Genomic DNA, 239,397 nt, shown 5'->3' on the forward strand with positions numbered 1-239,397 from the left:
TTGTCTTGATGGCGTCTATGTCTTCAAGCTGAGCACAATTGTGAATAAGTTGGACGCCTGCATCCCTAAGGGTGCAGATACCCATATAAAGGATGGGTATATTGCTCTCCACATGATTCCATCCAGGGCTATCGTTAAAAGACATTCGGAAGTGGACGTCGTCTAGCAACGTGCCAGACAGATCTCCAAACGCTTGGTCAATTGTAAGACGGAACCCCTGCGTAAACACACGTGCACTTACTGATCATGTGTTGACTCCCTCAAAGACGTAGTCACACCTAGAGATGTGTAAAACGAATTCAGTTAAACAAGTCATTGAAGCGATAAGGAAGTCGTACTCGAACATGGCGACGGTCAAGCGCAGGCTGCCTGAGTTGGAACTGTAGTAGTATTGGGGGTGCCTGAACTAGAGACCGATCATCTTCCCAATGTAGCGCACACCTTTGGTTCTTATCGCACATTAGAGAAGACTAAATTATTTGTTAACTCCTTGATGTAGTTTATACAACTAGGTCAGAGTTCATCCTGCCTTGTTTGAGAAATCTGGTGTGTATCTACATTGGGTAAACTCCATTGTCTTAGGCAACGGGCTTCAACAAATATAGTCTGGATCATATTACGCCAAACAATTTTTCAACGGTCCTTACCAGTATGTGTCAGAGTGTCTCAACCGGACATAGACAGCGTTTCATGAACGTTTCGTCTATTTAATTCGCAGGACGTCTCGGGACTTTCCCCGATAGGCAGCGTACATGAAGGGAAGATCTGTATGTTTAAAGTTCTTCTGATTCAGATTCCTGATTCGGATAACCTTCTCATGTGTGTTAAGGCTCTCATCATATCATGACGCACGGAAGACAAGTGCTGTTACCCCCATTCGTTTGTGCGTATCGAGCAATACCTTGCATTTCCAAGGGAGTTTATGGACTTCGAAACAAATGCAAGATAAGCTTATCACAATTGAGTCGTAATGACGCCAACATGCAGACACCTGTATATACGGTTCGACAATGGGTTAGAAAATGGCCACTGACAATGTGAGGTGCACAGCGAAGTCAATTGCTACGTGAATAATTTTCTTGGTCCTCAGTGTCCTTGTGTTGGGAAGAGGAAAACCCAAGAGAAATCCTTCATCGTGTCCAAGTAGCTTCCTTTATAAAAATCCCTCTGCCCTTGTGAATACCTCACGGTCTCCGGGGATCTTTAGGGGCTTTCCTCAGCATGGAAAGTTTATCTAACTCATTCTTGCCAGTCCCTTATATTTCCCGGGCTCTACCAATCAAATATGCCTTTTGCCCTTCTCGGCTCTTGTGTCACCGGTGTTCTATGTGTTGGCTGTCAAGGATATTTCTTCTCCTTGGACTGCCGTGTTCGTGAGACAGCTTAGGAGTAGAGCAACCCAAGACAAGACTCCCTGCGGTCCGAGGAGGCCGATCATGCGGTCTAGAGAGATGTAGGTTCTGTTTGTCCTATTAATATAACTTTGTCGCTCCGCTAACCGCCTATCTTCGCTAAGGCTTCTCATGATATAAGATCTACCCTCCTAAGTTCTCGCAGCAGTTTGCTCCCGTTCGCCGCTCGCGTGTGAGAAAGGGCGCTTTTTCATCCGCTGGCGCGACGAGCTAAGCTGATGTACAAGATCCTACTACGCCGACTTCCGCTCTATATTTCTATTCTACGATCCTGATGGCTCGCTTTTACGCGGCTCGATGCTGCAGATCCGTTTGACTATGTGCGCACCGCCTGTTTAATATACCTCTGCGGCCATATCCACCTTGGAGAAGAAGCTTGTTCTTGCTTTCAGTCACGGATAATTGAGAGCTTGTCACCATCTGGCCAAGCAGTCTATCGTACGGCTCCCATTCTCGTTTTGCGTTCACTGCTGGTCACTTCTTCCATGGTTTTTGTGCTGGGTGGGACATTGGCTACGCGCATAGAGAGACGTATCGTTTCTAACCGCATGTCATTGTTGCTGGAAAGCTTCCTGATGGTATGGGCCGGCTTTTGAACTAGCGTGCTGCTCGCTTGGTGGTTTTGGGACGTATATACTGTAACGGGGAACTTAGTCATAGTGCAGGCAGGGATCGACAATGGGTCAAATGGGCTAGATGATAGCCACCGGCGATGTGAGATGCACAACGAAGTCAATTGATACCTGCAATAATCTTTCTTGGTCCTCAGTGTCCTTGTATTAGGGAGAGGAAAACCAAGAGGAGAGTCTATCGTGTCCGACTAACATCCTTTATAGAATCTTCTCGACCATCCGATTCACTCTTTTCGGTCATGTGGCTTCCAGATATCTCCTGGGATCAACCACGGGTTCGTGCCGCTCAGCAGAGTTTAGTGTTTTAGTTTTTGATGTTGTTGTTATTGTTGTTCTCGTTGCTGTTGCTGACCGTGCTGTGATTGAGTTTGAGATGTCTGGGGTTTTGTAGCTGAGTTGTTTGGTTGTTTATGTTGTGCTGGTTGGCTACGTTGCTTCTTAGCTTGGTTGCCTTGAGCTTTGTAGTGTATTCTGCGGAGGTTCTATTAAATGAAAGTTTAGGATTTAGATTGTTGTTGAAGCTGGTTGTCAATTTGTTACGCGTCGTTATTTTAGTTTGTTGAGGTTGTGAAGGGTTTTGGTTTGTCATATCGCCCGTCTTGAGATCGTGCTAATGATGAGAGAAGTTGCGCTTGATCTTGCTTGCTTTTCCCTTCATGATTGGGAAGAAAACATACATGGTTTATATAGCTGAAGGATGTTTAATAGAAGTGAGTTGTTGTTTTAAAGAAAATATTACATCATTAGAGAACTGTTCAAGCAAGTTGAAAAGACCTGATCTCTAACACGGTTGAATGGAACATAAAATAACGCTTATACAGACCTGAAACAGGACAGCTTCATGGGTAATGGACACCCCACAAATGGTGTAAGAGGTGACCAATAGGAGAAATTTTAGTGGGGTCAAGAGACGGACCAATCAGATGGAGAAGCGCGATTATCGCAGTTCTCTGGCTGCGATAACTGCGAGAAACTCCTCAACAATACCAAAATAGGTAATGGCAGAAGGACAGGCAGACCGACGGCTTCAAATATGAATATGTATATTGAATCACTTATCTCCAGGACAAATACTAGGACTCTCTAGTCAGCAATAAAAACAATTGTCAACCAACAACTGGTGACCGCAGTGAATTCCAGACCCTCAGGCTCTACAACCTAGCCACCACCTCCAAGCCCATCTCAAGAGGTTATGGAACCGTCGCAAAGGCGCTGCAAAGCAGAATCTATCTGAATGTAGCTTTCAACCAAGATTGGTATCTAGGCATCGCGAAGAGTCGATAGAGCTGAGTCACAGCAGAGAGTTTATAGAAAGCATGTGAAAGATTATAGGATTGGATAGTACCATATAGAGACTAGAGAGGATTAGTTAAAGGTATAATAATAGTAATAAGATGGAATATCAAAACTATACTGCTAGAACTTTGACCAAAGCCATGACAGTAACCACTTTTAACTAATTTGTACCTGCTTACCTACTCGTTACCTATGCATCCTCTTCGTGTACAGTCCTTGGTATTGGTACAAAAAGGTTGATTTCCTCCTAGAGCAGCAAACTCCCGCTGATATTACCTAGATATCCTGTTCCCGAACCCACGGGAGCTAGCTCTCGACTTGGGACCAACAGAGGCAGAACCGCTTTTTGACACTGGCAGCCTACCTACGTAGCCGTAAGCTTCACAAACAAAGCCTGTCTCAAACCCCCAAGTTTCCCACCAGCTATGCTAGCCGTACCCCGGCATGCACCATAGGCCTCAAAGGGTTCATTCTACATCCTTCTTCCGAACAGTATCAAATTACTATTAGTAGCAGTAGAAGCAGCATATCTTGTATGGGATCAGAGATTCCCAGGCCCCTAAAACTGTAAACTCAATTTTCGCCTACTGGCGACCCAGGTAGGTGGTTTAGCTGGATACTGGCTTGTTTAGGTCATGTTATAGATAATTGAACATTTGGAGCATCATATAGCGAAGTTAACCGATGTTTTTGCGGAGTTGGCGTAATATGCGAATGTGATTCGCCATGGGCCCATTAGGTACAGCTGCATGCCGTCCTCGGGAATGTCAGAAATTTTGATCAAGTATTTTCAGCTTTACGGTCCAAACACTGACACATGGAGATGAACACCTTGATTCAACCATGCTACTTCCACGAAACCTACGTATAGCACTCGTAACGCAGGATTGTGGAACTTCGAAATGGAAACGTTCATTGCTTCACAATTTGCATCAGCCAGTTGGGTAGCCAGGCATCCAAATAAGCCAGCCCTCTGCACAAAGTGGGAGGATTGGCCACACAGAACTCACCGTACTTTTATAGAAGGTGATGAACGAGGGATTCTGTTTACCTATCCACTCACCGTTGGATGTTTCTCGACAGACGGCAGAGATGACGGATCACGTTGTTGGGGCTGCCTGGTGATGGAAGACATCTTCAAATCAGACTTCATTTCTCCCAGGACCAACGAGCTTGTGGCCTTTTCGCCATCAGGTCCGGTTGAATCACCGTCTTTGGGCTTATTTCAGAGATCACGAGATATATACATACGTCTTTCAGCGGTTGAAGGTATGTACTTCTGATTGTCAAAATATTTATTTACGCCCGTGCTCTCTGACAATAACATGCTGTTAGGGATACCCAATCCATGGAACCTCCCCCATGTTCCCTCTCTCAGATCGACCGGATCGCGGGCGACTTTGGATCAAATCCAAGCTTGGATTGACACGTGTGTAAACACTCACCAGCTATGTCGTTCAGTCTCAAAAACAGACACCCCATTGCCAACGCGAGTCCTCGACCTTGGTGTTGACCCTTCAGAGTCTGCTCCCATCCGACTGATCGAATCAGCCGGCAAAAACGGCCGCTACGTAACCCTCTCCTACTGCTGGGGCAAAGCCAAGTTCCTAAAGACCACAAAGGACAACTACACCCGCCATAAGCAAGGCATCCTTTTCGCTGACCTTCCTCGGACCTTCCAACACACGATCAGGGTCTGCCGGGCTCTCGGTGTCCGGTACCTCTGGATAGACGCGTTATGCATCATCCAAGATGACAGCCAAGATTGGGCCGCGGAGTCCGTCCGGATGGCCGATGTATATCAGAAGTCTTTCTTTACGTTGTCAGCCACATGGGGAGACTCGCCGGATTGCGGGCTGTTCCAGGACTTCGACACAGCCTCAGAGTCACGGATCGGTCCAGTCGCTCTTCGCCAAGTCGTCCATCCAACCTTGACACACATCACTCACCATGAAAATGAGTTTCCCGTGCTCACACGGGGATGGTGTTACCAGGAACATTTGCTCTCGCGACGGATATTGTACTTTACCATGTGGGAGGTAATGTTACAGTGTCTGGAGTCGACCATCTGCGAATGCGGGTCGTCTATACACAAGAGTCGTGGGACGGAACAAGAGAAGTATAAACAGTTTTTCTGCTGTCCGGAAGATCAACACCCTGCGTCTCCTTCAGCAACATCGCCCGATGTCGCATCCAACTTCTGGCACGTCACCGTCTCGGACTACACCCTCCTCCGCCTGACCTACTCATCCGACAAGCTCCCCGCGATATCCGGCATAGCTACCGTCATCCAACGCAAAACCAACTGGCACTATCTAGCCGGTCTTTGGCGCGAAACACTCCTCACCGACCTCTGCTGGTACGTCTGGCCGCCGCCGCCAGCACCCCCCAACGCCACTTCCTCTCCTTGTGGCGGCAAACCACAGAAGCAGCGACGAAAGTCCCCAACCTGGTCCTGGATCACCATCCCCCATTCCAACTGCATCCACTACCAGGCCGCGCTCCTCTCTTTCTACCAGAAGATGCCCATTCATCTCACCCTGCACGCAAGCATCCTCGACGCAGGGTGTACACCCCCCTCATCGATGAGCGAAGTCCACTCCGGCTTTATTGTCCTCGAGTGCTACATGCAACAAATCCCTTTAACAATGATGCAGGCGCTAGTAATGGATTTGACACAAGGATTGGCGCTGGACGAAGGGTTGGATACCCCGCTAGAGGAGGGGCCGTTTTATTTAATTCCTATGGTAGCGTATGTGTCGGGGGATGAGTGGTTCAAGTATACGGGGTATACGGCGTTGGTGGTGACGCCGGCTGAGGAGGGGAAAGACGAGATGGTAAGGGTTGGGTTGTTGATTTGTCATGTTAATCCGGCGACCGGGGGAAAGCCGGGGACGTATAAGATTTGGGAGAGGGCTGTTAACGGGAAGAAGGTTAGGATTAGGCTCATTTGAGCGGGCGAAAGATGTGTTTGGGAGGGAACGGCATTTGGGGTTCAGTACAAGTAGAGGTCAGCTACCTGAATTTCTTGTGTGGCAGGTCCTACAGTCTTGATGAGGCCGCGCCCATGGCCGAAGTATCTGTCTTTTGAAACGCGTTCTAAAGCATCTTGACATAAAGCTTATGTCGACTCCACAATCGACAGTTTTTCCTTTTTAACAGACTCCACAAACAAGCTATAACATACTATTACCCATCGTTAGGGAAATGAAATGAGTTCACGTTAAGTTCATTTCCACTTCCTACATACCATCACAACATAGGCAACTGCCTAAAGTCAAGTGACAACAAAGCCTAACAGAAACAGAGAGACCCTCGCCCAGTTATGACAGCCTTCGCCTGAAGAGAGCAAGAACCAGTTTGCGCATTCATCCATACCCATTTCTCCAGTTCATTCATCGATCCGATTCATTCATACGTAGTAGCAGGTAGCTTACCCCATCTTCCAATACCACCAACACAAATCCGCCCATCCGTTAAAGTTCGTTCGTCGGCTGTCATCATCGCCCCCCGGTGAGTTTGCCTTGCCACAGCCAGCTAGCCGCAATCCAGTGGAAGATTGGCATCCGTTTTAACGGGTTGACCAAAATCCAGACTGACGGTTCATCAATGATGATAGAGTATGATAGCAATAGGCAGGCCAGTGACTCCTAAGAAAGAGGGTTCATGACAACCAACAGTAAGGAAATCAAACAACGTAAGCAGCCAGACAAAAGCAAGAACACAAACTCGAAGAAGAAATAAAAAAAGAGACCAAATCCCCGACCCGCAAGACTCGAAAATCCCAACCAACCCAACCAACCTCATTAATCTCACATAATTGGCATAGGCCTGATACGACACACACGCATAAACCTATCTATCTCGTGAGCTCAAACAGGCACTCGCCATTGTTAACTCACAGCATCCGTCACTCGTTCGTTTACTTCCGACCCCACTTCCCAACCCCTTTGAATCCCTTCTTCTTTCCATCGCGCTCCTAATAGCGACGGTCATAATCACGCGGGTAGGGGTCTCTCGGGTAGGGGTCGCGCGGAGGCGGGAAATCCGGCGGAGGCGGGCGGCGATGGTCGTAGGGCGGGCGGCCGTTCATGTAAGGGTCGGGGGGATAGTCACGGGGGGGACGAGCATATGGATCATCGTAGCGGCCGCGCGGAGGCGGGTAGTCGTCGATGGGCGGGGGCCCGCGACGCGGGGGCGAACGATAGCCTCCCCTCCTGTCATCATAATATTCACGACGAGGGGGCGGGGTGCGCTCACGGTAGGCATCCCGGTAGCCATCACGGCGGGGACTGTAACCGCGCGGGGGCGGGCCGCGCCGGTCATAATCATCCAGCGGGGGAGGGGGATAGCGCCGAATTGGCGAGCGCGAACGGCCCCGGTCGTAGCGGGGAGGCTCCGACGGCTGGGCGGTCTGTTAATACATGATCAGCCAAACCAAAAAAAAAAAAGAAATAAAACCGTTGAGGGACAGGGGGGGAGAAGGAGCTCGTACGGCGACCATGCAGCTCACGCGGCTGTTCTTGAACTCGCGGCCGTCGAGCTTCTCAATAGCTGTTCTCATATCGGCAGGGGTTTCAAACTCAACAATGCTGTGTGCGCGATGGGGTCAGCGAGTCCATCCAGGAGAGTGTCGGCAGGTCCGAATGCGAAGCAAAGCATACCCCTCCCAGCTATTGCCGCGGCGGCTCGTCTCGGTGTAGACCACATCGACGCCGGCCTGTCGAGCGAAGTCTTTTAGATCCTAGAGCCAAAAGTCCTCGTAAGTCGAAATATTCCCTGGAGCCGGAGAGCAGAGGGCGAGAATCCCAAGCGAAGAACGAGCCAGGCCAACGGGAGAGAGAACGGAGGTTCATGAGAGAGGCCTTCCCGGTTGAAATGAAATCCCCCCCATGCACACGCCCGAGACATAAACAGAGAGGATGACACGGCCGAGTAGAGGAGGAACCAGGAATTGAGCAGAGTCGGACATCCCAACAATTGGCAATGTAAGAAAAGTCCAGACCGGCCGAAGTAAAAAGCCATGGAGCATGGTGTGGATGGGGAGGAAAAGCTGAGTCCAACCCGAGCCAGAGGGAGGAGAAATTTGCCAGTCCGTCCGACCCGAAGAAGAGCCTCATAGGAGACGAGGATGGAAGGAACCCAAGCCAGGAAAATTATTATGCAAGATGGATGGTGTGAAGGCGTCCGCGGAAAACGAGGGAGGGGAGGAGCTCAACAGACCTGCCAGCTGCAACCGTCGGGGAGCCCAGTTATCTCCATGCGGTGAGGCGTGCGGCGCGGACGAGGAGGCGCGCGTTCGTGGCCGTAGCCGTTGGCCGTGTCGCGATGGCGGTTGCCGCGAGCGAACTGGACGGTGAGGCGCTCGCCCATAAACATCGATCCATCTTTATGGAAGGGTCCAGGTTAGCCAGCGATGAGAGCGAGAAAAAGATCGGCGCAACAACGTACGAAAGGCTGTTTGCGACGAAGATTGTTAGCTGGGTGTAGTCAACTACAGTTGCAATTGGATGAGAATGCTCACCTGGGACGACATCCCGGGCGTCCATGGGGTCCTTATACTCAATGAAGCCGAAGCCGTTCATAATCTTGATCTCTGTGATCTCGCCGGTGCCATGCTTGGAGAAATGAGCCTCGACGTCGGCCTTGGTCGCTGTTGTGTGTGTGCGTGTGCGTCGTCAGCGATGCGCGGGTCGCGCGCGAAACATCAAAATTACGCAGCCTGCGTCGACCAACAAATACATACCATGTTTGGGCAAGTTGCCCAGGTAAAGGCGAGTCGACGAGACCTCCGTCGTCATGGCTATCGTAGCCGGTATCCAGGTCCAGATAGAAGGAAGAAGGTCAAGCGATCCGGACAGATGAAAAACCACCCACGGGACGGATAGATGGGTAGAAAAGGTTAAAGGGAAAGGCAGATAGGAGAGTAGGAGAGTAGGTTGAAGAAAAACTGAGAACAAAGGGAATGTGATTGCGCGGGGAGCAGGCGTTGGAAGAATGTGACGTGCTCGCTCGCTCAGGCAAGGCTCTAGCTCACCCTGGCTGTTGGGTTGGGGGGGGGGGGCCTTGTAGGATGAGGGGAGGGGGGTGTGTCTGAGGTCAGTTGTCGCAGGTGGGGTAGCCTGAGCTGTGAAAGCCACAAACAGGCACAGCGCCTGGAGCTTAGAGAAGGGGGTTGCTTGGGGTTACTTAGTGTAACAACTTTGTACTTTTCGAGAAGTGTCGAAGGCGATTTTCAATGTCGGCGCGTTAGAGAGCAGGAAAAGACAGGTCGAACAGGTAGTGTCAATTTTTTAATTTATTTGCGCAGGCCAGAGTGCGACTGCAACAGTAACCAGCGCAGCGGGGCGACGGATGTTATGCAATAGAAAAACCCAGCATTTCAGGGTCCGTCAAGATCACTCAAGGCCGGGTCAAGTCAAGCCGGGCGACGATGACTGTGGATGATAGATGGATAGGAATTGGAGAAAGTGGGCAAAAAGGTGTTAGATCTGCTGGTCGAAACAACCTGGCAAAAAGATGAGGGGGACCTGGCACTGATTGGCCCACACACACTTCCAAGTTCACACTGACTGTCTCAGTCTGTGTGGTAGGAGGAGAAAATGCCCAGAAAATTCAAGCAAGCAAAAGTAACCAAGATAACTGGGATCAGGGTTCGAGTCAAGCAATGAAAGAGCGCGCCCCACAAGGCAGCCGCCGGCGGACAGGCGCCAAATGCCAAGCTGGGCTGGGCTGCCTTACGAGCCCACATCCGGTGGAGTTGTCTACGGTCCATTTGACCAATCACCTCTCCCAAACAGCGCTCCTCAGATAATCTGGTTCTGGGCTGTGAATGCGCGGGGCTTCTCACGAAAACGGCGGGGCACCATGGGACACTGCGGACAGCAGGTCGCAGCAAGACAGACCCAGTGGTGGCGGTGGATGGACGTCTTGACATTCCCATATGTAAGGTTGTCAGGCGTTGATTGGCTGGGAGAGACCAATTCCAACCCGTCTTCCAAAAACCAGCATGTGTGCTGCAGATGACGGGAGGTTAAGGTACCGAGTCGAGGACCTTACATGCTGCATGACGATTCATGTAGCTAGAGAACTTGATTGTAACGCTGGAGTCCCGGATAGAAGAACGAATTAAGATAGATGGTATTTTAGAGGTGTGGTTGGTGACGTCGCGGATACGAGGCCAACGCAGACATGCTTCAATATACATACATACATTATCAGGGAAGAAACAAACATTGATGAGTCCAACACCAGACCGAACATAACATGCCCATACATCCATATGACCATCCGTCCAATGCCATGCGGGAAGGGATAGGCTTGATATTAAAAACCAGAATCCGTAGACCGTAGACACAATCCATACAAGCCAGATCAACGCCGTGCCATGCAAGTTGGAAGATGAATGTTGGGCGACTGCTCCGTACAGGAGATCGAGCTATGAGCCTTCGAACAAAATGTCAATGAGCTCATCAAGAAGCGTGTACACAAGATGAGCGCTGCAAAATCGTCAGCATGTGTACCTCTCCACAACAGTCCAACAACACGAACAACCCCATATAGAAAAACAAAGAGAGAGAGAGAGAAGAAGAAGAAGAAGAAGAGAGAAGAAGAAGAAGACTCACTTCAACCACGCATTATTCAACGTAGCAAACACCCTCCTGCTCGCGGCCTGGGCATTCACCCGTCCGACCACACTTCCCGCCAAATCCGGCACCAACGAAGCCATCATGAGCCCGGCCTCCCTGCGTGTCCTCTCTTTCTCCGCCTTTGACCTAGGCACCTTATCCTTCGGCAATGTTCCCCCCGGGCCCGACCAGATCCCGTTCTTTACCAGCGAAATGTACTTGAGCACCGCCTCCTCATCCTGCACGAGCATGCGCACATTTTCTCGTAGTTTCCGCTCGATGGTGCCGCCTAGCAGCTGATGAAGCACGACGACGACGGCGCGGCCTCGTAGCCAGTTGTTCCCACGGTTGAGCTCAAACACTTCAAGGAAAATGTCGCATATGGGCTTGACAAAGGGTTCGGCTTTTGCAGCGGCGGGCACGTTATCAAAAACGCGGAGCTCGGCTTCAGCCTCAGCCGCGTTAGCGTCGTCGGGGAGGGGGGCGAGCGAAGAAGAAACGTTGTTGCTGACAGACCAGGAAGAGCCGAAGAGGTTCGCCCCCGCGAGGGAGAGTTGTTCTAGCACCGGAATGCTGCCGAGGATGTCCTCCATTCCGTCAGCAACAGAGTCATACAAGCGGGAAATCATATCTTTCTGTTTCCCTCCGGACCCGGGTTTGACGGTGCTCTGTGAGAGGAACGTCCTCAACTCACGGCTGCCACACACCTCCGGCAGGAGTAGTAGCTCACTAAGATATTTCTCTAGCGCGGCCCTTCTTTTCTGCAAGAACTCATTCTGCAGCTTCATAACGACCCGCCGTCTCGGGAAATCGAGCCCCCTGACCGAGGGGTACCGTCCTCTTAACTTCTGATGCAGTGCGAGGAACTCACTGTATCGCCTCATAACCACCCACGTAGCAGCGGGCATTCTCTCCCCAGCATTCCTTGACACCTCGATCGCGTACATGGCAAACTCTTTGCCATCCTCCTCGCGGCCGACCTGCACCGATGTGATACGAACAGTTGCCCGCCCATAGAGACTGTTATCACTCTCCTGGATGACATACTGCTGACGCTGGAGCTCCTTCCGCCGGATCTCCCTCTGCAAGCTAGCCTTCGACTTGCGCAGAATGCGCAACTCGGCCTGGTTCCCCGTCAACTCAGCCTTCTTCAGCAGCGAATCTACGACCGCCTCTTGCGCAACCAGCTTGTCGATATCATTCGTCAGCGCAGTAATCGCTTCGGCCAGCCCCAAGTCCCCCGGCGCGGCAGCCTGCACAGCATCATCCTCATCCTCAGTCTCAGTATCCGACTCCTCATCTGACAAAAACCGGTTCTCATCCCCGAACAAATCATCATCCACAAACACGCCAATCCTCGACGCGGGACTAACCAGCCCCAGCGATGCCAGACTCGGCTTCTCAGGCGTCTTTGCCGGCAGCCCCTCCAACGACCCCCTACTCACCCTACCGACTTCTCCCTCTGTGACGCTCCCTCTATGCCCTTGCTTCCCTTTCCTGACCGGAACCCCCTCCATCGGCCCAAACAACCCCCCACTCGCAGCGGGATCCTCCTCGGCTCCAAACAACGATTCCCTCAAATCCTCCACTTCCGGCGGCTTATTACTCTCCTCCTCGAGGATATTATTCAACGCCTTCTCCATCGCCAACACAACTTTTGTATCCGGCACCGGGGGGACCCCACTAGTCCCATCCAAACTGGCCATAGAATCGGCGAGCGGGTCTTCTCCGGCCATGGTATCGTCGTCCTCAAACAAAGGGTTGGGCGAGATGCCCACGGCGTCGGCATCATCGACTGACCGGCGACGAGGCTCAGAGCCGCCGGCGTTGCTGTTTGTGCTGGCACCTGCGGCGCGGAGGTCGATGGTTGAGCCGGAGCGGCGATTGATGGGTTGCAGACGAGAGCCGATGCGTGAGATGGGGTAGTTTGGTTTTGAGGGGTAGGAGCTGGCACGGGGAATGGGCGAGCCAGGGACAGAGGTTGGGCTTGAGGATGATGCTGCTGCGGCTGCGGCGGCGGCTGCGGCAGCTGCTGTTCGGTTGGCGGCTTCCTCTGCGGCGAGGGCTTTGAAGAAAAGATCGGATTTTTTAAAGTTTTGGAAGTGGTTGGCTCGCATGTTCTCAAGCACAGCGCTCTGTGCCCTGAGGATTTCTCTCCTGGCACGGTAGTACTGCTCTGGCGTGGCCTTTCTGCCTGCCTTCAAGAACTCGCGCACGATCTTCTTCGACTCTTCGGAAACTTTCAGCTCCGGCTTGGACAAGTAGGCGGCCTCGATCTGTGCCAGATCCTGCCGATCTGAGTCCGTCCATGGGGGAAGCTGCAGAGGCAACTGCTCGCCTTCGGGGCCGTCGTCCTCCAGCGGGTTGCGAAATCCATCGACGACCAGCCAGAACTGTACCAGCGACATGAGTCGCTGCCTATCCATGTACTCCATGAAGTACGACAGCGCAGACGGGTCGCGCAGGATCTCGGCCAGCGAGGCGTTCTCCAGTCGAGACTCCTTGGAGGGCGCAGAATCCAGATCTGGAGGGGGCGGCGCGCACCGACTGCTCCCTCCAGCCGACAGCTGGTATACTTTCTGATCCAACAATCTCTTGCCCATCTCCAGCCGGCGAAGGTAGACCTGATCAACTCCCTCAACCTGTCGCTCCCTCTTCAGCTGACTAGCAACCTCACTCCGAAACCGTCTCGCATCCGATAAGTTATTGACCTTCCTTATCGCCCGAATAAACTTCTCGAACTTCCTCTCATTATCATTTGGCGCCAGCCGGGGCAACATAACCACTCCTGACTTGGCGTTCCCACTCTTCTTGGGAGCCGGTGAAGCATGCTCATCCAAGGCAGCCCTCAACCTTCTCACAGTTGACCGATCCTGCAGCATTGTCCGTCCATAATTCTCCATCAGCTGGTTCCACGTGTCGGGGTCCGAGAGCATCTGCATGATGGGGAAGAGCACTGCGCAAGCAACAATCTCTCGCAGCAACGTCGCGACTGCGCGAGACCTTAGTAACTGCTCGGGAAGCAGCCGAGGTAATATGCGCCCAGCGACCAACTGGCGCAGATAATCCTGCTGTGCGGTCTTCGTATCGGAAAACGACAGGCTTGCGGCGGGGTGTAACTTGCCCTCCCTGTACTTCCCGGCGATTGCCAAGTCGAGCTCCTCGGTTTCTGTAACAGACCTGTTCAACTTTCTCCCCCGGACCGCCCGTTCTGCCTCGTAAAATGAACGGAAGTGCTCCGTAAGGATGGGCACCACCCTCGTCGTCAACACCGCAGCTATATCCAAGCCCCGTAGCCTCTCCGCGACCCTAATCAGTGCGCAGCGTATCGCGCGATCGACCTCGTTCACAAACACCGGGTTGGGACTGATACTTTCGTACCATGACCGAATAAAGTCTCTTTCGATGAGGGCAATCACCTCGTCCAGCGCTGCCGAAACCTTTTCGCTATCAGGACACAGCAGCTCAGGCTTGTAGACCTGTCTCTCCCGTAGAGCCTTCACCTCACGCGACCAGATGTGAGGTTCTAGAAAAGCAACCGCCTTGGGGCGGGCGCTGGAGGAAGGTCGACATGTTCTCCTCTGGGCCGGTCCACGGGACGTAAACACAGCTGTGACGAGAACCGCCCCAAGGGCAGCTACCGCACCGAAGGCGAATGCATGCGGGGCGAAGCGCAGGGCAGGGAACCAGTGCACGACGTAGCCCCAGGCAATGAAGACGGCGATGGCGCCAAGGATGACCTTCTCTTTTCTTTTCCCTTGAAGTGGCCGTTTCGCTAATAGAGGGGGCGGCATGGTCTGTTGTCGTCGATGTGTCCGTTAGGGCGGCGGGCGTGACCGCATCGTCTGCGCCGTTGGCGAGGTTAAATGGGAAGAAGAAAGAAGAAAAAGGTAAGGTTGGAGGTTGGCTGTGAACTGCGCTGAGCTCACCCGGCTGGAGCTCAGAGCTGTTGCTTCCTTGGAATGAATTAACGGATGGCAGCGCAGCGCGTCACACGAGGGAGCATGTGAGCCAGTGAACCCGCTGCCCCGCGGCCCCCCGCTGTGGGGTGATGCTACTCTGTATACCCTAACCCTGGCGTGGGGGTTGTTTTGACGGCCCTGAAACGTGGGGTTGTCTGGGTGACACTTTAAGGAGCATGTTTGCTTGCAAGTGGCAACCTTGGTCTCCATGATAATTCGAATCCATTATATCGCTGCCAACTCTCTGGTTAATAATCTCTCAATCCTGACGCTGAGAAGAATTGTTCCTTACAACTTCGACTAGATATGGGAAGTTGAGCTTCATTAATGCTGCCCTCATATCTCCTAGGCATGGCACCAGACACCAGACCCCCTGGCTGTTGACAACTCAAGGGCAAAAAGTTGGGCTATAAAGGGTCTTCCCGTACACTCAACATATGAAAGAGAGGACAGTCGAGGCACAGCGCAACACAACCATCCTGTAAGGTTCTACGTGGAGTCTTGAGCAGGGAAGCCATTGTCTTTGGTAATCTCAATTGAATTATTCTCAGAAAGGGAAAACCAAAAAAAAAAAAAGAATACAACCCATCGGCGAGTTCCCTTTAGTACATAGGAAGTATAATCAGACTGATTCATCAAGGATCGAGACCTGAAATGACCATTAAACCTCCAAGTCTATGCATAAAATATGGGAAAATCTATCTTTGGGTATCCTACCATTCAGGATCAGGCAACCTCCTAAACAACGCGACATACTTGTTCCCCTTATTCCTCTCCACCTTCTTTCCCTCCTCCGTCTCAGTCTTCATCACCCCGACACACGGATCATTCTCCACTTCTTCTTCACTAACCCTCTCAAACGAAGGATGCGCCGTAAAATGCTGCACCATCCACTCATGCAGATCCAGCACATCCGTAATCGTATACACAACTCCACCCGGCCGCATGACATACGCATACTCCGAATTCAGAGTCGTGGATACAATCCTCTGCTTATGCTTCCGCGCTTTAAAGTGCGGGTCGGGAAAGCAGATGAAGATCTTGGTCAGCTGGCCCTTGTGGAAGAAGTTGGGCAGGAACTTCATGGTGTTGGCGCGGAGCACACCCACGTTGCGGTAAGCTTGGGTGTCTTTGTGCTTGAGGCGGAGGGCCTTGATGCGGTCTTCGACGAACTGGGTGACTGAGACACGAATTTCGAGGCCCAGGATTAAGGTGTCGGGCATTAGCGGAGCGAGGGCGACGAGGAGACCGCCGAAGCCGCAGCCTATGTCAGCGACCTCGACCTGTTTGGAGAGTTTACGCGGGTTCAATGATACGATGCTTTGGGATTGGCTCTCTGGAGATGTCTCTTGTTGGCCTTCTTGGACACTTTGCTCTGAAGATTCTTGAGCCGGAGCTGGAGTGTCTTCCTTCGGCTCGTCAACAGCATAATCCGGGTACAGCACGCTCCAGTCCATCATATCAGGGTGTGGAGGGCTATAATCAGTCAGCGCTATTCCTCAACAATTGGGATACGAAAACCCACTATACTAATCTGTGATCCGAAAACGGATTTGCATGCGCCCTCTGGCGGTAGAACTTTTTCCTTGGCAGCTCGGCGACGCCCTCTTGCTTCATAGCCGCGCGGTACTCCTCGCGCTTTTGCCTCCTGTCGCGCTTGGCTTTAGCAGAGTCGCCATTTTTTTGCGATTGCTTATTTTGTTTTGCGTTGCCCATGATGTATTGATTGATTGATTGATTGATTGAGATTCAAAATGTTATAGGTTGATTGGGTGAAATGATTCATCAAAGACTGCACGACAACGAGGTCGATGATGCATGAGATTAACGAGTGAGAATCTCGGAAAAAAACGGCAACTTCCGCATCTGCCCCACATTCTCCTTCAGTGGGGTTGGTGGAGCCAGCCCCACGCTCCTATCGCGCTCCGATTGCCAGGGACGCTTGCGTCGATGCTTGGCAGGTAGCTCGCAGCCCCGCTATCGGCGCGATGGCGTCGATATCAACTCCAACCCCGCCATTGAATCAGAACCGCTCTTCTTCCTGCGTTCATTTTCTCCCAACTCATTCAATTGATACTCAGAGCACATCCTATAGGGTCAAAACGGACAAAATGGCTGCCACCAAGCAAGTCAACATCGCCATCATCGGTATGCCCTTCCCTCCCGTTCGTGGTCCTCCTCCAACCCCCCCCCCAATTAGCAGTAACTAACCCCTTTGTGTGTGAATCCAGGCGCCGGCGGCGTAGGCAAATGCTTCATCTCGCAGCTCACCTCCCTTGCATCGCGCCGCCCCAACCCCAAGCTCGCCCTCACCTACATCGCGACCTCCAAAAAAGCCCTCTACTCCTTGGACCACACGCCGCTCGACCTGTCCAGCATCCTCCTCACGCTCCCCTCCTCCACACAATCCCCGCTTCCCCTGCCCCAACTGGCCGAACATTTAGTATCCTCGGGCACGCCTACCATCCTCGTCGACAACACCTCCTCGCAAGACCTGGCCAACTCCTACCCCCTATTCCTCAAAAAGGGCATCCACATCGTCACCCCTAACAAGAAAGCCTTCTCTTCATCCTATACCCTCTGGACCGACATCTTCTCCGCGGCCGCCGAGTCCGGCGCAAAAGTATACCACGAATCTTCGTGCGGCGCCGGCCTCCCTATTATCTCAACCCTCCACGACCTCGTGGACACAGGCGACGAAGTAACTAAGATAGAGGGCGTCTTCTCCGGCACAATGTCCTTCCTCTTCAACTCATTCTCACCCGTCTCCGGCGCGTCGAGCGCGACGTGGTCTGCCGAGGTGCGCCGCGCAAAGGAACTGGGCTACACCGAGCCCGACCCGCGTGACGACCTGAACGGCCTAGACGTAGCCCGCAAGCTGACCATCCTGGCGCGCATTGCCGGATTGCCTGTGGAATCGCCCACCTCTTTCCCCGTGCAGAGCCTCATCCCGAAGGAGCTCGAGTCTTGCAGCTCGGGCGACGAGTTCCTGGAGCGCCTGCCGGAATTTGATGCCCAGATGGAGGAGGTTAAGGCGGAGGCGGAGCGCGAGGGCAAAGTGGTGCGGTTTGTGGGGAGCATTGATGTGGTGAAGAAGGAGGTGAAGGTGGGCGTCGAGAAGTTTGATCGGGCGCATCCGATCGCGCAGCTCAAGGGGAGCGACAATATCATTAGCTTTTACACGAAGCGGTATGGGACCAACCCGCTGATCGTGCAGGGTGCGGGAGCAGGAGGAGAGGTGACGGCTATGGGGGTAACGAGCGATTTGTTGAAGGTATTGAGGGAGATTGCTTGATTGATTTTTTTTGGGTATCACGATAGAGAAAACAACTAAAAGTGGTATCATTGGTCGTCAACAGGGTAATTTAGAAAGAAAAAAAAAAAGAGTCTACCTCATATAACAAGCCCCCTCCCTTTCTTCATACGTACCCACCTGTCTTCCCAATTTCTTTCCCCTCCCTCCTCTCCCTCGACCAACAAAAATAAAAACGATCCCCTAAGTCTCCCCCTTGTACATCCCCTCCTCTTCTGAGCACCCTGCGTCCAACCCAGGTTTCTCAGCGCCCCCAATTGCAAGACTCTCATCTGAGCCCCACGACTCGCTGGACTGCTCCAGGCAGTACTCCCAGCTGGAGGAGTCCTGCGTGGGGTCCTCTATCGTAGCAGACTCCTCCTCGTCGGCCAAAGATGATCTCGACGAGAAAGGCGTCATCTGGGGGCTGGTGCTGGCGGTGACGCTGGACGTGGAGCTGGAGCTCAAGCTCCTGCACGGCGCGCGATGACGAAGCCCGTGAACAACTATACAGCTGCCACTCTCGCAGCAACCCGTTGTGCGGCAACAAGGGGAGTTGTCCTCGGTCTCGCTGCGCCTTTCCTCGGCGTCGGCGTCGGCAGCAGCAGCCAGGGGACAGGGGGCGTCGAGCTTCTCCTGGTCACGCCCGAGGTTGAAAAGGACAACCAGGAACGCGAGGACGGCGGAGAGTGAGGCGAAGAGCACGCCGCGGCCGACTTCCTTGCTGGCGCGCCGGATTTGGGGATAAGCGCGCAGCCCGACCTGGATGACTGGCCTGAGGAGGGGCCGCCAGGTCAGCAGGATGAGGAAGTCAACTACCACCGAAGTAAGGAGGGCGGTGACGAGAGCGACGAACAGGGACCTCTGCGGAGCGGTCAGTCTTGAGACAAAGGATGAAGATGGGGATGGGTTGGGTTGAGAGACATACAGAAAGCCTCTGGATGGCGCACAGCAGTATGGGGATCAAGCTGAGCCCCTCCGAGATGGAGCTGGGCCACCGGGGATTGAAGCTGGGGCATGCGGGGACGAAGCTGGGGGTCTCAGCCATCCACTCGACAAAGCCCTGGAGCGGAGTGGAGATTGGCTCTGTCATCATCGAGACGAGGGCAGCTAGGCGACCGCCGAACAGCCCGAGGGACCCGATGATGACGATGGTCAGAAGCATATTAGTGAAACGGGCCTTCAGGCAGCGAGTTCGGGGAACGGGGAAAAGCGAAAGAGTGCCGCGATGAGTGAAGACGCGGTGTGTTTGAGAGAAACTGGCGTCTCGAGATAGGATTGAGTTCAGACTTCAGAGCTGCTTCAAACCCAGGCTTTATAACCGTCTACTGGTCTGGTTGATTTGACAGAAGCCAGGCAACAAGCTCGACAAAATCACAGGCTCAGGCCGTCCGATATATGTGATAATTAAATCAAGACCAGAGCAGACAGTCAGAGCATAGAAGCAAATATGACGATGCAAGCTGTCGGTCGTTGTGGACTGGGCTCAAGCAGCAAAGCGGCGTGCGTGATCAGCTGTAGGTGGCGGTAGAGGGGAGCAGATGCAAGAGCCAACAGCGCATGGTAAAATCAGCGACGCGGCGAAGAGCAGAGATCACGGAGGCCGTGATAGTGGCCATCAGGGAGAAGATGAAGCTGGGCTGAGCGCGGCTGGCGGATGCAGCAGCTCCAAGTGCGATTGTCCTTGGACTTTCAGGTCGGCCGTTGGAAATTGAATGCTGTTATAACTTATGCGCGGATGTTGCGAATCTTGCTCAACACTCAACCCGACGGCGGGCGCGATCCGATGTGGGTGCGAGTGTGGAAGTGATTGCGTGGTACTGCTTTGGGATTGGGCCCGTGATTCTGACAAGGGAGGGGCAATTTGGCTTTGGGCATGGGAAAGGGATGGTGAAGCATACGCAGATGCATGGCCATCCGAAGTCTGTGTCGCTGTCGCGTATCGCGTGCCAAGGACAAGGGCTGGACCTGACTTGTGCTTTGGCAAACAAAAAAAAAAAGAAGAGAGAAAAAGAAAAGAAGGAGGAATTGAAATCAGGCTCGACTGAAACGAAGATCAGATTGGATCAGCTCGGGAGCTGCCTGAACCCCAAAGGCTGAGGGGACCAGTCACGAGTGCAGTGCCTGACCCAACCCAAGCCCCCAACTCTCAACTCTAACCCCAAGTTCGGTCAGGGCTGTGACAGCTCATTGGGCCTGCTGTCAGCTGGAGAAGGTGGGTCTCATCAACTCTCTCTGTTGGGGAACCTGGCCATGTGGGGGGTGGAACTGCCAAGCACACTTCAGAACCCACTGCCCCACTGCTACAGTCAACGTCACTCCTGCCAAGCATCTCCATCAGAGATGCGCATCTGAAACACCCTGCATTCTCACATTATCTTGGGCAGGTGCGATAACATCGCGGTGCTGTCACTGCTGTTACTTACCTTGTGCAATACGCGGCACACCATACTTTACCTAAGTAATATCCCCGACAAGGCAGTGTGACAGTCCTTCTCCGGCAATGAGATAAGCATTCTCTCGTTTCTTGCCCTTCCGTTGTCCGACAACCCGAGAGACAAGAGGCACACGCAATTAGTCGTCAGTCAAAATGCCACAAGACCCCTACCTTTACGGCCAGCCCCGAAAAAAGCAAAAAAGAGAACTCGAAGTCTCCAGCTCCCTAGCCTTCACAGCCCAGCTCAACTCCCTCCTCGCCGCCTCCAGCGCTGCCAGCGACACCAACAGTACAGCCCGGGCACGTTCTTCCCGCTCTCAGTCATCCGACCTCGCCGGCATTAAAGTAAAACGGAAAGATGGAGACTCCAAGGCGAAAGATGAATCCAGCGCTGAGGGAAAGAAGAGCAACAAGCTCAACCTCAAATCCCCTCCAGGCTCGTCTGAACCGACCGAGGCCGAGCGCGAACTGATCCAGCGCAAGCTGGAATCTAAAGCCCGCCTCTACGCTGCCATGCAGCGAGGCGACTACATCGGGAAAGAAATCGGCCTGGTCGACTTCGACCGCAAATGGGCTGAGCAGCAGGAAGCGAAAGAGAAGGGAGAAGTTTCGTCATCCTCTGACTCGGACTCCGACCTCGACGTCGAAGACTCCAACATCGACACCGAGCTCGTCGAATGGGAAGACGAATTCGGCCGTCTCCGCCGCACCACCCGCGCCGAGAAACTCCGCTACGAGCGCCGTCTGGCGCGAGGCCTCGCCTCCGCTGCCGAGCTCGAAACCATGTCCGCGCGGCCGAAGGCCCCGTCTCAAGTAATCTACGGCGACACGGTGCAAACGGAGGCCTTTGTGGCGCGCGACTTCGAGAAGATGGAGGAACTCGCACGCAAGCGCGACCGGAGTCCGACGCCTCCTCCGGCGGTGCATTATGATGCAGACAAGGAAATTCGTACCAGGGGAGTCGGGTTTTATAAGTTCAGCAGTGAGGAGGAAAAGAGGCAGGCGGAGATGAAGGCGTTGGAAGAGGAGAGGGAAAGGACGGAGCAGGTGAGAAGGGAGAGGGAGGATCGGTTGGCGAAACGACGCAAGGAGATTGAAGAAAGGAGGAGGGAGATTGCGGAGAGAAGGGCCAGGAAGATGGCAGAGAGCTTTTTGGAGGGGTTGGGGAGGGATTTGGAGATGAAGGGGGCGAGCACGACTGCTGGAGACGAAGAAAAATTACAGGGAGAGGAGAGTAAGGAGAGAAGTGGTAAGGATGAGGACAGGAAGGACTAAGATTAGACGAATTTTAAGATACCCAGTAGAACAACCATAGATTTGTAGCATTCTTCTTCGTATTCATATACCTCTCCCTTCGCCGCTTGGAAAGGTGTATACGATGCGTACTCGCCAAGAGTCCAGGGATCTTGTAGCATGATAGGCGCTAACCTGTATTAATAAGACACCATTCCCAATCGCTGAAGTAGCGATCGTCAATTTTGTCGACACAAAGTCAATTGAACTTCTCTATCTTATCGCTGACTCGCTATACGCATATGTAGGTACATCTCTGAACGATCCCCGACTCTGACGATCAGGGATGGAAGTTCGTTCATTGTTCAACCTTGCCATGGTACAAGCAGATTCTAGGGATCTGGCATACTATGACAATCCAGTTCCGAGATCCATAACGGCTTCGGATCTCGGGGCTCAAGGCCTATCTATTTCTTAGCATCTCACGACGGTTCTCACAACAAAGCCAGCTGATTCATTCCAACCATTCAATTTCCCCTGCATATCTGCCGCCCAATATACTAACATATAAGAATGCCCCACAAATGCCCATGTAGCGACTGACAATGACATGCACCAAGCCACCAAGCGAAGGACTACATATACCAGGGACATATGAGCGAAGACTGTCCCAACCAGAAACATGCCAACCATATATTCAGCATGAACCTTCCGAACGCCGCCGAGCGATTGAATCAATGAATCAGGCACCATATCCAAACCTGAGCTATATATCTCCTCGGGCAACGAGAGTATGTGTACGTTAGTAGCTGAAAGAGATGATGCGAACTTTTAAACCGTGACGCCAGCCCCCTGAATCCATCCATCTGTCCCTCTCAACTAAGCTGAGTAATAACGGAAAAACCCGATAGCGACAGACAAACTTGTGGATAATGACAATGAAAAACAGAAAGGTATCTCAACGATGCAGTCGATAAAGACACAACACAACACAACACAACACAACACAACACATTCCAAAAACCTCCTAATGATGGACGGGGAGGTCACGTCAAAAACCACATACACCCACAAGGGCTTATATCCGGTACCCCGTTCCTCTTCTCCAATCCCCATCCCTCCACTTCCACCTCGTCCTCCTCAGTATACCCTCTCCCTCCATACATCTCCTCCCACCCTCTAGGCATAACCACTACCGGCACCTCTCTCTTTTCCTCTGCTTCCCCTGTTATTCCCATTTCTTGGGCAGATTTGGCGGTAACAGTCATGGTCTCCCCAGTCCCATCGCCATCCCCCTTCTTCTTCTTTAAATCACCGCCCCCAAAACCAAAGAACGTCTCCGTCTCCATTACCTCAATGACCACCTCGCTCCCCTTATGATCGCGTACCGGCTCGGCTTTTTGCCGAGGTCCCATTATCGCAACTTGGGTACACCTTGCTCGTGGGGCACCCTGTGTCGAGACGCGGCGTTCTGCGAGCTTGATTACGCGTGGGTAAGGGGGAGGTGGTGGGATGAAGCTATCGCGGTCGAAGTCGAAGCCAAAGCCGGGGCGGTCTTCTTCGGGGAAGTCGGTCGGGAGGATTGTGGGAGGGGGTGTCGTGTCGGGGCTAGTCGTAGCCGTGGTAGTGGTAGTCATGTCGTGTTGGTAGGCACCCATGCCACGAGGGCGATTACGACGAGGATTGTTTGGGGGCGGGGAGTTGTTGTTATCGTTATTTTCGGGCCTGTCGTTCTTGTTTGGGTGGAAGGTGCTCTGTTCTGGGGTGGAGGTTGGCGTAGGCGAGTTGTTGAAGGGAGGAGGGGTTTGTTGCTCTTGTTGGTGTTCGGTTTCTGGGAGGACATCACTGCTTGCTTCGGTCTCGAAACCGATATCTGCCGTGGTGGTGACGGTCATTGTCGTCACGCTGGGCGTCTGCTCGAACGGGGGCACGGTGCCGGTGGGAAACCGTGGCCCGGATATGGACCCCGAGAAGGGCTTGCTCCAGGATGGCGTGCTGGAGTTTTGCTGAGCGTAGATGAAAAGCTCGAGATACGTCTCTGGCCAGGTGCAGATCCAGGGACGGTCGCCAGCTTGTGCGACGCCCTTACGCTTGTTGAGGTCGCCAAAGGGGGGGTCAAAGCCTCCGCCGCCACCGCCCAGATAGCGTTTTTCAACACCCACCAGGGACCGCTTCTCGACAAACTCATCCGTCCCGCCAGACATAGGATTCAGCAGCCAATTCTCCGGCAAGATAACAGTCTTGTTGTATGACAATATTTTGAACCAGGCCGGGCCGCGGTTCATCTCGAACTTGTCCTTGACCAGCTGTAACTTGACGGGCTCCTGGATCAGTGGCGGCTGCTCGCCGTAGGCGTAGACGTGGTTCATAATGGTATAACTATGGTTGCAGTCGAGCGATGCCTTGTAGTCGTCGCCCTCCTTAGAAATAGTCAGCTGTAGGCCGACCATGATCAACCGGCAATTCCAGGCCTGGGCGAGCGTCGTGTTCTGGAAACAGGTGTTAGATGAGCGTGTGTTGATAAGCGGCATGCTGTAGGTGCCAAGCGGCAGGGGCTGCAGGTCAGGAGGAGGTGCGATGGGGATGGCGTCGAAGTTCGGATCCCTAGTGCGGGAGTGAGTGAGTTGGTGATGAGTGAGTGAACATACATGCAGGTTGATGACTGCTTCTCAAGAGAAAACTTACCATTGCGGCTGCTTATTCTTCAATCCCCTCTTCTTCTCCCTTGTCAAGAATATCCCCATCACAGTACTCATCACCACAGCCATAACCACGAGAATCAACACCGTCAGGCAAATCGCCCAGTACGGAATAACCCCGCACATCTTCCTCTTCAGCCACCTCTGTGGCCGCGTCTCCCCCGTCTTCTCATTCAACCTCTCACTCTCATCATTCGCCCTAAACCGTCCATGGCTCTCATCCGATCCAAAACTCCTCGACGAATGCCGTGACCTTGGCGACCCCAAATCATCATCTGTTGACTCAAACTCCGGATTACGCGTCGCTAATCCGATCCCACCAGCCCCCGGTATAACAGGTGTTCCTGACCTCGGTACTTGGGGCGCATTCATCGCGCCTGTGGGCAAAACCGTCGCCCCGGATAGTAACGGTGGCGGTGGGGGAAGGGGAGGAGGTCCACAAACTACCTCCGGACCGGGTGGTTCCTCGTCCGGCAAAGGACCTTTCCTCAAATAAACTTCCTCAGGATACCGCGTGTATGGCGGTAATTGCTCAGTGTGGCCATCTGGTCCAATGATATCCCCCAAGTCATCACCGTCTGGGCCTATCCGGCGATGATACTGATCCGGTAGGCCGTGGAACCCGATCGGGATGGCTGCATTGGGCGCAACCATCAGGTCGATACCTGTCCCTTGGGGGTACAAACTGTATGGATGGCTTGGTCCTCGCGGGCCGGTATATGGGGTTTCGATTACTGCAGGCGGGATAGAAGATGATGTCGTCGTCATGCTCATCGACCTAGGTCCCCTTACCGTCTGCGGGTACATCTGATAGGGATGCGACGGACGAACGGGCCCTTGATACGGGCTGTCGATGGGCAGGACCATGCGAGAAGTCGAATCTGTCGAGACAGACGCGTGGCGGGACAGTCGTTGCTGATACTCGTCCTGTTCGTGAGTTGTTGATAATGATGACATGCGTGGCCTATGCTTCGAGACACTAGACGGGCGATTCCGGTCCAGGCTGTCCTCGCCCACGAGGGTACCTGTCGTCGTCGATGTTGATGTCGTCGTCGCAGGACTCGAGGGGGGTCGGGATGGCGTCGAGTCACCACTGTCCTGGAGATGCTGAGAGGGCGTCTGAGGCGGGTGAAAGCCGTCAGCGACCAGGCCGTTAGCGGCGAGGGCATCATAGTCCTCGTCGAGTTCATTGTTGCTGACAGAGACCGAGTATCGAACCGAGCTCCTCGTTGACGCCCGGCGGTCCAAATCACCTGGAGTCTTGCCCTCCTTTGAGTCCATGGTGGTAGTGATCCTGTAGTAAGTAGGCGATACAGAAGCAGGAAGTGTTGTCTGGGGGGAGGGTCGGTCAGTAAGGAGCAAAAGCGAGCGCGGCGAAGAGCCACATCGACCCTTCAGCTCCTGGCGCACCCTGAGATGCTGACTGAGGCCAAATCCTGCGGCTAGTGGTGAGTCGGTCGGCTTCGATTGGAAGCAGACTCAGAATTCCATCGGACAACCGTAGCTAGGGAAGGTGTTTCAAATGTAGACGATTCCGAATAAACTCGGTCGAAAATTACGATTCAATTCTGCGAAATGGCATGCGACCTGCCGCTCTGCTCACAGCTGAATGAGATGAAAACCGGAAAAGAGGTCCACGACGCGGGTAGTGGACACAGGGCACAGGACACTGGTTCACCAGCACTACCCCGCTATGTTTGTGGTTCAAGGAAATACCTGGAGTCCACTGTTCAACCAGGGCCGGGATAACCCAATTGGTTCTTTCTTGGGCTGATTGCTGGTTGCTTACTGGAAACTAAAGAGTCTGAGCTGATGGATGAGGGCCGGGCTGAACTGGGCTTCTTAGATTGATGTTGCGTTGACTGGGAGGACTGGGAGGTCCAGAACTAGACTCAGTGGACCGGTTCTGCTCCTGGTTTGCGACTCGGCTGGCTCCTTGGATCAATCATGGGCTGCAGTGGCGCCAGGACACTTTTGTCTTGGTTTCGGACCTGACTTGGGGCAGGTAACGGGGGTGCACTGCGATTGGGCCCGGCAACTGCAGTCACCGCACCGGTGCTTGCACCTGCATGGGGCCGCCGAGAACGAGCATCCCAGAGAGACTACGAGGTGGAGAAATGGCAGTATCAATGGCAGGGATCATGGATATAATTTCTGGTGGGTTATCAGTCGTAAATACTCGTTGAGATGATCTTTGATCTCAACGACTTTCCGACTTGGAGTTAATACATTGAGCTGCTCATTTCTTTGCGATGATATTTCACAGTCCACCATAGAGTCTCTTTCGTCTTATCCCAGCAGTTCCATGAGCCATTCCATAGGTTTGTCCATGTTGATTGCTGGCAAACACGCCATGCAGATTAATTTTCTTTTTTCTTTTCTTTTCTTTTTTTTCTTTTTTCTTTTTTTTAAAAAAAAAGATCGAGCTTTCTGCTCACGGCGCTTATTTACACTCGTAGGCTGTGGGGAGTAACACTGAACGCTGTTTAGGCTGGGTCTCATCGGTAATCCCTATATTCCCGCTGCGCCCTAATATCTGGAACACCTTCGATTCGTGGGCTCCTCGGCGAACCAACTGAGCCGGCCGGCGGATGAATAGACTTTCTTTTAGTGGTTCCCCGGCGCGCGCGATGACACATAGCACTACATCTTTGTGTCCTCTGAACATTGCTGACCTTGGGCCTCTGGACTGTTTGCTCTGTTTGTTTGTAGAAGGACCTTCCTTCAGTCCCTCACACCACAGCCATGGACAGGAGCATTATGGGATGCGTGTCCTCGACATTTGAAACGGTGCTGTGGGGGCACCGAGCTTGTTGTCGGAGGCCCTTGCAGATGAACAGGCAAATGTCCAGGGGTCCGACAGATGGGAAACAAGCTGCAGCATCGTTGACAACCGAATTTACTTGCTTCAAGCTGGTATGGCTAAACTAAACTCTGCAGATGGTGCAAACAGACAGGCGACGCACAAATGAGAACTGCCCGTATTGGGCCTTCTTGGAGACCTTTTGGATCATCTTCGACACTCTTGGTGCAGCTTCCCTAAACAGCTTCGGGCCCGGCGTTCCGAAACTGGGCTGGAGCGGCTGGAGTTTTGGCAACTTTTTGCTTGGGTCTTGCATGGACACTGGCCCAGTTAAGGGGGGGGGGGAGCGCATTCATCAAGGTATCGGGTGAATTCTCGCGAGTGCTGGATATTTTGCTGTGGATGAAAATGTATCTCAGGGCATTCTTCAGAGAGTTAAAGACCCTAAAGCTTCCATAACAAGACCCCTCTTGCGAGCTCGAGCTGGAGCTGGACGGGGCAATCGAAAGTCGTCTCATGAGTCATTTGGCCCACTAACAATAGCTCATACTATACGCTCGGGCGTTGGCACTGGCCAATTGCCGACTTTCTCTGCCGTGCTGAACCCAGCATCCGGCCGTCCGGCGACAATCATATTGAAGGAACAAATGACGGGAAATGAAGCCTCCACGAGAATGGGATGAAGGCAAAGATCGAAAAGGAGACAGACTTTCGGGAGCGTCTTGAACTGTCATGGGGATGAACTGCATGAAGGAGCAGGCGCAACGACGCAGGCAGCGAGGATCGGTGGACCCGGACTTTCCTAGGACGGCGGAAGATCCCGCCGCCAAGGCCCCGTGTCGGTCTTGGCATGTCGAAAGGGAAGGTGATGTAAATAACAGTTCCTACGCGATCTGTATCGTAACTTACCGACTTGATTCCCCGCGATCTTGGCCATCCCGTCTCCATCTTCAAGCTTCACAGTTTGGCAGGCCTCGATCGAAGTTGCGAGACTCTCATTTGTCTGTATCCGTCATGAACTCTGCTGCTGAGTCACAAAACTTCCATCTTCTTCCATTTACTGTGCTATACAGAATCGACTAGCGCAGCTTCCCGAAACGGGCCCTTCTTCCAATTTCCCCTTCCGGGCAGGGCCTGGTCGCCCCAATTCTTGCCCTGTTACACAAGCTTCACCGAGCCTTGGGGACCTAGAGAGAGAAATGAATGAATGGTGGGTCGTGGAGATAAGGCCACCAGCTACTAAGAACCTTGCTATGGAAGCGCCCTGGGTTGTCGATTGGGCATTGGATTTCATAGTGAGGCTGCAGTTGAAACTGAAAAAAGAGGCATTACTGGCTCACTATGTCCGAGACCAGGCTATGGAGGCTTTGCGTTTTCTTCTCTACGGCGAGTATTGAAGGCAAAGCGGTCTGATCAGTCGTCTTCTTACTGGCATTCTTGTGCGAAGCTTTACCCCTCCTTCAGTGTCGCCCCTCCCTCGAGCAACGCAGAGCTGCAGACCCGAATCTCTGAGCCCTGGGATAGACTCACCTTACCCCGCGCGCGTGTTACCTCACATCTCACTCACATCAGAGCCTCTGTCGGTCAGATCCCGTCAAGTTCTCAACTCTTCCTATCTTCAAGAAGAGGCCGGCCACCTGCGATCTACCTTCATGTAGGTTCATGCCCGACAAATCCTCAGCATCGGGCAACTCTCAAGGCCCAATAACCAAGCAGCCAAGCCACCCATCCACGCCGCAGGTTCCGGCAATCTGCATTCAGACCGCCGGCTGAGAACGCAGCCTCCTGCAGCCAGTGGTGGGTGTGACCCTTCTTCATCTTCCAATGGAAAACGGGGCTAAATACCAATTAGTATGCGCCTGCTCCAACGTTCACCTACCCTTCACCATGATGGACCGCACTGCCGGGCGCCAAACCTTTGGATAACCAGTCCAGCGTCATTGCCCGGCGTCTGCGTGAAATCCTCAACCTATCATGGTGCTTTCCATTAGTGTCAGACTTTGTCTCGGGCTTGTGAGGCTCAACAGCAGCGACTCTGGTTGGTCTGGAGACGGCTCCGTCGTTTGGATGATGGAGGGAGGACTCATACTCACGAGACTCCTCCCTCTCGGTCTGGGGGGAAAGTTGCTGATTCTCTCATTGTGTGTTCGCCCTGAAAGTGGCCAAACCTGGCGATGCCATGTCATGCTAGCCAGCCCATCCTATCGTGTGTCAAAGAGTGAGACCAAGCCATGCACCTACGTGCATCTGTGACAGCGTTTTGCGTTGCCTGATGTTGCTACCTGCCTTAGCTATGCTACACCAAGCCTGCCGGCAGGTATCTATCGCTCCTTGTCGGATACCGAGCTGAGCTGAGAGAATAGAGGACGTTTGTACTTCCATCCCATATTTCTAGAGCAACCGCCCGGCGGGCTGGGGCTAGCCTGTTTCTTTCAATCTTTGTTCTCTGGCTCTGTCTCTCGGTGTTTGCGCCACATTCCAATCTCAGACCTACCTGGTTGTCTTGGAGCGAGCACCATTTTTTTTTTTCCCCAGTTTCTCTCTGGGGAACAATCTTAGGGTTGGTCGTCTACCGCCTGCCCCTGAGCTCTTCGAGCAATCAAACATCGAGATACCCTTAGACTAGAAGTTACCGGGCAACATTTACCTCCAGATTCTACTCCCCAAAGCATTCTCTGTTTGAGTAGGCCACAAACAGCCTCTCCCTTACCACTTTACTCCCTCACGATAACCATCATGCCCGTCATCTACGAAGGGCGTTCCGAGCGCGGCACCTACCGGGAGATCAAGGTTCCCAAGGGCTCCAAGAGCGTCAGCGCCATACTCTACTTCGCCGGGCGCGACCCTCGCAGAGTAAAAGCCATCCGCAAGTATATCGACGAGGACGAAGACCATCAAACAGTTCACTCCGGGTCAGACTCAATATTATCATGGATGACCTCCAGTTCGGGAAGCAGTAATATTTGGCTTGTTGAGTCGAGGTATCCGGATTGGATGTACGGTTCTGCCAGGGATGATGAGTCTGTGACAAGTTCGAGGTCGTCTCATTCATCGAGGAGCAGACGTCGGAGTTCGACATCACCTTCCTCCTCATCGGGAAAACATTCACACAACCACTACCACCGCACCACGCCCGTACCACCCATGCCTTACCCACCCGGCATGTCTGGCATCCGTCCCATGCCAATGCCAACAAGCACCTGGCCTCGCGGTGTCCCTACTGCTCACCCCCACATGCAAACCACTACGGCAATTCCCATCCCAGAAGACTACGACGAAGACGATGACGTCTCCTCTGAGTCAAGCGCCTCCAGTATTGACGATGACTATCCTGCCCCCAACCCTGCCCCCAACGGTCCCACGGGTGGTTCAGTCCCGGGCTTTGTTGCGGTCCCTGGCCCTGCTCCAGGACAAGAGCAGGGTGTTGCATCAGCTGCAGCTGCAGCTGCTGCAGGGCAGTTCCGTCACCCGGTGTATGGCAATGTCCCGAGGACTGTACCAGGTGTTATTTCGGGAGCTGCTGCTGGGAGACCGGGAATGCCGCCACCTGGGATTGTTGGTGCTGGGGCCGGGGCTGCGAGCGTGCCGCCTCCTCCTCCTCCTCCTCCGGGGGCTGCGATGCCTCCGCCACCGCCGGGGTTTAGGCCTGGGACTGCCCAGCGTTGAAGGGGCATGGGAATAAGGGTACTGCTGGTTTACGGCTTCTGCTTTTCGTTATCTTACATTGGGGTTTGGAGTTACAATTGTTGTTCCATGTATAATGATATCATGACGATCGAAACGGCGTTCTGGCTGGCGGTCTTATTGTTTTCTAGGGGAACACTCTGCGTTTGGGAGCTGCTATATATCTGTCTAGCCGTCTGCTTTGAGGAGTTTCAACTTGCGGTTAATAGGGAGCGCTCTTCCTATCACACGGGACATCAGTGTGTAGAGTCATGGCGTTATTGTAACTATCAGGATGAGCTGATGATGTGATGACAACGACTTTTCGACTATCGGGTTCGCTCTCTTCATCGCATCGATAGCTGAATGTGACACACGTCGCCACAATGGGAGACCTGTTCTTTTCATTCAAGCCTCGAGCATCGAACCCTGGACCTGGTCCGTGACCTGACTGCTCCGGGCCTCACTTCAGGCAGGCAGCAGACTTCCCTGGTTTCTTTAAATCACTGATCTATCTGATTTTTCTCGCCCTTTTCATTCTAACCTGCACCTTTCAAATTATATATCTTACTTCCAGCACTACTCTTTCCAACAACGAGCCCCTCCCCCTCCCTACTCGACCAAATGGTTGAGTGATATGGTGTGATCGTCCAGTCTGATGAAGGTGGGGATCCCAATGTGCTCGGGGTTCAACTCGAGGACTGGCGGCCCCATACCAATCCCCCTACTCCGGACCTGGGGGGTCCGGTGTGGAGATGTTAGCTTTTATCCCTTTTGGCCTTTCAGAATTTTCGCCGTATTCATTTTCCGCTTTTATTGCTCTCTAGTGATGGCGGGGATTGGAATCCTCACATGCTGGTCTGCTGGTTGCTGGTTGAAGAGTGAAGAGAGAGATGCGATGGCGGTTTAAGACTTGGTCGGTTTTTACCTCGTGGGTGATATCTATTTATTTCATTTTCATCCCATCCAGCCAGTCAGGTGAAAGCAGTAGCAAAGTCCAACCTTCACGCAAACAGCGAGCAAGCCACGTACCAACTCAATTGACACGGTATATGTACAAGATACAAGTACGAAGCAAACCCCTAACGCCAGTCCGTATAATACAATTCGTCAGCGTCCCTTAAGAGCAATCATGAAACCCTCATAGAGACGGCGTCTATGCCCCAGCAACATCACCCAAACACAATCCAAACACAATCCCCTTAGTCGAGACCGTTCTCCGACTTCCACCGCTGCAGATACCTCTCTGGGTTCTTCGGGCCAAGCTGATCACCGGAGTACTGGCCGCGCGTGGGCGGGATCTTGCGCGAGACGAACGGGGTGAGCTATTTCGTGACTCTCTCGTCAGTCATTGCCCTCTCTTACTTAAAGAAGCATCGTAAGAGAACTCACTTTGAAGCCGTCCAGCGACGGACACACATACGTGCGCACCTTGTGCCACTCAATCACGTAACCACCATACTTGGTGTGGCGACCCATAGACCCAGTGCGCGTGCCCTTGTAGTAGCCTTTGCCGACGTCCTTGGTCGTCAGGCGCAAGTTGCGGTAGCGTAGGACTTGGAGGATAGGTGAGGGCTTCATGTTGTTGGTTGTGTGTTTGTCTGTCGTTGTAGGGGAGAAGACGGCGACGACGACGGTGGTGACGGTGTTGGAGGTCGGGCAAGCTTCGGTAAATTTTGAGCCCAGACGTTGAGCTGCGCCACAGACACCCCTCGTCCCAAACCGCTGGATCTTTTCTCGCCGGTGCCAAGCGCCAAAATGCCAAGAGTAATGGCCCCGCAACGTGTGGGTCACTGAGACTCGCGGTCCCACCAAAAGCGCCTTGCTCACCGCCCAAAAGTTGCTGCAGTAATTTTTCCGGCAGAAAAAAAGTCGTCCAGGTTCGAGGAGCAGAGCAGGGCTACAGCCATCAGTTGAAGAACAACAGCTGCACCTTCGTCAATCGGTGCAATCCCCAACCAAACACCCAAATTCATCACCACTACAACGACAGTTCTCACTTACATATCGATCAACGGCCGATACCTTACTAGAAAAATACCCAAAATGCCCGGCCGCCAAGCCCACGGTCGCCCCCTCCTCCCCTCCCTGGGCTCTTCCTCCGGCGGCGGCAAGTCGAAGAAAAGCCGATCCAAAGCCCGCCGCTCCGCCCAATCCAAAGCTCTTGACGCCTTCGCCCTCGCAGCCGAGCAAGTCCCCGAGTCCCGCTCTAAGGGCGTGCGCCTTCGCGATCTGGACGAACACCCCTCTACTTCGGCCTCAAGAAACAAGAGACAACATGAAGATGATGAGGAGGATGATTTCGATGGGTTTGACGATGACGAGGGGATGGGACGGAAAAAGAGGGCGAGGAGGGATAGTGGCGGGGATGAGGATGGTGATGATGTGGATGAAGATATGGAGGGGGGAGCTGATGGGGAGGATGATAGTGAGGAGTGGCATGTGGGAGTAACAGGAGCGGACGAAGACTCGGAGATTGATTCGGATGAGGCGTTTGGGGAGAGTGATGAGGAGAGGTTCGAGGGGTTTGTGTTTGGGGGAAGTAAGAGTCATAAGAAGGGGACGAAAAAGAGGAGGAATGGGAGTGAGGATGGTGAGAATGAGGAAGGGGGGAAGAGGATGAAGATGACTTGGAATCTCTTGGGTCAGATGCAATTGACCTTGCGACAGCGCTGGATCAGTATGAGTCTTCGGAAGAGGGCGAGGAAGGGGAAGAGTCTGAGTCAGAAGAGGATGATGAGGAGAGTGAAGAGGAGGACAGTGATGAGGAAGACGACGATCCCTCGAAGCTGGACGCTCTCCAGAGCATGATTGCAGGTTTCGCCGGCGAGGATGAGGAGAGCGGCGGCGAAGGCGAAGCCAAGCCGTCAGGCAAGCAAAAGCTGAGCCTGAAGGACCTTGGCCTGGTTGGCGTCAAGGACCCCGACATGAAGCGGTCGTTGAGACTCATGAAGAAGGAGGAGAAGGCGACGAAGCCCGGGTCCAGCAAGAAGCTGGAGGTGCCCCTGGCCAAGCGCCAGCAGGACCGCCTGATGCGCGAGGCCGCCTACAAGAAAACCAACGAGACTTTGGATAGGTGGATTGAGACGGTCAAGCACAACCGCCGCGCTGAGCACCTCGTTTTCCCCCTGGCGCAGAACGCTCACGACCGCGGTCTGGATGCCAGCGAGCTGCAGCCCATCACACAAAAGACGTCCGGCACCGAGCTGGAGCAGACCATCCTGGCCATCATGGAGGAGAGCGGCCTCGGCCCAACCGCCAAACCCGAAAAGAAGGAGACCAGCGGCGAGGCGGGCAAGCAGGGAATGAGCAAAGAAGAACAAAAAGAACTAATCCGACAAAAGCGCCGCGAGCGTGAGTTGCACTCGCGCGAGATGGCCCGCCTCAAGCGCATCAAGAAGATCAAGTCTAAGACGTGGCGGCGCATCCATCGCAAGGAGCTTCTTAAGAACGAAGAGGCCGCGTACCAGGCTGCTCTCGAAGCCGGCGAGCTTGACTCGGAGGAAGAGCGCGAGGCGCTCGATCGGCGCCGTGCCCTCGAGCGCGTCGGTGCTAGGCACAAGGAGAGTAAGTGGGCCAAGCTGGGGAAGAAGGCTGGTCGCGCGGTGTGGGATGAGGATTTCCGTGCTGGGTTGGCGGAGATGGCGAGGAGGAAGGACGAGCTGCGGAAGAGGATCGAGGGGCTGAAGAACGGGTCGGATGATAGCAGTGATGACTCGGACGGGGACGAGGATGCGTCGGGGGATGAAGCTGCTGAGCGAAGGAAGTTGCTTGCCGAGCTGGAGAAGGCGGCGGCGTACTCGGACGACGATGAGCCGCACTCCAAGCTGTTCCAGCTCAAGTTTATGCAGCGCGGCGAGGAGCTAAGGCGCAAGGAGAACGAGGAGCTTATTGCGCAGATTCGGCGGGAGCTAGACTCGGATTATGACGGGTCTGAGCCGGACGAGGTCGAGATTGGCCGGAGGACGTTCGGCATGGGGAAGAAGGATAAGACCGAGCAGCAGCAGGCGCAGGATCAGCTCGCCCGCATGCAGGCTGCTGAGGCCAGGAAGGAGAAGGCTGCTGCCCGGGTTGCTGCCGCTGAGGAGACGGTTAAGCAGGAAGCTCGCGAGAAGGCTGAGAAAGACGAGGCTTCAGCGCCTAGCACGGCAGGAGCATGGTCTCAGCCGAAGGTTGAAGCTGGTGCTTGGTCGAAGCCGGACGACGAGGGCAGCAGCAAGCCCCGGAAGGCGCCCAAGGGCCGGCCGGAGGAGATTGATGTTACCGACCTCGCGTTGGCGGGCAAGCCGGCGAAGGCGAAGGCCAACGGGCAGGCGAAGAGCCAGGTGCAGGGCAAGGCCCACGCCAGCAACGGCCAGTCCAGCAGCTCTCAGAAGGCCTCTACCTCTGTGGCGATCACCGGCGCTGAGGAAGACGGCAACGACTCGGACGACTCGGACGCCGTGCACCTGCCCATGGCGATTCGCGACCGGGCACTCATCGAGCGTGCTTTTGCCGGTGACGACGTGGCTGCCGAGTTTGAGAAGGAAAAGGCCGAGATCGAGGCTGATGACGATGAGAAGGAGATCGACAACACTCTGCCGGGCTGGGGCAGCTGGGTTGGCGAGGGCGTGAGCAACCGCGAAAAGAGAAGACATCAAGGAAGATTTGTGACGAAGGTTGAGGGTATCAAGAAGGAGAAGAGGAAGGATTATAAGCTGAAGGATGTTATTATTAATGAGAAGAGGGTTAAGAAGGTGAGTTCCCTCATCTTTCAAGGCAGTCGTGTCAAGCTGAGGCTAACTATTTTAACAGAACGACAAGTACCTCGCCACCGGCCTGCCTCATCCCTTCGAGTCCCAGCAGCAGTACGAGCGGTCGCTGCGCCTGCCTGTTGGACCGGAATGGATGACGAAGGAGACGTTCCAGGACGCGACGAAGCCGAGGGTTATCATCAAGCAGGGCATTATTGCGCCTATGTCAAAGCCTATGTACTAGGTTGGCGGGCGATTCTTGCTAGGATTGGAGCTGGCTCCGTGTTATTGGGTGGTGTATACAGCGACGGCAGGTCATGGAGGTTACTAGGTAGTTAGATGCAAAAATGAAGTGGTAAATGCTGGAGGGTTTTCGATGCTCTACTATACCATCCATGGTGATGTTTTCCATCGGTGTACACATAGGTATTAGGTATATCAAACTTAAAAGTTATCGTTGACGTGTCCAACCCTCTCTGTCTTCGAAATTTTCACCATTTCTGCTCATCAACAACTTCTTACCTCAAAGCCACGTTCATCATCTCCGGCATTTTTAGTCTTAACGGTTACACAGTAAACCCTCTTGGCACATCGGCACCAAAGCTTCAGCCCCTGGCTAGGAGATCGCAAGATGCTTGGCGGCTGAAGCTGAGTTTTGGGTTGCGTTCCCTTTTTGAATTCCGCACAGGACAGGGCTGAACGCACGGCTGCCTGTCTGTCTGGATGCTTCTATAAAAGGTACAGGGACCGTCGTTTCAGAGAAAGCCACTCGCGCAGGACAACTCCTTTATGTCACGACTGCTCGGTCCCATTTTTGTCAAGAACATAGCGCTTCATGGAGTTCTGCCAAGTTTGAACACGACGACGACGACAACTACGACAGACAGCAGCACCGGCCAGCGTCGTCTTCACTCTAGGGAGTCGCATCGCCCATCTCTTCACATGTTATTATTACACCTCTGACCCAGAATAAAGCCACTCATTCCTAAGCTGCCAAAATGTCCGACTCTCACACCGCCACCGACGTAATAACCTACATCGGCGTGCCGCTCGCCGTGCTCGGCGTCCTCCCCATCCTCTACAACACCGTCGCCACCCTCGCGGCCCTCTCCCGCATCAAGCGCATGCTGCGCCAGCAGTCGGGCCTCTCCCATGGCAGCTACCTCACGCGCTCGGACGTGGTCAACCGCGTCATCGAAGTCGACCTCCCTCGGTACGCGGTCCGGCCTTGGGATCGGTTCACAGATGGGGAGCGGTACTGGCGTTTGTCCAGGAAGGTTAGTTCCATCAGGGGAGGGAGCTGGACAAGGTTTAATTGGCGCGTCAGGGTCGTGGGCATGGAACGGCAGCGGGTCGAGTACGCGGATCAGTTACGCCAGCCGCAAGTGGAAATCTTGTTCGAGGAACTGATCTGCTACCTGTTAGACCTGGGCGCGGTGCCGGACCCCCACGGGTGGCGGGTGCTGAGGTCGACCGGGCTTTGGACGCCGGTCGGATGTGCGCTGATGATGAGCCCGGATGGGAGGGAGAAGGCGCTGACAATCGCGCCGCCGGATGGGTCGGATGGGCATTTGAGTTTGGCAGTTGCGTGGAGGGAGGAGTGGACGGTACGAGGGGCGGGGGATTTGCCGCCTTATTGGGTGAGGTTGATGCCGGCTGGGGAAGGGGTTAGGTTTGAGTTGAAAGAGGTGGGGCAGGGTGAGGCTCAAGGGCAGGTCGAGGAGTCGACTCAGGTTGAGGGAGAAGGTTCAGCTTCGAAAGAGGTTAGAGGGGAGGTTGGGCCTGAGGGAGAGAGTGAGCAGAAGGGGAAGAAGACGGCCGAGGATACTACTCCTCCTGAGGTTACCAGCGCCCAAAAGTCTTCCCTCGACTCAACCGCTACCAGGTCCTCCCTCTACTCCTCGCACCCTATTACCTGCCAAATCTCCGCCGAGGGCATTGTCACCGCCCTCTCTGACGCAAACCCCCCATCCCCCTCTCCTCGAGCCGACCATTTATCCCCGTTCAACGATGCCCCTCCCCCCTATAGCAGCTCATCATCTCTCCACAACCCAACCAACACCCTCTACATCGAACATCTCCGCATCCGACCTTCATCCATCCTAACCTCACCTCCATCAGGCGTTCCCCCATCCACAGGTACCTGGTTCGCCAGTCTAGCGACCGCCTACGGCACCTCGAGCCAAACCATCCTTTGGCACTACAAGATCCCCGACAGCATCCTACTTTTCGCGAGGAGAGAGACAGTTCCCTGCGGGGTGCTAGTCTTACTGGACATTGTGGATGAAAGCACCACGCCCGAATGGCTTTCGCAGAGCGCGAAGCAGGCGGAGGAGGAGGACAAAGCAAGAAGGTTAGAGCTGTTGGCGGCGAGGGCACGGGAGCAGAGGGTGGCGATGGAGAGGGAGATGAGGTGTAAGGATCCTGTGGAGAGGGGAAAGATGGTGAGGGAACGGATGTTGAGGGAGGGGGAGGAAAGATTGAGGGATGGTCGGTTCCCCTTTCATTGTTCTTTTTGTTTACTTTCAAAGAGATTGGCTAAGGAGATGCTAACGGTGAGTTACAGTCAAAGAACGCATTCGGCTCGAGGCTCAGCGCAAAGAAATCCGCATTCATGACGCGCTGCTGCAGAGTCCGAAATGGGATCCTAGACTCGTTGCTGAGCATTGTCTGGCCTGGCTCGAGGCTAAGAGGCTGGTCCCATCAGCGCTGTTCGACCCAGCTCCGTCATCCTCTTCGAGTTCTTCCCGCCAGCCTAGCTCGGAGATCAAAGACATCGTCGGCATGCTACTCCATCGCATGGTCCTCGACGGGCAGTTTGCCGGCACAATATGCCGGATGTTAGACGTGTGGAAGGCGTGGGCTGAGAACGGGGGCATGAGGAGGTCTGATTTGGAGACGCTGGAGAAGGACCCAGTGACGTTCGCTTTTGCTGCGCTGATGGTTGCCGTGCTGAAGGACTCGTCCACAGCGCTGGAGGGTACGTTGGCGATGGATCTGCAGGAGTGCCTGCGGATGTGGAAGGTTGTGAGGTTGGGTTGAGAGAGCATGTAGTACCGTGTGTATAACCCCTCCTTTGTATGTGTACATTTCGGAAACCAAAGGGAAGAAAATGATACAATACACGGCTATATTCGCCCCCGACATTTAGTCTAACCTCTGCACCCCGAAGAAATAATTCCCAATTTTCTCGCTCCCCTCAACTACCTTCCACCCACACCCCGGCACATATACCACTCCCATCACCCTCGGCTCGCTCCAGCCCCCCTCACTCTTAAAGAGCTCCCTCAACTCTTCCACATTCACATACTTATTCCAATCATGAGTCCCCTTCGGCACAACCCCCAGTATATCCTCCGCCACCACATTCGTCACTATCCAGCTGATCCACGTCCTCGCAATGGTACTCATCACCAGCCATCCCCCATCAGGCCTCACAAACTGTGACAGCCGCCTCAAAAACTCCTTCGGATGGTCCACATGTTCCAGTACCTCAAACAAACTAACCACATCATACTTGTCCTTATCTCCCGGCACCTCCAACGTCTCAATACTTCTATTCAAATACCGCAACTTCCCCTTCAACCCCGGATCCCCCCTCATATGCTGTCTTGCCACCTCCAGAATGGTCTCGCTTGGATCGATCGCCGTTACTTCCCTCGTCGTCGGCAGCCGGGCCGCTGATTCGGCGAAGATGCCGCCACCGCAGCCGACATCGAGGTACCGGAGGGTTGGGCCGGAAGACGGGGAGGGGTAGGACGGGCCGAGACACAAGCGGATGAAGTCGTGGCGGAGGGGGTTCATTTGGTGGAGGGGGCGCGAGGGCCCGTGGGGGTCCCACCAGGAGGAGGCGAGCGAGGAGAAGTGGGAGAGTTCAGTTGCATTGACGGAGGAGGAGGACGCCGGGAAGGTTGAATGTAGGCGAGGCTTGGAAGGAGTCGATTGGGAGAGGGTTGGCGCTGGTGATGGTGATAGTGGTAGTGAGGATGTCGTCAAGGGGAGCACACCTGCTGCCGATTTGCTCGAAAAAAAAGGCCGCGCAGCGCGCAGAGCCCTTTGTGCTTGTCCTGTCGCGCGCATTGTCTTGTCTGGCAAGCCGCGCGGCGTTAATTGGGTGTTTTTGCTGACTTGGCTGTTCTCCCAAGTCTTTAATAGCAACAACGATGTTGATAGGTTCGGGGGCTCACTGGAGCTCGGCATAACTCGCACCCGACCTGCGAAAATGCCCCACCACAGCGCGCGGGGTTCTAGAACAGTTCTAGCGCGCTGTAGACCCCTGACCCACCTCAATCTCCTCGGCTGCGGGCCAAGCGCCAGGCTGCGGGGGCGAGTGAGTGGCACAGTGGCGTGGCACAGTGGGAGCCCCGCAGTTTGGGGCGCTGAAGAAGGTCAATCACTGTCCACAATTAGAGCGGGCGGCGAGCCAGGGGCGCGGCAGTCAGCGGCAGAGGAAGAATGCCCACAGCGCAGAGACCTGAGGGGATCAATCACGGGCTGCCGAGCTCGGATGGATGCTAAACCGCAGGCCGCCGCCGTCGCTCTCCCGCCAAACCGGTGCGCTGGGAGACACTGCAGATGCAGATGGAAGCGATTCGGCCGATTGATGTACCGGGACGTAGCCAAGATTAGAAATCTACAGTTGACAAAATTTTTATTTTTTTTCTTTTCCGTTTTCTTGACTTTTGTCTTTTTACTTTCCCCCTAGTCAAGACCCCGTCTCCCATCTCCGCGGTCCAGGCCAGGCCGAGCCTTCGGCATTCCAACTCCACTTGCGCCGAGCGCTCCTCGTGTTCCCGCGGTGACTCGTTTCTCTCAAAACCAACTCCGAGCCTGCATTGCTGTCCATACCTCCTCTTCAGCGATCGAGCGACACAAGCACCAGACACTCACAAAAGACGCTCTGTTGCCGTCGCGCAACCTACGCAATCGATTTCGTTCGGATCGGGATAAAAATTTCGGCCACTCTTCTCTCCTGAACCCCTCTCCCCCTTTCCTCTCCAATCTACCCCGCGACCACTCCTCTATCTACACTTCTCCCAATCACAACTACAGCCGCAACAATGCCATCTGTCCCCGAACAACTCGACCCCTCCCAATTCGATTCCATTCCCGACACCATCGCCGCATTTCGTAAGGCCCTTTCTCTCTCTCTCTCTCTCTCTCTCTCAAACCCCCTGCTAACCCCTTCCCCCCCTGCTAGGCGCCGGCAACTTCGTCGTAGTCCTCGACGACCCCCATCGCGAGAATGAAGCGGACCTTATCATCGCCGCCGACTCCGTGACCCCCGACCAAATGGCCTTCATGATCCGGCACTCGTCCGGCCTGATCTGTGCGCCGATAACCCCACAGCGCGCCTCTGAACTCGACCTCCCCCAAATGGTCTCCCACAACCAGGACCCTCGCGCCACCGCCTACACCATCTCGGTCGATGCCGAACACCCCAGCGTCACAACTGGCATCTCCGCGCATGACCGTGCGCTCGTTTGCCGGTTCCTCGCCGACCCTACCAAGACAGCGGCAGATTTCCGCCGCCCAGGACACGTCCTCCCGCTACGGGCCCGTCCGGGAGGTGTCAGACAAAGGAGGGGGCATACCGAGGCGGCGGTGGAGCTGTGCCGGCTGGCGGGTAAGCAGCCTGCAGCGGTAATCTGTGAACTTGTGGATGATGGAGAGGAGGTGCCGGGGCAGGCGGTCAGGCGGGGGTCGGGCATGTTGAGGGGGAGAAGTGCATTGAGTTTGCGAGGAAGTGGGGGCTGAAGGTGTGTACAATTGAGGAGTTGGTGAGGTATGTAGAGGAGAGGGAGGGGAAGTTGGAGGGGGTTGTTAATGGGTCCGATTAGACGTGTATGCTGAGGGTGGCGGGGGATGGGCATATAGAGCATGATTTGGGCCGAGAGGTTGTCTGACATTGTTCAACATCACATCTAGACGCATTGTAGAGCGGCACCTTGCAGAGTGGAAGAAGAGGAGGCTGGGCTGGTCGTTGCACCATGTGAGATACCTATGTCATACCGTTCTTGGGTAAACTATACTTGGGCGCATTCGGGCATGGGTTCGGCTCTTGACGGCTCTATTTGATAGAGAAAATATAGCCTTGCATATGAAGTGTGCGGTGCGTGAGGACAATATGGAAATGACTTGTTTTTTTTTATTCTGGAACAAAATTAGTCTACATGTAGAAACGGTATATCAAGAGGACGACGTCTCACAAAAAGAGAGACCGAGCTGTTCAACAACCTCAACACCTCTCACTCCCATCTTCAACATTACCTCGGCATAATCCCCATGACTTTTACAGGCCAAAAAGTAGACTAAAATCCCAAAAACACAACCCATCCACCTCCTCATATTCTCGGATACGGGGAGTCGAACCCCGGGCTAGCGAGCACCCATTATTGAGAGTCGCTGATGTTACCGCTACACCATACCCGACTATAGGATCGTGTATGTTCCGATTGGAGGTGGTTGGTTGGGGAGGGATTCGGGAGAAAGAGATTTTATTCCCTCATCCTACCTAGGGAGTGGTGTGGGGTTGAAGGGTTTTCTCAACAAGGCCTGACTCGCAAGAGGGGGACGAGTTAGGAGTCAGAGTTTTTAGGAGACATGGGGATTTGGGGGGGGGGTGGTTTTGAGGGATCACGGGACCTTGCGTTGTCACGTCATCTGGTTGGAATATTGAAAGGATGATGGAAAGCGAAGATCCAAAGCGAATATCTAAGCGGACGTAATCCCCCAGACCAAAGTTACTTGGAGTTACTTGGAATTCGCCAGTTTTTGAGCAAGTTAGGTGTTTCATCAAGGTATGGTCCATACAAACATATGCTGGGGAACTGATGAGATACATAAAAACAGATTTAATGATACTAAGAGAATCATACAGTCCGATTCAGAGGAAATATCATGAAAAGCATAGGCACGTTGGCATGGAACCGATTTGGGCTCAGTAATACTGGAATTTGCTATCATTTTGTCTACTTAGGCTAGCCTAACGGAAGACAGTTCGGGACTTAGACACTTGAAAGACCTGTGTGTCTCTGGACAAAGTATCAAAACTTCAGTTGGCTCATCAAAGCAATCACCTACAACTTTTTAAATTAGCAAAGAACGTTGACTCGGACGCGAAACAAAACAAGTAGGTGTTGGTTCAGTTTCAAGCCGTGTCACCGGCAGTGTCATCAAAGCATAGCTATGTAGACCGTCGTGAAAAAATTTGAATCATCACTACAAAGGGGAAAGAAAAGGGAGAGGAAGCGCCATGCTTACCATCTACATCTACTGATTTGGATCTTAGTGCCACGTCTTGAATCTGAACTGATAATCTGCATGGTCAGCAATTATTCTACCAGACGCTGGCCAAATGAAGGTGTCAGGGAAGATCAGACACGACAGATGTCGTCCTAGCAAAAAGCTCCGACATATGCTTGTCTTTATTTTTACGTCAAGTCATCATGTCATAGGAAGCGGGAAATCGAAAACGTATGCAACTTACCAGACCAAAATGTGGAAGATGCAAAAGTCATGGAATAATGGCTGCGGTCTGAGCAAGATCTTGAACAGTTAGCAGAGCTCAACGCCAGCGATGCAAAAAAAGTGTCCGTCAAATATTTCAGAAAAGCATGAATGGAAAAGTAAAAGGTTGTCTGCATCGGGGATCCCGAATAAGACTCGTCATCTAGGGTCATCATGAAAAATTAAAAGAAAGGAAACAATTGAAAACTTACAGATATAGCCTAAAGCCCACTCCAGTCCAGCTGGACTCTTCAAACCGTTAGCTGGATCCCAACAATATCCGCAACGAGCAGCATATAGATGTGGCTCAGTGGACGAGGTTTTCTAGGCCTGTCGCAAAGTGGCATGTCGCTCATATGTGTTCAGAGCCCAGTGCCGTTTCATCATTGAAGGTGTAAAGTGCTGAAAACAATATGCTACTCACACTAGCCAATGGTCAGCATTCTGCAGTCAAAGCAATGTGGTATCCAGAAGATGAATGGGCGGAGAATCAGATACAGCCAGCGTAGTTTTCCTCAATGAAATTCGGTCGGTAATTCCAACTTGCCGAAGCAAGAAAACGCTCATCATTTCAACTAAGAGCTGAAAATGTTGGATAGCACTAACCTTTCGATCACTGCAGGAAACCGGCTGAAAGCTCAACGGTGCCGTAATTCTGGCTGCCCGCAGCCTTCAGCCTACCAGTACAATCATGCCGTTGACTCAACTTCTGGTGCTCAAGAAAACTGCAGGCTGTTTGCTGTTAGCTCTCCGATCACTGGTAACTCGAAGAAAGCAAAAAGCACGGCGGCAACAGCGCAGTAATCAGACTGACGTGTAAATTGTTTTCATGTCAAGAGATCAAAGACTCTAGTTTGCGGTGTATAATGTCATCACAGAAGCCGACGGTTGCCGCGATGCGCACATAAGAAAGAGATGGGCAACTTACCAGAAGCTGTGCTAAGGTTGGTGAAGTAAACGGGAAAGGGAAGAAAGAAAATGCTGCAGTCAAAGGTTTTTTGAAGGCTGCCCGGCCGTGTGGGGCATGGAAAATCCCGCTTGGTGGGATCTTTTGTGGAGCTTGGCTTACTATCACGTGACGTCGCTTCTGGTTCGCGTCCGAGCCGCGCCCTTGACGCATCATCTCCATCTTTGGGGGCGTTGTTAGACACAGAGGGCTGAGACAAGAATTTGGCAAAATTTCAAAATGCCCGAAATCGCTGAAGGGAAGTACGATCTGACCTCTGTTTATGTCTCATTTTCATACTAACAAGATCAGTTGCCCGGATTGTTTACTATCTACGCCACCACTTGGTCGGCAAGACCATCAAGAAGGCGAACGCGGTAGACGACAACAATGTCTTTGGAAAAGTTGGGACGACAGGTGCTGCAGTTGCAGCCGCACTGACTGGAAAGAAGGTCTGCATTCTACCCAACTTATATGGACTTGATCTGACCCGCGTAGGTCCTCTCAGCAGGGTCGCAGGGGAAATACTTTTGGTATGCCTCTCCGCGTGAATGGATGAACCGAGCAACTGACCTTGTAAAGGCTCATCTTGGATAAGCCACCACATCCAGTGATGCATTTTGGAATGACTGGTACGGCACTATATCTCCTTCACATGAACCTTCACTGACCCCTCAGGCTGGATCCACATCCGTGGCGAGCAAACCGCCTACACCAACTATTACAAGCGCATGTCTGACGAAGACAAGGCAGCCTGGCCGCCTAAGTACTGGAAGTTCCATCTCATCACCGAGGACCCTGCAGTTGAGGTAGCCTTCACAGACCCCCGACGCTTCGGCCGCGTACGTTTGGTAGACTGTCCCGGCGACAGCATCAGGAAGTTCTCGCCGCTGGTTGAGAACGGTCCTGATCCTGTTGTTGACCCGGAAGTGTTTACGGAGGAGTATCTTCGTGATAAGATGCGTTCGCGTCATGTCCCTATCAAAGCGCTCTTGTTAGACCAGACGGTGATTAGCGGTATCGGGAACTGGGTAGCTGACGAGACACTGTACCATGCACGGTTACACCCAGAGCAGTACTGCGACGACTTTAATGACGAGCAGATCAAGCAGCTTTACGAGTCGATACGCTACGTTTGCCAGTTTGCTGTAGACAAGCTCGGTGACTCGGACCAGTTCCCCGCAGACTGGCTCTTCCACTACCGTTGGGGAAAGGGGTCAAAGGGGGCAGTGGGCCATCTGCCTAGCGGCGAGAAACTGGCTTGGCTTACGGTTGGTGGTCGAACGAGTTGTTATGTGCCGGAGCGGCAGAAGAAGAGTGGCCGCGTTGTGCCGGGCGTGAAGGAGGAGCTTGTTGACTCTGGGAAGGAAGAGAAGCCGAAAGGGGGTAGGGCGAAGAAGGTTAAGGAAGAGCCGGTTGAAGGAGCCGAAGAGCCGAAATCAAAGGGGCCAGGCAGGGGCAGAAAAGTAAAGGAGGAACCTACTAAGGATGAGGGTGAAACATTGCAGGCGAAAAAGGTAGTGCTGGTTAAGACTGTCAAAGCCGAGACTGAAAAACCAAGGGGTAGACGGAGGAAGGCTGAAGATGAGACCTCGACCACTGAGACATCGGCCTCAATGCGAACAAGAACAGCAAAGAAAACCAAGAGAGAGGAAGTAGCGGTCGAGGCAAAAGCCGACGGAAGACGTCGATCCAGCAGGTTACGGACGAAAACCACTTCGGATTATTTCGAATCTAGCTAAGCCCCATTATTCCTGATGGGAGCGGTGTGGCCGAACTTACAACATCGCTCTTCACTACTCCTTCAAGGCTCCGAATCGACGTCCGGTGGGAACGTCCCAAACAGCGCCATCATATGCCGCACATCGTTCATAGTAAGCGGCTTTCCCGCCTGAGTGACCTTGGCCAACATACGGAAGTCTAGCCTCTAGTCAACACAAATTCTATACGGAAAAGCGGGATCACCACTTACAATCAACATACTGCCCCGGCGTCGCAGTCATGTAGCACTCAGCATCCTCCGTAGAGCTGGCATTCTTAAACGTGTGAATCGCACCAGGAGGGATCGTCATCAAGTCTCCCGCCGAGGCGACAACTTCGTTGGTGGGCGTGATGAAGGCGACACGGCCTTGAAGATGTTAACTCACTGTCCAAACCCCAAACCACTACTTAAGGTTGATTACTGTCATTACTCAGGGGTATAACATCCACGCACCCTTCGTCACGAAAAATAACTCATCATGAAACCGGTGCCAATGCATTGGAGGCCCGCTCTGGCCAGCCGGTATCTCAATTAAGATGGAGCTGACACGATTTTCTGTCAGCGAGCCATCTTCATAAACCCGGATCGTGAGGGGGCCGATTCGGAGGGTCTCGGCCTTATCTAGTTTGTAGAGTTTGACGGGGACGGGACCGCGGATGGGCATGATGAGTTAGCAAGGGTGTTTGGATGGATGGATTGGCTTAGATACTACCTACTCTGGAAGAAGCTGGGAATAAGTGAGAGGTTAACAGACATGTGGGGAAATTAGGGGGAGATCAAGGGTTGGGAACTGAGATCGGACGATGACGATTGCTGCTGTGGTGTTCCTTGCGTCTTCCTGTTTCCCTTTGTCCAACTTGATCACCCAACCGACAATGTCAAGTGAATGAAGAATAAACTCAGCAACACTATCAATGCCTCTTAATGAGGAGTTCTTAAGCGTTAGATGTTGGTCAATTGGCCATCCCAAGCTATCAAACCTTCCGAGAGCACTTGGATGAGAGCTTGGACTTCGAAACTTCCTCATGAAATCATGCTTTTTTATTTTTCATAATATCAAAGTTTAACTCCATTAAATGAATATTGCAAATCATTGAACTGGCCCCCATACCACATCTCTTCAAATATCTATTACTCGTTTATCGAGATGCGAACTTGACTATCCACAACGAACACCACAGTATCGTACAAAGTCCTTACACCGTAGTTCGCACTGTCTCATTGTCGGGGCGGATGGGTCCACAGGGCTGGGTCACACTCGGCAGGATCATTTGCGCCAACGCGTCGAACGCGTCATTGTGCCCCGGTATACGCTATGTCGCACATCCCATTAAACCTTGGCAAATTTCGAACAGTAAAAGAACCTAGGAGTCACAAAAGGCTCTTCCGTCCGCTTTACAGCTAGGGCCCGACTGTTCTGGACTACATTCGGTGACACAAAGCATCACACAACTTCCTGCATCAGCCATCATTCCCCAATCCCCCAACGTCCACAATGTCTCGATTAATCCAACGCTCCCGCCGCCCCACGGCCCCCGATTCCGACGACGACATCCCCTCCGTCGCTCCCGTCCGCATGCCACGCTATGAACCGCCCTACTACCCCCTTAACGACATCTCCAAACAACAACTGGCCGACCTGGCCCGTCAAGGCTCCGACCCCACGGCCCGCCGCCTCCTCGAAAAACACCTCGCCCGCTCGACCGCCGAGCTGACCCAATCTGTTGGCGCCATCAACGAGGTCCTGTCAGCCCGCAAACGCCATCTTGGCGAGCTAGCTAAGAAGCGGCTGGCGCAGGGGGAGGAGGAGAAGGATGAGCAGGAGCTGGCGCTGGAGGAGTATATTACTAAATTGGATGGGCTAATTGCGGAGCTGACCGACCAGGCGGAGGCTGCGCTGAGGCAAGTGATTGATTATCGAGCGGAGATTGAGGATAGTAGGGTGGTTTTGGAGAGGGTATTGGCTGGGTTGGGGGAGCAAGAGGTTAGGGTTAGGGCGAGACAGGCAGAGAAAGAGAAGCAGAGAGGAGAGAAGAGAGTTAAGAGGGAGGGGGGGGAGCAGAGGAGGAGACAGAGGGGGCCTGGCGGGGGTGATGATGAGGGGGAAGAAGAGGCTGAGGGAGAGGAAGAGGAGGAGGAGGAGGAGGAGGAGGAGGAGGAGGAGGAGGAGATACAGGCTGAGAAAGAGCAGCTTGAGCCTCTGCCGGGAGTCAAGGAGTTGCTTGAGGCTGCCCGAAAGGCGAAGATGGAGGAGTACGAGTCGCAGAGTGCGTACCAGAAGTATGCCATACACAACGACTACATTGAGTTTAAGCGGACGTGGCATGAGGCGATGCATGAGGATGACCAGGTCCCGTTGCCGGATCCGACTACTTGGTTTGATGAGCACGGTCGTCCGGTCAAGGATGCTGCAGTCGGAGATGAGGATCTCATTATCGAGAGGGAGATCATCGATCTTAAGTGTCCGCTGTCCTTACAGATTATGAAGGATCCTTATAGCAATCATAAGTGCAAACATACTTTTGAGAAGTCGGCTATTATGGAGTTTATAAGGAGTAATGGCGGCCGGGCAAAATGTCCGGTTTGCTCCAAGGTATGTGAAGGTGGAGATCCTTGTTTACGCTTGTGCATTGCTGACATACATTGCAGGAATTACGTATCGCAGACCTCTATCCTGACGAGGTCATGAAGAGAAAGGTCCAGCGTGCAGAACAGCGGGCTCGCAGAGGCAAAGAGCCGGCCACTTCTGATGTTGAAGATGACGAGGCCGAGGATGCTAGTCTAATCGTCGGCCGGTCTGTTAACGTCAAGAAGGAGAGGAGTGGGCGGCGTCCGCTGGAAGATATTGAGGTTGACGACTAGTCTTAGGCCAGCAGCAGTCTCCCGGCAGGGGTATCTGTAATTTACTCGTTGTACAAAAGTCTTCAAGGCCTTGCCTTGCTTTTGTGCCACATCCAACTGCGCCACCGTAGCTGCGCATGAAGCTTGAGGTGCATAATTAGATGTCATTCTTGACCCTAGGTAACAAAGCAGGCTAGAACGCCCAGCAAAGTCCAATTTGGAGAAATGCTGTGCGCATGGAGCAACTGAAAGCAACATTGATAATTGTAACACATATCAACTGCCAAGTTCTACCCATATAAGATTTAAGACGGTGAGACAGAAATTGCATGACTCTATTCATTCTCTCGTTTCGCAACTTTCAGTGTCTTTTTGTCTTCCTATAAGGCTGTTTATGAAACATCAAGCATCACGATCTAGCCGTTAAGTGCTCGTAGGACTCAGTGTCTCGACTTCACTGCCGTGCTAACGTACAGCCCAGTGCGTTGATGGTAGCCCAAGTCATACAACGGGAATGGCTCCATATAAGCCGACGTCGTTGTTGTTGTAGCCATAGCGTGGTATGAAGTGGCTGAGCTGACCGCTGTGGTAATTGTCATTGAAGGCTCCGGAAATGCCCGAGAGTAATATGAGCTGTGGTAGGTGTTAACAATTTCTATTGTTCACCAAATATTTTGGGCGTAACAGTGAGTGTAGAGTTGCTAGTGGTGTAAGCGTGAGCGCGGGTGTGAGTGTGAGCATGTCCCACCTTCATGGGAGATGAGTGGCTGAGGATGTTCAGGCAGAAGGTGTGTAGCCAGAGGATGATTCATGCTCTCAGAGATAACAGGGGACCGGGGGTGTGTGGAGAGGTCCATCTCTCTGAAAGGGCTGCTACGAACCTCGTCTGAAGCCCCGTTGTGGGAGGTGATGGATGTTCCTGATGTGCCTGTAGCATTGGATCTTCATATTCCACCTCTCCATCCCCGTAGTATCCTCCAGTTGCCGACCCAAGCATCCTGTACGGATACCTGCCCTCCGGGTCTTCCCTTGCATACAACTGAAGGTAGGTAGAGTCACAAATGCCGCCATTGGCATATTCGAAGGACAGCTCCCTTGTCTCTTCTATTGACATGAAACTTTCGACTGGTGGCAGAGGCGATGGAAGTGGCCGGCTCGCCGCCATTGATGTGGTTGTTGTGGTCATGGAATCTGGAATAGTCATCGAAGAATCGCTGAAAGCATGGGACGGCGAATGAGACTTTGAGGATATGATTTCGCGGGACTGACGGCGTGTGTACTTGTAAACTTTCCATTTGTCGAAGCGCGAACGATAGGCACGAATCCTGTGCGAGAGCAAATGTTAACAACAGAGACTGGCTAAGGCAATTTCATGAGGCTGGAGAATTGTGACTTCGCTCTTGGCTCTTGGTAACTCTCTGTTATTCTCCCCTTCTCACATGCTCATTCATATTTACCCATCTACTTGGAATAATTTTTCTTTCATTCAACTGCTTTTAGTTGGATTTCACCTTTAATGTCTTAATGGCCCCTTAACTGTGCTGGGTCTGAGGAAGGGAGGTTATCAGAGACTCGAGTTATGCAGGTAGTTACATACGAGGCCTTGAAGCCATGTTCCTCCTCCATGAAACGTTGGACCTCATGTAAAGGCTTGTTCTGCTCTTTGTATAAGCTCAGAATGATATGCCTATACTCGTCCCACTGCTTCGTCATGGTGGTCGAACTGGCGTTGGACGTGGTGCTGTTGGCGCCAGGATTATGCTTGGTGATCTGGGAGTTGAATCCAAAGGTTTTGATATCCTAAGCATTGAAGCAACTGAAAAACAGTAGTGGATATAGCTGTGGATGGCCATCATATAGTTCATTGAGTTGGTTATTTATACTTTAACTTGTCAGGATGCTACTTCATACTCGTTGCCCTATCTTCTCTCTGCCGGTTTACAGGCTTCTAGTCCATGTTGACAATCACAATGCCCCGAAGCTAATTCAGATGCTTGCATAACAGGACATAATTGAGGCGCCCGATGTGAAGCAGTCTGTTAGGGTGAATGCATGAAAACAGTAGAGTTCACCAAGTAATTGCAAGGCTGAACGAGGCGGGTGTCGATCGAGATGCTGAACATCACGGACATACATAGGACGCAACTGCCATGGCACTAGAACGAAGCATGTACTTTGCGTTGAAATCTTTACTTCGTTGCAAAGAGAATTTAGAGGCTATGACTTGGAAGAAGGTAAGTAACACAACTTTGTCACGGAGGGGCGAGCTGAGCTGCAGGACACATAACGTTGGACTTGTGGCCAGGCCAAACCCTCTGTCTGCGCCTTGTGATTTTTCTGAAATCAGACCTGTCATCACGAAAAAAACCCTTGTACTGATTGGAACCGGTTAATGTTTCACACAGGAACCTTTTGAAGCTAAAGCCTATAGTGGCTGGATGCTTCCAATAGCCCTGACAAAACAAAAGCCAACCAAAGCGCGCAGTCATAGCCTTGCCTCATGACCTTCTCTTGAGTTTCCCACCACTCAACAGCCCTATTTGCCACGAATTATAAATAGTGGTCAGGCAAGACAAGGCCTGAAGGATTGCCACGTCTACGCAACCGCAGGATGCCTCGGATAGCTTAAAGGCTCAAACCTATTCATAATAACCATCGGAATGCTCTCAGTTACACCAACACTACTCATAACCCTTTTCAGAGCCGGTCAACAGTTCAGAAAATTGACGTGTCTGAACGGAAATTGCGTCAGAGGGAAAGAGTGGAAGGCCCTAAGTAGAGTTCCATTTTGGTAATCCTACGACGAGATACAACTTAGGCTTCAACAATTCATAACTTTGTAAGCTTTCAGGGCTTTCCAGATCTGTTGGCCTCATTAAGAGCCACAGCTGTGTGTCTCTATGACATGATGAAAATCTTGGAAACCAGGTGAAAAAAACTTTTTCTGGGATTTTTGGGTTATTCAGAAGGGTAAGAGAGGTGTTTGGCAACTTCTGCTTGGATGGTTTTCATTGTCTTGTTTCTTGTTAGCTGAGCGCTTTGGCTTGGTCAGGAGGCTGTTTGGGCTGTTTCATTCTAAACTGTAACTCACATGGCGAAGAAGGGAGGAAAAGAAAGGACCGAGTAGAGCAATGGAGTCCTCTCACTGAAAGCTAGGCCCGGTCAGCCGAGCACTTTCCTTCAGCAGAATTTCGCTTGCATTTCCGCTAATGTGTTCGACTGTTAATTGGGTGCTGACCATGTTGTGTAACCTGATATGTGTTGGTATATTCCGAAAACCCAAAAAAATCATGTGGGATGAAGGGAGGGAGAAGTTATGTTGCGCAATCAGGCAGGTCTCGGCAAGATATAGCTGTTAGCATCGCGAGTTGCAAGTGCTAACACTGTCAACTTGAATATGGGCTTTCTTCGACAGTTTTAACACTATTCTCATCAAAGTTATGTTCCCATCACAGATCCATTTATTTAGGCAAAACATAAAACTTGAAGTTATCCAAGTTGAAAAAACCTGATATATGGGGGTTGCACAGATCTTGGGCGTTTAACAAATGATTTAACAGGAGGGCAAATGTTGGTGATTCACCAATCATTGCAAAGGCCATACTTGCTAGACACACACCTTGCTGATGCTCTGAACTTACCTAATCATCAACCTCAATTTGCTTCTATCACCACTAAGGCACATACACCAAAAGAAAACACCGACTGCGACAGTGAAAGACGGCGAATTATGGAAACTCGGCTGGCGGCAAGAGAAGCATGTTAACCGCTATGCAGAAGGCAACTGCTCAAGGCTATGCTCACGAGGTTGTGTAGATGGTATGGCCCAATACTTGCGGGCAACATTTGTCCTTCCCGGCTTAGCGGCAGTCGGGGGTAACCTCACATTCTGCATTACCTTGAGCAGGTGGTGGCCTTTTCCCAGCTTAGCGTCGGGTACGACACCCAGAGCCAGACCAGCTGCACGGAGCCAAAAAAGGAGATGGAAGGAGATGTCTGGATTGGGGTAGGCCTAGCTGGTGACTGGGCCTAGATGGAGACCTGAGGTCTCGTGTCACCAATAGGTTAGTGTTCACAATCGTTCAGGCAGATATAAGAAGGACTCACTCAAACAACTGATGTAGTTAACTCCAAGTTTCCAGCCCCGGTGCGGATTGTGTCCCTATCATAACAGATAAAGGGCGGTTGAGCGGGTCGACATGAGGACTCTTCACGTCGACTAGCACCTAATTCGTGGAATGAGAGCAATTGCCATTGACACTATAAGAAACGTTTTGATGAGGCTGATGTCAATGCTGAGGGTATGGACTCAGCACCGTGCGTGGCATTGTCCCAGCGGCCAGCAACTAAGATGATGCATGACACAGCACAACGGCGCTTGTCCGAGATCACGCTACACAACTATCTTACTTGCCCGCCGGACAAAGATCAATGAACCAACAGGCCCACATAAGTGAGTCCCTCATGGATCACCAAAACAACTGCAAGACACGCTGCATGTTACAAATATGTCGCACATCTTGCAGGAAACCGTCACGTGGAGTTGGCTTGGATGGAAGCAAGGAATGGATCCATGGGGATGGAAAAGATGCTGAGAACCAGTTGGTTCGATGATGACGTAAGCGGCACATAGTCAACTATGGTTTACATCACAACACCGCAAGGCGGCAATCTGCTCATATATTGAGCATAACTTCTCGAATTTCCATAGGAGCCTAGATACTGAAGAATCGAATCTCCAGCCACACATAACCGGGTATCCCCAAACCACCAGTCAAACTACCGAGGACGATTCATTTCTTCCAGGAAGGTATGCATGCAGGGAGGAATTATTCTTTCCAGGTTAATCCAAGAGACAGTTGTTACCAGAATTAGCCAGAATTAGGTTTAAGCCTTGGTATCAGCAACCTTCTCGGCCGGCGCAGCGGCAGCAGCCGCAGCCTCCTTCTCCTCCACGGGAGCCGACTCGGGAGCCACAGTGGTAATCCCACTCTCCTGGGGCTCCGGCTCAGGCTTCTTTTCCTCAGCCGGGGCCGGGGCCGGCGCGGCAACAGCAACAACCGGCTTAGGCTTCTCCTCAGCAGTCGGCGCCGGGGCAGTAGCCTCGACAACCGTCTGGGCCGTGGCCGCCTTCCTCAGCGCCTCATACCACTTCTCGGCTTCCGACGGCGAGTGCGCTTTGAAGTTGAGCTCGGTAGTGCCAGCTAGCTTGCCGCCCATGTGGCCAGACTTATCCTTGCCCTTGACGGTGAACTTTTCGCCCTGAGGGGTCGAGAGTACGGCATCGGGCAGGTAGATGGATAGCTCAGGGACGGGATCGCGGCGATGGAAGTCGTCGTCCTTGAACTCATGCAGGAAGCGAGAGGGCGTGACGACGTAGTAGCTGGTCTGGTAGCCGAAGGAGAGCTTGTTACGGGACTTGCGCTCGAGGGAGCCCTCGATTAGGGGCTTGGTAGACGGGTGGTTCATGTTGGGGAAGGTGATGGCCTCGACGGTGCGGGGCGGCTCGTTGGGGTCAGCCAGCTTGTCGCCGGCGCGTTTGACGAATGCGTTCCACTCGAAGTTGGGCGGGATGCGCTGGGCAGCACCGAGCATGTCGGCGAAGAGGGCCTGCGTCTTAAGGGCCTGGCCGCCGGCGAAGGAGTTGAAGGTCTCCATGGCCTGGTGCAGCACCTCGACGACGTGCTTCTCAAAGGTCTCGAAGTTGTTCTGCACAGAGATCAGATCGTTGTGGGCGTTGTTCTCTTCGATGACCTGCTTGCTCAGGCGGTGCAGAACGCCGCGCTGAACGACGTACGGGTCCTCGGTCGGGCCGAGCTTGCCGCCGGTGGCCTCGAAGGCGGCAGTCTGCTGGCCGAGCAACTCGATCTGCTTCTGGGTCGTGTTGCGCGCCTTCTCGACCTCCTTGGCAGCCTTCTCGGCACCGTGGGCTAGCTCCTTGGCCTTGTGCTTGATCTCCTTATGCAAGCGCTCCACGATCGGCAGAGCGGTGCCCTTAATGTTCTTTTCTGTCTCGAGGTTCGAGTTAATCAGCGCCTGGGTGTTGACACGCATGTTCTCGAAGAAGCCGGCGACGCCGCCCAGGCTTTGGTCGAAGTGGTCACCCTCTCTAAGGGGCTTAGAGATGGTCTGCATAGGGAGGTCAGTAAGCGTCCCCTTTAGCCGCAACCTAACTGCAGTTTGAAAAAAAAATATCATACCTTCAAAACTCTCTCATACTCCTTCGCCTGGGCCTTGTGAAGCTTCTCAACAGCCTCGAAGTACTCCTCGAGGTAGATGACGGCATGCTTCCATGCCTGCAAGCGCTCAGCCAAGAGGCCGGCAGTCTATTATGATGTCAGAGCCACCACTCCTCAATTCTCGTCCCTACCATCGGAACATACAGTATTGGGGTCAGTCTCCGGAACGGCCTCGTCGCTTGCGACACTGACAAGCGTCGACTGCCTAGTCGTCGCTGTTGGCGAGACGGGCGAGACAGGAGTCTCTGTTGGTTGCGATGCCATCTTTGCTGGTTCTGTAGTTGCAGCAGCTGGTGTTGGTGCTGGTGCTGGTGTAGCTGTTGTGCTTGTAGGTGCTGCAGGTGCTTCGGTGGCTGCTCCGTCGGTCGACTTGCTGCTATCCTTCTCCTTCTCTTTGTCCTTGCGGATGGTTGAAAACCTTTTCAGCATGGCGTGAGTTAAAAGGCGTGTCTCTCAACAAAGCTACAATGTAAAATGATATTACAAAAACAATGCTTTGTCCAAAGTGCGGAAATACCTCTCGTTCAGGAGAAAGAGTCAAAAGACGGGGGCTCCAAGCTCAAATAACCAGGCCGACGACCAAAGGAAATAAAGCGGCGGGAAAGACCAGTCTCGACCCAAGTTCGTCCCGTCCCAGTCTAGCGTGGCGTCTGATCTTTTCAGCCAGCGGCAGTCGCTTAACTTCCAAACGCAGCCTCGATTGGCTCAAATCGACAGGAGAAAAAGGACAACTTCCCGACTATTGGACAACTGCTGCACACGTGCGGCAGCACAGCAAAACTCCTTCAGCTCGCCCAGTGCCCCAGAACGCTACTCTCTTTTCTTTTTTAAAGACACCCAACGACCTACCAAACTGCCAGGTCGACAATCTCCTGTTCACCAGCACATCCATCACCGGCTCTCCCAAGGGTTCCCCTCTGTTGAACCCCTCCGCCTGGCCAGACAACTCGACCATCCGTCCCACCAAGAGTGGGGTCTTCGCCAGCACCTCGCAACGAATTGATGCCGAGCCCCTAGCGGACCCCCCTCATGCTCAAGATTTACGCTCTCTGATTGGTCAACTAAGTGTGGGTATGACGTCGACACATCCACCCCGATCTCGGTCGGTCACGCCGGTGGGGCAGTTCAAGACCCTGGTCCAGCTGGAGCGAGCTACTGGAGGGTTCGCGATAAAAAAAGTTCTTTAATCTTGGGTTGCTCCAGCAGTGGTGTTGTTTGCAGCGCATTACCACATCATCTAAACTTTTAAGAGTTGAATCGGCGAGTCAACTTAAATCAGGATCGACAAGAACAATAAAGGCCTTGACTTGGGTTGCCTTACAAAAGGTTGAATGGTTTGAATGACACGTTCAAGCGGTGTCTAGGGTCCTCCACGCAATGACGTCGATCTGGCTATCTCCCGTGCAAGGGTCTTGAGGAGTCCTGGTGCTGGCGGTGCAATAGTATCACCGACTTCACCGCTTCCATCTGGTGTTTGTTGGTATCGACAGCCCATGTTCGCAAACCTTATTTTAAAACCATGACTGCATATGAATCGGTATCAACCGACTTAAGTGTAAGAAGAAAAGAGTGAAAGTCGGCTATAAAGACCGGAGAATTACCAACCGATGCTGCGGGACTGGCAACTTTGAATCAAATATCAAGGGCCAAAGCCGCTAGTCAATTCAAATCAAATCCGTAATGCTAGGTCTATAGCAGCTAGTATTATTAGGATTGTATTGGCGATCATAGGTATGCAGTAACAATCGTGGTTCGATCTCATATAATTGGGGGTATCAAAGTAATAATAACCATAGGATAAAACAGCAACCGCGTCCGTCTAGCCCATCCATCCATCCCTTCATTCCATCCGATCATAAAGTAACCCATTTCCATCCTAAGCGCCGTGACTCCTTCATAATCTCTGCATCTCTCCTATTAATCAATAACGAGGAAGAGACGACAGCTAATGCAATCCAAAGAATAGCAATAAGTAAAACAGTAGAGTTGCCAACACATTCCATCGCAACAACAGCCCAGCCTAATGCGATCGCCGTCGTGGACACTGAAGTGGCTCCTATGCCAGGCGCTCCCGAGCCTGCAGGAGGTGCAATCGCCGCGACTCGTCACCGTCCCCGGATAGGTGCAGCAGAGTCGGAAACCGGAACGGCAGCGACAACTGTCGTCTGTGCGACACGGTCTGGGTCATGCGGGACTCCGCTGACGGAGACCAGCTCAGAGGCGGCTGCTGCTCCTGTTGCTGCTGTTCGCAAGCAACGGGAGTCTGCGCGGTAGACTGAGTGGGCGCGGGTCGGACCTCGGCTTCGGCAATGGGGTCAAGCGGATCAGTAATCGGCGACGTGACGGCAGTGTGGAGCTGCGGCGACGCTGGCGTGCTGACAGCGGTTTGGTAGTCTGGCGGCGCGCAATCCGACGAGCTCGTGAGTCGAGCCGGAGTCCGAATCGCTGTCTGGTAACTCGGGACCTTGGACAACTCTGCGATTTCAGGAAATTCGAGATGCTCTGGCGTGGCAGAACCCGGTGTGTGATGCTCTGCGCTGGGGTGTCTCGTGAGCGGCGCAGATCCCGGTGGGGTACTATGACGAGACATCCCGCCAGCTGCCGACAAGTTCGAGTTCCACGAGCTGTTGCGATGGCGTTGCTCCAGCGACATGCTCTGTAACCTAGACGTAAGCAGCGCAGGGGAGATGGCTGTGCCGTGGAACACGGCAGCCAAGTTCTCGGTCGAGGGCGTTCTCGAATGGCCGTGCAGCGGGCTGTTGATACCAGAGAGACAGCCAGTGGGCGTGTGCAGCGGCACTGGCTCGATATCCTCGTAAAGTTGGTCAAGCATATGCTCGCTGTAGCTCGGCGGCGCCATAGATTCGGCCTGGTTCGAGACATGCGCCAGAGGAAGCTGGCGGACCAGATTGCCGTGCTCATCGAGTGGCATATTGGGGGAGATGAAGATGGTCACAGGGAGTGTTGCGCGCAGCTCCGAGATGTGACCGTCGGGGTTGTGCAGCTCAACAACCACCTTCAGTTTGTGCCGGATCTTGATGCCCCTGGCGTTGACATCCTGCAGGCATTTGCTCAGCTTCTTAGGTAGGGGCAAATGTGTGTTGACGACCCAGCCTTCCTGGCCGTTCTCGTCAATCATATCCCTCCAATACTTCTCCCGTGTGACCTTAATAATCCACCTATCGACCTCCCTCTCCTTCTTGTGTTCACGAACCGCATGACCGTTTGTCGTGTGCAGGATGATATCGTGAACTTCGATTAGCCGGATGGTGATTTCGCCGAGCTCAAGACCCTTGAGCAAAGGTGTGAAGCGCATTTCCATGGGGATGGAGCTGCCGAAGACGACCGCCTTCTGGGGCGCCACGATGGAGTACTCGATCTTGTTCGGCCAGATGTTCTCGACGCTCATAGCGTGTAGGAACTCGAGGGTCGAGGCTTCGAGGGTTCGGATAATGCGCAACTGTTTGTAAGCGTGAATATCGTGCATGAGCTTGCCGCGCGCAATCGTCGCTTTGAGCCTATACGTAACACTGGCTTCGCGCATGCCTTCGATACTCTCGGTCGTATCGCCGTTCAGGAGGAGCGAGAAGGGCCATTCGTAGTTACCCGGCGGTAGCGTGAGGCCCTTGCTCTGGACCGCAGAGCCATCGCTGTTCGAATCGACAGAGCCGACGCCGACGAAGGGTTGCCAGCGATGTTGGAAGAAGATCACGGTCTTGTCGATCTTCTGAGAAGAAATGCCTGTGGAGGTTACTTTTGCATCCGTCCAGCTAGGGCCCCGTCAGCTCTTCCTCAGTGACAATGCATACCTTGAAGCTTCCGCCTCGAGACATACCCATAATGCGCCGTCCCTGTCAACTTCAGGTGTATGTCCTCGACTTTGAGCGGAGCAGAAAGGCAGAGCACAACCGTGCCCTGGAGAAGTTGGCCCGAGGCCTCATGATCGGCACCCCGGAAGACAATGAAGTCGTTGTCGAGTCTGAATTTTGGTCACGGGTTGAGTCAGAACCTTACTCTCTTGAGTTTCGAGGCCGGTGGAACTACTCACCGTATCTCGAAGAGAGTACAGGCATGTTTCCCAATCACCGCAGTGAAGGGCTTGAAGGACGGCATGGCCTTGTAGATGGAAGATTACTCTAGGTGTAAGGACGATACACGGAGGTTGTGGGGATAGCTGTAGGTGACAATGGACGAAGAACACAGTCTGTAGCGTGTGGGAGATCCTAGGAATGATGGGACATATGGCGCGGAGCTATGTAGGGCTGGGAGCAGTAGAATGAAGTGGGATAATCAAGTGATGTCCGCCAGAAGGAGGGTGGGGAGACAAAGGCCTTTTTCTCCTAGCGACACCATGGGAAGAAAGTGAACATTTGGATGGAACCTGTCAAGTGTCATCCAAGGCGTGGCGTGGGAGCCCAGGAGGGGACCACCGACCCAGCGCATCCAGCGACAAGGTAAGCGAGACCCAGACCATGCATCGTCCTGCAGCGAATAAATCGGACGAGCCTTGATCGCAGGGATTTGCTGGGAACCGCCGCCATTTGACAGCAGCGAAAAAAAAAAAATATTGATACCGATACCTCCCGCTCGGTACTTCCGGTGTTCCTGGCCCACTAGTATTACCAAAGTACCGCTGCAGTAACCTGTGGTGTAACACCTCAGCTCATCGCGAGCCCCGCACCTGCGCCTCGAAGATATGTTTCAGCAGTGCCCATAACACTCTTTGCAGCTCAGCTTTCAGCGTGATGCAAGATGAGAAATCATGTTTTCAGCTACAACACACGTCATAGGAAAGGACGGGCACCACGTGTGTTGGGCAAGCCGAGAAGGCTGGCTGAAGCAGAAAGACCCGTGAGAGTGACAGGTGGGAGAGCCGAACAGCAGGATGTCACAAGCTTCGATTTGTCCACATTGACGTCTTGGCGCGCTTGTCAGCAGAAAAGTGGGGGGTTAAGCCAAGCCGAAACGGGAGACAAAAAAAAGAGCAGAAAAAATACGTTTGGGCGGTGGGGAACGGGGGCTGCGGTACGACCTTTCTGCACTACGAGCGTGGGATGCCAGCACAACGGGCCGCTGTTGCTGGGATTCAGGCCAAGTAGCCCTTTGGGTTCCACAACACCATCTCACACTCCGATTGGTCAATTTCCCTTCCCAGGCCTCCAGGCGTGCTGCTGTGCCCGTTGTAAGGCGACACAATCAGGCACCATTACCTCACAACCATCACCAACTGCACCGCCGCAAGAAGTCTCAGGAATGGAGGGAAATTTGCTGTGCGGCACGAAAATCTGAGTTTTGAGAGATTTGAACAGGCAGCAAGCGATAAACACGCCAATGCCATGCTCCTGCATACAGCGCGAGTTTCATCTCGAGGCGATGATGGCCTGGATCCAGGGCTCCAGAGTGATCTATGTCTTCAGCGTACGGTGAGGCCCTGCACGGGTCTGGGCTGATTTTTGACTCTTCCCTAGACCACTGTGCGCGATGCGGCCCGGGCAGTGGCCGAGCCGGGTCCACAGCTTTGGGACATCCACTACGCTAACGGGGAGTGTTATCAATGACGCATCCTCATCGCATTCCTCATCAGAACCTTCGATATAAAGCATGCTGACGACGGCGATAGCCCCTGAGCAAACAGTTGACAACGCTCCCAGTTATGATCGATGCCATTTTCCTGGACGGCAACATCAGGAAGAAAGTAATACAACCTTAGATGGAGGTAATCTGGGCATCATTCGACATGATCTGTCTCCCCAGACCCCTAATCTTCAGTCATCTGGATGAAACAACATTGTCGCCCTGGGGTGTCCAGGGAGAAACTGGGAATGACAACACCCCTCTCACAGACCCCTCCGACCCAGCCAGATCGAGCCAGACCAGCCTCAATGACCCTCTGTGACTACATCAGTTCTCATCGATGCATCAATTTGATTGAATCCATCCCACCTTAAGCATGCTGCTGCCGATAGTGGGAATCCTCAAGTGGGACCCATCCGATAATGCTGCGTCTCGCCATTGATACCGGTAACAGCTCCACAGCCAGCATCCATGATCGGCCCTAAAGCGCAAACGATCTTGGCTTGTTAGCAAGCAAGCAAGCTTTTCTGCATCGCGAGCTTGTTTTGTGATGGGAGGTGCCCTCGGTTTCCGTGATGTGACGTCTGCAATCTCACAAACGAGCCTCTCGAATCTACAGGATGCGACACGTGAATGCGACACTACATAGTGTGTCAGCAACCAGGAAAAGAAGAATCTGTCCAGCGTTGTGAGACAGCGTCGATTCCGTTCTCTAGCGATCGGGATAAGGCTTGGCGATGCGATTGGACCGCCGCGCCCTCGAATCTCGGCCCGTTGTTCGATGGATCAATGGATCATCTGCGAGAAAAAAAAATGCTACCCCTCGCCCCTATCTCAACAATCTTCAAGGTGGGTTTTTGACTCACACCGCAACACGGCAGACTGCCGGATACCTTGACATTTTTACGCCGATTGGGCCTAACCGGCGTCAATGGTGAAGCACGGTGAGGGCATTGCGCCATCGCTGCGGCAAAAACGATCCCAGTCGCCAAGTTTGACTTCGAAAAAGTCTCGGCCGTTCTGTTTGTATCCGTTGGATTCCTTGGCATGTGACGGCGGGTTTGCTCGTAGCGGGAGCTCTCTGAGCCGCACAAACGTCAACCGGGATATGGGCGCCGAGGGGGCTTCGGAAGCGACCCGGTGACTACCTTCCATGTTCCATGATAGCCTCGGGTCAGGACGGTAGTTACGTACTACAACCTACTTAGGTACTTGCCCTACATTGCATTGTAACATTGCACGTGTGTTTTGCTCGTCGCCGTTATGAATGGACTTCTGTCTCGCTATGTCATACCACCTGCTGTCACACGCCCCGGCCGCGGGTACGACATCAATTGTACAAAACAGGGCTTCAAAAGCAAACATTCCCGTGTCAAAAAGCAAAGAAACAACAGGGAGGAGAAGGTCATACGCCGCTTGCAGATATTATCATACAAGCTGACGGCAGCTCACCATACATGCCAACTTTTTGAAGCCTGAGGCTGCCATAAGCAAAACAAAGGACACATCCACCACATGTATGAATCAGCCGACCTATGATGTGATGATACTATCTACGGATACCTACCCGCGCCTGGCAAGGCGGTCGCCGCCACACCCGCCCTATTTTCCTTCGCTGCAGGGCGGCAAACATGCAGTGAGCTTGGCTCACTGCATGATAAAATACCCCCCCCCCTCTTGGGCAAGTTGACAGGGCGAATATTGTTTGTCTCAGTTCGGCATCAACGCCCGGCGGTGTCCCTGGACCAAAGATGTTGTCCTTACAACTTCATAAATGCTCATATCGAGGCCTCTCGGGAGTTTTAGGGATGGCTAATTTGCTAGTGTGGTCTCGAGTCGAGACGATGTCGTCATAAGCCGCCTTTCATCCGTTCCAATCTTTTTAATTTTCCACTCTCAGCAGCGGCGGCGGCAGCAGCAGCAGCAGCAGCAAGCATATGATAATTTTTCCTGCTCTTTGACCTTGGACTTCATCAAAAGCTCCATTGCAATCACAGGCTGATCAGGGAGTGGAAAACCTTACAAAGCGGCGCTAACCTTGGCGCCAGCAACTTTCTCCACCACCCGACCCGAGTGGGTTCCGGTAAGATCATGCCACCCCTGCTTTCGAGGAAAAACAGTGAACCCGGAAGCCGAGAGAGTGGGGGTCATCATGAGCTACATCGGGCGGGTAAACGAAGTGGGATCCATTTTTGGGAATTTTTCCAACAACCAACCTCCTGTCGCTGGCGGCACGGGAACCAATTGTCGATCCCGGAGCTGCATCCGTCCAAGCGTTTTGGTCTGCCGGGCGGTTGAGCCGCAGGACAAAAACAACCGAACGTTGCCGAGGGTACGGAAGGAAGTACGTATCCTGTTGCAAGCAAATTCCAGAATCCGGGACATGGGGGGAACGCCTGGGAAACACAATAAGAATCGCATCACTAGGTACCCAGAGTGAGGTACCTAGATTGATGTACACTGATGTAGAGAATAACCGGAAAAAGAGAAGCTTCTTGGCGTAACTATTCAACTCAAAACGGTAAGGATATCGATGAGTAATCCTATACTCGGAGAGGGGCTTCTTGCGAGAAGTTCTTCAAAACAAAGTTGTACAGACGCATTTTTTTCCCGATAGGATCACAAAAGTCACAAAACCGAGACTACCCTAAAAGCAGCGTTGAGTAATCCAAAAAGCATTGACACGATTATCCAACTAAGCCTCAGTATGTCCTCCCACTTCGGGTGTCAGCTCGGAGGGTCTGCTCCAGGTCCGTATGTGTCCTGCAGTGCCTGTCAACATCACAACCCCGGGACGTGAGGAGCCTGATAAAAAAAAAAAAAACTTACCTGACTTGCAACTGGTCATGATTGCATCTGGCGTGAAGCCGATCCAAGACAGCGGGTCGTCGTCGATAACCTTACTCTATACAAGCGGTTAGTTCATGGATGAGACTACCAATATCATGGAGAAGCATCAAAGAATCGAAGCAAGCCAAGGGGATATGACGTACTAAAACAGGAGGCAACATGGCCGTCGCAGCGCGGGACTGGACAGGGTGCACCAGTACCTCCCTTTTTTTCGCTTTCGAATCATCGCCGGCTCCCGCAGGCGCACTTGCATTCGCGGTATCAGGGCGCGACATCGAAGACATGGTCGAGTCAGACCTGACCCTACTCCCCTGGACCCCTTCACCACCGTTGCTGGTGACTGCCCCAGACTCGGGGGCGAAGGAGTTGCTGGCGCCACGCTGACGGACGGATGCCTACACACAACAATCAGCACCATGGTTATCGCCTTGGGGGTAGACAAAGGGGGAGAGAAGGGGGGGGGGGAGGGGGGAAAGCGAGGGGGGACGGAAAGAAGACATACCGCCCTGGGCCGGTTCAACATCCCCACGCTAAAATCCCACAAACAGATCCTGCAATCCTCGCCGACACTGCCAAAGCGATAGTTCTTGTCATCGCATCGCCACGGGTCGAACGCCACAGAGGTCACCCAGGAGTGGTGGCCCTGGCAGCGGGCTACCAACCCCCCGGGGACGGCCGAGCTGCTCCCATTGAGGGTATCGGTCTCGGCGGCGGCGGCGTTAGTGCCGTTGGGACTGACATCGGAGGTTGAGACGTTCGCCGTGGAGCCGCTGGTCAAGCCGCGCTGAGGACGAGGAGAGGATGCTTCAGAGGGACACCAGATCGAGAGGAGATCGTCTTGTCCGCCTGTGACGATGTACTTGCCGTCGGGGGACCAGCAGACGCAGGTGAAGCCGCTGTAGTAGGAGTAGAAGATGTGTAGAAGTCTGGGAGGGGTTAGTTAACCGATTCAACGGCAACGATACAGAGGAGGGAAGGACGTACTCCTCGCGGAGGTAATCTATCACCCTGAGGCTACCATCTTCCGACACAACAGCCAGATGACGACAATCAGGAGAGAAGGCGAAGGCGTTGATCCGGTGATTCGACAACTTCCAAACTGCGACGGGGTTCGTCTTCTGGTTCTTGGAGTTGACTGATTTAAGGACGTGCATCTGCTTGGAGTAGTTGACCCGGCTCGTCCGGACAGTCTCAACACTAGGTCTGCCGCCGGACACAGCATCATCTTCGGAAACGAAGGCCGCATCTTCCTTCTCTTTGTCATACACCACGAGTGAGCCGTCCCAATGAGCGGCAAGGAAGAGGTTCTCTGAGCCGGGGATCCACTTGATCTCGGAGACGGGGGTGCGGTTGATGATGCCCTATGAGGGTAAGCAAGGGTTCATAGTGGACTCATGGAAGGGTCTCAATACTGACATTCTTGTTGAGCCGCGTGTATCGTTGTGAAATGGGCTCCCACCAGATGATCTCGCCCGTGGAAAAGCCCATGACCATATCGATATGCGACTGGCTCTTGGTAATCTTGTTCACATCATGACACAGGCAGTGCGCCCTTGTCAATAAGATCTTGGTGAGATATTCTGCCTATTCCCCAAACAGTCAGCATCTCAACCCTGCCGCCTTGCCTTCTTTCGCTCAACCACACCGGAATATCATACCTTAATAGCCGACGACAAATCCAACCACTGAAACGCCCTCCCCACATTCGCAAACGCCAACAATCCATCCTTGGCCCGCTCCTGCAAGCGCTTCCCCAGCGCCTCATGGCAAATGACTCTCGAAATAAACGATGAGTTTGTCTTGCTCATATTATTCTTCGGCTTTCGCAGCTTGCCCTTGGATGACCCGCTATCTCTCTGGGACGACAGCAGCGAGTTGCTCTCTCCAAACGCAGGAGTAGCGGCGCTGGACGAGGCATTAGACGACGCGAACAACGGCACGGTCACGTCGCTTGCCGTCGCGGCGTTACCGCCACCGGCGCTGCTGGTGCCGAGCCGGCCTGCATCGCTGATGCTTTCGCGGACGTCGGTTGAGGACTGGCTTTCATCGGGATGCTCTCGGATACTGCCGGCGGTGCTGGCTATTGGCTGCTGCTGCTGCTGCTGCTGCTGCTGGATGGTGCTATCCTTCCGGGATAGGGTCCGGTAGATAACTGTAGAGGGGCCACTGCTGGCATTAATGCTGTTACTGTTGTTGGGTATGTCGAGAGTGATGAGGGAGACTTTGGTGCCGGATGTGGCAGGCTGGGGAGCGGTTGACAGAGGGTTCGGGTTGACAACGGGGGCCTCGGAGGGGTGTGGTGGAGGGGTTGCGAGGTGTAAGTCCTCTTTTAGCACGTACAAGCCTAGCGCAGGGACCGTTAGTCAAGTGTCCGTTTGTGTTAAAGTGAGATTCTAGTGGGCATACCCTCTCCTACAAGGAACTGGTACTGTGGCCCGGAGGGGTGTGATAGCTGGTTATTTGTCTCGACCATTTGTGATGGTGTACTTCCGGGGACTGCAGTGGGATATCCCGCCTGCGTCGGATATTTTGGGGGGGGAGGTGGTAGAACGCTGGAGAGAGAGTAAGCCATCAGTCATCATGGTGGGCAATGGATAATGGTCAGTGAGTGAAAGAATGAGCTCGGTGATACGATTGAGTGGGCTTTTGCATTATCATGAAAGCCATGACAGGACAGACAGGGGAGGGGGAGGGGAAGGTCAGCGAGCCAGGCCGAGCTCGGATTCAAGCATGGGAGAGCATGTATAAGCATGATTTTGCATTTGCCCATCGGTGACCCCCAACCTCACCCCCCATCACCCAGCGGCAGGCTGGGGACTGGGGACATCTCGATCTCACATACAACATGGTCAATGGTGTGCGGTGGCCTTGGCCAATCGAGTGGCTACGCTAGAGTACGGGTACGGTGCGGAGACCGGGAGATGGCGACCAGTCTGGATTGGATTGAGGCTTATTTTCTTTGCCGCCTTGGAACTGGGTAGCTCAAAATTCGGACTGGCCCGACACGTCTGCCAAGCCTGCGAGCAGATAAGGGCGACCGACGACGTGATATGGGTAATGTGAGAGGGGCCCGGTTTGGGAAAACGGCCGAGACTGAACGTGTGCGCGCGATGAGTGAGGGGCAGCAAAGCTTAGTCAGGATAGGCGAGCTGTGAGACAGTGGGTGAGCCAGTGGCCGGGTGGGGAGGGGGGGGGGTTTTGGCGGCGGACGCTGGTGACGCTGACAGATGAAAAAACGGGTGGCAGCGATATTGTGGTGATAGTGGGTGGCCGGATGAAGGGACTCTTGGGATTAATGGGTAGATTTTAAAAGAGCAACCTGGACCTGGAATGCTACCGCGTCACGGGTGCCTACTGCAGGCTGCTCCCTTATTATCCCTTCCTTGAATCCTCGCGCCTGTCAGCACTTGTCTTCGATCTTCGATCGCACGGCAATGTAACCGTGCAACGTCGCCGCGTCTTAGCCTACGGTAGCCTCGCCCGGCTTGCCGGCGAGCTCATGGTGCAGGATTGGAGGATTCAAACTTTTGGAAGCTCTGGAACCATGTCGCGTGTTGCTGCTGCCACTGACAGACGGCGCCGTCTCAGGTAGTATCGTTGGAAGCTCGAGTGTGGGGAAGCGGGGCACGTTTCGTCCCGAGACGCATTTGGTACGGTAATTACGATCTGTTCAGCGCCGTGGTTTCCAAGTCTGTATGTGATTGGGCAGTGTGCTGATTGCGCTTTGAAGCTCCCAGGAAATGGTCTGGAAGAAGTGGAAGAGACAAACAAGACTATGTAATGTTTTACAATATGCCAGCAAAGTGTTGGCAGAAGTCTTGTTCTTTGTTTACTACTACGTTCTTTCAAGCAGTAATGCCGCTAGTCCGAGCGCATAGACAAGATTTTTTTTTTATTGGACACACTACTCAACAACTCAATGAATGACACCCACCAGCAGTGAGCTTGATGTGTCAAACTGGCATTCTTGAAGAGGGCCCATTCTTGTCAACACTCCACTGAGTCCTTTACAAAGGTCTAAGTAAGCTTTGGAAGTGATACGTGATACTTTGTCGGCGGTTGTCGGGTTTCTTACAGCTCTTACATCAAGGAGTAAGTTACCGTCCCGACGGGAAGACGGGTTTGGTGGGGCGCAACCCCAAAAACAGCGCGGCTAGCCAGGGCTGCTGCGCTTAACTGGGGCATCTGGGGCTGCTGCTGGGGCGCGGGATGCGGGCAATGGGCCAATGACCGCCAACGACCTCAACAACAAGCTGGGGAACGCCAACGTCTGCGAAACAACTACAAGCACTATGGTCTGACAGCTGCCCACCAGCGGTCCGCAATTACCGTGCTGCCGGCGTTCATTGATCGCGAGAGCTTCGGCCGATCTGCTGCTCAAATATAATATTGCCGCTCCCCAGCCCCGCCCGAGAGCCGCAAGGCCATGGCGCTCTGACAACGACCAGCTCTCAGCTCTCCCTGTGTTGAGCGTCAAGACTGCCCCCGACTTGGAAAGGCGAGTAAAGACAGCCCAGTTTGCTCAGGTAGACTGTTGCAGCCATGACGAGTATGTCCTCCAACGCCTTAGCCCAGGCCGGAATAACTATAACTGGCCAGGAAGGCAAATGTGTGCAATAGCTGACACTGGATGATTTTAGCCCGCACTGTCCGCATCTGCGTCTGCGGCGACGAGGGCACGGGCAAGTCTAGCCTGATCGCCTCGTTCGTCAAAGACACCTTCGTCACAAATAAGATCCAGAGCGTGCTGCCGACCGTTACCATCCCGCCGACCATCAACACGCCCGAGGATGTGACCACGACCATCGTCGACACCTCCGCTCGCCCTCAGGACCGCACCGTGTTGCGCAAGGAGATCCGCCGCTGCAACGTTATCCTGCTGGTCTACTCCGACCACTACAGCTACGAGCGCGTCGCTCTCTTCTGGATGCCCTACTTCCGCTCGCTCGGCGTCAACGTGCCCGTCGTGCTGTGCGCCAACAAGTCCGATCTCCAGGGCCCCGGCAGCACCGACAAAGTCGTCGAGGAGGAGATGCTGCCTGTCATGGCTGAGTTCAGGGAGATCGACTCGTGTATCCGAACCAGCGCAAAGGAGCAGCACAATGTCATCGAGCTGTTCTGGCTCTGTCAGAAGGCGGTTGTATACCCGATTGCTCCGCTGTATGACCATAAGGAGGGCCAGCTGAAGCCCGCCTGTCAGGCCGCTTTGCGAAGGATATTCTACCTGTGCGACAAGGACCAGGACGGTTATTTGAACGACAAAGAGTTCTTGAGCTTCCACGCCAAGTGCTTCGACGACAAGCCGCTGCCGCCGGAGGAGTTGGATAACATCAAGCGGACGGTCAGCAAAGCTGTACCGACCTCCAGCGTCGAAAAAGGACTCGACATGCGGGGCTTTCTTTACCTGAACAAGATCTATGCAGAGAAGGGCCGCCAGGAGACCATCTGGATCATCCTTAGAAAACATCATTACGAAGATAGTCTATGCCTGGAGGATAGCTTTCTCCACCCTCGCTTCGACGTACCCGAGTTCTCTTCAGCCGAGCTCAGTCCAGCGGGTTACCGCTTCTTCATGGACCTGTTCCTAACATTCGACAAAGACAACGATGGTGGTCTCAATGACCAGGAGCTGGATGCCTTGTTCGCCCCAACCCCGGGTCTTCCTCCATCCTGGATAGAAACCAACTTCCCCACAACCACAGTGCGCAACGAGGCTGGACACATCACCCTCCAAGGCTGGCTCGCCCAGTGGAGCATGACCACCTTCCTCGAGCCCAAAACCACACTAGAATACCTTGCCTATCTCGGCTTCGAGGGCCCCAACGCGCGCGACTCAACCACCGCCGCGCTCAAAGTCACCAAACCTCGCAAGCGCAGACGACGCCCCGGCCGCGTCGAGCGCAACGTAGTCCTCTGCTACATCTTGGGCTCCTCGGGGGCCGGCAAATCCTCCCTCCTGGACGCCTTCCTCAACCGCCCCTTCGACACGCTCTACCACCCGACCATCAAACCGCGGCGCGCCGTCAACAGCGTCGAGCTTCACGGCGGCCGCCAAGTCTACCTGATCCTCGAAGAACTCGGAGAACTAGAACCCGCCATCCTCGAGAACCAGGCCAAGCTCGACGCGTGCGACCTCATCTGCTACGCTTACGACTCCTCCGAGCCCGACTCCTTCTCGCACATCGTCGAGCTGCGCAAGCGCTATCCTTACCTGGACGAGCTCCCCGCCGTGTACACGGCGCTGAAAGCCGACCGGGACAAGACCACTCAGCGATCCGAGTTACAGCCCGATGCGTACACGGCGGCGCTGAATATGGCCGCGCCGTTGCATGTCAGCGTCACGTGGAGCAGTATTAGCGAGCTATTTGTCGCACTGGCGGAGGCGGCGACGAATCCGAGTACTGCGTTCCCGAAGTCAGAGGAGCCGCCCGACAGGACGAGCTTGTATATGGCGCTGGCGGCGACGTCGTGTGCGGCGCTCGCAGCGGTGCTGATTTGGCGTAGGTCGACCAACTCGGCATAGGGCGTCGACGTTGTGAGACGGGTGGAGAGGAGGTAGGGTTTTGGGGGGGGGGGGGCAGGCTGGGGCTGTTGTTGGATATGGGCCCAGATACTGGAATGGAGGGATAGAGAAATTTATTTCTGTAAATCGGGAGCAAGAGGTCAGGGCTATTGCTGTCCCTAAGAGCGCACACGCGTCATGATTGATACCCCACTCTGCTGTCTGCATGCGGCCTGGAGTTTGATTCTCTTGGGTTGTCTGGCAGGCAGTTTAGCGCTTCGGATAGTGTTTAATCGGTTAATTTACGTTATTCCAGTATCCATCGCTTCCTTCCAAATTCTCTTACATATGGGAGAATGATGCTTGATGTTTGATGTCCGGAGCGAGGACGGGTGAGAATATTTTTTCGACCCTCTATCATAGCTGGCATTGAACCCCTAGGATAGTCCGTTCTCTAGTTGTACTCGGAACCTTCCTGTAACATCATTATCTCCGTTAAGTCATTTTCTTAAATATACAACTAACCCGAAACCTAGGCCTCTCGTCTATATGACTGAGCTGATGCCCTGCCTAGTCGATGTGGCATTTAACCCTTCCATAGGAATTGAGCAAAAAAAAAAAAAAAGAGATAATATTTCCATCCGACTGAACCCAATTTTTTATTTCCTCCCCCCCCCCTTCTCCCTTTGGGACGCCCCGGGAAGGGAAAAGGAGGGGGCCGGGGGAGGGGGGGCTATGTTTTCCTTTCCTCCCACCCTCATAACCGCTGTTCGAGCATTCACACCCGATAAAAGCAAAACGCCACATAAAAACTCGCTGCCTCCATCTCCTCCGGCGTCACTAACAACTCCCCTGTCTCCCGACTCCTCACCCCCATCCGCTCACTCAGCGCCCCCAACTCCCTATCATCCTTCTCCGCAGCCCACACATCCGCAAACGGCTTGTGGTATTGCAGCTCGAGATTATAGTCTTCGGCCAGCGCGCGGAAGGCTTCCCAGGGTACGACGTACTCGGGGACTTCTTCCACGGCTTCGTCGAGGAAGAAGTTATACTTCCAGCCGAAGGGCGGGCGGAAAATGCCATCGGCGGGAGTCGCGCCGGGGAAGCGCACGCGGTAGATGCTGTTGCCCCATTGGGCGGTGTCATCTTCGGCTTCGCCTTCTTCGGTGGCGTCTTTTTGTTTGGAGTCAGGGTCGGAGGTTGAGGCGCCGTCTTGGGAGGGTTCAGAGGAGCCGGCGGCTTGCGCGGCTTGAAACTTCTTCTTCTTCTTCTTCTCCTGGAGCTTCTTATTGAACTCGACGACCTTGGCGCTGATGACGTCCGAGTTGGGGATGCAGCCGATGAAACGGCCGCCCTTCTTCAGCGCGCCAGCCACATTCTTCAGCATCTGCCGTGCCTTCTCCTCCGACTCAAAGGCATAGTGCATGCAGAACATCATACTTACCACATCAAACCCGCGGCTGCTGGCCAACGGCGACGTGGTAAACCCTACCTGCCGAACGATGTCGATGTCCCCGATCGACTCAGAAAAGCAATCCTTGACATGGAACCTCGCCTCAAACGTCCGCGGCGGGCGTCTATGATGGCCGCCCCTACCGCCCCGTCCACCACCCCCACCGCGGTTCGCCATATTCCTGTACCTTTCCCTCGCCTGCTCAATAGACACCTCGGCCGGGTCCAGCCCGACGTACAAATCCACCTTCTGCGGCGCCTGCTGCCACTTGAACAGATCGCCGCCCTTCCCGCACCCAATATCCAGCACCAACAACCTATTTCCCGAATGCAATCCCCTCTCGAGTGCTCCCGGTGTGTAATCCTCGTCGGGAGAGAACTTCTGAATCAGACAACTCTTGACCCAGTTATTGAACGCGCGCAGCCCTTTAATCCGGCTCTCGGTCTTGCGCCACTCGCGACCGCGTTCTGGCACAGAGTTATAGTGCGTGCGCACGATGTCGTTGATGCTCTGGCGCTGTTGTTGTTCCTGCTGTTCGGTGGCTTCGCGGAGTTGGCGCTCGCGCTCTAGGGCCCGTTGGCGGATCTGCTCGCGCTCGGCTTCGCTGATGCGGGCGCGCTGGCCGGGACGCTTGAGCTTGCGGGGAGCTTCGCCAGAGCCGGAGGGAGTGTTGTTGCTGGTGCTGCCGCTGGCAGAGGCTGCACTCGCGCTAGCATTGGTGCTGGCGACGCTGTCGCTAAGTTTGATTTTCTTGTCGGGTTGGCCTTCGGACGGGGAACAAGGCCGCTTTTTCGCGGGGGCTAACTTCTTTGCATCGAAGGGCTGAGGGATGGGATCATTGTCATCCTGGGTTGTGGCTTTTATTTGTTTTGTTGACGACATTATGCTTGACGGTGAATTGGTCTCTTGGTGTGGTTGTTGGAGAAAAAGAATAGTCTCCGGGGGTCGAGAACGCCGTTGAGGGCGGTTGGCGATCGGAAGGCGAGAGAAATGGTGGATCTGGTCGGATGGAGGGCTGAAACGAAGTCGTACAAACACAGATGGCAAATTTTTCGCGTTAATTGAGATTCATGAATGTGAAAAAGTGCAAAGTCGGTCAGAAACTGTTGAGATGGGTTTCTGTGTGTTAAAAAGTTTCCTGTTTGGTTTACAGAGGGTTGGTTGGTTTTGAAGCGCAGTCACAGGTTACAGTGGCTCACAGCGCATTACAGGGAACCGAGAGCCAGGCTCCAGCTAAGGCTACCGGGGCGAGTGGGCCCTTAGCCTTGCAAGGGATGTTGTGCCCCCATGGATCGAGCGGTCCAACCAATCAGGAAGCACAGTTCCGGGACTGGGCAGCAGTGACGCGAGCTTTGCAGCCTTGCCCGCTGCCCAGGCCTGACAGCCAACCGTCATCTCCAGCGACGGCTGCTTGTCCAGTGCTTCAACTGCCCTGTGCTTGAACCTTAGGTAACTTCTGGTGGGTAGCTGCCGCCCTCACGCCCTCACGCCCTCAACGCCGACCCTTAGCCCAAAGATTTTGACGATCCTACAGCCCATCCGTGGCATTTCATAAGCGACAAGACCAGCTCGACTTTTCACGAGCGTCATTCGTCCGATTTCCATCCAGTCGAGCTGCAGGAGAACCCTCCTTTCGCCCCAGTCGATCCAGGCCAAAACTTCCCCCTCGATCTCTCTCCAAGCCCAAGACAGGCCCAAAAACAAAAACATCCGCCGCCGAACCTCAATCACCTAAATAAACCTTCCACACACCCTCCACAGCCATGGGCTCAGATCCGCAGTACGCAAAGTGGCCTTTGCTGCCGCTGGCCCAACATGTCTTCACTCTCACGAACCCCTACGCCGCGCGCCCCGCGCAAGAGATCGCCGCCAAGCAGCTCCAGGAGGCCATCGCCGAGCACAAGATGGCCCCCTTCTACCGCTACCTGGCCCATCCGATAGAGGGCATCCTCAACACCATCGGCGAGACTGGTAGTGCGAGCGCCCCGGTCCCAGGGAAGCTCGGCAGGAAGAGCAGCATCGCCAGCGGCATGATCGCCACGGGCAGCGCCGGCTCCAGCATAAGCTTGCCGTGGGACGAGGCCCTCTACCAGTCGCTAGTGGCTGACAATGAGCGCGAGCTGGAGGGCTTTCAGAAGGAGGAGGAGGAGGCTGTCGAGAAGGCGGGTGATACGGAGGTGCTCGCTGCGCGGGGCAAGCGGGCTGAGTTCTGGGCTAGGGTTGGCGACAAGGTTAGGTTCTCTCCTTAACGCCGTATAGCGTAAGAAAGACTCCATGCTGACTGACCGCCAACAGGAAAAAGCCATCGCAGCCTACGAGGACGTCTTCGAAAAGACGGGCGTGCTGGGTGCCAAGATCGACATCGTGCTGGCCATCATCCGGATGGGGCTCTTCTACGGCGACAAGCACTTGGTCAAGAAGCAAGTCGCACGCTGCAAAGCACTAGTCGAGTCGGGCGGCGACTGGGACAGGCGCAACCGGCTCAAGGCCTACGAGGGTCTGCACCTCCTGACCATCCGTAATTACAGCCTGGCAGCGCCCCTCCTTCTCGACTCCCTCTCGACCTTCACCTCCTACGAGCTGTGCACCTACAGCGCGCTCGTCGTCTACGCCGTGCTCGCCGGCTCCGTCTCCCTCAAGCGCGTCGACTTCAAGTCCAAGGTCGTCGACGCCCCCGAGATCAAAGCCATCCTCGGCGACGGCGAGGACAAGCTGCTGGCCCTAACCGGCGCCATCTCCGCCGGCCCAGGCGCAGACGACTCCGACATGGTCGTCGAGTCGAGCTCCACGCCAACCGGCAGCAAGCAACAACAGGTGGTCAACCTGACAACCCTGGGCACGGGCGCCGACGGGCAGCCCGAGGCCGAGATCGCCATCGACTTTAGCGCGCTGGCGCAGCTGGTTAGCAGCCTGTACAATGGGCGGTACCGGCTGTTCTTCCAGGCACTGGCGCGTGTGGAAGAGCAGTTCCTGACGCAGGACCGCTACCTGCACGAACACCGCGGCTGGTTCATCCGCGAGATGCGCCTGCGGGCGTACCAGCAGCTGCTGCAAAGTTATCGGGTTGTTGGGCTGGAGAGCATGGCGGAGGAGTTTGGCGTTACGGTCGAGTATTTGGATCGGTATGTCCTTCCCCCCCTCTCTTCCCTCTCCTCTCCTCCCCTCCCTCCAGGGGTACGCAAGTTACTGACAGTGAGTGCAGCGACCTCAGCAAGTTCATCGCCGCCGGCCGCATTCCCTGCAACATTGACCGCGTCAGCGGCGTCATTGAGACCAACCGGCCCGACGACAAGAACAAGCAGTATCAGGAGCTGGTGCGCCAGGGAGACCAGCTCATCACCAAGCTGCAGAAGTATGGCCAGGCGGTGCGTCTGAGGGGAAGCGAACGGTCTTAATTGTCAGGGAAAGTGTAATGGCAGGCCTGCCTGTATGATACAAATACATCTATGATATCTCCTTAGTAGTTTCATACGAAAGACTTGCCCTCCATGTTGGTCGAGGGTAAAGAACCTAGAGAAAATGAGAGGGATAGGGCCATGGTCCTATGAGTTGCCTTAGGCCCCACAACATGTGATCCGTAGTTCCTACACACGGGGAATATCCCCTGGATCATGCCAACATCACGCCTTTAACTCCCATTCCTCCCACACAAGATAAGATAGAACACAACTGGGGGTATTAGATTTTTTATTTTTTCTTTTTTCCTTCGTTGATTCGTCTAGCAAGAAAAAGTTGAACCCAACGCTGGCTACGCCAAAGCATGCCATGCCACTATGCCACGCTGACCATCCACGCGCCTTGCCTGCCTCTTTTTGTCTAGATTATGAGAAGAGACTAGAAAACAACAGACATATCTTTTTTTCATCATCAATCCAGTCATCGTGCATCGCACACATAATTCAAAACAAATGAAACATGACACCCTAAAAGCCCACTCCACTGAACACTTTATATCTCTCACTCGCCCCCACCCCCTATTCTACAAACAAAGTTCAATGCTTAATCCCGGTACTTGTCCATAAACTCCTGGTGGAACTTGACAATCCGGCCAACCCACTCAGTACCCGGAGCAAGGAAGGTAGTCCGGAAGTGGAGGGTACCCGGCTCCTGGCCGAAGCCCGAGCCCGGCACGACGCACACACCCGTAGCCTCGAGCATGCGCATGCAGTAGAACTCGTCGGGGGTCCGGCCCTCCGCAGCAGCCGCCTCACACGCCTTGGCCGGCAGCTTGATGCGCGGGAAGAGGTACATGGAGCCCTGGGGCACGCCGCACTCAACACCTTCCATCTGCTCGAAGGCGGCATGCAGGGCGTTGGCGCGCTCGCGCAGGCCGTTGAAGATGGCGTCGTACTCGGCGCGGTAGAGGTCGTAACTGGGCTCACCCGGCTTGGGCGGGTTGACCATGAGCTCGACCAAGCACTGGCCGATGACAGGGGCGCACAACATGATGGAGACAAACTTGTAGATCTCCTGCTGCACGGCGGGGTCGAAGCCCACCAGCTCGAAGTAGCCACCGCGGTGGCCGCACTCGCCGACCATACCCTTGGAGACGGAATGCAGCGAGGCGAGCTCGATGTTATCGTAGACACCGGGCTGCTCCTTTTGCATCTGGCGCAGCATCTTCTTAAAGGAGATGAATTCGCCGATAAAAACATTGGTCTGGTATACTTCGTCGGCGATGATCACGAGGCGCTCCTGGCGCGCGAACTCGATCACGGCCCGGATGTCAGACTCGGGGAGGGAGGCGCCCGTCGGGTTACCAGGGTTGATGATGACAACGGCACGAACGTCAACACCCTCGGCCTTAGCCTTCTCGCAGGCCTCCTTGAGCACGTTGAGGTCGGTGCCCCAGTTGGTCGACTCGTTCAGGTAGTACGGCACGCACTGGGCATCGAGAACCGAGAGTGAGGCCGTGTACAGCGGGTACTGTGGAATGGGGACCAGCACACCCGTGTTCTTGTCGGCACAGATGATGTGAAGGAGGGTGTTGACGGCCGAAGAGGCACCGGCCGAGAGGTAGATGTCCTGCCAGTTGGCGGGAAAGCCATCACGCCCTGGTAGAGGTAAGCCATTGTTCACGATGCAGATAGCAGAGGTGAGAAAAGGGTGGTTTTTTTGGGGAGGAGGGGAAAGAGGGGAAGGTATTAGAGGGAACTCACTCTCAAGGAACTCGGCAACGCTCTTACGGATAGCCGGGACGCCATTGCTGGCACTGTAGGCACCAACAGAGCCGACCTCCTTGAGCAGCCACTCCGCGCGCTCAATGACATCGGTCTTGTAGCCGAGGTGCTCGATGAGCACATCCTTCTTCTCCAGCAGGCCGGGGTTTTCAAGGATGCTCAGGACCTGGCGGAAGAAGGTAATGGGCTTCTGGTCAAGCTGCTGGGGGTTGCCGATGTTGGCCGAGATGACGGTGTCGAAGGGCAGGTCGGTGGCGCCCTGGGCCAGCCGGGCGCGATACTCCTCGGACTTGACGGCCAGCTCACCGCGCACGGCGTATTTGGCGGCCCGCACATGGGGGTTGATGTTGTCGATATTCAACCGACGGCTGGAGGTGGCTTCGGACGCCATTGTGCGGTGTTGACTTCGAGAAGTGAGCTTCGAGGAGTTGGTCGCGGTAAGTGCAAGAGGGGAAAATGCACACCCTGGGCGATGGCACAGCGGGGTAGAGGCAGACACGAGAAGGCCAGAGAAGCCTATGTCGGGACGCAAAGTGGACTGTTAGAAAAAAACGGCGGTTCAGGGGTCAGGGGTGTTTGTTTGCTTCCGAGTCAGCGATCCTCGGCGACCTGGCGAGGGGCAGAGCAAGGTTCTTTTATGTGTAAGAATAAGACGGGACGATGGGATGAAAAGAGTCCTCAACCAACAAAAGGAAAAAAAAAAAAGAATGAAATTGTGTCAACACCGAGGCCGACCTTACGTATGCGATGGTGGACCGTAAAGCACAAAAGCGATCGTATGACAGAGATAAAGCGTGGGGTAACAGGCACGACAGGAGAGCTACGGCAGAGAGCCAGCCGCGGGCTAGATGAAAATGACTGATTTTTGGGAATTGCCATCCGAGACAGGACCGTCGGTGGTGCACTCAACCAGAATAACCAGCCCCGAGCAGTGGGATCCCGTGGGCGTTGTGCGGTGCCCGCCCGGAGCCGTGACACTAGAATCAGCGCATTGTTGCCAACAATCTCCTGTCATCCGATGTGCCTCCTGTCCCTCTGGTTCCTGTTTGGTGGCTGCCCCTCGCCTGGCGTCGCGTGGCCTCGCATACCCACGGCGGGAAACGGACCCTGACTGGCCGCCTTGGGGCCAAGCGGGGACAAATGTGGGACCCAGCACATCCCACCGAGCCCAGCCGCCCGCCGACACCGGTCGCATGTGTGAGAGCTTGCCGGCCTTGCCGCACGTCATTCGTCACTGGACCGTTATGACGGCTGCTGATGAGGCAAGAACCTCAATGACCATTTAATGATGATGATATTGCCCGCCGTAATCAATTGGGAAGTGGGCGTGGATTGGCTTGGACTTCCATTCCATCCTCAAACTTTCGGTCCCAATTGCTACGGATAAGAGTTACCCCTCATGCAATTGTTGACGCACGGGGTCAAACTGCCAGGCACGCTGTCATGTCTGGCGTCTGATCCGGGGGCTGACTGAGCCCAGTATGTGCTATAGCAATCGAAAATTTCCAGAAAGCAACACAAATTCTCAATTTAAACCCTTTTTTAAAAAAACGCGAGAAATCAGCACAACAAGATAAAAAAAAAGTCGGTCACGTACCTCTCCTGCCCGCACCCTGCATTGATCCCGCGGTGATCAACCTAGCGCTCTGTCTCAGCGCTGAGCAATTAACCGACGTCCCACGGCGGGCAACCTGCACCACAAGGGCCGCCATTTGTGCACTCCAAAAGAAGAGCAGCTGTTTGTGGCCTGCCGGTTGTTGGCACTTGATGGGGAAGTCGGGGGTCGGCGCTGGCTGCGGAAAAGTTCTGGCCCTGCTGGATTTTTCTACCTAAGGGCAAACTTAAAGTTGGGATGGGGAAGTGGACCTCAAAACCGACGGATGGGGGCGAACTGGACTCGCAGGGGTCGGCGGTTCTTGCTGTTGCTGCTGCTGCTGCTGCTGCTGCTGCTGCTGCAAGTCACCTGTTCAAACACCTGGCTGGTTTGGATCCTGTTTGCTGGAAATTCTTGCTTGCTGTGGGCTGTCAGCTCATTGGCGGGGCTGCTTGTTAAAGACGAGGCAAGCACTCAACACATGAGGTTCTTGAAGGCACCCACGCTGCTGACAGGGAAAAACACATACGTCGTGCGGATAGTTCTTCGCTTCTCCCCGGTGTTTCGCAAAGAGTCGATGCAGAATAGACCCAACAAGCACAGAGATAGGGTCTGGTAACTGCGTCAAAAGGGTCCTCTCATCAACTTTTGTACCTGTCGCTCCCGGCGGCTGACCTCCGAAAACAGGAGACGTGTGTGGGCGGTGTGTCCTGGCAAATGATCCCTTCGGTCCCATCTTCCCCGGACCAGACCCTAGGCCGCTAGTACTACTTTGTGATAGTAAGCCCGTTTATCAATCGATCCGCTGCGAAAATATCCACAATTTACGTGCTTGGCATCAATTCGGAGTCTCTGAGAACCTGTCATATGCGCCGCTGCATCGTCATGCTGCCAGCCATTGCTGTCGACGTTGTTCCTCCAGGTAGGACACGCAGTTTGATAGGCTAGCTATCACAGCCCTTACCAAACTTGAAAATAAGTTACTGCGTCCACCGAGAGCCACAAAATGCCGTCGACATCTTCCAGCTGTTTGTCCAGATAGGATGCTATTGTGAGGGACTTACCCCGCTCTCGCGCTGCCACTAATAGCCTTAACTCTCACTTTAGATTAAAGGTTATGGGCTTGAGGGTTAGGGTTAACTAAGTCCAACCCCACCTGTTCCTGATTCTTGGCGCTTGGCACAATTCGGCAAACTGACCCGTGCTCTCTCGGGATCCGAGCAAATCTTGGGGACCGCAAAACCTCGAGCTCAGATCCCGACGCCGACGCCGACGACGACGGTGACGCCAGCCTGCCCCGACCTCACAGCCCCCAGTTCCAGACCACAAACATGGCGAAGAAGGGTACGGATCTTTCTTTCTAGGATTTTCCCAAGAATAATCGAAGGCAATGGCTAACGCGCCCCGCGCAACCCAGCCAAATCGCGCGTCATCAGCGTGCGCCTTGTCTCCATGGCCATGACGGGCTACTTCTACACATTCACCCGGCCCCGCACGTCTCTGCCTCTGAGCATGATTAAATATGACCCCATCGGTACATGAAATCCTCCCTCTGGGCTCCAGGATTTCACCCGATCCAACTGCTAACAAGCCGTCCAACTAAAAACAGTCCGGAGGAGAGTCCTCTTCCTCGAGCAAAAACGAAAGGGCAAATAATGTTCTTGATCAGTTATTTCGACTGTCGCGAGGCGTTGTGGTTCCGGTGTTGTGGGGAGTGAGAGGTAACAAGTCTGGGGTAGAGCTGTCAGTGAGAAGGCGCAAGCCAGCGTATTGCATGGGCGGACGAGCCTGGACAGGTGTGATGATTTTAGCGAAGAGAACGGAGGTTTCGAACCGGGCAATGAACAACATGCCACATCGCAATAACGGCCTGTCACCGCCACCGGATCGATCGAATGAAGACGATAGCCGGGCTGTTACGGGTCGGGAATTCGGGAGCTGAGGCTAAGATCTTGGGGGTCTGCAAATAGTTGTTGTCCTCTCGTCATCTGGCTTCAACCTGGTTCGACAATTGGCATTTCAGGACCCGAGTGCTGATCAGACTCGGCACCGGTGGTCGTAAATGTGTACAGTAATTTATGTATGTGTATCATAAGCTCGATAGAGAGCATGGTCGGGCGTTTTAGGGTTTTATGACATATATGTATACCGGCTTCATCAAATCTAAGCGCAATCTTCTCAGCCCTTGGCTGTCATGGTTGTCTGCTCGTTAGTTTCCCAGAACCTTGAAAGGGAGAGCAGAGTCTCACATGACCGAATTGATTCAACTGATTCAACCCGCAGCAGGTAAGTAGACATACATGTCTTCCGGTCTGCCCCAAGATTAAGTCTAATAAATAGGTACAGGCCCAAGATTGTGAACTACAATCACACAACATGCCTTTATCTTACATCACCATTATTTCATGTCTCATCAGCAAACCGCAACTGGTTGAGCAGACCGCAGGCATTCAGTAAATCGAAAGTAAAATCGCAAACGAAGTTCAGTTAAGCACGCAAGTTGGGAAAGGAGAGAAGAATATTCGCATCAGCAAGACGGTTTTGCGACATCGTGAGTGAGTCTTGTGAGTCTTCCGATTTCAACAAGTATTGAGGCTGTGACTGCGACTGAGACTGGGACCGGGAATAAAGCGATGACTGTGACTCCCCTTGTCTGCTGGCCCCAGTCAACGACGTTGTTCTTTGTGAACCATACGTGCGAAGATTGATTGGCTTTTGGCTGAGAGACTGAGGAGCATTCATAAGACCACCTTTCTGCGAGGTCGTAGGGGCGAATCTGGATTCCTTTTGGGCGCTTGGGGGAGGAACACTGAGAGTAGGGTTGAACACGTTACCAGGAAGGTGTTGTGCTCCTTGCCGCATTGGATATTGTTGTTGTTCTACATTTTTCTTTCCGGATCCTGACTCTGTTAACAATCTCCGGCGCAATCGCTTGGTTGTTGGTTCGCTCCGAGGCTGTTTGGAGCTGCGGGGGGTGTCATCTCGATTCTCAAGACCCACATCTACGGGATGCCTCCTTTTGCTCACACGCTCCGAAACTGAGCTGCTGGGGACAAATGAATTAGATTGAACGGTCCTTTCGGTCTTGGGCGTGGTGGGAAAATTGTGCTCCCCTTCATTCAACGCCAGCCCATCGGGGTGACTGGCGAAAGCCCCCTGCGTCTGAACTGCAAAATCTTCCCTCCCCTGAAGACTCAGCGCTGCTGATGTGCTTCGAGTAACACGCTTCATGATTGACTTGGGCCGTACCGCCTCTCTGCGCCGAGCTTTCTCCTGGTCCACGGATGGAGCATTCGGCTCGCTGGACACATTAGCCGGACTGCGAACAATAACGCGCCGGATTTGATCCAGCCTTTTCACCTGAAAAGAAGAAAGTGCTCCCCCAGCAGCGATCTCCATGCCGCTTGATAGGTCCGCTGGCTCACTCGGGGATCGCTTACTGGCCCCGGGCTGAACCAACTGATCCTGATGACCTTCAGTTGGGTTCTCATGGATCAGTTGGACTTCCTGTGAACCACTATGATTTGCAGGCCCAGCAGCGTTGCTGTTTATTGGAGACAAACCTGACTGACCACTCTCATAATTGGTATTTTTCTGATGTAATCCCGCCAGCTGCTCCAGGGCTCTCATAATTTCTGCATTGATTTCTTCAGCGCTGCCGTTGCTGGTCTTGAGGAAGGTTAAACTGTTGACATCGAGCCCTTGCTTGAGTGCCCATTGCTCAAGGGCGGTGGTAAGTGCTCGATACTTGGCATCCTGTGATCTAACCTGTTCTTCGTATTCAGAGACCCTCTTTTTATGGTTTATGAGCTCTTCCTCAAGCGTTTTGATCCTAGAACCAAGGTTACTCCGCAGTTGCTCTGCACTGGCTGTCGACTGTGCCAGCTCCTGTGTTGCTGTAACTGCCCTGGCTTCCGCACTGCCGAGACTCTCCTTGAGTGAATTGATAACCATAGCGGCTTGATGTTCGCTTCGCTCCTTCTCCTGAAGTTCCTGTTTCGAACGTTCTAATTGAGCTGAGATTGAATCCAGTTCCTGCTGTTTTTCACTGAGCCTCTTTTCTGCGTCCGCTTTTGCAGCCTGCATCTCTAAGAGGAGCTCCTGACGTGCGTTTTTAACAGCTTGTTCCGTTGCAACCTGAAAGGCCTTCTCCTTTTCCTTGGCTGCTTGCGAAAGTTTCATGAGGTTCGATGATAGGATTTCTAGTTCAGAAGCGTATGCCTGGGTCTTCTCGTTGAGTTTGATCTGCAGTTCTGTCAAAGAAGTTGTTTTGGAAGTCAACTCCTCCCGTAGCTCGTTAGCCTCAGCTTCAATGGACTGTAGATAGTCGATCGCTTCCTTGTTTTCTTCATAAGCGGCATCCATGGCAAGCAAATCATTCTCAAGCTCGTGGATTTTGTCAGCCTGCTGCTGGGCGATCTCATGAAGATGTGAAAGTTCTGTTTGGTGCTTCTCGCACTCAGCCACCTGCTTCTTATACAACGCCTCAGTCTTTCCATGCTCCTCGGCTTTGTTGGTCAGCTGGCTGGCCAGTGATTCAAGTTGGTTGTCCAAGCGGAGCCAGATCTTGTCTGCGTGGGTTCCGAGATCCTTCGAAAGTTGGCTAATGGCCTCTTCAGCGTTCCCTCCGGCTTCCAGTATAGTGTCCAGTTTGGTTACAATGCTGGATAGATCAGTTCCAAATCAATCACAAGCAGAAGGGGGGAACAGCCTACCTCTTCAGGGAGTTCGCTTGGGTGTCCTGAATGTTGGATAATGTATCGAGTTGACCGGACACAACATTAGAGAGAGCTTCCAAACGGCTCGCAAGGGCATCAAGCCTGTTCAAGCGTGGTTAGCCTGCACTCCATGACTTTGATGAGCTGGGCAGGAGTAAGTACCTACCGTTGTTGAAAATCCTTAGTTTCTTTCTGGTGCCGATTGTCTGCCTCCTTTTGCTGCTCTTCCAGCTTGTCAAAAATTTTCTTGCTTTGTGCTGCTAATGCTTCAAAACAGCTAGCAGTCTCTTGAAGTTCCTTCAGCCTCTCAGACAACAAGCGAACTGTTTCTCTCTCTTTCCCTAGCTCTGAGTCCTTTTCCTTAATTTGGTCGGTCAACAGGTTGATCTGACCATACACTAAGTAAGGTGTCAGCTTAGCAAATATACACGGAGAACCGTGGTTGGATGCTTACACTGTGTTGCCTCGGCCTTATTTTGTGCAATTGTCTGACGGACTTTTTCCATCATCTGCTCACGGATGACTTCTGCTTTGCGAACTGTCATCTCGACTTCCGCATTGCGAGCCCTTTCCATCGCTCGAAGCTGCTCAACCACTTCATCCCAGTGCTTCTTCGAACGCGTGTAGAGATCTTGCTGCTCATCGATTGCGGAGTTGATGTATGTCTTGCACGTGTGATACTTTTCATTAAGTTTCTGAAATCGTTCCTCGGATGTCTTCAACTTAGCCTCGAAGTCTGCAAGTTGACCTGACATCTCATACTTGGCAGTTTGGAGAGCTAAAATCTCTCTCGATTGTGCTTCGCTGTTGATTGCGTACTGCTCCAGAGTTTCCGCAGCTTCTGCAAGCTCTTTCCTGAGTCTCTTGATATACTTGTGGTACTTCGCTTTCTCAAGTTGGAGCGTGGCACACTGCTCCTGTTGGTATTTGTTAACGATCGTTGCCATGTTTTCCGCAAAATGCTGGCTGATATCCACTCTCCGCTGCCGCAACATGGGGCTTGATGATAGCGAATTAACTCCCGACCTGTGATTGTTAGTTTGGCAAAGGAGCGAACCGCGAACAAACAAACCTCTGTTTTGAAATGTTGGAACTCCGCGATTGTGGACGAGACTGGCTGGGTATATAGACTTGGCAAGACGGAACTGTTTCTCTCAATGGCTGACTGACCATCTGACTTCTACTGTTCTCCGTCATCTCCCTTCCGGACTGGCAATTCCCATGTGTCGAAATGGCCACCTGCTGCTCTCCCTTTAGGTCTTTCACCTCGTTTTCAATCATGGCATATGCACCTTGTTGACAGTGCTCCAAGTGATGATGACTCGTTTGAGCATCGTCTTCGAATGGTAGTACATTCCGCTCTAATGGATGAGACTCCGATATTGTCTGGAGTGTACTGTCAGGAACACGAGCTTTTGTCGATACTTTTTTCTGTGTTTCCTTGTGAGAAGACAATTGATGAACAGCGGAGTAGGCCGACTTCGAATCCGGAAACGGCCCATTCGTTGCCGTTGGTGGGGGAGAGTCCGGAAAGGGGAGACGAAGGGGAGATTCACGAGTCACTGTTGGTTCGGTTGTGTCGATAAGCCTGTGGTTGGCCCTTTCTTTGGCCTGGCCTTTGGAACCCTTAAATATCCTCTCACATCTATCCTCGAATAAAGAACCGGGCTTCCGAGGACTGTCATATGGCGAAACAGGGGGCAGATTTCGGGGAAATTGCATTCTAACATTAGACTCTCCAGACGCTGGTGATTTCTTCAACGACTGTGTAGATCCATCATCCGGCGGGGCAGCTGATTGCTTACTCGACAGACACGTGAACTGGCCGGGCGTGATCTTGATCGGAGGACCAAATGAAAACGACTCTCTGGTGCTCTTCTCCAAGTCCCGGTTGAGCGCCTGTGGTTTCGGAAGAAGACTGAACCCCTCGAAGCCACTGGCATCAATCTCGTCCTTTTTTGGACTTTCATGTTGACTATGACTCTTTAGGGACCGTGGGCTCTGTTGATCAAGTAAGGTAAATTCCTGCTTTTCTTGCGCATCGTGAGCAGGACTTCGACTCTGACAGGGTTCGTCTTTACTGGGTCGATGAAACTGCCCAGGACTGCGCACCAAGTCCACAGAGTCTAATGATTCCTGATCATGACGCTCTTCATGTGATGTTCGTACCATCGTAGCTGTTGCGGAGTGCCCATAAGATGTAGTAATGGGCATCAGATCAAACCTGATGTTCAAATGGAGTGATATAATGCTACGGGTTAGAAGAATTAAGAGAGTGGGGGTTGAAACTAAAGCAAATTAATTTACAACCTCGCAAAGAGGTGTTTGAAGGCTAAGACAGGGGGATTGCTGACCCTGGGAACCTTGAAGGATCGAGAGAAGAGTAAATTTCATGACTCGTCGACCATCATCGAAAATTGTGTGTGGGTATACTGCCTTGCGCTTTCCCGCCCATATAACCAAGGGTTCAAGAGAAAGTGTGAAGTGGGAGACCATTTTTGGTTTCCATTTTTGAAGGAAGCTACGATTGGGACTTGACAGGTTACTAGCACTGCTAGCAATGGATTGTCATCACTCAACAGTTCGCGACTCATAAGGCGATCCTTAAAGGGAGACAGCAGTGACTCTTAAGCGTCGAGCCTTACAAAGACAATGCGACTCCAATGGAGTTCGATTCCTATTATGTAGTAGAGATCTGTGACTGAGAGCATCTCCTAATGTTGAAACATGATTTTTTTCTCAAGCGCCTTTGGTTTCATACCAAATTCAAAGCATCATTATCAAACCGCTTCTGACCGTTCTCTCAATCACAATGTACTTGAAATTGCCAAGGCAACTTTTTCCTCTTGAACCCCACCCATAGTTTGAAGACAAGATCTGTACACGACATCCCTTTTCAGTGAGCCAGAGAGATTATACTCAGGGGTAATCAGGACGATTTCTCCAGATATCTGCTCTTGGCGGTAGTATAGAGCAGTGTTCCCGACTCCTCAGTACGATCAATATATGCAGCTATTCGACAATACCCTGATATGTACGACCATACCCAGTGGAAAGCACGGCATCCCGTCTGCTCTGCCTTAGTTAAGCCACTGAGGGCCCAGTTAGTAGTTGGGTCGGTGACGACCAGCGAATCCTGGGTGTTGTACGTTTTCTTTTTAGACATGCTCCATTTTTGGAGCTTCTATTACCATTCCTCCTAGGCAGACCACATCCTTTGTGTACATATTGACGTTGCGATCCTTGGATTGTTCCGTATTGTAGAAAAAGACAGGCGGGTTAGCATGTCGGTCTCTTCAAAGACTAGTATTAGCCCCTCAAACATTTCCTTTCGTGTCAAAAGCTCTTTGGGAAATCTCAGCAGAAAGGTTGACTTGTTAAGTACAAAGTGGATCCTTGATTCCGATGTCCTTGAAGACTCGCGCCATCTTAAGCAGATCAACATTAGCCTTCGAGGTACTGTCTCATGGTGTTCTTGTGCTCATCGCCATGCTCCGTGTAGCAGACCATCACACAGCCATGCAAGAGGTCCAAGCCATACGTATCACCAACAATGTACATATCACTTACCCTACACTATCGACATAATGCGGTTGTTGAAAAACCAGCGGCGACACAAAGAGCATCCTCTTATCCACCATCACCACAATCCCACATCACTTATGGTTTCCTCTCTGTGATGTGACGTTGCCTTTCCCCTCCACTCACACCCCTCCACAAAGCGCCGTTCACCCCCTCCCATGCCCAATTCTCGATCTTTGATTGGGCAACCAGACTCAAACCCCTGACCACCATGCAAAGCCAAGCCTGCAGGTCTGCAAGTTTGACGCCAAAGCCAACGTCAACCTCCTGTTACGGGCCCGGCCAAGCCTGTGCCGGGCGCTTGCAGAAGCCAATGAGGTCTGCCGCATGGAGTGAGAGAGCGATGTGATGATGCGGGAGACTGCTGTCTGCGAGGATTCTGAACAAGTGCCGAGCTGTCGAGAGGGCAAGGACGGGCTGCGATGGTGGCGCGTCGCATTGATGAGGGAGGAAGATTTAGAGGAATAGCCCTTGTTGGCGAAGCTGACGAAGAGGGCTTTCCTGGCTTTAGTTTGATGTAAAACATTAACACACATGGCATGGTACTGCATGGCTCGGAAGGCAAACCCCGCTGTGGTTCTTAGCCTCAGTCACGGTGATGGGGAGTCTGAGTGGTCGAGGAGCAGGATTGCAGGGAGGGGGGTGTGCGTGAGAATGATAGGCTTGGAGAGGTCCGAGACAGAGAGGGTGCGTGTTCATATAATCTTTTCGCTTGATCTATATGTGGGCATTACCTATTGCAAAAGTTTTTTTTGGCAGACATCGTGCACCATCCATCCTTTTTGTTCCCGGTCAGACTGCCTGCGTCCATCCCATCAGCCTGCTTACGCTACCCTTGTATATACTCGCCAGTGCGCCCGGTGCGTCACTTTCGCCTGTTTTCTGTCAGACATCCTCCTGCCTGGTTCCCGCAGCTGATCGAGTGGTCGTTCGACACATCGTTCCACTTAGGCGCCGGGCGTTTGTTTGTACTTGGACAACATATCCATCAACAAACGTAGAGACGGCAGCCGCACATTCGAGACATGTCAACTCCCACCGGCAACTTCCCTCTCGCGACCGAGACATCCAACTCTGTTTTCAGTTGGGATGTCGTAGACGGGTCTGCTGCTGGTGCCTCGGGTAGCTCGTCCGGCGGCATCCATATCTCTCGTGGAGCGCTGATTGCCATCATTGTCATTGTCATCGTCGTCGCTAGCTTCGGCAGTAAGTTCCCGCAAGATCGTCTCTCTGATAGGATATCAGACTGACTTGACGTTTAGTTGCCACGTCTATTCTGTTCTACATCGCGAAAAGACGCGAGTGGACGGTCAAGGAGACGCTGCGGAGGTCGGCAAAGAAGGTGGTCGATGCCCTGACGCCCAGGCGGACCGAATTCCCCAAGTCAGTCAAGGAGTCTATGGGCCGAGGCGACGTGCCGCCAACACCCCGTATTAAGCCAGAGTATTTTGATGAGGATGTCGAGAAAGGCATTGAAAAGGAGGGTGACAAGAAGAAGCAGACGAACGTTGGCCGGAAGTGAAGGACGTATGACAAACGAGGAACGCCTGGTGGGATATACCCAGTGGCGGATAACACGGTGAACAGTGGAGGACATCAAGATGCGCGCACTTCGCAATGACTTCAGATTGTGATGACGGACATTAGCTTGGGAAAGTATTTCATTGTATGATATAGGGCCTGGGCAGAAGCGGATTTGGCGTTCATAGTTTCCGGAGAGCGTTGTTGCTGGCGCTTCTCCTGTCGGTGCGGGGTTTGGTTTCTGGCGCTGGTTGTGGCTTCTTCTTCTTAGATTCGGGTATGAATGTAAGCACTTGCTCCCCAACAACCTCTCCTGTCCTAATCCTAGAAGCACGGGTGTCCTTCTGTTCCCGCTCGCCGAAGGCGGTATCCCCAAGCTTGCCGCCTTGCTCTTTGGAGGACCGGATCTGCATGACGACTTCGTCCTTGGGCTTGGATGCTTCATGCTTCTTGGGCTCTTCAACTTTCTTCGGCTTCTCCTTGGGCTTCTCTGGCTTTTTGTTCTCGCGCCGGGGCTCGCGCTCGTCTTCGGATCCGCTGCCTTCGCTGCTCTCCTCTTCGCTGGAGAAGTCGCCCATCTTGACATCGCCGTCCTGATCTCCTTGGGCACCGGGAATCTTTGTGCTTGGGTTGAGGGCGCGAAACTCTCTGCTGGTTTCGTCGACGGCGAACTCTTCGTCTTCGAAGAGCTTTCCGAAACGAGGATCTTGCAGCATGGCAGCCGCAACGTCGGGCTTTCCTTTCTTCTCTTGGCGCTCCGCGATCTTCTCCACGAGCTTCTGGTTAACCTTGACCTTCTTGATGCCTCTGATACGGCTGGAGCGCTCCTTTTCGATCTTCTCCTTGATACGCTTCGCTCGTTCCTCTTCCCAGATGTAGGGGTTGGTGATGAGCCTGGCCTGATCGTACAGCTTGGCATGCACGAAGAAACCATGCATGTACGGCCGAAGCAGATTGGTCTTGCCAATGAGGTGGTCCAGGCTGAGGGACTTGAGCTCGGGCTTGGTGAGGAACTTATAGTTGTCGTAGGTTTCTGTCCGCTTCTCGCTTTCCATCTCATGAACCAGGTTGTCCAAGAAGTGGCACCACCTTGGCGCGAGACCAAGATTAGGGATGAAGAAGCAATGCATCTGCTTGCCTTCGTTGGCAGTCAAGATCATGCCTGAGTCTGGGACATGGGTAACGAAGTTGAGGTCGACAAGCGGCTCAACCGAGGTCCAGAGGTCACCGCTCTGTTCATCCCAGATCTTGATAATTCGCTTATCTGCCGAAAGCAGCTTACGCTCCTCGGTAGGAGTCGTAAGGTGGATGAGATTCTTGATGGGAAGCCCCATGCCCTGGTCCTTTTTCAACAATGGGCGCGGGTTTCTCAGGTCAAAGATGCGGATTTGACCAGTGCTGGTACCAAGAGCAAGAGATAATCCATCTCTGCTGTAGTCCAGGGCAGTAATCTCGCCGTCCTGGTTCCCAAGAACAGCTACACGGCTCTTGCTGCGTGGGTCATAGAACTCGACAGTACCAATGGAAGTGCCGAATGCGCAAAGACCGTGAGTGTTCTCAGCGACTGCGGCAACGTTGACAGCACCAGCATGAATGCTGCCCTGTAAGCCACTGCCGGGTTCATCCTCACCGACATCAACCTGCCATGGGCGCAGGAATTGGCCCCTTTCCAAGTCCAACCGGAAGACCTCTCCGTACCCTGACCCATCCGAACTCAACCCAACGGCAGGAACCAAGACTTCACAACTCTGTCGAAGGTATGCAAGATCGCGACCGAACCGAGGAATCCTGATGGAGTAGTGGCAACCCATCGGCGTGTGGAACTCGAGTGTTCGGTCACATTGGAGGTGGACGCTCTTTGAATAGTCCTGGCTAAGAAGCAAGAAGGTGACGTTTTCCGAGTTCGTGTGCCGGGAGAAGGAGAGCGACAGTTCTCGTGTGTTGTGGACATGGAACTGGGGCTTGTATGTGCCCGTACTCATGATCCAGTTGCCATCTTCACTGACACGGACGCAGTTGCTGGCTGTCAGGGGACAGTGTTAGGAAAATCGATGCCGAGTCTGAGGGGATTTGATGTAACTTGCCTTCCTCAAATTCAAATTCCTGTATCAACTCAAAGTTGTTGAGGTTCTCTGGGTCATATTTGGCTGACCGTTTCCTGCGGCGCAAGAGCCAGTCTGGGAGTGGGCGGGCTGTCGACGGCCCCGCGACAGTGTACCTGGGATGGAGCGTTAGCCTTTTGTTTATTTTCGAATAATGGCAAATGAGTGGTCATATAGAAACTTACACTGGAACGGGCCCTGGATTCGTTAACTTCATGGCGCGCGATGATGTTGTGAACGCAAAAGAAAAAAGAGTAGACAGAAAGAAAAACGCAACACTCGTCATCACCAAGCGCAAAGCGCAAGCTCTGGACGCATTGCGGCAGAAAACCAAAAAGTTTCGAAGGTTGCGTCCTAAAGAGGAAGGCGGGGAGACTTGCCCGTCTGAGCGGTCAGGGTCGTGGCCCACCAGGCCATTGCTCCACCATGTTTTGCTGCGGCATGTTTCGTTTCGTCAGCCACGTCTGCGCACACTGTTTGATTTTTTGTATAATTTACTTGATCATATATGATGGCATCCTCATATGAAAATGATCTTTTTAGACAGGCCACATATATAAATGCATGTGTCAGTCTAAATAGGACTGAACTGTACCTTTACAATGCGCTGTCCTGCTAACGCTGACCCCCATGTTATTTTTTCGCGCCCCATCCCATCCATGTGGTCCACCCCTGGCCGTGGGGCTCTTGGCGCGCCTCCACCCTTTTGGCAGCTCGCGCTCTTCGATCTGATCCAATCTACATCCACGGTCGCTGTAATCTGTACCACCTCAGGAAACTGCCAGGAGTTGCACCACGCCTTACGACTATCTGCCTCGACAGAAGCCGTCGCCGGCTCAGCGTATCGAGTCCCGCGGCTCTGTCATCGTCCGAGGGACACTAAAAGACGCATAAGATTTTCGATTAGCCATCGAATTGGCAACCGCGCATCGCTGTCATTCGATCACGCGCTCGCCGAGCCGCCGTCATCCGTTGCGAAGCTTCGAGCTAACCATTTGCTCAACCCGGTGTGACTCTTGTACCAGACGCCAGCGCGTGCATGTGTTCGACGAAGGGCTGCCGGTGATCTCTAAGGCGTGGCAGTTGTTGGGGTGTACGCGCTGCCATGGAGATCTGCAGCCCGGCGCAAAGAGAAGACGTCCGCATAGCCCATCTCCCATCTCCCTCTGCCGCGGCTCATACCCCGCGGGTTTCAACCGCCACCGCAACTGATCTCGTCGCTTTCTCCGATAACTATCGGTAGTCGCGGCTTTGAACCCGTATGCTTCAGCGTCTTGTCCGACCAACCCCTCGAATTCCTGGTCTCGGTGGATGACCACCCGCTTCCTGTTCGCACATTCTGCGCGACGCCTACATTATGGACGCGGGCGAATATGAGACGAACACCCTGTTGATTGTGAGCACGCGCTTCCCCAGAGTGCGTTTGATGATCTATGAATGTAGCTAACCTAACTGCTGATGGCAACAGAGCAACCTCTCGGCTATTTCCTTCCGTATCTATGAGCCAATCGCCTCGCAGTCCATCTATACATTCAATGCTTCCGATGTCGAGGACGCCCTCCGCAATGATGGCCTCCTGGTCTACATGGATGCCGTCAGACGCGGCATTTGGTGCTTCTATCTCTCGTCCAACGACCCCTCCACGACCACACATCCTGAACAGCTCGGCCTACATGCGCGGATGGAGGTTTGTGGGTACCCCCTCGGCCTAGTCGCAAACGGCAGCTTTGAGCCTGTGGGACTGTTCAGGAATCGGCCGTTGGGGCCAAATGCAATCAACACACCAACCAGTTCATCGTCGACCAATTCCGCCGTGGAGGTGAAGTTCAGCTTCGATGGCAAGGCTGCGCCCATACCGAGTCAGGACTTTAAAGGGTACAGCACGGTCCCGGTACGGGAAATTTACGAATTCTTCGTCAAGGCGGTTTTGTCATCTTTGACAACCTTCTTCTGCCGCAATTCTGGCGCCATCCTGCTCAATCACCGCACTGTGCTTCTTCCCTCCACCGCTTTCGCCTCCGGAGACGCCGATTGGAACCAAATACCAAAACAGGCCGCCGTAGGCACGTTTCGCACACACTTGACTACTACGGGCTCACTTCTCATCTCTCTTCATGTCTCTCTACTCCACGGAATGGTCTCCAGTGCCGATGTACTGCGATCAAGCCTGCTCTCGGCCAGCTCAACGGTCCTTGCTGCCCCGTTTGGAACGTTTGGAACCTTACAAGGGGTTATTAGTACGGATGAGACCCAAGCGGGCGAGAGTGGTAGTTTTGGTCAGTATCCCGAGACGCAAGTTACACGAATGCGACAGAACCACACCGAGAGGTTCATTCAATGGAAGAACACCTGTTACACACTGCTTCAGATGAAGGGCATGTCGCCATCGCTGCTGGATGGGAGTCCTTGGCTCAACATACACTTCACCCAACGAAAACCATACGACTACCGCCCAGATGGCAAGAGGACACCGCTCAGCAGCTCTGGTCCAACGGCTCCATGGCCGGCTGTCCTCTGTTTCCGCAAGCCTAAACTTGAGTCAATGGCTGATGTACCCTTCGAGAAGGCCTTCAATGCCACTGGGATCGAGAGTATGGATCCGTTAAACAAGGCCAAGGTGTGGTGTGAAGGCGTGTCGGAACGCGAAGAGGCCTTGGCAAGGCGTAAGAAGGAAAGAGATATCACTGCAGCACAGGATCACGCCCAGCTAGCAGATCAGAAAGGGCAGTCTCAGACAAACGGTTTGTCGCCCATGGGAGCATGGCGTCCTGCCAACGGAGTCGTGGCTGGATCTACAGCTGGAGCAATGTACCCGACCCCTCCAGATGGTGTGCAGCAGATTGGAGCTGCAGCCTTTGATGCTGCCCAGATGCAAAGCCCATCAGGCCAGCTCCCATCGAATAACATAGCGGGAGTTGGAGATCAAGCAACGCAAGTTACTGCTGGTCAAGCTCAGGGGCAAGCTTCGGCGCTTGCTCCGGCCCCAGCTGCTGTCACTGAACCGGCCTTTAACTCAACCAATTTTCCAGAAGAAAGCTATTATGGAGATCTGGGAGAAAATTTGTTCGAGGGCAATGAGCTCACGGAGGCCGACTTTGAGAACATCTTTGATGAGCAGCCCACCAGCATGGACTTGTACATGCCAATGCTGGACGGTGAGCCCGCTCAGCCTGCTGTTCAGGACAACAGCCAAAATCAAGGAGGTATGGAAGGCGTCCAGATGACGCCGAGTCAAGAAGAGCAAGGGGCGAGCTCAAAGCCATTGCCACCTGTGTTTGCTGCGAGACCGGACTTGAGGCCTCCTAACAACAACACCTTGGTTAATCAACAAGCCCTGCAACAAAGTAATACGGAAAACTTTAATCGTAATTCAGCCATCGGCATCAAGCGACACCCTAGCCCATTTAACCCTGAGACTGTCTTCAAGAGGATCTGCCCAGCATTCTCCCGGCCGCCGCCGGTACCATTGGCACAGCGAAGTCTACCCTCGCGGCAAAGTGCGCGTCACAACAGCGTGTTTGAGCCGATCGAGTTTGACCCGTCTCTCGCGCTGACTAGCAAGAAATATGGCGAGCATGGCCTGTTCGATTACCGATCCGCTCTCAAGAACAAGGAAAGCGATGCGTTTTTCAATGTTAGTCCTGCTAGCACCAGCTTCCCAACGAACGTTCGCCAATGCAAGAGCCAAAACAACCCCCCTCAAGATTTTGGGTCAATCCTCGTCAAGCTGGCAGCAGGGCACGCGAACGGCTCAGTATCTCAGAAAGACGTCTTTTCCGACTCTGAATCCAGCACCTGGACCTCAGACGACGACGAGCACGCGGCGAATGATGCCTCAGGGCGTGCGTCATCCCCAGCCAAGTCTAGTGTTCTGCAACGGCGCCGGCCAGATGATGATGTCGTCTCTATCGCCGCATCCTTCCGCGAATTGGACCACCTCTCGGCCGACTCTCCCGGCTATGGACCCGTCGATATTGCTCGTCTGTCGACGGCCGAGATTCCCGAGCTCTCGTTGTCTCGGTACTTCGCCGACCCGGAGCCTGCGCCGCTGCGTTTGTCGGTTTCGGATGCCGATTTCATCACCGTGGCTCAAATCCTCACTGAGCAGGCGGCGAGTGGGTTTCTGAAGCTGCCTGCTGAACGGCCCTATTCGGACCTCCAGGATGCCAGGAGGAGCTTGGTCAAAGCTATTCGGTACTCGGTCCGCGGTCTGCATAAGGCATTGCCGCGAACACTCTCTGGGGCAGTCGGTTGCCAACTGCGGCCGTTGGCCGAGGTGCAGGACGTGCCGTTAATGCAGCCGATTGGGAGGGTACAAGTAAGGGCGAATGAGGTCTCGAAGTCCAGTATCTTTTCCATACCGGTACCACATGTCGAGCTGAGGAGGTATGACAACCAGCTGTCGGTGCTGCCGTCGGCTGTGTCGTTCTGGGAGACACTGGGTCTGGGTCCGGTCCAGGGACCGAAGGATATTGTCGCCGTCTGTGTGGTGCCGCAGGTTGAGGGTATGAGAGAGAACGCTGCGGCGTTCTTGGATAGGGTGCAGAGCACCTACGAGGTGCTACGGCTGGGTAGCTTCGACAGGCTACCTACGTCAGGAAACGTGGTGGATGGCTTGGTCCTGCTTGTCACGGATCAAGATGTTGGGTCTCCCGGTTTGAGCATGAACATGCAGCGGTCGGCGTTCAGTCACCCAATGGCGAAGGTGGCATTGGCATGTGCCAGTGCCCAAATAACGGAGAAGAACATCGTCGTATTCTTCGCCTACACCCCTGAAAAGCCGGGCTCGATTGTCGACGCCTGCTCTGCTTTCCAAGAACTCTTCGAGCACTACAAGCGGTTCCTGGTGGAAAAGAAAAAGCCCGTTGCAAACGAACTCGCTTTACAACTCATCCCGCTTGACTACATCGTCTCCGAGACAGGCCTCGTCGTTCTAACCCCTTCCGAGTGCGCTCGCCTCTGCATCGAGACCTACGACCGCTGCACGCTGTTCGGCGGGCCCATGCCCTCACCTGCTATCCTCCTTGAAAAGGCCCTGCCGCGCGCAATCGACTTCAAGCTCGCCGCCACACCTTCCCCAAACCTCCTTCGCGAAAACCAATGCATCCACATCGCCTACGCACGCAGCATCGACGAGCGCTGGGTGACCGCCGCGTGGACAGACAATCGCGGCAGCAACCAGGCCATTGCATCGTACTGTCTCGGCCGGAGGGGGAGGCCGCTCTCGCGGCCCTTCTCTGACGTCGTCCATGAGATCTGGGAGACCACACAGGCTATTATCTCGACATGCAAAGTCCATTGGCGAGTGATTATCACCAAGTGTGGCCCCATGGACCCCCATGAAATCGAACTCTGGGCAGCGCGCGCGCAGGCCGAGACGAGATCTAACGTCAGCTTGGTGCTGCTGACGGTCGACACCGATCCGTCGCTGCAGCTTATCCCGCCGGCAGCGACAATACCGACGTCTGCGCCGTCGGTGTTTTACTCGACGCCTGTGTCAACCCCACAGCCGATGTCGTCCATGTCGCCGGGCGAGAACCCGCCTACCCCATCCGGCTTCGGGGGTAGTTCGTTCACCCCCGGAGGAGGAGGGGCGGGGGAGTCCTCACAAACGCCCGGCTCCCAGCCGCAGTCGCAGCAACAGCAGCAGATTGACCTCACTGCAGGTGCGGATGGAGAGACTACTCTGATTGACCCCTCTGAGATGACACACGGCGTGCTACTTTCCCACCGGCTCAACAATTCCCCTTCCCTAACAGACCTCAACCCGGCCCTTGCAAGCGGGTACCTCATCAAGCGGGGAGGTCCACGGCCTGAGGATCTCCCGGTTGCCATGGAGGTCAATGTTGTGTATAGCGATCCGGCGAGAACGATGTATGACGCGCTGTTAAAGGAGATGTTAATATACTTCAGGGGGTTAGGGACGCTGGCAAGGGTTAGAGGGGTTGTCAGGCAGGATGGAGGGGGAGATGTAAGACCTTGGCATGTGGCTGTTGTGGAGAAGGCGGTTAGGGCGGTTTATTTGTTGATGTGAAGAACGATAGCAAAGGTAATAAATAGTAAGGGAGAGAGGGGATAGGAAAGATGGGAGGGAAGAGGTTGAATGGAAGGATAGATGGTGTTTGTTTGGAATGTGCCATCTTGTGTGTCTAGTTTCTATCTCTTTTTTTTCCCTATTTTCTCTCTTTTTTTCTTTTTTTTTGTTTCGTATTATGGGCGCATCGTGGGCATGTGTAGGGTTCTACCTGTACCTACTTGCATACATACCCCCCCCCCAACTCGGGCGAAGGAAATGGTCGATTTTTGGTCACTGCTTATTTGATATCTCACAAAAGTCGTCACATTACATCCATCATCGTAAATAGGTCGTGCTGGTCTATGTATCACTCGCTGCAGTGTCTATCGTCTATAGAGAGAGAGAAGGAGAGTGTGCCCAAACCCAGAAAGCAGAAAAGCCTAACCCAACCATTGCCCAGGATTCCCCATCCATAGATACACCTAGGTATTTACTCATTCCAGAAGCCAGGGAACAGATACTCGATCCTCTTCATCGCCTCGGGGTTACGGCCCTCAGGCTTAGTCATGAACTTGACGGCACCCTGGGCGCTGCCTTCCCAGTGCTTGGCCAGCACCAAATCGCTGTTCTCCTGCTTGAGCAGCTCATCCAGCACGGCAGCGACGAGATGCTTGGCATTCTGGCTGTTGGCAGCCATGTACTTCATGACCATAGCCACGTCAACATCCTCGCTCTCATGCCAGCAGTCATAGTCCGTCGCCATGCAAATCATCTGGTAAGCGATCTCTGCCTCACGCGCGAGCTTCGCCTCCGGCAGCGCGCTCATGTTGATCACCGACCCTCCCCAGCTACGATACAGGTTACTCTCAGCGCGCGTGCTGAACTGCGGGCCCTCCATGCACACCACGACACCGCCCATGTGCAGCCTGACACCATCGCCGCGCATGGCATCCGCGCACTTCTGCACGACCTTGGCCAGGCCTGCATCGAACGGGTCGGCGAAACCGACGTGCCCGACAACGCCGCCCTCGAAGAAAGTGAATGGCCTGACGCCCTTGGTGCGGTCGATGATCTGGTCGGGGACTACGAAGTCCATCGGCTTGATTTCTTCGCGCAGGGAGCCGACGGCCGAGAAGGCGATGATGCTGCGCACGCCGATGGAGCGCAGCGCGGCGATGTTGGCGCGGGAGGGCACCTCGTGCGGGGCCAGCTGGTGGTGCAGGCCGTGGCGCGCCAAGAAGGCGACGGGGTGCCCGTTGTGTTCGAGGATCAGGATTGGGGAGGATGGGTAGCCCCAGGGCGTCTCGGGGTTCAGGGCTGCCACGGGCGTATAGCCCTCCAACTTGCCCAGCCCGGTGCCGCCGATGACGGCGATGTGGACGGGGCCTAGGAAGAGATTGTTAGTGAGAGTTGAAGAGGGGAGAGGTTGAAGGGGGGAACTCCTCACGGTCAAAGGTGGTTGGGAGGTCGAGGGTCATGGTGAGCAATTGGATTTGGGAACTGGCAACGATGCGATAAAGCGATTGACAACGGCGACGACGACTGTGCACAAAGATAGCAACAGATGGCAATTGGTAAGCCAAAGAATGGATGAACGAAAGAAGGAGTTAGAAGTGAGAGCGCGCTCCTCGATGTATTTGTAAGAAGCAAACTTATCAGTCGATTTCTGTCTATCGTAAATCACAAGCGACCTGGTCTGCGACCCTGACCGCGGTTTTCCGCCCACCGTCTGTCTGGCTTTCTGCCTGGATAGCGTTTCCTTGAGCCCCTCCACAGTCCACCCAATGCTGTCGCAATTTTTCGGCGACTTTTTTGTTGGAGGGGCACGCGGCCCACGGGCCAGGATGGTCTTTTTTTGCCCCGCCGTTGCGACGACGTCGAGCATGTTTGAGGGATCCACCGCTGCCTTGCAGGGACTTACGATGGCGCTAATACAAAGAAGGTTAGCGTAAAATGAGGGGTAAGCGGATCCACCAGCTTGAATAGGCCGGGGCCTTTTTTGACGAAAGACCGGAAGTTGAATCCAGGTTGTGAAAATAGACCCAAAGTCCGACTTTGAAGAATCTCACGGCTCACAAGTCACGATTGAAGATTAAACCAAGAACGATAGCCGACCCTAAGTATGATCTGATTTGTTGGAGTCAAATCATATCTTCTCAAACCTCGCATAGAACGTCAGTCAACACTGTCATAAAACGGAACTCAATTTTGGCCTTAGGTTTTCGGGATTTTCAACATTGTGCTTGTGGTTGTATTTGCCAGCCGCCCACTTGCTCTGCACAGCAAAAGGAGTTTCAAGGATAGCAGTATCCAGTCTCTTAAGCTAGTCTTACAGCCTATGTGCGGCCTTTTCCCCCTGGAAACAAGATAGCGAGAGCAGCCTTTTTTTTTTCTTCGGGTATCTTGAAGGCGAAGAGCAGAAAAAACAAGGAAAGCAGCCATTCCCTCCTCACGCATCGTCAAGTCGGGTTACGGATAGCAGCCCAGCATCAATCAGCCCTCAACATCGCCCCATGTCATCTACAACTGCGGCTGAGCCAGCTCAGCCGGCAGCTCCGGCAGCTCCGGCAGCCCAGACGACAACAGCTACTGCCACGACTCCTGCTCCTCCATCCACTACTCCCGCTTCTTCCAGCACCCAAGACATTGCTGCTCCCCAGTCATCAAAAGATGCCCAACAAAAAGAAACGTCACAGGTCATCCGACGGCCCTTAAGCATAGAAGAGCTATGCTTCACCTCCGCCATGAGCTGCTTTGAGGGTTGGCTCAAGCTTGATCCAGCCATCGGCCCGCGGACCATGCACTACGTCACCAAGTTCATCTCGAGGACCCTCGAAAAGACCCACAACCTTAAGGATGTTCGGGAGAATCTGTCCAAGAGTGTCGAGGTCTGGCTTTGGCTCACCAAGGACTTTGCTGCGGCTATTCCCAGCTTGACGACGCGGTCCATCGGCCCTCTGTCCAGCTTGAACGACCCGGAGAGGAGTGTGACCCCGCAAGAGAGCACGACTTTGATCATCAAAAACTATTCCTCGCTCAAGGAGGATCTGCAGCTGCTGATTAAACTGATGCACATTGCAAGAAATCTCCTCGTCGTCCCTGAGCCAGAGATTCCTCAGGACCTCTGCGCTGCTACACAATTCGATCAGATGCTCTACCAGACGATTATCCTCTGCATCAACGTCACGAGTAAGGCTTACGACGGGGACGTGCTAGAAGACTCAGCCCGCTCTAAGCTGAGCGAGATTACCGAACTGTGTAAGTGTTTGTTGTGGAGACTTCGTTTCTCGACGGATTCTGACTAATACCATGCAGACAAGAAACTATTAGTGACATCTCTGCAGCAAGCACACAACTGGATCGCCAAGAATGACCGCAACAAGATGGCCTTCTGGTCGACCGTGCTCTTCGACGACGAGACGCTGGCCGACGAGACCGAGGCGAACGACGGCGAGTTCCGCCCTGACGTTGCCAAGACGGAGGTGCAGAATTGGTTCGAGAGGAACTCCCGGCTCTGCGAGAAGGCGCGGCTCCTGTTGCGCGAGTACGAGGCAAATGTGGCCAGCCATGGGTATCCGGGTCACCTGCACCGCGACTCGCCCTTGGCCTGGAACTGGCTGCCCGAAGGATCGGTGCCTGTTCGCGCCGACGATGCCGATAACGACACCAAGATTACCCCCCAGTGGAACGAGGACGAGCCAGACAAGTTTGAGCAAGACAAAGCTTATGGCCGCGTCTCGCGTGAAATTGACACGTGGTGGCTGAAGAACAGGGATCCTAACTACGATGACTGGGTGGTCCCCATGCCAACCGTTGAGTTTGCCCAGCAGCGGACCGAGAACTGCAAGGCCAATCTGCTCAATCGCTATGTTCACTCGTACCGCGTGGCCGAGCACGAAGGCTCAGTTCATTCAGCCGAGGGCGTTCAGTCGGAAGGTGCTGGGGAAGAGGGCAGAGAGGGTGGTGGCCATTATACGCATGACTATGGCGAGGAGATGATCGAGGAAGAGAGCATCGACGATGACGACTCATACGGCGAAGGGCCAATGAACGGTCTCCTGACTGAGGTGCCCAATATCCTGGATCCGAAACAGATCGAGGCGCTGCACATGATTGTCAAGTCATGCATCCTCGACAATGCCGGCCTAGCCTTGAGCAGGGCGGGTGAAAACCTGCAAAAGACGCGATGTCGCATGTTTTTGGCTCTCGAGTGTGGCAGAAGCTTGCTGCGGGAGATCCTCGTCTTCATTGCCGTTTGGGAAAAGAGCGAGCAGTCGCTCATCTTTCAGCTTACCACTCAGATCGTCGAGGCCATCCACCACAGCGCCTTGATTCCCTTCGCCTGGCAGAGTCTGCGCATCCCCAAGGACATCATGTCTCCCGCGCAGACTGTCCTGCTCAGGCTGATCAACAACATGTTTCGGGCCCGTAACAATGACCCCCCTCCTCCCGACTCAAAGGAACACCTCCGGGACGTCAAGCTGCTTCACTTCCTTTTCATCCAGTTCCGTAGCCGGATTGTTCCCGAATGCGTGGCGTTGATGCACCTGCAGGCTCAGATCCGCAACGGCCTATGCGACCCGGCCGATTTCCCCGTCGACAGCTGGGACATGGAGCGTGCCAAAGATGGCATCCAGCAGTTCCTCGAGCTCTTTACCACAGTGAACGAGCTGCCTGAAACCCGCCAATATCTCATCGAATGGGAGGCAGTCTACGAAATGATCACCCTCCTCAAAGGCCTCGACGCTGGCGTGCAGAAGAAACCCATGGTCGAACTCCCCGCCCGCTCAGCAGCCCAACGCCATCATCCCCCACCCCCTCCTCACCACGACGACCCCGACGCAGGCTACGACTCCGAAGACGGCCCTCTCGTCCCGGGCCCGCCTCTCGAAGAACCGGCCCACAAATACCCCTGGGCCGGCATCAAAGGCCAAATCCTGCACATCCTGGCCGGCCTGCTCCAACCTCCCCCCGGCCGCAGCAGCCCCGGCAATCCCATCGTACAACATCAGATCCTCCGACACAACGGCATCATCGCCCTGCTCAACTGCTGCGTCTACGACGACTACAACCGCTTCGCCCGCGAGCGCGTGCAGATCTGTCTTAAGTGGCTCATGGACGGCTGCGACGAGGCAAACCGCTACTTACGCGACCTGCTTGCCTCGGCGCCGCCCCCGCCCAGTCTCAGGCCTACGGCCGGAGATGGGGGTCCTGCTACGGCGACGGTTAGGATCGATGGGATCGCGGGGGAGGTTAAGGTTAGGCGCCGCGATCCGGGGGATCCGCCTCTTCCTCCGCCTAGGCAGGGGAGAGTACCTGGGGCGGCGGCCGTTGCGACTATGATGGATATGACGGATGTGTTGCCGCCGGAGAATACCTTGCCTCCGATTAGGGCTCCGGGGGAGAGGGCCGGGGGAAGGAGTAGGCCGGATGAGTTGCTGAGGGATATTATTACATTGGCAGACGAGGCGGCGAGGTTGGCGATTGGGGGACGGGTGGATGGGGATGAGACGGAGGAGGATGATGACTTTATGTAAGTGGCGTTAGCGAGCAGAGGCGTAAGATAGGGCTGTTTTGTGTGCATTGCATGCATAGGCTGTGTTGACTGGTTGTTGGAATATATTGTGTTTGTATGGTGTAAGCGCGAGATAAATATACTGAACTGCGTCTTAGTCGATTGCATACATACAAAAGAAAAAAAAAACTGGTGGTTTCAGCCTCCATATCTGCTTCTCGACTTGGAAATATCTCCTTTATTGATTCCACAGTAGTCAACGGTAGACATGTATGCCATCTGTGCGCAGGCTGGCACCATCCCAGGGAGTTTACTGACCCATCTCGGGTCAAGTAACTCTTTCTTGGGGACCACCGGCCATATTTTCCTAGCACAGCACGAAATCCTCTTCACGGCAAGCCTTCTCCCCTTTGCATTTGTCAGGCTATCCTCAACGCCTGGCTGTCTCCCAAGTCAACCATATCCAGTCGTTCCTTAGATCTTGTACATTCTCCTTTCTTCCCTCCTTCCTCCCGTCATCACTCTCCTCTCCCTCTTACCCCCCTTTATACACCTTAAAATTGTCCATGGCTGCCTATCCGTTTGTCTGTGAACTTGTCAGCCGTTACGGGAAACAGACCCGACCTCGACTAGCATTTGTCTTTCTCGTTTCCTCCTGTTGAATGCCGTTCCAGCATTCCCATGAGTGCTTCAGCGACTTACTGCGCTTTCCTTCGTGCTCTCTGATCCTTTTGAAAACCCCCCCCCCACCTCCCACCTCTCCTCCCGTCCCACCTCCTCCAGAAGTTTAGAATGCAATATTTGCTCTGGAATGCTAAGTGGGCTGCTATGCCCTTTGGGACACCAGATCGCCTAAAAGAATGCGGCGGGGCAAAGGTGGCTTCTAAGATAGTGAGTATCGCTTCAGATCAAGTAACGGTTCGCCAGGACAATTGGAAGGACTGGGACATGTGATCCAGCCCACCCTGTCAGCTGTATTTGAGGGTGTTAAAAAAGGAACAAATAAAGCTTCCTTGTTCTTGGCCCATGTGTTTTGTGGTTGTTGTGACGTTTGACGGGTTGATACACCCTCCGCCCGCGGCGACCAGACTTCATGACTGCCAGTTGCCGTGGCTGTGAGGGCCTCCGCGGGCGGCAAAGCCAGAGCAGAACCAGGATGAGCAGCCCGCAGTCCTGATCGGGGAGGCAAATCACGGGGAAAACAGGGCTTCTTGCCATGGAGATCTGTACCAATACCCACAGAATCTCGGACGAGTACATCAATCGGCATGCTTTTGACATTTCATAAAGTCTCTCCAGGATCAACACCCGAGAAGACCTTAGGAGCCTGCAACCCAAGGGTGAGATTGGATTTTAGACCTCCCCATATGCTGAAGTATGTTGAGGTGTTGGAAAGACGGATGCAGATGCACCGCAGGTCGAGAAGAGGCCGGCAATATCGCTCGCTGGCTCGATGGCAATTTAGGAAAGCAAAACATGGAAGTCAGGTAGGGATTGTTACTTCCCTGATCTAGAACTCCATTATCGTGCTGCTTAAGGGTATATCATCTTCAGAAAAGCGTGTCCGTAGAGGAAGGTCAAGGTGAGCCAGAGAGGAGCAACATATACCGTCTTGAGGTCAACCAAGTTGCCTTTATCTAGAGCTTAGTCCTCCTCGCCTAGGGATCGTGAATGGCGACTCCAAAATATGTCAGGCCATCAGTACAAGCCCATTAAGACAAGGGAAAGTATGTGAATACATAGAGAGGGAAACGGAGACTGCAACATCCCATTTATTATCACTTGATCTTCACCAGGAATGAAGAAGACAAACCTCCTAGGACTACCTTCTCTAACCAGTTGTTATCACATCTTTATTATTTATTCATCCTATTTTAATCTCCTTTTAAACCCATCTCCATCTTCAGACTGATGATAGTGATAATGCTGCTGCTGCAGCAAGCTCGTCTACTAATCTCCCTCTTGAGTGTCTCCGGCTCTTCCAAAATCATTCAAAAAAACAAGATCCCAACCTCGCCATGCAACCTTTCATCCGCGCCCTTCCCCCCCCCCCCTTCCCCTCCCCTTCCCCAAAATAAAAATCCTATCCATCCTTAGCCCCGCTGATCCCCTTCTATTTAAGAATTACTCATTCCTCCGTCCACTCTCCCCCTCCCTCACCGCATTCAGGATCATATCCTTTGCCTTCTCAACACCCTCCTTACTACCCACAATAACAATAGCATCCCCATCCGCGTGCTCCCTCGGCACAGTAACATTGCACCCGCTCTTCTTGCGGATCGAGTTAATCTTGCTGCCGCCATGGCCAATCACGTGGCGATAGGTGCGCGGGTCGGGCAGCACCAGGTAGCCCGTAGTATCGTGGGCACGAGCCTGGTCGAGCGCGCTCTGCACCGCCTTCTTAGCCTTTTCCACATCCTCCGCCGAGCTGCCGCGCAGCACCCACGGGATGGTCTCGCTGTCGGCGGAAGCATCGCGGGTGATCACAACCCACGAGTGCACGTCCGGCTGGACAGCTTCGTCGGTGATGAGCGGCAGGCCAGCGGAGCCGTTGGTTGGAGCGCGAGTGTTGGCCGGGGCGGCAGGCTTGGGCGGGATGGCGTGGCCGGCGTGGTCGACAGTGACGTGGAAGTCGTTGCGCAGGCGGCGGAAGATCTGGCCGTTGTTGGAGACGGCGTGGTGAAGGGCCTTGGGCACGAGGATGGTCTCGCCAGGCTGCTCCTTGACCAGCTCCTGGATGTGGGCCTTGGCCTTCTCCACATTCTCGGGCCGACCGACAATCTTGACGCCGGTCTTGCCGCTGCCCTGGCGGGGCACGTCAATCGAGACGGAGAACTGCATCTCAAGGTTGCGCTTGGCTTCGCCGCCGCGGCCGATCAGCGTCCGGTGCTTCTCCACGGGCACGTCGATCGTCTCGGTGATCTGGGCCTCGCGCTCCGCGACGATGGCCTGGATCTGGGCGATGATCTTCTCGACCACAGCCGTGCGACCCTCGATCTTGATCGTGTTGCCGTCCGAGTCTTGCTTGGGGAACTGGATCGTGCGGGCAAGCTCGGCAGGCTCGGCAGAGCCACCGGCGTTGACAACAAGGTCACGCAGGGCAGAACCACCAGCACCGATAAGGGCACGGTGATGCTTGCGGTCGACCTCGATGGTCTTGACAACAGTGTCATCAAAGATGGCCTTCTTCTCCAGCAGGATCTTCTTGGCCGCCTCGACCTGGGCCTTGGTGCCCTTGATGGAGATCTCGACCTTGCCATCAACAGCATCCTTGGGCACGTCGATCCGGGCACCGGTCATCTCACGCAGCTTGTTAAGCGCCTCGCCGCCGGCACCGATCAGGGATGGCACCTGCTTTTGCTGCACGGTAACCGTGGCAGAGTACGAGGTATCCTTTAGGTATTGCAGGAGGGACAGCAGCTCGTCGCGAGCCTCGTCAGCGCCCTTCTTGGGACCGCGGATGACAACCTCATCAGCAGCCTGCTGGCGGCGAGGCTTGCCAGCGTCGCTGGCCGAGCCAGAAGCCTCTTCCTCCTTGCCCTTGGTGGTCTTGGGGAAGTTGATAAGGACGTTGTAGCGAGTCGACAGCTTGTGGATCTGCTTGCCGTCCTTGCCAATCAGCTCGCCGTGGAATTTCGGTTCGATCTTGAGCACATAGGTGACCTCGTTCTCCAGCTGTCTGGCGAAGTCGGTAATGTGCTTGCGGGCTGCCTCGGCCTTGGCCTTGGGACCCTTGAGGATGACCTTGCCGTCATCGACTTGGATCTCGACATCGAACTTCTCGCGAAGCTCGCGGATGTGGGAACCTCCCTTGCCAATCAAGTGGTTGGCAAACTTCTGCGGGAAGTCAAACTCGAGAGTGAAGCCACGCTCTTTCTCCTCCTGCTTCTCCTGCTCGATGAACTCGAGGCACTTCTGGGTCAGGGATTCAACCGCCGAAGCGGGACCGCGCAGGTTGACGGTCGACTTGACGTTGGACACGCGAACGCGCATCTGGTCGGCAGGCTTCTTGTCCTGCTCCTTCTTGATGAACTTCCGGAGCTTGTCATGGTACCTGTGCCGTGTTAGCATTCATCCTGGATCAGCGTAGGCTTAGCGTGTCAGCTTACTTCTCAGGAACCTCAATCGACCGGGAAGCAAGACTCTCCTGCTGGTTGATGAGGCCAAGCACATGGTTCTGGGCTTCCTGCAGGGCCTTCTTCATGGCCTCGATCTCCGACTGGGTAGGCGGGACGCGTGGCAGCTGGTACTCAGCAGGGTTCGTGGTACCCTCATAGACCAGCAGAACTGGAGCGCTTGCTTCAGAGGCGTCAGGGATGACAACGTGGACGCCCCAGTTCTGACGAACTTGAGGCGAAAGCTCCTGGCGAATGTAGTGGTGGAAGAACGGGTCCACGACAATGGTAGCCATACGGGCCGGAGGATGGGCATCGACCAGGCCTTTGATCTCAGACTGCGCACGGAGGGCGTTCTTGCCATCGCGCGAATACAGCTCCCAAGGAAGAGCGCCATCCTCAGAGAAGGGAGTATTGAAGTGAACCGAGTAGAGCTTCTCCAAACGCTCGATCTCCTTCCTCTGACGGAGGTAGCGAGTGACATTGCGGGCGTGGACCGCGGCGCCGCCGGGAGCCTGGCGGTAGAACCTGGAAATGTCCAGGTTGGCGCACTGCATATTCATGGCCAAATCCATGGCCTTCTCGACACCGTGGTGGACGCGATCAGCGGGGCCGACGATGGTCACAACATCATCCTCCTCATCGGTGGGCAGGATGATGGCGCAGCCGGTCTCCTCAAAGAACTTGTGGACGGGAACACCGCGCTCGCCAATAATGAACTGGTGACGGCCGCGCTGGATGGAGAGCTGCTCCATCATCAGCTGCTGGTGCAGCTCACGAGCGCGCTGCTCGATGGCCTCACGAGCCAGCCGGACAGCCTCACGCTCGCCAGCCAGCTGGATGAGCTCCTCAACGGCGGGAGGGAACTCGGGGCGCTGGCCGGGGGCCGGGACAACGGGCGGCTGGGCCGACCAAGGATGGTAGGTCGGCACACGGATTTGGACGCCGCTGTCCTTCTCCAGGGTCTCCTTGTGGCTGGCCAGGAAGGGGTAGAAGACGGCGGGGATGCCCTTGACGCGAGTGTTGACATTGCCAGCACGCTCGCCGGCAATCTTGAGGACGGCGTTTCTCGCAGCAGCGGCCTGCTGGGCGTTGCCTTCGATGGTGACGTCAATCAGGGCGTCGTCGTCCTCGTCATCAGGCAACTGCTCTCCCTCCGGCAGCTTGGGCATCTGGATGCGGGCGCCCGTCTGCTCCTGCAGGGCCTTGATGACGGAGCCGCCCTTGCCAATGATGTGGGCGCGGGCAATGCGAGGAATTTGCACATTGATCTTCTGCTTTGTGCCAATGATAGCAATGAAATCCTTGAGAGCCTGGGTGGCAATCTCCTGCGGGCCAGTGGCCTCGACGCGAACCTTGCCATCGGCCTGGGTAGTGACCTTGATCTGGGCACGCGAGCGACGGTTGAAGTCCTTGACGATGTCGACGAGGGGGCGCTTGAGCTGGTTGCGCGGCAGCACATGGTGAGGATCCAGAAGCATGTACTCGACGTTGCGGCCGGGGATGGTCAGAGTGCGCGGGCCGCGCGGAGCAGCAGCAGCAGCAGCAGCAGCAGCAGCATTCGGGGTATTGATGCCCGAAGACGGGCCCGAGCTGGGGGGAGTGCCGTTGGCGGCACCGGCACGGGCAGCCCAGACAGGAGCGACAGGGGCTGACTTGGTGCCGCTACCGAGCTCGGGGAACTGCTCCTCGTACCGGGCCGTCTTGGGCGCGGGGACCTTGGGAGCAGCAGACGACTCAGCCGACGACTTCGGGGGCTCAGCGGCGTTGGCGTTCGAGGCGACCGGGGCAGGCAGGTCCTCATCGGGCACGTCCTCGACCTCAACGTGGTGAGCATTTTGAGTGTGCGCCGCCAGCAGACGGGAAGCCGCAGACGGCTCGGACTCGGCGAACGACGAAGCCATTGTAAGAGACGTAACCAGAGAGAGCTGTAACCTAGAGACCTGAAGACGACTAAATGGCGTTAGCCCGGCTCCTATCAACTCAGCAATTGCCCCGTGGCGAGCTTTGGGCCGTAGGCGCTTGTGAAAGTGGCTGCTAAGGAGAGGATGACAACAAGACCGTGACGACACAGCCAGGCAGTGTAATGTCCTCAGACCTTCCCTTGCAGTGCCGTCGCCGTCTTAGTCCTCGCCATCTCTTCCATCAGGCGCCCAACCAGGACCCCGAATCGCATCACTGAAAAGGCCAAAGAGGGCAAAATCTACCTTAGCACGCCCTGCGCATGCGGTGCAGCAATTGGGCGGCAATTGATAGCGAAAGGTATTGACAGACCGGAGGATAGGTGGTTTTGGGGAACGGAAAGGAGTCGTTCCAAAATGAACTATGATTGATGGATATGGATGGAAGGCGTGGCAGCGTGGCAGAGTGGCAGCCGGCCCAGAGATGCAGTCCACTCGCTGCGGTCGCAGCCCGAGAAAAGGCCAGCTGGAGACAAGCGACCAAGCGCCAAGACGAGCTGCCAGCAGCCGGCCGACTGAGCCCAGATGGGCAGAGTGGGCGCTCGGATGAGGCCAGCCCGCTGAGCCCGGTGAGGCGAGGCTCCAGCTCCAGTGTTTTGTGGCTCGGCTGGCTCCAGTCGACAGTGGGTTGTGGCTCCAAATGCTGAGGTGGCAGCAATGGCTCCAGTGCCAGCTGGGAGCAGAGCAGTATCAGAACCGTTGCCAGTGGCAAGGTGGGCTTGAAGGGTAACCCAGTTCCTGCTTGACAATTTTTCCTCGGGAGGGGAACTGGCGTCGCTTTCAGTGAGCGCGGGGCACTGACCAGGGTGGGAAAAAAAAAAAAAAAGAAAGGCTACCATAGATGCAACAGAGAACTTGGAACTGAACCAAGGTAGATTCGGTTTGTAGGGATGGTCTCTATTGCATCAGGGCGAATCAACAAGGTTGAGCCCGTACTGAGGTCCGATAAAACAAGGGAGAACAAAGAGAGTCTGGACTAAACTTGCAAACCGAAGTCTCACTTGCGGAGTCGGCCTAGAGATGCAAGCCTTGTGCTGTTCGACTACATGTCTCTTTGACTTGTAATGCAAGGACTCAAAGAACCGACGAGTATGACTTCAGCCCACGTGAATGAATGGATAAGCTACAGAAAATACCTGCAGGCAAAAGATGCTAAAGAACACCCTCAACAACTTCTAGAAGGCAGTCCCTTGAACCTTCTAAGACATGCAGAAGCTCAAGCAGCGTCTTTGCGGATGGCTGCGAATCCAGCAAAGACCCTAACCCTGATGGCTCTAGCGTTGGTTTTTGTTGAAGAGTTATTGAGTCGCAGAGATTCAAGAAACTGTTGCGCTTTTCAGGCCGTCGCCTCACCATGCTAATTGTTTGCAAGCCCAGCTTGGCTATACCCGATTACTTGACGTTTATTTATGCCTGAGTTGTAAGGACTGAACATGATATCCCTCTCCGGCGGGATTGGTATGTCCGGATCGCCTGTTCAGTATCACCACCAACATTCGAAAGCCACAACTTAGAAGAAGGAAGCTTGCGCCATTAAAATGCCGACCGAATCCGCTGTTTACGCTCAGCGACGCTAGAATTGAATGTTTCGTGGGCACGTTGCCTAGGTAACTCTTTGCAGGTGTTTCAAAGCAGTTTTAGAGCCAAGCATAGAGCTGTGGTTTTTTGTATCAAACCAGGGGGATTGAGGAACGCGGGCAATATAGCTGATGCAAGAACTCTAGCAGCAGCTGTAAAAGCTAGCAATACGAACGTCAAAAATCATACTCCGATCGCATGCGATGCAAGATAGCGGTATTGGCGAATCGCTTAACAGTTCCGGATCTACGTTCGACCTCGGTCCTGGAAAATAGCGAGCCACGCAGCCAGAGGGGATTGTTGGACGTCGATAAGCCAGGCTGCCAGCTTTTCATACCTCAGCTGAGAGTCGCACTCCGACGCCGCTGATAGAGGATTCTGGTGGTACCGTACGTCCACAGTCCGTTATCGTGGACAGATGTATATCCCGAGTTCGTGACTGGATGGAATTTACCCAGTCGCGGGGTTGTTGGAAGCTTCCAGCCCTACTCCACGAAAATACTCTCCGAAGGTCTTCGCACGAGTACAGGCGGTTGTAAAAATGGGATCAACCAGTGATGATCAGAGCTGAAGCAGAAGACACAGCGGCAAGTGGGGTTCATGGCTAGGCGAAGCATTGAAGCGATGGTGTGTTTTGCCTATCATTATCGGGATGGGCCTTGCTTTCTCGAGCTCGAGATGGAAAAATTTGTTGGGGTTTTTGCGAGCGCAAGTAATCCTTCATTGACTTGAGTTTCCATTGCTGTTTGGTTGCTAAGGTCCAACAACGGGCTATGGCTTGTTTTATCAGGAAGTATTTGGTGAAGACTTTGAGATTTCGCTCTCTGAGATGCGAAAACGCAGCAGATAAAACCCGAACAGCGATTGATACAGTAGCTAACAGTAATTTTCCATGAGGAGACGGTAAGATTCACGGATCGTTCCGTCGCAAGCGTGTCCAAGCGCCTCCCGGAACCAATCTAGTCCGTCCGCTGCCACTGTGTCCGAGTTGGCTATGCTCCACTTCAACCCCTTCATCCCGCTCGGGCTCCAGTTCAAAAGCGGCGGCTAGCCCCACGCAAACCCGTTGGGTTGGGCTGAAGGTTTTGGGAGATTGTTCACGCGCAGACTCCGAAATGCTGTGGCTGATCTGTTTGATGTCTAGCAAAAAAAAAAAAGAAGAAGAGAATGATGATGGTGAGAGAGGAGGGAGGGGATGGGGGAGAAAGGCGATACGGGCACACATCTCATGCCAGGAATCTCACGACAACGAGAGCGACAACGACAGCGGCATTTCTACATCGTCCAATTCAATATCCATCCAAATCCGTCCAGTCTGACAATCTCGGGTCTTGATCGGCTGCTTAGGTCCTACCGGTCAATCCTGGTCGGGGACACGCTGCCGTTGCTTATGGTGCGGGCCCAGGCCGGCGGTAACCTGGACCACTGCAACCACTGTCCGCTCCAAGTCTGCAGCCAAAAGGGGGGGGGGGAGGGGCTAGCCGGCCAGGGCTTTCCTCGAGCGCTGCCTCGTACGGTGGTGCGGCGTTGCAAGATCCAGCAATCGGACCTTGAGAGCCAGCGGAAGGAGGGGATTAACCACCTGACAAAACCAGACATGTGGTGGTGCGACCGCAGTCGAAGTTCGTCCCAGGTCGCCCAGGTCGTCTGCCCTGCCTCGGCTCGCCGTGCCGCTTTTCGTGAGACCTTGGACAGATTGGATGCGGGACCAGAATTGGCCGTACGAGTGCAGCTCTTCTGCCCATGTAGGCTATGTAGGCAGTGTAGTAACCTGTAGCCTGAAGATAGGATAAGATGAAGCTTGTTACCCGGCCAGCATGGTAAAGAGTGGTCATCGTCGTGTCTATCGTGTCCATGCATGTAGCGCCAAAACGTCAAAGAACCCAGGCGCTGGCCCTGAGCGAATCCCAAACGCTCCACGAGGAGAGCGCGAAAAATGGCAGGCGTGCGTTGCCTTACAATCCACCCTGGTTTCTTCGTTAGCGCAAGACTTTGGAGACCAGGGTTTGCCCAACTACATCACAGCTCAACCACAAAACAACCATTTTCAAAAGCAATAGAGTGGTATCAATGGACAGAGGATTCATTGCTTGATCTGCCAACTAGTTTTTGACCAAAAATTGGTGATTTTGAACAAGAAAACTGTAGTTTACAGTGTAAGGCCGACCAGGACCCCTGTCCAAAGCTTTGCACTAACAATCAAACAAGGGGTCAACTGAAGTCCGTTTTGAGCAGGCCAAGTCTCTTAGGATCCCTGCGCGTATGGATGCTGCTAGCCGCGCATTCGCACTGTGTCGTGCAGGTCACTCAGGCTGCGGACCAGCGCCCTTTTTACCCAAGGCCTCCGTCTGCCCAATCATGCCGTACCCCGCTAAATTGTCACCAGAGCGCGGGCCACTGGGCCATTGAGCGACAGAGTGTAAGCGTGTGCTAGAGCGTGCGAACGGCGTGTGCAAGTCTGGCAGAAGAGCGAGAGGACGGCGGACGAGGCGGATTGGCACCTTGGGCGGATGGAACCTTAGGTTTTCTAGAGCCAAGGAACACGCCAGGCCAAGCATTCATCGGCGACGGGAAGAGACCGAGAGACAGCGAGCCTGAGTGGACTGTGAAGGGTGAACCTGGGGGAAGCATTCGAGCAAAGACTTCTCAGCCAGCCCACACCAAGCCTAGGGAGCAGCGGACGAAGGCGGCGAGCGAACGAACGAACGAACGAACGAACGAACGAACGAACGAACGGGCGACAAAACCTAATTTTGCAACGCTGCGACCCTCCATCCATTGCTTCCCACTACGTCCAGGGCTCCCATCAACAAGCCCCCCCCAGTCCCGTTGTCCAGTCACCGGTCTGCTTGTTTCGTGCCCCGACCATCGATCTGGTCGACCACTCCTAGGTCGCCCTCCTTTCCGTCCTACTTGCTGCTTGCTGCTGCTACCTACCCGCCCCAGAAGCCATTTCTGCCAATTACTCCGTACGTATCCCATAGCCCGGCAGCTCCTCTGACAGTTCTTGTGGCTCTTGTGGCTCTTGTGTGTCCGGGGACCCAGCATAGCCAGCCAGGTCCATTCAGAGACGGTCGCAGAGTCACAATCACTACCTTGGTGACCCTACCATACCAGACTTTGCCAAACGCGTACGTACCTTAGTTTAGCATCTGCAATTCATTCTGTGGTGATTGTTTCCCCTTGCATTTTTCCCTTCCTTTTTTTCCCCAGGTTCCGGGGCGGAGGCGCGTATTTGCCGTGCGTGTGCACAGCGTCCAGCGTCCAGTGTCAAGCAAAGCCGCTGCAGTGAGCGGGAGGCACAGTGGACGACAGGATGGACAGCCCGAAGACCGGCTCCATTTCCTCCAGCGGCGGCGGCGGCGGCAGTTCGCATCGCCGCAAGCTCACCAAGAAGCCTCCTCCATCCCACTTCTCCCACCACAACCACAACCACAACCACAACCACAACCACAACTACAATCATAACAATCACTACTTTCACCACAACCACAGCAACCGCCGGCCGCAGCAGCATGACCACGAGCAACCGCTTGGCGGCCGTCGTCATTCCAGCTCAACCTTCCGTTTCGGTGGTGCTGACAATCGTCTTGACACGCGATCTCTAGGGAGCAAGAAAAGCTCGACCAGTCTCAGACAGGCGCCCAGCAGCACTCCGAGCACCCCCATCACCCCTCACACTACAAACGCTGCTCCTCCTCTCCCTTTAGCTTTCACCTCCTCCAACAATAAGTCGCTCGCCCCATCTGTTGTCTCGACAAACGCATCCGACTCCCCCTCGACCGGCCTCTCCTCTTTCTTCTCCTCGTCCGCAGCCCGGTCGCACACGACGTCCACGGCGTCCACAACACCCCTCTACTCGTCGCAGTCCCGGCCGATCGCCGCGTCGTCGCATCTCAATTCCTCATCATCCGTGCACGCCCGCACTGACGTGCAGCAGCAGCTTCGTTCCGACCCGCCGCCCGCTCTGCTACCCCTCAGTTCCACGAGTTCGGACGACTTGATTGGTGATCCCTTTGACGGCACAGCACTCATTGAGCGCATCGAGGCCATCCGGTCATCGACCCTGCTGAGCAGCAGTTACCAAAGCGACGAGCACAGCAACGGCGCGCCGAATCCCAACAACAGCGAGAGCCACAACTTCGACTACAAAAACAGCAGCAGCTCTGCGGACGGCAAGAGGAGCGCCACTGCTGCTGTCAACAATTCCCGCCCACGTGATCCTGCGAACAAGGAACGCGATATAACCCAAAAGTGGCAGGATCGGCCCAGCAACAGCAGCGAACGCAGCGATTGCCATTCCCAGGCAAGGCACGCGACGACTCCCCGCACACCACTTATGGGGCATTCGCCGCCAACCCTGCGCCAATCGGCAACTTTCCCCGCAACAACCACTCTGCCCATCATGACCGAGAAAGGGGGTGCGTCCAAGACGGACGCGCCGAAGCGCTACTCAGACGAGACCAAGGAGAGCAAGCTCCCAAGCGTGCTACGGAAGAAGACTGGCTTTTCTGGCTTTATGAACAGCTTGGTCGGCTCGCCCAAGAAGCCGATTATATCAGCACCCGAGAACCCGGTCCACGTCACCCATGTTGGCTACGACAGCGCGACCGGCCAATTCACGGTATGTGACAGCTTTCCCGTGTCTGATCTGATCTGGTCTGGTCTGGTCGGGTGTGGTGTAGCAGTCGGTCGGTTGGTCGGTCGGTCGAGTCGAGTCAAGTCGAGTCGATTTAACCCGCCTCGGTGGGCTCCGGAAATCGACCAGCTCCGGCTCATCGGCCGACTGACCGATCGCGAGACCCGCCTAACCAGTACCCCGGGATGTTTTTGTTGACCCTTGGAATGCGGGGTTGCTAACCTGAAGTACAGGGCTTGCCAAAAGAGTGGCAACGACTGCTCAACGAGAATGGCATCACCGAGAAGGAAACAAGAGAACACCCCCAAGTGGTGGTCGATGTGCTCACATTCTACAAAGAGACCCAAGAGAAGCCCCCGGTAGAACAGCAGTTAGAAAAGTTCCACGATGCTCGTGTCGGTCTACTTCCAGGCCACAGCCCGCTCTCTCCTTTGATTAGCCCGCCTGCAAGTCCGCGATTCCCAAACGTCACTCAAGATGGCAGTTTCGAAAATCCCCGCGCCCCCCCGCCTGTACCAGGGAAGGCCCCCGCTATCCCGGCAAAAGACTTGAACCTCATGCCAAGTCGGCCAGCGCCCAAGCCTCCAACGGCAACTGCACCAAGGACGCAGCCGACATATCCTACGAAAGACTCGGGCATTGGCATGTCCCAGCCTGGCGAAGATGGCGCACCCTCATACCTCCCACCTAAGGACAATGTTCCTATGCTTCCCGAAGAGCACCGGTCGCGGTCACGGTCCAACTCGCGTGCAAATGGCACCTCTCCTTACATGCCGACGCAGCCATCACCTGCAGTCACATCCCCCACAAGTCAAACCATTGCGTATCAACAGCAGCTCCTGCAGCAGCATCAGGAGCAAGCAATGGCCCAGGCACAAGCTATGGCGAATGGTCAGCTCGGTCGTCAATTAAGCAAGAGACAGCAACCCACTCCCCCATCCTCTCAACCCCCACATCAATACGGACAGCATCATGGGCAGATACCGAGAACAGATGGTCAGGTTATTCCTGCGCAACAGCCTAAACTTCCTCAGCAACAACAACAACAACAGCAGCAGCAGCAGCAGCAGCAGCAGCAGCAGCAGCAGCATCCCGGCGCGAGACCTCGGCACAGACCACGGCAAAGCAACAGCATTGATGTTATTGCAGCTCTCAAGAGAATATGCTCTGAGGGTGATCCTCGTGAGATCTACCGTGGCTTCACGAAGATCGGACAAGGTGCATCAGGTGGTGTGTACACAGGTCATGAGCGTGGCTCCAACCGGCTGGTGGCTATCAAGCAGATGAACTTGGAGCAGCAGCCCAAGAAGGATCTAATCATTAACGAGATTCTTGTCATGAAGGAGAGTTCGCACCCCAACATTGTCAACTTCATTGACAGCTATCTCTGCGGTGGTGAACTATGGGTTGTGATGGAGTACATGGAGGGCGGTAGCTTGACGGATGTGGTTACATTCAATATCATGACAGAGGGTCAGATTGCGAGCGTGTGCCGCGAGACCCTGAAGGGCTTGCAGCATCTTCACTCGAAGGGCGTGATTCACAGAGATATCAAGTCAGATAACATTTTGTTGAGCATGGAAGGGAATATCAAGCTGAGTACGTACTTAGTTGGAACTCCAACTTTTACTTTGAATAGGCCGCACTAACAGAACAACAGCCGACTTTGGCTTCTGTGCTACCATCAATGAGGTGCAGAATAAGCGCACTACCATGGTCGGCACCCCATATTGGATGGCTCCCGAGGTGGTCACCCGGAAGGAGTACGGTCGCAAGGTCGATATTTGGTCGCTCGGCATCATGGCTATAGAGATGATCGAGGGCGAGCCCCCGTACCTGACAGAGTCTCCGCTCCGTGCTCTGTGGCTGATCGCTACCAACGGCACGCCTCAGATCAAGAATGAGCATGAACTCTCACCGGTCTTTAGGGACTTCCTCTACTTCGCCCTTAAGGTGGATCCGGAGAAGAGAGCGAGTGCCCACGATTTGCTGAGGGTGAGTTTGAGTATTTTTAATGGAGCATGAAAAAAAAATAGACTAGATGGCTAACTTCTGCCATAGCACGACTTCATGAAGATGTGCGTTGACTTATCGACCCTCGCGCCCTTGGTCCGGGCTGCAAGAGAGGCCAGGGCACAAGAGAGGGCTCGTAAGGGTCATCAATGAGTCCGGAATGGTCCGGACAACTAACCCAGTCTCCATGGTGGTCGCTGCTTGCAGAATGGTTTTGTGCATCTTGATCATTGATACTGAGAGCTACTGCTGAGCCATTGTTTTGGACAAGCCATTTGGCAGGCTAGCCATTTTATCGAAGCAATTTCCCCCCCCCCACCCCCCACCTTTTTATTTTCTTCTTTCAACAGCGTTATTGGGACCATCGGGCAGGTCAAGCCTTGAGATCTTTTTAACACATGGAAACTTTGAGACTTTGTTCGTTGAGGGAGAGACTTTTACTATGCACCGGATCTTAGGGTATGCAGGCCAGGGATGAAGGACGGACAAGGCAGGGTAGGCGAAACACCGGGTGGGCATCTTGTGCATTGCGGATGATTGATTTGATCTTTTTATCTTCTGAGAGCTGATGATTAACAGCAACGCTCTAACTAACCTTCTTCACATGCCCTGGGGATTTGACAAAGGGCAGTTTGTTTCTTCACACTTACCTACCCCTTGAAAAATTTTTTTTTCTTTTTTGAACCTTTCCCCACCCTTTCTTCTGAAGTGGAAGTCTGAGAGAGAAGAACTTTAAGACGAGGATAAATACAAATTTCCATTTTCATGGCCTGGGTTTTAAGGACGTCGTGCTATTACTGCTACTGTTTTTACAGGATCTTTCAGGGCTGATGAAGGGATAATACAGGGAAGGGGATACCATCGAGTGCCTTGAGCTTTTAATACCTTGGGTTTTTTTTCACCACTCCTGGGATCCTGAATTGCATGGGATATTAAACATCGAAAAAAAAGTCGATCAGCTTAGTTGACAATTGTAATGGAATCTTGTGAATCAGTCAGTTGGCTGGCTTAAAGGGATCAGTCTTGGGTTATCTGTTGCATGCTCTCTTCCTCTTTGATGGGGCAAAAGATAGGCTCGACCTGGAACAGACTCATCTAGATCTGCTTCCGGGCCAGGATGGGCTTTCCCTGACGCAGCTGGGCAATGGGAGGTGGGCTCAAGGTATCTCAGATGTTTGGCTTGATGCTGGACACTTGCTTACCAAGAGATCAAAAGGGTTAACAGCTGAGTAAGGATATATGGTGGAGTGATCAAACAATTCGGAATTAGTAGGAGGTCCAAGGGCAATTAACAATTATGGTTAGAGGAAGAAGACAATGCAACTAGGCCCAGAAAGAGTTTTTCATGGCAGATCAAGCACTGCTATTACCAAGGTCACACATTATAGACATCACTTGTGGAACCTACCTCGCTCACTCTTGGCAGAGCTAATCATACCGTGTACACACCACATGTATTGTCCTGTCTAAAGGGGTATCTCGGAAATACCTAGCTCCAGACGTAACCCATTACCTGAAGGCCCCCTCCCGAAAAGCACCGCGAAAAAAAAAAAAAGGAATAAAAACCCAGGCAAAGGTACCTAATTACTATGCTGATGATTTGAGAGAAATCCCCCAGAAAGATAAAAGGGAGAATGACGACGGACTAGCAGCAGAAAAATCTAGCAGAGCCTCAAAGCAAGCGAACAAAAAAGAGAGAGAGAGAAATCACCAGCAAGTGTACCCTCCGTCAATAATGACGTTAGAACCGGTCATGAACGAGCTAGCATCCGATGCCAAAAACACGGCTAGCCCGTTCAGTTCATCCACACCGCCCAGGCGACCTTGAGGCGTCAGGCTCTTCCAAATCTTCTTCTGCGCATCCAGCGCCGGTACCCGGTTCAACTCCGTATCCATGTAACCAGGCGAGATGCAGTTCACACGAATGCCATACTTCGCCCACTCCGCAGCAAGGCTCTTCCCCAACTGAACAACACCGGCCTTGCTCGCGTTGTAGCAGCACTGCTCCTGCGGGTGGTTCACAATGCTGCCAGACATGCTGGCAATGAAGATGATCGAGCCGGGCTTCTTGGCCGCCATCATGGCGCGCCCGACCGCCTGGGCAGTCAGGAACGAACCCGTCAGGTTGATATCGATCAGCCGGCGGAACATGTCGCGGTCGTAGGTCTCGGCGGGGATGTTGCTGTCGGCGATGCCGGCGCTATTGATCAGGGCGTCGGGCACGCCGTGGATCTTGACGACCTCGGCAACGGCCGCATCGATCGCGTCGCCGTTGCGGACATCAACCTTGTGGAATGTGACAGGCAGGCCGGTCAGAGAGTGGAGCTCTTCGGCGGCGGCGTCTCCGAGCTCTTGGTTGGCGTCGAAGATGGCAATGGCCTTGGCGCCGGCCTCGGCGCACGCGCGCGCCATGTGATTGCCTAGGCCGCGGGCGCCGCCCGTGACGATGATGACCTTATTGGCGACCGTCATCTTCTGGAGGGTGCGGGGGAGCTGGGAATAGACCTTAGGGTCAAGCGGGGTAACAGTTTCGGTCGCGGCCGGCTGGGGGGTTTTAGGGGCAGAAGTAGAGTTCAGACGGCAGGAAATGGCGATGCGAGCCGTGGTGGCAGCATGCTGGGCGAGAGAAAGGGTCGGGCGAGCGAGCGCGGAGCGAGAGGTAGTGGTGGCCAGGCGCTGGGCTACACGGACGGTCTTGGTGAGAGAAGCCATTATGATAGTTTTTGATGTAAAAGGAAATGCTAAAGAAAGTATGTTTTGTTGGTGTATGGCCGAAGGCACAAGTAAAATTTGGTTTTGTGAGAGCGTAAGTGAACGAGAGTCGGTCGACGACTCTATAGATGGATGTAAGTGGTAGTGAGCGGTGTGTAAGTGATAGTGGGGGCGGGGCAGCGAGTGATAACTAGCTCACGGCACAGTTAAGGTACCTGGGCTCAACGGGCGATACCAAAGCTGCGCGCTGTGTGAAGAAAACGGTAGTAGTAGAGAAGAAAAAATTGGTCGAAATCAGATTTTTATATGTAGAGTTCTGCTCAGGCAACTAAAACGGCTTCAAAAAAAAAAAAAAAAAACTGGCTCGCGTTTCGAGGGGTCAACCGTCTGAAGCCGGCCCGGGTCGGGTACCTTCCGAGTCTCTTGAATCTGATGGGACCAAACTTCGGCCAGAAGAGGCGACGACTGGGGTGGCGGGTGGAGTGGAGCAAAGAAAGAGTCTAGAAGAGTGACGTTTCAACGGTCGCGATTCGGAATGGAGTATCTGTCGCAACGGGATCCTTGTTGGGGAGAGAGAAAGGATTTCTTTTTTTTTTTTTTTTTTGCACGCGACCCCGAGAGTGAAAGGTCAAAGGTTTTGGTGGATGTTTCTGTAGTGATCAAAGATGCCAAAGTTTCCCCCTTCCGGAAAGTCAGCTTGATTGCTCTGAAAGAGTGGAGGTAGCCGAATGGCAGATGGTCCAATTTGCGGTTCCTGTTCCGTCATCAGCGGGGTGATGCCGTCAAGAGTGGCATTTGATCGCCGGTGATGGCCGAGCCACCGATATATGGGACAGCCTCAGACGACTTACCCAACTCCCTGGCAATCGTGTGCTATGGCGACGTCCAAGTACGGCACACTGGTTGAATCTTTCAGACCTCGTAGCATTTCCCCAACAAGCCAGTACTTATCTACGTGAGCACGAGCGGTGAGGCCCCAACAGTGGGACTCTAGTCACCGAGACATGTCACAAGACCACCGGGAAATTTCCACGAGGGCGGGAGTGGCAGAGGACATACATGGACGGTGAGCATGGGATGTCCCGTTCGCCGAGGCCTGGCTCATGCCCGGCCGTGGGAACCGGGGAAGACCAATTGGCGAATCAGACCGCCCTATTGGTTTTGCTATGAGTTGGCGATCTGATATTGGATCTTGTGTTCCAAATGGCAGATAGGACGCGATTGAATACCTATTGAAATATCGGCAACCATCATCCTCACTGTTCCAATCAAGAGAGCAGGTCGTGTCCCAATGTTGGGTACCATTATTCCGTGACAGACTGGTCCGTAGATTGCTTGGATTAACTCAAGGGTTCTCAAGCTCAACCGTGTAAAGGTACGAAGGTACAGAAGCATGTAAGACGAGATGACGCAGCGTCACTGCAGCTGAGGAGAGATCTGGACTTTTTCCCCTCCAACAATTTCCATTGGTGAAGCGTGGTTCGCTGGATGATCGATGTCAGCGACGTCGGCCGTCGACCCACCCCGATATTGACAGCTAACACGTGCCAAGCTTTGGTGGGGCTACCCCGCAGGCCCACATCCCGAGAGTCTGGGCAGCGGATTGGGGATGGTACTATGCATGGGAGCCGATCTTCGGGTTTCCTCTTGGGACTGAGACTCGTCGACTTCCTTCGATGGTAGGACAACAGGTTTCTCGATTTTTGTTCGGGCCTGATCTCATATGTCAGAGACATACTTGTTTCAACTAGGTGTTAAACTATTAATATACTGCGTCTCTTATGAACCGACAGGAAGTGGGAACGGAGGTGGTCTGCAATCCTCAGCGCGGCGGCGACAACCTACTGCCTGTCAATGTCCCTGCCGATCGCCATGCCGTACATGGGAAAATAGAAGCTCCAGCCACACAGAAAATCTGCGGTGATCATGTGCCCAAGGTTTCACCTAACACAGCCCTACGTGTCTCTTTACATTCTACAGAGGCCTTGGACTCAAGGATTACGGCCAGCATCGGCTCTTACTTAAAACACATTCGAGGGTTTCCCGAGCAAAAATTTGAAACGACAGACAAACTTTGGGCTTTTCCCATGGACCCTTGTGGCAAGGAATCCGTATCAGGAGGATATCAAAGTTTGATGTTAGGTGCAATCATTTCGGAGCGAGAACTCGAAGCCACGGAGGGAAACGAGAGGATACTCAAGGCACCCCGGTTTGCCTAGAATTTGAACAGGACGCTTATGACTTCACAGATTGAGCAGCAAAAAACTGCGTGCGCAGAACAGGACCAAGAGTGTATTTCCTGGGTACGTAAGCACTAACAGACACTGCCAACTAACCATCCAGCCATCCTTAATTCGAGATCAAGTTCCGAAGGTCCTATCAAAAAAGAGAAAAAAAAATAAAAACCTACATAAGAGCAAAGCGTACACCCCCTCCCCCCTTTTTAAACACCACCCATTTTCCCATCCTCATTAAGGTAGCAGCAGCAATCTCTAAGGTAGGCAGTAGTAGACATTTTATCCCCCTTCGTTGCCCGAGCCATCTACCATCCGTACATCCTTCCATCCGAACTGTAGCCTATCGTCCGAGTCCCCCTTCCCCGACCCTCAGAAAAAGTACCCCTCACTGCTATAATCCCTATCATCTCTCTCCAACAACGAAAACAGACTGGCCACATACGGCGCGAGTAACCTATTCTCCGTAAATACCTCCCACAGCCTAGGAAGGACCGGCCTGAATAACCGCTCATTCCAGATCGCCTTGATCCGGCTGCCCGCATCATCATCGATCTCCTTCTCCCTGTCATTACTCACGACCACCTGCGCCTGCTGCTCACCCTGCCCGGCCGCTTCTGCGGCCCTTTCCCTCTCCTCACGCTCGAGATTTGTATGCGGTACGTTACGCGCAATGTTGCGCAGGATGAGCACCGCCGAGAGCGGGATACCCGCCGCCTGTGGCGGCGCGTTAGGATTCCGCTCATCGCGTGCGCTGGCCGTCTCTTCGTATGTGATCGTGATGGTTGTGGCCGGACGGATGACACGGCCCTGGCGAGAGGCATGGGGTTGGTGCGGAGGATGTCGTTTAGACACGGTCGGGGAGGCCGTGAGCGGCTGGTTGGGGTCGTTCGGGCCGGTGAGCTGCGACATCTTATGCTGCTGGGCCTCCTCGGCGCGGAGGTGTGTCTTAACGTGGGCCATGAGCTGGGCCAGACGCTGCTTGGTTGGAGTGCGGTACTTCGTACAACCGTCCCAATGGCAGGAGAAGGCGGCCTCGCGGTTCTGAAACTTTCCGTCTGACGTGATGGGCTCGCGGAGATGATCGACGAGGATGTGCCTCCACATGGTCTCGGCCGTGAGGTGCCAGGAGCCACAGTGCTGCGGGACGGGGATGCCCGGAGGGGTCGGACCGTCGTACTTCCAGTGGCATTTGAGATAGCTGCGGCCATCGAGTGCGATCGGTCGACTCCTAGGACGAATGCCACTCATAATGAATTTTTGAATCTCCCCAGTAGGACCCTGTTCGCGCACCACTTGCGCGCCGCCGCTCTGATAGACGTTAGATATATTCTTTATATACTCCTGCGCTCCTATCATAGGGCGACCCTGCATCTTGAGTGCCTCAGCAAACGCCCCGTTATAGGCTTGCCAAATGGCAATCTGCGTGACGTGCGAACCGGGATCTTCCTCGAACAGGCAGCGAAGCCAAGCCTGGCACCGGTCGGGTTCCTCCATCGCAAGGAGTCTCTCTTGAAGATCCTTGGGCAGGGCGAGAATCTGCTCGGGCGCGGCCTCGTAAGCGACTTGTGCTGCCTTAAGCACAATCTCGCGCTGAGAGCGCTTCGCGCCGTGGGAGAGAAGGCGGACGAGGTGGGCAACGACATGGTCGACGTTGATTGTTCTTAACATCAGATCGATGTTGTCGGGCTCCGCCGTATACTGGTACAAGAAGTCGAGACATGCGTCCAGGAGCTCGTCATCGTTCAGCAGCAACCAACTGGCCATCTTGGGAAGAATGTTCGGGTGCTGTCCTACACCCTTCAACTTGTTGGTTTCGGTAGGATGCTGCATGGCGATGCGACCAAGAGCTCGGAGCGCGCTGAGAATCATGCCACGATCCTCGCTCCGCTCAAGCGTCCTCATCATGATGAAATAGAGGGGGTCGGATTCGCTCAGCAGCATATAAGGCGTGAGCTGTTCCGCAATCTCGAGCGCGAGATGCTTTAGCTCCACCAGCATGTCCATTTCTGGGAGGTGCAGGATGATGACAAGAAGGTCCTTGACAGGTGGGTACTCGGACAAGAACCAGGCGTTATCAGGCAGCATGACCATGTTCCGGATCGTTAATACCGCTTCGTTAATCAGGGTGAGCTGGTCAGCGAACTCGGCAGGCTGAATGCTATCCTGGATGTCTGGGTTCACTTTCTTCACCTCCGCTAACCTCCTGTCGAGATCATCAGTGCCATTGATGCCGTCAAGCGCGGTCGGGTCGTCACAGTCGAGATCAAAGTCGTGCGAAATGAACATCTCCACACCATAGAACAGCTTTGTCACGCCCAGGGCGAATTCGGTCAGACCTTCAGCAAGTCCACTAAACTGCGAAAACTTGTACTTGTCACCCCGCTCATACGAGATCTTGACCAGATGGTTGAGGGCGAATGCCTGTTCTGCCCGAAGGCTTGACCGAAGGGCCAACAAACACCTTTCATAGATGTTGGGTCCTTCGAGAGCGGTTGCTCCCAGGGTTGCACGTACAAGAGCGCCTGGATTGGGTGCGGAGGGCTGCGGGTATCGAAGTTGTCGCTGCTTTCTCGCGAACAATTCCGGGTTGCTAGCAGGAGTGTCGACAATGCGCAACGGCACTTGTTGGATCGGCGGTGGCTGGTATGACTGCAAAACGGGGTTCATTGCGTCTGGACCAGGAGGATTGTAAGTATGCGAAGCATTCCCCCGTGTGGCGTGTGGGTGGCCCTGATGTGATGGGGTCGCGGTACCGGAGTGGGTTTGTGAGCTGGCCTGTCCTTGATTCTGGGACTGGTTCTGGGAGTTTGATCCTGAATTAGAAGAATGCTGTTGGTTGTGGTGTTGATTGGAGGAGTGCCGGGTTCTGCTTGGACCGGTGTCAGGCTGGAAGATGACCCTAGGGGGCGGCGCCTCTCGCAGGCCGCGCGATGCTCGCGTCGATGTGGGCGCGGATTGGTTCTCTCTGCTCGGTGTACCCTCTTCGGTGTTTGACCCTTCCCTCTCAGCGGGCTGCTGCTTGTTTTTGACCTGGTATGTCTCCAAAGTCCGAGTCAAGAGGGACCCGCCTTTTGCTGTGGTGAACTCGAGGATCTCGGGCGGAGGGGGCTCTTTGTTGTGAATTGTCTTTATCTCATAGGCGGCCAGGTTCTTGTAGAAAATCTGCTTCAAAGTGTATGCGTCGGCAGGCGCGTTGTGGCGCATCAAACCGAGGCCCTCGCACATCTTCCTCCACATGAGCTTCTCCTCCGACACCTTGTCGTAGCCGCCATGTGCGACGATGTACTTGAACAGCTTGAGCAGGTCGACCGTGGTGTTGCCCATCTTGGGCTCCGGGTCGAAGTTGGTGCCGCGCTTCTCGTGGAAGGCGCGCAGCTCCTCGATGAACTTTTCATATTCGGGAGTACGGTCGACCGTATGCTCGATGGTGGGCTTCGCGGGGGCCATTCTGGCGCTCTGGGCGGCGGCACGGCGCCGGAGGGAGGCTCGATGGGAGCTCAATTTCGAGAAGCCGTGATGATGATATCCAGCACTTATCGCTCTACTTTGTCAAGATGCGTTTCGAGCTCGAAGCGTGGGGAGTCAGGGCGGATGGAGGGGCGAGAATGGGGATGGTCCGCGACGGTGCGAGGGCACGGATGCGAAGAAGCGCGATGCGATGCAGCCGACGCGAGGATCCAACAGCTGCGTGCGATTGGAAGTTTTTGTGGTCCGCCCTGCAGCGATTGCGACTGGCGAGCGTTTGCAGTAAGTGGATTCTGATTGGGCCCTTCTTGGCATGTGCACGGACCGCATGTGGGGCAAGTGGGATTCGGAACGAAACCACGGCAACAACATTCCCCGTCTCCCTTTACATCGCGGTGATGAGCCCTTAGGTTGGTAAGGGTAAGGTAGCCAATGCTTGGATAAAACTGCCTACTCTAACGTACGGAAGCAAGGTGCTTGATATGATGTACAGTGTGTTATCTCAGCGTCAGCTTCATCTCAATGCCAATTTTGCAGAACCCTTTTGCGAGTTTGTTTTCCAAGGTCTTGCACTTAGTTTGGGCATAGTCATGACTCTCTGGAGAAGACACTTCGCAGCTGGCTAAAGGCTTAGTAAGAACAATAGCTGAACTGTTTGGGTTGACTGACTGCCATTGGCAACTTTGGGCTGCACTTTCTGCGTTGTTAACATGAAGCTAGATGGAAGGCGCACAAACGCACCTTCCTATTCTCTTCTAAACTTTTGAGCTGTGCGGGCTCTTCCAGGAGACGCGTCGGTCGGTTGAGCGGCTGGACCTCAATCTTTCCACAACTTCCCTGTGTGTGGCGGACAATGTTTACGAGCCACTTATGATTTAACGCAGCAATGTCTGCTTCCAAAGACACAGCCAAGGCCAAGCAGGCCACGCGCCAGCGGCGCACAATTATGCGCTTCGCCCTGGATAGCATTTCTATCGACGACAGACCAAACAACTACAAAGATGCCCAACTGGTGCTCAAACCACAGCTGGAACTGGCTACGCGCAAAGATAATCCCAAGTCACGAACTCGAAAGCCCATCTGGCGCCATTTTCTCATGGTCCATATTAAGGACAAAGCTGATGAGCTGGTTTGTTATTTGCTAATGCCTGGAATCCATCTCAGAGAGCGTAGATGCTTACTTAACGGCGTCGCTCGCAGGTAAAATTGGATTTAGACATCTTTAAGGGTCCTTCAATTTCACCCTCTTCGAGGCAAGCCTCTATATTCTGCTGTTCGTCGGAGGGGTCTTTTCTATTCCGATATCCAAGTGACACCGGATTTGTAAGCCCTTCATTCTGATGAGCTGTAACGCTTATAGGTCTTAACTGACTTTCTAGGGGAATTCAACACTCAGAGTTACCCTTTCCACGATATCAGATGTTGACGCTGTTCTCGGAGAGTTGAGCACTCTCAACATTGAGGTGGAAGAGCAACGACCCCCTATCAGCAACATACCCGGGCTTGCTAGAACCCCTTCGGGATTTCTTCTCCCGCCGACTCGAGGTGATGCGAGTGGTGCTCAGAATTTCCATAATCCAAATCAACCATTGGCCACATGGTCTGACTCACAAGGCCAGTACCTGACTTCAGAGTCTCTGGGGAACTCACAGTTTGGAGCTCTTCTGCAGCGTCCTCCCAGTCAGCCCCTGGGACATACTGAACAAGTGTTGCCCGGTTTCCGGCCTTGGTCACCAGACTCCGTGCCGTCTCGGCCCGCTACAGCACTTGGTGTTCCCGGAGTTTTAAGTGAGGGTCTTTACAAAGTTAGTAAGGTTGGTTCAACCGTATCGAGCCGACCTAAACTGCGTAGGACTCCAACAATCCTGGAGAGCCAACCTCCTCTCCTGTACACAGTTTCCAAACAATTTGATAGGGCCCTCAACCAAGCTGATATCGCAGCAATCAGAAGCCGTTACTTGGGTCGAGGATTGTCTTCCAGCGCCCGCGCTGAACCTGTGGGATTGGGCTCCCAACCCTTGAGAAGAACAACAAGCGTCTTGGAAACCACGCCAATGGCTAGCACTATCCAACGCTCAGCGTCGGCGCTCCTACCCACAACCCAGGATGAAGGACAAACGTTGACTGGACGTCATGGCTTTGCTTCACCACTATCCTTCTCACAACCTGAAGCGGCTTCAAGAGCTCTAGTACCTGGTGAGGGCTCTTCGATTATGAGCCAGGGTTCAACCTTATTAGACACAAACCAGGACCGAGAATTAGATGATGAGATGTTGGTATTGCTCTCACAAGTGCAGCACGAAGGCCTATGCGAAGCAAGCAAGCTCTGGGATGAGTTCATGCAAAGAATCGAAGCGGATTCGGCGGGACTAGATCATCCACAGGATGCTTCGGAAAGACTAGGAAAATACGAGGATGAGTTCACCCGACGCTGGAATGCCGTCCTCGCAGCAACGGTTCAAAGGGCGAGGGAGATACGTTCTGGGAACGATGTATACTAACAACATCTTTCTTTAATCTCTTGAGGTTAGGCAGTGAGCAAAACTTTGATGCTAGAGAAGGGACAATACTCGCCAATATATATAGCCAATATATATATGCGCTTTTCTGTCAACCCTGACCGTAACTCTCACTGCGTGCCTATCCTTTCAATTTAGTTCGCTATAATCACTCCCAATCTCCTGGTCATGCCTTGTTCTCCCCCTCCTCATCTTTCTTCCCCTCCCCCGCTTCCTCCTCATCCTCTGTAAACCTCAACGAAATACTATTCACACAGTGACGCTCATCTGTCGGCGTGGGGAACCCCTCCCCCTTGAATACATGGCCCAGATGACCACCGCAGCGAGCGCACACGATTTCTGTGCGAACCATGCCGTGGCTGCGGTCCTCATGGCGCTCAACCGCTCCCGGAATGCAGTCATAGTAGGCCGGCCAGCCGCACCCGGACGAGAACTTGTGCGATGCTTTGTAGAGAGGCGCGTCACATCCCGCACAGCGGTAGATACCCTTGGAGGGGTAGTGCTTGTCATAGACGCCACTGCCAGGCGGTTCGGTGCCTTTTAGGCGGAGGATGCGGTATTGTTCTGGAGCAAGGGTTAGTCCGTGGGTTGAGGCTGTTGTGTGTGTGTGTGTGGCACAGTGATGGCGGCTGACCTGGTGTGAGAATTGCCTGCCACTCCTGAGGGGTCTTTTGCACAGGATATGATGTCATCTTGCTGTCGATTGAGGAAGAACTGCTGCTACCAAACAGGGCGCTGAGGAAAGGGATTACAGGCATGGACGAGCGTAGTGCAAATGTGCCGATTTTTGTGAGAGTATTGTGAGGAAGGATGGGTAATATTCGTAATATTGGAGTGAAGGGATAGAGGGCACGGAATATGCGGGATAGCCGCGAACGCATCAAACCTGGTCTTGGGGCTGCTGTCTTATACAGGGTCTTGTGCGAAAGGTGCGGGGAAGGAAAAGTTGAGGCGGCAAGCTAGTTTAATGCGCCCGTATAGAGAAGTGATTTATTTTACGGCTATGAACGTATGAATTTGAGAGTGAGTTGAAGCTGAGCGGAAGGGCTAGTAGTGACAAATCACAGTTTCTGGCCTAAGTAATCCCGCTGTCGCCAGAAATGCGGGATGCAGGACCCTGTGGGTTCAGTTGCGTCAGAGATATCGCTAACTGGAACCCCGGTTCGAGTCTGCGGGTTTGGACTGCCATCTAACAGGAGATTATGGATACAAAAACGGGTTATGATCAGCTAAGCAGCGAGGACGGACCAAGAGCTACAATCTCGATAGTATTGGGAGGTGATGCATTCCTGTATATTGATCGGGAAGCCGGGTCTAAGCACCTAGGGCCCCTGATATACAATTCGAGCAAGCATTTGGCTTGATGGGCGATGACACAAGGCCGACTTTTACGACGTTGCCATCAATAGCCAACGTATTCGCCAATGGACCTTGAAAAGCTAACAGAGAGTATATATAGCCTTCTACCTAGTAAGTTGACATGGGAATCATGAGACGAAAGTTCAGAGCTTGCGTGTTCGGTCGCATCGAGGCTGGTGGGAGACGATTCTCGAAAGTCGGCAGAACAATGAAGTCTTCCCGAGGTGGGGCTGATGTCCAAGGGTGGTGGTGGTGGTGGTGGACCCACAGCCACAGTCGCTGTGGCGCACTGACTTCAACCCCCTGACGACCGGGAACCTGTAACTTGTACTGTGTCTCGCCGCTGTTACTTATCGAGGCCCATCCCGCAACCGTCGAATAATTTAACCCCCCGAAACCGCTACACAACTTTGCTGTTCAATTCCGCCGCTTCGGAATCCATTGAGCCGCTCTCTTAGAGCGTAGCAAAGCGTCTTTGTGTTGAAAAGACCAGGAATACGCCATGTCCCGACGGCCACCGAATCCTGCTGCTGAACGCGCAGCTCAAAACCAGCAAACCCTCAAGAACCTTTTGAAGTTAGAGCCGAACAAAGTGTGCGCCGACTGCAAGCGCAACAAACGTGAGCACACCCGACTCCCGATTCCCGTGTGCTTGCATGGACCGAGCGACTGATGGTTTTTCGACACAGACCCCCGATGGGCGAGCTGGAACCTTGGCGTCTTCATCTGCATCCGCTGCTCAGGCATCCACCGTGGCATGGGCACTCACATCAGCCGAGTCAAGTCGGTCGATCTGGACTCATGGACGGATGAGCAATTGCAGAGCATCCTTAACTGGGGCAATGCTCGCGCGAACAAGTACTGGGAGGCGAAGCTCCCGCCAGGCCATATTCCCTCTGAGGCCAAGATCGAGAACTTCATCCGCACGAAGTACGAGTTGAAGCGATGGGTAATGGACGGGCCCATGCCAGATCCTTCGACCTTAGATGCTGAGGGGGACGATGATGTGCCGTTGAGCGTCGTCAAGGAGAAGCACAATATTGATCGGCGAGAGACCCTGCGCAAGGCGTCCATCGGCAAGACGGCCGCCCCGCAGGTTGATCTGATCGGTACTGACCCAGTTCCTCCTCCCGCCAAAGCCCCTGCTCCGGCTCTCGCTCCGGCCAGAGCCAACGTTACTGGCCCGGCTGGGATCCAGGTTGCGCCAAAGTCCGAACCGGCTCCTCCGAAGACGACTACTAGCAGCGCAAAGGATTCGCTTCTTGGGCTGGACTTTTTGGACAGTCAACCTGCTGTTCCTCCCCGGCCGGCTAGTACAACAGGTACTGCTAGCACGGGGGGCAAGTCTCGCCCTGATTTGAAGCAGTCTATCCTTTCTCTCTACGCAACGGCTCCTCGGCCACAACCACAGCCTGCCGCGCAACCAGCATCTCATTCTTCATTTGGCTCTGTCAGCGGGTTGTCTTCTCCTGCGATGACCCAGACTCAGAGCTCACTCGCTGGGCTGAACGATGCCTTCAGTAGCCTGAGTTTCAACGCCTCTCCTTCACCCAAGCCTGCCCAAACAGATGCCTTTGCCAGCCTGGCATCCTTTGCCTCCACCAAGCCAACCACACAAACGAGCAACAGCTCGGCCTTCTCTGGCCTCAGCGGCGGCAGCTTCTTCGATCCCAAGCCGGCATCTACCCACCAGGCGAAGACGTCCACCAGCAGCACCTCTGGCTGGAGTTCTCTCACCTCAGCCGCTCCATCGTCCTCTACCACATCTAAACCTGCCCCTCCTTCCGCTGCGCTAGGCGACCTCTTTGACTTCTCATCCTCCCCTCCCAAGACAAGCGCGCCAATCCTCCAGCCTTCCCTTTCTTCCCCGACAATGACCTCCACCTCTACGGGCTCTGTGTTCAACCTATCTAATAACAAGCCCAAGCCAGCTACCACAACCACTACTACTACTGCTACGACGACGACGACCTCAACCACCACAGCAACTAGCACCCTCGGATCCTTCAACACACTTTCCACAAGCAACTGGTCCGACGCCAACGTCTGGAGTGACGCTAACGCCTGGGCCACGCCGGACAAGCCCGAACCGGAGCCCAAGCCGGCGACGGCCACAACTACCACGACCACAACCAAAAGCACATTAGACGACTGGAGCTCCTTCGCAAGTCAGCCCATTGTGCCAAGCGCGTCGGGCGGATTCGCGCCGGCGCCAAAAGTGGCAGCAGATGAGGAGTTTGGCGGATGGACTAGCAGCACGGGGACAAGCTCGTCGAAGCCTGTCGGAGGATTTGCCGGTGCGGATGATTTGTTTTCCAACGTGTGGCAATGAAGGGGTGCGCTTATTGTGGTTGGTAGGAAAAGCTAGGGGAGTTTTTAGATATAGGCAATGAATGCATGAAGTTTGCATAGCTGCAGGTTTTGTCGTTGTTTTCCCGCATGTTCTTCTCTTTGCTTTGGGAAATGCGCAAGATAACTGAGGAAGACAAAAGCGGGAGCGATGGATGGGTCTACACAGCGTGCTGTCGTGTTGGTGTACAGGGAAGAGGTACGGCGGAAAATAAACGATAATATTCTCAACATATATATCAAGGGTCTTCATATGCTTCCTGAACCAAGCTATGTTGCTATATTCAAGGTCCCAGAAGAGACTGAGTGCGCGTTGTTGAAGCCTTAGCCAGAACCTAAGCCAAAACCATAACCCGAGAACTCCCAAACGCCGCGCCAATGCCCGTCCTAACAACAAAACAACAGAATACGCTGTGGTACACAACTCGTCACGGCCCGCCGGCCGTCCCCAGCGATACACCCGCCTGGATGGATATCACAACCCCCCAATTCGTTGTCCTGTACAAACCAGCGAGGACCATCCTCGTATCCTCCTCTAGCGATGGTTGGCACCGCTGCCATTCATCTCCAGTTCCTGCATGGCCCCATACCCCTAAATAACTAGGACCCTGATGGAGAGGAAAGTGCTCAGGTCTCCCTCATGAGAACATCAACTTCCACATATAATACAGAACCAGCACCGTCCCGACAATGATGCCCGACAGCTTGAGCACAGCGACCCGGTTCCCCGCGGCAGCCATCCGCCCCAGGCGGGTCGCGGAGCCCTTGAGCTGCGTGGCCATGGAAGAGAAGGTCTCGCTCTGTTAATGACGCTGTCAGCATTGTATCTCGTGAATTAGAATGGGAGCGGAGAGGCTCACCGTCGAGTCGATCATTTCGTGCTGCCGCGCTTGATCGTAGATGTCGATGGTCACGCCGCGCAGGGCGGAGATCTTAGCCGATAGCTCGTCCAGACGGGCGTTGTTCTGGCGCTCGCGCTCGTAGGCTTCCGCAGACATTTTGGAAGTGGTTGGGTTGGATTAGATTAGGTTGGAGTGGTGCTTGTTGGCGGAGCGGTTCAAGTTGGATGAGTTTAGAGTTGATGACAGGTGGCTTTGGCGGCTTCGACTCTAGGGGAGGCTGAATCAAAGAGTCTGGGAGATGCGATTCGCGCGAAATGGTTGTCGATGATTTAGGGAGACTCGGAGGTTGGCGACTATTCCCAGAGATAAATCCAGCTCTCGACTCCGAGTTGATTTGTGTTTCAGGTTGGGGGCAGGGCGCTTGCAACTGAATGTCGTATTCCCTTCCGGAAGGACTTGATCGGGTCTGTATGTTCGAACACTCAGTGGAACCCCCACAAGATCTCGGTCGTCTGTGGCCCCAGAGAGGTTGATATGCTGATGTTGCTTTGTTGATCGAGGATGCGAGGCAACCTGCGCTGTGGTGCTCACACAGGCAGGAAAGGGGTTGGCTGCTAGCGCTGGTTGGAATACTCGTGACCAGCTGCTTGGCACAGCCTTGGGAAGCTTTAAGCCCCATTGTGGCTGGTATGTAACCGTTGGGTACGGTGGGCCTGTCGGTTGTCGGATCCATGACATCAGAGCAGGGACGCGGGAGGGTTCATCGTCCAGCACAGTGGGGCAGTGAGAAGGGCTCCATTTCACATGACAACTAGGACAATAGCTTTTGTCTGATATGAAGACGTAGAAAAAGCTAAAAAAAAAGCCTCTACGGATTTTTGGTGTGCAGCTTATAGGCCATGGGAGCAAAGTTGGGATGAGATAGTACTCTCCAAGACAGATAAGTTTGAGAAGCCTGGCAACTGGCTCGTGGTCTCTGGGTTTGACACTAGGTCTTGGCATCATGGGTTATGAAAGCTTTCCCAGCATCGCCGCAGAGAAAGCAACCCACCCACCCGTTTACAAGGATCTCAATGCTGCAACAGTTAACAGCGTACGGCAACACGGAGCTCGGCTTGTCTTCCGTAGATGTTCGTGACTTTTGCAGGTCTCAGCACTTTGTTCCACGATACAGACTTTCCGCCAAATTATTGGGGCTTTTCTCGTGCTTGCGCAGCCTGAAAGATTCCAGCCGGGTTGGACAGACCAAGACCGATTAAGGCGCCATCCTCCAACAGCTGGCAGATCCCACGGTCCTTCAGTCATTCACGCTGCTTTCGCCCCACCGTTTCTGCTGAGTGAGACTTCCCTCTTCTATCATTTTTTCGACAAACTTCTGCCCCGAAACATATCGCAAAAAAAACCATTTTTGATATCCAGTTCAGAATCATAGGTACCATCCTGAGAAAATTTCGATCGTGTCGACAACGGTGCCGCAGCCATGGGCATCCACAACCCACTCCCGTCGTCTTTGGCGTGTAAGTTCCGGACCTTCCGGCAGCATGGGGTGGGCTTCCATGATTCCATGATGCCGCTCGCGATCATGGCAATACCAGCAAGATACTAACAAGGCTCTTGACAAACAGCGGAGTGCAAGAAATGCGCAAAGATCCTCTCGTCCTTCATCGACCCCCGCCAGTCTTTTGGCCCCGACAAAATTATTCCTCCCTCCGTCCTTGCAAGCTCCAAGGTATGATTCACGAGGCCGGGACTGTTGCGGTCTTCTTTTATACACTCAGACACACCCAGAGATATAGCTTGTCTAACACGTACTCCGTGTCTCTCAACAGGGTATTGCTGTCCTTACCGTCCTAAAAGCAGGTTTCCTAGGCTCTGCCCGTTTTGGTAGCGGCTTGGTGGTTGCACGTCTTCCTGATGGCACCTGGAGCGCCCCTTCCGCCATTATGACTGGCGGCGCCGGCTTCGGCGGCCAGATCGGCTTCGAGCTGACCGATTTTGTCTTCATCCTCAACGATACCGCCGCTGTTAAGACGTTCGCGCAGGCTGGTTCCCTAACCCTTGGTGGCAACGTCTCGATAGCTGCAGGCCCCGTTGGCCGCAACGCCGAGGCTGCTGGTGCTGCTTCGATACGGAGCGTGGCTGGCATCTTCGCCTACTCGAAGACAAAGGGCTTGTTTGCGGGTGTCTCGTTGGAGGGCTCAATCATTCTCGAGCGTAAGGACGCTAATGCTCGCATGTACGGCCGTCCTATCAGCGCCCGCGAACTGCTCTCTGGTCGCGAGCGCCCCCCGCCGGCTGCTGCGCCACTCATCAACGTCCTCAGTTCCCGTGCTTTCAGCGGGATGTCCGGGACCGGCTACCTTGACGATCGCATGTACAACGACATTCCCATCTATGACGATCACCACGACGATGTCATCTGGGCCGGGAAGAGAGGCCTTGCCTATGGCGAAGGACAACCGCGTGAGCGCGATCGCGATCGCGATGGAGACGTCCATGCTTGGGATGAGTTTGGTCGCCCCAAGCGTTCTTCAGCTTGGCAAGATGATTATTATGACAACCCGCGGAACTATGACGGGCCGTCCCGCTCGCGCACCTTCTCAGACAGCTTTGACAGGGATGCTAGTGATAGGACCTTTGTTAGGGACTCCCCATCCAGTCCTTCAACACAACAGAAGACAGCCCCTGGTAGGCCGGCGGCGCCGAAGCCGAACTATACCAGCAAGGAGAATCTGATGAAGAAAAACCAGGCAATCGCCCTCTATACCTTTGAGCCGGAGCAGCCTGGTGATCTGGGATTCAAGAAGGGCGAAATCATTACTATCTTGAAGAAGACAGATAGTGACAACGACTGGTGGTACGTGAAGACTTTGTCCAACTGGAGAGAAAAGTAATAGCTGACCTTGATGGACAGGACTGGCATGATCGGCACACGGCACGGCATTTTCCCAAGCAATTATGTTAAGATGCTTGAATGAGTGTTGCATGATACAAGATGTTCTTGATGTCAAGGGTGTCGCTGCTTCTCAATTCATCTCATATGATTCGCTGGAGGTGAATATCTAGGCTGGGCTGGGCTGGGCTGGATTCGGTTGGGCTGGGTTTCTTTTAAAATCATTTTTCTTCGATGATTGTCGTTGGGAGTATGATCCATGGCTGGGGTGTGGTCTTTGTGCCGTTGCCAATTGCTTAGAGAGGGGTCTGACAGACGATAAGAGAAGAACACTGGCCAGATGGATGGGTTATTAAGCCCACACATGATGACTTTTACGTACCTCATGTGTTTCAACCCTTTCCTTGCCTCTCATCGCCATTTGCCTACCTTTTTAGGCCCCTTTTTTTTACCCCCCATAAGGCTTGTATGTATACCTATGCTTTTGCTTCAACTTTGCATTCTGGCCTGACACTTACTTGGATTTTAATCGCAATTGTTAGGCAGTTCGTTCATCTTCGCGATTATTGGGATCGTCCACGCCGACAGCTTGAATAGGATTGGATATCTTTTGCCAAGCTCGAAATGCAATTAATGATTCAACATATTGCACGGGCAACGATCCATGTCGACTACCGAGGCACCGAGTATCCGCAATCGTTGGTCATCGAGAAAACTACCTAGGTGTGGAGAGCGGAGGGGATATTATTCCTGAGCTCTATATAACTCATGAGGTTGTTTGGCTTGGAAATATTCACTAAAAGGGAAGAAGGATAGGGTCCCAAGAAGACAGGTCCCCATGCTTTCCGAGCCTTGAATTTTGTGTCATGATTGGTATTAATTGTAAATGACTGATGGGTTAAGTTGGAGCATGCTCGGGTGAATGACAGCGGTGCATTGCCTCTCAGGACTTGGGGTCCCAGGCATTGCATAAAAGTCCACTGGTATCCCTACCCACAACACCCGCCATTCATTGTTGTATACGGTGATCATAATCCTGTAAGGTTCTGGAGCGACATCATGACTCGCAACTATGGCTTGGAGCAGACACTCCCAGATCCAGGAATATCCGTCCTGAGCCGAAATCAGAACATCAGGATATGTCACGGCCTTATCCCCATTGGTGAAGGTTACAATCACCTTCTCGGTCGATCCGGAGGTCGGGATGTCATTTTTCTCTGCAGCTATAACCATATCCTCCTCAAGAGGGGAATTAAAGTAATTTTCTGACATGATGAATGCAAACTGCCTCAGAGAGGCAACAGTGCAGGTTGATATGTATCTGTGCGAATATGTAGGTTACTAGTCTCCAGCACTGTCAGAAACTTCGAAGCAATCTAATTTCTCGAGACGGAAGAAGAGTCAACATGCTTACCAGGTGCCCAGAACGGATTAGGCCCCGTAGTTGGAAGCCACACCTGGGATACCAGGTTGGTTCTGCCGTTGCAAGTCAGATTGATAAATTAGGGGAAATATATGGCCTTGAAAAAAGGCCGACCGGCAAAGACCAAAAAGTTTATACCTACCACTAACGTCCAGTCACGGCCCAAAAGGAGAAGAAACAGGGAGATCAGAAGAAAGAGGGAGATTTGCAGTGCCTTCAGATTATAAGGGGAATCATAACAATACAAAACGATGTTTGCCTGTGGACTACAGAGCACAGATGGGCTTGAAGACTTGAAAGCGTAAGTTTCCGAAACTACAACAGGTTAGTCATACCAAAAAAATTAGCTACAGCAACTGGACAAGCCTGAGATGTGAAAGATACACCGGAGTCGGCCGATGGAGTAGTACTTGCAGGTATATGTGAAGGAATCCGATGCGAACCATGAGACTCGTCCGCCGACTATTGGCAGGCAACCACCATGGACAACTGGAACTTTCCTGAAAGACTCGGGCATCTATTAGGCATCCGTTCCTCATAAGTGGCGTGTGTCTGGTAAGGCTTGAGAGGCTGGGCTAAAACGGAAGTTGTCTTTCCAGCTTCTGGGCTGTGCAGATCCGAACTGTTCACGACCACTTCAAGACTGGTATCGGTCCAGGTGCCGTTGGATGGGCCATAGGTTACTTTGTTCTCTCAGATGGTTTACAAAATCCACTGTTATTGCTGCAAAAATAGGCAGCGGTCTTAACGATGAAAACAGTAGGCTGTTGGTAACACCAAATTCCACTTGCCTTCTTCGGCATAAAGTCACGGGTTTCCTGGCGATTGGAAGCATGAAGATAGATGCTGGGCACTGGGAGAGTTTTAAATTAAATGTCGCGTCGCAGTACGTACAACATACGCATCCACCTCTAAAGTAGCACAAACATGAATTGCTAGTGAACACACCTCCAGTGTAATCGGAGGGAAGAACATGTAGTATGGAGCATATGTATTCAATAGCGGCTAGCACTTGAGAGGTTTGGTAGCAACTAAGGTAGGATACACTGCATGTAGTGATTCAAAGAGAAAAAGGGTGTTATGGTGCTAACGGTAAACTGGTTTGTACTGTCGTATTGATGGTAAGGTGGAAATGGTCGGATTGAAGGGGACTTTCCCTTCTCTAGTCTATTCGTAGAGATAAAAATTCCATCCTTTTTGGTGAGGAGCCATGAAATGAGCACAAGATTACTTAGTAATCCTTAATACGTCCAATCCATGTACTTGTACACACAGTGCTGCCTTCTGAGCCCCTCCTTAAAGACCGAAGACAAGTGTTGTGCAGTTCTCTCGGTCATGCACTAACAAATCAGTTTTCAGAATCAAGGAAAGAAAGAGTGGGGTATAGGTGGGGTCTTGCTCTTTCGAATACAGTTACAGTAACTTGCCATCACTAGGTACCTGCCCTGGAAGGTTCCTCCAAACTTGCATCAAGTTAGCGAATAGTATGCCTGCCTTTACGTTAACCTTCTGCACACACAGATGTGGAACAAAAATCTTCTAGGCATATAAGAGCCACAAATGCATGCCGCATGCGTATCAGATGCTCCGATTTTGAGTTAAATGAACAATATGACCCAATCCCTTTCGACCGCCCTAAATGACATCTGCCATGTAGCGACTTTATTAGCTCCCTAAGTCCTGAGGATTACCCTAAATGATGTAGACAAAAATATTTCCATCTCTGGTGAGAAAATATGGTAGATATTCAGATAATGGCTAAGGTGGACGTCAAATAGATGGTTTTACGTTCGACTGACTCGGCCCTCAGAGAAAAGTCAAGGTCCAGGAAACCGAGAGGGTCAGCGATAACAGCAGCTGCCGTCGAATTAGTTAAGGGTTTGCCGAACAAGATTTCTGGTGCAGAAATGTCCTATTAGCTAGCACTAGAGAAAACGGCAACTTCTGCAGTTCGCCAAGCAGGTTTGAAGCCTCTACTCAACAGGATCTCTTCCTGGACCATCTACACGACTGTATGATATTCGAGAGCGTACTTCTCCGAAGGCCAACAAGGTAAAGTATCTTCATTTCGCGATTGAGAGTTCGTGCTTTGAATGAAATTATCATGTGACATAGCTGTCCATAAGAAAAACTCATCAACTACATGCAAGCACTCAAGCAATTGTAAATTCCCTTGACAAACACATAGATAGCAGAACTTTCCCTGATCGTTGCCTTGTGGGACATTCTTAGTTGAGATAAGATTTAAATTACTTTCAATAAGAATCCAAATTGCAAACTCATTCATAACAATTTGACATCGCCATATAGAGACCAAAGGAAAACAGACAACTAATGCCCTTCAAACACACACACACAGGTCCTGATTGGCAATCTGATGTAAGAAGAATAGTCTCATAGCATTCTTGAGAACACGCCTAGTGAAGAATATAGCCGAAGACCGGTAGGCGATCTCCGGCTTTTCCCTAGTCCATTTGTTCTTGAGACCGGCACCTGGACAAGGTCTTTCTGGACACACTTGAGTATGTTCATTTGTATGAGAGAGGAGGGATGGGATGGCTTCACAAGAGCTATTTGAGCGGTGAGACGCTAAGTTCAGCTCAGATACTAACGTATAATCAATGGATGCCAAGGTCGTCCTGGTCATCTGTGTCATGATCGTGGCTACCAGTATGGATGATGAAGGACTCGTCAATGACAGTCCCGTTTCCTTGCTGGTTAGATCCTGACAACGAAGCAATTGATCCCTGTCAGTTGCACCATATCAGCTTCTGTACCGTGCCCTGATGCATCGCACTCCAAACACAATCGTTGACTTACGTGATGCATTGCTCCAAGCCCCATGGTATTTAAGTCAAAATCTCCTTCGCCTGTGTCGGAAACGCTTGAGCCCTGCCATGGAGAAGAGAAAGCTCCCAATCCTCCGTTGACTCCTCCAAAACCCCAGCTGCCTGCCCTTTCTGTGGTGTCATTGCCCTCGTTGTGCTGAAAGTAGGTAAGTTGTTGTTCGTTGGGAAAATATGTGTTTCTGGATTGTGTTTCGGTGGTCATATCGGCAATGCCAGTTACGTTGTCGAGAGCAGCCTGGTGTGCCATCAAAGGATTCAGGACAACATGATTCATACCACGAGCATGCAAGCTAACTCGAGGCTCGTTGCTAGCTTGCTCCCAGCTTGTTTTAACGTGTTCGACAGGGGTAGCTATAGTTAGAGCGCCCAGAAACTCTGGAAACGGCCATCCTCCGTACTCTGCCCATACATGGTTAATCCAAGGGCGTCCGAGAATCAAGGAAACGCCTAGTTGCATGGAGGTGCGTCTGTCAAGCACCAGCACTTCCATCGGCCAGGTGTCTTCTGGGCTTATTGGAATGCAAGAAACATATATGCAGCTTTCCTGCATGTAGTACGGCTCAATGGCGTTAACAAATTCGGCTGGATCTCAGAGGGACGTAAGTCCCGGATAATCGGACTCATATGCTGTGCGATATCGACTGGAACATAACTCTGAGGCCAAAAAGGACTAATCAGACATCTTAGAAATTCGGCCCAGTGTCCTTCCTTGGTCATCATTTTTATTTGGGTAAGAACTTCGCCGTACCGCAACGTGCTCTCCGTAATAAGACACGAACGGCGCCGACGCCAGCGATGTTGACCTGACATCATTTCGCGCTGCGGACCTTGCACCCAAGAAGACACGAAGTTCTAGATAAGGGGTATCAGTCAGTGAACAGTGATATCCTGGACGGAGGATGACAACTACCTGGGCACAGTTGGGATCGTAAATTAGATGTTGAGAACTAGAAAATCAGGAATTGTGGACGTATCTTTGGAGTATGATCCATGGGAAGGTTGCGTCCACAAAGGCTTGGTAGGTGTTGTCTACCCTCGATCATCGGGCGATGAGAATAATGATAGAGACAGATATTTTCGAGAATGACAAAGCCCATGGAAGGGCAGTTTATACAGAGAAGGCTGTGCGGACAAGGTGGTACGCGCACCAAGGAATGATTGAGATTCAGTCAGCAAGGTTGAGTAGCAGGAAGCTTGTGGGATGAGCGGGTCATGAGGGGAAATGGAGGGGAGATGCATCTTCACACTAGCAGAAGCATTCATATGATAGGGAGGGGATGCGTGCGGCTGCATGCTCGTAGTTGCCCAGCATCAGAGGGTTGGAGCTTTGAGGGTTGTCGAAATCAATGCGACATCCCTCTTGTATAGAGCTCTGATGAATCGGTCTGACGCAGAAGGTGAATGGAATTTCGTGCGCCTCGAGTATATAGCCCTCAGGATAACATTTCCATGCAACTTCGCACCAGCATATGTCTCGATCCACTTTGATATCAGTACAAAAAAAGTAAACGATACATGGAAATGTAACTGTTCTCAAGAGAACTATGAACTGCAACCTGGAAGTGTTATGTGCAGGATGGGGTAAGCAAACATAGGCCCTCGACTTTCAGCTTCCACATCAAGATGAGCGACTGCTCAAGTTGGGAACTGGAATTTTGCCGCCTACTGCTGCAGACAGCCATCCCGCGCTGCGCTAGTTTCTCGCATTTTCGTTATAGAACAGGGAAATTATTTGCCATATTTCCTTTTCTGTGAAACAGGTTGCAGGCTTTTCTGTGATTCGTCAACAGAATTTCAATGTGAAGATATCATTAATGATAGCAATCTTAGCTGACCAAACATGCTCACAGACATCATGGGATGCTCTGCTTCGCCCAAATAGTAACATGCCAGCCTGATTGCATACTGAAGGCAAATATAAAGGGTTTATTGTGAGGGGAGAATTAGGTATGCTGACAACAGTCTTTGTTCAGTCCGTTGCCTTCCCTTGCATCACTTGCACTTATATCTTGGCGTATGTATCGTATGTTACCTGTTTTGTGTTCTTTTTCATGACTTTCTTGGAGTCTAACAGTATATAGACAAGTTCAATCTCGATCAGTTCATCTATTGTCAACGACTTCTGTTGGTGCAGAGCGATCATGTATCGCCGACACCCACGTCACTGCAGTCCCATTGCCGCCACTCACTCTGCTGCCACTCGTCATAATCATCAGAAGAAATCGCAAAGCAATCGAGAAACCCAGCCCGTCAGTTATCTCCTAATTCCAACCTTGGAGTTCTAGTCACTGATCACCATTACAGAAATTCATCCGGATCCAGGCAACATCCACATACGGCCGGGCTGAATTTCTTGCCAGCAACGGGAGCTGGGAATTGCCTGTATCCTTTGACAAGAGCCAAGAAGTTAACACAATCACAACACAACTTCTTTACCAGATCACGGGGTGCGATCAATCTATCCTTGAGCTTGAAGCCAAGTCGCCGAACTGCTACATAAAGCTAGATTGGACTTTTCCTCGCTATAGCTACCCGCTATTTACAACTCGCCATCGGCTGGTGAGAGGAGACAAACCTTGTGTAACTTTCAACAATGATCTCACCTGGGCCAGAAATATTCTCCAGACCTCAACAACTCTAGGGCTTGCGGTTAAAGAGAGCATCCCATCACCTATGTCAACCTCAACATCACCAACTTTGTTAATGCAGACTAAGCCCAGGGCAACCATGCGGTTAGGGCCTGCATCTAGTGAGATTCAACCAGTGGTCGTTCGAACAGACATGACCAACATGAGTTCCCTTGAAGCTGGGTCGGTGCAACAACTACCACACGGTTATACATGCATGGCTTCTGAAATCACCCAGCTGATGTCTTCATCAACCTCTGCCTCGGATGAAGAAACATACTCCACTCCCCCTTCAGAAGCTGGAGATTATTGGGAAAAGATTCATTCCACAAGCCACAGCAATATGGGCCAAGAAAATAGCTTGAACACTTTGGCCTGGTATCCTACTAACGCATATTGTGACAGTCGCTCACTGGATCACACATGGGATTCTCAATCTTCTAAGTGCTTGATTGAGTCAATCCGCGGACAAAGAGTAGAAGCTTCCGAACTTTTCTGCCGCAACGAAGACACTAGTGGTCTTCTTGCAGTGCTCTCTGAGGCCTCTAATGGCTCAGCAGAGCTTTGGCATCACCCTTCAGGATTGCCTAATTTCTAGAGAGGAAAGCATATACACATCAGGAATTACGTTTGACTAATGAACATGCGATTAGTGATTAGTCCGCATTGTTGTAAACTCTCACGTCACGGTGAGAAAAAAAACAGTGCTTTATCTTTTTCTGGCCATTTTTCATTCCGTATTTTTCGAGATCTTTGTACTCATTTTGCCCTCAATTCCCTTCCAATGTGTTGCTCAGAAGACTGGATGTACCAAATATTTCTGGGACGTTAGTAGGACGAATGTTGAGGTTAAGAGGTTAGTAGAGGAGAATGACCAGGTGGAGGATTGAGGGTTATATTACTTGTTGGTCTTTTGCTATCAAATACACATTTGTCGGCTTTGTGATGAGGCTCTTTGGACGAGGCTCTGCCACTGGACAATCAACCTATATCTAACCGACCTTACGTACGTTCATCTACGTCCCCAATGAGCAACACAATACCTCTAATATTCGTCACTGCTCAGCCCTTCGAGCCAGTGTATGCAGGTTCACTCTAAGTTCTTCTGCTTGATGATTGTCGAATCCCTTTCGCATACTACACGCCCCCACAACATCAACTGGGCCCGCTTCATGGCTGGAGATGTCGCGTGCTTAGACTGTCATGCATGTTCGCTTGTTCAGCCCAGCTGAGGGAACACTGAATTGATGTCTGACAGTATCTTTTTAGTAAGCAAATTGGCCTATCAGAAATGACGTTTGATTTGCGCTACTGCCTTGTTGCCTTGTTTCCTATTCCAAGGGCCCTTCAGGCTCCTCGCTGGCCGTCCAACTCGCTCTATCCAGGAGTTTTCCTATCTTGACTTGATCAGCATGCCTTTTGTTGTCCATCCTAGTCTTCCTATCCCGTACTGTCTATCATATGCTGTCTATCCTGTAGGGTACTTCCCTCTCCTAACTCGACTAGCCTTGAGATTATGTCTCAATTATCCGGTTTTTGCCCGTCTACCCAATCCTCTCTAAGCCAACCTACCACAAAAATTCAATGACCAGCTAACAATTAACGTATCACTCAACTTCAGCCAAATTAAGCATAGCTAATCAATCATCCCCATCGAAACATCTCCCATCCCCTCCTGAAGCCATTGTGACTGCTCTTCTTGATTCTGCTGTCAAGTTCCTTCTTTTGGCCTTGCTTCGGAGGTTTCAAGACACTGAACCGTTGCCTCATGAGTTCACGCTCTATCAACTCGGACAAAAGTAGGTCCTCAAGTGTCTTCTTCGGACCCCATGGAGTAGTAACAGCAAGTTGTTGCTGCTCCCGAACATGGGGAAGCGCTGCTTGGGCTCCTGCCTTGGCAGAGAAGCGAGAGACTAGGCGCTGCACAGGGCTTAGAGCTTGCAGGTGCTCTCTCTATTGCATCAAGGCCTGATGGTCCTGTTGCAGCTCGATCTGCAAGGGGGCCAACATCTGCTGGTCCAGAAGCTGCTGTTGTGGAACCGGCTGCATCTGTGGGAGTTGGACCGAGTTTGCATCCTGTGAGGTCTGGGATTGTTCCTGGGTAGTTACCTCAGACTGCGACCATGGCTTCTGAGATTGGGCTTGCGTCTGTTGCCGCATGCGTAGCTGGCCGTGCAGTTCCTGCTGCTTGAACCTATCCCTCTCTTCACGTTGCTGGATTTGCACGCTCAATATCCTATTCTCCGTGTCTGCTGCAGTCTCTTGGGACTGAATCCGTTGGGGGAAGAAATTCGGCGAAGTCAACTGCGACCCCAAGTTAGCACCAAAATCAGCAGCAGCCGTTGCTTGGCTAAGCGTCGCAAAGTCGTCACTCAGGGCCTGTGGGTTTTGTTGCTGTTCCGAGGAGCTGGGATGGAAGCACATGGTAGCAATGTGATCGTCTCGTGCCTGAGGAACGTTACCAAGCTCCGGCCCGAAGATGTCTTGCAGCGTCTGGTCCGCCTGGTTGAATGCTGATTGGACAACCGGCTGGGCGATTGGTTGTGGTTGTGGTTGTGCTGTAGGCATTTGATGGGTCGAGGGGGGTGTCAGTTGGACTCCAGGGAGGGCTGACGCTTGTTGTGGAGACTGCTGCGACCGCCGCCGCCGCTTCTCCCCTTGCTGATGGTACAGCGACACAAGAAGGTTCTGGTAGGACACATTGCTCTGGCTTGTGGGCTGAGCAACGCCGCTTGGTAATTGGACCTGACAGCCGAAGCCCGCAGTCCTCGAAGCAGACGCAGCTACTGATTCCCCAGGATGTCAGCGATCTCAGAAAAGGTTGTTGAAAACACCCTTACCCCAGCTCTATCCCAACATCCACTGCTGCAGAGCGGCTAAGAGTGGAGTCCCCAAGCAGGTACCCGTGCGTTCTCCACGATTTGCGACATCCCGTCGTGTTGTGGCATGTCGCTTGAACTTTCAAGCACACCGGTACCCAGGGCTCCTGGCTTTCGAACTAGCGATCACGGAGAAGATTAGAATTGCACTACTCACTTGATGGTTTCGCCAATTTTCTAAATGGCTCGATGGCGTATCGCGAAGTTCCAGGCTTCAGCACGCTCAAGCTCCGAAGCTTCGTGGGCATCACGATCGTCCTCGCTGGAAGCATACCCCCCGTAGACTCTTCCAGGAACTCTGAACCAATGAAAAGATCGACGTTGATTTGTCCACGTTGTTCGTCGGGGAGGACCCATGCCTGCACAGACTGCCTGGGAATGCCGTGTGGTTCCTGCTCAAGAGTTAACTCCACGAAGTATTCAGCTAGGACAAGACCCCACGGTGTATCGGCGGGCTGGCTATCCTTAGGCAGTACCGTCGGCTCGATATTGAGGAACCTGACAACATCCATCGAAACGAGCGTATGTTTCATCCGCCGGGTAAAGAGGCCGAGAAAAGGGTGTTTCTTTCCAGGGGCCTTGGTGGTCGACACCATGACAGGCAGGATGACGTCCAGCAGCCCATTAAGAATCGACTGGTTATCAGGGGTCACGATATCCGGCAGGGTTGCTTGCATTCGCCATATCTCTTCCTGGCGTTCTTTGTCTAAATAGGCCTGGATACGCTCCTCGAGCTCGCTACGCCGTCTTGACGCCCTTTTGGTGGTGTTTCTTTCGGGTTTCTTAACCCCTCCCTCTTCCAGGTGTGAGGACTGCTGACAATAGACAGCATCAGACATAGTGCGCTTTCTTTGTTGCGTTCTAGGCACCATGTTGCCCAGTATGTCAAGTTTTCGGGGAAGGTAGCGAAGTAGTAGCACAAGAGGTGCTGGTGGTCAAAGATGTCGATTTGGTCGATTGTTTGTTTCTTGATAGAGATGGCGTTTAGTGAATCAGCGGTATTGTTTTAGGGTCGATCTGGTGAATGATAATAGAGTTGCTAACTTCTGATGCCTTTGCTGTTAGGCTGATGGGACTGAGATCCAGTGGTTGGCCGCAGGATACGAAGCGGACAAGAAAAAAAAGATTCCCAGACGTAACTTAGTAGCTCTTTTTTTGCTAAGGTTAATCGTTTTATAAGCAGGCAGGCTGTTCCATGTGATGATGACGGAAGGAGCAGCTGATTTTGCTGTTGTTCTCGCATCTCTACTGCAGTTGGATCATTTGCACTGATGTCATATTTGCTCTGCATTATCCGGATCGATCGCATCAGCGTAGTGAATGCCTACTCTCGGCGTTTTTGAGAGGATTACGAAGATGGGACATGGGACGACGAAATGGAATAAAACTCCAAATCAGAGTCAACATGATGATGCAGCAGGTCTTCCAAAGAACCATGCTCATGGTTTCGGTCCTCTGCTGAACTCCGGAACACAATGATGCCGGACCGTGACGAGAGAGCAGTCCGGCACACGATGAGGTAACTTGTAGTGGAAAAGCACACATATGTTTGCCACCATCCCAAGGCATTGCATGCAATATCATGCTCCTCATCGCGAATATACTCGTATCACTGAGCGGAAACTATCGTCACTACAGCAGATGCCTTCGGCGCGCGTTTCATCAAACACCAGTGGTACATGTTCTTAATGTTACATATTTTTTTCTTATAACGAACTCGTCGCTGTGTGCAAACACCGAGCTCCGTGTTTAACTCGGTGTTTCAACTGGAATAGCAGGGTGAGAGGTCGGCACCTAGTGAGGCCTACAACCAGAACCATATGGACAAGTGTTCTAATACTGCATCGCCAGGACTTTGGGAGGGGAAATAGATAGCCTTGTGCGTGCTTGCTCCGCTGTCTCAATCGCGCGAACGTCGAGACGCACCTCCTTGATATTAACACAGAGCCTCATGTCCATTGATATCTCTGCTACACAGGATATTTCCAGCGGTTTCAATTCATCTGGCTTAGTATACAAGTATTTACGTCAATGATGATATATCATGAGGGGTTTCTGCAAGATAGCGAACATGTCAGCTGCCAGGAGTGCTTCATGCCCGTAATGGTAATGGCTGCTGCATACATCACGGAGCCTGCAGGAAACATCTTAAGCATGTTTTCACCATGATCCTCATCACAATCGATTAATATTGTTGCTGCAGAACATTGATACTTCATTTAGTTGACCCGACGGGCATGCTACTTGGTCCAAAGCTGGGCTCCGCGCGCCGCCGTCCACTGAGATGGACCCTCCGTAAACGGCGCCAGGTTCCAATTATGCTCTCAGCCACAAGGGAACAGTGAGGAGCTCCTGAAGCGTGCACAGTGGCAGTCCGAACTTGATGCTCTAACGGGGGCTTCTCTAACCTGTAGGTCGCATGGTAGGCGGCCAACATGCCACCCTCTAACGGCCAACCACCCTGCTCTCTGCATCGTGTAGTGTGCATAGAGAACTTGAGCCTCCATCATGAGGATCGTGATTCATGCACCACCATATGTCGTGCTAGCCGGGGAGCGAGCTGCGGGGAGATATTACTGCAGGCTGCAGCAACAGTGAGCAGTGTCTCTGTTGTAGTAAAGGGGGTGAGTAGAATTGCTTGACCCACCAGTCACAGCAATCACAATCTTCATGATGTGCCTCCTTCAAGATTGCTAATTTGTGTTTCGCAAAGCTGCCTAGTTTTAGTTAAAGAGTCCGAAGAGGGGTTCGGCCTGTTGGACAAAATTGAGGCTCTTAAGAGACCCGGCTGGTCTCGACTCTGGTTAAGGGTTGAACCGGCTCTAAGCGTGATTAGCCTTGTCTGCTTCCGACTCCCTAACCCTCACAGAATCTACCGACATGCTGATGCACGTAGTTCTGTTAATGACGCGGGAGTTGAAGGTCTAGCCCAATGATCGCTTCTGACCATTGCTACGCACAACGACTACACCCTCGTAAGCTTGATCCCCGCAGTGACGATAAGGCGACTACAAGGCAACCAACGATCACTACATGGAATGCTACTTTAATCCCGAATCTGCATTCATCGACTCACCGGCACTGTTCGGCCTCAAAACAATTACATTCGGTCGGTGTGATAGCGGCTCTCCATCTTGTCAGCTGCGACTTAACGAACAAGGCAACAGATAGGGTAAGAAGGCAACCAAAGACGCCTTATGCTTGTTCCAAATTACAACCCGCAAAAGACAGGGCGAGTGGTGCTGACGGCGACGATACCGGAGCGTGCTCTGCATCATGGTGCCAGTAACATCTCGATGCCCATGCCATTGAGTCGTCGTCTCAGCTTCATTCAATCCTTAGCGACTTCAGCCTCAGAACTTCAACTGAAAGCTCGCAGTGTGTCACTTGTGCTTTTAAAATACTTCCGGTCATGATTCCAACATGGGCCAAGGTTACCTACCTTACTGCCCAGCATCCGGTCAAACGACTACCCAAGCACTTGCTCTTGACAAGCAGAGCCGCGTGAAATGCTTAGTGAAAGTGAATTTTTTTCATCTATGACAAGAAATGTAATTAGCATCGAGGTCTCCTGCTGTGCTCTCAGGGTTAGGGCAGACGCTCAGACGTATAGAATGGAAAGGGGGGGGAAACACCCCCGGTTACCACGGAAACGAGATAACGTTCATTGTTTTCATCTCCTGGTGTCAAACATCGCTAACATAAAAACAGAAACACAGAATTCGAGTAAGATATTTGAATCCATAATGCAATAATCAGTTCATGTATTTTCTGTTCAGATATCGAGCAAGAACAGAAGGAGAAAACCACTATCTTTCCTTGACTGACCAAACGCCCAGTAAAGTATGACCCTGTGCATCAGCGAACAAGCGCCACGTGCTACGACACGTGGTTTGTGTCTTGAAGAAACATAGACGGCGTTTGATCTTGCACAAGAACGAAGAAGGTTGGAAGATCTGCCAATTACAATGGTGTGGCGTCACGGTCGGCTGCGGTTAAGGTGGTTTGCTGTTTATGATGTTTCACAGTAGCTTTCATGATGCCTGAGGCAGGTGAAATGTGATGACTTCATTCCAGCCTTCGTGGTTAAGAGACTTCAATCACAAAGGAGATAGTGGACAAAGTTCACACCTGTCTTTGGGGCACTGGTAGCGGGAAATATGCAGCGATGGCCAATAAATACTGAACTAGCCAGCAAGGTGCACAACTAAAGTTTTGTCATGTGAAACTAGATAATATTTCGCAATACGAGAAAAACTGCAACATGATGGAAGAAGCCGAAAGTTCGCAATGTCACTTGTTGGTTCTAAGGTCACATCAGATCACAGAAGGGATGTCGAGAAGCTTGGAGGTGCGCGGCAGAAGGCAAAGTGCAAAATTGCAGCTTGAAGGGCTTAGAGAGTGACCAAATATGTTTGTTGCTAGAACGCTTAGGGGAAACCAGGCAGGGCTGGCAAGTGTAGAGAAATATCTTGTTGCTGTCATCATCACTTCACAGAGCACACAAGGAACAGAACACTCAGAAACAATGATATAGGGGGAATCTATAAAATGACACTGAACTAATTACTCTTTCTTTTCCTTTTCCCAATCCTAATATCTCCCTCTAAAGTTCATCATGGCTCTCCGGTTCATCATCCGCGCCACCCGCGGAGCCGCCCGAGTACAGCTTGCTGGTGATGGGATAGGCAACATTCGACAGTTTCTCCTTCTGCTCCTCGAAGTCCTCAGTGGTAGCAGTGGCGGCTGTTTTATTGTTAGCAACATGTTCGGAACAGGATAACCAAAGGGAGGTGCAGGTGAACTCACCATTCTCATCCAGCCAATCCAGAGCCTCCTTGACGGCGTCAAGGATGGTCTCCTTGTCCTCAGCCGAAATCTTCTTGCCCAGACCATCCTCATCGTTGACCTGGTTCTTGAGGCTGAAGGCATAGTTCTCCAGTGCATTGCGGGCCTCAATACGCTCACGAGTGGCCTTGTCCTCTTCGGCGTACTTCTCGGCCTCGGCAATCATGCGGTCAATCTCCTCCTGGGTGAGACGACCCTTGTCGTTGGTGATGGTGATGGACTCGGACTTGCCGGTGCCCTTGTCGACGGCCGACACCTTCAGGATACCGTTGGCATCGAGCTCGAAAGTAACCTCAATCTGAGGAACACCACGAGGAGCCGGAGGAATACCGGTGAGCTCAAATTTGCCGAGCAGGTTGTTGTCCTTGGTCAGAGAACGCTCGCCCTCGTACACCTGGATCAAGACCGTAGGCTGGTTGTCGGCGGCGGTCGAGAAGATCTGGCTCTTGCGGGTCGGGATGGGGGTGTTGCGCGGAATGAGCTTGGTCATGACACCGCCAGTGGTTTCAATACCAAGGGTGAGCGGGTTGACGTCCATGAGGACGATCTCCTCAGTACCCTCCTCACCGCTCAGAACACCAGCTTGGACGGCAGCACCGAAGGCGACAGCCTCATCAGGGTTGATACCCTTGCTAGCCTTCTTGCCACCGAAGAACTCCTCAATAAGGGCCTGGACCTTGGGAATACGAGTGGAACCGCCAACGAGGACGATGTCATCGATGTCGCTCTTACTGAGTTTAGCATCCTTGAGCACCTGCTCAACGGGCTTGAGAGTCTTCTTGAAAAGATCCATGTTCAGCTCCTCAAACTTGGCGCGGGTCAAGGTCTCAGAGAAGTCAATGCCCTGGAAGAACGACTCGATCTCAATCCGGGTGGACATCTGGCTCGAGAGGGTACGTTTGGCCTTCTCCGCCTCACGCTTGAGCTTGCCCATGGCTTTCGGGTCGGTGGTGACATCGACACCGTGCTTCTTGTTGAAGAGCTTGGCGAAGTGGTTGATGATACGCTGGTCAAAGTCCTCACCACCAAGGTGGGTATCACCGGCAGTGGCCAGGACCTCGAAGACACCCTGGTCGATCGAAAGGAGGGAAACATCGAAAGTGCCACCACCAAGGTCGTAAACGATGATCTGGCGCTCACCCTGGGTCTTGTCAAGGCCATAGGCGATAGCGGCGGCGGTGGGCTCGTTGACGATACGGAGGACGTTGAGGCCAGCAATAGTTCCGGCATCCTTTGTAGCCTGACGCTGGGCGTCGTTGAAGTAGGCGGGAACGGTAACGACGGCATGGGTAACCTTCTTGCCCAGGTAGCTCTCAGCGGTCTCCTTCATCTTGGAGAGAACCATGGCCGAGATCTCCTCAGGAGTAAAGATCTTCTCCTCGCCCTTAACCTTGACGGAAACAACAGGCTTGTCATCCTTGTTGATGACCCTAAATTCCCTAAGTTAGCAAATATGTCCCCCTGCACAATATCGAAAAACCACACATACTTGTAGGGGAAGTGCTTGATATCATTCTGAACGTCCTTATCCGACCACCTCCGGCCAATCAGGCGCTTGATGTCAAAAATAGTTCTGTGCGGGTTCGCAGCCGCCTGATTCTTGGCGGCATCACCAACGAGTCTCTCCTCATCGGTGAAGGCGACATAGGACGGAGTGATACGGTTGCCTGGGGGTAGGGTCAGCAGGTGTCCACAGGGCAGGCAAAAAGAGAAGGTCGTGCAGTTTCAAAACATACCCTGATCGTTGACCAGAATCTCAACCTTGCCCTTCTGCATCACACCAACGCAACTGCCAACCGTTAGTTTCCACTCGCTCATGATTTGATCAACCCAGTCCAAAGTTGCCACGGTGTCCTCTCAGCACCGGCACCCCAGGGGCAAACAGTATCAGAATGGGAAAGAGATCTCGACATCGTGGTCGGGTGCAGGCATCTTAGTCTCGGGAAGAAAACTTACGAGTAGGTAGTACCCAGATCCTACAGATCTCGTGTTAGCTCTGCTGTCATAATGTGCGAAGCGGGGCTTTGGGAATCTGATCTCGAGAGCGCAGGAAGTAGGGGAAGATCACGTACAATACCGATAACAGTGCCATAATCCGCTACATCGTCGGCAGCTTTCACCTGCTGGACGAAACCCAACGAGAATAGAAGCACAAAGAAGCCAATGAAGCTGAGGCCAAGGGCCCAGCTCCGTGATCTGCGCTCCATGATGGAGGCGGTCTCTGTCTATGTGTAGGGAAGTAGGAGCTCTTGTGACTCTGCTTGCAGGTGTTGAAGAAGTCACTAGCAGACAAAGAGAAGGGAGCAGAAATCTAGATGGTTAGAGAGTGGCGGTTGGTTGATGCTGTCGCCCCTTGATGGCCACGTTCCTCAGCCCCAGTCCTACGACGGTGGTACTTGGTGCAGAAGAAGGGCGGGTCTGGGAGATTCCAGAACGTCAATGGACTCTGGAGGGACAAGTGTTGTGAGGACAAGAAGAGAATTGGGGAAGGAAAAGCAAGAAGAATCCGAGACGTTGTTGAATCGGTCAGTTTTAAATTTTTGGGACCCCGAGAATGGGAAATCTGTCCTTATGTTGGCTTGAGGCCACTCAAGGCTCTCCGCATTGGCCAAGGCCTGGGGCTGCCCAGGATTGGTTTTGCCGCTGCTGGCTGGCGGGAGCTCCATCCGATCCCAGAGTCTCCACGAAGAAGTAGTACTGGGTACCTTCAGCCTTGCAATCTATTACCGATAAATATCACAATAGGGAGTACCAGTACCTAAGCCAGATCTCACACTTGACCCATGCTTACGCCAAAGCCTGCCACTTCCCCTGCATGCTGTTTTTGAGGCCAGTTGTTTGTTTCTCTGGTTGGTAACTTCAACGCCCTACCTGTCCACATTCAGCTTGGTCGAAGCGCACAAAGAGGATTGCTCATGCTACTGTGGGTTCATGCCATGTTTCTGCTCAATCTAAGAATCCATCTCATCTTTTCTCAATAATGCATGTCTTCCGTTCACAAAGCAGTAACTTCAAAAGACCCTCAAGAACCCTTAAGAACAGACCGATGCCTTCGCAATGCAACATGCCCACTCACTCTAGATCCGATCTGACTTTCGGCTTTTCCACCCGTTTCCAAAGACTGCCCCAGATCATGTCCCATTTTTAGCCTTCTCTCAAGGGGTGCCGCAAGTCCGGAGAGAGAGGAAGGAGAGATCCTTGGAAACAAGCCCCTGGTTTGCCGCTGCAGCACTTTGGCAAGCGCCAAGCCCCCTCCCGCAGCATGGATGCCTCGCAATGGGACTGCTGTACATGTTGCCCCCTTTGTTTCTGCCAGAGTGGCCTTTTCAAAGAATCAATGGACCTTCCCATGGCTACAGAGCATGCACGCAGTCCAGCCAATGTTGATCAACTGGAATTAATCCTCCCGTATCACGGTTCCGTAGCTATGGTATATGACTCTACGCATCCGTCCTAATCATCAGTCATGTACTAACTGGCTGTTTTGACACAAAAAACTTCCCTTCGTGACTCTGCACAAAATGCAAGGATGGTAATGATTGGTCCTAAATGTACACGGCATGCTTTGCCTGAGACTTACCTACACTAGCCTGTCCATACTTATAAAGTACTGGAATAAGCCACCAAGGGGTTTAGGGAACGGTGGCAATATTTCTATGTCCATAAACCTAATAAAAAGACACAGTAACCGGCCATTAAGAAAAGATGACACGTAGATCGCTAAGCATTCAAGTGTCCACCAGTATTCCTTGAGCAGGAGAAGAGGGAAACATGGTGTTGAGACTGAAGTTCGTTCATCAGGCTTTTTCATGTAAAAGCCGACAGTGTCAAAGCCCTTCATAAAGCCACATCAGGGGAGCACTCTAAGATCACATCATTCTGGCCAAGCAAGTAGCTTCCAGTCCTAGACACTATATAGCCTTCCTGACCCCTTACTCCAACAGCCCAGCAGCCACAGTCTCACCACCTCTCCGCAACACCACTCTCTGACCAGCTTCCAACGGAACCGTGTCCTGGACTTCAACCTTAATGCGCGCAACCTGGCCCTTCCTAATGGCCTGAGGAAACTTCTTGGTCACTGCGCCCGTAGCTCGATCTAGCACGGCAACCAACTTCGTAACCTTCCCTGAGGCGTGCAGCCTGCCGCGATGCACATCGACAGGCATGGGCCAAAACATGTCCCAGGCGAGAGCCTTCATGGTGAACTCCTTCATCACCTTGACTGGATGGTTGGGATCACAGACAACGTCACCAATCGAGACATATTCCTGGATGATGCCGTCTAAGGCGATCTCGGCATGTTGGCCCGCGACGGCCCAGTCGACCGGCTCGCCACCATTGGTGTTGATAGCTTTGACATATGCCATTTGGTTCGCTGGCAGAAGCAGCAGCTTCTCGCCGACTTGGACACAACCTTGTTCCAGGCGGCCCAAGATTGTTACGGGGGACTGCATGGTGCTGTAGACCTCTGAGATAATCATACGTAGTGGCTTTCTCAGCTCGCGCGGTTTAGGGTCAGAAGCTTCCAGCTCCTGAATGAGAGTGCGTCCAGCGTACCATGATGCTGCTGGGTCAGTGGAGCGGTTAACGATGTTATCACCCTTGAGGGCAGAGACAGGAACAAAGGCGATCTTGTCAAGTTGAAAACCGAGGCGTTTGAAGAAACCCGTGATCTGATCTTTGATTTCTTCAAAACGCTCACGGGACCAGTTGACCATATCAAGCTTGTTGATGGCCACGATCAGGCGGAAGACGCCCATGCTCCGGAGCAGAATGATGTGTTCATAGGTTTGACCCCTGAGGCCGGCTTCAAAATTACCCTCTTTGGCATCGATGACGAGAATTGCGAAATCTGCTTGACTGGCCCCTGCGATCATGTTCGGGATGTAGTCTCGGTGACCAGGTGCGTCGAGAATGAGAAAAGACATCCTCTCTGTTTCGAAACGGTTCATCGCAATGTCGATGGTTACACCATGAGCTCTCTCATCCTCACGAGAGTCCATGACCCAGGCAAGCGCAAATGAACCCTTGCCTATAATCTCAGCTTCCTTGCGCAGCTTGTCAACTGCTCGTTCGTTCACTATCTTGAGATCGAGTAGAAGCCGACCCATCATAGTACTCTTGCCAGAGTCCACATGGCCGACGACGACAAAACTGGCGCTCTTTTTCTGTTGACTCTTAGTATACTCAGCTGGAACATCGAGGTTTCTGCTTTTGGGAAGCACCGCATCACTAATTTTAAGTTCGCTGACTTTGTCGGTCACTTGGGCTGCTGATGCTTGTTTCGTAGACAGTGCTGTCGCTGTCGACTTCTTCTTGGGTTGGGCGGGAGCGGCATTCTTCTTTCCAGCTGTTACGGAGACTATTAGTGTCTGCGTTAGCGTGCGCTCTTCCCCATGCGCGAACCTTTCGCTTGGGCCTGAAGAACAATATCATCCGGACTAGGCTTGGAGAAGGCGTCGATGACCGACTGGGGCAAGTCTGGGTATAGCGCAAAGTACTCAGGCAGCTTGCGCTTGCGGCTGGAGTCCTTTTCTAAGGGGGAGGCGAAGAGAGTTTGTGCAAATGAGGATTGAGGAGCCTTGTCGATTGGACGGTTATCTTCTGACAGTGATAGCGTTGACGGAGTCGCTGATGTTGACAAGGAGGGTATCGATGAACCCGTCAGACCAGGCTCATTGGCGGCCAAGGGCACACGACCTTGCGCAGCCGACTGTGCTGTTTTGAGCCGCCTTCCAAAAGCTCCAGCCATGGACGCAGTTCCCCTGGAGGAAGTTGTCGTTGTTTCGTTGACCGACAGCTCCTTTAACTTAGACTGTGCTTGTTCCACGTCGGCAGCGGCCCTCTCCTCAGCCTTCTTCTCACCGGCTTTCTTTTCTTCGGCCTTTTTCTTTCTTGCCGCCGCCAGCGCTTGCAATTTAGACATCTTGGGAGCCGCTCCTGAACCTCCGAGAAGCCCACCCCGGGGCACATGGGGAGGAATAAATGTGGTTTCCCGGTGCTTCGGGATGTTTCCCCACGGCATATCCCAAAACAGCGAGGCCAGGGACTGTCGGGGTTGGGGAGAGATGGGCATGCCGGGAGCAAAGACAGAAGTGGCGAACTCACCATTGGGCTGCTGAGGGGGAGGCGGCTTTTTCTTCGGTGCTGGAGGATTGATGTACTTCTTGATGAGGTAGTTAACTGTCTTTTCGACGTCGTAATAGTAGTACCAGAGCGATTCCTCAATCTGAGCCACTGTGACCTTGCCCGCTTCAACACCAAGAGCAGCCTGAACCTCGGCGACTCCGCGGGCCATCATGGCGCGATCCTCGGGGCTCAAGTCATCCTCCTCCTCTTCTGCGGAATAATCGTAGTCATCCAGCCCATCCTCGATATCCAGGTTTTTGACATTTCGGTGCCGCGACATCTTGGACTTGTGCGAATAGTTGGCCACAGAAGCGCCTTGATCGATGCTTTGAGCTGGTAATTCAAAGTGCTGATCGCGAGCTGAGAGGAGACCAGGAGATACGGTATTTAAGCGAGTCGAACGAGGAGATCTGGATCAACAGCGGTAATCAAGCAGGTTTTAATAGCAAGGGGTCGGGCAGGACGGGTAATCGGCAAGTAGCTGACGCTGGGGAACGACGCAACTTCGCCAGCGCTGGGTAAAATTAAGAACCAGTCAACGCCAGAGATTTCACTACCCCTGAATCTTGTCGTTGTTGTCGCAGGTGTAGTTGTGACTTATGATGGCACCCTCAATTGCGAGTTGGAGCTCATAGGTCCCTGGAGTCACTCAACATACGGATGTGGATGCGAGCATATGGTGGGGTTCTGCCCCTCCATCCAACCCAGCTGGCCCAAGCTGGTGCCTTGTTATCATACAGCAAAGGAAGGCGGTGAGCCACAGCGCGGGGTAGCTGGTCATGATTCTGCCACAATCCGCCGCCTTCTGTCTCCACCTAGCGTAGTCCTGGCCAGAGGGGCGCCTTAATTTTTTGGGCTCTATGGAAGCTTTGACGACAGTGACTAGCGACCAGTCCCTGCTGTCGCGTACCTTCTAACAGTGGGGAATCAAATCCGCCCGTGCCTGTCTCCCAACTCCAGTCCCTTCCCAAACTTTGACCTCTAGAGACTTCATCGGTTTCTTCCATACCACGCCTGCATTTCTTGAGAAACACAAATAGGCGCCGCCAAAATGGGTTCCATGAGTATGTCCAGCTTCCCACTACGCCCCCTGCCTGCCCCGCAGAGATTTGAAGCTGGCTAACGGTTGGTACCCAGATATCGACCTGTCCAACGGTAACGACATCCTCTCTCCGACCTGTCATGCCCATTCGCTCACCGTCGCCGTCTTCCTACTTCATCAAGCATGCTGACTTACATGTGCAACAGCGACGGTGATGAAGGACGAGCAGGGGCGGCCCTTCATCGTTGTCAGAGAGTCGGTACCCCCTCGTCGTCTCTCCAGAACCTTCTCCCGTTAACACTACCCCCTCGATGCTGACCCCTCTCTCAGTCAGGGAAAGAAGAAGCGCCAGCATGGCAATGAAGCTGTCAAAGCCCACATCCTCGCCGCCCGCACCGTCGCCAACATTATCAAGACATCACTAGGACCCCGCGGTCTCGACAAGATCCTCATCTCCCCCGACGGCGATATCACAGTAACAAACGATGGCGCTACCATTCTTCAGCAAATGGAGATTACGAACCATGTTGCTAAGCTGCTGGTTGAGCTGTCAAAATCACAAGATGATGAAATTGGGGACGGCACCACCGGCGTCGTTGTCCTGGCCGGCGCTCTGCTGGAACAGGCAGCAGAGCTAATCGATAAGGGCATCCATCCCATCCGTATTGCCGATGGTTACGACCAGGCTTGCGATATTGCCTGCGCTGAGCTAGACAGGATCTCAGACGTGATTGAGTTCGACAGGGAGAACACGGAGAACCTCATCAAGGTGGCGAGGACAAGCTTGGGCAGCAAGATCGTCTCGAAGGCTCATGACCAGTTCGCCAAGATTGCGGTTGATGCTGTCCTGTCAGTTGCCGATCTGGAGCGCAAAGATGTTGACTTCGACCTGATCAAGGTGGATGGCAAGGTCGGCGGTTCGCTCGAGGACACGATGCTCGTCAAGGGCGTTATCATCGACAAAGACTTCTCCCATCCCCAGATGCCCTCAGAGGTTCGCGACGCCAAGATCGCAATCCTGACGTGTGCCTTTGAGCCGCCCAAGCCGAAGACAAAGCACAAGCTCGAGATCAGCACCGTGGAAGAGTTCAAAAAGTTGCAGAACTATGAGCGAGAGAAGTTCGTTGAGATGATCCAGCAAATAAAGGATGCCGGCGCGAACCTTGCCATTTGCCAATGGGGTTTTGATGATGAGGCAAATCACCTGCTCCTTCAGAACAACCTCCCTGCCGTCAGGTGGGTTGGTGGCCCTGAGATTGAGCTGATTGCCATCGCTACCAACGGCCGGATTGTGCCGCGCTTCGAGGACCTCAGACCTGAGAAGCTTGGTACTGCCGGTCTTGTTCGGGAAATCACCTTCGGTACGACCCGGGAGAAGATGCTTGTCATCGAGGAGTGTGCCAATACTCGGGCTGTCACCGTTTTCGTCCGGGGTAGCAACAAGATGGTAAGTATCCTTCACACCCAAGACCCTATATCTCATCTAACCACCCCTACAGATCATCGACGAAGCCAAGCGCTCGCTGCACGATGCTCTCTGCGTTGTGCGAAACCTGGTACGCGACAACCGCGTTGTCTATGGCGGCGGCTCTGCCGAGGTCGCCTGCAGCCTGGCCGTCGAGGATGCGGCTGTTAAGACTCCCGGCTTAGAACAGTACGCGATGCGCGCGTTCGCCGAGGCTCTCGACACCATCCCAATGACTCTGGCCGAGAACAGTGGTCTAAATCCCATTGCCACTCTGGCCGAGATCAAGAGCCAGCAGGTCAAGGATCCGGCCGCCCGTGGCCGTGTCGGTGTTGACTGCATGGGTACTGGCAAGAACAACATGAAGGAGGCGTTTGTCATTGACCCGCTCATCGGTAAGAAGCAGCAGCTGATGCTGGCAACCCAGCTGTGCCGCATGGTGCTCAAGGTCAACAATGTCATTGTGTCCGGATCTGGTGAGGAGGAATTTTAAGTGCGGCGTAGGCAGATAGATAAAATGAGTCAGTGGTTGTGTAAATGTAGATGGATATATCTTGGCGTGGATAAACGGCATGGCGATGTAGGCTGGCGAGTGAAATTGCTGGTTGTCGGCCCTAGCCAAGTCAAACAAACTGTAATTCCAATCCCTTTAGTCTTTTCATAGGCGATTGCATTCTCCCCAAATAGCAGACCATTCTTTGGCAATCTCCAGCAGCAAATAGGTCAGGGCACCCCGCGGGTCCGCTTGTGGATAAGTGCCAGCACCAGAGCAACATCCCATCAAAATATTACTGCTTTAGAGGATTCTTTTCAACACCAGAAGGCAAGACTAACCAGCAAGCAATCCACCCGACCCAGCATCTAGGGATATTTGTAAGGATAAACGCATTGCCGACTGCGCTGGGCTTTAACTGTAAGTTCCAGAAACGCACAAGCTATGTACATGACTAAGACTTGAGAGCCTACGTCCAAGCCCGGGAGATAGAAGCGAAATGGTTCCCTACTAAAACATAAGGAAGAGGAAACAAATTCAGTTTCCCCTTACCATCCCTAGTGTCCAATGTCCCAATCATCCCTGACCGAACCCACCCCCCCCTTGGCCCAAACCATCCAGACCCAGACCTCCCACAGCCAAATTAAGCAAACCCGAAGCCCTGTGCATTCTCCAGCGCCATTGCCAACCTCTCCCTCAACATCTCCTTATCCTTATACTCCGGCAGCAACAATGTACCATAGCATGTATAGCTGGTCGGCAGCCTACCTGCCGGGTCATTCTCCTCGCCGTTCCTCTGCACGACAAACATGAGATTCTTAATCCCTCCGACAGGCAGGCGATCCGAGGCGGTTACAAACTCGAGCAGCTTCCGCTTCATGTTATTGTCGTACTTCTTGACAATGCTCCAGAAGTCGCGCACTGTGCGGTGCGATGCGTCCCAGCCGACGTACCGCGCGTAGCGGCGCAGCTCAGAGATGTCGATCTCCTGGACGCCCTCGACAAGGGACTGGAGGAGGGACGGGGTCAGCAGGGAGAGTGACTTTGGATGCAGACAAGTGCGGAAGCCGCGTGCAAAGGCCTCGAATTGAGGTCGGACTGAGACGTCGGTCAGGTAGCGGATGTAATCAGAGACGTACGCGTTGCGATTAGCGGCTGTGACAAGAGGCGTGGAATCTTCCGGAGGGTTGCCCTCGTGAGGAGCTGGGCGCGAGGACGATTGGTGAGCGGTCTTGGGGAACTGCGGCCACTCGTCGTCCCTGCCGGGCGGTTTCATCTCGCGCGTGATGTGCTGGCCCATTACAGAAACCGAGAACTCGTATGTACGGGCGAAGACGTCTTCAACGAGGCCGTCCTTTTCGTCCCACTCCAGGAGAGCTGTTAAGCCACTCGCTAGGTCGGGCCAGCCATCAGCGATATGATGTAGCTCTGTGACCGGCTCGCCGAGAAGTTTCCGGTAAAGAGCTCTAGGGAAGGTCACGGGAAGAGTAAGGCCGTTGTAGACGGCTAGAGACACAAGCAGGCCAACCAACTCAAACTTCCACTCATCCACCATGGAGCCAGGGACGAACCAAGTCATACGGGTCCGTTCGTCCACTGTGAAGGCACCGTAGTCGGGGTTCAGTGCCTCTGCAATGGCTAACCTAAAGAACTCCTGCTGGACGCCGCCAGAATCGAACCCCTCCTCGCCATCAGCTTCACCCAAGTGGACCTTCAGAGGCCTGAGGAGCTCACGTTCCTCTCGCCGCCACAACTGGTCAAAGGCATCCTCAATGACATGGTTACGTCGTATCTGCAAAATTAAGTACTTGCTCGCCGCGGAGGACAGACGTTCAGTGATTTCTTCCTTGTGATGCTGACCCAAGCCGGAACGAGGGGCGATGAACTCGAGCTTCCTGTGCCACGCGCTAGCCTCCTCGTGAGACTGGTTCATGCGGGAGAAATTGATGGACCGGAAGTATGACACAAGACTCGAATCCCTGAAAATGTATGGAAAGTCCAGGAGGTGCAGTTTGTGGCGCGTCGACTCATGACCCAGCCACGCGACGGGCATATGAACCGTGTCCAAGCGTTCGGCAAAGTATTCAGACAGGAACTGGCCGTCTGCAAGGAGCAAATCATGGCGTCTCTTGTCTATACAGTTGTTAGCTTTCGGACACCTGCCTGCGTAGCCCTGGGATAACTTACACATTGCGTCTATCAGTGCAAGAGCCCCGCCGAAGGGACCGTTTCCGGGAACTTCAGGAGAGCCATTCCACTCATTGATCATGACGGTCCTAGCCCACTCAAGGAGAAGCACTGGGACACGGGTTTCATGAACGGCGCGGTCTGGGACTGAGAAATCCAGCACGTAGACGGCGTCGACATTCAGGAAGTCGAGCTGAGAGAAGAGTGGTGCCAGAACATCTTGCTGGTCTTCTGGCTCGTCGCTCTCACTGTTGGATGTGATGAGCTCGTTGAAGTCTCGGCGAGAGGTAATGGCTGCAAAGAGCCTTCGCGCCAACCGCAGAGCAAGGCTATCGGTAAAAGCATCCTCGTACTGAAGACAGAGTTCTACCGGCTGTCTGCCTGCTGCCACAGCCAGGCCCTGCGACCTAATTCTCGACATGTCCTGGATAATTCGGCTATCTTGAACTAAAGGGGCGGCGGCAATAAGGGCGTGGAAACAGATTGACAAGAGACGCCCTGCATCTTGGTTGGAAAGCGCAGGCTCGTTCTTGGGGAAAAGTTTGGTCGTAGGAGACCTCAACGACTGGAGCGCCTTAGGGGGCGCAAATAGACTGGAGGCGGCCAACCATAAGCTGTGGAAGACAACGCTCGGCATGATACGGGTCATGCGAAGCATGCAATACCACAGAGTTTGGGAGTCGTAGAGCTGGCCTTTCTTCGTGAACGATTTGAGCAAGAGGTGAGGGTCGCTCAACACATAGAACAGGCTCTGCTCGACGAATAGCTTCCATTCTAGCTTGAGGTCGGGGTCATAGATGCGACCAGGACGACGCTTCCGCCTCAGCACCTTTCCTTTTCCTGTTGGCCAATTGTGGAATCGCGCAATGGTAGGCGGTTCAAACACGTGCTTTTCAGCGGTACCATCCTCTTGGATGATATCGCAGATGAAGTCAATAACCTCCGGGTTTAACCGGGAGAGCGTCTGAGGAAGGATATTCTCGTCATCCGACTCCACCTCCTGACCAACAGCATCGTCGGACCCGTTGCTGCCAAACCGATCGGAAGAAGTCCTCTTTGCAGAAGCAGAGTCCCTGGGGCTGCTGGATTCGCTTATCTTTCCGGAGTCAGGCTGACCCCTGGCGCCTCTTGACTTGAGTTCGAGGGCCTTCGGCGCCGGCATCTTCTCGAGGGAGACATCGTCGAAGAATCCCGCTGAGGAGAGCTGCGAGATAGGTCTAGAAAGACTAGATCCTGTCGCCTTAGGATTTCGAGAAGTCTTGTCTGCTGACCCGTTAGTTGTCCGGGGAGACTTCAGAAGTCCCGCAAACGTATCGTCTGCAGATGTGTCCTGGAGATAAGGATCGATCGATAATTGTCGTTTAGGTCGTGGCCCCGACGATGTCCGGACTTTAGCATTAGAGTTACGGCGCTGTGATGCTGTGCGGGATGACGGATGGCCCTCCAGCTGCTGTTGTGGCTGGGGCTGTGATGACGGTGGACTCTCCTTCACCCCTTGGGAGTCCAACTCCGCTCTTCCAGTCCCGGTCCCAGCTTGGTCTCTGGTGGCATGTCCCTGAGAACCAGGAGGAGCAGCCTGTAATGTTTGACGCTGCTTTTGTTGCTCGTTGCCGGTCTTGCTACTCTGTTCCGTCCTACTAACCCTTGAGGACTCGTCAGACTTCCGATCGCCCTGAAGAGCCCGCACCCTGCGCGACATGTCGTCAATCGCAGCCGGCGTCAGCCATTCCAGCATTTTAAATGCTACAGTTCCAAATACGTTGGCAGCAAAGGACCGATGGTCTTTGCTAACAGGCCTCTCCGAAATTGCGATCCCCTGGGGGAAATCTTGTCTAATTTGTGGTCCGGTGGCCTCTTGGGTCTCTATGTGAGAGCATGAACTTGTAGATAGGATAGCATTGCTAGCACTAGCCTTAGGCGACACTGAACGGCTGTGGGACTTTGGCGACGAAGTGGAGACGCGGTCATCACGCATGCGCGGCTTAGATATGGGTGTTATGGTGAGAGAGTTGAGGGCAGCAGGAGGCCCTTTAGGTGGTCGTAGAGAAGGACATAGTCCACTCTCAGGATTGTCCTGGCTTGCAAGGTGTAAAGCTAAAGTTCGTGCGCTTGTAGTATTGTATCTGCGAATAGGTGCGCGGCCAGCCACGCGCTTACGACAAGTAAAACAGGTCGGAGTCGAACAGTGCTCAGCACCACAGCCTTCGCGGAGCTGGACGATGTATCTGCGCAGGTAACAGTTAGCGAGCGCGCTCTACATTTACAAGCAATACAGGACCCAGCGGACATACTTTTGGACAAGGAGCTGGAAGTTGTGACGGCGACTGGCCTTGTGTATGGCATAAACGCGCTTGGGGTTGTCGATATCCTCAACCAGCTCCTTCAGCTCGCTGGGTGCATCTCGGGGCAACCGGGCAAAGCGAGCATGCTCCCAGAGCCCGGCCAGCAGGTCAGGGTCATCAGTATGACTGCTCCGATGGCTGCAGGCACTGGCTGGCCGCATGGCGTCACGGGTCATGACATGGAGATGGGAGAGATGATATCCGCAGATGCTGACGCGTGGGACGCAGGGACGTCTGGCTGACAGTGAAACTGCGAGCCAATAGAGGCAACTCGAACCTAGAAGCAGAATGCGAGATCCAGCGCGAGGGCTTCTCGTTCTAGAGCTTCAAGTTTTGGGACTCCAGGTCCACAAGGTGTTGGGTTGTGATGGTCGTGGCGGGGAGCGAGACGCCGTTGATTATTTCGATTGAAGCGAAGGAAGCCTGCGGCTTATGCAGTTCCGTTGCCACAGGATCGGATGAATTGGACTCCTCCGTGGCGCCTTTAAGATGTCGTCAGAACACCGCGTTCGCAGTCCGGCGGGCAGGCTGTTGTTACTTGTTAGTGCTGCAGGCTGCGGTTGGAAATGATGCCGCAGGCATGGCGCCCACCACGACTCCAGCTTGAGGCCTTCTGGATAGGAGCCCTGCACTGCACCACTAGAGCACCGGGACCCATGAGCTCCACATATAAGGCTTGGCACGCCAAGATCGGAAGTGGGTCGGGCTACCAAACTGTGGGAGTTCCCAAGCGATGAGTCAACCAGTGTGAATGAGTGCTTAAGGTTCAGGTTGGAGTCTGAAGCATGGGAACTGATATTTTCCCTATTTTGTTCCTTTTGATAGATGCAAGCAATGGATTGTATCTTGATAAGGATCTTCACAATGAGAGAACTGCATAGTTCCTGACGACCTGATGAGTCTGTCAATGGATCTGAGGCTGAAAACTGAGACCCTAACCCTCGGTGTTAAACTGTGTTAGACTGGATCCGATCTTGCAGCGGAGCCGGCCAACGGCAGGGCTTGTTGCACATGCCAAGCCAGTTGTGACGTCCACAGTCGCTTTTAACAACCTTGACCCCGCCGTCAAACCGCCACCAGAAATTTGCACCAACAGTTTGACAGCTTCCAAGTTTTTGGTCACCACAATCGACGGGCTGCTAGCTGCCGTGTATTATTCAGCATTGCGCCGACGCCAGTCGGGTTTTCTTTATAGCGACCATCTGTGTCCATCCTCAGCCGACACCTTCCAACTGGCCGACTGGAGCAGATCCCTTCATCTCTTGAACTCAGTCGGCGCTGCCTTTCGTTCCCATCCTCCCACATCTCAGAAGGGACTGCTTCATTGATTGCTGCTAACCCATCTGCATAACAATGGCAACCATCGCTGGGAGTCGGGCCCCCACAGAGGTGCCCTCGCATCCATATACCTGCAACACTTGCCAGGTGGCATTTCGCAATAGTGAACTCCAGAGAGGGCATATGCGCAGTGACTGGCAGTGAGTTTTTCGGTTGATCTTCCCCCAGATGTTTAGAAAGCAGCAACTCACACTCCTCTCAGCCGTTACAACCTCAAGCGCCGTGTCGCTTCGCTGCCCCCTATTTCATCTGAGGTCTTCACCGAGAAGGTTTTGCAGGCTCGCGCTGCTACCACAGCGCAGGCGGACAAGGCTGGATTTGAGAAGACTTGCGAGGTGTGCCAGAAGACATACTACAGCGAAAACTCGTTCAGGAACCATCTGAGCAGCACGAAGCACAAGTCCAAAGCTGCGGCTGCGGCAAGGAGGCCGGCCAACAATAAGGTCGATGATGATGTCAGCTCCATGTCATTCTCACTTGGCGAGCCGGCGCGAGCAGACTCAGTCGTGGATTCAGAGGCTGAGGAGGAGTTCAGCGAGGTGGTTGAGGGCATCAAGAACGCATCTATACATGACACAGCATCGCCTATCAAACGGCCCTCTGCTCCTCAACCAGCCGTCGAAGAACAGTCCAAGACAGATGCACAAATGGAGGAAACTCCCACTACCACTCCCAAGCCTGAGGCTCTTACACCGTCGGCCACGACATGTGTGTTCTGCAATTACGAATCGCCGACGCCGCAGTTGAACGCCAGCCACATGGAGCGCATCCATGGCATGTTCATCCCAGAGAAGCAGTATTTGGTGGACCTTGAAGGCCTGCTCAAGCACCTGTGGGAGAAGGTGTTCCGGTACAATGAGTGCCTAACTTGCGGGAAAATGAAGGTGAACGTGTTCGCGATACAAACACATATGCGAGACAAGAGCCATTATCACATACCGTACACTACTGAGGAAGAGCAGCTAGAGATCGGTGAATTCTACGACTTCCGGAGTACTTACTCCGATGGGGATTGGGAGACTGAAGAGGAGGATAAGGGTGAGGAAGATGGTGGCGTCAGGCTTGGTGCTAAGCGTGAGAGCAAGGTTGTGGACGAGAACGGCGACGAAGTAATGGAGGATGAAGAGGGCTGGGAGACAGACAGCGACGCCTCCTCACTCGATACCGACGACCTTCATGCGGTGCCTGCTGAGGGTCACTACCACCAGTATGAGAGATTGGGCAAGCACCCACATCACTCACGCGAGAACAAGAAGGCACACCGCGAGGCAGACGGCATTCACGCTCCCTCAAAACGTACACATGCCGTTTACTACGACGAGTATGAATTACACTTGCCCAGCGGCAAGTCAGTCGGCCACCGCTCATTGGCACGGTACTACCGGCAGAATCTGTACCACTACCCAACGCCGGAGGAGCGGGCCGAGCGGTTGGCCATCGAGGCTGCCGAGCGGGAAAATCGTATGGATGTGGATGGGGAGGAGCCGGAGCGTGGCCGCACCCGCACTCGGGCCCTGGTCCCGAGGGATATTAAGGGCCTTGGCGTCACGACCATGTCGGACCCGCGCGTCCGTGGTATTGTCCAGAAGGGCAAGAAGGAGGAGTGGAAGAACCGCGACAGCAAATGGTGGATGCACAGCCAGGTGGCGATCAAAGAGAAGGCAAAGCACCCTTCGACGTATCTGCGTTAAGGAGTTTGCTTGAGACTTGGCCTGGGCGGTTCAGCAGGCGCTATGGGCTTGTGTTGTGTGCTGATAGGAAGCTGCTGATTTGACTAGCTTGATCCTGCGATCATCAAAAAACCTCTGATTTGTTGGCATCGGCATGACTCCTTACATCAAGAATTATCATAGACAGAGGCCGGATAGCAACTGCATGAGCTGAGTTGAGTGACCAAAATGCAAGTTGTTTTTGATTTGGACCATTTTTATTTATCTTCATTTCAGGGGCGACGCTGACGGCCTGCCTTTACTTCCTGAACAGCTGTCATAGTTTCTTTGACAGCTGGCAAGCTTTGCCAAGGCCTACTGTTTGTGCTGTCCCAAGCTGAGGCTGACGTTCCCGCTCGAAACTTGTAGCGGGGTGGCGGGGCAGCGGCCATGGTGCGACTTGGCGTGAGCATCACATCTTGTGACTTGTCTCATCATCGGCGTATCAACAACATCCTTTGTTGTGATGCTCATCTTTGAAGGGGAAATATTCAATATCTAGGAAACTGGATCAAATTCGACTCATTGATTTGATAACAAACCTGTCCTCTAGTCTGTGGGGCCAATAACCAGCCCACAAAGCAAGCCGTCCTGTAGTTACCCCGCGGCTGCTTTATCTTATCGCACTCGGCAACCACCAACATCAACACCAGCCCGGCTGACAGCTGATGCCGACAAGTGAGGTCCATTGGTTGAGAGCACAGTACTTGCCTCTGAACTTCGAAGAACGCCATTCCAGGAACCCTCGCCGCCGAGATCGAGCTCAGTCAATTTCTCAGAATTCTCCTTAGGCTTCCCCCAGGCCCCCTCCCTGTCTTTCGTTGCACAGCTTTCCCTAGCACCACCCTATTATAAGCAGGCTGTGTGACGTGTGCAGTTTCTGGACACAACACCAATTTCGTTGCCGGCAAAGGGCTAAACTGATCCCGAACACGCAAACAGAGCTCTGGGCTTTGCAATCCCAGGATTCACGGTAGAACCGTTCAAATCGCTTACCATCTGACCACTGAGGCGAAGCACTGAAGCAAGTTCAACGGTCGCCATGTTTTCACAGGTAACCACCATTCCCATCTCTGTGCTTCGGGGATGCCACTAAACAGTCCCACAGAAAAAACCTTACACGGCCGTGACAGTCACCATTGAGCGACTGACGGGAGAAACTATCCCAATCGATGACCTGAGTGGCTTGCCTGAGTTGGTCGAGGTTATCAACCTACAACCACTAGGCCCCCAAGAGGCGTCCCGTGCAATCCGAAAGAAGCTCAAGTATGGCAATCTGCACCGTCAGCTTCGTGCCTTGACCCTCCTTGATGGGCTCATCCAGAACGCCGGCCCACGCTTCCAGCGCGAATTTGCCGACGAGGCCCTGCTGGAGCGCTTGCGCTTTTGTGGCACTGCTGCCCTCTCTGATCCGGAAGTGAGGAAGAAGTGCGACGAGTTGTTCCGCAGCTGGGCCTTGCAGTATAAGGGTGTGCGTGGCATGGAACAGGTCGCGAATCTCTACAGGGAGCTGCCCCGGCGGAAGCAGGTTGTGACCCAGGAGAAGTCAAAGGTACTCAAGGAGACTGAAAACCCCTTTGGCGAGGACGATGAGGATGATAGCAACAAGGCCGGGCCCTCCTCCTCCACAAGGTCCCCTCACTCCAGGCACTCGTCACTCAGCAACCCGCCTATAACGGGTGTAATCCAGTCGTTTGCCGTTGACCCTAAGGAGGCCAAGAAGAAGGAGAAGGAGAGGAGGAAGCGGAGCAAGAGCAAGCCCTTCGACCTTGAGGCTGAGCAGGATAAGATGAAGGCAGCTATTGCCGAGGCCTCGATTGCTGCGACAAACTTGATGAACACCCTGCAGACTATTAATCGTGAGAAGGAACGCATCTCGGAGAACCCGGTAGCGGTTCAACGGTTTGAGCAATGCAAAAAGTTGAGGCGTCAGATTTTGCGATATGTGAGTATCCCCAAGTCGTTCTCTTTGGTTTAGCCATGAGCTCGGCTCACAGTTTCTTAGATCCATCTTGTCAACTCTGAGCAGTGGCTTGGGAGTCTGCTGCACGCCAACGACGAGCTTGTCACTGCGCTTATGACCTTCGAGCAGCTCGATCGCTCCATCGATGCCGACAGTGACTCTGATGATGAACTTGCCGAGCAGGCCCATCTCTATCGATGTGTGTACCTTCTCCTCATGATACCCCTGTTTTTCAGGCTAACACAAGTCAAGTGGCCACGGAAAAGGCCCAGCGTGAGAGAGAGAAGGGCAAAGACCCCGCATCTCCCTCCTCTCCGTCTTCACATCGCCCGACAAGCCCCTCCAATATCACGTCTTCCATGGCCGGTCTTTCCCTCAACTCACACTCGTCCCAATCTCCAACACGTCCACCGCCCCCTCCCCGCCCCAGCGCCGCGACCAAGCCTTTTGCGCTGATGGCTAGTCCGCCCAGGCTGCCAGCCCGGCCGGTACAGCGGGCACCGGTGTCAGATGATGAGGATTATGTGAGTGAGGATGATGATGAGAATAACCCGTTTGCGGATCGGAATGCTGTGTTGATGGATGGGAAGGATTGAGGGGGTGGATTGGGAGTGAATAGAGTTAAGGGGGGGGTCTTCAAGAAAGCGGAAGAGGATCATGACAATAAGTAGGGTTTGTGATGGCTCATTTTCATCAGCGTTTTGTGCGCAATTTGGATTTCCTGTCTCATTATTGGTATCTTATGCTCAGGGGTGATAGGACAAATCATCACTTAGCCAGGGGTGCTTAATGATCATGGCAATGGATGGTGATGTGGACGTCTGGGAAACGTCGTCTTTAGCTGGTGATCGGCACCTGCTTCTGGGACCTCTGTCATCTGAGCTTCATGAATATTTCAACCGTTGCCGTTTGCGATTGTTGGTTGTTTGCGTCACAAAATCTGTCCAAGTCATCTCCGGACCAAACGCGTTGGTTGGTCTCGTCGGTCCCCTTAACACAAGGGTTACAAAACTTCCCAAGCTTGGTTTGTACTGGTTACTCCCTGAGTCGTTTGTATGACACCATACCACGCATCCGTACCATGACCTACTTTACCTCTGACGAAAGCCATTGTCCCCGATAAAATGGAGCAGATCGACCAGCAGGGAATCAAACGTTGCGATTGGAAGTTTGACTCCTCTCTCTTGCAGTTTCCCAGTTTGTTTGTCCCGCCTTCGGCAGTTTACTCGGTCTGATCGAGGCAGCTTAGCCTGGCCTTCGTCAGAAATGGACCGATTCAATAACGATGTTGGTAGATTCCGAGGACAGACTCTCGGGCGGAACTTCGAGGGTGAGAGATTTACTTCACCGGTACTGAGTACGGATACCTACCCCGGGCTTACACGGTCACGTACAATCCAACAACCAAGTAAAGGCTCTGTGGGTGTGAAATCGTGAGAGGCTACGGGCCCTAGACAGCGATAATGCATCCCATAATGCAGAAAATTCCAGACCCCGAGATCCAGCATCAGCTGGATCCCATGAAGCGTCCGGAAGCAGTCCACGTTGTGAGACACGGGGTCGCTTGAGGGGTCGCAGTGGTAACGAAGGTGGTTACATTGTCTGGTCTGTGATGGTGGGAAGCAAACAAGTGCGTTGTTTGAAGGTGGGCGTCATTGCTGGTTGAGGCGTCAAAAGACGGGGGGGTAGATCAAAAGTGTGAGGTTGCGTAAGGGTTCCTGACCTCGCCGTGTAGGTGGACGTAAAATTTTAATGAAATCAATAAAATCATTTTTTAACCTTGATGCCAGTAAAACGGAAGGGAAAACGGAGGGCGCTTATACGCAAAAACGGGCAGCGCTTGCTAAAACATTGTTTATGCTACTTAGATCTCTAATTAGTGCCCTTCGAAAGCTGTCGAGGAAGAGCTTCCCAGCCATTAGTTTCTTCTGCAAATAGCCATCTGTAATCTCAGCCTCAGATTTTTCCAGCAAATGACCCCAAGTCGATAAAAATAACTACCTGATATTTGGAAAATGACCAAGATCTTCGTGAGAAGTACATGGAAAGAGTAACAGAAAAATACGTCGCGAAGAGACTGGCCTGTAATTCTCGCTGCGGAGGTCAGTCTCTGCTGCATGTAACTGCTCTCTGGGAGCGCAGAGCCTGCTGCGGCTAATAAACTTCCTCATCAGCTTGTGATTGTGATTGAGGGGTTGGTTCCTGAACTCTTTCCATACGCTATCCTAATTGTCCAGCTCCAAATCACACAGACCTCAAGGCACAAAATACGGATATAAAAATCCAATAAATTTCCCTTTGAAGTTTTCAGGGACTTTTGCGGCCTTGTAAATGGTCTGAGCGACGTGTTTGGCGTCGGTGACATACTCTTCAACATCACATGAGCGTCGGCCGGTTGGCCGTCCCGCATTCCCTTCCGCCCCGCGCGTCACCCCCCACCCTGTGCCCTCGTCGCACTCCCCCTCCGCTTCCCGTTCCGAAGCTCAATGCTTTAAACCTATTGCCCCAAACCTGGGATTAGCCACTTAAACACACGCTGTCCTGGGGAAACTCCTGCTGGTCATCTGGCCCCTTTAACCGCCATCAGTGCCATCGCCGGTTGCCAACTCATCAACCCTCAAAGCAGGTAAGCCCAGAAAAACGACCACCCCGCGTGGCTGAGCTGCCTCAACCGGAAATGCGCCGCTCGAAGTCGGCACATAGCAGCAAGCGGGATGCGCTTGTACACTACCCGATTAGCTGGCGATTTTCGCCGCACGCGTCTCGAGATGCAAATGTAGCTCAGTTGACCAATTCCTGGCTGTCCTCAGCGCCATCTGCGTATCGCATCGAAGCGAGGCACTCTCTCATAGTTGAGGTTAGACCAAAATCTCCGATGATATCCAGGACTCCGGAGCCTCCATGGAGCTGAACGTCACGACTCACGTGCCTCATCGTCATCATTTGCAGCGCTGCGTCTCCCTCTCTTCGCATTCGGAGATCTCTCAACAAGCGTTGAGGTCCAGTCACAAGTGCGGATTGACGCCCAACCAGACCAACCTCTCACTTTCTCAACCCGCGCGGGAGGGAAGGTCATGACCCATCTTGGGCCTTTGACGTGGCAGCTCACTCGTCCTTGTCGTCGCCCTCGATTGGTGCGGGGTCCTTCCTTCACCTTCGTAACTTCCCCTCCTTGACGACGATTGTCGACACCAAGCGAACCCCCCAGCCATTAACGACAATGGTTTGCGAATGAAAAGTTGACTGCTTGAGGTCGCTCCTTGAAATCTCACACCCGCGCGACCGGTTCTGACCTGATCTGACCTCGCGGATCTGCTCCAGCTGGGCCTTTCATGCGTTTCGATAACTGCCGGGCCTTGGCTGCTGCATCGGGGTTTTTTGCCCAACATTGGCTGTCGGTCTGCTGACTCGTCTTTCGCGCTGTACCGTCGTTGCCAACTGGCTGAAGAGAGATGCACTCTGTGAGCTCTTCAGCCTCGCCCTGCGCACCTGACAGCTTGTGATTGCTTCCTGGAATAGCCGTTGCTGAGTCTCAGCCCCATGGATTGGCTGTGATTCCATAACGTATCAACGATGGTTCATGGTCCTGAAGATGATGCTGTTTGTGGATGATGAGATCTTGCTGCCTGGCTCTTGTTACGACTGTTCGTGTCGAGAGTACAGAGACCATCTAGGAATCAAGATGGCTGTATCGTGACAAGTAGGGTGGTATCAAGACTTGAGGTTGATGTTATCTGTCCAATGCATACCCCCATGGTTGCTTCAACTGTCTCCTCTACCATGGATTGCACTTCGATTATCTAGCCCTGACTCTTCAGCCACAGGTAGCATGTCTGCTAAAGCGGGCCCTTGGCCGACTGCATGTTGAGCTGCATGGCGCTCACCATACGACATACATGCTTGATACAGGCTCTAAGCCCTGTGATGGCTTGCATGGTGCACATTTCATAGCATCGTCGCTGATCTAAGCACCAAATATCATGATACTGCCGGCTCCGGCAGCATGGCCAATGTCTACCCATGCTTGTTGGCCTCAGATCGCGCCGAGTTTGCTAGAACTTGGCTAGAATACTAAGATATCAACTCAAGTCTTGGAAGATGTTTTCGCTTCGGGCTATCTTATAACGATAGTTCTCAGTAATCCCATTTATTCGGGTTTTTTTGCAAGAATAGGTTCACACGCCGCTTTTTGCAGAGCACGCTGCTGTATTTGGGAGCTGCTCATAGTTTGAAGAGTCCTGGTGCCACTGGTTCGGGTCACGTCCCGATGACTGACCCTTCAACATTGGAATAATAAATAGCCTGAGAATGTAAATACTATAATCTCACACCCTCTAGACATATCGGTGTGCTGGAGATAGTCCCATGCCATTCTTTCTCTTGCATTGAATTCCTCGGGAATATATCTTTTTTCCAATTCTTCCGTCATTAGATATGCTGGTGCCTACAACATTAGACAAAGAAGACACGGCATAACGCAAACACTTAACTTCTGGTGAGATCATAAAGACATCAATAGCCGAAGATATGGCGCACCCTTACATTATATTACCATGAATGTTGAGCAGAAGAATTGATTAGCGCTTTGATGACCATCTCTTAGGCCTTTTTTTTATCAAGGTTGACCTTTGGCCACACTTCCAGCATCTATCGCCCCCTCTATTTGTTGGGTTCAATTTAAAGGGACCTTCCCATGTTGTTTCATCGGCATGGAGGGATAGAGGCTCTGAACTTACTGTAGTTATTCATTCCAGAACTTTTGTGAGGATGGCTGTGGTTTGAAGTGTCAATGGATAGTCCTTGAATGGAAGCTTCCAGGTGCAAGCCGTTCCGGATCAGTATTTCAACAGTGTGCTCAGCAAAAAGAACAGACCTACAGTGATGATGCTAAGTTCACCGAGCTTCACCTTGCCTCACCCAATCAGATCTTATCGCTCTCTGATATGGTCCGTGCATTGCGGCCAAGGGTTGCCCCACTTGTTTTCATGCTGGCAACTTCGATGAACAGATTCATAATGAGTCACGCCGCCACTGCTTGCCCGAGACACACATGTTGTGTGTAGAATTTCTCATCGTCAAAGCAAAATCTTTCTGATTTGGAGAGTACAGGCTTTAAAGGTAGGGCCCGTGTCGGTGTTGGATTCGCCGAGTTGCTAATTTCAGCGACGGCGCTCAAACAAAGCAAAAGGTTTAATAAGTGCGAGGAACATCAAACATTCGAGCGCAGTCAACATCCTACAGTCCGCAAATACTGGCTTTGCACTCACATCATAGTGCACTGTATAATTGTGAGACTGAATCTCTTATCTAACCCATGATTCCGATCAGAACGCGGGGAGGAGAAGCTCAACGAAGCAGCAGGCAGGCGGTGAGAGAGGCGCCGTCATCACGTGTCGTAGCAAGACCCGTTCCAGAACGCCAAGTGAAGGACACAAGAACGTACCAGCTCGACCAGCTGAGGCGTCGGTTTTCCCCTAAGGAAACAACTCTTGATAATGGAGATCTCTCTCTCCAATTCAGCCTGACTCCTTCGGACCCTGACTTCCCTTACGACCTCGACCATTTGGAGTGTGACCTTCATGTTCCCGAGGCGTATCCCAAGCAGCCACCAACACTACATGTCAGAAACAAGGAAATTCCACGAGGCTTCGCTATCAATATCGAGAAAGGGTGGGACAAGCTAGTTGAGGAGAAACGGGGCGCAACTCTTCTTGCCCTGACTAATGCCCTCGACCGTCGTCTGGAGTCTTTGCTCTCGGAGCAGAAGGCCGAGACGATTAAGTTGACCATCTTCAAGGATGCTCGGCCTCAAGATTCTGAGTCAACCCCAAAGAGGGAGAAGCAACCACAAGAACCGGCCGTTAACCCTCCTCCACTACCAGCCCGGCCACGATATGTCCCTGAGGAGCCGTTCTCTAAGGATCAGATTGCAGAAGCTAAGGCCCGCCGTGCTCAGGAGGTTAGGCAACTTGAAGCGCGAATGAGTCGGTTCCCGGCCTACCAGAAGTCATCGGATGGCATCATATACACTCTCCCTCTGGAGCCAAGACGCAGGGACGACCTGCCGGTTGGGCTTCGGTCAGTTCAATCTGTCCAGCTCATCATTCCCTTGCTCTACCCGCTACAATCGTTGAGGATACTCCTGAACAATGTTAGCTCTGAGATTGCCGAGCCGCTGGAGGAACTTTTTTGCCAAAAGGCCGCTGAGAAGAAACAGATGACGTTAATGGCCCATCTGAACTTTCTTGCACAGAATATGCACGTTTTGGCGAAGCAGGCCCAGAATCTTCCTGCCCCGAAACTCGAAGCGCCAATTGAGCAGCCTGCCGAAGCAGACCGCGAAGCAAAGGGGGCAGAGCACTCGTCTACTTTTCAGATAGGGAAGGGTCACGTCCATGTCATACCTCGTCCGCCGGAGTGGCTGCTAGAGGATAGAAGTGACGGCTCTGACTTCTCCGACGAGGGTTCTTCGGATGATGAGGGCGACAGTGAAGACAGCGGTGTTCCGGTCGTTGGCCAGCAGGAAGGTGCTGTATTGAATATGTCGACACAAACAGCAGAACTTGGTACAGCGATGTCATTCCCGTCGGTTGAGCTCTACAATATTGAACTTTTGCAGGTTGCCATACTCAATCTGGCTATCAAGTGTGATCGCTGCAAGACTGTGAACGAGATTACCGGTTTGAAGGGCGGTCTAGAGAAACAGAGCAGCTGCAAAAAGTGTGGAACTCCTTTCACTGTCCGCTTTCGTCCAGAGCTTATCCATCAAAACTCAACCCGTGCCGGATTTATCGATGCCACAGCTTGTACTGTGGCCGATCTCCTTCCAAGGTCAGCCTCATCTGCTAATACACCCCGACATCTTCTCACTAACCCTTATTCAGCACCTTTATCCCTACATGCGGTAGCTGTTCAACCGCATCTCCAGGGCTAGTCGCTGTTCGCGGTGATGCCACTACCAACGTTTGCCGCGAGTGCCATGCTCGTTTCACCTTTAAGCTACCGGACGTCAAGTTCCTGGCCTATGCCCCTGGCCTTCGAGGAAACCTTCCTCCTACTACAGGCCCCCGTCGCAGACAAGAGAAGCTCGGCCTGCACGCAGGCGAGCCTCTTCCCAACAAAGGAACTTGCTCACACTATCGGCGCAGTTATCGTTGGTTCCGGTTCTCCTGCTGTGGAAAAGTTTATCCCTGCGATCGGTGCCATGACGCCGGTGAGGATCATATCAATGAATGGGCGAATCGCATGGTGTGTGGGTATTGCTCGAGGGAGCAGAATTATCGTCCAGAGAGCTGGTATGTGCAGCTTTCTATCCCTAACTCTGAGATCATAGTATCGATACTGACCGCAGTGGCTAGTCAATTCTGTGGCAGAAGCGTCATTGGACGCAGAGGAAAGGGGTACTGGGAAGGTGGGAAAGGTACTAGAGATCAGAGGCTGATGAGAAGGAATGACCCAAGGAAGTATAAGAGGATAGGACCGGCAAAGAAGGATAAGGATAAGGATGATTGAAGTCCCAACTAATCTCACAACCTGGTTATAGTTTCTGGGTATCTATCAGCCAGGCCTCAGCCAATCCATGCCTCGTCACGACGTCCAACATGCTCTTGGATCTATCAACGACAGCCTTATGGATTCTCTTTGTGGATGATACCCTTGACATTCATTGTTAACATCAAGAGCAATATCACTGTTACAGAGTGGTAATCTGTAATATCCAAGTCCCGTCGACCACGCTCACACCTTGCCTACAAACAATCACAAGAGGGGCGTCCCTTTAGAGCAGCTTCAACAATATGCGGAATTGATGAAGTTGGCATTGTAGACGTAAGGAGAAGGAGGATTGAGCCATGTTACCTGTCACTAGCCCAACCTGCATTGGCATCTAGAGTGCGAACATGGCTCCAGTAGCGTTGGTCATCCCCCCTGGGTTGGGAGAGGTTACAAGGAAGGGGTTTGATGGGATCAATGGGTTGTGCATCGTTGACCATGCTGTGGATACCACGGCGATTTCACAGATAGGTTTTGATAGTAAGATGCTGGGTATAATGTTCAGGAACAGCCGTGATAGATCGACTTGGCTCTGGTTCACAATCCGGCAGAAAATTATCAAGCTCTTCACGACAGGTCTGATCCCTGAAACAGGACCTTCACCGGCGCAGAATTGGGAAACGACAGCCGTGATAACCGTCTTCGGGCTGTCCGGTGATCAGATAGCTGCCACTAACGTCGTATCTTCGCATTCGCCAAACGCTGTCCCTGTCATCTCTTTACTGTATCAGATTCCTTGTTCAAGCCATTTCCTTTTGTTCAACGCTCCCGGAATAACGCTGTGGAGGGAGCCAGCTAATCCTGACATCTCCATCCATCCAACAGACCGATTTCCACTTCTCCAGCTGCAGGCCTGCAAGCCTTAGAACTGTTAAACTCTATGCTCAGACTAACTTAGCGCTGTGTCAGTGAGCCTTGCTAGCGGCGCCAGATCGCCATCTCCATCCTGTCAATTCACTGGTGGCTGTGATTCCAACTCATGTTTCCAGAACATGAGAGATCAGCTGCCATGACGGGGGAAGAGCCTGGCGTATCGTTACCTTTCCCTTTTGGTGCATAGCTTGGTATGAGGGGGTGCTTTGATTGGCTGAAGCTGTGATGGGTGGTCCATGTTTAGGGGAGATGGGCTGTATTGGTGTCTGAGCTCTGCGTTTGGTGAGCATCAGTTTGGAGCTTTCTTCGTTGAGGCTATTAGGAGTTTTTTTTTTTTTCATTATCCAAATAAGTACTTAGAAAGAAACAACGCCTAAAGTTTGCTTAGGACGTGTCGATTGAGCGTTGACCTGCCGTTGGCCTGATCAACACACCCCGCAGCTAACAGGGGTCGCGTTTCACAAAAAGGCTCACGGACATCACAGTAGGGCTGGCAATCTGCAGGAACTCGATCCCCTGGAACACATTGGAAGAGTTGATCTCGTTCGTATCTTGAATCAACACTCCATCTTCAATGATTGATCCTCCATCCATACAAAATCAAGACTTCTCTTGTCAGATCATAGCTGGATGCCAATTAGCGTTCGGCTAGCCAAACTAACAAGTGAATCGTCTTAGCGCCCAGGCACCCATGGTATTAAAGTTTCAGATCTGACCCCGTGATCACTGTCCATGGCTGCGCCGCCTACGACCCAGCGATCACAGCTGTCAGAGGCCGGTTGCTGTGACCAGCTGTCATCTTTCTGTTGACAAATGCCGATGGCTTTCGCGGTTGCGTACCTGTACATCTGCAGGATGGTTTCTGCTGAACTTGCGCTATACATACGTCGCGGTCAAAGGTCAACACCAGCAAGTCCTGGACAGTATGAATATTGAGATGCGAGCGTGTGGCTAGGCGAGCGCTTGCGCCAGCAGTGAGCATCTTCGCAGTTTCACAGCCAACGAGAGCAGCTTTGACATGGACTTTTGCGGATCATTTATGTCTTTGGGGAAAATCAAACTTAATGATAATTATTTAATGAACAAAAAGCTCCAGTCCGCTTCACCATGACTGACCAAGTTTCGAAGCATCATCTAGCGCTGTTGATCAAGGCCTGACTCGCTGCGCTACTCCGACCTCATACTTTGACAGTCAATAGTGAGGAACCATAATCAATTGTTTTTGAGCTAAAAAAGCAGGTCTTTTAGCGGCTGATGAAACCTCACGCCACAACAAAGGTCCTATACATATGGCGCAGGAATCCTTTAGCTTCTCTCCTAGTCACTTGGATGGCTTATACACATTACAGAAAACTCAGAAATAAGACCCTATACCCTATTGAGCCTGAGGGCCAGTTTCAAAGAGTGCAAGAGGTATGTGACAAGTGTATCTAGAACTTTAAAGACCATCATCTTGCCTGGTGGAATCTAAGGCAGTGTTCCACCGCATGCTTGTGTGCTAGTCATGTGCTCGTCCCTCTAGAAAGTGTCAATCATTGTTGTGCGGTGGTGAAACATCGCATGATAGTGTACTGGGATCATGTTGTTGGGTAACATGCCGTCTAAAACTGTGCCTTGTACCTAGTTTTGCATATTGTAGTACATCCGGCAAACTTTTGGGGGAGCTTCTTCATAGTATTACTGACATGGACACGTTTGTGTATTTCACGACTCTCCTTTCACCCAATAGCTTCTACCTGCCGTCCAACGTCCACAAGCAGAAAGTGACCATTCTGTTGTGGACTTGAGACGAAAGGACACGGGCATAGCTTGCCAAAGTTCAAAGGTGAGAACAAAGGGATCAGTGACCAAGACCCGTCCGTGTTCGGCACAACTAGAACCTCTGACTTCCTGGCAGCCAGTGAGTAAAGATGGCGTATCTCCATCACGATCACCCCGCGCTGCGGCACTTGTTCCGAGTAGATAGTGGGGGGTATGTGCCACCACATACACTATGTATACCGGGGAAGAAGCTTGCATAACCCCAACCGTTTAGTCGTCCATTTGGGTAGGCTGAAGTCCGTTTCAGTCCTTTCTCGACTGCTTTTGCCTGTCACGCACTGAGGATTCCAAACGGTACAAGTCCAGACGTTGTCACGGCGCAGCCACAGAGCGCGGCCACAGACATGCCCACCTGCAAGGTCATCACAGCTCGTAAGAACCCGGAACAGAATTCGGCCCCGAGTCCCAATTCATGCAAAAAGAAAACTGCTCAAGCTAATATTCCTTCCGGTGGTGATAGCATCTTCGTCAACATCCCTCACTCTCTGTGGAGAGGCTGCATGAAGTTCATCGCGAGCCTTGCCATGCCCTACATATGCTTATACACTAACAAGCGCGCGTTACCTTGACTAAGAGCTCCACATTAGGCGCAGCAAAGGTGGAAAACGTGATGCAACTATGTGATATGATTGGGCTTTTTCGTTTGCCTCATAGTTCGCAATTCGCTGAAGTTCGCGGCTCAAGAGCCGAAAGCACGGAGTTAAGGTTGAGAAGCTCATCGTCAGCCTGGAACCCCCGCTGCGTAAGTATTTGTTAGGAGTTAAATGCTCAAAGGCGGGGAAGAGACAGGGGTCCACGTGGAGCGCAGCGCGGGGGGGGGGTGGTTAGCTGATAGCTGCCGCGCCCAGACCTGAACATGATGACGGAATTTTGCGGCTGGGGCACTGCGCTAGAGCTTTATGGATAAGCTTGGGCAAGTAGTGCGGGGTGTTGTTGAGGGGAAATGACAGGATCATGATGGAGTGTTCAGTGACGTTCGACGCCGAAGACGAAGGGGGGGGTTGTTGTCGAACCGGACTCCGGCGTTCAGACATCGCTTGGGACATGCAGAGGTTCAAATCAACTAATCTCTGCTCGACCGGTGTGATGGTGATGCCTGCAACAAGAGTCCAACCCAAGGAACTCTCAGGCGCAGCCCCTGGCGCCCTGACGACGATGACCTTTCATCCTTCCCGCATTCCCGGCTCGGAGCCATTTCGGAAGCATGCGAATTGGCGGCACAGCAAAAGTTGGGATCTTCTCGCACAGACAAAAGTACCTGGTCAGCTTCCGTTATTAGCGGGCTGGAACCGTGGTAGTTGATAAGCAACAGGCAAGGGAGGTAAACACAGCTCGCGGCATAGGCTAGCTCTACATAAGTTGGGTGGTAGCAGTTGCGGACAGTTAACATGATCCAACGCGGCTCGCTTAACTTTTTGCCGGCGCCCTGATTCAGGTGTTCGATCTTTCTGTGCCAAAGGCTCTCCCGTACCAGGGCAGGATCCTGCCGGGGTTCCGGTTCATCTGTCGACCTGCCGGCTAAAGTGGGCAGCTGAGGTTGAGAGAAATGTTAGCTGCCTACCGAAGAGGTTCTGCGGCGGTTGGTTTAAACTTTAGCCGGAGGATTTAGTCGCCTGGCTTGTTCAGAGTCTTAACTAGTTTCATGAGAACACAAGCATATGGGCTTTGTCATCATAGGCAGAGGGACCAAGAGAAGAGGCCGTAAGAACTGAAACGACCGTTTTCTCCCGATTCAATTCCTAATTGCGTCGAGGGTGTAGAGTGAAACTTCTTGGTTTTGCAAGATCTTCTAGACACGCCACTCATGGAGTAGCCTGATTTCCAAAGCTGAGGAGTGTTAAACCTTGAAACGAATTTGCCAGTTAGGTACGGGGGCCAAAAATACCGAAGGAATACTATTTATATATGAAATAGTGTACCGTTCTGTGCAGCCAAAATTGACCCCCTGTTCTGAAGCCTAAAGACGGTAGTTTGAAACCTTCAGTACCTAGTTGAGCACACTCCCCTGGCCAAAACGCTTATAAGCGCTACACAGTAGTACTCAAATTCTAACACTCTTATTGAATCTACAGTTGGACAAGCGAACTTACGGCAAGGTCTCATTGAGGGCGCTCACCTGCCCTCGCCGACAATGATCCCATTGGGCAGACCGGCCGATTTCTTGTATCACTGGGATGCTTGTGGCCATGAAGAAGAGGTTATTGGACTTGTCAATTAGACTATCGGCATCGAGCAAATCAGAGAAAAGAACAAGCCCGGGAACCAAGGAACGGTCCGAGGAGTGGCTGAGGGAGTGGCGCCCTCCTGGATCTCTAAGTTCTTATGTCAGCAACGGGCAGTTATGTGTGTCTTGCCTTCATGTGCATGTTGATGATCCTAATCCTGCAGGTGACAGTCTTGTTGTAGACAGTACTGAGAGTAAGCAGCCAGCCGGAACAGGATTTCTCTTTGATAGTCAGACTGACAGTAGACACTTGGACCATAGACCCATGAGATGGCATCTCTTGTTCCAAATCGCTGTTACGGACAGTTGTTGCTAGGCCAACTTCTGACAGTTGTCGTGTAGAAATGCCGATGGATTGATCAACCGCCTTAATATCAACCCGATGTCGGACACCGAAAAGGTCGCTCTGATGATAGGCCGAAGAGACACCGATGATTTGGACAGTGACCAACAAAAGCAGCTGGTCTCAAAAGATAGCAGGCATTGTGTAGTGTACGAAGATTTAATACAATATGGACAATATTGTGGTTGCCGCTGTGTATCAGGCTTCCTGTTTTGCTGGATATAGCATTGGTGGGAAATCAAAGGACATAGTACGAAGTATATATCAGCATGTGTAGAGTGTTGAATGAGGTGAGATCGGCTGGGTAATATCATTAACGTCGTCCTCATCAATATGTGAGCGGAGTAGGCAGTTGAAGAGGTATGTGATGTCTGACATGCAAGTTTCGATGGTAACGTCTCTTCTATTAACCCGCTGTGTCAGCTTTGATGCAGTTTAACGTCAGACTTCTCAATTTAGTAGCTATTGGAGAAAGTATCTAATAAATCGAGCGGCTGCAACGACAACATGAGGAAGCGACTGTTCGGGTCCAAATTTATAGCCGCTAGGTTCCTGAGAGGGAGTTGATCAGAAAAATGCTCGAGGTTACACTCTCTGCGGGCAAGGTACTACTATATAGGCGACCGAATATGACTTAACGGATTGTTACATGCAAAGAACTTTACCTTCTTTGCCAGAGTCAAGTTCAAGTGGGAGCTCAGCTGGTGTCACTACATTTGCAACAGTAGAAGCCGAAACGGGGGGCCAGCGCGAAGATACATAGCTTGCAAAAGCCGTCGGGGTGTTGCTTGTTGTCTCGGACGTTGGATGCTGTGATGTTGTGGTACGGTTTAGATCATGGGCAGGCATCAAAAGAATTGGAGTGAGCAGGGTTGAGAACGGGCGGGAGAGGCCATGCATCTAGCCACAGTAACAGCAGCTTTTTTTCTTCAAAGCTAAGAGATTCTGAGCGAGTCAGTGTCTTCTCAATAGGCCGAATTGCACTAAGATGTCAAGGCTTTTGTTGGACTCGAAAAAAAAGGAAAAAATAGTAATCATCTATCTCATTTTGCGTCGACATAGGTATTTTCAGTATTCAAGGGTTATTGGAGTGCGGCACTTTGGGATAGCAAGCTGATGGTGAAGCGGTGGTGGATGAAGGCCCGTTTTCTTACAGTTGGGGCCTAAGAGTCGGCGACTCGACAGCAGTAGCAGTGGTAACAGTGGGAAGGCGGTTACAACCTGAGATTGCGGTAATTTACAACTTTGGCTGGACCGGTGAAAGCGTTGACCTATCGACCTTTCACGCCAACTCTGGGTTTTGTTCTCTCCTGCTCTTAATAAGTAAGCTTCAACGTCCGCAAGATGGAATATCTTCCTCGACCGATTGCAACCATGTCCAAGACACAATGAACAATGGGAGAAGAGTATACTGCCAGTCCTCCGCTTGCTGCGGCATCTTTACGTCCGTTACGTCACCGAGGCCAAGTCGGCGGTCTTTCTAAACATGGAAGCTAAGGTAAGTATCGAACCGATGAGCTCGCGTAGGGATGTCAATGTTGACAGGCTCCAGAATGGTACGATGAGTCTGCTGATAACAGGTCTGACAACTCCTGATGACTGCACAATATGATCCTCCCGCATAGTATCCTCCATGCAATTCTTTCATTCATCAGGCTGTCATGGTTTTCCCTTGGGGTTATCTCGTAGTCGAATGTCTCGCCGAGCCTCACTATCACATCAGAATGTCTAACATACACATCTGCTACGGCCATACATCATTTAACGACAACGCCGTTATAACTATGCCGGCCAAGGCCGACAGGCGATGATATCTCTTTTTTGACACCAGCTAGCGTTCTGCAGCTGAGACCAGCCCAGATTGGACGACTACGTAGCCGCACATCCCGGGGAAACACCTCACCCACACCACCCAGAATATCGGTGCAAGTCACTTGACAGGAAAAACGTGGATTTAGATTCTTTCAACTTCCCCATTGGGTGCATGCCCGGCGGAAGGACGCATTTCGAACTCTGCCAACTTGTGACCCAAACGTACCCCATCAATAAGTACATGCTCTGATCAACGGCAAGACCAGACAAGAATCACTGAGTCAGACAACTAACGTCCAGCTAACCCGAGACTCCGGGTTTGTGTAGCGCACAGGATCAACGAAAGCAGAAGGCTGTTGTCTCCCTTTGACCACACCGGGGAATGTAGAAAAACTCGCTGCGCTTGATTTTGTGTGGCCACACGGACGTGACATCTTGGGTAAGCGAGCCGCATTGCCAGAATCGAGATGCAAAATCCGGGGAACCATCGAAGTGGCAATTGGCAGGTTAACCAATAACTTTGGGTTTATGGTGTGTATTCTGGCTCGGGTATGGAACAGCAAATGATACCGGAGGTCACCTGATCCAGGCAGGCGCACATGGAATCTCCTACCAGTATGACCTGGAACGAACGCTGGGAAATTTGAACTGATCAATTCTCTAATATGGGCTAACTACTCACTGCGAGCTCAAACCTCATCAATAGCATGGACGGAATGGCCGACACAGGACAGAACGACCGTGCCTGTCAGCGTCGCATTTTCACTACTTAGGTTTGTTGAGGTGCTCGGCTCATGCATTGAGAGAATATGTAACCAGTCACAGAATGATCTTTAGTCATGGGTTTTTTTTGTCAACAGTACGCACATTCCTCAAACCACAGGTTGTGAACTGATATGTGAACACGGAAACCCAGCACCTGGTTCTGTGGAGCAACGCTGCCTTTTGATTCTATTTGAAGAATTGGGATGAATTTAAAGCGTCCAGAAAAGATGCGAAGAACTATGATACACATTATCACCTTTTTGTTTACTTAGCACTCTTGTTGTCTGTATTCTCGAGTCCACCTGCTGGAACTAGGACTCCCGATTGGCAAAAGCGAAGATGGTCAGGGCTATCCTGGATAACAAGACTGTCCCTAGCATCCGAGCCGCCGAAGAGACGAATGAGCACGTCATGCCATGCCAGAAGGCGTCTCCCACCTCTGTTGTCTCTTCTCTGTTTGGCTGCTCCAGCTTTCACGTGGGCTCTCGGTATCCAGTGCGTAGAAGTGTCAACTAAGTTCTTTGCGGGAAGGACAGTCCCAAGCCGGAAACACCCGGTGTTTGGGCGGGGAACCTGGTATTGAAAAAACAGCCTGAAGAACACGGTTGGGCTCTTTGTGCCTGATGTTACAGCAAACTCTAGAAAACCGTCCTCGGCTGTTGTCGGTTGTCTTTGAAGTTGCAATTAACCGACATGATAGGTAGTCGGCGTGAGAGTTCTGCGACAGAGGCAATCAGCTCACGTACTACTGGATGGGCATGGCTAAACCTTAGGAAACTTTGTCTCCAGCGCTCCGGCGAATGGTACTGATCTAGTGACCTACTCTTTGGAGAATTATTGGCGTCGAAAGGGCTGTTGGGCAAGTGATGTTGAGCCTCATGGTGAAAATGGCGATGATGTTTGAGGGAGATGACAAATGCTGATGGAGTTGTTAGGGCTGGTAAACAAGGTGAGTGGCTTCGGCGAATTAGCTCTTGCTGGGTCAATGACCCGCGGTGTGCGATGCTTGCAAGCACCATGATCCAGCGATTTGGTGTCTAAGAATGCAGCTGTCCTTCACATTCATGCACACTTAGTCCGGCTTTTCATGACCATGTTGTCGCATGGCAATGCTCGAGTTTCTTCGTCTCAGAAAGCCGCTCCCACATTCGCAAGCTGTCAAGCCATCTCCCCGCAAGCCACAGCACATGCCAGAATATATTCGAAGCTTGAAGAGCACGTGGTTGCGGTTACCGGCCCATGTCTATCGGATGTCACATACACTGACTCCAATGCAAAAAAAGATTATGCCCCTGGAAGCCCACGAGCAGGGCACCCAGGGACCCTGCCATCTCGGGCCGGTTGCCCAGCTTTCTTTTTTCCAGCCTTGCAACGTCGCAGCTCGATGGAGTTGTGGGGCCAATGACGGCAATGGCGAACGTAAAAAGTTAGATCTTTTGGCCGCCAAAGCTGACAAATGGCTGTGCGAAGACAAGCTCGTTTGGCGAAGAAAACTTTTGCTCAGCCAAACCAACCCCCTCCAGAGGCGCATCAACCCTTGTCGTGTGTGGACTGTTGGATTGGGGATGGGAGCATGGATTCCCACCAAAAGGCAGTCGGGCCGTCGACGGCGAGGAGCAAGGAAGGCGTTTGACCGAGGCACGGAGGAGCTTGCGTTGTGGGTTGGCATTAAGAGGACGGAGGACAGGGGTCCCGTGCCTAAAGAGAAGAGTAAGAGCGTTAAAGAGTTTTCCGTAATTTCCATAATATGGTCTTGGCAAAGATAACTGGCGGCCTGCTAACCTAATGCCCCTGTAATGTTCTGGAACACCAGGCGAAGCTTTTCAGAATGTTGTGTGTTGCTGTTTACGGTCGTCGTCTGCCAAAAGGGTTACAACAGCGTTAAACTGGATGGGCACTCCGAGAGGTACGCCGACGTCATGCTTTGCTGCACGCCGTTGGTGGTATTTACCATTTTTTGAGCCACCGCTACAACACTGCAATAATTTGACAGCCATGCGCGCAATGGGTGGAAAACAACCGCCGGGACAAGACTGCGGGGGGGCGTTTGGGTGTGCTGGTAATTGGAAGGAACAGTGAGGGTGTGTACCGTGGAAGTTATAATTCCGGGTCTGGGGAAGGCGTTGTTTTGATCCGGGAGCGAACCGCGGGTAAATCTTAGAGGGTGTTTGGCCAGATGATCTTCAAGCCCGGGGCAGAACCATGGTTATCGGGCCGTTGTCCCTCATCCCCAGACTGAGTCCGACCTCCAGAGGCTATCTCGGTAGTGCAGCTTGTGAGGTGCAGCTTGTGAGGTTTGTGTGCTTTTCAACCCATTATCCTTAATGCAGAGAGGTCTCCCTTCTGGAGGTTGCCAAAACGACATTCATCTTGGAGTTGCCGACTCACTGACTCCGGTGACTCCATCACGCTGTTTAGCGATAACTTACTGCAATGCAAGTTGGTCTTGCTTCCGTTCACACATCTTCGGGACCTGATTTGACTGCTGCATCGGCTTCAAGGCCGTTAAAACGGGAGCAAGGAGGGCTTGGCAGGTCGAGATGCAGTCAAAATGCAACCCTGCTCAGGGGTCAAGTTCCGAGAAGCTTTCAGCAAGAACAGCTTGACCCGCAACCGTCCTGATTAAGTATGCAGTTTCTTGCTTACTACGTATCAAGATGTTGTTGATGTGACGCAGAAATCGCTAACTCTGTGCCTTATGAGGTTGAAAAAGACACGTTGTTGCATGCCTGGAGAACGCAGCTGCCGGTCTCCGAATCGAGACTGGCGATAAAGATCTGTAACACATACCAAGCCTGCATGCCTTGATGTTCGGCCGTAGAGGTTCTCGTTCACGGCTTCCAACTTTGTGAACACCACCCCCATACACAACTCATGTGCTGAACCGCGTTTAATGAGGGATGACAAGTTAGTGATTCTTGGACATGATTTCCCGATCTCTTGCCGTCTCGGTCAGTCTTCAAAAGGTTCCCTCGGTGAGAACTCCGCCATCGAGTAAAGCTCTGACCGTTTCCGACCTTCTGGGAAGTGGGCCCAACAGTCCAGCCCTTGTTCAATTGTTGGTGAGAAACTTTGGACGGGGATCCTAGTCAGCCCTGCACTGTAAAACGGAATTTTTTTGCTGGAATTCACCAATTTTGGATAAAAAACTAGTTTACATGATCAAGGAATGGACTCTCTGCCCATCGATACCACGTTCTTGCTCTGAAAGTGGTTGCTTTGGGGTTGAGCTGTGATGTCGCCGGGCAAACTCTGGTCCCGAAACTTTGCGCCGACGAACAAACCAAGGGGGGTATTATTTGTACATTCCAGCGGAGCTCGCTAATCTGAGATCCAGGAGCCCCACGGGGAGAACAGCATATTTTCATCAACGCCCAAGCCGGCTCCATTTTACCTAAAACAGACTCTGTACAACTCCGGTATCATCCCATCCGCTGGGTAAATGGACTGTCGTTGTTGCATTCTGCTCGCTCGTTCAGCACATCTCTTTGCAGCTAGAAAGTGATGTTATCAAGGGCAGACCAAAAAAAGAACTCCTTCCCGTGTCGAGTTGGCACGTACCTCGGAGAAGGTGGTCCCCAGCTCCGGCTGCCGGGAGTATGCTTGTGATGTGACTCGAAAATATCATCTAGCTGAAGCGTGCTGACTTCTCCACGGTTGTTGTTTTCGCCTTGCAAAGAAAGTTCCACGCTCCGTCATCCAGCATGCGCCTTAGCATACAGATAGCAATGTAATTCTTCCTGTTCTGCCCAGCACAGCTGAATCCAGCTCAGATCGATATGCCAATCGCAGATTAAAAATATGCGGCAGCTGTGTGGTATCTATATGTAATAAGGCAATACGTGTGTTTGTCGTATGTTCCACTACCGGGTGCGCCTTTTTGCAGCACCGCCGAAAACAAAGCAATCAATCACAAATCTCAATATCACCAATCTTACTGTACTAACCTACACGATTTGTTTGATGGAGACCTTACTACCTGAGTTTTTCTGTCTCCAAGATGCAAGGCTGACAGTTACTGACTATTCCAGTCTCTCAATTCATGTAGAAGTAACGATAATTACTTCGACTGGTTTGGGAGGAGAAGTGACTGCCCCAACAGCAGCAAGAGGGCCAACACGCTGTGTCTGCCATCATCTGTGCGCATACAAAATCGCCTCTGTATATCAGTGGCTGCAAACCAGATGGATTTTCTGCGAGCCTTAGGGAATTAGTTCAAGTTTGCCTTGGCTACTGTAAGCCGCGGGCTTGCCGTTCTGACATTCCCATCCTATTGGCAAGATGGGAAACTTATGTCAGTTTTCACAAGCCAACCCAGCCCCTGATGACAGCCACAAGCAAGCGTCCTTCCGCTCCGTGGACAGATCTGGGCTACGCGGTTAGGAATCTGCGACGCAAGGAGATGCAGCATGCCGTGCAGCTATGTTGGTTTGCTAAACCCTACGTCAGGTTTCTTTTTCTTCATTGTCCCCATCAAACAATTTGCTGGCAAGCCCGTTCATTTCTAGGCAAGTACTTGTAGGTTAAAATTACTATGGATGGCTTCGTACAGTAGTCCCGACACCGCCGTGTACATTGGACTCCGTAGTATCTGCCGCAGGAAAGTTCTTATGATGTGCTGGACGTGTTGGATATTTTAGGCAATGCTTTTCATCCATTTAGTTGTCGATGCTCTCAAGAGGACAGATCCCTCTACCTTGTCTGCACTCCCACGGAACATGCAGTGATGTCGTGACAGATAATGCCAGCAAGACAAGAACCAGAACGTGGGGTGCAGCTCGCATCAACGTGGGGTAGCATGGGGCAAGTGCGTGGTACCTACCCCGAATCCCAACCCTGGCCGTTTGCCAAGTTTGGGTCTGAGGAGTGGTAAAATTGATGTTGAGAGGGCTTGTTTGTGTCTTTGGACAGCTTAGTGTATTTCATCACCAACATTATAAAGGTGTACGTATCCAATTTCCTGATAGTAGAATACTTAAACTGACGAAACTGCTCTCTACTCTCGCATCACTTTAGCACCCTTCCTGGTTATCACCCAGTTCCGAAGTGCAACGACCGTGTTGCGGCAAATCAGGCGCTTGGCTGTTGACCTTTGGGCAACTCTTGTGGAATAAAATCGATCAGGCGATTCCAAATGGCTGGGCCATGCCCCTCTCGGTGATCATCATCACGGTTCGCAACCTCGGCTGGGGAATTGCTGTTGTTTGTCGCTGCTTTCGCGAGAAACATTTTCCTACGTTTTGCAGCCCGTTGTTTAAGAACGTGTGCACTCGCCAGCACCCCCAATTGGACACCCCCGTGCTCCAACCCCGGTTTCCCATATTTTCGGGACCACTGAGCGATTTCGGACATTCCTGCAAACATCCCTTTGTTATTTTGCTCTCGACGTGTACACCAGCAGATGCGATTACAGTAAGCAAGACGAGATGGTGGTGTTAGGACCCACAGCATAATTTCCTAACGAGCCCAGCGTCGCGGTATTGGTGCCAAAGTCCTGGGGACGCGATTGATTGTGAAAGTCTCCCGGTTGCGTCGACCGCGGTTTTGGGAAGAATTCTCGGGCTTGGATTTTGGGGTTGTGCTTTCTGCTTGAGCAGGAGGCCAAGACGCCAATGCCCATCACACCACCGGGAACACTTCCGGTAGTAAGTGTGGCTCAGTTGTCATCCAGCTTTGAGGTGCCGAGAGCTCCCTGCCATGGGGAGACAGGGGATACTTCTTCCACGTGGGATGCGCCGGAGCGCTCGCAAGTGGGAGCTCGACAGGCATCAAACTATGAAAAGCCCACAAACTCATGTCAGAAGCCCGGAATGCCTCTAAAAGCTGGCGATTAGAAGGTAGTAGATATAGCGCTTGCTATGTGAAGGTAAACTGACATTGTGTTCGAGGGGCGAATGCTCTATTGATTCCCTGGCGCAGATCCTGGATCCAAACACAGTCTAACCTCTAACTCGTCACCGTGATATATTTGTGACAGCTTGTGATGGACATTATGGTGGCGGCAAACGCTGTTGGAGGACAAGAGAGACCGCGGCAATCGGGAATCAACCGCCCGTGATGGCGCGCTCAAGAGGTCATGAGTAACGGAAGCTGAGTCAACGGCGCGATGCCGTCACCTGGCCCTAACTGACCACTCAGTGTTCGCCAAAACCACGCCGTGTCAGCATTGCGGACAGCCGGCGATTCGGCCTCAGGTCGGCTTCGCGCCATTAGCCAGCGGGTTGTCAGCGACGCGACTGGCTCACAACGGCGCAATGGAATGCCACTCCGACGTTAACTCGCGAACCGTTGCGCGCAGCGATGTTGCTCAGCCTGCCCTTGCCTTCCCATCGCCTTTGCTGCCTGACATTTGACCCGAAAACAGACACAGCAGCCACGGCATTTGAACCTCCAGTGTAATCAACCGGACAGCGCTCGTGGTCACGGGATGATCACCAAGCCTCGAAGAATGTGGACCAGCTCAACGGAGGGCCGGGCCAGTGAGCGAACAGTGGCGACTCCGTTTGCGGGGAAAAGAACGTGGCCCAAGCTTTTCCAGCTGTTCACCTGACTTTGATGTGGACGGCAAAGGTGCTCTACTGCCAGGTGACTTGCTCGGAAGCAACACCGTTCTGGGGAACTCTTCAAAAAAAAGACCCCGTCATCCCGTCATGTGGACTGTACAAGATGACGACAAACGCTGGGGGCGTACCAGTGCATCGGGATGTTTCCCCGGTCTTCATTTGCGAAAAGAGATTTCCCTCTTGGCATTAGACAACGATCCGAGACACTGAAAGCTCGATTCACCGATCGTGGTTTTGACAAGGAAATGAGATAAGTTGAAGCAGACAGGCAAGAAAAAACGATTTGCTTATGTAGGCGTCGATAACTTCAAACACAGGAAGGGCACGAGAAAAGAGCGAAGGCGCGGTGGAGGAAGCTGTTTGTGCAATAGTCGTCGGCAGCCGCGGCTCATGAATCGTTGCGGATGAACTCCGTTGGCAGCAGTTTGTCACCGTTATGCTTGCAATGTGATCATATACATACGGACAACCGTTAAGAGACTTGGGGGTACAGGACCTGCCTGCCCAGATAGGCTTAGGCAGGGCAGTGCGACGCTAGCCTAACCAGGAATCTCTCCTTGAATTTCTGCCTCATCAAGGAAAATGTCACTTCCCCGTGGATCGAAGGGTTCTCGGTCCGTTTGAGCGAAAGCCCCGGCACTTCACTGTCCAAGCACAATGTACAGTACCTGAGGTCCCCTAGTGTCGCGCAGCCAAAATACGAAACCAAATCAGGGATAACAACAATGTATGTAATTGAGCACATTTTTACTTTGTCTATTTGAGGCAGACTGTATGCTTTGAAAAAAATCTGCTATATTTTGCGAACCGGTGCACAAGAAGAAATCGACGTCAATCGGTTGTACTCTACTTCCAGCTTGGGCTGAAACCCCTGCACTCAGACACCCCTCTGCCGTTCCACTTACACCCCTACAGTCAGGGATTGTACAGGTACCGGGAATCAGGCCCAACCAGGGACCGATGTCATGGGTACCTCCCCTGGTGCTTTGCTTTTTCACCGCGAATCAACCCCCATCCCACGCTGCCGTGGACCCGGGGCCCAGGCCCTTGTCGACATCTGGGCCCATCACACTCCCTTATACATCAGCGTCCATCCCGCTCCCACACACCTCACACCATACTTCTCTTCACTCTCCAGCTTCAATACCGCATCACGACCTCGCGCCTTCGACGACTTCATTGACTATCTGCTCCCATTGTGCGAGCAGACGAACGACTTCGGCAACAATCCAGCCTGCTTGAAGTGGTCCAACAACCCCACGCGACTTAACAACCCCAGCCCGCTCCGGAAGGCCGCATCGTCGACGATCGAAGAGCAATCCCGAGGACAGGGCTGACGTCTTTAAAAATTGAGCGAGCAATCCTTACGACAGGAGGCACTGTTCCGATTCGAAAGTCATACGAAGACCCTTATCTTGGCCCAGTTGCGCTTTCGGTGTGGAGCAGATTTCCAAGGACCGCATTCAGCTTTAGTATCCTCCCTACAGGCAGCGAAGAAAACGATCATTGCAACCAATTAAGACCATTGAGTGACATCCCGTATCTGCTCGAGCAGTCGAGCAACATCATCGGTCACAATGCCGCTCTCACTAGAAGCTCCCGTTCTACAAGTGGACGCCAATGTAATCCACAAGGTCGACACGACGAATCCCGCCAACCTCTTCAGCATGTGGACTGGTGAGTTTGATCTGGCAATCCTAATTCGACGTCTGGGCCGTCGTACTGATTCTTACGCAAACAGTCTTTGCGAGGTGTCGCGACTCCGTTGCCCAGGGGAGGAGACTCGAGAACCTGAGCTGGCGGTTATGGAATCGTGAAACATTTTGCTGTGAGAACGACGACATTAGCCTGTCTACCAGCACCACTAGCAAGCCTCAAGACATCCCCCACGGCAATACAGAGGACGTTCCTCAGCTGTCCGGTAGCGTTGACTCTGTTGCCGATGAAGAGGCCGTTGACTTTGGCACGGAATCTGCTCCTGTAGACATTGTCCGCCCGAGGATACGCAGACAGGATTCGTGCGCTAGCAGCCGCAGCCGCGGAAACCAACGCCATATCACTTCGGACGAGCTAGAGAAGATGGTGGTTTCTATCATGGAGTCCAAGGAACCTCTCACTGCCCCGCTCCCTAACATTCCCCGCTGCCTCTCTGTCGAGCAACGTCCGGCCTCTCCTCGGACAGGTTCCACGACGAGCCAATCATCATGCAATTCGTCTGACAACTTGTCGGCGCAGTCGTCCGCTTCAGAGCCCGTTCGTGAAGCTGCTCCGCAGCTACCTAACCAACCACGGGCTACCATCGTCACTCGCGGCTTCTCTCCTGCGCAGGTTCCTGCGACTCTGCTTGCCGCTGTCCAAGCCTCTAAAGCCCCTTCACCGAGTGCCATTCCCGGACCTGACGAAGCCCCGGCCGCTAAGCCAGTCTTCCCAAAGAGGCAACAGGCAAAATTTGCTCTGGGTGGCTCTTCTTGCTCAGAGGACGGCTCTTACCAGCAGCGTGAGATTGAAGCAAGAAGGCAGCCAACTGCTCAGCCGAGGCAAAAAATGTTCCAGCTCGGTGCTTCTTCAGTGGAGGATGACTCACCTAGAGAACAGAGGGTTGCTGCGGCCATGACTGCGCAGAGGAAGAATACCTCGTTCAATAAGCAGGTCGTTACCCAAACATTCAACACTTCCGCTGTCAGCGATTCTGAGGATGACTACTCCGAGAGTGCGATTGACGACAGCGCGATCGACGATGATGATGAATGGGAGGAAGAAGATGGTGAGGAAAGCGATAGCGGTAATGCTCCCGAGAAAATCGAGTTCAGACGTGTCGAATCGACGGCGAACCTGACATCTAGGCGCTCGCTTATCACTCTCATGCTGGCCCAGACACAATACCAAGTGCGGAATCAAAGCAATGCCCGCCCCCAAAGATTTGGCAATGGTATTGCGTCTCAATCGACTTCCGCGCTCCACCGTGCGGGTCGCCCTCAATTAAACGGACCGACCGTGGTCAACTCACCGAACGACTCCGACGAGGCGCCGCTTATGATGAAGAGGAACAACAACCGGGCCCCCCCAATGCGCCCTATCAACGAGATCCCGAGATCGGCCGCCCAACCCATTAATGTGGCCGCTCAGGGCATGCACTTCCAGGCCGCGCTGTCTCCGCGAACTACTCGGCGAAACATGCTCGCCACCGAGCTCACCGAGTCCCTGCGGCGGAATCTCCTGCGGGAGCGGTCCCAGAAGTCGTCAACGGCCAACGCAGTTCTCAAGCGTAGGCATACTTCACACGACATTGCGAACCTGAGGCAGTTTCCTGAAAAGCCGTTCATGAAGAAGGAGGAGGATGCCAACGCGAGCAGCTGGGATCAGTACTTCCAGAACCCCTTTGCCGGCTATTCAGCTCAAGCCTGGTGAACTCAATCCACCAATTACCTCACAGCTTGCCTTACCCTCTTGTCTCTTTTTCCCGACATGTCTTCTCATCTTACATGATACCCTGGGAGGCAAAACATCTTTGCTTGCAGGTGTTTAAATCCTGCTGTGTATAAAATGGATTCTGGCACGGCGAGCGGGCATTTCTCTTTGTTTGTTTTCACGACATACCTCATGACTGGCTGGCGTTCGATACCCGGTTCGCATTTTTGGGAAAGGGGAAAACAGGGATGGGATGGACTTAACATCCCCTTAATCCTAATCAATTCCCTTTTTATCATTCTAAAGGTTACACTTCCCCTTGATGATACCACAGTCTGCATCTTTTCTGTTTTATCTCTATCTCGAGAGAAGGATACCCCAAGGGTCTATGCTCTAAGGTAGGGAAGCATGGGAAAAGGAAACAGGGATTACGGCGGCAGGCAGCCGCGAGTTTCTTCGGACTAGGCGCGTTTGTTGTGTGTTGGTGTTTTGTTTTCTTTCCTTCCACACCGGTGCGGGTCTTTCTGAAAGAAAGAGGAGTTGTGAAGAGTTTTTCCGTGGTGGATGCTTCTGTCTACACTAAAGAGCCAAAAATTGAGTGGGTGGGCTTGACAAAAATCCTCCGATGTGTGCGGGGTTGCTGGAGAAGCAACCCACTGCATTGGTACTGTTAGTTTTTGCGTTGTCAAGACTTCTGCCCAGAGAAAAAAATTTTAAATGGTTAAAAGATAGGGAAAACAATTGAAAAGAATTATAAAACCTTTCGTCTCCTTTGCAATGACTGCTCAATGTCTCAAAATAGTTGATGCTTGGTTGTGAATGTGAGAGAATTGCTGTGTCTCTTAGCACCGGGGTGGATCCCCATCACAATCCACCCACCAGGGGAAGCCACACATTCTGCAAGAACGGCCCCGCTGAGGGGTTGCACCAGTCTCAAACCCACATCACGAGGACAACAAAAATTCAGTCAGCCATTGCTACTCTTTCTTTTCAGCCAGTTTTTGCCGGAAGTCAAAGAGATAGCAGTGACTTGTTACTAAACATTATCATGTCAATTGAAAAGTCAATTCCTCTTGGTTTTCTCCAATGCTACGGCGTGGTTTATCCTCCATCTTTTAACACTTGTCCGTCTTCGCATCCCCCCCAAATCGTCTAAACGTTCTTCATTTTAGAAGCGGAGTGAATGAGGATAGATAAAAACAAGCCAGCTCGGCGGTTGCCGCAATCTATGATGGCCTGGTTACTGGTCGATCACGTCTCTGGGATATAGTGGCTAGGTTCTAGGACAAACAATGAAATTCTACAAGCATGTGATTGAACTGCTAGCAGAACTACGTCACAGATAATATCGTCAACATCATTGTTTCTAACGTCAGATCCTTAGCCTGAGCTGGGCGGTCATCTAAGTCCCTAATGAGGCCACCGTTAACCGGGCCTTTCCCAGAACCAAATCTGTTGGGCCAGCAACGCAACCTTCTTTATGGCGGTTGGTTAACATTTAAGCCCGTATGCTGGGGTGTTCCGGAAAGGATTTTCTAAAGCCTTTTTTTCTCTTTAGTTGAGTTTCCAGAGGACACCATTGTCCAACGCCAACTGGTTGGAGCTACCGGAAACGTTTGACGGGAAACTGCGTTTTCCGTGGACATCGCCATCATGAAAGAACCTGGATGGAGAGGAGACGATGCGGCCAGGGTTGATAGGTTTCGCGATAGTTATGAGAGGTGGTATTAACTCTGGGTCAGGGGCTAGTCTCGATAAGCCGTTGGCGGTTTGGCTGTGTAAAGAGGACGCAACTTGGCAGGCACGCGTGCACCCCTCCGTTTCCACCTCAGAACGTTTTTACCACCATCACACGCAACCACATCCGATTAGATCATCGATGAAGTTACACGGAATGACCACTAACCCGACCGGGTGCTCTCTGCCATGTGCTACAGTGTTATCTGTGACCAACATGTGCGACCCGACTTATATCCCCCATGGTCCTGATCCTGCCCCTCGTTGTCCATGGTACCTTTTGACTGTTTTACCATGGGTTATGTCAGCTGATCACGCACGGTCAGACGTTGTCATCAGATCTCGGGACCACATTCCGTTCCTTTTTTTTCTCGGGAGGGGTACCGGCCCGATGCTGAAGGTTAGCATAAGGTAGGGGTTGTCATCAGCCATTGCAACAGGCGTCAGGTTTGAACACATGGATAATAGAGTAGGAAAGAAAGCAGCCGGCAACTACTGCTACGAGACGGCAAAAGGAGGGGTAATATCGGCTTGGTAATAAGGCTTGGTGGCTTGCCTGTCGGGCAGATGTGCTTGACTGGTCTGCAGATCGTTGCTGCCGACCTGCATATGGGGCCATCGTCGCATGCACGCCGCCTTAGATCGATTCCTGGAAGCTTGGCGCTGCACTACAATATGTTTAGGGACGAGTAGCAAAAGTTTGCTGCACAACATCTTCGTTGTCTGGTTTGCGAGGGGCGGAACTGGACAGTAGTTGATTACGACGGCCTACCTCGCTGCCTTGATGATGAGGGCCTCTCGGGCTCAAGCTGTTGATAGGCTCTCCGGTGGAGGAGTTTAGATTCCCAATGTCTTCAACGATCTATCTTGTCAGAGTAATTGCCCCACACCAGGCAGAGATGCGTGCTGAGTTGTCTCATCACTTGCTGACCCAAGCATACCTCTCGCCAACAAGGCTGTTTCTCTTACGCATTCGCTTTTGTGGGTATCAAGAAGCACTAAGCTCATCCCACTCGGGAGGTGACCTGCCCCTCTAACCCCTCTGCCCCGCCTCGGGTGGCAGCGGGACAAGAGTGTCATCTTAGAGCCCAGATTTGAGACCCGGGTCTAGAACGATAATGAACTGGCAGTCTTGTGGTTTCAAGATTCGTGTTGAAGTGGATAATAAGACACGAAGGGTAGAGAATACGAAGTAAAAAAGGCATGAATGATATCGACTCAAGTCGGCATACATCATGGGGCATGTAGATAACGGAAGAGCCAATCACCAACGGCGCTCCGTTTTGGAGCAGTTTGTCGCACTTGTCTGCTCCCCGTGGCTTGCTGCATGCTGCCCCGAGAGCTCGATTGCATCAAAAACAGCAAGACAAGCCGCCCGCCATCACTACGTCTTATGTCTGTCGTTTGCTTTGGTCTAAACTTTGAAAGCTATCAATTGTTTTGTGTGCAGCTACCAACTTCGGAGGGCTGCGAGAATGAATGCCAGGTGACATGGGCAATTGCTATCGAGGCCGTTTTGAAAACGGAAAGCTCTGCCACGTCTTCAAGTTGCGGGCACGTGGTGAAAAAAAAAAAAGGGGGTCCCCGGAATTTGCGAGGGAGCGTCAGCCATTCACCATCGACGAACAACACCAAACGGCAAAGGACAACAGAAGCGCGATGCGGCAGGGCGTTCAGTGCGATACTCACACCCCTTGGACTCACACTATGCGATCGATATCAAGATAATTCTAGATTCCTTATTTTAAATAGTAAGAATATTTTTTTCATTTATCTGAACATTTCGTGCAGCCATCTGGCTAGCCCTACAGCGACGCCACTGCATCTCCATCGGGAGGGTCTAACAACTCATCAAGCATCACCGCCCGTGGCGGCAGCTGCAAGCTTGTGCAGCGCTGCTGCATCTCAGCTCGAATCATCTCTCTCTGGCCAGATGTTGCCGCCACCAAAACTTGAGCACATCTTCCGCTTCGCGCTCCGTTCCAATCTTGAATTACTAATACGCGGCCTGGGGGGGGCCTTTACCCCTCTTCTGCCCTTCTCCTCTGGCAGTCCATCTTACTGAACTCAAGCAGAACATGGCGTGGATCCTTGATGAAGATCATCAAGGGAGGGGCAGTTCTGCGGGCTTGCTCGTTCGTGTCAATTCTTCGCCAGCTCTCATCATACATCAAGCCATTCGCCTAGCTGGCTAGCTAGCTGGCCGGCTCTGATGCAAGACAGACCTGCTTTGCCGCTTGGCGCGGCTTGCGTGATGGCATCCGCCAGACTTTTTACCTTGGCCTCTGGGCCGATATCTACGTCTGTGTCCCGCGTCCCGCAGCGCGTGCCGTGTCTGCGGGGGAAGGGAGGGTCGGCCTGTCGTCTGGCTGGCTCATAGCCATGGACAAGTCATCAAGATGCTTGTGGTAGTGGCACGCCCTGTCCGGCGGCGAGCGCCCGCTCTCCCGTCTCGTGGTGAACCTCACCGACTTTTCGGTGATGCCAGTCGTGCTTAGTGAGAGGAAGCTGCTTGATGTTTTATGGGTTATTGACAACTGATTGCTTCACGAGCGAACCTACTATGCTATCTGCTGTCTTGCCCATGCTTTAGCACAACCGTGATCGTCATGCCCAACTGCGGGGTGTGGGGGACAGTACCAGTTTGAGATGAAAACCAGTATGCACTACTTAGGGTCTCAGTCCTTTGTCAAATATTTCGCCATGTGAGGTGTTGGGATAGTTCTCTCACATCGCCACCGGATCGCCAATAGTCGTGATGATCATCAGCGGTGTTGGCATGCCAGCAGCTAAAGGGAGATCCCGGGGTTCTTGGTAGCCACCCCGCTGGCTCGTGCTCAACCGACTCATCCGCCATCGTGAACTTATTAGGCATGAACAACACCGACTCCTGCTCTGCTGTGCCAAGGAAGCTCACCTATCAACCATGGTGAGTTGTACGGAAATATTGAAGATTCCATGATCCCCGGATTGGGAGCCAAACATCGAGCTAATGCTGGCATGTTGAAGCTGTCAATCCTGCCTGCTTCTGGCCCCAGAATGAGCATCTCATTGGTTATCATCACTAACCTACTGCACATATTTGTCATGACAGTAGTTTTCGTTCAATTCCATTCACTTCTTTCGAAAAGGATCCCATACTACGTGTTCTCGCCGATACGGAGGACAAGTTCGCACCGGAAGTCTCAGTATCTCCGGACTGATGTCGGTGAATCCCGGCGCAGACGTTCCTCGAAGCCGGGCGGTATCCACCGTTACCCGGTACGGAGGGGGACCGTTTCATCCCCCGGCGGCCGGTACACCCCGGTAAGAACGGTCCCTCATTCTGGACAAACGGAGCGGAGCACCCTTCCTCGGCTTTACTCTTCACCCCTAAACAATGCCACCAGAACGGGGTCATCTGCGAAACATCCACCACACCAACAACCCCAATTAGGAAGGTTTCCAGAATTCTTTTCCGAAGCTTCTCCCCACACCGTATCGCCATGAGGACGGCCTAGATAGGTTAACATCTCCGGTTACTTCGGCGCCGCTATTACAGGTATGAAACCCGAGGCCAATGCTTGCTCATTGAGAATTGGATGTCGGGACTCGGTGATGCTCGGCTTAGTTCATCCCTAAGACACTCTTTGCCGATCTGTTATTGCGTTGTCTTGTGATTCTGGCTCTGGGGTAGGCTGATCTTCGGCGAGTTCTCACGTGCCACTGACTCGCCTGTCGAGATCTCTCCCCACATCTTGTCGTTGTAAGGAGCTCAATGCGCGGGTCTGGAGACGAAAGATTCTCGGGGGTTACGACTCGGAACGGTTCGGATGCCATGGGCCAGGGCATGCTGGAATCGACCGATAACCCCGTGGGCTGTGTTCCTTGTCTCGATTACCTATGTACTGTACTTCGGGCGAAGTACTCAGGACTCTAAAGCTTCCACAAACACTAAGGTTGTGGCGAAAAGAAAGATGGAAAACGTGCCGAATCTTGTCACACAATCGCCGAGGAAGGAGTTCATCTGGAGTTTCTCAGCGAGTCGTTTTCTTTTACGTAGACGGCCAGATGGCCTTCCGGCGGCCAATTGCGTTTGTTTGACTTCTAGGGATCTGGTCCGAAATGCCCGTCACAACCATCTGTGTAGGTACGGTCTGGGAGTAGTTTGTTAAGCCTTCCTCATGCTTCTGGTTTGTAAGAGCTTTGTGAACAAGGTACCGTGGAGAGGATAGGAGCCATCAACACCGATGCTTCCATCCAGAGCTTCATCATGTCTCCAGGTTTACGCAAGCCAACCGTCTCGAGCTCTTCTCGGGACGACTGTTGACAATGCTTGCACAGTCACACGCCAGTGCATGGGCCTCTAGCCTTGCGGAGAAGGGAAGAAAAAGAAGAGACGGTGGCGAAACCCACAGGCATCAGCTGGTCACTTGAACATGGCTTTTAGAATGAGAATTTCGGAAAGCGCCAAGTGAAAGCGAGAAGAAGAATCAAGCTTTCGGGACCCATATCCATGTCTGTGCAGACTACGGGATTTGGGGGGAATTAGTCGTCATCTGATCTGAGCCTTGTAAGATCGCTGTGTCGGTGATGTCAACGATCTAGGAAGTACCCTCATAATAATTGCTAATTAATTCACAATTAGCATGTACATTTTATCGATCAGCGAGAATATCTAGTCAGATAAGTGTCAAGCTCTCCGTTGCTGTGGATACCGCATTCGAACAAAAAGGGGGGAAAGACAACGATCTTTCGCACATCAAGATGCTTTACCCTGAGAGCGCATCATTTCTCCTGGGGATAAATTTCTAGTTGAGCTAACTCACAACAATTCCAGGGCAAAACGCAATCACACTAGGGAGTTCAATGGATTGGTGAGATTCGTGAGGCAAGCACTGATAGCAACTTCTGTGTGTTTCGCGTGAACGTCAGAATAATCTTCGTACTTGTAGTTCTTCTTACTCATCATCCGGATAATTTGGCGGGAAGGGAAGGAGATCTTGATCAGATAGTTGTTTTTCCTGTTCATAGCGATCCACCTGATTTGACCGTCTCAAAGTGCTCTTCACTTCCTTCCATCCTTGAAGCGAGCCGTTGAAGCAAGGCTTCGATTCAACTTTTTGGCAATTACAAAACCTTTGGCCCTAGAAAACCGCATTCTTTACCTCCCCTCTCCACTAACATTCCTGCCTTGGATCGCCTACCTGTCTGTTACTCGGTGTACTCCAACAAGCGTATCACTTCAACTCCTCGCCTTCTACACTGGAATCACCAGCATCTCGTTTCCACCTATGGAAGTCTCCTCCGTCGAAAACGATCGGCAAGTGTAGTTACTACCACTTTCTTGCAAAGGGAGGGTCCTCCGACTGCTGAGATTGATCGACAAGTCGCTTGCTCTACTTCTCTCGGCCATGGATTCAGGATCTGTCTGGGAGACTTGTTGGAGGAAGGGGATTCGGTTCCGGGTTTGCATCAAACAGCGAGCGGTCGACGATAGCCTCGAGAACACTCGTCAGCTGTCTCATGAGATCGACGCTGGCCTACGGGGAGTAGGTTCAACATCTAAGAGCCCTGCTATGTTCCCAAACATGGGTGCGCGCGACCATCGACGGTGGCAGAGCGAGTTGCGTAAGTTTATTATTTTATTTTTTATTTTTTATTTCTTATTTTTTTGAATCATTAGGATTATCTCTACCTATCCACCAGAGGAACTTCAGAAAACGTACAGAACAGCTCTGTTATGGCATTAAGTATTAGTCTGATCCGAATATCAGGGGACCTGTGGACCTCTCACGTGCAGATGTCGATGATTTACTCCAAAACAAGCCATGACAAATACCAAGCAGTTAGTCTTTCCTACCATCCACACCACTCGTCCTTTCTCACAAAAAAGGCAGAAAACTGGCGGAAACTCTTCGTTGGGCTATTTCATCACTGAAAGAAACCGAACCGCTTCGAGCTAAGGAAGCTATACTCCAATCGAGCGAGGAGTGAGCTACGAGGCTAGTTTCTCGTTGGCAATACAAAGATCCTGATGAACCGTACTCGAGGGTCAAGATGTCCTAGGCAGCCCATGAAGCCATCTTGCGGAAATCAGGTGGTCCATAGTAGAGTGGCGCGGAAGGGAGCCCGTGCTGCGACTTCCCCCAGACATTGTGAATTCTCATCCCTAACATTGCATATCGCCCAGTTTGAACTGACATTTTGGAACATGCAGTGGTGCTTCGTTTCTCGATGCTTTGCTGGGTGACGGTTTAGACTTTCTCCAAACGAAGGCTCCTGGATCCAAGAAGGATCTTCTGCTGAAAGTAGAATAAGCTTGGAAGGACTCTGTATCTGAGTTAACCAGCCACATCTTTTTCGTCCGCGCCTGTTCTCCCACCATATCTGAAGGAGGCCGCATTGATCCATCAGAATATGCTTGCTGAGCTCAGCAGCAAGCTCCAGAATGAGATCAGCGCCTTATCTGGAGCGGGAAGGCAAAGTACACCACCTGTATGGGAAGCGCGGTGGTGTGCTCCGTAGCTGGTCACTGCTGGAGAGGGAGACGACCTCATCATTCCCAAAATTTTGTCGGCGATGTCGACAACGATGAGCATGACGCTGCCAAAGTGCAGTCGATGGAGAGATCTGACAGTGATACAGAATCCGACAGTTCCTTGAGTGACGATGATGAGATACGTGAGAACATAAAAACGGGAAGGTAACCAGGGCCTAGCGGGTCCTAAATGGTGGTGTACAGTTGCTTTTGAGCTTATGTACACGCGAGCGCGAATGTTTATAGCTCTCGGAATTGCCTCTAACTGTTATGGGTTGCTTTTCTCAGTCTTCCGCCTTTTTTCGGGGTTACCTCGAGGATTATGGGGCATTATCGAAGGAAAAGGAAAATACTCCATCAATGATATCACTGGGCTAACAGGTATGTTCGTAAGAACTTTTCATGCTGAAATAGGTCACCTCCTAAATGGAACCTCACTAAGTTTTAATATAGTCGTCAAATGGCTGTTCAACGACCAGTATATATACCGAACTGAACTGCCGAAGCATTGTTCCAAACGAGCATGAGCTGAACATGAGCTCCATGCTCGGACGGGGTAAGAACTCAGAACGCGAGGATGAATACCCAACTGGCGCTAACGCAAGTGACAGCAACATTGGTCCTTTTGTGGAACGCTGCTAAAGGAGGAAGATTGCTCAGGCACGAAGCGCACAGGGAGTTCACATGAGTTCTAATGTGTTGGAGTTTAAGCTGCAATTGGCTGCGAATTCTAGAAGTCAAGGACGACGGTTGTCCTGAGAGCTTGTTCCTGAAGATAAATGGATGGGTGTCAGAGAAGCAAGCCTGAATATTACAACTGGTTGTTGATGGTGTGCACGATGAGGAGATGAGGACGTATGCCTCAGGTGGAACCATGATGGGAAAGGAGATGGTGGAGAGTATTCGAAACAGGACAGGGGATCACGGGACAAGCTTGTATAGCAGGCCCCCAGCTCTGAGGAAAGGAGGTTTATCAGGTATCCCTCGAAGGTCAGCTATCATCAGATGCCTGCTACAACCTGTTTTCAGGTTGTGGCCAAGAGGCAAAGCTGAGGACACAAGTGATATCATCTGATACCTATTGTGGTCGAACCGGCTCCAATGCACTGGCCATGCATATGTGGTAGGCGCCCCGGTTCAAATCGTGGCAGGGGGAGTAAAGGCCCCGCGCACTCGGGCTTTTCGCAGAGTGTTATGGATGCGCAGAGTACAGAACTCCAATAGCTTCATTCAAGGGTTTCCCCCGCGGACTGAGTTGTAATCCAAAGCTCACTGGGCAACGGAGTCATAAACACTGCCTCACTTTGGGTTTCCCTCGAGGAGTTAAATGGACTCCAAGCTCAAATGATCCAGAACAAGAAGGTTTTCGTAGATTCAACCCGCAAGAGATGAAGTCAACTCTTGTAGTTAAGACTAAGAGATACTCTTTACGATGGTCGCGATGGAAGCTGTATATTATTATTGCTCATGGAGATAAGTTGTTGGTGAGATAGAGAGCATTATATACTTTGATCTCATATCTGTTGGAACAATTGCATATTGTCCTGGAGCCCTGGAGCAAGGAACAACAAAAGCTCGAGAGCTCTCCAGGTAGTAAGCCAGTTGAAGCCATAATGGACGCGACTGCTTGAGAGGCCTCTCCGGGCAGCACCTCCCACGAGATTTTTGTCCACATCCACAGCTTTGATCAGAAAGGACTTATTACCGATTGACCCCTCACTCATATTTAAAGAGAAATAGGTCATCCGTTTTATCATAAACTGCAACAATCAATCACTCAGCCTCGGAGATGCCTAAAACTCAAGGTGCAGCATGAACATCCCAATCCGAAACCCTGGCCTGGACACCTCCGACCCATTTACACGACCTGCATCTCCTCTTCCTCTTGGCACCAAAGCATCCCATGAAGACCAAATAGCACATTAATGGACAAAAATGGGGGAGAGAATACCTGCCTAAGAACGTAACCAGAGGAACACAGGAAACAGGGAAACTTTCAGGCCCTCCGGTAGTACTCACTAGGCCACGCACATCGGACTCGAAGACTCCGAAGCGAGATATGTCCCTGAAAGGTCTGCTTACAAGCGGGAGATTGAAAACCTGATTCTGTTTCAACTCCTCGATTTAGTTATTCCTGTGTCCCGTCTCTTAAATATATCCAATTTCACCCCGGGGCAAGAGCCGATCGAGGTGCATCCCCTCCTTCCCTCATCACCCCTCGCTCCTTCCTTTTCCTATCTCATCACTACCACAACTACACATCCACATCGCACCTTCCTCATTCCTTTCTAATCTCAACCGCACTCCTAATACCACTCAGTTATTCTTTCCTGGTCCGTCTCTCATCCCATGAGAAGTGGATACCCCGAACACTCCACTTCCCTCCGTGCCAAAGCTCGGCGCATGTTGCCATCTCCGTCTTGGCGAACGGCGACGATTGGTGCCTTGGGTGGAGTTATGCGACGCTCTTGGCACCCCGCGTCCCGTTCTCTCGGGACGCAATGTGGGGCTCGTGCAGCAAAGGATACTATGTAGAAGGGGACAATAAAGACGCGGAGGAGGACGGAGAGTGCGAGAGGGCCAATCGCGTAAAGTTGGGAGAGAGATGCTTGGAGGTTTGTGGTGATTCTGGTTAACGACGAGGCATGCTTAGCACAGACTGTCTCGCCAGAAATAAGAACGACGACGCAAGGTGAAGATCAAGCGAGACGTAGATGCGTATGAAGATTACAACAGTCAGATGGAGGTCACGGATCGTGAAGCCGGGCAAAATGATCTTCCACCTCGCTTGGAAACATCGCTTTGTGATGAAGCCATGAGTTTTTCCTTTTTTTTTTTTTGGCTCAGATATTCCGAATCGAAGCACCCTGCACGAAGCACTACTTCGCACCACTCTCCCCCGAGCACTGAGGTCAGCTTACCTGTTACACAACACCTACCCCAATGACTTTTCCCCTCCCACCCTGACAGGCAGTACCTCGTGTCAAACCCAACACCCCTAAGCGTTGGGACACCTCTCATCTATTTACCACGTCCTCATAGGTCATCTCTCACTTTTTGTCCCCTCGATCGACATCCATAAGCCGAGGTAACTTTCGCTCGTGTGGCGATGCCTTCGACCCAATGTCGTCATCATCCCTAATCGCACCCCCACGTGCGCACTCCGGATCTCAGTCCCATAAACCCGCAATGATGGGAACTGTTAGGCACCGGATAACGCACGATCAAAGCCAACTCGAAGAGGGAAAATTGCGATTGTCAGGTGCTGAAGCACCGGCTAGCTTGTTATCATCCAAGCTGGGACGCAAGAGCCATCTGCCAGCGACCATTTAAGCGCAAGGACCCCCGAGAGTTTTCCACTTTCACTCGGCAGGGAAAGCAAACTCAACTACAACAGCTTCCTGACTTCTCGATTTCGCTTTCTTTCCTTCAAAGACCAAAAACTTCCAGCAAAATGAACGGCCAACCTCAACCTAAACAGACTCTCTGGGCCACTGGCTCGATTCCGCTCCATGCCGTGGATCAGCCCCCCTTTACCGTTCCCGTTTCCGGTGCGACACCGGCAGCCAACGAGACGGCGCCGCGTCGGCATCCCTCAGCCATCCCGGAGCTGCTCTCCCGCCCGGATCCGGAAGTCGAAACGGCGTACCACCTGGTGCGTCGTTCAGCCATGCTCTATGGCGATAAGCCCGCCATAGCCACCCGCCAGCTGCTAGGCACCAAGCCCGTTCGCCGCAAGATCGTCCGCGGCGGCGAAGAAATAGAGAAGGAGTGGATGACTTACTCGTTGGGCCCGTACAAATACATGACGTACAGGCAGTACTCTGTGCTTGCTGCCCAGGTCGCCGCCGGTCTGCGGGCTTTGCACCTGTACCCTCGGGAGTCGCGGGTGCATCTGTTCGCGACCACCAGTGCCCAGTGGTTGGCCATCGCCCACGCATGTGCCTCGCAGGCCATCGCAGTCGTCACGGCCTACGATACCCTGGGTGAGGAGGGTGTTGCGCTCTCGATGCGGCAGTCGGGTGCCGAGGCCATGTTCATCGACCCGCACCTGCTGAAGACGGTGCGCCGGCCCTTGCTGGAAGACCAGGCTGTTCGTGTCCGCGTGCTGGTATACAACCAGGCAAGCCATTTGCCCATCCCAGACGCCGAGATGGCCGAGTTCCTCTCCTCTGCCAAAGCTGCCCGACCGGAGCTCACCATTATCTCCTTCGAGGAGCTCCGTGCCCTGGGCGAAGCCAATCCTGTTGACCCCACCGTGCCCCGGCCGGACGATACATTCTGCATTATGTATACGTCCGGCAGCACCGGCGCGCCAAAGGGTGTCCCGGTGACTCACGGCGCTTTTGTCGCTGCGGTTGCCGGGCTGCACGCGCTCATCCAGCCGGCGGTCACCCAGGAGGAACGCGTGCTCGCGTACCTTCCGTTGGCGCACATCTTCGAACTGGTGCTCGAAAACTTGGCCATCTTCGTCGGCGCGACGCTCGGTTATGGCCACCCGCGCACACTGTCGGAGCGCGACATGGAGCCCGGCTGTCCAGGTGACATGCGCGCGTTCGAGCCCACTGTCATGGTGGGCGTTCCGGCGGTCTGGGAGACAGTGAGGAAAGGGATCGAAGCCAAGGTGGCCAAGACGCCTCTGCCGTTGAGGGCTATGTTTTGGGGTGCCGTCTGGGCCAAGGAAACCCTTCTCTCCTGGCAGCTACCCGGGGCTGGTATTATCGACGCTGCTATCCTTTCGCGTGTCCGGGCCAACGCCGGAGCCTCTTACCTGCGGTTCATTGTCAACGGGGCGAGCGGGATCGCCCCAGCGACAAGGAGGCTTCTGTCTGTTGTTCTCGCGCCCATGCTGGTCGGATATGGGTTGACAGAGACCTGCGGGAACGGGGCGCTTACCAGCCCCCTGCAGTGGGAGATCGGGAACGATGCCATTGGCACAATCCCGCCCTCTGTCGAGGTCAAGCTTGTATCGGTGCCCGAGCTCGGGTATTTCACCGATCGGGAGCCCCCACGCGGCGAGATTCTGATCCGCGGCGGGCCCGTGATTCGGGAATACCTCGACAACCCGGAAGAGACTGCCGCGGCCGTGACTGTCGACGGTTGGTTCCGGACGGGCGACATCGGTGAGTTCACGCCAACCGGTCACCTTCGCGTGATCGACCGCTTGAAGAACCTGGTAAAGCTGCGAGGCGGCGAGTATATCGCGCTTGAAAAGCTCGAGGCCGTCTACCGCGGTGTGGCTTGTGTTCAGGCCGTCATGGTCTACGGAGATGCAGACTGCACTCGGCCCATCGCGATTGTGGTGCCCAGCGAACAGGCACTGCGCAGCTTGGCCAAGGGCGCCGGCGTGAATGTCGACCGACTGACAGAGGCCGCCTTATTGGCCGACAAAATGGTTCGTAAGGCAGTCCTCCGTGAACTGCAGGGGGCTGCGCGGGCAGCGGGTTTAAGCTCTCTCGAGACGGTGGCTTGCGTCGTCCTTGTTAGCGACGAATGGACGCCTGCGAATGTAAATCTCTTTGTCCCCATCTCCCGTCATTCTTCCTATCACCTGCTGCCGCACTTGAGCTTTCCCTTTTTCAATTCTGAGTAATAGGTGCTGACTGTAGGCACTCTCACAGGGCCTTGTCACAGCGACTCAAAAGGTCAACCGCCGGGCTCTGAAGGAGAAGTACGCCAAGCAGATCGAGGAGTGCATGAAGGCCCAGTAAATCTGGGGCTTCTCAACCGCTTTCTCCGTGGAATTCATCATCAAGGCAGAATCGTTTAATGTCACTTCGGTAGGTTGTTGACATTCCTGCTGGGTTTGTCGCTGCGTTCTTCGAACATGGCTTTGTACAAGTGCTTCGCTAGGTTTTTTTTTTTTTCACTTGGGTCGAATATTGCTTGGGAAAGAAAAGCTGGATTCGGTTTGAGCTGTAACTTTATTTCTCTGGGATTGATTATATACCCAAATGGGACTGTCTTGGGATCGTTCGGGCTTGGCTTCATCATCGCAGTCCTTTCTTTTTCCCTTTTTTTCCTCTTTTATCTTTGTTATTTGCTATGCCAACCCGGTGCTCTATCACTTGACGATTTGTGCAGTCGTATTTGAAGAGGATTTGAGTCGTCGTGTACATTCAGACATGGCCTGTCAGCGAATTAGCTTGACATCCTGAGCAGTGATAAAAGCGGCTCAAAAATATCCTGCTAAAGTGTTTCATTAATATAAGCGAGATTTCGTCTTTTCTTGAGAAAAACTTCGGTCGAGAGCACTTCTCCGATGTCTATCTGGTTTCAATCAAGGGGTAGGTGTGCGGGGAATGCTACCTGGGACTGCCATTGTTGCCGGACTTCATTCGAGATAGTAGGGAAGCAAGAGGAGAACTGTTATATGGGCAAATGTGGGATGTTGGATTGGGAAGAGATGTCAGAAAAGTGAGAGGTTCACTGACGACCACAGAGTCCCGACTGCAGTTCCAAGATTAGCGACCCAAACCGCCATATATGTCTTGGCTCCTGATGCTAAGTTCCCTCCTTGAATGAGATACCCCAATCTCATTATCCATAGTTGACAAGCTACCTCCTCTAATAAGAACTTGCATGGTTGATAGCTAGGGGAGCGTTAGTAGAACTGTGGACGCATCCATTCCGTCTTCAGGCGCCTGAACCCAAGGATGTGAAATTGGTTCAGCTTCAAACCCCCGAGTCTTCCCGTAAACCACTTACGACTGTAGGGTTAGCCGGTGAAACAATGCTGAGCTTTCCTAGATGTGGTCGATACCTGTTCCCCAGCAGTTCCATACATAGATGGGGGGCATGCGTTGATATTGTGCTGATTCTTCTGGTCTCGTCTTCTTCCCTAAATGCTCCGCATCCACCACAGGTGGAATCGTACCAGGTTCAAAATGCGAACTTGCTTTGCATATTCGCATTGACACCGTGATCTTCTCAATGGGCACCGGCCAATGGCTCCTTGATTGGAACGACTGGAGACACAGCTGAAAAAAAAAAAAAAAAAGAAGACAGAACAGAGAACACAGTGCATCCGTTTCGTTGCAACTCTCAACGCAGTGTCAATTTTTTGTGGTATCTCTTTAACATTAGTATTTGTATCGTTGTTCGTTTGTCTTCAAGTGTGTAAAGGTATCCCAGAAATCGCATGTTGGGAGAAGCGAATCGCAAAGAATAAAAGCGAAAGCCAAAAACTTGCTCGGCACGCTTGCTTCTATGGCTCATGCCAAAATTACAAATCCCTCCTGACTCGCCCCAGCCCCAGAAAACAACAAAACCCCGCAAAAGATCAGCCCATATATACACCTCCAATCATCTATTCGGCCCCATGAGTACCCAACTAAAAAGCTCATGTCCCCTGCCTCCGATAAAAGATCATGTACGCCGATGCATTCCCACTCTGGTACATCTGCTCTGTCATGTCCCCAGACACTCCGGGCCCAGCCCCGATTTTGACGCGATCGACATTCTCATCATTACACCGGAACCAGTCCGTGGGATCCGGCGACGAGTCATCCTGCACATAGGCATAGTAATGCCCACCGTTGATGCCCGTGCCAACGTGCACTGTCACCGCGTAACAATCGTACTTCATGCGTCCCGCAAAATGCCGATCCTCCGTGGTTGCCATATCCGGATCTGGCTCCGCACAGAAGCGCGTGAGGTCGAGATCGCGGATGGGGAACCGAACTTTGGAGTGAATCTTGCTGTTGCTGCTGAACGGACTGGAGAATCCAGACGATGAATTGGAATGGAAGCGGTTTAGGCAGAATATTAGGCGATCGGGAAGGCGTGCAAACTTGGCTTTGCGTGAGCGCCCAGGCTTCTTGCACGTTTCGCAGATGAGGTCGGGGAAGTGTTCGGAGGTTTGATGGTTGACGAGCAGGCTTTCGAGGTCTGTTTGGCTGCCCATGCCAGAAAGATTCAAGATCCAGATGTCGCAGGGCTGGAAGAGCCGGATTTCCTGACGGCAACCAGGGTTGTGACATGTGGAGATGAAGGCCTCAAGACCGCGGAACCACTTGTCGACAATTGACGCACTGGCACGCGAATAGAGGTTCCAGTAATCCATGGCGTTTTGGATGATGCTGCCGTCTTTAGGCGTGTAAGACTTCTCACCCTTCGGGGGTGGCCGGTCACGCCTTACATTCGTCTCATCGTGTATGTTGTCCATGACGAACGAGTAGAACTCCTGTGCATCCTGCTGATAACACCCGCCAAACACTTCGGGCTCTGGTTTATGCTTGCCATCTGGCCCTTTGCCGTGAATCTCCCGAATGTATTCCTGGACATTGTTAGCGGTATTTGCCCTCCGACGGGAGAAGCCAGGGGACATCGAACCATGAATGTTCTAGTTTCCAAGGCTTTCATATCTCCTTGATGGAGCCACTTGAATATCATGGACAACGACTTGATGAGAAGCTGGGGGTTCTCCATCCGTTCTCCAGGTTTCCTAGGAACCGGGCCCCATTCACCCATCATAACCTCGTGCGAAAACCCGGGTGTGCTGAACATGGCCTGCAGTGAGCTGTTTGCGAAACAGTACACGCCTGGATTCTTGAGGCCGGGCCGTAGCCTGCGCAGGCCCTCGCGGCCGAGCGGAGGTGACTTGACGGCCGGTCTCGTCGCCGAGTATAAACTCTCACCGGCATCTCCGAGCTCACTATGTGTTCTGCGCGGAAATGCTGGTGGTGGCCGCGTTGGCGGTAATGGTATAGAACCCACGCTGGTGAAATATGGTGAACGATGATTCATCAAGCTGGGAGACGAGGACGAAGTCATGGACTCCTTGGCTCCCGGAATGGCGGGGAAGTGCCGTAGGAGCTCTTCGGTTGTTCTGATGGGGGAGATGGCACTATCGTCTGCCATGGTGCTCTCCCAACGCTTCGCTTGCTCCGGGTCCTGAATTGATCGTGGAAGGTGCATTCGTCGACTCGGAGTCAATAGGGACGAGGTAGCACTCGAGGGACTCATTGGCTCTGTCTTTGAAGGAGCCGTAGATGACGATTCCAAGGTGTTTGGTCCATACAGCATTGTCCACGCCTTTATGCCCCCGCAAAGGAGCTTGACGATGGCTTTTCGCTGCGAGTAATCGTAGATGTTGAGCGCACGGAAGAATGCCACTACGGCCTGTTCACGCGGGTTCTGAGGTGTGCTGACAATTCTCTCCGAGTCTTGGTCGTAAAACACGATGATATCGTGGTCGTGACGCTTTTCAAAGAGTAATTGCTCGTGAGCCGGTGAAATGCAAATAGCCTCGGCAATATCGCTAGCTGAGATATCCCTTCTTAATAGCACCTCGCGCTCGATGCATATGGTGGCCTCCGACATGATATGGCCAGCATCAAATTCTTCACGACTACGGATGTCAACCAGCAATATACGGAAGCTATCGTCACTCATCTTCATAAGCTGAAACAGTTCCTCTGCCGCGATGGTGTCGCCAGGGGGTATAGACAGCCCTGATTTCTTGGAGACGGGGTTCGGAGGTACGAAAGATTGGCCGAAAGTTGTGCGCTTATCCACAAGAGACGGCCTACTGCTCCTGTTACCATTCAGCGAAGAAGTGGAGGACGTTCTCGTGAAAACAGGACGAGGAGCAGCAGTTGTAGGCATTGCCGATGCTAGGGGAGAAACGGTACCTCGCGGAGGATGATAGATAGCCTCCGGGACTTTGGGCATTTCGGGAAAAGAACTGGCACTGCCTGTGCTACTGGTTGGATGTGGAGGCTCATGTGGAAGTGATTGCGGTTCTGAAGGAACAGAAGGTGGCATGCGGATCGGAGAATCCTGTTTTGGGGACAAGGTTTTGTTTTGTCGGAGATTGCTTAATCTCTCGAGCAACGAAGCTGTCACGGCACTGGCGGATTGAGACCGGTTATGAAGTACCTGGCCTTGGAGATTCGTGGGTTTCGGCTTGATCTGCGGTGGCAATGTATGGACAGACGGTGAGCTGCCTGAAGGGGGAGAGATACTGTTTCCATCTGGGCTCGCTACACCAGTCTCCCCTGGTGTCGGTATCCTCGTCGGTATTGTCGTCGGCGAAGTATATTTTGATGCCTTTGAGTGCCTCACTGTTGGTTGTACTCCTGTCCGGGCGTTGTCTGCCCTAATCTCATCTTGAATTTCGTCAAACTTGCCCAAGAGATTGTTCATTCGCTCCAGAAGAGCTGAATAACGGTCAAGCTGGCTCTTATTCTCACTCCGAAGCCCAGGGAAGGCCTTGTTTTTCGGAATGGCTCGAGTGATAATCTCACGCGCTCGGAGGAAATCCTGGAGAGCATAGTCCAGTCGACCTCCAAAATTTATGCTTGCCAACGCGCTGTTCAGCAGATTATCGGCTTCGTTGAGAGCTTTGTCAATCGGGCCATCTATGAACCTCTGGAGGTTGATGTCGAAGTACAGGACATCGTCGATATGGGCTAGGGGTGGCTTCGAAGGTCTGGAGCCGGCTGATGACCGCCCATCGGTGGTCTTCATGGGCGTTGATGGCGACCCAGCGGGCCGGACCACGGAGGCTGAGCCGGCCATGGCGAAAGGGGCAGGAAGAGCTCAGCGATGCGAACGAAAACTTCTATATTGGAGTCATGACGTGGGCGATATCAGCGCACTTTTCGGGCTGCGCACGTGGGATATCTAGGCAGCTTTCGAGAACTATGGATCAAAACGCGCGCGCGAGTGTGCTGGAGCATGCAGCGTGCCTGTAGAGCGGAAGACGCGAGGGGAGGAAGTAGGTAACCGAAGAGCACACGTCGAGAATCGAGAGATCGCTGGGAGGAGGCAAAGCCGAGTGGTAAGACGAATCCGTTTTGGAAGCAAAATCAGAAGAACGTGAGGACGAGATAAGTTGTATATGGATTTAGAGTAAGAGCACAAAGCGAAGGAGGAGAGGATCGGGGCCACAGGCGCGGTGGTTTCGTGTTGTTTTCTTTGTCTGCTTGCTTCCAGCGAGAGCTCGAGGACTCTTGTTTGTGTGATCTTGGCTGGTATGAGAGCACCTTGGCTTTGGTGTTTCCCGCAGATCTGTCCCAAGCCTCAAAATTACAAATGCTCGTCTACAATGTCACAGCAGTTCACAAGAGGTCCTTGGAAGTCGCAAAGGTGTCGTCTGGCGTCGACCAGTGGTGTCATGTGGGGTGCGGCCCTGGAGATCGGCTCTGTCTTGGCCCGAGGATACGTACCCCAGGCGGGGAGGGGGGTCCGCCAGATGCCAAGACCAAGCGGCGGATGGCCTGGGATTTCAGGCCGGTCACGAACATCTTCGTTCAGAACCTGACATTACAAAATGAGATACGCTTGAGAGAACTATGATGAACAATTCTGACAGCTTACGGCTAATTTTGAGCAAAGAGTTGATGATTATTTGGCTAATGGCACTCCAAAAGCATGGAGCCATCGCGCTCCCGTGCTGCCAAAATGACAAGCTTTGGGAAAAGTTACCGTTATTCCGTAATCGTAATGTGCTCCACATTTGCGTGCCAAGTACAGGGGTGCCTCACAAGCATGCGCAAGGCTCCCCAAGCATAGTGGGGCCAGCTCCAGCCCAGCAGGCGGCCCCTACGTAACCAACCGACAGGCAGCTGCAGCGGACAAACGTCTCTCTCATCATCGCACGCTCTCCCCACACGTCTCGCATCATACCTGCCTGTCTCTTAGACGCTTTCACGGCCGTCGCTCTAGCTGTTGTTACAAATTTGTCAGTCGGCTCGATTTGTCTTGGTTCTCCATTTCAATCGCAGCAAGCGACAGACTCCCCGCGCAATCCATTCAGGTGCATCCACGACCCCAACTGACCCCGCGAGCTCCAACCACCCGGTCTCCGCCCATACCACGGTCGACGGCGATAGACCGGAACCGCAGCCAACAAAGACAACCCCCAAACTCGCGCTCCCAAGATGATGAGCTGGTGGTCATCCGGGGCCAACAGCGCCCTGGAGGAGCAGATCGAGAAGGCCACCAGCAGTAGTCTGTACGTGGCCGCCATGCATCCCCCCCTACTGCCCGGACTACCTAAACACTGACTTGCACCAGGGAGGATATCTCTCTCAACCTCGAGATCTCCGATATCATCCGTTCGAAGACGGTCGCTCCCAAAGATGCTATGCGGGCTCTCAAAAAACGTATCAACCACAAGAACCCGAATATCCAGTTGAGTGCTCTCAATGTACGTTGCTTGGACAATATCTGCCATCGCATTGCACAACGCAACATGTCGCTGACTCACATTCCCCCAGCTTACTGATACTTGTGTGAAAAATGGCGGCGCCCATTTTCTTGTCGAGATTGCCTCCCGCGAGTTTATGGAGAGTCTAGTCTCCCTTCTCAGGGCTGTTGGCCCCGCGGCCGTCAACGCCGAGGTGCGCGCCAAAATACTCGAGTTGATCCAGTCCTGGGCCACCGCCACCGAGGGGCGTTACGAGCTCGGCTATATAGGCGAGGTATACCGCAATCTTCAGCGGGAAGGTTTCCAATTCCCACCCCGCGTCAATGTCAGCAGCAGCATGATAGACAGCAGCGCGGTATGTGTAACCTGGGCCCGGTCTTGTAGTAACGATCTTGCTGACAACCATTGCTTCAGCCCCCTGAATGGGTTGACTCAGACGTCTGCATGCGCTGCCGTACCGCATTCACCTTTACCAACCGGAAGCATCACTGCCGCAATTGTGGAAACTGCTTTGATCAGCAGTGCTCCAGCAAGACGCTCCCGCTCCCTCATCTCGGCATCCTTCAGGCCGTCCGCGTCTGTGATGGCTGCCACATCAAGCTGACAGATAAGTCAACATCCAGGCGTGCTACCCAGGACAAGTCCACGCTGTACTCAAACTTCCCTGGTAACAAACAACGTACCCATATGGAACCCCGCAGCGCCCGCGTGGAGGATACCTTCGATGAAGATCTTAAAAAGGCCCTGGCCATGAGTTTGGAGGAGGTACAGGCGCACAACCGGGGTTACAACCCGAGCGCTGCCAATGGACCGTCATCCCAATCCAAGGTCAATGGGAATGCTCGGCCGAAGTCTATCGAGGAGGAGGAAGATGAAGATCTGAAAGCTGCTATTGCTGCTTCCCTCGCTGATATGGAGGAGCAAAAGAAGAAGCATGCTGCCGCTCTCAAGGAGCAGGCCTCTAACGCCGCAACATCTTCGGCCGCTCATTTCACGCTCCCGAAAAACGACTACGAGCTTACTCCTGTTGAGGCCGAAAACATTAACCTCTTCGCCACGCTTGTTGAACGTCTCCAGACTCAACCACCGGGAACCATCCTCCGCGAACCGCAGATCCAGGAGCTGTATGACAGCATCAGTGCCCTGCGCCCCAAGCTTGCGCGGACGTATGGAGAAACTATGAGCAAACACGGTATGTATGATTCAGCTCATGAACCTCGGGTTTGAATTCTAACTGTACCAGATGCCCTTCTTGATCTCCATGCAAAGTTGTCGACCGTTGTGCGGTACTACGATCGCATGCTAGAGGAACGGCTCTCCAGGGCTTACAGCCAGCACAATATCGGTTACAATCTCCCTCCACTTCGGCAAACAACCGGAGCATATCCATCTTTGCAACCAACTGCTCCGTCTGCGCCAGCTACGGTCCCTTCTGCAGAGAGCTTCTACACTGGCGAGACCTCCAATCAAACGATTGCTCAACAATCTTACGCTCAGTCAACACCTCAGGCACAGTACGCAAACTACGACCGGCGCAGTTCTATGGCTATGGTCAGCCAACCACCTCAAGCATATCCACCACAACAAGTTCCGCAGCCGACAGGCACTTGGGGAGCGCAGCCACCCGGCCAGGCTCCTCCGTATGCACCACAACCGAGCTACTCCTCGTCACAACCGGCAACAGATCCGTCTGCTCCCGCTCTGGCACAGCCGTCTGCTCCGCCAACAGCGCCAGATCAGGTTCCTACCGCCGACCCCGCCGCATCTTTTTACTTCAACCCCTCTGCTCCCCCACAACAACAGCCATCACAGCCTCAGCCGCAACCGCAGCAGCCCCCTCCTTCCTCTGTACCCGACGCAACCGTGTCACCGTATCCGAACCTCGCACAATCCATTCAGGCGCTTCAGGGTTCGGTCCCTCAGACACCGGCGTCGGCTCCCGTGCAGCTGTCACAGCCAGCACAAGCTCCGCAGCAGCAACAGCAGACCCCGCAGCAACAACAGCAGCCTTTGCAACCCCAAAAGCCACCACAAACCCTGCAGCAACAATCTCAACAGCAGCCACAGCAGCCGTACTGGCAGTATCCTGCTGCACAGCAGATGCCGCTACCGCCCGTGTGGCAACCGTCGCAACAGCAGCAGCAGTCTAGTAGTGTAACTCCTGACGCATTCCCTTCAGCACCGCAGCATGCCCCGGCACCGAAACAGCCTGTCGTAGAAGAGGCTTTAATTGAGCTTTAGTTTGACAGGTCATTCGTCGTATGGACCGGGAGGAGTTGTGTTGTGGGTAGGAGATGCAGTAGTATGGGCATTGGGAGAACTAATGTAAGAAGAAGAAGGAGGTTATTGAAGATGAAATGGCGGCCGAGGGCTTTGCATGCATAGTTTTGTTGTATGTTTGGTCTCTGTTTGTTTGCTGGGAAGGGGATATACCCAACAACATGGCTCTTGTTCCTATTTCTTATCCTTTTTTGACGTGCCATTATCTCGATTTCGGTCTTCCATAATCCTGGTTAGCATTCCCAACCCCTTATCTTGGCCTTGAAACGGAGATTGTGCTTATCCTATATCGCATCAATGCATTGGGCACGGAAGGTGAGGAAGTCCTTATGCACAATCGGTCGCCGTGACGTACGCCGGGCGGCTCGTGCTTATGGAGCTGATCGTCCCATCAGCGTGGTCGGACTCTTCGGTGCCGAGGTGGGTCCTAAGACGCGGCCACAGCTGCGGTTACAGCGGGCCGGCCGAGTGTTTGGCTGTCCGTTGAGGTTGTTTAAACGGACGGAGAGCGCACGAGGCTGGGCTGAGGGGGCTTGAAGTTTGAGTGGGGCCTTATTGGGCTGAGATGACTGAGGGGTAAGGACGAGGCTTTCGGGTATGGATAACAGCATTGTTGATGACTCACTGGATCCTTGAAAGGTTGTGCAACGAGTTAGAACTTATACCGAGTTTAGTTTAGATCAAGGTATGCATTGGCTGTGTAAACGGCCCCCATATGTTCGTTCAGTAAAACTCTTTTCAAGAAGACACCGTCTCCTACCTGCCTTGCGCTGATGGCTGACTTTTTTCCATGAAACTGGAGGCAAACTCCTCTCTTGAGCTCCCAAGCCCTCCTGTTTTAGGCCTGTAAACAAAGAAACCGCCATGACGATCTACATCTACCTCGTCCGCCACGCCCAGGGGCAGCATAACGTCGCCGCTGACCACACCTTGCGTGACCCCGACCTTACAGCTCTTGGCATCGAACAGAGTACCCAGCTTGCGATATCATTCCCCTACCATGACCGCATCACACACCTAATTTCATCCCCCATGCGCCGTACTTTGAGGACCTGCTTTTATGGCTTCAAAAACCGGGGGAAGGGTGACGATAACGGGACGAGAAAACCAATTCTCGCGTTGCCCGAGCTCCAGGAGCTCTCCACTATGCCCTGTGATGTCGGCAGTTCCGTGGCGAAGTTAGACGCCGAGTTCAACACGTCCGAAGAAAAGGTCGTCGACCTCTCTGAGCTACCGGATGGCTGGCAGCTGTTCAAGCTAGATAGTAACAGCCTCTTTGCGCCGAATATGGATCGGCTGGAGAAGCGCGCATGGCAGGCACGCCGCCGGCTGCGTGAAATCGGACAGAAGTATGAGCGTGATCATCCCGGGCAGGATGCACACATCGTGGTTGTGTCCCATGGGGCGTTCATACACTTCCTGACGGGAGACTGGGAGGGGATGACTAAGGAAGGGCAGGCGGGCACGGATTGGAGGAATGCCGAGTGGAGGGTTTTTGAGTTTGTAGAAGGGGATGAAGATGAAGTCAGGCTGAGGGAGACCGAGGAGAGCTGGAGACGGAGGAAGGGGGATACTCCGAGGCTTACGGAGACGCAACAAAGGGAGCTGAAAACGAACGTTGAGAAGGTGCTTGAAGAGGACAAGAAGGAATGGAAGAAAGTTACGGTATGTTTCCAGGAGTAATATTTGTTAAGAGCAAGAACCTTTCTGTTAGGATAAACTGTCTGCAGTGATCATCGAGTTAAGGACAATAATAAAAAGACCAAGACATGGAACGATGCGGCTCAATCTGCTCAGTTCTCCTACGGTGCCCTCCTCAGCTGGAGAAAGACAACCCTCAGGCTCGGGCTCTTGCGGAAGTTTTGGCAGAACAAACCTAAGACAATGGCAACTAAACATCGCCGCCAGCCAATTAAGAACATCCGACTGGATCAAGTTGAGTTCGTACGCCGTTGCAGTTCCGACGGTTTGGTCGACGAGAGCGCGGTAAGAGTGTTTGGTGTTGCATCCGTCTTGGCGCGATACTCCAGACACAGGAGGGGTCATTTGCTGTGCTTCATTGGCTGTTGTTGAATTGCTGAGAATAAGCTTGAACAACGGATAAACTCCAGCAACAGAACAGCAGGCCAGCGTTACATTCTCGAAACCACAACGCGCTGTGCCACATGTGTTTAACCGTCTTGCTCTTAATGTCGTTATTGATATAGGCGCAAACTGTCAATGATTCCCATTGATGTGCCAACCCGTGCTATGAAGCTTAAAAGCTGTCTTCGGCTTCACGGAAGAAATCTCCGTCGTCATCCTCCGAGTCAAATTCCCAATGGAGGTTGGTCAGCGGTCGATGTTTCAGGGCCGATGGACACGCAAAAGCCAATGGACGCGATGGAACGATGGATGAATATTGGCGGGATGGAAGAGCAATGTAAGACCAGGACCCTGTCGGGAAGGCCCGTTCTGCCAAGATGTCCCACAGAAAAATCCGAAGTTGTCAGCGAATCTGACCAAGAAGCGAGCCTTTATCTGTTCAACGGCGCCAAGTAAGACCCACCCCCGCGTGGCCGTCATTTGATTGGCCAATTAGAGTGGTAAGAAGATCTCCACTTTCACGTCTTCCGCGCACCTTCCGCTTGCGCTGGTAGCACGAGGAACAGGGTGGGTCCCTGCGTGCCCCTGCGTGCCAGCCCGTGCTTACCCTGCCAGTCGAGCCGGTCGGGTTGACTTCCTGGATGGGCCCATGCCCCCTTTCCTCCACTCTTTTCGTCTCAGGCGGCCGCCCATTCATCTTGTCGAACCCTATTGAATCCAACGCTCCCTTCGTTCCTCTGCCAAACATCAAACATACAAGATCAGCGATACGGTCCAGTCGTTCATTGTCGCCGCCAGACGCTGCCAATTCACCAAACCCAATTGTCGCTCCTTATCAATATCATTGGCTTGCCCACCACCACTTGGGCCCATTTAGCATCGCCTATTGCTTATTGCTGTCGAAAGCATTACCGAACAATAGCAATAACCCACCATCCGCAAACTAAGAGCATTCGTCACATAGTTGCCGTTTCGGTTGCTCTGATACCAGGAACCGTGTCCTGCTAGCCGATCAAACTTCGCTGCTGCGAACAGTGCCAGCCCGGATCAGTCAGCCCTACGACCGCCGTCTCTTTTCGCTCACAGCTCTCTGGAGACGCGCGAAGTCAACTTGTTCTTCGCCATCGAAGTTCAGAGCTCCATCTGTTTGGTTCGGGTTGCGCGCCTGCGTGATCCGACAATGTCTTGCTAGTAGAGCTGGTGAAGTGTTGAGGCCATTGCTGGCCCTTGGACTGATTTAATTCAATATCCACCATCCGACGACGATTGGTTCACTTTGTCCCTCATTCGACTCTAGCCGGGCTACTGATAACGGTCGGGTTCTTCGCAGGCGAAGACCGACTTGTTCACGTCAGGAACTTCTGGTCCCTTCGTTTCTTGAGATACCCAGCAACACACTTGATCGTGTTGCTACATTTTCGCACTCGTTTTTACATCTCAAACAACTATCATCTTTTAGTTCGTCTCGCGCCCGGTTTGCGCTACCTTCGCCATGGGTTTCCTCAGCCACCGTCGGCGCAATGTCGAGGTCTTGCCCGAACAGAAGTGGGATTTCATTGTGAGCAGCGAACAGAAATGATGATGGTATAACGTGTAATCCGCTAATACAATGTACAGAGCCTCAATGACTTCAAGCACACTTCGATGGGTCAACCCTTCGCCTATGCCTTCCTCTGGTTCAGTTTGATCCTGTCAGTTGTTGTCTACGCCGTCGATATCTTTACCGCCTACCAGTTGCTGGCCCTCAACAAGTTCACATCACAGATCGAGCCGGATGAGATACCCTTTGATATCGCAAAGTGGATTTTCAGCATCTGTATCATTCTCTCGGTTGTGAACCTTGCCTATGAGTATTGGCGTGCCATTACCATCATGCGACGTGGTAGTGTGGCCGAGTGCTTCCTCGACAGCCTGGCAGCTCGCCTCGAGTCCATGCGGCTAGGAAGTGGGCAGGGTTGGAAGCGCTTCCTCGTCTTCGCGGAGCTGACCAGAAGTAAGAAAGGCATCGAGTACATTGCACTCTTTACTTTCTTCAGCTTCCAATGTAGGTTATCCGCTCCCTTGGGGATGGCATTCGGCACTGACTCTAGTCTCAGCCTGGATCCGCGTGCTCTTCTGCGCCGGCCCGCGTCAGGTTATCAATGGATTTACCATCTATTCGTTTTACAACAAGAAGCTTCAGATCGACTCCTCCAGTTTCGAGGCGGGCCTTTCGAGTTTCTTTGATAAGATCAGGGCTCTTGCGACCCAGGAACCTCGGCAAGCCGTTACTTTGTGTGGCATGCTTTTTACTCTGATCGTGTGGCTCTTCTCCTTCTTATCGCTGCTCCTGGCCGCCTTCTTTTTTGTCTTCTTCCTATGGCACTTTATCCCCCGCGAAGATGGCGGCTTGACTGGGTTCTGTGAGAGGAAGGTCAACAAGCGTCTCAAGCAAATCGTCGCCAAGAAGATCAACACTGCAATGGCCGAAGAAGAGCGCAAACGCCGCAAGGAAGCTCTTAAGGCAGCAAAGAAGAAGGGCGAGGACAGGCCAGTTACCATGAAGCCTTCATTGCCTGTGCTTAAGGACGATGATCTTCCCTCGATGCCATCCATTTCGCGAACTGAGACTTTCGCTTCATTCTCCGAGAAGGCGTCTCGTCCGACGACCCCTGGCAACTTTGAGATGAGCCCGATCACTCAAAGACCACCGATGCCATCGCGAACCGCGACGACCGCAACTGCTGGGTCTTCTTCGACTTACTCTTCTCAGGCGCCACTCCTCAGCAATGCTGCTGAGATGGGCACAAGCCGTCCGCCAGGCCGCACCGAATCCCCTGCTCCGTCGATGCCATCTGTTGCTGCCAGCAGATACCCTCCGTCTCGGGTTCCAACCAATGCATCCAACTATCCGCCGTCTCGTGCTGCAACTCCTGCATCTAACGGACAGTCCCGGTCCAACCCCCAACCCCAACGGATGATGTCGAATGCCTCGTCCATGGTTCCACGATATACGGAAAGTCCTGCGCCATACTCCAATGAACCGATACCGTCTCGTCCGCCACCTGCTTTGTCATCTGCTGGTCCTTTAGGTCAGTATAGGGGGCCAGTGGGGCCGAATCCGAGATGGGGACCAAACAACTCTGGTAGGCGACCAGCCATGGATCAGTACCAAGGCTCGAACCAGCCCGGACGCAGACCAACAATGGATCAGTATCAAGGACCAGTCCAAGACGGCAGCAGGCCAACAATGGATCAATATCGGGGCCCTAGCCAATACGGGAGGAGGCCGACAATGGACCAGTTCCAGAACCACGACCCGTATGGCCAGAGACCAACGATGGATGAATACCAGAATTCCACTTGGGATGAAGGCAGGCCGACTATGGATGGCTATGGATTCTTAGACCCACCAATGTCTCCTCTTGGTGACAGGCAGCCAACCCTGCCAAATTTGGAGGGTGGGCCTTTCAGCCAGACGTCACACAACCAATGGCCCAGCGCAGTTGACAGGGAGCCCAAGCTGCCGAATCTCGAGGAACTTTCACGGCCAGGAACAGCATGGGACCAAGAACTTACTTCTCAGAGCAGTAGACCTACCTTTGATAACTATTCCAACGCGCGCGCTAGTCCCGCACCGTCACGATTCATGCCTCAGGATAACAACAAGTCGCCTTTTGAGACTTCTGATGATAGTCGGGCTAGTCCGGCGTCATCAAACCTCAATGCCCAAGCCCAAGGTAATGACCGCACAGCTTCTGATGATTACACCACCGGCCGGTCCAGTCCGGCACCATCAACCTTCAATCCCCAAGATAATAGTCGATCTCCTTTAAACACCAACACTAATGGACGGGCCAGTCCCGCCCCCTCATATTTCAACCCCCAAGCGCAAAGTCTTGATAGCAGCAGGCGACCTTTTGATGCCTCAGGCGGCCGTGCCAGCCCCGTGCCGTCGATGTCAAGTTCACGCTACACGCGCGATGGTCTTCGTTCGCTGCCTTCGAGGCGTGGCTCCGACGAAGATCGCTTCCGGCCGATGCTGCGAAGTAACACAGCTCTTCCATCTCCTAGCTCGGAACCCCGGTTTGCGCCACCAGCCAGATCCTTGACGGCGCCGGTGTCGCCAACCTCAACACAGCAGTCTCAACTGTTGCACCATCGGCAACAGTCGAGTGACAGTGGCAGTTCGCTGATGGGCGCGGTGCTCGCGGCTGCAGACGGGGCTTTGCGCAAAGAATCGTCATCGAATTCTGGCCAGAATCAAACTCAGAACCAAAACCAAAATCCACATGCAATGACAGCGAGCAACAGCAACATTGACAATATCCCCAGCAGTAGCAGGGGGGGCTCGCGGGCGGGAGGGGCGGGCAGTGGGACTTGGGATGGGAATGACAGGAACGGGAATGGAAATGGGTGGGACCAGGACTTGGAGAGGGGCCCTCGCTACTACTAGCCCGGGGTTAAATGGAGATATTGATGGGGATTATGACCTCGAGCTGGAATTGCTGGGCATGTATCATGATCATGAGGTGGATGGGTTGGGGCTAGAAGTGAGGCCCTGGGATGGGGTTATATGATTTAATTCCCTTCTGCCTATTGTGAAGATCTTTCGATCTCGGTGGGCTTTATTTTGGGCTTTGAACAGATATTTTATTTTCTTCAAAGAGTACATACTTTTCAAGGTGATGAGAATTGAATGTTCTTTTCTGGTGGTCTTCACTCCTGTTGCCAATTGTTTACATCTCTCCTTTTTTTTCGCCTGTGAGTGACCCCTTGCTACCCTCTAGAGCAACAAGTGGGGAAGTGTGCAACGTGTGCCAAGACTTGCGCAATCTGCCTTCAGAGCCTTGCAGCTAGAGGCTGTGGCAAATGTTGAGAGGCTCTGCTCTAAGGCATGACCACCTCATACCTTACATTGGCTTCAAAGACAGTAAGTAATGCTTTAAGTGATTTAACAAGTATGAGCGAAAATCAATTATGTCTAATGTTTTGCAATTTATCCGCAACACAAGTAGCTTTTAAATGATCAATGTCTTAATCAAGAGACAAGGTGTGAAGTGGAGCGAGATGGCTGCTCAAAGCTCCACCAAGCATGTCAAAGGCTGGCGGCGACTTCGGAAGATGAATTCCCCCTCTTTAAGTTTTGTCAACTGCAGAAGTGCATCGCTAAACATGAAGCGCTTGCATACACGTGGTACTCGTGAATCGTGACTTGCAAGACATGAATCAGTTTCGAAAATCACTTGGAAACGCAATTGGATAGTTGAAGTTGCCAGTTCAGGGGTTTGCCAGTTGCCACACATTTTCAAGGTCTTACAATGGAGCCTAAAACAAAACCTCCACTAGGCTCAATTGCTGTAGAACAGCTTGTGTCAAGCCAGTGAGACACACCAGCACAGCTTTGAGGCTGCTGAGATTGAAGCCAACTTGCCAAGTCGTTGCCGACAAACATGGACTCTCGCTTTTAGTTGGCTGGAGTCAATCCCATTCTGTTGCTCAATTGCGTGAGCTAATAGAGCGGACTTCTGCCAATTAGTGCTGGGAACGGTAAAAGCAGTTATGCAATGCCGGTAACGGACCGGACCGAATTGCTCTTAGTTTCCAGCACAGGAAACCTGCCGTTGTGGACTTGTGATTTAAAAGGCCACATGAGTGGATTACGGGTCTAGGCTCCAGCTGGAGTCACAGCAGATGAGAGAAAAATGCACCTTTCACAGACCTCCAGCCAGCAGGCAACGACACGAGAAACGAGGGCATGCAGTGTGGGTGGGTGGTTGGTAGGAGATTTTGGGCACGGGACCCCCGCACACGTCCACTGCGGTCTGTAACCCAGGCGTCAGTGGCTTGCCTCCACTGCAGCGGGCGCCGAATAAGAAGCAGCGGGCCCCTCCTCCCACACCCCAGGCTCATCCACTTTTCACTTCATTCTTTTGCCTTCCTGTGCTGTCATCCCCCAGAGTGCTTGCACAAAAGAATTCTTCTGCACCTCTCTCTCTGCCGCTCGCTCAATTGCATTGCACTGGCAGTGCCGTCGTTGTCGCCATCATCTTGCTGTGACTTACTGCTGCTGCCACTGCTACTTGTCAGCTTTCTCGTGCCCCTCACTGGACCAGTGGCGGTTAGTCAGGGCCGACCTGCAGGGGGACAGGGACCCCGCATCACATATCACATCGCGCGCATCGAAGCACCACATTTCCTCGGTGTTTTTAGCTCGTGATCGGCCTCGACCTTTCTCCATCTCGCATCACATCCCCTGAAGCACCTCTCGTTCTCACGACACTACAATCATCCAACAAGCCTTTCAAGCTAAACGTCAGGCTACCGCCGATATTCTAACAGAACAAAGCATAATGGCTTCTGAGAGCTCCGACATGGCCACACAAACTCGCACGGGTCTCATCACACCCGTCAGCGGCATCCAGACCCCTCAGACCCCTTCCGAGCCACCTGCGATGATGGACTCGTACACCTTCCCTATCCATAAGCTCAAGCGTCGTCAGTCCCAGCCCGGCAAGACTCCTCTCGTACTCGTTGCTTGTGGCTCTTTTTCTCGTGAGTCTGGCCTCATCTTGTGTTTTATGGACACAATTAGGATATTAACCTTCTCCCCTAGCCATCACCTTCCTGCACCTGCGCATGTTTGAGATGGCGTCAGACTTTGTTCGCTTCAACACCGATTTTGAGGTCTGTGCTGGCTACCTCTCCCCTGTCAGCGACGCCTACAAAAAGGCGGGTCTGGCGCCTGGACATCACCGCGTCAACATGTGCAGCCGTGCTGTTGAGCCATCGCCCTGGCTGATGGTTGATCCCTATGAGACGCTCAATCGTAACGAGCGTGGCGAGCCCGAGTACGTGCCTACTGCCAAGGTGTTGCGCCATTTTGACCACGAGATCAACACCGTCCTAGGCGGTATCGAGGGTACCGATGGTGTGAGGAGGAAGGCCCGCATTGCGCTGCTCGCGGGCGCGGATCTTATTATGTCAATGAGTGCGTTCTCCCCTTTCCATATACATAGTCACAATTTGCTAACTTTTTTTTTTTTTTTCAGGCGAACCCGGCCTGTGGTCCCCGACCGATCTAGATGTGATCCTCAGCCAGTATGGAGCCTTCATCATCGAGCGCTCGGGTACCGACATCGAAGAGGCGCTCGCGTCGCTGCGTCAGTATGAGAACAATATCTGGGTCATAAGCCAGGTCATCCAGAACGACATTAGCTCGACCAAAGTGCGCCTATTCCTGCGGAAGGACCTCAGCGTACGCTACCTTATTCCCGACCCCGTCGTCGACTACATCGAGGAGCACGGCCTCTACCAGGAACCTAAGGCGTCCTCTGCCAAGGCCTCTCCTTCAAGGGAGTTGGAGAAGGAGTTCAAGGGCAAGGGGAAGGCCTCGCTTCCACCGGATGATGCTGCCCCTAGCCCGGAGGAGAACAAGCCTACTGTTGGTTAAGCGAGCTGTGCTCCTCTTCGGCGTGTCTCGAGACCAGCAAACTAATCTTCACTCATGCATTTTATTATTGGCTGGGTTGGGCAAGAACCGCATATATACACATGGACAATCAGCATCATCACAATAGATTTGGCATGCCCTTGGGGCAAAGAGGCAACAACGGAAGAAATGGCAGGAATATATATATCCTTGTGGCCCTCGTGTATTGAACGGCTTCTCTTTACTTTGTCCATAGGGTTTGGCGGCATATGGGTTTGGGCGTTAGAGCGGATTGGTTCTGGATGATTTCGCTTTGCTTGAGCTTTTTGGTCTATCACATGGGTAGGCGGTTGGGAGTTATCTGTTGGGTTAGATGTCTGCTGGACAAGCTTGTGGTTTGTATAAAAAGACTCTGGGTAGGAATTTCCACCTTCCTTTGTGCTCATTTAATGGAGACATGATATCTTGCGAAGTGTGATCTTTCTGCTTATGACTAAGAGTGAGCTTCAGGAGCTGTCACTGGATATGGCTTCCTTACGTGCATGTGGTGGCTTTGATGCAGCTTCCGAAAGGTGACACAGAGCAGATACCCGAGCCTTGTCAGGCAGACAAGCTGTGATGAGCGTGAAACAAACACTTGCTGTAGTATCTTCCTTTTTCCGACACTGGGTGCGTTCTATACTCCGAGTCCCGGAGTTACACAAACTTCCAGACCCAATGCGGCTCCAGGGCGCACACAAGCACTAGACATTATTCATTAGCCAGAATGACTGGCATGTGTGGCTCCCAGGGTGTTCAACAGCTCTCCGCCTCAAGTTTATGGTGGCTTCCTGACATAGACAAAGCGACGGATGAAATACAGTTTCTGCTTGGGGATCGTGAATTTTACCTGTTCGGGAGTCTAGCCCACTACCAAGTTACACATGTGAAACACACAACTTGTTGCATCTCACGGTCAGACTCGACGATCCACATCAACTGCGATCGATACCATCGGCACAACTCACCTTCCATATAGTTCTCGAACGCTGCTTTCGTGAACAATCCCACTTCCTTCAGGTTCTCTTCAGGCCATGTCCCATGCGGAATTGTTAAATCCTTCATTGTGATATCCATAAACCCAGCCTGCACCATCCATTACTTGCAAGTTATCTTCAATGACCGTGAATGTCCTTCATATCATCTCCCCACCCATGTGCCGGATCTTCTCCCACTGCCCTCATGCACTACTCTCTGGCATGTCCTTTCTCTGTATCTCGTCACTCGAACGATGTCTCCTGGCTTTTGACCTACACGCCTGGTCTACAGCATTGGTATGCCTCGCAGAAGAAGTAGCCCCAATTGAGGATGTTGCGCGCCAGTGTGTGCACGTGGATGAAGTCGAACGCATCGAGCATGTCAGACAGCCGCGCTCAGTCGTCGTTAGCGTCCTCAATCTCAAAGGCTATGTCGGACGGCGCCCAGGTCGGCTGGATCGGGGTTATTTCTGTGCCTATCACCGAGGCACCGAGGTAGATGTCGTCGAGGTCGCTGGAAGGGATGGGGTATTAGAGGGAATTCGCTGGGTGGAGGGCACGGGATTGTTTGGTGATAAGGGGCTGGAAAGATATAACCTACATGGTCTAGACGCCTGTGCATGTGCCGATGTCGAGGACTTGCCTGCGCTGTTACCTACTGGAGCGAGAGCTTTCCATCCGGATCTAGAGTTATCGCGTGGTGGCCATTGTGATTGCTGGGGTCAGAGAAACCACCATCACAAAAGCCCTTGTGAATACTTTATGGGCAAACGACATAGAACAGCCACCTACATTAAGTCCATGTTGTAGATATGCTTCGCGTCATTGGACTCCCATAATTCAGCTTGCCCAACATGGCTGTGGCATGTCCGGCTGTGTACCATCCAGCAAGGCGGTATCACTAACGTATGATCCACATGCCAAGTCGTCGAGACTGTCATGGCTATCGGTGAATTTCAGTTATTCGTCATCAACAAAATAGTGTTGTGTCAGTTTACTGGTTCTTTGCCTCTGTAAATTGTCAATACCAGGCGAGGAGGTTGTTGTGCTCCGAAGCACTCTAATCTATGTCTTGAGACTCCAGTTGGGCGGTCATATATCAAGCCTTGAATGTCACTTTCGGATGGAAATAATCATTTATGCCCTCAAAAATCCGTCATAAATCACTCTAAGCGAAGGGATTCTAAAGAGCAACGATCTGGAGGAATTTTTTGGGGATATTTCGCTTCTGGGTATATATATATACCTCCCCAGGGTGGGGGCCCTGACCCCTTCACGACCTCTGCTTGCCACTCAGCCAAAAAGATGCGCAGCACGCAGCGTGTCTGCAGACGCTTGTCACAAAGACAGAACCTATCAAGAAAGCTACATATATCGGTCATGTCCTAAACCTTTAACTTTGCTAGTTGGCACATTTGCCATCATATGTGGAGTAGATCTCATTGCCTACTGGCCTACACTTGGGAAGTTCAGCTTCATTTAGAATGTAGGAAGATATACGGATCCGTACAGTTTGAAAGTAATGAAGGTCTTGTCATTGTATAGTCTTCTATTAAGCCAATCTCAAAGCCTATGAGCGGTAGCATAGTCGTGCTTATGATAATGAGGCAGTAATGCAGCATATGGTAAGGATTACGGCGTGGTCAAAAGTTTGGCATTATTATTTCTCTATATTCTTTGTTACTCTTACTTGAGTCATGCAAGAAAAAACCATGAATGCTGAGGAATGAAAACAAAGACATTGGATAAGAGCTGGACCAGAAAACTTGTTGAGCAGTCTATCAGTCTTCTTGCATTACTCTGTAGTAACCGGCATCCGGATACCATCTCGGCAAACTTTCATCTCTACACACCCAGCTTCAGCTCACAGTTAAGGCTGTTGATAAAGATTGCCTTTTAACTACCTAAAAACCATTGTGAATTCAACATACTTCCAAGTCAAATGTGACATCTGATCATTGATCTTGTTGTCGAAGACAATAATGGCTATTCTGGCTTCCTGCTAATAGCAACTCGTTGGATGAATAGAGCTTTAAGGTTAAGATTGTAAATCTCACGGCGAAAATGACCGATATATAGTTGGATTCCTTCAGGTTTTCACCTGAGTACCGAGTGCCACACATGAAGAATGTAGCCTTTTGATAAAGGGTTAGTACATAGAGGTCCTTGCATATCATATCCAATGGTGTATCATAATTCAAATGGAAAGGTGGTCGGAGCGAAGGGGAAAAAAAAGAAAACTACAAATGCGATGGAGGGATCGTATTGTGACTGCACCGAAAGTCATCATGAAAACTTACCATCTATATTGTTTTTGAACCCTGCTTTTGTGAAGAGACCCACTTCCTTCTGACGAGGGTCTTTCGGCCAGGTGCCATAAGGGCAAGGAATATCTTTAACCTGGACGTCGACAAACCCGGCCGCCTTCATATATTTCTCTTGTAAATTGTCATCGACTAAAGCGAAAGCTTCGCCCTGTCTTCTCTCCGCTGGCGTGCCACACTTTATGTCACTATCCAACGGCACTGTCTTCTGGATTTCGCCAACCATGGTCTGCCACCGAAACTGACCTTCATAGCTCGCCAGCCAGCCGCAAAGCTTCGGGCAATGGAAGGCTTCCCGAAAGAGCTTGGCTCAATCGAGAATATTACCGGCCAACAGACGAATGTGTACATATTCGGATGTGTTATTATCCCGCGCCCACTCTAAGTTTGCGTCTTCAATCTCAAACCGGACGTTTGGAGAAACTCATGTTGGTTGGATTGGAGTAATGTCTGTGCCGATAACTTCAGCGTTGGGAAACATATCGCCAGCATCACTGGCAACAAGTTATTAGCCTAACATTGAGCGAAGTAGAATCACATCTGTACTGTGGGATCTATTGCTACCTGCACGGACATATTCTCCTCGGTGTTTTTTCCAAGGGAAGAGAGATTTGCTGGATCTAGGAGGACAGTTGAATATAGATACAGAGCAGAAAGAGATCGATAACGAGTTGATAAAACTATTCGCAGTGGTAGAAGGCTAGTTTGTGCCATGTTCAGAGCATTTCACTGTAAACCATGATACTTATGTCCGATCCAAGAAGTTTAACTGACAGAAAGCAGGACTGTCTTGATAACCTGACACAAGGTTGCACACGAGGAGCTCGGAAATACACAAAACATGCAGGTAGTAGTGCCAGATACGGCGCGTGCCATAAAGTGACTTGCTTTTAACCATTCTTAACCTCAGTTTCAGCATTTTGAATGGGTGAAAAAAGTGTCTCTATGAGCTTCTCGGAGTCAGCGAGATCGTAATGAAGAACAAACTGGACGTTTACACTTACCCAACGGTCCAGCTCTCGAGTATTCTCATTGAACTCCGCATATTTGGCATCCAGACGGTCTGATAATAAGAGTTAGGCCATGTATTGACATGATAAATTATCGTATAAGACCGCATACCAGACATGACAAAAGTAACAGGACGGATAGCGTCGTTGGCTCTTAGCGAGTCAAGGAACCTGGTCGCCGCATCCGCTGTGCCAACTTGGCCGATCACGAATTTCACGCCTGTTCCAGTTGTTAGCCCTGCATGTTTTGCTGAACCATGCAAATAGGTACTTACAATTGCGAGGAAATCCCTTTTCCTCCAACCTTTGACCACATTCAACAATAGCATTCACCAGTGTATCCCTCGGCTCAGGCTCAGGCATGCCGTCCGTGATGATGGTGATAAGCAGAGGACGCTCAAATAATCCGGCCTCCAACTTCTGATATACGAGCGGTTGAAGGATCTTCGACTTAAGAGATGTGCCAATAGGGGTATCGCCACGAGGTCTGAGTGGCTCAGTGATCCGTTGAAGATCTTCCACACTTAGATTTGACGCGCTCCCTACATTTTGGTTAATGAAGCATAATTCGACGCCCTCATCGTCCGGAAGAACTGTTGTGGCTATGCGAGCTATGCGCTTAATGAGTTCTCTCTGGCTTTCCCAACGACCTTGCCTGTTCATTGATGAGCTATCGTCTAGGTGGGCGTCAGTACTTAAGACTCAACTAAAATAAATGGAAAGTGGCTTAACATACCACAGTAGATAACCTGCTGATGAAGGTTGACCTTCACGGTTTTAGGGAGAACTTCCGGTTCTCCGAGTGAGGTGCTGGTATCATTGGAGAGGTCAACCGTCTTTTTCGCTATCGTCTGAACAAAGTCGATCTTGTCTTTAAAGAATCTCTCCAGAACCCCTCCATCCTTGATGAAAGTGTCCACCTTCCCCACGAACTCGTCTTTTGTCTTCGGTTCGCCTTCGAGGGCAGCAGGCTGCACAATCATCAAGTTAGGACTACTTCAATGGGCAAAGATAATTTGACCACTTGAAATCCATGCTTTAAAGAGAGATGTTCTCACCACTTTGACCTTTTTTCTCTTGAACAGCTTGGATGGATTCCACCTCGAAATGGCCCTCAAAGCCCCTTTGATGAGCTTGTCGGCTATCGAGACGACCAACAGTACGCTGTTGAGCGCAAACATGGCCACTTTATTTCGAACCGCCTTTTCCTGGATCGGGTCAAGCGCAAGCATGACCAAACTCTTCCTCCCCTTTCCACCTGCCTGGGCCTCGGCTCTCTGCAGAGCTGAAAACCCATCGTCGTCTTTGATGCCAACCGAAGCTCCGTGTTTCCTCAGCTCTCGAATCGATCTCAGATCCTCCTTCTCCACGGCAAACATGAGAGGAGTCTTGTTGCCGGCGGCCTGGCACGTCATGTCGACTGTCTTTGGGGCGTACCTGAGTAAATAGTGGATCAACAGTGCCTGTTCCTTTTCTGCTTTCCAAGCAGCGAGAAGAAGGGGAGTCTCGCCATCACCAGAGAGCCCAGCCGGGTCGGCTCCCCACTCAATTAGATCCCGGGCAAGGTAGGCGTGACCAGCAACAGCTGTCGCGAGAGGGGTGTAGCCTGTGGCCGGATCCAAACGAGTGAGGACAGCCGAATCCTTGAGCCGATGGTCATCCAAGCGGCGCTTATCGAGAGTGTCTTTGCGGGCGTCTTCGAAAATGGACATGATGAAGGAATGGTTCGAGAAGCGGAATGGATTAGAAAACAAAGTGTTTGAGTCAAAGCGGCCTGTGCGGAGGTTGTCCAGGTGAGTAACCGTGAAGGTTGGTGGGACGTGCAATAAGCCAGCAGCGTTCTGAAGAGCACATCGTTGCTATTTAACTGTTTCGTCAGGCTTTTTGTTGAGTTGATGACTTTGAGTCTTACGTAGGGTCATGTCTAGAAGGCACTTGCTGCTTCTTACTCAAACTTCCAACGCAAACGTTCCCAGATTTGGTCAAACTTCTTTCAGCTACATAGTGAAGCTATCCCAGAGGTTTTGTGACCCTCTAATTTGCCACGTCTTGGAATGGCTCGACATAACCAAAACTCTGGAATACCATTCTAGTTCTAGGTTGGGGGTTGAAAGCCATTAGGACGGGATAACATAAGGCTTATGATGCGTTGGCACCAGGGATAGGCTTCGATTTCGGTGTTTCTTTAGGGCCTGTTATCGACAGGTCAACAAACCCTACCGTCAGCATTGACCGGTTGTGAAATGTATCAGCTTCTAGCATTGCCTTCAAGCCCCAAACTGCCTGGAGGGACTATCAGGCTGCAACATCAAGTGCTTCCCTGCATATGGCGTTCTTCTCTTCCACGTGGGGGACCACAATGCGATCTTCCACATTTCCACTCGTATGTATGCTTATGACTGGACGCCATCAGGCATGAATGCCATTGTCGGGCGTCAAATTGCGTAGCCTGGTTCTCTAAAATGGTTGAAGCTTCCCCATTGTGATGTAGCCGGTACGATGAAACGTGCCGACTCGAAGACTTAACGTGGGGTACGGCATTGTCGATGATCGGTCACAAGGCTCAAAAATAAAGAGTTAGGCAGAGAAGCCAATTCTCATCGGGCGTTCAAACCCCGAGCTGAAGAAAATTTGAAGCCATCGAGCGTTGAGCTAGTTTCTAGTGCGTGCCGTGTCTCCCCCTGATTGGCACTCGGTAGTTTCTCCTGCCTATCATGGTTGCAGCTCATCGACTCTATCATTAGCACATGAATTAGATTGAGCCACTGACGATATCAAGTTGGGGTTCGGGTATCGTTGATTGGCGACTGCTGTGATCAAACTTAAAAAAAATTCTTGGTTTTCAGGAAGATGAATTCGAAGGTTCCACGAGAAAAGTACATGGACTTGCGCCAGCCGACCCAGAAGAAGCAACATTGGAAACTGTCCCGGAATAGGCTCGGTCTTCTCATTTGAGGCAATCCGTAGACTGTGTTGTGCAACCCGGACCCGAGAGAAATGATAAACGTGACTTGCGAATAAGAGCCGCCAGATTGTCGAAGTACTTTATGACTCATGAGTGAATTTATGAACAAGACCGGAGAAGGGATGATGGAGGGTAAAGATGCAGCAGGATGACCAAGGCTTTAGTCAGGCTCAGGGAGCTACGACAGTGACCCTCTTGGAAATATCCTCCTGGGGTGTGTATAAGGCGCGCGTTCACGATCCTCTGTCGAGTTGGATCAATGGCCACTCGAGGCACTCTCTTATTCTCGCCAAGTGGCCATGATCCTGAGAGGAGATTCCAGTGTGTCACTCCTTCTTCACATTCTTTTCACTAGCCGCACACCTTACCCACTCTCAAAACGATTGCCTTCCCACAATGCAAGCAGCTATCAACTCCCTGCGTACCAAAGGCGTACTGGTCCTGACACCAGACGATAAGGACACGCGCAAGGAATACGAGCGCGCCATCGCAACCAATAACCTGCAATTCCGCTTCTCGCGGCCCGAATGTGTGGTCCAGCCCGAAAACACGTCGCAAGTGCAGGCTATCGTGCGCGAGGCCCGGCGGCGTGGCATTAGGCTGACTATCAAGTGTAATGGACACTCTTATGCTGGGTTCTCCACTGCCTTCGAGGGAATTTCCCTCGATTTGCGGAGGATGAATCGCGTGTCGCTGGATATGCAGCGCAAGGTGGTCACATTTGATGCTGGATGCCAGTGGGGGCATGTGTATAGCACCTTGGTGAATGGACGGCATGTGGGATGGATAATCAATGGCGGCCGGTGTCCTACTGTTGGCGTGGACGGGTTTATACTTGGCGGGGGGCTTGGACCATTCACGAGAAGCTTCGGTATGGGGAGCGACACGCTCATGGAGGCAACAATGGTGACGGCTGATGGGGAGGTCGTGACAGTTTCGGAAAATGATTCTCCTCAGTCGCCAAAGGGCAGACTCTTTTGGGCGCTGCGCGGAGCCGGACAGGGTAGCTTCGGCGTGGTTACGGAGATGAAGCTTAAAGTCCAAAAGTTGTCAAGCCGGGACGGTACTGTGGTTGCTGGTCGGTACCAGTGGTTCCCCAAAGATGGGATCACTGACGAAGTCCTCGAGGCCATGAACTCTTTCTATACCACCGACTGGCCACGCAACATGACCATTGACAGCACCTGGATGTGTGACCTTCGCCAGTCTGTTGGCGACGGGGTCCGCTCCATCATAGCGTTTGACGGAAGCAAGCCAGAATATGACCGCAAGATCGATCGATTCATCGCGCATGAGGAGTTGCGGAAGCAGTTGAAGCGTCGTGTACTGCCCGAGCCGTCAACTCGTTTCCTGTACGAGACGCTGGTCAACCAGTGGATGGAAGAGACCGAGCGAGCGTTCCCAACCAACAAGACGTATGAGCTGTTCAGCTCTTTTGTCTACACCATTGAGGACAAGGGAAAGATCCAAAAGATCACGGCAACCATTCGAGAGCTGATGAAAGAATTTAAAGAGTCTTTCCGCGGGGAGCAGGTGGCCTTCTTCGTGACTTGGATTCATGCTGGAGGGCGAGCCACAGACTTCGCGCCGACTGACACAGCGTACTTTTGGCGAGGGGCTGTCTATCATGCCTATGTCACCGTCGAATGGGTCGACAAGTGGATGGAGCTGGATATGCGATTGTTCCTGGCCAAGGTCAAGCGGGCACTCCGGCCACTATCAGTGAATGGCGAGGCTGCGTTCCTGAACTTCCCTGACCGGGACTTCCCAGCAAGTTTTATGAGAGGGCGTACTTTGGGGGCAATGCCGATGAGCTGAGGAAGGTTAAGAAGATGTGGGATAAGGACAACTTCTTCAAGTATGCACAGAGCGTAAAGCGGCCGGAGGATCCAGATGAAGAACCGGATCAAGAAAGAAAAGAAACCGAGGAAGATCGGACTGATAGATTGGCAAGCGAGGCATGGGCCTCTTACCAGATAGAGGATTTGGATAAGACCTGTGAAGAGTTGGCTGACTGGGGATTTTGAACACGTCGGGGACGGCGATGTAAGGAATATCGTATTGATAGCCATCAGTAAAGATGCCGGAGAGATTGCTCATTCCCTCGTTGCGTCTGTCTTATATAGCACCTATCCACCCATATCTATATACATATCAGCCATGAACTTTCATATAGATGTCATCCCTCATTTATCATCATCCATACAGCGACCAGTTCGACTGTAGTACAACTTCCGAAACCAAAAACGCCTATGCCAATTAGAACAGTACGAGCGTGAGCTCTGTATCGTGAGCAAGATGTCGGGATCACAAAAACATTCGGCAGACAGAAACCGCCCATATGGTGCCTTCTTGTCGTTAAAAGCGTCGCATCACAGCCCAGAGAAAAGTATGGGCTATCTCTGCAATCGAAGTGATCTCATGCGATTGAAAAGGAAATCCAGGAAAGGTGAGAGAAACGTCGAAACTACTGATCGAGGCAAGGATCATGCACGACTCATTTCGCTCTCACTTGTCGATGATGTTGTGCTCGTCGTTGTGGTCGTTGTGCCATGCATGCTAGAGCGAGCCATCACTACGAGGTGATAGATGCCGAAGGCGATGGCAGCAAGCAGGATGAAGAGGATGATAATAATGAGGGCGATGACGTCGTTCTTCTTCATTTTGAATGCGAGTTCTGGTCAAGTTCCACACGGCGTTCAATTTGTGAGCTCCGGGATGGGTTGTGCTTCCGTCGCAGAGTCGGCAAGGTCTGAAAACCGGAAACTTGGGGGGAAAAGGGGGAAACCGTCACGCGACAGCGTCTAGCCGATTGCACGTCTCTGGAGCGTCTCTGGAACAGAATGACGCGGAGGGCCCGGAAACCAACAACGAGAGTAAGCTGAACCCAGTAAAAGACAGTCCACCGGATAACAAAGTAACCGGACGAGATGGGGGTCAATACAGTAGAGTCGGCAGTTGAAGCCAGGAATGGGGTCGACCTGAGAATTGGGAAAGATAAGGCGCGATCCTGTAACTGTTGAAACACGACTACCGTTTATCACTTCAATTTGTGCTCGATGATGCAGCAACCGTGTCAATGTCTTCGAACAACTGTGCCAAACCAATCAGCAACCCGAAAGGGACACATGCCTAAGTTTCGCAAAGACGGTGAAAGGGAATGCTTACCGCCGGCGTCACAGCAGCTGGCCGAAGCAGGATCTAGTGTTGCGCAAACAGCGGGAAGCTGTGTCAACGGATGACGTCTTCGCCCTCACAGAAGGAGAATGAGGGGGAGCGGAGTAAATAAACTGGCAGCCAGTCTCGTCTAATAGGCGCAATGTCGTCCGAGCGTAGTCTTGGTTCAACAGGACCCGCGACAGGACTCCTAACGAAAAGGATGGTATAAATTCATCCAAAATCTAGACGATGTAAAGGAACATAAGGTTCAGAGGTTGGGTCAGCCGCGTCCTGCGCGGGTGGCAGGGCGGCGCGGTCAAATAGGATGGTTGCCCCGCCACCTGATTGTTCGGCCGGAATCAACAAAAAGAGAGAGGCTGGCAAAAGTCTCGGCGCCGCCAAACGTGGCCGGGCCAGAGCTTGGCAGCCCGATGCTACCCCTGCCCTCCCAATGGACAAGGGTGCACGAGCCACCGCGGGCCCTACGCAGCACCCTCGTTGATCAGACTTGCGCTGGGGAGCTCATCGAGGCGCTTGCCGCCGCTCGCTGCCTGCTGTGATGTGTGTCAGTTGGCTGCCACATCCAGCTATGACTTGACACAAACGACACGGGATGTTGATTAATGACAAGAACGCCATACCAAGATGCAGGGTTTTGTTGCCACGAAGTGTCTCGCTGCGCTGTCTAACCTGAGAGTGCCAACGGGGATGAACTACACACTGAGGTTAAAGGTCGAAGAAAAAATCGATTCGCCAGTCCGAACGCCAAGAGTCCAAATCCTGAAAAGCATGCTCCTTTCCATACTCCATACCGCACCAAAATTAGGCATCAGACATATGAACTCCCCGAACAGATTTTGATGCTTGAACTTGTTCAGGCGGCGGTTGTGGTTGTCTAATAACCACGTGTGATTCGTAAAAACGGAGCATCTAAGGGAGAGGGGGTGTCAGCGTAATGGATATGTAAGCTCAGACTCCTTCTACTTTCAGCACTCACCTTCTGTGGGCATCTTTGATATACCACTTCGGTTGGGTGTTGTGTCTTCTGGCCATTTTTCCATCTGAGATAGACGAGAAGTTTATTTTGTTCATCAACGCAAACATCAATATGATCAATGTGGTCTTCCCAACTTCCCGGTGGCGGCTTCCAGATTTCCTCCTTCGCACTAGATGGCGGCTCTGAATGCACGGGATGCTCTCCGTTTCTCCTCGACCGCTTGTTTGCGTTGGCTTGCTGGTGCGCCGACGACGGGCGACCCCTCTTTTTGGTTTTTAGGGCATTGGCTGTCTCTTCAAAGAGTTTTTCTCGGCCGCCGATACTCTCTAGGTACTCGTTTAATGCTTCCTGGGCGTTTTCTCTACACCATGGTTAGCGCGCTTCTGGTCCAAGATTTCCCAAGAGGCAGACGCAATACAACAGATTCTCTTCCGGTTCCCATGTCATATCGGACGGATCATCGTAGCCTTCCCACTTCACCTGGAAACGTGGCTCGCCCTGCGAACCATCGTTAGTGCGCAATCCATGTATCAAGAACAGAGGGGAATTAGAACATACGGTTTTAGGATCGATCATGTGGTTGCAAATTCTCTCCACGACGTAACTGTTTCCAATGCTCAGTCTCAGCCGCATAAACACTCGTGATATACAATCCTGACAGGCGTACACCTCCTCATTTTGTTGCTCGTCGTCATCCGGGTCGTCTTCCCCAAATTCGTCCTCTTCGCGCTTAACTTTGAGATTATTTTCAGGGGTTTCCTCCTTGGATAAAGACTTTCGCCCGCGGCCACTCTTTTTTGTGGTCACCGGAGGAGGAGTAAGTTCGCGATCCGTAGCCTCATCGTCGCTGAGCGCTGCGCATCACATGCTGTCAGAACAAGCTTCCACATCGAAATGCGTCGCAGGGTTGTGCGTGCAACACATGCGCAGCCTGATCGCACTTCAATTGAGAAAATTTTGAATCGCAACGCAGGGAGGAAAGGGTTTGAGAATTGCATACTTACCTGGCGGCATGTTGGCAGAAAGAGGCTTGTGAGGCTGGCGCGAATCGAGCGCAAAGCGTTGAGATCGCTCGCGTTAGCGGCGCTCGAATCAGACCCTGGCTTGTGATGCAAGAGTCGAGAGCACTGGCGGGTCCAGCTTCGCAGACCCGACGCGAAAAAGGTGAGGCTGGGCGTTGCGATGGTGTGGCGAGTGTTGCCAGTATCACGTGATAGTGTGGCGCCGAAGGAGCGGGAAGCTGGCTGCCGAGTTGCTGGAAGGGCGGTCGTTGGAGACACAGATCAATGGAGCACCCATCAACCAACCAACGAAGCTCGCACCTCGTCAGGCTTTCAGTATTGGAGCTTGAAAAGTTGAGACTCAGAGAACGCTTTTAGAGCCACAAAGAATATCCTTTGATGACATCAAGCAGTGTGGAAAGCAGGGATGGAAGATTGTCAATGTGTGGGCTTGAGTCTTTCCTCATTTTACTCAGTGCTCCACCTCATGAGAAGGCACAATTTACCACTGCTTTTCCTGTCGGCTCTGCCAAGCAGATGTCACTCTTCAGCTTCGAGGCCACCTCTTCCCCCCACCTGCACCGTACAGAAAAATGATGCCTGATGACCGCCTTGTATTTTGTGCCCTTCAACAGCTTTATCTGGGTTTGTCTTTTTCGAGCAAGGATATTGTTGGGCGACGGAGCGTTTTCAGTAGATCATCAACAGAACGTAGCAACCATGAACAGAGACATGGCTGGAGAGCTTAAATGACACCTCTTTGCAGGAAACCTATCTAGCGTTTCTGATTGCCATATATAATTTTCATCTGCATTTAGGAAGAGACTTCCCAAAAATCATGACTTGCAATTGCGCCTATCGGTTCTCAACGGTTGATCAGCACGATCGGGCTTGATTCGACTATCACGTAATTTGCTGGAATGGGGATTTCCATCTACTAACTAAAAGCTTGAGCTCTTGAAAGCCTCTGAATTTTGACTATGCTTGTGGTTCAAACGTTCCGACAAACTTTGTCGTCGAAAGAAGGCTAGCAAAAAAACAGACAGTCCCTACGAACATACTGTGATGTACTTCTACACCACCGAAGACTCGAGGATCTGAACCGCCGATCAAGCGGTGGCTTAGTTACTTGATCTTGACAAGATCTTGTTCCCACAGTGATCTTCCAAAACAAGCAAACTGCAGAGCACTTTGGCGGTGAATCGCAGGCCGCAAGATCGCTCCTACCGCGCGATCCGGAACCTGTCGATTTGATTCCTCGCTTTGGGCTGCTCCAGTCCAGCGGGTCGGCCCCAAAACCTGACACGGAATTAAGGTGTGCGGTCACCGCCTTGGCAGGCTGGGGTGCGGCGACGCTAACGAACTGCTGGAACCGCCAAGAAGGGCACCATTGGTCCGGAAGCAGCACCCTCTAGCGCCGGCCAGAGCTTACCGTCTAGCTTCCCAGGGGCATGGGATGAGCTTGTGGAAGAGTGCGCGCAAAAGTTTCTCCTTCCTGGAAGGCCAGCAACATGAAGGGGACGACGCTAGCGACACATGGCACCACCCGGAGAGTGAACAAAAGCCGATATGTGACAGCTCTAAGTCGGGGGGCCTGAAAAAAGCAAAAGACGATGCAGTTGTGACCAACGCAAGACAATTCTCCTCTGAGAAGGAATGTGGACCTGATCAACGGGTGTCTCTGCGTCTTGTTTGGTCTTCGGCT

General features: G+C 52.7%; 59 protein-coding genes and 1 non-coding gene across 60 annotated transcripts; 30 read left to right on the forward strand and 30 right to left on the reverse strand.

Annotated features, from left to right (window-relative positions):
• Positions 1-4,702: 4,702 nt before the first annotated feature.
• Positions 4,703-6,294, forward strand: CTHT_0043770 (putative chromosome transmission fidelity protein; the record flags this gene model as incomplete). Its single annotated transcript, XM_006694707.1, has 2 exons — positions 4,703-4,769; positions 4,835-6,294. 2 exons carry the CDS (start codon positions 4,703-4,705, stop codon positions 6,292-6,294), a joined length of 1,527 nt encoding a protein of 508 aa, XP_006694770.1.
• A 1,025-nt stretch (positions 6,295-7,319) lies between these two features.
• CTHT_0043780 (splicing factor srp2-like protein) lies at positions 7,320-9,141 on the reverse strand (the record flags this gene model as incomplete). The annotated part of the gene is made up of 7 exons (XM_006694708.1): positions 7,320-7,754; positions 7,854-7,932; positions 8,005-8,060; positions 8,564-8,727; positions 8,792-8,797; positions 8,865-8,993; positions 9,087-9,141. 7 exons carry the CDS (start codon positions 9,139-9,141, stop codon positions 7,320-7,322), a joined length of 924 nt encoding a protein of 307 aa, XP_006694771.1.
• A 1,820-nt stretch (positions 9,142-10,961) lies between these two features.
• CTHT_0043790 (putative intermediate filament protein) lies at positions 10,962-14,762 on the reverse strand (the record flags this gene model as incomplete). Its single annotated transcript, XM_006694709.1, has 1 exon — positions 10,962-14,762. One exon carries the CDS (start codon positions 14,760-14,762, stop codon positions 10,962-10,964), a length of 3,801 nt encoding a protein of 1,266 aa, XP_006694772.1.
• Positions 14,763-15,643: 881 nt separating this feature from the next.
• On the reverse strand, positions 15,644-16,646 carry CTHT_0043800 (tRNA (guanine-N(7)-)-methyltransferase-like protein; the record flags this gene model as incomplete). The annotated part of the gene is made up of 2 exons (XM_006694710.1): positions 15,644-16,406; positions 16,456-16,646. The coding sequence occupies 2 exons, from the start codon at positions 16,644-16,646 to the stop codon at positions 15,644-15,646; spliced, it is 954 nt and encodes a 317-aa protein (XP_006694773.1).
• Positions 16,647-17,041: 395 nt separating this feature from the next.
• CTHT_0043810 (homoserine dehydrogenase-like protein) lies at positions 17,042-18,225 on the forward strand (the record flags this gene model as incomplete). The annotated part of the gene is made up of 2 exons (XM_006694711.1): positions 17,042-17,078; positions 17,162-18,225. 2 exons carry the CDS (start codon positions 17,042-17,044, stop codon positions 18,223-18,225), a joined length of 1,101 nt encoding a protein of 366 aa, XP_006694774.1.
• Positions 18,226-18,426: 201 nt separating this feature from the next.
• On the reverse strand, positions 18,427-19,387 carry CTHT_0043820 (uncharacterized protein; the record flags this gene model as incomplete). The annotated part of the gene is made up of 2 exons (XM_006694712.1): positions 18,427-19,086; positions 19,151-19,387. 2 exons carry the CDS (start codon positions 19,385-19,387, stop codon positions 18,427-18,429), a joined length of 897 nt encoding a protein of 298 aa, XP_006694775.1.
• A 1,425-nt stretch (positions 19,388-20,812) lies between these two features.
• On the forward strand, positions 20,813-21,934 carry CTHT_0043830 (uncharacterized protein; the record flags this gene model as incomplete). Its single annotated transcript, XM_006694713.1, has 1 exon — positions 20,813-21,934. One exon carries the CDS (start codon positions 20,813-20,815, stop codon positions 21,932-21,934), a length of 1,122 nt encoding a protein of 373 aa, XP_006694776.1.
• A 1,004-nt stretch (positions 21,935-22,938) lies between these two features.
• Positions 22,939-25,872, reverse strand: CTHT_0043840 (uncharacterized protein; the record flags this gene model as incomplete). Its single annotated transcript, XM_006694714.1, has 2 exons — positions 22,939-24,496; positions 24,578-25,872. The coding sequence occupies 2 exons, from the start codon at positions 25,870-25,872 to the stop codon at positions 22,939-22,941; spliced, it is 2,853 nt and encodes a 950-aa protein (XP_006694777.1).
• Positions 25,873-30,130: 4,258 nt separating this feature from the next.
• On the forward strand, positions 30,131-31,060 carry CTHT_0043850 (uncharacterized protein; the record flags this gene model as incomplete). The annotated part of the gene is made up of 1 exon (XM_006694715.1): positions 30,131-31,060. The coding sequence occupies one exon, from the start codon at positions 30,131-30,133 to the stop codon at positions 31,058-31,060; it is 930 nt and encodes a 309-aa protein (XP_006694778.1).
• Positions 31,061-32,259: 1,199 nt separating this feature from the next.
• Positions 32,260-32,638, reverse strand: CTHT_0043860 (mitochondrial 54S ribosomal protein mL41; the record flags this gene model as incomplete). Its single annotated transcript, XM_006694716.1, has 2 exons — positions 32,260-32,382; positions 32,450-32,638. The coding sequence occupies 2 exons, from the start codon at positions 32,636-32,638 to the stop codon at positions 32,260-32,262; spliced, it is 312 nt and encodes a 103-aa protein (XP_006694779.1).
• A 465-nt stretch (positions 32,639-33,103) lies between these two features.
• Positions 33,104-36,034, forward strand: CTHT_0043870 (uncharacterized protein; the record flags this gene model as incomplete). The annotated part of the gene is made up of 3 exons (XM_006694717.1): positions 33,104-33,650; positions 33,707-35,793; positions 35,852-36,034. The coding sequence occupies 3 exons, from the start codon at positions 33,104-33,106 to the stop codon at positions 36,032-36,034; spliced, it is 2,817 nt and encodes a 938-aa protein (XP_006694780.1).
• A 754-nt stretch (positions 36,035-36,788) lies between these two features.
• On the forward strand, positions 36,789-38,832 carry CTHT_0043880 (uncharacterized protein; the record flags this gene model as incomplete). The annotated part of the gene is made up of 2 exons (XM_006694718.1): positions 36,789-38,280; positions 38,357-38,832. 2 exons carry the CDS (start codon positions 36,789-36,791, stop codon positions 38,830-38,832), a joined length of 1,968 nt encoding a protein of 655 aa, XP_006694781.1.
• Positions 38,833-38,937: 105 nt separating this feature from the next.
• CTHT_0043890 (mitochondrial hexaprenyldihydroxybenzoate methyltransferase-like protein) lies at positions 38,938-39,870 on the reverse strand (the record flags this gene model as incomplete). Its single annotated transcript, XM_006694719.1, has 1 exon — positions 38,938-39,870. The coding sequence occupies one exon, from the start codon at positions 39,868-39,870 to the stop codon at positions 38,938-38,940; it is 933 nt and encodes a 310-aa protein (XP_006694782.1).
• A 980-nt stretch (positions 39,871-40,850) lies between these two features.
• CTHT_0043900 (3,4-dihydroxy-2-butanone 4-phosphate synthase-like protein) lies at positions 40,851-41,547 on the forward strand (the record flags this gene model as incomplete). Its single annotated transcript, XM_006694720.1, has 2 exons — positions 40,851-40,920; positions 40,991-41,547. 2 exons carry the CDS (start codon positions 40,851-40,853, stop codon positions 41,545-41,547), a joined length of 627 nt encoding a protein of 208 aa, XP_006694783.1.
• Positions 41,548-42,141: 594 nt separating this feature from the next.
• Positions 42,142-42,222, reverse strand: CTHT_0043910. The gene is given in 2 exon segments: positions 42,142-42,178; positions 42,185-42,222. It is a non-coding gene; the product is annotated as a tRNA-Glu (tRNA).
• Positions 42,223-44,485: 2,263 nt separating this feature from the next.
• On the forward strand, positions 44,486-45,987 carry CTHT_0043920 (DNA-(apurinic or apyrimidinic site) lyase-like protein; the record flags this gene model as incomplete). The annotated part of the gene is made up of 3 exons (XM_006694721.1): positions 44,486-44,508; positions 44,744-44,778; positions 44,924-45,987. The coding sequence occupies 3 exons, from the start codon at positions 44,486-44,488 to the stop codon at positions 45,985-45,987; spliced, it is 1,122 nt and encodes a 373-aa protein (XP_006694784.1).
• Positions 45,988-46,049: 62 nt separating this feature from the next.
• CTHT_0043930 (uncharacterized protein) lies at positions 46,050-46,671 on the reverse strand (the record flags this gene model as incomplete). Its single annotated transcript, XM_006694722.1, has 3 exons — positions 46,050-46,165; positions 46,218-46,373; positions 46,461-46,671. 3 exons carry the CDS (start codon positions 46,669-46,671, stop codon positions 46,050-46,052), a joined length of 483 nt encoding a protein of 160 aa, XP_006694785.1.
• Positions 46,672-47,502: 831 nt separating this feature from the next.
• CTHT_0043940 (uncharacterized protein) lies at positions 47,503-48,869 on the forward strand (the record flags this gene model as incomplete). The annotated part of the gene is made up of 2 exons (XM_006694723.1): positions 47,503-48,600; positions 48,657-48,869. The coding sequence occupies 2 exons, from the start codon at positions 47,503-47,505 to the stop codon at positions 48,867-48,869; spliced, it is 1,311 nt and encodes a 436-aa protein (XP_006694786.1).
• Positions 48,870-50,361: 1,492 nt separating this feature from the next.
• On the reverse strand, positions 50,362-51,000 carry CTHT_0043950 (uncharacterized protein; the record flags this gene model as incomplete). The annotated part of the gene is made up of 3 exons (XM_006694724.1): positions 50,362-50,395; positions 50,446-50,618; positions 50,983-51,000. The coding sequence occupies 3 exons, from the start codon at positions 50,998-51,000 to the stop codon at positions 50,362-50,364; spliced, it is 225 nt and encodes a 74-aa protein (XP_006694787.1).
• Positions 51,001-53,735: 2,735 nt separating this feature from the next.
• CTHT_0043960 (uncharacterized protein) lies at positions 53,736-55,516 on the reverse strand (the record flags this gene model as incomplete). Its single annotated transcript, XM_006694725.1, has 3 exons — positions 53,736-54,977; positions 55,049-55,174; positions 55,232-55,516. The coding sequence occupies 3 exons, from the start codon at positions 55,514-55,516 to the stop codon at positions 53,736-53,738; spliced, it is 1,653 nt and encodes a 550-aa protein (XP_006694788.1).
• A 1,627-nt stretch (positions 55,517-57,143) lies between these two features.
• Positions 57,144-59,200, reverse strand: CTHT_0043970 (uncharacterized protein; the record flags this gene model as incomplete). Its single annotated transcript, XM_006694726.1, has 3 exons — positions 57,144-58,857; positions 58,923-59,066; positions 59,136-59,200. 3 exons carry the CDS (start codon positions 59,198-59,200, stop codon positions 57,144-57,146), a joined length of 1,923 nt encoding a protein of 640 aa, XP_006694789.1.
• Positions 59,201-63,356: 4,156 nt separating this feature from the next.
• On the reverse strand, positions 63,357-65,984 carry CTHT_0043980 (uncharacterized protein; the record flags this gene model as incomplete). Its single annotated transcript, XM_006694727.1, has 8 exons — positions 63,357-63,424; positions 63,491-63,566; positions 63,655-63,906; positions 64,014-64,437; positions 64,496-64,872; positions 64,928-65,095; positions 65,170-65,855; positions 65,918-65,984. 8 exons carry the CDS (start codon positions 65,982-65,984, stop codon positions 63,357-63,359), a joined length of 2,118 nt encoding a protein of 705 aa, XP_006694790.1.
• A 2,069-nt stretch (positions 65,985-68,053) lies between these two features.
• Positions 68,054-70,034, forward strand: CTHT_0043990 (uncharacterized protein; the record flags this gene model as incomplete). The annotated part of the gene is made up of 2 exons (XM_006694728.1): positions 68,054-68,060; positions 68,152-70,034. 2 exons carry the CDS (start codon positions 68,054-68,056, stop codon positions 70,032-70,034), a joined length of 1,890 nt encoding a protein of 629 aa, XP_006694791.1.
• A 757-nt stretch (positions 70,035-70,791) lies between these two features.
• CTHT_0044000 (uncharacterized protein) lies at positions 70,792-72,348 on the reverse strand (the record flags this gene model as incomplete). Its single annotated transcript, XM_006694729.1, has 1 exon — positions 70,792-72,348. One exon carries the CDS (start codon positions 72,346-72,348, stop codon positions 70,792-70,794), a length of 1,557 nt encoding a protein of 518 aa, XP_006694792.1.
• Positions 72,349-73,229: 881 nt separating this feature from the next.
• CTHT_0044010 (26S proteasome regulatory subunit-like protein) lies at positions 73,230-74,861 on the forward strand (the record flags this gene model as incomplete). Its single annotated transcript, XM_006694730.1, has 3 exons — positions 73,230-73,697; positions 73,762-74,588; positions 74,669-74,861. 3 exons carry the CDS (start codon positions 73,230-73,232, stop codon positions 74,859-74,861), a joined length of 1,488 nt encoding a protein of 495 aa, XP_006694793.1.
• A 604-nt stretch (positions 74,862-75,465) lies between these two features.
• On the reverse strand, positions 75,466-77,037 carry CTHT_0044020 (alanine transaminase-like protein; the record flags this gene model as incomplete). Its single annotated transcript, XM_006694731.1, has 2 exons — positions 75,466-76,520; positions 76,626-77,037. The coding sequence occupies 2 exons, from the start codon at positions 77,035-77,037 to the stop codon at positions 75,466-75,468; spliced, it is 1,467 nt and encodes a 488-aa protein (XP_006694794.1).
• Positions 77,038-78,498: 1,461 nt separating this feature from the next.
• CTHT_0044030 (mitochondrial 54S ribosomal bL33m domain-containing protein) lies at positions 78,499-79,896 on the forward strand (the record flags this gene model as incomplete). The annotated part of the gene is made up of 4 exons (XM_006694732.1): positions 78,499-78,604; positions 79,495-79,584; positions 79,658-79,774; positions 79,850-79,896. 4 exons carry the CDS (start codon positions 78,499-78,501, stop codon positions 79,894-79,896), a joined length of 360 nt encoding a protein of 119 aa, XP_006694795.1.
• An 831-nt stretch (positions 79,897-80,727) lies between these two features.
• Positions 80,728-83,953, reverse strand: CTHT_0044040 (uncharacterized protein; the record flags this gene model as incomplete). Its single annotated transcript, XM_006694733.1, has 4 exons — positions 80,728-82,903; positions 82,956-83,060; positions 83,125-83,356; positions 83,413-83,953. 4 exons carry the CDS (start codon positions 83,951-83,953, stop codon positions 80,728-80,730), a joined length of 3,054 nt encoding a protein of 1,017 aa, XP_006694796.1.
• A 3,612-nt stretch (positions 83,954-87,565) lies between these two features.
• Positions 87,566-88,062, forward strand: CTHT_0044050 (uncharacterized protein; the record flags this gene model as incomplete). Its single annotated transcript, XM_006694734.1, has 2 exons — positions 87,566-87,746; positions 87,803-88,062. The coding sequence occupies 2 exons, from the start codon at positions 87,566-87,568 to the stop codon at positions 88,060-88,062; spliced, it is 441 nt and encodes a 146-aa protein (XP_006694797.1).
• Positions 88,063-88,243: 181 nt separating this feature from the next.
• On the reverse strand, positions 88,244-90,380 carry CTHT_0044060 (uncharacterized protein; the record flags this gene model as incomplete). The annotated part of the gene is made up of 3 exons (XM_006694735.1): positions 88,244-90,080; positions 90,214-90,279; positions 90,349-90,380. The coding sequence occupies 3 exons, from the start codon at positions 90,378-90,380 to the stop codon at positions 88,244-88,246; spliced, it is 1,935 nt and encodes a 644-aa protein (XP_006694798.1).
• A 1,140-nt stretch (positions 90,381-91,520) lies between these two features.
• Positions 91,521-96,103, forward strand: CTHT_0044070 (uncharacterized protein; the record flags this gene model as incomplete). The annotated part of the gene is made up of 3 exons (XM_006694736.1): positions 91,521-91,580; positions 91,632-96,002; positions 96,077-96,103. The coding sequence occupies 3 exons, from the start codon at positions 91,521-91,523 to the stop codon at positions 96,101-96,103; spliced, it is 4,458 nt and encodes a 1,485-aa protein (XP_006694799.1).
• A 566-nt stretch (positions 96,104-96,669) lies between these two features.
• CTHT_0044080 (transferase-like protein) lies at positions 96,670-97,657 on the reverse strand (the record flags this gene model as incomplete). Its single annotated transcript, XM_006694737.1, has 2 exons — positions 96,670-97,565; positions 97,627-97,657. The coding sequence occupies 2 exons, from the start codon at positions 97,655-97,657 to the stop codon at positions 96,670-96,672; spliced, it is 927 nt and encodes a 308-aa protein (XP_006694800.1).
• Positions 97,658-98,692: 1,035 nt separating this feature from the next.
• Positions 98,693-101,716, forward strand: CTHT_0044090 (uncharacterized protein; the record flags this gene model as incomplete). The annotated part of the gene is made up of 2 exons (XM_006694738.1): positions 98,693-99,437; positions 99,495-101,716. The coding sequence occupies 2 exons, from the start codon at positions 98,693-98,695 to the stop codon at positions 101,714-101,716; spliced, it is 2,967 nt and encodes a 988-aa protein (XP_006694801.1).
• A 2,102-nt stretch (positions 101,717-103,818) lies between these two features.
• Positions 103,819-107,713, reverse strand: CTHT_0044100 (putative SCP160 protein; the record flags this gene model as incomplete). Its single annotated transcript, XM_006694739.1, has 2 exons — positions 103,819-105,748; positions 105,804-107,713. The coding sequence occupies 2 exons, from the start codon at positions 107,711-107,713 to the stop codon at positions 103,819-103,821; spliced, it is 3,840 nt and encodes a 1,279-aa protein (XP_006694802.1).
• Positions 107,714-112,664: 4,951 nt separating this feature from the next.
• Positions 112,665-116,153, forward strand: CTHT_0044110 (uncharacterized protein; the record flags this gene model as incomplete). The annotated part of the gene is made up of 4 exons (XM_006694740.1): positions 112,665-113,972; positions 114,221-115,586; positions 115,648-115,982; positions 116,049-116,153. 4 exons carry the CDS (start codon positions 112,665-112,667, stop codon positions 116,151-116,153), a joined length of 3,114 nt encoding a protein of 1,037 aa, XP_006694803.1.
• Positions 116,154-117,707: 1,554 nt separating this feature from the next.
• CTHT_0044120 (uncharacterized protein) lies at positions 117,708-118,712 on the reverse strand (the record flags this gene model as incomplete). Its single annotated transcript, XM_006694741.1, has 1 exon — positions 117,708-118,712. The coding sequence occupies one exon, from the start codon at positions 118,710-118,712 to the stop codon at positions 117,708-117,710; it is 1,005 nt and encodes a 334-aa protein (XP_006694804.1).
• Positions 118,713-121,318: 2,606 nt separating this feature from the next.
• CTHT_0044130 (putative chromatin structure-remodeling complex protein) lies at positions 121,319-124,396 on the reverse strand (the record flags this gene model as incomplete). Its single annotated transcript, XM_006694742.1, has 1 exon — positions 121,319-124,396. The coding sequence occupies one exon, from the start codon at positions 124,394-124,396 to the stop codon at positions 121,319-121,321; it is 3,078 nt and encodes a 1,025-aa protein (XP_006694805.1).
• A 904-nt stretch (positions 124,397-125,300) lies between these two features.
• On the forward strand, positions 125,301-125,860 carry CTHT_0044140 (uncharacterized protein; the record flags this gene model as incomplete). The annotated part of the gene is made up of 2 exons (XM_006694743.1): positions 125,301-125,543; positions 125,834-125,860. The coding sequence occupies 2 exons, from the start codon at positions 125,301-125,303 to the stop codon at positions 125,858-125,860; spliced, it is 270 nt and encodes an 89-aa protein (XP_006694806.1).
• Positions 125,861-127,099: 1,239 nt separating this feature from the next.
• Positions 127,100-127,625, reverse strand: CTHT_0044150 (uncharacterized protein; the record flags this gene model as incomplete). The annotated part of the gene is made up of 2 exons (XM_006694744.1): positions 127,100-127,497; positions 127,568-127,625. The coding sequence occupies 2 exons, from the start codon at positions 127,623-127,625 to the stop codon at positions 127,100-127,102; spliced, it is 456 nt and encodes a 151-aa protein (XP_006694807.1).
• A 1,169-nt stretch (positions 127,626-128,794) lies between these two features.
• CTHT_0044160 (ARF GTPase activator-like protein) lies at positions 128,795-130,624 on the forward strand (the record flags this gene model as incomplete). The annotated part of the gene is made up of 2 exons (XM_006694745.1): positions 128,795-128,912; positions 128,982-130,624. The coding sequence occupies 2 exons, from the start codon at positions 128,795-128,797 to the stop codon at positions 130,622-130,624; spliced, it is 1,761 nt and encodes a 586-aa protein (XP_006694808.1).
• Positions 130,625-131,279: 655 nt separating this feature from the next.
• Positions 131,280-131,639, reverse strand: CTHT_0044170 (uncharacterized protein; the record flags this gene model as incomplete). Its single annotated transcript, XM_006694746.1, has 2 exons — positions 131,280-131,441; positions 131,502-131,639. The coding sequence occupies 2 exons, from the start codon at positions 131,637-131,639 to the stop codon at positions 131,280-131,282; spliced, it is 300 nt and encodes a 99-aa protein (XP_006694809.1).
• A 1,324-nt stretch (positions 131,640-132,963) lies between these two features.
• On the forward strand, positions 132,964-134,461 carry CTHT_0044180 (putative LAS seventeen-binding protein; the record flags this gene model as incomplete). Its single annotated transcript, XM_006694747.1, has 4 exons — positions 132,964-133,000; positions 133,109-133,212; positions 133,313-134,340; positions 134,398-134,461. 4 exons carry the CDS (start codon positions 132,964-132,966, stop codon positions 134,459-134,461), a joined length of 1,233 nt encoding a protein of 410 aa, XP_006694810.1.
• An 8,767-nt stretch (positions 134,462-143,228) lies between these two features.
• CTHT_0044190 (uncharacterized protein) lies at positions 143,229-145,026 on the reverse strand (the record flags this gene model as incomplete). Its single annotated transcript, XM_006694748.1, has 2 exons — positions 143,229-144,061; positions 144,312-145,026. The coding sequence occupies 2 exons, from the start codon at positions 145,024-145,026 to the stop codon at positions 143,229-143,231; spliced, it is 1,548 nt and encodes a 515-aa protein (XP_006694811.1).
• Positions 145,027-148,760: 3,734 nt separating this feature from the next.
• CTHT_0044200 (uncharacterized protein) lies at positions 148,761-151,209 on the reverse strand (the record flags this gene model as incomplete). The annotated part of the gene is made up of 6 exons (XM_006694749.1): positions 148,761-148,900; positions 148,964-150,432; positions 150,492-150,669; positions 150,739-150,791; positions 150,959-150,978; positions 151,075-151,209. 6 exons carry the CDS (start codon positions 151,207-151,209, stop codon positions 148,761-148,763), a joined length of 1,995 nt encoding a protein of 664 aa, XP_006694812.1.
• A 1,725-nt stretch (positions 151,210-152,934) lies between these two features.
• On the reverse strand, positions 152,935-155,411 carry CTHT_0044210 (putative elongation factor; the record flags this gene model as incomplete). The annotated part of the gene is made up of 2 exons (XM_006694750.1): positions 152,935-154,352; positions 154,409-155,411. 2 exons carry the CDS (start codon positions 155,409-155,411, stop codon positions 152,935-152,937), a joined length of 2,421 nt encoding a protein of 806 aa, XP_006694813.1.
• A 771-nt stretch (positions 155,412-156,182) lies between these two features.
• CTHT_0044220 (T-complex protein 1 epsilon subunit-like protein) lies at positions 156,183-158,131 on the forward strand (the record flags this gene model as incomplete). Its single annotated transcript, XM_006694751.1, has 5 exons — positions 156,183-156,195; positions 156,269-156,286; positions 156,380-156,428; positions 156,504-157,620; positions 157,673-158,131. The coding sequence occupies 5 exons, from the start codon at positions 156,183-156,185 to the stop codon at positions 158,129-158,131; spliced, it is 1,656 nt and encodes a 551-aa protein (XP_006694814.1).
• Positions 158,132-158,774: 643 nt separating this feature from the next.
• CTHT_0044230 (uncharacterized protein) lies at positions 158,775-162,821 on the reverse strand (the record flags this gene model as incomplete). The annotated part of the gene is made up of 4 exons (XM_006694752.1): positions 158,775-160,264; positions 160,319-162,412; positions 162,476-162,543; positions 162,610-162,821. 4 exons carry the CDS (start codon positions 162,819-162,821, stop codon positions 158,775-158,777), a joined length of 3,864 nt encoding a protein of 1,287 aa, XP_006694815.1.
• A 1,300-nt stretch (positions 162,822-164,121) lies between these two features.
• Positions 164,122-165,689, forward strand: CTHT_0044240 (uncharacterized protein; the record flags this gene model as incomplete). The annotated part of the gene is made up of 2 exons (XM_006694753.1): positions 164,122-164,138; positions 164,201-165,689. 2 exons carry the CDS (start codon positions 164,122-164,124, stop codon positions 165,687-165,689), a joined length of 1,506 nt encoding a protein of 501 aa, XP_006694816.1.
• Positions 165,690-166,749: 1,060 nt separating this feature from the next.
• CTHT_0044250 (uncharacterized protein) lies at positions 166,750-168,266 on the forward strand (the record flags this gene model as incomplete). Its single annotated transcript, XM_006694754.1, has 4 exons — positions 166,750-166,761; positions 166,816-167,652; positions 167,713-167,869; positions 167,923-168,266. 4 exons carry the CDS (start codon positions 166,750-166,752, stop codon positions 168,264-168,266), a joined length of 1,350 nt encoding a protein of 449 aa, XP_006694817.1.
• A 4,718-nt stretch (positions 168,267-172,984) lies between these two features.
• CTHT_0044260 (uncharacterized protein) lies at positions 172,985-175,182 on the forward strand (the record flags this gene model as incomplete). The annotated part of the gene is made up of 3 exons (XM_006694755.1): positions 172,985-174,501; positions 174,555-174,965; positions 175,029-175,182. The coding sequence occupies 3 exons, from the start codon at positions 172,985-172,987 to the stop codon at positions 175,180-175,182; spliced, it is 2,082 nt and encodes a 693-aa protein (XP_006694818.1).
• A 16,017-nt stretch (positions 175,183-191,199) lies between these two features.
• On the forward strand, positions 191,200-193,030 carry CTHT_0044270 (uncharacterized protein; the record flags this gene model as incomplete). Its single annotated transcript, XM_006694756.1, has 2 exons — positions 191,200-191,299; positions 191,364-193,030. The coding sequence occupies 2 exons, from the start codon at positions 191,200-191,202 to the stop codon at positions 193,028-193,030; spliced, it is 1,767 nt and encodes a 588-aa protein (XP_006694819.1).
• An 11,711-nt stretch (positions 193,031-204,741) lies between these two features.
• Positions 204,742-206,998, forward strand: CTHT_0044280 (uncharacterized protein; the record flags this gene model as incomplete). Its single annotated transcript, XM_006694757.1, has 2 exons — positions 204,742-206,682; positions 206,909-206,998. The coding sequence occupies 2 exons, from the start codon at positions 204,742-204,744 to the stop codon at positions 206,996-206,998; spliced, it is 2,031 nt and encodes a 676-aa protein (XP_006694820.1).
• A 1,631-nt stretch (positions 206,999-208,629) lies between these two features.
• CTHT_0044290 (ubiquitin carboxyl-terminal hydrolase-like protein) lies at positions 208,630-211,811 on the reverse strand (the record flags this gene model as incomplete). The annotated part of the gene is made up of 3 exons (XM_006694758.1): positions 208,630-209,565; positions 209,622-211,070; positions 211,170-211,811. 3 exons carry the CDS (start codon positions 211,809-211,811, stop codon positions 208,630-208,632), a joined length of 3,027 nt encoding a protein of 1,008 aa, XP_006694821.1.
• Positions 211,812-213,175: 1,364 nt separating this feature from the next.
• CTHT_0044300 (uncharacterized protein) lies at positions 213,176-215,685 on the forward strand (the record flags this gene model as incomplete). The annotated part of the gene is made up of 5 exons (XM_006694759.1): positions 213,176-213,249; positions 213,312-213,444; positions 213,515-213,799; positions 213,859-214,636; positions 214,688-215,685. The coding sequence occupies 5 exons, from the start codon at positions 213,176-213,178 to the stop codon at positions 215,683-215,685; spliced, it is 2,268 nt and encodes a 755-aa protein (XP_006694822.1).
• A 903-nt stretch (positions 215,686-216,588) lies between these two features.
• CTHT_0044310 (phosphoglycerate mutase family-like protein) lies at positions 216,589-217,407 on the forward strand (the record flags this gene model as incomplete). The annotated part of the gene is made up of 1 exon (XM_006694760.1): positions 216,589-217,407. The coding sequence occupies one exon, from the start codon at positions 216,589-216,591 to the stop codon at positions 217,405-217,407; it is 819 nt and encodes a 272-aa protein (XP_006694823.1).
• A 1,894-nt stretch (positions 217,408-219,301) lies between these two features.
• Positions 219,302-222,244, forward strand: CTHT_0044320 (uncharacterized protein; the record flags this gene model as incomplete). Its single annotated transcript, XM_006694761.1, has 3 exons — positions 219,302-219,367; positions 219,427-219,853; positions 219,906-222,244. 3 exons carry the CDS (start codon positions 219,302-219,304, stop codon positions 222,242-222,244), a joined length of 2,832 nt encoding a protein of 943 aa, XP_006694824.1.
• A 1,897-nt stretch (positions 222,245-224,141) lies between these two features.
• Positions 224,142-225,241, forward strand: CTHT_0044330 (nicotinamide-nucleotide adenylyltransferase-like protein; the record flags this gene model as incomplete). Its single annotated transcript, XM_006694762.1, has 3 exons — positions 224,142-224,343; positions 224,405-224,779; positions 224,841-225,241. The coding sequence occupies 3 exons, from the start codon at positions 224,142-224,144 to the stop codon at positions 225,239-225,241; spliced, it is 978 nt and encodes a 325-aa protein (XP_006694825.1).
• A 4,209-nt stretch (positions 225,242-229,450) lies between these two features.
• Positions 229,451-231,282, reverse strand: CTHT_0044340 (uncharacterized protein; the record flags this gene model as incomplete). The annotated part of the gene is made up of 6 exons (XM_006694763.1): positions 229,451-229,459; positions 229,565-229,623; positions 229,683-229,790; positions 229,846-230,247; positions 230,307-230,541; positions 230,629-231,282. The coding sequence occupies 6 exons, from the start codon at positions 231,280-231,282 to the stop codon at positions 229,451-229,453; spliced, it is 1,467 nt and encodes a 488-aa protein (XP_006694826.1).
• Positions 231,283-232,931: 1,649 nt separating this feature from the next.
• CTHT_0044350 (uncharacterized protein) lies at positions 232,932-234,562 on the forward strand (the record flags this gene model as incomplete). Its single annotated transcript, XM_006694764.1, has 2 exons — positions 232,932-234,257; positions 234,311-234,562. 2 exons carry the CDS (start codon positions 232,932-232,934, stop codon positions 234,560-234,562), a joined length of 1,578 nt encoding a protein of 525 aa, XP_006694827.1.
• A 1,614-nt stretch (positions 234,563-236,176) lies between these two features.
• Positions 236,177-237,705, reverse strand: CTHT_0044360 (uncharacterized protein; the record flags this gene model as incomplete). Its single annotated transcript, XM_006694765.1, has 6 exons — positions 236,177-236,248; positions 236,716-237,052; positions 237,110-237,189; positions 237,250-237,295; positions 237,359-237,545; positions 237,696-237,705. The coding sequence occupies 6 exons, from the start codon at positions 237,703-237,705 to the stop codon at positions 236,177-236,179; spliced, it is 732 nt and encodes a 243-aa protein (XP_006694828.1).
• Between the last annotated feature and the right edge of the window lie 1,692 nt (positions 237,706-239,397).

This window comes from Thermochaetoides thermophila (assembly GCF_000221225.1).
Source record: "Thermochaetoides thermophila DSM 1495 unplaced genomic scaffold scf7180000011818, whole genome shotgun sequence".
NCBI lineage: Eukaryota > Fungi > Ascomycota > Sordariomycetes > Sordariales > Chaetomiaceae > Thermochaetoides > Thermochaetoides thermophila.